General features: G+C 37.0%; 4 protein-coding genes across 6 annotated transcripts; 2 read left to right on the top strand and 2 right to left on the bottom strand.

The window, feature by feature from the left end:
* Window positions 1-86,939: 86,939 nt before the first annotated feature.
* On the top strand, window positions 86,940-204,828 carry HTR4 (5-hydroxytryptamine receptor 4). 2 transcript variants are annotated; one of them, XM_087924552.1, is made up of 7 exons: window positions 86,940-87,010; window positions 89,266-89,391; window positions 92,028-92,228; window positions 116,120-116,273; window positions 121,943-122,511; window positions 163,555-163,630; window positions 203,598-203,686. In XM_087924552.1, the coding sequence occupies exons 1-6, from the start codon at window positions 86,970-86,972 to the stop codon at window positions 163,613-163,615; spliced, it is 1,152 nt and encodes a 383-aa protein (XP_087780678.1). In that variant the 5' UTR covers window positions 86,940-86,969; the 3' UTR covers window positions 163,616-163,630; window positions 203,598-203,686. The 2 variants fall into 2 exon arrangements, with proteins under 2 accessions (XP_087780678.1, XP_087780676.1); XM_087924550.1 differs by lacking the exon at window positions 163,555-163,630 and having other exon boundaries at window positions 203,598-204,828.
* A 19,885-nt stretch (window positions 204,829-224,713) lies between these two features.
* Window positions 224,714-254,440, bottom strand: FBXO38 (F-box protein 38). Of its 2 annotated transcripts, none has more exons than XM_087924554.1 (22): window positions 254,323-254,440; window positions 252,285-252,463; window positions 251,283-251,416; window positions 250,132-250,295; window positions 249,192-249,357; window positions 248,500-248,637; window positions 247,708-247,845; window positions 245,743-245,836; window positions 245,005-245,135; window positions 243,657-243,827; window positions 242,293-242,435; window positions 240,865-241,084; window positions 239,025-239,144; window positions 237,480-237,659; window positions 234,101-234,796; window positions 232,181-232,281; window positions 231,737-231,839; window positions 231,014-231,184; window positions 230,399-230,540; window positions 228,733-228,836; window positions 227,983-228,096; window positions 224,714-226,705 (listed from the first exon to the last, which is right to left on the bottom strand). In XM_087924554.1, exons 2-22 carry the CDS (start codon window positions 252,410-252,412, stop codon window positions 226,527-226,529), a joined length of 3,537 nt encoding a protein of 1,178 aa, XP_087780680.1. In that variant the 5' UTR covers window positions 252,413-252,463; window positions 254,323-254,440; the 3' UTR covers window positions 224,714-226,526. The 2 variants fall into 2 exon arrangements, with proteins under 2 accessions (XP_087780680.1, XP_087780679.1); XM_087924553.1 differs by having other exon boundaries at window positions 234,101-234,799.
* Window positions 254,441-254,905: 465 nt separating this feature from the next.
* Window positions 254,906-256,892, top strand: ECHS1 (enoyl-CoA hydratase, short chain 1). The gene has a single exon (XM_026696353.2). It carries the CDS (start codon window positions 254,977-254,979, stop codon window positions 256,045-256,047), a length of 1,071 nt encoding a protein of 356 aa, XP_026552138.2. The 5' UTR covers window positions 254,906-254,976; the 3' UTR covers window positions 256,048-256,892.
* A 2,712-nt stretch (window positions 256,893-259,604) lies between these two features.
* Window positions 259,605-268,820, bottom strand: LOC148126959 (ovomucoid-like). The gene is made up of 7 exons (XM_087923076.1): window positions 268,757-268,820; window positions 265,999-266,021; window positions 263,887-264,011; window positions 263,280-263,319; window positions 262,086-262,213; window positions 260,320-260,371; window positions 259,605-259,694 (listed from the first exon to the last, which is right to left on the bottom strand). Exons 1-7 carry the CDS (start codon window positions 268,812-268,814, stop codon window positions 259,689-259,691), a joined length of 432 nt encoding a protein of 143 aa, XP_087779202.1. The 5' UTR covers window positions 268,815-268,820; the 3' UTR covers window positions 259,605-259,688.
* Between the last annotated feature and the right edge of the window lie 19,538 nt (window positions 268,821-288,358).

Consider the following 288,358-nt stretch of genomic DNA (forward strand, 5'->3'; position numbering starts at 1 on the left):
TTTCTTCTTCTGCTTTCCCCCTTTCTGTTGTTTTCTAACATTATATCCACTTTTTACCTTATTCTTCTCTTTTTTGGTTGTTTTTTCAAATCTTAAAGTCCCTTTTTTCTTTTCCTCTTTCTCCCATTCTTCCCCAAATAAAGTTACTTGTTCATCAAAGATGGCTTCTTCTTTATCCCAATCATCTTGTTGCGCAGTCAGTTTCTCATAGGTGCAAATCACCATTTCTAAGAATTGAAAAAGAGTGCCAAGAGGGTCGTTCCCTTCTTGTTCTTCTTCTTTATATTTTTTATATTCAATTTTCAGTTCATCCACAAGTGATGCCATTGTAGAGAGAAAAAGTTTTTCCAAAACAACCACCCAAGTGTTTTTAGTCAAAAATAATTTCGAAAAGTCCCAAAATCACCAAGCTGTTTCTTTTAGCACTTTCTTCTTTCTTCACTTTCTCTTTCTGGGGTTACTGTTTAGTTGCAAAGTTCCAGTTAAAATGTATCTTTTAGAAGTCTTGTTAGTATTTAGTAATTCTTTGAGATTCTAGGCAATCTCCTCCTTACATCCAAATCCTGCTCCTTCTTAACTTCTATTCGCCGCTTGTAGATCTCTGGGAACAATGTATCTTTCGCAAATTTTAGGTTCCAGGGTACTTTCATTGTTGCTTTGTCCTGGTCAGCAAAAAAACGTTCACTTCTTCTCAACTCCTCCTGCACTTTCTTTTCCGGCTGAGCGCTTCTTTGTGGCGGCCATTTCTGACCGCCGCTCAACTTCCTTCAGAAAAGGGGGTTTAGCCGGCTAGAGAAGAGAGGTGCAATATCTCTCGACCCTGCCAGATCCCCCCTAACTTTGCCACCTTCTACGGAGGTGGCTAGCCCTTAAGCCGGGTAGCTGAGGGTACTCCAGCAGCAAGCGCAGGCAGAAACCATGCACAGTCACGGATTCCTGCCTGCCCCGAAGCACTGCAGACCGGAACTCTGGGAGTTTTACCCATTATGTAGTATACAATACCATGCTAAAATTTTATCATCCCTCAACCTGAAAATATATTGAATTATTTAAGGTTTAAGACTTCAGTTTTATAATTTAATGTTAGGAAAGCAACTGAATGTAATCTGGTTCCAGAATTCAATTTGATTGTATTTAGAAATCAAATCCAAATAGTTATACATTATGACAGCACCAAGAAAAGTATTATTTAAATTGAAAACACTAAACTCATAGTGGTGTCCAGTTAGTTTAAGAGTGATTAGAAGGTGCAGTTCTTATTTGGAAAAATAGTAGGTATAGGAAATGACCATGCTGAGATGTCAAATGTGTCGAATCCTTCTGTGCCCACAAGAGAATTCCATTGATTCTTATTTACTGCCTATTTGCTTTCACTGTTTGTTCAGATTCTTGTAGAGAGCATAAACTTGTAATAAACTTTTCTATTCATTTTTCTGATTTTCCCACATATGACAGTACGTTTATTTTGTGAACATCTGGATAATGTTTTTAAGATGGAGAGAGGCTTCTTGAGATTTACTCAATTCAGGCACGCAGACTTTAAAAAGGGATGAGCTGGGAGACTTAAAGTTTGACTTGTTCACCTGAAGAAGGCTTCAAGGAATAAAAATGGTGGTGACTTAAAGGTTTTGGCTATCTTGAGAGAAACCTGAGGAGTTTGCCCAAAAGATAGGTAGGTGGGTTGAGGGTGGGGGGAAGAGAAGAAATGAACTACTCACCACAATTTATCTAGTTACACATTTAAGGGAGGTAACTATTGATATTAAGGCTGTTTGTACATTTTAACTTGAAATAAGATTGTTCTTAAAAACATGTCATTTTGTCTTTTTCTTTTTTACTGAGGGTGGATGGGAGGTATATAGGAACAAATTATACATAGTGCATCAATACCCTGCCACTTTTTCAAATCAAAGTATACATTAGCCATATTATTTAGATTATATAGACACTATTTACATAGACTTTGATTCAATGGTATACAACAAACTACTTTTAAAACTAAAATCCTATGGTATCTCCGGACACCTGCATAATTGGATAGCTGCATTCCTGTCAAACAGGCAACAAATGGTCAAAATACAGAGCACCCTATCAAATCCTGTACCTGTCAACAGTACTGTACCCCAAGGCAGCGTTCTAGACCAACTCTCTTTATACTCTACATAAATGACCTTTGTGATCATACTAAGAGCAAATGCGTTCTTTTCACTGATGATGTAAAGCTGTTCAACACCACTGACACTTCAATACTTTAAAAAGACCTCATTATGTATCAGAATGGTCAAACACGTGGCAACTTCTAATCTCAACAAACAAATGCTCTGTCTTACATATTGGTAAAAAAAATCAGAAAATAAAATACAAGCTGAATGGGCAAGACCTTGTTGATGACCCCCACTATGTCAAGGACCTTGGAGTACTCATCTCTAATAATCTGAGTGCTAGAGTCCACTGTAACTACATAGCCAAAAAGGCATTAAGAGATGTTAACTTAATCCAATGTAGCTTTTTCTCTGGTAATATTACAGTACTAACTAGAGCATACAAAACATGTGCTAGACCAATACTCAAATATAGCTCATCACTCTGGAACCTGTACTACATATCAGATATTAATACAGTCGAGAGAATCCAGAGATATTTCACAAGAAGAGTCCTCTACTCCTCTACTCACAACAGAATACCTTATGCCACCAGACTTGAAATTTTAGACTTAGACAACCTAGAACTATGCCGCCTTTGGTCCGACCTAAGTATAGTACATAAAATTATCTATTGCAATGTCCTACCTGTCAATGAATACTTCAACTTCAACCACAACAATACAAGGGCACACAATAGATACAAACTCAAGGTAAACCACACCAAACTTGATTGCAGGAAATATGACTTCAGCAACAGCGATCAATGCCTGGAATATACTACCTGATTCTGTGGTTTCTTCCCCAAACCCCAAAAACTTTAACCTTAGACTGTCTACTGTTGACCTCACCCCTTTCCTAAGAGGTCTGGAAAGGGCGTGCATAAGCACACCGACGTGCCTACTGTCTATGTCCTAATGTTCTTTTTTATTTGTATCCATTTCATGTATTCATAATCATGCTTACACTTATACCTGTTATCTAATATTTGCTTGACAAATAAAATAAATAAGTATATAAAATAAATACAGTGATTTTCTTGGTCAATTAATGCATATTTGTTGAAATTGCCACATTCATTCCAGCTTTAACTGCTTTAGGTTGATCATTCTTTCTGTTATTAATTATTAATGATCAGCGTAGTTAGGTGTTGTGGCCTGTGTCTTGCACCATGTCTTAAAACAACTGAGTTAACAGATATTATAATTGTGGGAGGTCTTTTAATTGAACTATATATCTACCTATTAAAATTACATAAAATAATAATTTTTATTTAATTCAATTAAATATATCAGTTGTCTCCAAAAGGGGGAAAACACACACAGTAGATACAATGATATATCAGGAATTTTTTTACAAACTCGCAGTAGTTTGAATTTAATTTTTTCTCCCATTAATAAACAATTTGCTATAGATGTACATTTATGTAATGAAAAGAATAGAATAGAATAGAATAGAATAGAATAGAAGAGAAGAGAAGAGAAGAGAAGAGAAGAGAAGAGAAGAGAAGAGAAGAGAATACTTTATTGGCCAAGTGTGATTGGACACACAAGGAATTTGTCTTGGTGTAAATACTCTCAATATACATAAAAGAAAAGATACGTTCATCAAGAGTTGAGAGTCATAAGGTACGGCACTTAATGATAGTCATAGGGTACAATAAGCAATCAAATCTTACTAGGAAACAGTCAATATAAATCATAAGGATACAAGCAACAAAGTTACAGTCATACACTCACAGTGGGAGGGGAGGGGTGATAAGGAGTGATGAGAAGATTAACAGTAATAGTAGTGCAGACTTTGTAAATAGTTGAACAATATTGAGGGAATTATTTGTTTAGCAGAGTGATGGCTTTCGGGAAAAAAATGTTCTTGTGTCTAGCTGTTCTGGTGTGCAGTGCTTTATAGCATCATTTTGAAATCAAGCCTCTTGGCCTACTTATTATATATTAATATGATAATGATGTTAATCCACACAGTTTAACTAGACACCTCATTCTTATTTCATGTTTTGTCATTTTATTATGCTGAATTAATTAAAAATAAAATCTTTATAAAAAAATTAAAATAAAAAGATTAAAATGAAGAATGCACAGTAATACTGAAATAATCCAACTTCCAAAATAAATAAGTAAAATTAAAATGAAGAGAAAAAGAATCTACCACCTGAAATATCACGAAGAGAACAACTCCAAAAACATTGACTTTATTGCTTGAAAGTCTTTTCCCTTGCTGCTTTGTGAATTGTTCTTTTCTTTGTAGCACTGTATAAAGATTAATCACTACTTCCAATTTATCCTTCTAAGATAAATTCCAGTAAAGTGTAAGAAAGTGACACACACTTTGAAAATCCCTTTGGAAAAAGTTATTTGGTACATGACCCCAAGACCTGTGCTTTTTTTAGACTTTCAAGAAATTGTTGCTGTTTAAGTGTACATCACTTTCATGAGTGGCCTTCTTGCCATAGCAATAGTCAGATAAAAGAAATCTGAGTTAGGGAGAAGAACTGTTACACATGTAAATATCTCAGACAAATTTCTCCCTAAAGGGAATGAGAGTATGAATTCAATCTTCGAAGATTCTGTAACTGTAACTTTGCAATAAAAGTATTATTAGTCGTCATGACTTTGGCTTCTTAGTCTGGCCTGTCTTGATTTGCTGACAATGAATAGCATTCAATTTGACCTTTATTAGCTATTTATTATGCTTATTTTACATATTCAGAAGAAAAATCCCACCTTTTAGCTTTGATCTCATAACTGCCCTGAAAGATTATGACTAACCAATATCCATCCAACGATTTACACTGTTAAGCAGGAAGTGCTTGTAAGGTTATAGAGCTTTTTAAATAATGAACCCACTTTCCTTCTTTTTTATTTACATTTCACATCTTTGTTGTGAAAGGAAGGGAGGACTGATGTATTATCAGATCATCCTTAGCAACCCCATAAAATGAACATCTGAAATGATCACATCATCATATGAAGTGCCTAAAGTAAGTGGCAGTTTCTTGATAAAATACAAGGTAAAACTAACAGGTACATTAGCCTGAAGGCATTTCTGACATGGCTTATATAATATTCATTAAATGCATCCAAGTTCGGTTTTCACAGCACATTCTTTCAGAAGATAAAGATTTCATAATCAAAGCATAGTTACTGCATTTCCAGTAATAAATATCTCAGTTCTTATTCTTATTAACTTTATTAAGTTTACATATGTGCAAAATCAGAAAATTGCAGACCATACAAAATTTTTCTGTGCTTTCCCTTTACTTGCTGTTGGAATTCTCTGATGCAATTTGGAAGCAAAGCCAGTGCTGTTTTTTATTATTTGCAGTATTTCATATTTTAAATATTTGGTTGACGTCTAATTTGAATGCTCTTGAACTAAGGGCATATTCAGTATATTTTTTGGTAGTGTGGACCTTCCACCATGTCATTCAGAGATTAAGAGTAGCCTTAGTTCCCCTCTCTAAAGAAAAAGATTCCTCTACTCTATAGTGATTTGTACACCGTGGCCATAGGCTGATTTGAACTGTGAAAAGCACTGCAAATCCATTATAGAACCGCAGCCCTTAGTTCTCTTTTTGTCATCTCTTCTTCTAGCACTCTAGGCTGATTTAATAATATTCCCTTCCTATATCACTGAAAATGGATCAAGACAGGACTGTTAAAAGATAAAAGAAGGACGGTATAGGTTATTAACTCCATATGTAGAGCACTTAAATAATTCATTTTAAAGAAATTTTCTGAATAGTTGCCTACATTTTTCTAAGAGATGCAAGTAATTTTGAGGGGCTCTCTATTTTTAGCTACTCTGCATCATCATCCAACCTTTAATTCTTATTAATTTAATTTTGCTGCACACTATACAGTATTGTCATAATCCTCAGGGCTGGCATTGATGATGGTAGTGGTGGTGATAATTAGGAAGGTGAAGTAGTTCAAAATTAGAAACCCTCCAAGCTGAAATATTAGAATTTGTACAATGCTAAAATTAGAAGAAGAAAAACAACTCCAAGGAATTCCAAAAAGAAGAAAAAAAATGAAAACATCCTCTTCTGTGATTATTAGTCCTCAATTATAATAGCATTCTATACAGGATACTTCTGAATAAAATTGTACTGAATTGAGTAGGGAACATCATTAGGACCTATTTCAGGCAAAAATCTGAAAGATTTGTGCCAGTAGCAGCTGCTTATAGTGACAGTTTTGAGGCACATCCGTCACCCAGAATGTCCCAACTACTCTTGGGAGAACATTTGTGCTAATGCATTCATATTGAACATCTGGCTGTGCATAAAAGTACCAATTGCTTTCAAGATTCTGAAAAATCAAGATTCTCGAGAGAATATGGAAAATGTTTACTCTTTGTTAAAACTTTCTTGCTCCTTTTCCTTTTATAGATAGTTTCCTAAGTGTATTTCCTAGAGGGGAATAAATAATTATTTTCTTATTCATTTTTATCTTATTCTGGTCTGTGACCTTAATAAAAGTTTGATTGATTAATCTTTATCAGAAGAAAAATCCTGGGAAGCAATATTAGAAAAGGCAATGGGACAAGATGTAATAATCTCCAAGGTGTTTTTCAAAAGGCAACTGGACTTTCTTGTACTTTTCCCCCTTGAAAATGTTTTGCTTCTCATCCAAAAAGCTTCTTCAGTTCAGAACTGAAGAAGCTTCTTCGATGAAAAATGAATTATTTTCTTTTTTTAAAATAGACTTTATTGAATTTTTATTACATTAAAACATAAGAAATATATCACTCAATAACAACTATTTGTAGTGCTTATCATATGACAATAATTTGTGCATTATTTACAGGTATTAATTTATGCATAATTACATTCTTATTCTATTACTTATATTTAATAATTACCTATCTTTAATCTACCTCTGATCTATCCAGCTATACCACTGTTCCCACACCTTATAAAATATTGAAGCTTCTCTGTCTTTTAAATTCAGTGTTAATTTATCCATTCCAGCACAATTCATAATTTTTTGTATAACCAGTTTCTCTGCGGGTATATATGGCTGTTTCCAACATTGGGCAAAGGCAATCCCAACAGCAGTCAGTATGTGTAATAATAAGTATTTTGTGCTCTTTACATTTTTTTTTGAAGATCCCCAATAGGAAGAGTTCTGGTTCTAGGTCTAATTGTTCATTGGTGATTTCCTGTAGCCAATCTTTGAATTTAAGCCAATATTTTCGAGCCTCTGGGCAAGGCCACCAGATATGATAATATGTTCCCTCTTTTTTTTTCTTACATTTCCACATATAGGACTCATTTTAGGGTACATTTTTGCTAATCTAGAAGGCGGTAAGTGCCACCTATAGAACATTTTATATGGATTTTCTTTGTATACTGCTGATTTTCCATACAGTCTCCCAATCTGATAACTTTATGTTGTGGCCAATATTTTGATCCCATGCAAAATTTTGGTAATATTTTTTTATCTGGGCTTAATAAAATTTTGTCTAATTGTTGTGGTTTCAGGTATATTGCGTGATCCTTTATGTCCTTTTTATATCGGCATTATATTTGGAAATAAACCACCACTCTACTTGTAACCCTTGTTCTTAGAGCTCTTGTATTGTTTTTAAATTTCTGTGAATATCCAATAAGGCTTTATACTTTAACATTTTGTTCAGGTCTAAATTATTTGGGTGGGTCATCGCTTCCATTGTGGATAGCCAGAGTGGGATTTTTATATAATGTTTCTTTTTAACTTTGATCCAGTTGTTTATCAATGAATCTCTAATCAGATGTCTTTGGAAATATTTTTGTTTGGTGGGTCCTATATCCCAAAGAAAGGCATGCCATCCTCTCTGAAGATCATGGCCTTCTATAGCTAATATTCTTTTATTTTTTTAAGTTAATCCAATCTTTTAGCCAAACTAATATTGCTGCACTATAATATAATTCCCAGTCTGGCAATCCAAAGCCTCATCTGCTCTTCATATCTTGTAGTAGTTTCAGAAAAATGAATTATTTTCAAGGAAAAGACCAAGAAAGCCCAGTTGCCTTTTGAAAAGCACCTGTGGGACAACCAGGACATGGATGATTGAGAATCTCATGGATGATTGAGAATCTCATGTAGTTATGCTTTTCAGGGTTGCATTAGGGAAATCTAGTTCCAGGAATAGACAGAAGAATAAATGTTCCTTAAAACTGAGAACATTGAGCAGGGTTATGCTTCAAAAATGATGCACAAGAAGAACTTTGGAATATGTGAGAGGGCAAGTACTGTCTTGTTTTATAGTATCTCTATCTGTTCCTTTTATTCCCTTATGAGTCTAAGTACACAAAAGCAACGTTATCTTTTTTGAAATTTGTAAAGAAGTCTGAAAAAGGACTGACTGCTGTAAAAAGGTGCTATACTCCCACATTGGAAAACATTTTCTGAATTGTTTTCAAAGTATATGTAGTATAGCCATTACTTTAGCTACTTTTTAAAAGATTCTAGTATGTTGTCCTGTAATTGAGGCAGGCAAATCTGTTATATAATTATTTAAAAGGTCAGTCAGCTATAGCCAGTGTACTGTAGCATTCTCAGTTAAAGCATGGATGACTGTCCACTTTCTATTATGTAATGCATCCAGTGAAGGAAGGCTATCAGCTTTGCGCCTTGTTGGTTTCACTGCTGAATTGCACTTAGTATTAAGAAGATTCCAAAACGAAGAACATTTTTTTAATAGGTTCTGCCTTCCTGTAACTTGACTCCATATTCTTTACTCAGGAATAAGAGAGAATAGACCTCGAACATCTTCATGATATCATTTCATGTATTTAAGAAGTGTTACCATATCTGCCATTAGTCATTATTTTTACTAAAGGGACATCTGCATATTAATCAACATGTCATTCATTCACGTCATTTACTGAAATGTAGACTGGGTACTTGAGATTATACTTAGGATAATGCTTTGGCACACCATAAGTGACTCTCGGAATGTTGAGCATATCTGTAAGAAGTGCTGGAGCAATGAAGGTGACCTTTTCTCTCACTGTATTTTTTTTCTCTTCCCGGCCACAGCAAATAAGTGTAACATCGATTTATCATTTGATATAAACTCTACCTGCACTCTAAATGGGACAAACTAGTGCAAAGTCATTGTGTTAGTTTACAGAGAAAAGAGGCTATGAAAGAATGAGGTAGCCCTTTGGCCATTTGAATCAAACATGGCCTAGAATCAGCAAAGACAATCCATCATTTAGACAAGGCATGACTTCACTGAGGGTACAAAATCATTTTCTATGCATGAAGTTTTCTGAGAAGCATTTTTGGTCTCTTATGTTCCTTTGCTGCTTCCTTCTAGAACATCCTCCTCTCTTGCTTAGTTTTCACAGTTGTGACACATACTGTTCTGGAGTGATAAGATTCCATGAGTTGCCCATCATTAGAGTTTTTAGCTTCAGAGAGATATTTCTGTGTTTGTTGCTTTTCTTCATTGTTGCCAAGGCACTGAATGTGCTAAGTCACCTTCCTTAAATGTTTGTTTGTTGGAATTCATTCAGTTCACTGTTAGGCTGGTATAATGGGGAACACTGCCAATATGTAAATTCTTAAAATAATCACTCCAAAAATATGAAGGCAAACATTGCTTGGGTTGCCATCTATACACAATTACTGAATCTATGTCTCACTCAATGTTAGGGGATTTATTGGAGATATGAAAAGATGCACTGTTAGACCAATTAATTTTACAAAAGATGAAAGCCATTTGAAGATTGCTTTTGCCAAGGAACAAAGTCGTAATGGCTTGTCTGTTTGTAATGTGCTTTTTGCTTATTTGCTCACATTAATTTAGCATTGTTACTCATATTTTTCTTGTGAAAGCTAAAATAAACAATGAAAATAATAAATGAAAATAAAACAAGGAAAATGAGTCTCCCTTCATTACCAAAGCAGATGGAAAATAAAAGAGAGAAGGAATATTATACACGTTTGTCACCTTGAGTTTTTTTATAAATAAAAGGCAGGGTTAAAAAATCTAATAAATAATAAAATATTACTAAAGTAAAGAAAAAAAATACTTTTTCAGCTTTAAGTAGTTAAATGTAAAGCATTGGTGGCAAAGAAGATAAAAAGATTTTCCATTGAAAAACTATAAAGGGCAATATAAAGATAGGCAGAACACAGATTTATGTTCTAAGCTGACCAGGGTCAATCAGAGTCTGATGGTATTTAAGTTGAATTAAATAAACAAATTAAAAAACTGCATTTGCTAATAATTATAGAACACTCTGTGAGCTACACCATTCCATCCTCAGCTGACTTTTGGTATTGGATGATATTTCTGATGTTCTGGTTCCCTGAGTTACTTTTGCTTTTAGAGGAGAGACCTCACCTGAAGAGCATCTGAAAACACTCAGACTGAGGGTGACAGTGCTGGGCTGGATGGCACCAGAAGATCACTACTACCACCACCACTGAGCTTTATGAGATTGTCTTCTGGATTGGGACTGGATACAGACCAACTGACCTCCTTTCTAGGCCCTAGAAACTGGTATCTGGGCCTTCCTTTGGAGGTGGTATTCAGCAGGTTCTGAACAGTTCTGGAGAACTGGTAGAGGAAATTTTGAGTAGTTCAGAGAACTGTCAAGTACTGTCAACTGTCAACTGACTGCCCCTACCCCCATCTATTCTCTGCCTCCAAAGTCCCAGGTGGTTGGTTGGGACTTCTTTGGTTGCCCTGCACAGGAGAATGGAGCTGGAAAGCAGGTTAGTGGTGGGGAGGGAATGGGATTTCGCAGTAACCTTCTCCCAGGAGTGGGGAGGGAATGGGGATTTTATAGTAACCTTCCCCTGCCATGCCCACTAAGCCACACCCACCAAGCCATGCCACTCTCACCAAGCCACATCCACAGAACTGGTAGTAACAAAATTGAATCCCACCACTGCCTTTTTGTATTTTGTATCTGCAGGTGCAGGTTGATGTGGGGTCAGTGGGCTATCTAGAGTTTATGTAAGTGTGTTGTATTGAGTTGTGAGTTTGTGGTGATTTTGGTAGATGATTGCATTGTTTGTGAGTGGGAAGCGGATGGACAAGTGAAAGAAATGGGTGGGATAGACCTGGGGATTTAATGGGGCAAGATGGAACCTCAAGACTGTTATGGTCAGATATAGTGAGATCATGGAAGCGGGCTGACATTTGGAGTGCCTTTTTTGGAGATTGACCTTGAATTGTAGAATTATGCTTTTGCTATTCTCAAACATTTTTCAAGCTAAAATAAAATAAATGTTATTTGTCTGAAGCAACTACTTCAATGGTGCTATTCAGTTGCACAATGGTGATCTACGATATCCACAAAAATATCATGAAGAAGCACAGTGGGAATAAGACTGTAATATTGTGGAGGGAAAAAAGTATTTTGGAATATCATGGAATTGCAGAGAGTCCACAATTCACCGGAGAGCAAGACAGAGAATTCCTCTCAAGGAATATTATTTATCAATTTCTATTTCAAATTTCATTTTGACTTTGGTATATAATACTTTCTGTGTTAACCTTGCCCCATTGGAATTTAAGATAGTAGCCTGCATTAGTCTGAACTTATTAAATCATATCTGAACCAGAGATTGATTAACAACATTTTTTAGAAAATTAAACGAGAGATAAGACAATGAAGAATATATCACATTTCAGCATTATGCTTTTTCTCCAAGAAGTTACTTTTTTTCTTCCTTAAACTCTTTTTCTTTGAAACTCAATCTATAGTTTATCCATCCAATCCAATCTGAGTTACATTCTACCACAATTAACAGGATTGTCTATTTGGATGTAAGGATTAAACGTGTACTGAATCTGAATGTGAGTGGTGTTTGAAACTTAAATTTAACCCCATCTTTAAAACGTCTAACTTGCTCATATATTATAACATTTGTTAACATCTTCAATAACGTCTTCAGTGGGTTGGGTTGGATAGTAAAATGTCTGCTGGCAAATAAGTGAACATAGAGAGAACTGAGAATTCCACAGTTAAGCCCTGAGCTATAACTACTCTTATATCTTATAAGAGATGCTGACAGTAATTTTGGAAAACTGAAAATACAATATGTGATTCCACATTTCACATTGCCTATGGGGTGATGATTTAGTACTGACATACTTCGTTATTTATTTTATTGTCCTATCTTTTCTATCAGTTCATTTTTTAAAATTAGATCTTGAACAGAACTGATCTTGATTCTGATATGCAGCAAATGGACCTTTTATGACTTTTGTTAACTGAATAACATCATTATCAGTGGCACATTATAGCTCTCTTACCCTTTTCTGCATAGGCTATATTTTTTATCATTTTAGAATTCTAGCCAATAATACATTTAGAAATTATGAACATTTTGTTCCATTTTTGATTCTGTTGTAAGTTATGACTATTCAATTTTCTGACTGAAAATGCTAATATTTATATGCCCTTCTTAATACACTGTCACACCTGCACACAAAATGGGAATTAGGGAATTGTCTTTAAATAGGCAAGAGGACAATTTTGTTACTCAGGCGCTGTAATAGTACCACCTTTTAGTGATGCTACATCTATACATTAAGCTTTACGTTATTTAATCTGCTTGATTTACTTTTCAGAAATGCAAATGTAACAAAGTCTTAGTTTATATTTTAAAAAATTGTATGTTTTTTGCTATGTACTTTTACAATTCTATTTATTCCTCCTGCATATATGAACATATGGTGATAACATAATAGTATTTACTAGTGGAATAAGGGTGTATCACTGATAGTAAAGATAGCCTTTAATAATGAAGGCTTCTTATGCTTCAGCTCTTTTTAAGAGGTTAGATGGGAATGGTGTTTTTAATAATTTAAGACACTACTAGCAAAAAGAATTTCAAAAGATCTAACTGTATTATTTCAAAAGGCCCTAATTTATTTCCTGTACACATTTTTCAATTATTATTTTTTGGGTGATTGCAAATTCATAATGTTTACTCTAGAACACAAATTTGTACATCAAGCAGCATGGTGAATTTAAAATAACTATGCACATTAAATTCTGAGTTTTAAAAAACTTGTCTGATAAAGATAATGCCTTGCACATGTAATACAGTTTTTGAGTTGCTAAAGTTTAACATGTAGCATGAATAACAGTTTCTACAAATACAGTTTATAAACATGTTTTGTAAGGTTTGGATAAAAGAATCTTTAAGGAAGAATTAAAACTGAATAACTTGATAAATAGAAAATGAAATCTGAAACTTTCAAACATTTACAAGAGCTTAGTTTAAGTAAGATAAGGATAACCAATGAGATAGGAAAGTCATAATAAAGTTGGAAAATTAATAAATTAAATAAAAACAGGCTGTATTATCTAAAGGAACTGATACAATATAATGTTTTTCAGATGATGCTAAATTCATTATATTAACAATTCTAATACTATTGAGCTAAAATGAATATTTGCAAATACATAAAACTTAATAGGTTTACTTCTATTGCTTTTGAAATCTTTAATGAGGACTTTAAAACCCAATTTCTCTCCAAATTCAGATAACTTTAGTAGCTTCTAGATGGTTTCAGATTTTTAATACATCAAGTTGTTAAAGCAATATGCAAATGATATAACAGAAAAGATAGGGCTTCATAGAAATGGTCAACTTCATCTTCTTCAGCACCAGTGATTGGACATAGACTTGGACTAGTGTGATGTTGAATGTTTTGCCTTGGATTTGAACTGAGATCATTCTGTCATTTTGGGGATTGAATGCTTTTCCTACTCTTTTATTGACTATGAAGGCTAGTTCATAGTTCATAGGCAAGTGCCACATAACTTAACAAGAAAGTGTCTGAATTCTAAAGTCCCAGAACATTTCACCTTCTTCATTTTCTATTATTATTTTATGATCCCATCAGTTCATCCTTGCAGGAATATGCTATTTCTTGCAGATCTTCCAATGAACCATTGTTGATACTTCGTCATTCTGTTGTTTGAAGTCTGAGCAATCTTCTTGAAGCAGCTAACCTGGTGATGTACTCTTTCTTCAGCTTTTTTTTGCAGAGATGGCACTGGCTGGCTGTTTCTGTCTTCTAGTTTTAGCTTTGTATGCATTTGTTCCAGTGGTGGGATTCAATTTTTTTTACTACCCGTTCTGTGGGCGTGGCTTGGTAGGTGTGGCAGGGGAAGGATACTGTAAAATCTCCAGTCAGAGGGGGTATTTGCCGGTTTTCCAAACTACTCAAAATTTCCTCTACCAGTTCTCCAGAACTGGTCAGAACCTGCTGAATACCACCTCTGGTTTGTTCTTTAAGGCTTGGTCTTCTCCCATCAGAATTTTTAAGAATCTTAATAGTATAATAGTAGTATCTTAATAGTATTTTCAATTTTATATTGGATGTTACTACTTGATGGTTGCATTTCTCATAACACTGTGTTGTATATTATATTAAAAAGCGTATTTTAATGCTTTAATGTTTAGATGTTTTACTTTGGTGTGTGTCTGAACAAGTCTATTCAGCTTTTTTAATAATACTTCAGAATACTTCAATTTTTTAATAATACTTCAGAATAATACTTGTTGGCCATTGCCTCCTTCTTAGGCCTTAGAGAGAGCGACTCGCCCAAGTCACCCAATTTGTAGTTTGTATCCCAGAGAGAAAGGCCTTTAATTTTCAATTTCTGTCTGCTAATCCTTATAATTTGAAATCTGTCAAAGATAGAGCTTTTAGCAGAAAGTCAAATTATTGTATAGCAACTGAGCAGAGACCTCTCCAAGGTGTCACCCATACCTGACTCAAAAAGACATCTATTTTTTAAATTTTTTTAAAAGCAACTTATTTATTTATTTTGTCAATTGTTTACAAGATAATAGGTATAAGTAAAAAGATAGTTATGAATACATGGATACATATAAGAAAAGTAAAAAAATAAAATAAAAGAAACAATAGGACAGGGATGGTAGGCACATTGGTGCACTTATGCACGCCCCCTACAGACCTTTTAGGAAGGGGGTGAGGTCAATAGTAGACAGTCTAAGGTTAAAGTTTTTGGGGTTTGGGGAAGAAACCACAGAGTCAGATATTCCAGACATTGACCACTCTGTTGCTGAAGTCGTATTTTCTGCAATCAAGTTTGGTGCAATTAACCTTGAGTTTGTATCTATTGTTTGCTTTTGTATCGTTATGGTTGAAGTTGAAGTATTCGTTGACAGGTAGGACATTGAAATGTATGGTTTTATATACTATACTTAGATAAGACCAAAGGCAGCGTAGTTCAACTTTTCTAGATCTAGAATTTCGAGTCTGGTGGCATAAGGTATTCTGCAACGAGTAGAGGAGTGGAGAACTCTTCTTGTGAAATATTTCTGGACTTTCTCAACTGTGTTAATATCAGATACGTAATGTGGGTTCCAGACTGATGAGCTGTATTCAAGTATTGGTCTAGCAAATATTTTGTGTGCTCTAGTTATTAGTGTATTATTACCAGAGAAAAAACTACGTAAGATTAGGTTAACAACTCTTAACGCCTTTTTGGCTATGTAGTTACAGTGGGCTCTTGCACTTAGATCATTAGAGATGAGTACTCCAAGATCCTTGACAGAGTTTGGATCCTCAACAAGGTCTTGACTATTCAGCTTGTATTTTATTTTCTGATTATTTTTTCCAATATGTAGGACAGAGCATTTATTTGTTGAGATTTGAAGTTGCCACATGTCTGACCATTCTGATACATAGTCGAGGTCTTTTTGAAGAGTAGCAGTATTGTCTGTGGTGTTGGATAGCTTTACATCATCAGTGAAGAGAACACAGTTGCTCTTGATATGATCACAGAGGTCATTTATGTAGAGTATGAAGAGAGTTGGTCCTAAAACACTGCCTTGGGGGACACCACTGTTAACAGGTACAGAATTTGATAGGATGCTCCCAATTTTGACCATTTGTTGTCTGTTTGACAGGAATGCTTCTGTCCAGCTATGCTGGTGTCCAGAGATACCATAAGATTTTAGTTTGAGGAGTAGTTTGATATGTACCACTGAATCAAAGGCTTTACAGAAGTCTATGTAGATTGCGTCTATTGCTTTGCCCTGATTGAGTTGTGTAATCCATATGTTTTTGCAGTGTAAGAGTTGCAGATTACATGATAGTTTTTTCCTGAAACCAAATTGTTTATCAGAGAGTAGGTTGTTTGTTTCTAAGTGGAGGATGATGGATTGGTTAATAATTGTTTCTAAGTGGAGGATGATGGATTGGTTAATAATTGATTCCATGACTTTACAGGTGACGCAGCATAAAGAGATTGGTCTGTAATTTTCAACTAGACTGGGGTCTCCCTTTTTGAAGATGGGGATGACGACGGATTGTGACCATAGGTTTGACAAGGAGCTGGTCCTGAAAGATTTTTCAAAGATTATGCTTAGAGGTTCGGCTATGGCAGTGGGCAGCTCTTTTTAAGAAGTAGGCACATATTCCGTCTGGTCTAATAGATAGAGATGGTTTTAGATTGTGTAGTGCTTTTTCAACATTGTCTTCTGTAAAATCGATCATTGTAGTTGTCTGTGGTTCAGCTAGGAAATACTGGGCATGATCCATTGCTGTTTACAAATACTGAGCCAAAGAATACGTTAAAGAGGTTGGCTTTAATGGTGTCATCGTTGCAGTCTTTACCATTAGGTCCTTTCAGGGGTGGGATGGACCTTTGTTTGTTCTTTACAAAATTGTAGAACGTGCAGGTGGAATTGGTGCATAGAAGGTTTTCTTCTTGTTTAATGTAATAATTGGTGCATTCAGTCTTTATCTGGTGGCATAAATTTTTGTATCGGCTTTTGAAGTTTTGAGGTTCCTCCAACTTGTGCTTATTATATAGACATCAGCAATGCTGAATGTGTTTGAGGTACATATGTTCCCATGTCTTTGTCCAATGATTGATGATAGAGTTAAATCATTTAAACAGATTAGCAAGTGGTCGCTTTGATGGCACTGCTAGAACTTTAAGAAACTTCCTTGAGTCAGTTCAAGCTTATTATCAGAGTTCTTGTAATTCAGGGCCAATAGTAGAATTGTAATTTGTGGAGTATAGAACAATAATTAAAGTACAGATGATATTATATGTAAAACTTCATTAAACCCATTCTTGCTTAGAGCTGGAGATTAAAAAAATGTTAATAGTCAGATCTACTTATGTTCTACATGAATTTTCTAATCTCATTTAAAGACTACATTAGAGTTTGAAGTTTATACCTTTTTAAACAAAACAAAGAACCAATGAGTCAACAAACTACTAAACTTCCAGTAATCAGTCTTCTTTTATCTCAAGCTCCTTCATCTATTATAGTGTTTATTGCATGATGTTCCTGATAGACTCTTCCCTTTTTAACTTCCTCTTGGATTTGCTCCCAGGGAAGGTTGTTTGTTTTCAAGGTGAATCTCATTTTTAGTTCTACTGGAGACCTTTGTGGGCATGTATATCAAAAGAACTAATTCTGATCTATAACCAGGGGTGGGAGTCAGCCGGTTCAGGCCAGTTTGGGTGAACCAGATGTTAATTTCACATCCAGTTTGGCAAACCAATAGTTCTGATTAGCAGCTGGCCCTGCCCACCCTGCCCCACCCCTTCTGGGGGTCCCCACAAGGCCCATATGGTGCCTAGGTAAGTGAACGGACGCCTCCTAGGAACAAAATGGGGTACGGGGTGTATGTGTGGTGGTGCCCCGTGCCCAATTTTGGATTCCAGAAGGCTCCAGGGAGGCTTTCTAGGGAGAAAGTAAGTCTTCAAGGGAGAAAAAAAGGAAGAAAGGAAAAAATGAAAAGAAAGAAAGAAAGAGAAAGAAAGAGGGAGGGAGGGAAGGGAGAAAGAAAGAAAGGGAGGGAAGGAAGGAAGGAAGGAAGAAAGAAAGAAAGAAAGAAAGAAAGAAAGAAAGAAAGAAAGAAAGAAAGAAAGAAAGAAAGAAAGAAAGAAAGAAAGAAACAAAGGGAAACAAAGAAAGAAAGAAAGAAAGAAAGAAAGGGAAGGAGAAAGAAAGGAAGGGAGGGAAGGGAGAAAGAAAGAAAGAAAGAAAGAAAGAAAGAAAGAAAGAAAGAACGAAAGAAAGAAAGAAAGAAAGAAAGAAAGAAAGAAAGAAAGAAAGAGGGCAGGAAAGGAAAAAAGAAAGAAAGGGAGGGAAGGGAGAAAGAAAGAAAAAGAGGGAGGGAGGGAAGTGAGAAAGGGGAAAGAAAAGTGAATGAAATATGGATGGATGGAGGGATAGATAGAGGAAGGGAGGGAGGGAAAAAGGAGAGGAAGGAAGGACCAAACCTTGGCACTAGATGTAGCTTCAGAGGATGCTTTGAAACAGCACAGCAATCCAGGGCTGGAAGGGACTTCAGAGGTCATCTAGTCCAACCCCCTGTCTCCAGCAGGAGACATCTGGGTTATTTTGATGCCTCACCCTGTCACAAGCCATATCCACCCAGTCACTTGATCACTAAGCCATGCACACCAAGCCACACCCACAGAACCAGTTGTTAAAAAGTTTGAATGCCACCCCTATCTATAACTGTGGTCTCTAAGACACTGTTTCAGGGTGATGATTCAAACTAAGCTTCCAAAACCACTAAACATCTAACATTGTTTTGCTAGATTTATTGTTGTTTGCCAATAATTATAAGAGCCTGGCCACAAAAAAACCGGAATGGAGTTTTGTCTAGACTAGAGCTATTTAATTGGGAATAAGCATGTAATAATTTGATTAAATTGTTATAATAAAGGTGAGGATCACATCAGACTTACTTGAATTGGGAAATCTTTATGGCTGGTGGTCACTTAATATGTTTCAGTACCTTGTCTGCACAACTTTTCTCCCCAAATTTCCTTGTGTTTGTTTTATGCTTTTATAGGTATGTATTATAAAACACACTGATTCATGCCAGTGTTGTAGCAACAGCATGTTTACAAAATATAGAGTTAGAAACACAAATACGTGTTCTATTTAATACAGTAGTTGGGGTGGTTTATATTTGATCACATGGAATTGTCCTAGCTGTTAAAGTCTGGATCCAGCTCCTATTTCAGTGCAAGATTATACACCACCGACAAGTTGGGTGATTAGCCAATTAAAGCTGGAAAACATTGCAGGGAAAGAAGTGAATGGTTTTGTTTTCTTATAATAAGAAAGCAACAGTTGGGGTTAAATAAACAGTAATTTTGCAACAATCTTGTGATTAGAGAGCTGATTTGCAATTGGCTACTTCTTAAGACATATGAAGTCCATGAGGAAACAAGAGTGTTGTTTTCAGGAATCAAACAAGCCAAGTGCATTTTGATGGAATGAAATGGTGATTTGTTTTCTCAGTTTTCTGCAGGCAGCTTTATTCATTACAAACCCCCAAAAAAAAACACAGCTTGATTAGTTGATTCCTATTGATAGGTATGGACCTTTTAAAAAAAAGTCTCCCAAGAACTTTCTAAGATCTCTTTCAAAAGTTGTACAATCTTCCCCTCTCCTCTTTGTTGTAGATAGATAGAATTCTTTATTGGCCAAGTGTGATTGGACACACAAGGAATTTGTCTTGGTGCAAATGCTCTCAGTGTACATAAAAGAAAAGATACATTCATCAAGAATCATAAGGTACGACACTTAATGATAGTCATAGGGTACAATAAGCAATCAAATCATACTAGGAAACAGTGAATATAAATTGTAAGGATACAAGCGATAAAGTTACAGTCATATAGTCACAAGTGGGAGGGGAGGGGTGATAAGGAGTGATGAGAAGATTAACAGTAATAGTAGTGCAGACTTTGTAAATAGTTGAACAATGTTGAGGGAATTATTTGTTTAGCAGAGTGGCTTTTGGGAAAAACTGTTCTTGTGTCTAATTGTTCTTGTGTGCAATGGTCTATAGTGTGTTAAACTAATTACAACATAGGAAAAAAAAAGGGGGGGGGGGGAATCCTAGGTCTTGTTCACCTACATTTGTGTGTTTTACATGCATTTCCAAATTGATGGCATGAAAACTGCTTGATTTGCAATTTTGCCTGATTAAAAATCTGATATTTTCTTGCCTTTTAAAGACCATGAAAAGGTATTACAACTTTTACTAGCGAGTAGAACTTTAATAAAACTACATTTTCTATTTCAAAATAACTTGTTGACAAAGGCATACAATACAACATACATTTATACCACAGTTGGGATTTTTTTTGTAGAAACTAAGACTGTTTGCATTTGTAAATAGCAACTAGCCAATAGCAACAGAATAGTCTTTCATTCTTTGACTAGTTGTTCCTTTCCTGCTTAAATACAAAGCCAAGAGATGGGTAAATTACAGCCATATTTGCCTTCTACTTCCAATCCATGGTATCATAAACACATAGGTATGCCCACCTGATTTTTGATGGTGTGATGTGATATTTTGTTCACTTGAATTCAGCTTCCATTAAAATCGCCTGAATTTGTTCCCTATAGCCCTGCAGCCATCAAATTTATTATTTTAAATGAAACCACTAGAACAGTGGTTCCCAAACTTTTTCAGTCCACCGCCCTCTTTGTGCTACAAACTCATCTTCAGTGCCCCCCACCCAGGGGTGGGATTTAAATTTCTGTGGGTGTTGCCTAATTTGAGGGAGTGGCTTGCTGGTCATGTGACTGGCCGGCATGGCTTGCTGGCTGGGCATGGCTTGCTGGTCACATGACCAGATAGGTGTGGTTTGGTGGTCATGTGACTGGGTGGACGTGGCCAGGTGACTGAAAAAACAAATACAAGTGGTTCTCACTTAATGGACGATTGTTTAGCAAGTGTTCTAATTTATGACTGGCCTCCCCAGACCTATTTGACCTGTTTTTGGGGGATTCGACAGCCATGCTCATACATACACACACATTCCCTTCTAACCCTGCTGGAGCAGGTCATTGGACTAGAATCGGCAAAGCATCTCTGATTAGATTCTAGTAGTGAATAAAATCTAATCAGAGATGCTTTGCTGATTCTTGTTGATTTGTTTTATTTTTATTTCTTTATTTTATGTTGCTGAATTGCATTGACATGTGTGTCCCTTCTTGTGCACAGCCCAGAAGCTTTTGTGATTCTTTGCAGCAAAAATTACCGACCTCTGGCTTTGCTCGACTTTTCAAACATGCCACCACTGCCACGTTTTAGGTGCCAGCCCCGCAGGTCCACCCCATTGAGCCTGTTGCACTGGAGGGATTTGCCCAAGCAAGTTTGAGTGAAGCAGTGCACCAAGTCAATGGGGTGAGCCTGAGAGAGGGAAAGAGAGAGAGAGAAAAGAAATAGAGAGAGAAAGAGAGAAGGAAGAAAAGAAAAAGGGAAAGAAAGAAAAAGGGACAAATAAAGAGGGGGGATTGAAGGAAGGGACAGAAAGTAAAAGAAATAAAGAAGGAGGGAGGGAGGGAGGAGAAAGATAATGAGATATCTATTCTAGTCCAATCACCTGCTCCAGCAGAGTTAGAAGGGAGTGTGTATGTGTGTGTGTGTTCTCTTTGTAATTTATCAGTACATTTTGGTTTTGGCTTCTTCAGAATTGGCACTTTAAAACATTGGGGAAAAGTAATTTTTTAGGGTGGAGATCTGGTCCAATGGATCCTGTTTAAAGCTTCAACAAAATGTGAGAGCTTGCTGATAGTCTTGACCATGTTTCATCCACAAAACCTTTAATAGAAGCCAAAGATATTTCAATGTGCTGGCAAAGATGTTTCAATGTAGAAAAGGGCCTCAGACTAAATAGGCCTCATTTCAATCTGATGCATCAGGTCTCTCTCTCTCCCTCTCTCTCCCTCCCCCTCCCCCCCTCTCCCTCCTTCCCTCCCTCCCACCCAGACTGGCTTTGCTCTACTTTCCCAATGTGCCTGCGGGGCTGGCGCTTCAAACATGGATGGATGGATGGATATATATATAGAGAGAGAGACAGAGAGAGATGGGTAGATAGGTAGGTAGGTAGATAAGTAGGTAGATAGATAGATGTTGGTAGATAGATAGATAGGTTTGTAGGTAGGTAGGTTTGTAGGTAGGTAGGTAGGTAGGTAGACAGAAAGACAGGCAGGCAGGCAGATAGGCAGGCAGGAAGGCAGGCAGGCAGACCTTTTGGATGGATGGATAGACAGACAGACAGACAGAACACGACAGCGGTGGCACTTTGGGAAAGTAAAGCAAAGCCGTTGTCACTGCATTTGAGGTGCCAGCTCTGGAGCGGTGCACCAGTCAATGGGGTGAGCCTGCAGTGCCGGTGCCTCGAATGCCCCCCTGCTGCCTTTTAGCACCCCTCTGCCAGCCCCTAGGGGCTGCTAAGAGGTGGTAGGGGGGCTTTCAAGGCGCTGGTACTGCAGGCTCATCCCATTGACTGGTGCACCAGAGCGGTGCAAGGGGCTCAATGGGGTGAGCCTGTGGAGCCGGTGCATCGAACACAGCGGCGGCACATCGCAAAAGTAGAGCAAAGCTGCCTGCCATGTGCTTTCTCAACCCTGCCCTGCTCCAGGAAGGAGGAAACAGCACCGCCCTCTATGATGTGAGTGCCCTGAGAGGGGGGGCAGCTTGGGAGGCTGATCCCTGGCAGGAGGGACACCCTGTGAACTTGCTGTCAGGCATGGTAACTACAAAGAGGGGCGGGCTTGGCTGAGCAGGATCCTGGATATTGGGCATGTGGTCAAAGCCCCCCTTCCTCTGCCTCCCCCTCGGACAGAGGTCTGCAACCTTAAACACTCAAAGAGCCATTTGGACCTGTTTCCCACAGAAAAGAAAACACTGAGAGCCCCAAGACGGGTGGGCGTGGCAACTCAATGTCACTCCCACTGAGTCACATGACCCCCAGGTTTTGTGGTTTTCTATGTTTTCTATGGGGAACAGGTTGCTCTCTCTCTCTCTCTCTCTCTCTCTCTCTCCTTCCCTCTCCCATCTCTATCTCCCTCTATCTCCCTCTCCATCCTTTTCTCCTTCTCATCTCTTTGTTTCTCTCTCCCTCTCCTTCTCTCTCGCTCGCCTCTAACTCTCTCTCTATGCCTCTTCCTCCCTCCTTCTCCCCCACTCCCCACCCCCCTTCCCAACTCCCACACCCAGGGAATAACTGTAAGGAAATTTGGCCACATTCTTTCTGTCTCTGGAAAGATGCAAAAATAAACCTTGCATTCCAAAAGGAGTGACAGTCAGGCTGTTACCTCACAGTGCTACGAGGTTGCTGCCTTATATCACTGCTGAATCCTTGCAAAACTGGGCAAAGATAGAGAGGGGACAGACAGAGCTGAATTGAGCCGAATCTTTCTCCCTCCGTTTGTATCTCTCTCTTTCTCTCTGTGTATATCTCTTTCTCTCACTCCCTGTCTCTGTCTCTTCTCACTCTCTAGGAAAGCCCTGCGTGCTCTTCTTGGGGCTCTTTGCTGTCCCCTTTTCTTTCTTCCTTTTGGAAATCTAGGCTGGCTGAAGAACGAGAGGAGGAGAGGGAGGAGGGAAGCCTCCACTGCGGCTTCCACTCGTTCCTCAGCTAGCCCAGATTTCCAAAAGGAAGGAAGAAAAAAGGATAGCAAAGAGCCCCAAGTAGAGCACGCAGGACTTTCCTAGAGAGTGAGAAGCTTCTTTTCTTTCTTCTTGGTGAGTTTTTGGAAATCCAGGTTGGCTGAGGAATGAGCGCAAGCCATGGCAGAGGCTTCCTTCCTCCCTCTCCCCTCCTTCTCCTCTTGTGCACACCCTCCAGGCCCCACCACAGCTGGCTCCATGGCTGTTCACTGCTCTTGCAGCACCTGTGCAGCACACTCAAATTTAGTGCACTTTACTCCATCCTGTCCTCCTCCTCCTCCTGGAGCCCATTACAATGCAGTGGATTGGAGCCGTCGCATTCGAGGTGCCGGTTCCGGAGTGGTGCAACAGTCAATGGGGTGACCCTGCAGGGCCTTGAACGCCCCCCTGCAACCTCTTAGTGCCCCCCTGCCAGCCAGCTTGCCTCTTAGCACCCCCCTAAGGCATCCCACCCCGCCAGCGGGCAGTACTGACCGCTTTGGGAACCACTGTACTAGAACTTTAAATTTGATAAATGCTTTAAAGAAGCACCACCGTCCCTGTCCTATTGTTTCTTTTATTTTTCTTATATGTACCCATTTCATGTATTCAAAACTATACCTATTATCTTGTAAGCAATTGACAAATCAAAATAAATAAAAGTAAAAAATAAACCACAGCACTTTGAAATGAAAACTTGGTAAAATGCCTATATTGTTGGTATAAAGAGCCCCAAGGGTTCTGATATCTGTGTGTATGTTCACCATTATCCATCAGGGGCAACGGTGCAGATTTGAGCAATAAGGACTCAACTGCCAAATCCAAACACAATTTTTTAAAACAACAATAACACATTGACAGGTAAGCAGGTTAACCTAATCAAGGGCATAGAACAAGTTCTTGAGGGGAAAGTGGTTTAGTAGGATTCTCTGAAGGAAGATGAGCTGTGTAGCCTGGAAGGCATGGGACCAGGGTACCTTTGGAACCTGCCCATCTCACCTACTCAGGCAGAGAAGGTATGTTACAGACCCTGTCAGTTAAAGAACTTTGCCTTCATTCATGAGAGTCTTCTCTGCCATGGTCCCTGGCTCTTAGAGTATTTTCCTCCCAGAGGTGAGGCAGACCCCCATTCTCCTGCCTTTGTAAAAAAAAAGAGTTAAAACGGTTCGGTGGCTTTTCATGAGAATCCAAAGATCAATAGAGGGCTCAGGTGCTAACATTCGGCAGACCTTTAGATCAGGGTCTCCAAACTTGACAGCTTTAAGATTTGTGGACTTCAACTCCCAGAATTCCTCCTCCAGTCATGCTAGCTGAGGAATTCTGGGAGTTGAAGTCTACAAGTCTTAAACTTGCCAAGTTTGAAGACCCTTGATCTAAAGGGTTACTTAGCCCTGGGGAATAGTTAGCACCCTGAGGCCCTTCCTTATTTTTTAATACATTTTAACACAGTTTAATTATTCTTGTGTCCTTCTGAATTCTAACACTTCAATGTTTATATGCTGTTTTTATATTTGTCCTTCTTTGAGGGAGATGTGTGATTCGGAAATGTGATAAACAAACAAACAAACAAATAAAGGCAAGCTCTGAATTGGAGAGGGAGCCATTCTAATCTCTGGGGGAATGATGTTCCAGAGAGAAGGAGCCACCATGGAGAAAGCTTTTCTTCTAGGTCCTACCAGCTGTACCTCCCTCAAGGATGGGACCTGCAGCATTCCCTGCCTTCCCGCTCTAATGGGTCAGGTAGATGTGACCGCAAGAGACATCCCCTCAGGTAACCTGGTCCCAAGTCATGTTGCTCTGTACACTTTTTATATCGCCATTTGGGTTAGATTTTGAGACATCAAGAGTCAGTTGCCTTGGAACCAGGCTGCATATAAATCCAATGAAATAAATATTCCAAATACTTTAGATGTATCCATTCTTATGCAGATGCATTCTCTTTTTAATGCTAAGCTTCCACTGTTAGGTTCTCTTGAATTGCCAGTTTGTTATTTTTCACTATGGTGAAACAATCCTTAAAGTGTTACAATAGAGGGGTTTGTTAAAAGTAATGCCACCATCATATTTGCTGTATGCATCCACTTTGGTGACAAGAAGCAAATAATGGAGACAGTTTCCTGATAAAAATAAATGGTTGAATTTTATTGGCTGGGAAAATTTTTCAGAAAGACAGGTACACTAAAATAAAGATACAAAAAGATATAACAAAGCTGGCTAATGTCATCATGATTGCAGGTGCTATTAGCGGAAGAAATGGCTGGCATTCTCATATTTTCAGAATTTCAAACAGACTACATTTGCTGTTTGGAAGCTTAGAGGTTTTGTTAAGAGGACAGTAGTTTGGATCCAACAGGAGAATTATATAGCATATTTGCATAATGAAACAAATACAGATCCATAATTTTCCATTTTTTCATGTATCTGCTGTAAATAAATACAGTGAATCACATTTCAAGGAAGCTGTTCAGTATTTTTGTTTTTTTATGATTGAGTGAAATAATATAAATATAAACAATGATATGTGAGGTACCACATTTCAATTTCAAGTAGAGTGGGATATCTGAATGAAAATAGACCTTTTTTAACCAAAATTATTTATTTCAGCTTGTCAGCTGAAATTTCAGGATTATTAAAACTGAGGAGGAAACAAATTATGATCTAAAATACTATCTTCAATCTTTTGTTGGGTTAGTTTCAGCAGGTGCAATTTATATCGCCCAGCTGATAACTGCTAATAATAGAAAGTAATAATTAGCACATAATAAATAAAAGCTATAATATGACTGATAAATGTTTTTTTTCTTGAAGGGATTCAAATTCTAGTCATAGATTTTTCATCCACTGCCCCATTTTTGTTTAATTTTATTCATTTTAAAAAATTCTTATTTGGCTAGCATTTCCTGCCTTGACCATGATGTTTGGTACTTAGTTGATTATAGTTGAACAATTTATAAATAGCTAGCTTGGCTTTGTTTAAAATGTCTCCACATTCATCTGTCTGGCTGTTCTTGTTATTCCAAGGAATGTGCTTAGTCTGCGCAAAGTTATTTTTAAGGTGAGCATACTTTTAACGAATTACAGATCCAGTTGATGAAGAACCAAGAAAGCAACCTAGAAGCTGCTTTGTGATATATTTTTATAACAGAACATATTGAATAATTTATTAGTAGACATTTAAAAGAGATTTTATACCTTTTGAATATCTATTCAGTATCTATTGCCTAATAGTAAAAGGGTCTCACAAAATCATTTTTTCTCAAATTGTAGGAACTCTTTTTAAAAATGGGTTGTAAAATGGATTCAATTGCACAAAACATTCTTTGGTCTTTCCCACACTGGGGACTGAGATGCAGTCACTCCATTTGCTTGAACATCTCTTTAAATGCTGTTTAAATTATGGTGGTACTCAGCAACATTGAGATAATTGTCAGTTGATGTCCACATTAATGATTGGTCTAATATCAAATGTAATGATATCTACTTCTATGGATAATGTCCATAGAAGATATTAAATGTCCAAAAGATATTAAATCTGATGCAGAAATAGAGGAACCAGAAATACTGGGTAATTAAAAAATATGGATTACAAGAGAAAATAAGCAATTAAAGTGAAATTACAAATGACAAATCAAGAGAATGACCTTGATAAAGACTTTTTACTAAATATATAAAAAGAAGTTGGTTAAGGTTTTGAAAATCAAATTGAAAATCAAAATGATATACTAAAAGAATGATCCAGATAATAACTTTTTACTGGATTTACAAAAAGGATTATCTTGGAGAAGCCGTTGAGATAGGAAAAGGAAAAAAAAATTCAGAGAGACCAAACCCTACAACATCTGAATGAATTAAAGATCATGATTGTTAGAAGTAAATGGGAGGAATATAAAATTGGTTTGTCTCATCAACTTTATCAAGGTTAAAGTGATTTCTTCTATAACTAAAAATAAAATTAAATGATTTTATAAAGCTTTGGTAAGCCTTTATGTACTTTTTGTTGACATCAGGACTGAAATATATAGAAGATAAGAGATATTTGTCTGTAACTTTATAGGAGTGAAGAGTTTATCAAATCTGTTTTTAATTGTGATGAAGACCTGAAATCACTTCTTCATATTTTTTCCTTTTCTTTATCTTACTTTTTGGAGGTTTTTTTAAAAATTATTTTTTCAGACTATTTCTATTTCTCTTTTTTATTGAGTTTAGATTGTATTTGCTTTTACTATTGTGGCTAAAATCTTTAATAAAAATTATGGGGTTGGGGAGAGTTAAGTATCTAAGCAGGGCAGATTTTTCATACATAAAGTTCTTTTATTTGCAATTAAGTAGATTAGGAGAAACTACATCAACTACTTCCAGCAGAAATGAAAAGTAATTATCTCTTACAGAAAATTAGGTGCTGGATTCTGTTAAACATTTATCCAAATACATTTAAAACAATTAAAATAATCATATTGCTTGGATTTTTTCAATTAACATACATGATAAAACCACTGTCATTTTCATGAAATCAGCAAAATAGTTACCACCAGCCAATTTGCCATTCCTTCAAAACAAAAAGATCAGGATATTTTTGATCCTTTATTTTATTTTACAGTACATTTTTTTTACACCATGACAGTGGATTTTTCATTCCAGCCTTATAATATAATGCCAAGTTTTGTTCACTTTTGTTTTTAAATGTTTGACTGTTTTTGTTTACATGTTCTTTGTTACCATGAATTGGGAAATTGAATATTTTGAGAATAAGGGAAGAAAGTAGGTAATTTCTGTGCAAATGGTAAGCAGTGTGAGAAGTGTAGATTATTTATTTTAGAGCAATTTACACATGTTCCATGTGCATGTGTATTTTGAAAAAATGACAAAGCACTTCTGCTTTGGATATGAAAGTTTGATGTCATAAAGAAAGCAACTGATAATTTTCCAGATTTTATTAAAATGAAGCCTTTTAAAGTTACATATTGTAGGTTTTAGTAGGTAGGGACAGGAAACTAAAATGTTGCCATGCTCTATCTACAAACTATAGGACTTTAGGTTTCAAATGGAAATTCTGTTTATGTGCAGCTTCCAAAAGATCTCCAGTGGGCAAGTTAACTCAGACTTGTCACTTCTAAAGTGGCTTCATACTAGTGGCTGGGCAATTGTTTCTTTACAATAACAAATTGGCACAAACCATTTACTGTTCTTAGTAAAAATCTAATTTCCTGCCAATTCCTGACCTCCTCACAAGGTTCTTCTTTGGCTTCTTTTTTTCTTCTCTTTTAGAAACACTTCTAACTACATTCCCCTCACAATCTGAAGTTACATTTCTTAAGAAAAGCAAAATTACATGGATTTGACCATATTTTGGCATACACAGTTCTGTGCTACTGGAAGATAAAGATACGCTGTAGAAAAGTCTTCATTGGTCTGACTTGAGAGTGGTATAATCGGAATGTCATTTTTTTGTTAGAGCTTTTATTACAAAGAGAGGACTTGTAGGAAACAAATTATTCCTTTCATCTTTGCATATAATCAGTAGACTTCAGATTACAGGATGGAGGTCATACCATATTCACAGACATCTGATGCAAAAACTTGTGACCTGCTTCAAGATAAGAGTTGTCTTTAGATGACACGGGCAGCACACAAATCTAATAAATAAATACATAAAATAAAAAATAAGGTAAAAAATATTCACATTCATACATTTCTCTTGATATTTTCAAATATCAAATTCTCCTATAAGGAGGAAGACTCATTTCTAAATCAGATTGGTTGTTCAGCCAAAAAAATACCTCATGCTCATAATAAAAAAAGTTTAGACTGCTGGAAACGCAAACATGGGCTTTCAATGACACAATTCCTGGCTCCTCTGGTATTAGAAAGGACAAAAGGCAGACCACAATGGTCCATAAAAAAATGGAGTTCTTCATATAGTTGCTCTTCTGTTTGGGATCTCTAATGAGAAAAGTATGGATTGTTTTATTAAGCTATAATTCTTTTGAGCTATGAAATGTATCTCACTTCCATTTGAAGCTGCACTTCACCATTTGTGCATGGAGGTTGCCAAATCATCAAATCAAGAGATTGGGCAAATAGTCCCTAGCAATATAAATGTTTAATAATCATGGTTAAAAAAGTAGTATTGAGCTAGTTTATCTTTGATGGGCTCTGAAACAAGAACATTGTCATTGTTCATTAAACAGACTCCTGTTTCCCTTATAATTTAACTGTTGGGGGGAGTCATAGGGGAGTCTTGTTAAGTGTTCATGTTTAGTTTTCAGAAATTGTTAGTCCTTTGAAGTAGATCAGATCAGACAAAAGAAATACTAAGATTCTAGTTAATTGCTTTGGCTATGATATAAGTTTAAAAACCTGCCAGTATTTCAAAAGAAAGACAAAGCAAGACAATCTTGAATTTTCTTTCTCATATTTTCTTGTGTTGAGCTCATGTTTTTTAAATGGAAATGCAATAATATGAGTATGTAGCCAATTTGTGACTTTGGGCCAGTGTCCCTCAGTTCATCCTGCCATATAGAATGATATTTGTGAAGAAAAGGTAGGGGAATAAGTACACCATTCTGGACTGAAGAAAAAATGGCATATGAATCAAATAAATAAATCCCAAAGGATTGCTGAAGGGTACTAAAATAATTCTGGCTCCTTCATACATGACACTTTGCCTTTGCCTTATTTTATTCTGCTTCACCCCACTATAACCTCCATGGCATAAACTATTTCCATAGATTTTTAATGAGAATATGCCTTAATTAATTCAGAATATAGCACACCACTAGCACAGCATCTGATTACTAACCACTCTGAGCAAACCTATTGTTTAACATTTGATAAAATACTTTCATGGGAAATAATAGCTTATGGTGCATTTGGGGGGGAACTTGAAGCAAAGATTTTCATGTGAATCTGCCATTTGTTTTAATATATTGAATATTCCAGGAGATTCTGGCAAAGATTCACCTAGGTTTTTCTGAAAGAGAAAGAAAGATCTAGCCACCAGCTAGTTTGTTTAAAGCAGGAATGGATATAATTCAAAAGTATAGATATAGCTCTTGATTGAACATTTTCAGTGACACTTCTGATGGGATTTTCACACAGGGAATTAATTGCCAAAAAGTTCATATTTTTCCACTAATGTTATATAATGAATTATTTAAGGAACATAACACTCAAATATCTATTGTTTCATTTTCTTTAATCAAGGGTAAACCTGCTACATAAGTGCATGAAAACAGAACATAGAAACATTCCATGTATTTCTTTAAAAATAGCAAATATACTATGTGATTTTTCTTTAATTCTTACTTTGATATTGGGAGTAAAAATTGTTCTTGGAGAATATACTGTCCTATAATTGCTTGACTGGATCTAACAGTTATAGTCAGGAAGGATGATAAGATTCTGGAATCCTAAATGTGTAGTGGGTCTATTGTTAGCTCCTCTGATAACTTTGTATTACTTAAAAGCTCATGAAAGTTGAACACTGTATGACTTGTGCCAAAAACGTCACTCTTATCTAAATAATATAATACAGGAGAAATCTTTGGATATAGTACAGCCAAAATGATATACCTTTAAAGTCCAGTTAATTCTTTAAATTGGAGAGTGTTTGACCTCGAAATTTATAGCAGAAAAGTAAGCCAGATGAAGAAAAGTACTCCATTTTAAAACCCTGGATAAATTCTGTGAGATAACGATAGAATTCATGCCTCATGTGGCGTTCTGTACCTATGCTCTTATGAGTTCTAGTACCGCATGCTTTGAAGACTAAAGCCCTCAAGCAATTTAAGACTGAAGTGGCAGGAGATACTAAAATATAGTAGACCACCTATTTGTGATGAAAAAGATAACCACATAATACCAGTGTTCTGGGTGCTGCATTTATTGTTAGTAGATAAACTGAAGATACTGATTATCACTTAGAAAGGGATTTACGGTTGGCATATATATTCAGAATCACCAGCTTCTAATAGAGCTGATCTGTCTAGAAACTGGAATATTAAGTCCCTCTCTCCATGTGACATTTAAAATAGAGGGCCTGTTTATATTCTATCTATCCCTGCATAATCAAATGGTAGTTTTCAGGAAAGTAGTAAAAACCAAAGTGTTCTGCAGAACTTTAATTTATAATCTTAATGTTTACTTATTGTTATGTCCTGAGGACTCTAGGAGTTCTCACTCAGGTCCACTCACCTTGTGTGGGCGTTATTCCCCCATTCCCATTGGTTGGTTCTCTCCAGCAGCCAGCTATAAAAGCAGGCTGCGGGGTCCAGCCGGTTGCTGATTGCTGCGAGCCAGTTCCAGGCGTGGCAAGCACGGTCAGCCCTTTATTGTTTAATAAAGTATTGTTGCACTCATGCTCTGGTTCAGCCTCTCATTGCTCAAACTTAACACTGGCGACGAAGGTGGGATGGCTACCAGAAGCACCATGCAACCGCTGAGTCACTAGCCACCGATCCGCAGCCCAGAGAGAGCGATCGGCTGGCGATAAGGGAAACGCTGATCCGCAGCCAGAGAGAGCGGTCAGCCAACAAAACGAGCGATCAAAAAGAGCAAACGCTGATCCGCAGCCAGAGAAAGTGGTCTGGTTCAAATAGTTAGAAGCGTCTGTAGCCGCTTGTTAGCCCCGCTGCAGGGAAAGTGAAGCGCTGCGAGCCGCAGCCGCTCTGTATTTGGCGCGAAATTCAAACGGGTGTCATTTGAATTTCGAGCCAGTATGAGACACAGCACAGCGCTGTAGGAAGTCACTAACGCCCATTTTGGCGCGAATCGAGACACCTCCAACGGCTAACAGCCAACGTGGTAACCCAGAGAGAGAAAGAGAGGGTAGCAAAAAAACCTCTCCAGAGCTGATATCACTAGTAACCCAGGAGCGCCCGTTGCCCCAGAGAGATTTTTTTCCGCAGGTAGCCCAGCCGTTCCAGCACCATGAGTTCCAACCCAGTATTCCCGGCGTTCAAACCAGACGAAGAGAAGTGGGAATCGTATAAGAACCGCTTCAATCATTACATCGATGCGGTCGGCCTGGCGGATGCGGGAGAGCATCGGAAAAATCCTATTTCTAATCTACTGCGGAGCCACCGTGATACGATACCGCCGCAGCACTCGTGGTGCCGAGAGAGTTGAAAACGTTCCGTGGTCCGGAGTTGCTTGAGATCCTCACTAACCACTACGCTCCCAGGCCTTCACAAATCGCCAGGAGGTTCACGTTCCGTATGAGGAAGCAATCGAGTAAGGAGACCATCAATCAATATATGGCCACCCTCAGAACAGCAGCCCTGCACTGCGGGTTTGGAACATACCTGGAGGACATGCTCCTCGATCAATTAGTTTGTGGGGTCAAGGATCTCAACCTACAGAGGCGCCTGCTAGCAAAAAAAGACCTCAACCTCGCACAAGCGGTCGAGGAGGCCCTAGCAGCCGAGCTAGCAACGAACTCAGCCACCGAAATTCAGGGCCCAAGTGCCAAGCTGGCATCGTTCCCCGTCCATTCCGAAGAGGTGGAAGCGGAGGAAACCCACAACGATGAAAACGACGTCCACCGCCTCGCCAACGACAGACGGTCGCAGGTAGGGGCCAAACAAGAAAACACCGGTCCACCCAAGCACATCACACTGTGCCTAGCCTGTGGGGATCGCATCAAAGGCCACCTGCAAGTTTAAAGGAGCCACCTGCAACAACTGCCATAAGAGGGGGCACATCGCGAGAGTCTGCCAAGCCCCCAAAGCGCTGCACACAGACCCCCGTCCTCGCACTCGGGACCACAGAGGCAAGTATTAAACTGTCACACGCACCACCTCGCCAGGAGTACTTGCCACACTGTTAGTAAAATTTCTCTCTCCGTTTCCCTAGAAGGTAAACCGTGCCACATGGAGGTTGACACAGGGTCAGCGCTCTCAATAATCTCGTGGAACACCCTCAAGAGACTCCACCCCAGCCTATCTACTACCCGGCTTCAGAGATGCCAGTTCGGTCTGAAGGACTACCAGGGAAGGCCATTCCGTGATCGGCAGAGGCAAGTTCTTTGTCAGTTTTAGAGCTTTTAAAGGCCACCTACCTCTAGTGGTAGTTAACGGCAATCTACCCACCTTATTGGGGCTCGATTGGTTTCCCCACCTCGGCCTAGGGCTAACAGGAGTCCATGCTGTCTCAACCTCAGACACTGACTCCTTATTCGCTGACTACGCAGATGTGTTCAGCGAGGAGCTGGGGTGTTATAATGGAACCCCATCTCGCTCACCGTTGACCCCAGGCAGTCCCAATCAGATTAAAACCACGTAGAGTTCCATTTGCTATTCGACCAAAACTAGACGCTGAATTGGATAAACTACTAAAACAAGGGGTCATTGAGCCAACAGATTTCGCCAAGTGGGAGACGCCCATTGTCACACCCTCAAAAAGATGGTAGCCTGAGAATTTGCTCGGACTACAAGACAACAATCAATAAATATTTACAAGTTAGCGCCTACCCTGTGCCCGTCATTCAGCACTTATTACACACATTCGAGCCGGGCAATATTTTTGCTAAATTGGACATGTCTCAAGCATATCAGCAGTTCCCTGTTGATAACCAAACAGCGGAACTTCAGACCATCGCCACTCACAGGGGTGCCTTCCGATGCAAGCGTCTCCAATTTGGCGTAAGTGTTGCCCCGGTATTTTTCAATCCCTCATGGAGCGGATTTTACAGGGCCTCCTGGTGTAGTACCCTACTTGACGACATTTTGGTCTCGGCCAGGGACAGACCCCAACTCTTCCAGAGAGTGCGAGCAGTGTTAGAGAGGTTCAGACAGCATGGCCTCAAGTTAAAAAAAAGAAAATGCGCCATTGCCACTAGACAGGTGGACTTTCTGGGTTATAAAATTGACGCCTCTGGCATTCACCCCTGGAGTCCAAGGTTAGGGCAATCCACGAAGCTCCCACACCAACCTCCAAAACGGAGCTACAAGCTTTCTTGGGGCTGCTGAACTTTTATGCATCCTTCTTGCCCCATAAAGCCTCAGTAGCCGAACCCTACACAGATTATTAGACAAAAAGTCACCGTGGCACTGGGGACACAAAGAAGACCAGGCGTTTAACGCCGTCAAATCACTACTTACGTCAGAGGCAGTACTCATCCAATTCGACCCCAACCTTCCTTTAGTACTGGCAGCAGACGCATCCCCTTTTGGAATTGGGGCGGTCCTTAGTCACAGACTCCCCAATGGCGCCGAGGCCCCCATCGCCTTTTTCTCCAGGACGCTCTCGGCCACAGAGCGGAATTACAGCCAGATAGACAAGGAAGCCCTAGCAGCTGTTGCGGCCGTGAAAAGTTTCACGAATTCCTTTTGGCCACTTCTTCGAATTGGTCACCGACCATAAGCCCCTCCTGGGCCTACTGGCCGGCGACAAACAGACCCCTCAAGTCCTTTCCCTAGAATGACAAGGTGGACACTTTTCCTAGCGGCCTACTCATACAAACTTATTCACTGCCCGGCAAAACTCTATCCCACGCCGACGCTCTCAGTCGCTGCCCCTTACCCGCTCCGGCTGAAGACCCAGCTCCTGTCAACGCCATTTTCGAGATCACCCAGTTGGACCTGCCCATCACCGCCCTTGACATCGCCTCTAAAACCAAGGCAGACCAAACGCTCGCCCAGGTGCTCGATTGGGTGAGGAGGGGGTGGCCGGGAGGCAACGTTGATAACAAATTCGCACCCTTTAAGACTCGCATGCAGGAGCTGTCCAGTTTGCAGGGTTGTCTACTATGGGGCACTCGAGTGGTCATTCCGACCTCGCTGCGTACCCGAGTCCTGGAGGCGTTGCACGAGGGACACCCGGCATCGTGAGAATGAAGGCATTAGCACGCAGCTACGTGTGGTGGCCGGGTCTAGACGAGGACATTGTCAATTGGGTAAGTTCCTGCAGCATTTGCCAGGAATCCCGTCCTGCTCCCCCATCGCCACCCCTACCAGATGGAGAGCGCCAGCGCCCTTGGTCTAGAATCCATATCGATCTGGCCGGCCCGTGCATGGAAAGATGTTCCTAGTGGTCGTGGGACGCTTATTCCCAATGGATAGACGTGGCGCAGCTATCCATGACCACCACACTAGCAATCACCAACGTGTTAACGCGCCTGTTCGTTACACATGGACTACCCGACTCCATTGTCTCCCATAATGGCCCACAGTTCGCATCAGTAGAATTCAGCCGTTTTGCTGCCAACCTGGGCATTCGCCACATTTTCACAGCCCCATTTCACCCTGCCAGTAATGGGTTGGCTGAAAGGGCCGTCAGGACCACCAAAGAGGCCCTCGCTAGGTTTGGCAGGGATGACTGGCACCACAAACTCTCACGGTTCCTGATGAGCCAGCACTCAACCCCCTGTGCAGTCACCAATAAGTCCCCAGCGGAACTTCTGATGGGCCGGCGCCTGAGGACTGTATTGGACAGACTGCACCCACAATATTGCCCTGACTCTCCCCTCGCTTCTACTTCGGAGGTTAGACATTTTATGTTACAGGAGCCAGTATTCGCAAGGAATTTCGCTGGGGACCCACTTTGGATTCCAGGCGAGGTCATCGCCGTCACCGGGCCGAGATCGTATAGGGTCAGGCTGGAGGATGGTCGCGTCTGGAGGAGACACATAGACCAGCTTAGAAGGCGCCTCAGCACCCTTGCCAACAAGAATCCAGAGTCTCCAGTCGAAGGGGAACCGCCACATCCGCTGCCCAGCCACATCGCACCCAACGACCAGTCTGCACCAGCGGTCGTTCCGGTCAGCCCAAACTCGGACAACAGCGCCCAGAGAGTTGACCAGCCTGATCCAACCCACGAGAGCTCGACCCCAGTAACCAACCCGGTGGTTTCCGAGGATGCCCAGTCCGGAGAGAGTGTTGGCGACACTATGCCGGCTCAACCGTCACAGACTGATACCGAACAGACAGACAATGTTCCCGAGCTGCGCCGTTCCGGGCGCCAACACAACCCCCCCGTCTACCTCAAGGACTATGCATGTTCGCATCTGGGGGGAAGGGGTGTTATGTCCTGAGGACTCTAGGAGTTCTCACTCAGGTCCACTCACTTGTGTGGGTGTTATTCCCCCATTCCCATTGGTTGGTTCTCTCCAGCAGCCAGCTATAAAAGCAGGCTGCGGGGTCCAGCCGGTTGCTGATTGCTGCGAGCCAGTTCCAGGCGTGGCAAGCACGGTCAGCCCTTTATTGTTTAATAAAGTATTGTTGCACTCATGCTCTGGTTCAGCCTCTCATTGCTCAAACTTAACACTTATAATGTGATTTGGACTAGAGCTACTTATTTATTGTACAATCATTTTATTTTATCATAAGGTTTTATGGGTTGTGTATATGTTGCAAAATGCTGGAAGTCCATGAATATTATAAATAAATCAGTAAATAGAAATAGCACTTAGACATATATACCACTTTTAGAATTAGAATTAGAAGAACTTTATTGTCATTGTATAAGTACAGCGAAACTGTGGATGCACCCCAGCAACTGTTTGCAATACAATAAAACCAAAACACTTAAAAATGAAGATAAGAAAGATAGAGTACCCACGTCTCCATTTGCAATTTGAGAGAACAATATCTATGAATATACACAAAATATACATCCAACACTGACTGTAACGCTTAGCCGAGTATAATACACAAGAGATGGATTGTACTGTAATATGTTATTAAACATCTGAATGGGGTATTAAGATTTCGCATCTTTTCACATCTTAATGAGGTACTGACTTCATGTTTATTTGCAATTTGGATGGCCCAGGGAAAGAAGCTATTTGTTCGTCTAGTGGTGTGGGATTTTATTGACCTAAAATGCCATCCAGATGGCAGCAGGTCAAAAAGATAATTGCCAGGGTGTGAGGGGTCTTCTATAATGGACTTGATTCTGCTTTGGCAGTGGGACCTGGCTAAGTCTTCCAGGGAGGACAAAGGGCAAATATACCACTTCACAGTGCTTTACAGCCCTCTCAAAGCGATTTAAGGGTCAACATATTTCCCCCAACAATCTGGGTCTTCATTTTACCAATCTTGGAAGGATGGAGGATTGAGTCAACCTTGAACCAGTTAGGCTCAAGACTATGGGCAGAGTTAGTCCGCAATACTGCACATTAATTTCTGTGCCACCATGACTCTAAACCATAAATGCTGGTTATAATCTCAGCTAATCATATAGTAATGTCATGTGCTTTTGCAGATAATAATAACCAAGTGGAGGATTCCTATATTGTTTTTATAATGATTATAATACAACAATCAACAGCAGATGGGTGCAAACCATCCAGGGGTAGATTTTTACCGGTTCTGTCTGGTTCTATAGAACCAGATGTTATGATTCTGCGCAGTTTGGAGAATCGGCAAATCGCACCCCTGGCTGGTACCTACCCTCCCAGTCAGCCCCTTCCCTCCTTCCTCACACAAACAGCTGATGAACGGCAAGGTGGGGAGCTGGTCCTGGAAGCCCCAATGCCACCAGAATCATTGCCATTGCGTTCCTTGGGCACCATTATCGCCATTCCCATCTCGCTGCTGCTTCATCCCCCCAACAGATGTGGCAAGCCCTGGGCCGGGGCTCAACAGCTTGCCTTTCCTCCCCCTGCTATGCTTCCCCCTTGGGGAAGCAAGGCTGGGAAGGCTGCTTGCAGCGAGGGAAATATGGGACAGAGGCGTGCTTTACAGATGTGGTGACAATGGCGCTGGAATCCCCTTCTCCTCATTTGTAAAATGTGTGAAGTTTAAAGGTGCCGCGCAGCATGAACCTGCTCACGACAAGGGAAATATGGGGGGGATGAACTGTGCGGCACCTTTAAACTTAGTGTGCTTCACAAATGGTGCCTCCTCATTTGTGAAGCGTGTTAAATTTGGTGCTAAGTTTGGTGCTGCGTGAGGCTACTCAAGGCAAGAAGAGAGGAATATGGGGTGGTGGTGGTGCAACTTGTCTCCCGAGACACTGACTGACGCTGCTGCTCTTGCCATGGAGGAGAAAGATGAGAAACTGTTAACCTTCGTTTGAACACATAGGAATTCTAGCAATAAACTATATTACTCACAGGATATGTTGTGAATAGGTACATTTATTTTGACTCATTTTCTTTCAAACACAGCAACAACAGATATACCGGATAAAGTCAGCGCTGACATCATTCGTCTCTCAGCGCAATTTATCATGCATCCCCACCCCATGCAGCTAACTAACACCTGCCCTCCCCAATAGTCCTACATGCCTCCACCCTGCAATTCTAAATGCAACTACTTACCAAAAAGAATGGTTTCAATTCTCGAGTCATGCCGTAACTTCCCCAATGATTGTGTTTCATTTGGGGTAATGAGAGGAGTTGGAGTGATAAACCTTCTCCCACCCCATCCTTGTCGCATGTTCGTGCCAATACGAGATGGGTCGAACCGGGATGGGATCTTCAAAAGTAGGAGATGTTTTCTGACCAAGTTAATATATTGTAAATGGCAGGATCGGATGTTCATTCCCCAAACCAAGATAATGTGTTGGGCTTCCCTCCAGGAGATAAACTGGTTGACTCTTTGAAGCCCGACAAGCGGCCCCCTCTACCATTGTTCTTTTTGTAACAGAAAGGTTATTATTAGTTACATGTATACATTGTACTTCATCCCTCCCACCCGGCTTGGTAGGGTTTTTTATATGGAACTGTCGTCTCAGATGAGACGCTGATACATCTGTATGGGGTATCCATGCTGCATCAGCTAATGGGTAACCTGTCCACTGGACTAAATATTGCAATACTCCATGTCTACGATGTGAATCGAGTATTTCATCAATTTCGTAATGGTCATCATGGACTAGTCTTGGGGTATGCAATCTAAGCTCTTGTCATGTCATATTGTAGGTTTTAAAAGACTGATATGAAATATGGGGTGAACTCTTTTGAACTGAGAGGGAAGTTGAAGACCAACTGTCACAGGATTGCTTACTCGTATAACTTGAAATGGTCCAATGTATTTTGGACCTAGTTTTTTGCTAGTTCAACCGAGGTGTAAGTATTTAGTCAATAGATATACCTAATCTCCAACTTCATATTGTGTTTGTGCTGATCTTTTTTTATCTGCTTGGACTTTATAGGCTTCTTGCGCTTTTTTTCAAAGCAAGACAAACTGAGTTCCATTGCTTATGTATTTTATCTGCCCGGGTATTTGTATTTCTATATTGAGTTCTTGTTCATTATGGGGCCATTCAGATATGGGTACAAATTCGATGCCACTTACTATTTGGAAAGGAGAATGACCAGTACTGCTATGTACTGTATTGTTATATGCTATTTCAGCATACGGTGTCAGATCTGCCCAATTACTTTGTTGATACTTAACATAACAACAAAGATATTGTTTGATGGTGGCGTTTGCTCTTTCAGCTGCTCCATTGGTAACTGGGTGATACGCTGTACTTAGTCCTTGTGTTGAACTAATCAAATGTATAAACTCCTGCCAAAATTTTGAGGTGAACTGTACTCTCCTATTGGATATTATTTTTCGAGGTACTCCATGTAAGTGATATATATGTTTTATAAATAATTTGGCTAATTTCTTAGCAGATGGTATTCCTTTACATGGGACAAAATGTGCTTGTTTGGAGAACAGATCGATAACCGTCCATATCACTGTGTAGCCATGGCTATCCAGTAGATCAACTATAAAGTCCATTCCAATGTCCTGCCAGGGTTTCATCTGTTCAGACACTGTTTGTAATAATGCTGCTGGCTTTCCAATTTTATTTTTATTTATTACACATACAGGACAGGATTTCACATAATTCTCTATATGTAATCTCATGCCTGGCCACCAAAACTGTTGTTTTGCTAAATGTAACATTTTTAGGAACCCATAATGTCCTGCCTGTTTAACATCATGACACTTTTTTAATACTATTGATCTTAATGTGTTCGGTACATATATTTTAGTTCCCCACCAAGCGATACCATCTTTCATTTCTATTTGATTTTTATTATTTATTAACCATTCATCTTCTGCTAATATTGTAGTTAAGTCGGTTGTAAGTATTGTGGATCATAAAGATTCTATTCTATTAGTAGTTGGTATCAATGGTTTGATTATATTCTGTCATATACTATTATACCGGGGAAGCCTTGACAAAGCATCCGCCATAAAGTTTTTCCCTGATGGGACATATTTTAGCATGAAGTTAAACCTTTTAAAGAAGATTGCCCAGCGAACTTGCTTTGGTGACAACCGTCATGGATTTTGGAGTGCTTCTAAATTTTTATGATTGGTCCACACCTCAAACGGTTGTGAACTTCCTTCTAGTAAATGTCTCCAGTTTAGTAATGACCAGTGAACTGCAAAGGCTTCCTTCTCCCAAATCGCCCAATTTTGTTCAGCTGGATTAAATTTCCTAGATGTATATGTGCATGGTTGTAAATTACCTTCTTTATTTCTTTGCAATAAAACAGCACCTACCGCTACATCGCTGGCATCCGCTTGAATGATAAATGGTAGAGTTGTATCTGGGTGTTTCAATACTGGCTCTTTTGCAAACAGATTTTTTAGGTTATCAAACGCTGTTTGACATTGCTCAGTCCACTTTAACATAGCACTTGCTTTTGGATTTTCAATACCAATGGATTTAGTTCCTAATAAATCCGTTAGTGGTATAGCGACATCAGCAACACATGGAATAAATTGTCTGTAAAAATTTGCAAACCCCCAGAAACTTTGCAGTTGTTTCCTAGTTTTTGGAGCTTGCCATTTTAATACCGCTTCCACTTTTGGGGGGTCCATTTCCGCTCCTTGTTCTGATATACGATACCCCAAATAATCTAATTGTTTAGTGTGAAATTCACATTTTGATAATTTTACATAAAGTTGGGCATCCAATAATTTTTTTAAGCACCTGTCTGACTAATTTAATATGTTCTTGCTTAGAATTAGAATAAATTAAAATATCATCCAAATAAACTAAAACACCTTTATATAAATGTTCATGTAGAACTTCATTTATCAATTGCATGAATACTGCTGGAGCTCCTTGCAATCTGAATGGCATAACATTATAGTAGTAACTACCAAGAGGACAATTAAACATGGTTTTCCATTCATCCCCTTCTTGAATTCTTACTCTATAATAGGCTTCCCTTAAATCTAGTTTCATGAATATACGTCGTTTGGCTAGTGTGGCTAGTAAGTCCTTCATTAATGGCAATGGGTACAATGGCTCTACATAGATGGCATTCAACCCTCAATAATCCACACATAAATGCAATCCTACATCTTTTTTTTTTTCCTGGAATAACACTGGCGCTGCCATATGGGATCTTCCTGGAATGATAAATCCTCTTTTTAAATTTTTATCGATGTATTTTCTCATTTCCTCTAATTCCTTTTGGGTCATTGAGTACATTCGTGATTTGGGTAATGCCACTCTTGGGATCAATTCGATGCCACAATCCGTAGGTCGATGGGGTGGTAAACAATCAGTACCATCTTGAATACATCTGCTAAGTCTTCATACTCAATTGGATAGGCTTTTTTGGTAAGTGTTCCCTCTCTAATTTTATTTGTATTATTTGAAGGGTGAGGCGGGCCATCATCATGGCATGGTGATTAGGACCGATGGCTAGACGTAATTTATGATAACCCCCTTCCCTGTGTACAGTGGATTCCCATTTATCAAGCCAAGCTAGTCCCAGAATTAATGCTTCGCTCATGTGAGGAAGCACCACAAAAGAAATCCACTCCCAGTGCTCCCCATCACCATTTTAATATATTCAGTTCTATGAGTTGCTCCACCCAATATAGATCCATCCACTTGCTCACATTTAATAGGAATACCTAATTTTATAACTCTTAAATTTAATTTATCAACTACTGCTTGAGTTATTAAACATCTTGTGCACCCTGAATCTATCAATGCCCCCACCTTAATTCCCTGATCAGCCCATTTATTCCATAAGCCCACAGATAAAATAAAAGGATGAATGTGTTTACTTACCATTGGGTCATCTGGCATCTCATTATCCATATCAGCTTCTCCCAACGTAGTTGATCGCATGATAGATCTTTCATCTTCCACTGGAATATCTGATGAATTAACTATTACTCCCCTCGTCTTGTCTTGGTCATGCCAATCTCGTCTGCTTGGTTTAGTCCTATTCAATTCTGAACCAGATCGAGGATCTTTCACTGCCATAAGTTGAATTGGACAATCCATAGCCCAATGCTCTGGTCTATCACAGCGAAAACATTTAAATATTCTCCTATTATTTTGTGTCGATATTATTCTGGGTTGTGGTTTTGTACTTGCATTTATAAACTTTCGTGGTTGTATTCATCCTTTCAAATGACGCAAACCATCATCTAATTCTATTGCCACACAATAGCAATCAGTCAGTGTAGCATACGAACTTCTATATAAACAAGTCTGATGTAGTTTAGGGTCCATCCCTTCTTTAAATATATGAATTAATAAACTCTCCGGTAATGATGGGTGTTTACTAGCTATTTGTCGAAAATCATTTACATATTCCTGTGCTGTTTTCCCTTTTTGTTTTATCATTAACAAATACTCTTCTGCTCTCTTATCTGCAGATGTATCTTCATATTGATTTCTTAATGCATCCAAAAATCATCCTATAACCCCTAACTCCTCCACCCTATGGCAATATAGATCAGATGCCCATTCGCATGCTTCTCCCACTAACACTCCAGCAACGTCCACTACCATTTGTCAATTTGAGTGGAAACAATAGGAGTATAAATCAAAATGGTTTAATACTTGGCTTAAGAAAATAGCCACTTTATTTGTGTTCCCATCAAATGTGGCTGTTAGAGGATGGGGCCCCCACCTCCCTGGTACTGGACCTCCCCAACGTGCTCCATAACCCAGGTCCCATGGTTCTACTGACTGCGGTCTCATGAAATATCTATCTTCCCCTATGTTTCTATCCTCCATTCTCCTAGAATATAAGTCTGATCTGTCCAATCCACTTTCAACTTCAGACTCCTGAAATCCTAATGGACTGGATGCATATAAAGGGTCCTTTTCAGAATGTAATACTTGTTTCCGAATTGAGGTCCCCCTCTCCTTTGTTCCTTTTATAAAGTCATCTCTCTGTATCCTTAACATTTCTAATGTGTCACTTCCTGGAAATGCCCATCCGACTCAGACCAACATTTCACTTTCCAATCCATTGCACATTCCCTTTGCCTATATTCTTTCCCCTTTCCCTCTTTTAAGCCAGGCTCTGGGTCACTTAACTGCACCTTAGTTGTTTTAGGTTTTACTACAGGTGGTACTGTCAATGGCTCTCTCCATTTCCACTGTCTGTTTTCCATTGCCCTCTCCACCACCGTCTTCAGCTACTTCTATGCCTTCTTCCATCGTCCATTCGGGATCTGTGCCCTCTACCATTATCCACAGTGAAGTAGGTTTGTTTTTTGAGAATAAAGGTGAGTGCTGACTTTCTGTTAGCCTTCGTTTGAACACGTAGGAATTCTAGCAATAAACTATATTACTCACAGGATTTGTTGTGAATAGGTACATTTATTTTCGCTCGTTTTCCTTCAAACACAGCAACAACGGATAGACTGGATAAAGTCAGCACTGAGATCATTTGTCTCTCAGCACAATTTATCATGCAGCCCCACCCCATGCAGCTAACTAACATCTGCCCTCCACATTAGTCCTACATGCCTCCACCCCGCAATTCTAAATGCAACTAATTACCAAAAAGAATGGTTTCAATTCTTGAGTCATGCCGTAACTTCCCCAATGATTGTTTGTGTTTCGTTTGGGGTAATGAGAGGAGTTGGAGTGATAAACCTTCTTCCACCCCATCCTTGTCGCATGTTCATGCCAATACGAGATGGGTCGAACCGGTATGGGATCTTCAAAAGTGGGAGATGTTTTCCGATCAAGTTAATATATTATAAACGGCAGGATCGGATGTTCATTCCCCAAACCAAGATAATGTGTCAGGCTTCACTCCAGGAGACTCTTTGAAGCCTGACAGAAACAGAGAGGGAAGGAGAATGAAGAAGAAAACTATACTACTGTAAGTATTCCAGAAGCAACATCTCCCTTCCAGTTTCCACAGCCCCAACCAATCTCCCACGCAACAGGAAGAGAAATTTCATCCATGCAAAACCTGCATGACAGGAACAGGAAACTAAGTCTTCAAGTTCCTGTTGAGCCTCAACAAACCAATGTTCTCCCCTCACCTTTGGGATAGTTGTGTCATTCTTCACATGCCTCAACTTCAAAACATGGTATGAATCTGTTAAAGAGGGCATAAATGAAGGACATTACCAGGATTTTTAAAAGATAAGGAAAATCAAGAATTTTAAAAGGTAAAGCGCACACTCACACACCTCCCCAACTCTGTGTGTGTTTCTCTCTCTCTCTCTCTCTCCCTCCCTCCCTCCCTCCCCCAAATCCACAGCTGGGCCAAGCCACCAAGCTTTCCTTCCTTTGTGCTCTTCGCTACTTCTTTCATTTCTTCACTTTGGAATCCAGACTGGCTGAACAACAATTGCCAACTGCAGCCACCCATCCCACGCCCGGTTTTGCTGTGCTTTGGCACTCACTCGAACGTCTTCCCGTGCATGTGCATGCAAACACACACACATACACACATACAGCTCCACCATAGCTGCTGGTCGCAGGAGGGGGAAGGGGGGAGGAGGGTCACTTGAAGGGATGCTTCCACGATCATTGTTCAGCCAGTCTGAACTTGCTGGCTTGGCCCAGTGGGCTTTGAGAGAGAAAGACAGAGACATAGAGAGAGAGAGGGTGGAGAGAGGGGAAGATAGGGAGAGGGGCAGAGAGAGAGAGACACACAGAGGAAGATACACAGAGAGCGGAGAGAGAGAGAGAGACAGAGAGACAGAGAGACAGAGAGGGAAAGAGAGGGAAAGAGAGAGAGAGAGAAGAAAGAAAGAAAGAAAGAAAAAGGATGGGAGAGAAAGAAAGATAAAGGAAGGAAGGAAGGAAGGAAGGAAGGAAGGAAGGAAGGAAGAAAGAAAGAAAGAAAGAAAGAAAAAGAAAGAAAGAAAAAAGGAAGAAAGGAAGGAAAAAAGAAAGAAAGGAAGGAAGGAAGAAAAGAAAAAGAAAGAAAGAGAAATAGGAAGAAAGAAAGAAGAAAAGAAAAGAAATAGGAAGGAAAGGGGGAGAGAAAACTCTGTACTATTATTTTTAATTGTTCCATTATTTATCATATATTAATATTTTACACTCTCCCTACACCTAGAGTGATCCTACTGCCTTTCTTTTGCCCAGGTATTTTTCAGGGTTTACATGTCTATAGTCAAGAGCATAAATATAGGTGTGTTTAACAGAGTTGAAAGGGAGGTCTTCTAGTCCAAGCCACTGTTCAGGCAGGAAAACTGAGGATGCCAAACACTGTGGTCCATGAAAGTACATCTATAGTACGTAGATAATAAAGTCAAAAAAAGATGAACAACATTTTTATAGAACTATAGATAAGTTGAGGCTGGGTGTGACAAGAAATGGCTGGGAGGGGAGGGGCCAGGAGAAGCACCCCTTGACATGACATATACACATGCTACACATACACACACACGCACACACACATGCACACACACACACACAATCATTGCCCATTTTGAATACATAGTGGAAAGGAAGAAAGAACATTGGATACATATACACAAATGTGTGTGAAAAAAACTGCAACGAAATAGGATTATAAAAAAACAGCTTTCAATCTTAGCAGTTGTAGATGACAGAGAGAAAGAGAAATGAGAAACAGAGAGGGAGAAAGAGGAAGAGATGACACAGAGAGAGATGAGAAAGAGGGAGAAAAAAAGAAAGACAGAGACAGAGATACCTGTTTAAAAGAAAATAGAAAAATGGCTTTTTGAGTGTTTAAGGTTGCAGACCTCTGGGTTAGGCAAACACCATGCTTGTTAAGTGAACCTTGTGGTCATTAAGCAAACTGGTTGTTAAAAAGGCCATTTTCCCCGATGGGCATTTTTAACCAGAAACCAGAAGGAATTTTTGGAAACTCGCAAAAAAACAGAAAACCTCAGTCACAAGACTGTGTGGGATGTTGTAACTGGTCACGTGTGTGTGTGTGTGTGTGTGTGTGTGTGGCTGTCAAAACACCAAAAACAGGCCAAGTAGCTCTGTGGAGGTCAGTCGTAAACTGAACACTTGCTAAGCAACTGGCCATTAAGCGAGGACGTGGTGATTAAGCGAGGACCACTTACATTCGGGTTGCCAGTCACATGACCACATAGCCACATCCACCTAGTCACATGACCACCAAGCCACGCCCACAAATTAGGCCATGCCCACAGAACCGGTTGTTAAGAAATTTGAATCCCACCCCTGAAGCCATCTTATAAATTACATCTGGCTCAATTCATATGATAAATCTTGATTTATAATCAGTCTTGATTTATAAGACTGATTCAAAGAATATGTGCCAAATTCATATTAAGTCAATATAATGTGTGAAGCAGGCGAGAAACCATGTAACAACAGTCATATTAGCTTGAATACCGTTTTCAGGATAATTCTGGGCTTTGAAAAAGAATGCAGAAAACAATTATCAAGTGTCAGCCTCAGAACCTTTCAGTCTGCTGTTTAATTGTGCTCTTATCTGTCATCAAGAATATATTTTAGCTATTAAATTTCTTCATTGACAGAAAGAAATCTATGGAAAAATAACCCATTCTGTCATTTACAAGTTGTGTCTGTTGACATTCACAAAGAGAGGGAGGAAAGATAAAGAGGAAGAAAATTGAATTATCTATAAACCAGTGTTGTGCATACCTTTAGCTCATCAGTGTGTTATGTTTTATTATGTTTCATTATTGATTTACATCAATATTCTTATATTGTTCTGAATACAGAGGGTGCAATCCATTTTATAAATCTGGCTCAATTCACCTGGAATTATCTTTACCAAATCCAAATTTTAAAATGATTCAGGGCCACATTATTTCAAGAATGATTGTGAGCATGTAATCCTTGCAGTGAAATTCTTCTCCATGATTCATTATGACCTTAATGCATTTGTTACATACATATAGGAGGGTTTTTTTTAATTGGTGAGAATATACAAAAAATAGAACTCTATCAGGATATGTATCAAAAAAATCTTGTTCAGATAGGCCTTCTATTTATGTTGATCAATGAAGTCCTTTTTAATGTTTTAAATATGATTTTCCATACTGCTTCTTATGGGTGGCAACTGGAGTCCACAAATTTTAATATGTGTATTGGCCATATCAAATAAGAAGAAATATTAATACACTATTAATGGAAAGCTTCCACATATGAAATTGGAAATATAATATTATTTAATCTATTTTTGGAAAAAAATGTTCTGTGGCCTACTAATAATCTGCGGGCAAATATTATAGTATAATAAATACTATAAATATGAACTAAATTAATACAATAAAACCATAATTTTAATGCATTATTAAATAAAATCAGCAATTGCAAAGTGTTAAGAACCACCAATAAATACCCATAACAAAATCTGTGGAAACTGGAAAATCTCTTCACCTTTTGCCCCAAAGAATATAATGTATGCATCAGGCAGGTCCTACCTGTTGTTTGGCAGACTTGATACAGATTTACTTGATCTTATAGTCTAGAATGTAGGAATGGAAGGAAACGATTCTTTATGTGACCAGTGCTTAACTGTTCCAAGACCTCTTTAGTTCTGAAATGGATTGATAGCTGGTATAGAAGGGAATGATTGGTATATAGGTAATCCTCGACTTACAATCACAATTGAGCCTCAAATTTCTTTTGCTAAGTGAAACATTTATTAAGTCAGTTTTGTCCCATTTTACATCCTTTCTTGCCACAGTTGTTAAATGAATGACTACAGTTGTTAAGTTAGTAACATGGTTGTTAAGTGAATCTGGCTTCCCCATTGACTTTGCTTATCAGATGGTTGCAGAAATCATTTACATGATGCATAAGTTGCAGAAATCATTTACATGATATTACAACCGTCACAAATATGCGTTAGTTGTCAAAAGTCTGAATTTTGATCAGGTGACCATGGGAATGCTGGAAGGGTTGTATGTATGAACAATGGTCATAAGTCACTTTTTTTCAGTGACATTTATTTCAATAGACTCATGACTGGCAAATTAATTTATGCTAAAAAGGGCTCTTCATGGAGATGTAGAATCCTTTCCACCCTTCTCACGTAAGCACTTGCTCATAAAGAACATACAGAAAACATTGCTCTTTCTCCTCATTTTTTGTGCTTATTCTTCCTTTTAGTTTGTTTTCCTTTCTATCATTAACGTATGTTCCATTATGTACTTTTGAGGCTATGCTGTGCAACATACAATTTTAATTAGGTTATAGGCATCCTAATTGGGTATCAAAATATATAAGAGAGGAAAAAGGTATGCGTGTATGTGTGGGGGAAGAAGAACAAGATGTTGCAAAGCAGAGTACCTGATATCTCTGATTTAAGTGCAGATGGTGTATGGGGGAGGCATCCTTCAGCTGCAGAAAGCTCTGGGAAGCTGTGCCAGTGATGGAATTTTCCTTCCAGCTTCTTTTTCAGTGATAAAATCATAAGAATCTTTTTGACCTTAAATTAATAATAGAACGATAGTTCTAATTGTCAAGGGGTCCTGGTGAGTCAACAGACATCACTTCAATGTGTGGTAGGTCCTGTGTTCTAATGCACCACATTAAATTTAGGTCCCTCAAGTTTCACTTCAGCTTTTTTACCTGACATTGCCTGTCACATTGTTTCTTGAATAATTAATCGTCAAGACGTTAACTTTTTTTTATCTGACGTTGCCTGTCACATTGTTTCTTGAATAATTAATCTTCAAGAACTTAATTGGGCCTGTCACAATTATGTTATTCCATGTACTAAATCAAGGAGAGAAGCAATCTAGAACTAAAGAGAAATATCCTAACAGTAAGAACAATTAACCAGTGGAACTAGAAGGTGTGGATGCTCCATCACTGGTTGCTTTTAAGGGGAGACTGGACAGTAGACAACCACTCGTCTGGAATGGTATACATCTCCTGTTTGAGCAGAGTGTTGGACTAGCAGGCCTACAGGGACATCTCCAACAGTTATTCTGTTCTGTAGTATTAAAAACAGTGACAATATAATTTTTTTAAATGTCAAAATTTAATGAATTGTAAATAATTTTTAGATGGTTGAGGTTGATTTGGGGTCCAGTTGTTTTATAACTAGAAATGAATTTATTAATGCTGTATTTATTATGTTAAACTTAGGGTTTATGCAATAGAAAAAAATGCTGGCAGGTTATTTCATAAATTCTCTGAATAGAAATATTTTAATTGAGCTACATTCAGTTTCTATACCTAACTCTACACACACACACACACACACACACACACACACACACACACACAAACACCAGAAAAGATAGCTAGATAATTTTGAGGAATGAACTTTTTAAGTGTGTGAACCTTTAGGAAGCATGATTATATATACTGATAAGTTACTTCAGTCAAACTAATTAAAGTGTTTCTTATACTAGCTGTGCCTGACTGCACTTGCAGATGGATTATAAGCTTTCTAACAGATAGGAAGCAGCAGGTGAAGCTAGGTTAACATCACATTGAATACCCATTCAATTAGCACAGTAACCCCATAGGGTCTGTGTGCTCTCTCTATTACTCTTTTCTCTATATTCCAAAGATTGCACCTCAAAGAATCCCTTTGTCAAAGTACTAAAGTTTGCAGATGATACAACAGTCACTGATCACATTTGAGACAACAATGAGTCTGTATATAGACCGGAGGTAGATCAACTGGCCCTGTGGTGCAGCTGGAACAACCTGGAGCGGAACACTCTTAAAACTGTAGAAATGATAGTAGATTTTAGAAGATCTCTTATTCTACTACCTGTTACAATATTAAGCAACACAGTACCAATAGTAGATACCTTCAAGTTTTTAGGTTCTATTATCTCCAAAGGACTTGAAATGGACACCTAACATTAAAGCCATCATTAAAAAAGCACAACAAAGAATGTTCTTCCTGCATCAACTCAGAAAGCTCAGATTTGCCAAAGATCTGTTCTATCAGTTCTATAGAAGAATTATTGAGTCTGTCATTTGTACCTCAATAGCTGTCTCGTTTGGCACAGCAACCAAACAAGACAGGTATTCAACAGATAGTTAGAACTACAGAAACACAATTGTAACCTTCTGCCTTCTGTTGAGGAACTGTACACTGTACAAACCAGAAAGTGGGCTGAGAAAATATCTACAGACCCCTAACATCCTGGACATAAATTGTTTCAATTTCAGGGTATTGCATGGCAAAACAACAAGACACAAAGATTTTTTTTTCACAGGGTGCCATCACTCTGCTGAACACCTAGTTCCCACAGCATCATAGGCCTAAAGATATTTGGCCTAGATATGTGATAGGGCTGTATTGATATTATCCTTCCCATCTTCTAATCTTTCTCATCTTCTCACCTTTCCTACTAGCTTCTCCTATTGGTATCTATGATTTATCATTTCTAACTAAGTGTGTTTCTGTTGTATATTATGATTAATGATTTTAACTCTGATCTATCATATATGACCTATCACTTTGTTGTTTATATGTACACTGAGAGCTTTTGTAATGGAGACAAATTCCTTGTGTGTCCAATTACACTTGGCCAATAAAGAATTCTATTCTAATCTGTTCTGTTCTATATATTGTAGGAGTTATAACTATGCTAAGACATATGGATCTCTCTATGCCTTTTTTATCCTCTTGACTTTCAGATCTGTTGAGCTACACTTGCTGTAATTATGTTGCAGGTTTGGGCAGGATACTTTTGAAACTCAGGGAAGTGTATTTATTAACAAATGCTTATTGTGAATCCCTATATTAAACAAAATATAGACTTGTAAGATAAACAATAACAGAAGGTACCCTGAATGGTGTATTAATTCAAGTCTAATGGAGTTTATCGCCAGTTCTATGGAGTTCACCTCCGTGTACCACTAAATGCTTGTGTGTGTTGGATGGCAAGTCAAGGTGAGCATTTGAAGATGCATTTTCAAATTTTCTCAGTGCAATAAAAAAGGTCAACAAGCTGTTTGAATGGACAATATTTCCAAATTGATATTTTCCATATTTTCAAATCAGACATACAGCTTTCCTCCAATTCTTTATATAAGTGCTTGTTTGAATTAATGTATTGGCCTTCTATATTCAGCCTGTTTTTCTCTTCCCTCCTGCCCCCTTCAACCTTTTCTTAAAAGCAGGAAGAAAATTTAGAATGCACCAAATGTCTTATTCAGTGTAGCATCTTGCTTCCATAATCATCAGCCAATGCTTTTAGACAACCAGGAAACTAATTTAAAGCAATAATAGTTTCCCAGCGTTGCTACCCAGCAACTAGTATGATGCATTTGAACTGAAATGTTCTATTAACTGTAGGACAATAAATCAATCTATCAATTCAATCAAAATCTCTCTGTTTCTCTTTCTTTGTCTCTGTCTTTGTCTCTGCCATCAGAACTACTTAAGTTTTCATCTCTTCATGCTATAGAATAAAAAAGAGGATAGGATTTGTAGGAATAGTAAAGCTAGGTTTTTCATTATTGTGAAACATTTTTTCATGAATATGCTTTTCACTAAGGTGAAGTTGTCCAGTATTTATTTGAACGCTTTTAAGAATTTCACAGTGCTGGTTTTCTACAATGTCTTCCACAAAGAAGGATTTCATTTGAAAATGAAATGTGTTTCCTGATTCCAACATGGATCCTGAATCCTGGAACTGAGAAATATTTTTATGTTTTAGCAATAGCAACAGCACTTAGACTTATATACGTCCCATAATGTCTTAAAGCATTCGGTGGGTAGTTTACAAGATAGAAGCATTATTTGTATATTGCCCCCAACAATTATTTTACCAACCTTGGAAGGATAGGAGTCTGAGTCAACCTTGAGCCATTCTAAGATCAAACTCCAGGCTGTGGGCAGAGTTTGCCTGCAATACTGCACTTTAACCACTTGTCACCAAGATTCATGTTATATTTCAAAGTGAAATGTCCACATTTTTGATAGATACAGTTACAGGGCAGAATTCCTTGAAATTAATGCCTAATATAATATATAATGTTATATATATTAACATTTTTGTATGAGGTAATATAAATGCCATTCAAAATAGTTTTGGGATAGCATGCTTCTGGTTCTTTGGGATAGTAATTCATACCATAGATTTAGACATCAGTTTATTTCTAGAGGGCTGTTATCACAGTCCTCTAGAAATAAACTGATGTCTAAATCTATGGTATGAATTATTATCACAGCCATATTTGCCTTTCCATAATACAGTGTGGAATATTACCCGAGTGCTTACCTTATTAAAAAAAAGAAAACATGCTATATCTTAAGATTGTCTTTTATAAGAGGATATGGGAACAATGGAAACAGGAAACCTAAACAGCATTAAATCAGATCTGGAAGAAATGACCCATCCACTTTATGTTCCCAGCTTTCTTAAATATATCTCTGTTGACTGTAACTCTAAATATTAATGCTTTCATTTCCAGTTCGGTCCTGCTAACATTGCAGACTAATACTGTATATTTTTGAAACTGAAATATAAACTGAGAGAGCTAATGCAGGTATTTAATTGGCTCTCCAAATCATTACTTCAGGAAGTTTTATTTCTTTGGATGGAAACTTCTCATCTCACTCTGCTTCAGATGATAAAATTCGAAACAGCAGATGAACCTACATAGGTACAACGGATATACCACTATAATTTTGCTTACAAGGAAAGGAAAGATGAGTCTGGCAATGGTCAATGGAAAATCTGTTTATTAGACATCCTCACTGATTTCAAGTATAAACTTGTCAGCTTTATTTCTTGAATATATTTCTAGGGTTAGATGATTAGGGTTTTTCTATCTTTCTTCACATTCTACCCGATTCTTAGTTGCTAGATACAAGGGAAGACTTCAGCAAATAACTGTTTTTGCCAGTACAGCTTTGGAATGACTGTCTTGTTGTTATTATTAGAGTACACACTGTATATCTAGATTTTGCAATAGTAGCCGCCTCCTCACCTTTCCACAAAAAGATACTTTGGAGGTTGCAAATACTCTGGAGAGATAGCTGAGACTGCTACATCTGTCAGTACTGCATGTTTTACATTAATTGAATCAAGGAGAACAGTTCGAAAGATTTCAAAGTCTACCTACCAGATTATTTAGATGCTTCCAAATTAATTGTCTGTTTTGCTTCAGTAGTCAGTTATATTTATAGTTATTACTCTGATTCTTTAGTCACCTTTTATACATCTTTCTCTGCAAAAGATATCTTAAAGTACCATAGAGTTAGGATAAACATGTCACTTGTAGCACTTCTTGAAATGTTAATGTATATTTAGGCTGCTCCCAAAATAATCACTTTTCCAGCAAAAGTCTCTCTGATTCACACTAATAGCAATTTTGCCACCACTAATAAGGTCTACTTTGACTTGTCACAGTATTTATATACCAACACAATTTTGAACCAGGCACTGAAACTAAAAGGCAGCCTGGATGATTGTTTCTGCTTTGTGTAACATATGTGTAATCAAGACCTCTACTCATCTTTATTTCCACATGTGTAGTAGCTGAAGTTTCTGGATTAAGTACCAAAGATTTAGCCATGTTTATTCTTTTTTGAAAAAGATACCTTTGCTTTAATAATGATAATAATATAGGCTTTTGTAAGAGCATTGATGATGTAGAATAGAATAGAATTCTTTATTGGCCAAGTGTGATTGGACACACAAGGAATTTGCCTCTGGTGCATAAGCTCTCAGTGTACATATAATATAAGCAACAAGTGATCATAATCATAAAATACAATAATCACAAATCATAAGATACAACACCCAGTGATAGTCATAGGATACTAAATAATCAATCAACATAAATCATAATAGGATACTAAATAAAAGCAATCAGCATAAATTATGAAATACAAGTAACAAAGTTACAATCTTAAGAAGCTAAGGAAATAGTAGTAGAAAAGATGAGAAGGATAATAGTAATAGTAATACAGCCCTACTAGGTAGTTTGACAACACAGGACATAAGATAGTGTTGCAGGAATTAATTGTTTAGCAGAGTGATAGCTTGCGGGGGGACTGTCTTTGTGTCTGGTTGTTTGGGGATGCAATGCCTTATAGCGTTGTCTTGAGGGAAGAAGTTGAAACAGTTTATGTCCATGATGTGAAGGGTCTATAGATATTTTCACAGCTCTCTTTCTGGCTCATGCACTATACAAGTCCTCAATGGAAGGCAGGCTGGTTGCAATTATTTTTCCTGCAGTCCTAACTATCTGTTGAAATCTGTGTCTGTCTCAGTTGCTGTGCCAAATCAGACAATTATAGAGGTGCAAATGACAGACCTAATAATTCCTTTTTAGAATTGTATCAGCAGCTCCTTGGCAGCCTGAACTTTCTGAGTTGGTGCAGAAAACACATTCTTTGTTGTGCTTTTTTTGATGATATTTTTGATGTTAGTTGTTCATTTTAAGTCCTGAGATTTTATAGAACCTAGAAACTTGAAGGTCCCTACTGCTGATACTCTGTGTTTAGTATTGTAAGAGGTAATAGAATAGGAAGGTTTCTCCTAAAATATTTCTTAGTATTTCTAAAATGTATTTCTTAAAAGAGGGAAATGAATGTGTGTGTGTGTGTGTGTGCGTGTGTATACTCCCCCCTCCCCACCTGAAAAGAAATCTGTTCCAAATGCAAAACATAAGCAGAGGAAAGGAGTTTCAGTTTTAGTTTCACAACAGCAAGCAGCTTTAATACAGAATAGTTCAGATAAGCCAAACCCAGGCTCCTTGTGTCTCCTTTTTGTTTACACAGCAAATACTGTTTCAGTTTCCAAACAGTCCTCAACTCTCTCTCACACAGGCAGGACGGTAGCCAGATGAATACCGATGAATGCTGGTAGGCAGAGGCAGAATTTATATATCTACATAGACTCTATCATTGTTAAATAATTCAGTCCACTGGAACTGGGTGACCAATGTAAATAAATAAAACCAAATAAATAATTTTTTAACATAAGAAAATGAAAATGTAGACAGCTTGAAATACAATACTATAATTCAAATGTCAGGTTCGGAATGCTGTTTCTTTTTCTTTCTTCTATTTAACTTTCTGCCTATTGAGCCCTCAAGATGGTGAATAAGTATTTTTTTTAAAAAAGAAAACCCTTAAATACATACTCACAGTTTAAACTCAGTATCAGCTAGCTCAAAGTAAAAAGGCCTAATGAAAGAGGAAGGTATTAATCCTTTTCCTAAAAGCAGACAAGTGCGGGCTGAATGGCTCCTGAGGAAATGCACTTCAAAACACAGGAACAACCCAAGGAATAGCTTTTTTCCATCTTCCTGATAAATATATTTTCGGAAATGAAGACATTTTTGAGAATGTCTACTGTACTGATTTATTGCTCATGTAGATTCATATCAGGATAGGTGCTTCTTCAGATATATTCCCTCTAAATTTGATGAAAAATAGCAGGTTTGAGGAAAGGACAGCACAGAAGCTTTCATCAAAGAGTTGTAAGAGTTGATGCAGGAGAAATTATTTTCACATAAAAGTTTCACAAACTATATTTTAAAAGTTCTTATTCCCTTGAATTTCTGGAAGGTCAATATGGTATAATACTTACTGATTTGTCCTTTTGAAAAAAATGTAGTTTTTCATTCTCTGATCACCCTGTTTTTATGACAAGTGGAATAGCTGATGGGCAAATTGTTTCCCTCTTGGAAAGATGCCCTTTTCACTGGTTTCAGTGGGACACGAAGATAAGAGGGGCACATTGGTGAGGTTCTGTCATCTCTAGATAGTAGTGGCAGCAATGAGGCTTCGGGTTGTGCTAGCTGGCAGAAGCAAGCTAGCACAGTGCCAAAGAAACAGGCATGCTGCACAGAAAGTATTTGACTTGATAACCCTCTTTTTTAAAAAAGTAATTCCTTGGCCCACATTTAAGCAGTAAGATCTATAAAACCTAAACAAAAAAAAAAACACTATAGTATGAAGGAACATAAAATGTTTGCTTTTCTCTTTTATGTCAGAGAAAACTTCTATTAAATGTGAGCCCCCCTCTGTTATAAGGGAGAAATGTTTCAGGCACATATATGCTTGTTGTCAGCTCTTTGTAATATTTTATGCCTTATTTATATGACTTGGAAATATGTTTATAATGGGTCATGATGGAAGCTTCAGCGTGCTATTGCTGGACGGCTTAAAATCAATGACTAGTTATCCCCAGGTTTTCATTTGCATTGCTGGATCAAGCAATATTTCCATAATTGCAAAAGAAAGAGAAGGAGAAGGAGAAAAAGAAGGAGGAGGAGAACAAAAAAATATCTTCTTCTTCTTCTTCTTCTTCATCATCATCATCATCATCATCATCATCATCATCTTCATCATCATCATCTCACCAAACTGTGATCATAAGCGTAATTCTAGTTATCCCATGACAAGATTCTAATCATGCTTTCCACTCCCATTAAAAGTTACTTATAAAAAACATTGAATTATAAAAATGTTGTCACATCTTTATAATTCAGTGTCCTTGGTTAATACAGATAGTACTGCAGTTTATCCACTGACTCTAAAACATGTTCGTATAGTACTGTTAGATTCTAATATCACCAACAGTTTTCTGTTAGGTGAATCATCAGCTGTCTCTGTGCAAATAAGGCCATTCTTCGTGTATGTGATGATATTCCAATAGTTCACTCAGATTCAGGAGATGTAAGTATTAAACAATCAACATTTGTTCATTCATTCTGAAACAAATTGGAATATGCCAGAACAGGAAAGAAAGTTATCCTTTCTACTTAATCTGACATCGCAGGGCACCTTCATTTTTATTCAGTTTTAATTTAATCTTGTGCAAACAAGATTGTGGAAGCCAATGTGTTCAGGCAATACCATTAAGCAGTAACAGTATTTTTGTAACTAAGTTACAGTAGACATGAATAAATGTTCTAATAGATATGGTCCAATAGACATGAATAAATGTTCTTGGGCAAAATTCCATCTAAGTCATTAATTAATATTTTCTTCCTTCCTAGCTGTTGGTGCCAATGAAGTTGTGGTATGTTATCTAGCTTGATTGAGGGTAAAAAACACATTCTGGAAAGAGTATGTGAACAGTCTTCAAAAAAAACCAGTTAATTTTGTTTTCTCCTTGGTTGGCTCATATTATAGACAAGTTACTTCTCAAAATTTAGATTAGAGCTTAAATACAACATTCAATTGAAATAAAGCAAAAATTAACAAATATCTTTATTCAAGTCTGTGGCAGGTAACATTTGAAATTTTCCTTAGGTAAGAAATTATTAGATCAGTATATATGAAACATAAATTCATTGGTCCAGAAAAGCTTGTGGATTTCTAATGTCAATATTTTATAGATTGGTAGGCTGATATTTTTGATTAAAGGTCATCTGCAATTCATGAGACTCAAACTTTAAATTATGAGCCAGAGGGAACTCTGAGAGGATTAATTCTACATTAAATAGTTAGACTCCATTGCTTATTTTGAATGTATTTATAACGTCATGAAAACCTTCATGTTTTCTTGGCAACAAAATACAAATGGTTTTCCACTTTCTTTTTCTACCTTCTTCCACAGTGTTTTTCTATCTTCCCAATATAGCCTTGAGATTTGCTGGTAGTCTCCTATCCATGTACATACCAGGCTTGATTCTTTTTTGCTTCTGATCCCAGACAAAATCAGTTAGATATTTAGCCAGACACCTGCTGAGATATTTATTGTTTCCATATTACAGAGAATTTGTTGAGGATTGTTTTTTCAATCTGTCCCTGCTTATAAAGCTAACAATTTTGTTTTTAAAAGGCTATTAAACTAAATATAATGTGTGATCCAATATGTGAATTATTCTAAAATAAGCAGGTGATTGTGGGAAAATGAGCATTGGAAAGAAATGGAAAGGAATAAGTCTTTTTTGCCTTAATGCAAAGTCAAACCCAGGGGAAAAGATCATTATTTATGTAGCTTTGGGGCAAGAATAGCTAAAAGAAAGTAGCACAATTCTACTTGAATTCAACAGTATTGTCGAGTTTTTATGACAACCTATGGATTATTTAATACATATGGAGAAATCTGGAACTATAGACTAAAATAGTATAAATTTATTTAATCTTAATAAAGGAATGCTGAAATAGATTCTCATGCAATATACAATCTACCCAACTTCTGTATGTACTGTTTAGTTTGTATGATCAAAATGATAAACATATTTGATTTTATGCTGCAGCTACTATAGGGCAAAGGGCAGGATCCTGAACTAGGACTGGGAAAGTCCAAGATTATGTCCCCATGAACCTGACTGGGTGGATCTGAGTCAATTATACCTCTCTATCTATTTTATCTTTATAAAGGTGGTAGAGTAACACAATTTAAAAGAAAAATGAAAAAAATAATAATTGTAGCATATCAGAAGGAAAATAGGAAGAAGGAATATTGTGTACATCACTTAGTGTTGTACCATATAAAGATGGGATGTTTATTGAATAAATAATTATCATGAAACAGTGATCAAGTTAGGGCCTTTTCACATATCCACTGCACATTATATCTACAGTTTTGAAGGCATGAAATGATCATGGCTAGAGTCTCAACATGCTTTGTAAAATCGAAGTTACTGGTTGAGATGGACAGATATAGCTGTTGAATAAATAAATATTTCAGAAATTGAAAAATAAAGGGAATTTAGACAACAAATATGCCTATTATGCTTTCCCCACCAATATCTCTCAAATGACAACAGTCTTCTCTTTGATATCTTTCATAGATATCCATCTATGGAAACAAGGTAGATAACCATATTGTCACTATGAAAACCACATGGATGTATCTGTGTAGTCATCAAGTGTCAAAAGAGACTCTGTCCTTACACAAGCCATCTACAGAATTTTATTCAAATTGGCATGGAGACCAATAAATTTGCAATTTAGTGAAAGGCTTTTCTCCTACAATTTTTTGTGCTGCATCTGTGGGTGTCCAAAGGATAACGTGAGGTTATCTGAATGACACTCTCATGGTTATCAGGAAGATTAACATAGTGAGCACTTCTAATGTTATATGCCAGAACAAGTCATACCTGATTCTTTCTAATACTGCTTAGTCTCTCTCTCTCGTTATATTTTGTTTGCAAGTTCCATATTACCATCCTTTATTGCTTACTGTACCTGAGAAAAACTTATTCACCTGCAGAAATGGATCATGATGAAATGTATGATTATTATTTATTTAAATTGATTATAACTGCCCAACTTCATTTTTCACATGTTGAGTTCTGTAAAAATATTACATAAAATATTTGATGGGCCAAGATTCTGTCTTTAGAATACCTATACATAGCACTATTATCACAGCACAATCATTCAAGAAATCTAATTTGTGATCCACACCACTGTGACTAAGAGGGGATTAAAAATATGAGAAGAATAGTTCTATTAAATTCTAAATTCTACTATTAAGACTATGGTTGCTAAATATCCTAAGATGCTGCCATGAAGAAGATGTCAGCCAATTCTCTAAAGCACATGAAGTGAGAACAAGAAACAATGGATAGAAACAAATCAAGTAGAGAACCAAACCACAACTAAGGAGATATTTCTTGTTAGAACAATTGATCACTGGAATGGCTTGCCTTCACAAGTTGTGGGTGCTCCAAAACTGGAGGTTTTTAAGAAGAAATTGGACACAACCATTTGTCTGAAATATTTTAGGTTTCCTGCTTGAGCAGGGAGTTGGAATCAAGAAGACTTTCAAGGTCTCTTCCAACTCTGTTATTTTGTTATTTCGTTTATTTGTGATAAAAGAAAACTTAGAAAATTGTTTCTTTAAAATAACTTTATTTTCCTTCCCATTTTCAAGCAGGATCTGCTTGAAAAAAAGATACTAGATAAATGTATATGAAATGCCAACTCTTTAATAATAACCCTCTCTCTTAGGACTACACTTCTTCTGTGGATGCTGAGGTCACAGTTTTTCATGCCTGTTGCCTGTGATGGATGTGAGGTAAGAAATCTTGTTTTGTTCTTTTGTAAAGGAAATCCAAAAACAAGCTATGGTAGTAAAATGTGTTCAATGCACCCTTCATCTTTTCCTGTTGCCCTGTGATGAAGCTCAGGGTAGACTAAGTCAGGAAATTGGAAGGTATCTTTTAATGCATGTTGCTTAATGCTTTTCAAGAGAACACTTTAAGAAGCCCAAGTTCATAGGGCTCATGCCAAGCAAAGATGACTCTGCCTTATCATTTGTGCCATGCAAAGTAAAGAAAAACATTGGACATTTTCATCATAGTATCACTAGCTAAAGCACAAAGTATCTTCCTTACACTTATTCTACAGTTTATCGATGGCACACTTTTGTGTGCTTGTTTCTTGTTTCTTCAGTTTTATCTCCTGCTCCTGAAGTTGAAAATCCATCTGCAGAAAGGGTCAGTGTTTCCTAATCTCAGCAACAAAAAGATATGTGGATTTTGACTCTCAGAATTCCCTAGCCAGCATGGGTGGGAGCTTGGTGAGGATATCTGTGACTCAAAGTCTACACACATCTTAAGGCTGCTGAAGTTGGAAACGCTGGAATAGGAATTAGAGCTATGCACTTAAAGATCTAGAGGTTATTGCCATTCTGAGAAGCACTGATACATTCTTTCCACGTTTTCTATTATGAAGTAATAGAAAAGAGAAGAAAATGAACTAGAAAGGAAAAATGGGCCCAACCTGACTTTCCTATTAAATCTGTAAAATTGATAACTTTATCAAGGTTGAATGTTGGTGGGATCAAGCTGAAAATGTTGGCCAAGTTACATATGGCAGAAAAAAAGTACTGAAGTGGTAAGTTCTTGATTAATACAACTTTTAGTTGAGATGGCTGAAAAAATTGGGTAACAATAGCATTAATTGTCATTTTTAGCCCTTTAGTAATTGAAGTAAAATGATAGAGTGGTAAAGATATTTCTATCATGCTTGTTTTGTCATGGGTTTTGAGAACTAGTCCTATCAGTCTGGAATATATACCAGCTTTTTTTTTTTTACTTAAGATTTCACTACCTTACTAACAGTTTTATAGGGGTGGGGTGGGGTGAAAGACACTTGGTAGAACTTTAAGATTATTAAGTGCCCACTGCTATTCGAATTTGGAACTCTTTAAACATCCACACTACAAAGGTAAGAATAAAACCTAGTTCACTCAAAATCTAGATTATAAAAGCCCTCTTTGATAGTAGCATAGTTTTTTTGTTCAAAGAAATGTCATATTTAATTTAAAACAAATGTATGTCTTAAAAACACCAAAGCAAACTGATCTTAAAAGTATTACAAAAATAAAAAAGATAAATATTATATATATATTTAAATGTAGGAAGATTTCTGTATGAGTGCATGTATTCATTTACTCTTATTCTACTTTAATATGGATATTTGGATATCAGCCTTTTTATTTATAAATATATATATGTGTGTCTGAGGCATAAATGAAGCACTGCAGTCATGTTTTTACCAACAGAGAAAACAACAAACAGGTTGTTTGGAGCTATGGATTCCTAACAGTAGATGGCAGCAAAAAGTCTTCACTGGCTTTTGGTTTTTACACTTTCAAACCAAGACAACTTGCGATGTGAGACTCAATTATACTAGACCCAGTAGCAAAATGCTTTGCTTCCCACCCTATTATTGATTTCATATGAGAAAGATGACTACCTATTTTTAATTCCAATCAACAGTAAGTTTGGCTTAGGGGCTTATCTCAAGGCTTCAAACATCCTATAAAGACACTTTTACGCCTACAGACTCTTTCAATTAATTGGCTTAGTCTCAGTAATGAGTAAATACAGCTGGTGGTGTTAATAGGGCAAATCTAGAAATGAATTACACATTCTAAAATGCAATACTTCTAGGCTGGAATTTTCACAAAACTTGGTGTATCTGATAAAAATAAGATTTAGCACTAGTGACAGTTTATCAAAGAAGGAGGTTGTCAATGGGTATATTATATATGCATGTCTATTATATAAATTGAAACATGTTAGATCTGAATCAAATCATAGCTGTTGAGATTGTAGAAATATACCACATCCAGCTACAAATTAGGAGTGAATGTTTTAATGTTCTCTTAAACAAAAATTAGATTCTGAGTAGGAAATAATGGACTAAACCAATATACTTCTTATTATTTTGCGTGATTTTTTAAAATATAGATGATTCTAAAAACAAGTTGCAGCCTGAAGATGACCAGTCTGCTCTGTTCCACACATTCTATTCCATGAGGAAATTGGCTACCTATGTAATACGTGATTAACAACTCCAAAGTTTAGTGATGTCATGATGTTGGACTTTGAGCAAGGACATCAAGTCCTAGTCTACCTCAGCCACAAAAACTCAGTGAAAGACTGTGTCTGGTCTCAATGTTTCATTTTAACTTACCTCACAATGGTGTTGTGAGGAAAAATAGGAGTGGGGACTTGTATGTTGTCTTGAGTTCCTGATGAACTCAGTGAACTCCCTATTGACTTCTGTTGTGTTAAGAATCAGTCAGATGCTGTGTAAATTTGTGGTCCTATTAACAATTGCCAAGAACAAAAAAAAATAAAATATTATGGGAAGGCAGTAATATGAATCTTAACAATGGAATATTAATATTTTCTGAATTTGGTCCCAGGAATTTGCCCTAAAATAAAACCTTTGTAGTCATCTGTGGTGCTGTTTAAACATTTAGGAAATTGATTTCTTTATAAACTTGCTCACAAAAATGTGGATCCACAGTTCTTTACAATATAGCATTGTCTTTCTTTTTGGCTACTTTATGTTTAACAGCAATTATTATGACATTAACAAGGACAAAAGAAAGCAAATGAATCCATGATTCATTAAGATACAGTTTAGTATGCTTTTGTATTAATCACATCTGTGTGCACTTGCAGAATTTTAATAACCATCACTATGCATGTAAATTAGACATCTGGTTTACAGAAGAGCAATTAAACACCAGCTTCCATGTAGTGTATGTAGAGAAATGAGTGTCAGCTTTGATGGCAGGATCTAATATACAAAATCCCCCCATCAGGAAGGGTTTCTAACAATGTGGGAAAATGAGATGCAAATATTATTTGATGTCATGATCTTTGCTGCTGCTGGGAACAATAAAAATATTAGTATTTATGGCTCCTTTTTAAGAGTAGTTGGGAAAGCCCAGGATTTGACCCAGGGACACATCATGAGAACAAAATATGGTTGGCTGTAGGGACTACTTAGGTGCCTGCTGGTTTGCCATTTTAAGTTCCATGTAATAAAACAGGAAAGAATACATTGCCAAATATTACGATAATGTTTTATAAAATGGGTATAATGTTCAAAACATTTTATCTTATCACAAATATTTAAAAACTAAATATAATCAGAGACAATCAGACAAGGAAGAATAAAAAGATTGGACAAATATTCTGAGCAGAAGTTTTTCTGCTAATGGGAGTTTACAGGGAAAAAAATCTTTTAGTACTAATATTTGGGAAACAAGGCACACTGGGTAGTAGAAGAAAATGTTGGATGAAGGATGGTGCATAGTGCTGTATAAATTTCTCCAGAAAATCCAATTAGTGAGATCCTGAAAACATGGTTTAAAAAGAATGAATACAGTGACATGTTTAAGCCTTACAACAATGGAAAGAAGTGGTCAAAACATGTTATGATGTGGATAAAATAAAGAAGAGTAAATGAGAGAGTTTTTTCCCCGCATAATTAGAAACTTGTGGGCTACTTCCACATAAACTCACATTTCAAGGGGAGGAAATCAAACTGGCTTAATAAACTGACTTTAGTAGAAATTGCTGCACATGCCTAAGCCAATACAGAACTCAGAGTAATTAAAAGCAAAGCTTTGGAAACAAAGGGCTATTTCCAAGGTTGAATTATATTTTTGCAGACATTTTGTTTGCTTTTGAAACATGAGGGTGTCAGTTTCCTTACAAAGCTACCTTTTGCAGTCAATTATGGTCAAGGACAAGATGCTATGTTCGTGCATTAGGTAATGTATGAAAAATCATATAAAGAACATTTGGCTTATATAGATCATAAAGTTTACATTCTGCTGTAGTTCCCAAAGAAATAGCGCTATCATGGTATGCTATTTTTTACAATTTAGCAATGGCTATTAGGCGAAAATACTGAATATTCAGTATAGTTGCTTTACCAAATTAAACAACATATTCAAACTACCCCACAATGTTTGAAACTTTTCATCACACTATTTTTCACATAATACTGTAAAATTGCAGCAATCAATCTACTTAGGAATTGCTACATAATTGAGCTCATCTCTCAGTGATTACATAGATATATCCATCTTGTTTTCTTGTCAATGAAATAGGAATGGTTTGGCATTGTCTGCTTCCCAAGCCAAATTTATATCTTTGGGATTTTTGAATGAGTTCCCAACCAAGTATTGGCCAGATCCAATCCTACTTTAATTCAGGAGTGGGATTCAAATTTTTTAACAACCAATTCTGTGGGCGTGGCTAAGTTGGTGGGTATGGCTTGGTGGTCGTGTTATTGGCTGGGTGTGGCCAACTCAATATCACTCACATCGAGGCACCATCTCTTTGCCTGGCCTTTCATGACTGTGGGGATGCTGCAACTGTTGTAAGTGTGAAAAATGGTCATAAGTCACTTTTTTCAGTGCCATTGTAACTTTGAATGGTCACTTCATACAAGCAAAGTACCAGCAAAGGAGGGGGGAAAAAACTCAAGAGAAGTTCCTGAGACAGATAGCCTAGTCCTGCCAAGAATGTAATAAGGGTTAATGGAGAGGCAGTTTCTGTAAGCAACACCAGAATGTTTCCTTCCTGCCTTCCTTACAGGATTAGGCCAGTAATTTCTTCTAACAACCGGTTCTCCAAACTGCTTAGAATGTTAACAACCGGTTCTAGAGAATAGGTGCAAACTGGTAGAATCCTACCCCTGCTTTAATTGTAACAGGGATATGAACAGTTTCTAAATATGGTATATAAATATATATATATATATATATTAAAATAAAACTTTTTTTTTCAAGAGTTATCAAGATTGGCTATGTCCTGCCACCTGCTATATTTGAAGACTGATTTATAATTTTCTAATTCTGCCTTTTATCTTTCTGCTGCCATATTTGGTCCCTTCTTAGCCAATGTTAAATAATATTTCACATTTGATGCAACATTATTGGCATGAACTCCACTCATATCAAAGAAAACCAACCTGCTTGTAGAACTTTGTTCAGATTCCTTCTAGTTGTACAATTCCATCTGTTTGCTTAAGCTATTATTTTGCCTCCTAAATTCAAAGACTTGCCCATCATGAAAATTAGTATGTGCCACTTGTTGCCTGGCAACATTCGCATGAAAGTAGTATACATTACAAATATATGTTCCTGTTTATATACATCAATATAATTTTCAATAAAATCATAGGAAATATGAAAAGTAGACAAAAAGATTGTGTCTGATGGGGAAGAGACAGATTTCTGCAGAACAAAAGACATTCTGTTGCTTGAGATGTATCTTCAAAGGAAAAAAAATGAAGGGTAATATTGTTTATACATTTTCTTTTGATAAAAAACAGTCATGTTCAATTATACCTAAATTTTTGAGGTCCTCTAAGGAATGATGTTGGAGCTTTATTTTTATTTTATTTTTTTGGAGCAACAAAATGGATTCAGCTGTTAATGTCTCCCTTTCATCTGGTTAGCAAGAGATCTATTTCATACTAGTTTAATTAGTGACTGATTAATTCTTTTATTCCTTTCTGCTTTTTCATTTCCATAATAGCTGCTTCATTTCTTACAGTAATGAATTTAGCAGGTTTATCGGGTGCACTTTTCTAAACTTGATAGTGATTGATATATTAGTAACCTTCAATTTGAGCTGCAGTATTGTGTACAGTAACCTCAAATACCGTATACAATATTTGAGGTTATTCTTGAAATCAGTTTACAAAATTTATCTGATAGAAAATTCAGTTATAAAAGTTCTAGTTGGACTTAAGATTCCGAAAGAGCTACATTGGTTGACTCTCTGTTTAAGGTAAAAGGTAAGGAAAGCCTTCCAAGGAAGTCCTTCTTTCTTTTTATTCTTTTAGATAAATTCTTTTTCCATGAAAAGAGAAGTATGTATATTTCAAATGCTTGTATCAAAAATTATTTTTCTTTTGCAGGCAATAAATCAGGATAAATTGTCAGTTTTAGATAAGTAATGTATTTAAGCCTAGGTATTAAGTAAATAAAAATATGGTTATTAACACATTCTATATTTTGAATTGTTTTTAATGAATTGCAAAGGCAGTTCAGTTCCATTATCCCACATCTTCTAAGATGGTCCATGTTGATGGTTACACAAGCTAAAAAGTCATTTCTGAGTGATGCTAGACGTGATAACCAAAGTCTGGAAACAGATATTGAAAATCCTGCTTCTAAGAGTATGGATCACATCTATTGTATAGTAATTAGGCTGTAGTTAATTATTTTGTTGCAAATGACCCAAAGTTGCTTTTTTCAAAAGGCAACTGGACTTTGTTTTTTCTTTTTTCTTTCTTTTTTAATAGATTTTATTGAAAATTAAATTTTAAAAACATTTGAAGGTGATGATCTTTTGACATATATCAGCAGTCTTTATATTGTTATAATATAAATGTCATCAAACATTAAGCATTTGTATATATGTATACATCTATATACATTTTACATTATAAATCTTTATATTCATTTCTATCTTCGAAATTTTATTGCAGTATAAACTCTTTCATTTCTATTTTACATTTTTTTTACTTTCTTTCATATCCCTCCAATTGTAATTTTTTCCCTATATTTCATAGAATTCTGAAGTATCTCGTCCCTTCAGTTCTAGCGTTAAGCTATCTAGCTCAGTGCAATGTAGAAATTTTTTTATTATTATTTCATCATTTAATTTCCATGTTTGAGCAATCAGTAATCTTGAGGCTGTGATAATATGTGTAATTAGATACAGATCTGCTTTTTTTAGATTCTCATTTGTTATTCCTAGTGTGTAGTTTATTTTTAAATTTAACATTTCCTCTATCCATTGCCAATTTTTTTGCCAAAATTCTTGCATTTTCTTGCACTCCCACCACATATGGTAGTAAGTGCCTCATTTTTTTAGGCATTTCCAGCATGTCAGAGATTGGGAACCATTCATTTTAGCTAATCTGGTGGGTGGGAGGTGCCATCTGCAGAACATCTTAAACAGATTCTTTTTATAAGATGTGGCTAGAGTGATTATTTTATTCCTGTCCCAGATTTGCTGCCATTGATCCAGATTTATGTTGTGGCCAAAATTTCTGGCCCAGGTTAGCATTGGTTGTTTCACCTGCTCCTCATACATCTTATAGTCTAATAGATAGTTATATAATTTCTTTATTTGTTTCTTTTCTGTTCCTAATAGTATTTTGTCTAGAATTGTATCTTGGCAGTTTATTCCCCATTCTTTTTTTTATCTCTTTCATATCTAGATTGTACTTGGAGATATGCCCACAATTCCAACATTAAACCCTGTTGAGCAAGTTCAAGTCATTGTTTTATCTTGAAGATATTTCACTTCTCGTCTAAGAAGCTTCTTCAGTTCTAACAGAATTGAATCTTGGGGGCAACCAGGATCTGGATGACTAAAAATCTCTATAAGACATTTTCTTCCAGATCTCATTTGGACTTTCTACACTATTATCTGGGCTAGATTAGGTTGGATTCTACTTTCAAACATACTAGATATTTTTCAAATAAATTTGTATTATATATGTTTAATTTCCCCCCAACTAAGTATTATTCAACAAAAATGATCCGAAAATGATTAAATGCAGGCTCTGTTTCACTGAAGAACAGGTAATTCAGTATCCAACATTTAGGTAAATATCTGAAAGGAAGAAAAACCTTTTAAATTTGGACCATTTTGGAGATGTCAGTTCTAGGATTGAATAAAAGGATTGTAATTAAAGGTATTCAACTAATTAACATTTCTGTTTAGATTGCAGATCTATACATAACTCAGAATAATCTTCACTAAATAGAATGGAATACATTCTTTTGCCTTTTCATTTATTTTTCATTTATTCTTGCCATAAATCTGTCATGTTAACTAGGGCTAGGTTACTATACTAGATAAACAAAACATTTTGTGTCTATTATCATTTGAAAACCACACAGTTCAATAGAATAGAATAACAGAGTTGGATGGGACCTTGGAAATCTTCTAGTCCACCCCCCTGGACTAGGCAGGAAACCTTACAACTTCTGGAGGCAAGTTGTTCCACGTTCTTAGCACTTTTGGATAGCACTGAATTATTCTGAATGGTGGTATTCAAAGAAAAGAATGGAGCACATTGGACAAAAACACTCCTAGTTTTACAATTTTATTGGCATGGCAAGAGTGGACCAAGAAATATCAATAATAAAGGTAGCATACATTCTGCAAATTCATTTGAGTGTGCAAAGAAAGTAGGAAAGTAGGGGAAAAAACCAGACATTTTTGATTAAGGAATTATAGGGAAAGGATTGAAAATCTGTCTACCATGCTAGTACTTACATATAGGATTATTATGGATTTTTCAACATTTTCTCTCAGAGATGATTTAGTTTTGATAAATTAAAAAATAGTAAGAAAAACAATAAATAGTCTGTTCCACTATCTAAGAAAGCATATGGTATTTGCTCTATTTTATATTTAAAAAGATGACTGAAAAAAATAGTTAAAAGTTAGGTGAACCTTATTAACAATTCATACTGACATGGCTTGAAAATCAGCTGAGCTACCTTTGTCCCTAAATCCAAAATGGAAACTGCTTTATTTATGAATTAGTAAGTGTTCACTTTTCTATAAATAGGTTTCTATAAATAGGTCAGCAGTAGCATTGAAGTGGATAGAAGTCACATGGAGAAGGGATTGTGGGTGTATTTGTGGGTGTATACCCAAGCCAGTTTTTGACTACTGGTAACTACCTGGACTAGCCCCTGGAGTTTTCTTGGGGAGTTTTGTCAGTAGACTATCTAAGTCAGGGATCCCCAAACTTGGCAAGTTTAAGACTTGTGGACTTCAACTCCCAGAATTCTATAGCCAGCATAGCTGGAGAAGTCTGGGAATTGAAGTCCACAAGACTTAAACTTGCCATTTTGGGAGACCTTTGATTTAAGTACTCACCAGTACCAGCTTCCTAGGGCTGAGAGAGGGTGACTGGCCCAAGTGGAAATCAATTTTTGACTTGAATGGGACTGTTTAATGTTCTACATTTGTATATTAAACAGTCCCATTCAAGTCAAAAATTGATTTCCCCCACAACTGAAAAACCAGTAGGCCAGGGATGGGGAACCTTTTATGGCTCACTCGGGAATTCTGGGAGTTGGAGTCCATAAGTGACAAAAGAGCCAGCTTTCCCTACTCCTGACCTAGATGGCTTTGTGTATAAGGCAGGACTAGAACTCTCAATCTTCTAGTTTCTAGCCTGATGTTCAACCACTAGACAGAACTGTCTCCAAAGAGGGGGGGTTGTTTGAAATACTGCTGCTTTAAATTGTTTGTTTGTGTTTTGTTCTCATGAGCTGTCCAATACTGTATGTGTGTTAAATATTTTCCCATTTATCTGGGGGCGGGGGGGACACAGTTGTGTAGTGGGTGATTACAGATGTGGAGACACTTTGCAGCAGGTCTGTCAAAAAAAGAAAAAAATGTTAAGTTGTGGGTGATTATAGGCATGGAGACACTTTGCAGCATGTCTCTTTCCAGACTTCTAATTGCTTTCTAAGGCAAGGATTTGTCTGGAAAACATTATGACCTCCCCAGTCATCTCTCAGATAATGCAGTTGGCAGTCAAGGCCTTGTGTCCTGGAAGGCCCTTTCAATTAAACTGCCAGCTATCTTTATATAAACTATAACTCTGTCATATGATGACAGAATTGTATGTGTTACTGTACTGCATGTTGTATAAGCTTTTGAAAAAGTTGAATAAATTGATGGAAGTCAGGTCTAACAAAGGCTGATAGGCTCAAAGGCTTATTGGCATTTTAAAACCAGAAGCAGGATATTTCTGAAAATTAGCCAAATAAGAACAGAAAACTATATCTTGGAGCAAGTGCAGTTCTCGGCTGTGATTGTTAGAAATAGGATGATCAGTTTCTTGAATGCTTATTTAAATGCAGCATTTGAAATATTGTGCCTCAGTAACAGGAATATTATTGAACATGATTTGCTAGAATGCAGTAGGCTGTGATAATAACTTTAGGCCACAGGAAGAAGAGCTGTAGCATAGACAACAGTCTGACAAAATACACTGCTCAAAAAAATAAAGGGAACACAAAAATAAGACATCCTAGATCTGAATGAATGAAATATTCTTATTAAATACGATGTTCATTACATAGTTGAATGTGCTGACAACAAAATCACACAAAAATTATCAATGGAAATCAAATTGAGCAACCCATGGAGGTCTGGATTTGGAGTTACACTCAAAATTAAAGTGGAAAAAAACACAACAGGCGGGTCCAGCTTTGATGTAATGTCCTTAAAACAAGTCAAAATGAGGCTCAGTAGTGTGTGTGACCTCCACGTGCCTGTATGGCATCCCTACAATGCCTTGGCATGCTCCTGATGAGGTGGCAGATGGCCTCCTGAGGGATCTCCTCCCACACCTGGACTAAAGCATCCCTCAACTCCTGGACAGTCTGTGGTACAATGTGGCATTGGTGGATGAAGTGAGACATGATGTCCCAGATGTGCTCAATTGGATTCAGGTCTGGGGAATGGGCGGGCCAGTCCATAGCATCAATGCCTTCGTCTTGCAGGAACTGCTGACACACTCCAGCCACATGAGGTCTAGCATTGTGGTGCATTAGGAGGAACCCAGGGCCAACCGCACCAGCATATTTTCTCACAAGGGGTCTGAGGATCTCATCTCGGTACCTAATGGGAGTCAGGCTACCTCTGGCGAGCACATGGAGGGCTGTGCGACCCCCTAAAGAAATGCCACCCCACACCATTACTGACCCACTGCCATGTTGGAGGATGTTGCAGGCATCAGAACGTTCTCCACGGCATCTCCAGACCCCGTCACGTCTGTCACATGTGCTCAGTGTGAACCTGCTTTCATCTGTGAAGAACACAGGGCGTCAGTGGCAAATTTGCCAATCTTGGTGTTCTCTGGCAAATGTCAAACGTCCTGCATGGTGTTGGGCTGTAAGTACAACCCCCACCTGTGAACGCCGGGCCCTCATACCACCCTCATGGAGTCTGTTTCTGACCATTTGAGCAGCCACATGCACATTTGTGGCCCACTGGAGATCATTTTGCAGGGCTCTGGCAGTGCTCCTCCTGTCCCTCCTTGCACAAAGGCGGAGGTAGAGGTCCTGATGCTGGGTTGTTGCCCTCCTACAGCCTCCTCGATGTCTCCTGTTATACTGGCCTGTCTCCTGGTAGTGCCTCCATGCTCTGGACACTACTATGCTGACAGACACAGCAAACCTTCTTGCCACAGCTCACATTGATGTGCCATCCTGGATGAGCTGCACTACCTGAGCCACTTTTGTGGGTTGTAGACTCTGTCTCATGCTACCACTAGAATAAAAGCACCACCAGCATTCAAAAGTGACCAAACCATCAGCCAGAAAGCATAGGAACTGAGAAGTGGTCTGTGGTCACCACCTGCAGAACCACTCCTTTATTGGGGATGTCTTGCTAACTGCCTCTGCTTTCCACCTGTTGTCTATTCCATTTGCACAACAGCATGTGAAATTGATTGTGAGTCAGTGTTGCTACCGAAGTGGACAATTTGATTTCACAGAAGTGTGATTGACTTGGAGTTACATTGTGTTGTTTAAGTGTTCCCTTTATTTTTTTGAGCAGTGTATATCTCAATCCATATGAGACATGGAGGTAGAGAAAATTCATCAGAAAGGGCACTCCATACTCCTTTGGAAAGTAAAAGCAGGGGAGAGGGAAAGTGCTTCCAGACTTGCAAGATTTTGTTCTTGTGACCTTACAATAAAGGTAGTGTTAGCACCTCATGGTTTTGATTTCCCCTCTAGACTACTCTGAAGGGTGACACAAAATGGCCATTGGGCTTTTAAAGTTTTTACCTAATTAATTAGACTAGCCTAATTGATCTGCTGTGATATTTCAAAGGCTAGGTTGTAAATGGGATGAAATATGGATCTGAGTCCCAAATATGAAATCTGAGTCAGTTGTCCCAATTATTCCCTGAGCAAGAACCTGGCCACAAATACACATCCACATATACACATCCATATCTAACTCTCATTCTCTATCTTATGTTTAGGGAGGGAATTGGTACACAGTTTATGAAGCATTAAATGTCATTGTTTTTTTTTATAAATCATGTTCCCCTGCTTGTCACTTTGATGTTTGCTGTGCTAGTATTCCCACAGGAAAACACAGTGTTTGCCTGTTTTACCATAATTGCATTGTGACTGGGGACCACATAGGTTTACAGGAAGGATAGCAAAACTTGGCTTTCGCATTGACTAATACACTGAAATCTTCAACAGCTATATGCAACCTAGAGGTATCACCTGCGGGTTTGAAAAATTACAGATCAAGAGCACCTCAGGACAAAATTTTGCAAAGGGAACTTCTTGCTTTTCTTTTTTTGATTAATGATTTAGTAGCTTTCCTTAAAGAATTGGAGCACAGGAATTTAAACATGTCCAAATTCTGAACAGTAGCTCACTATTTAAGCATGAGCAGCTTCCAGCTAATGACCTGCTTCTTAACAGCAGGAGAAACCCCTCAGTTGACCATCAGTATTGATTTCTTCTTGCTGGCCTCTTTGTCCTTCTTACAAGGACCCCAGATATGCAGTTTAAATGCATATAACACAGAAATACTTACACTTAATCTATTCATCTACTGTATATATTTTAGTATAACAAATTTGGCTGTCAGGTACACAGCTGAGCTAAATGAATTCTGCTACTTGTTCTTGTTTTGTCTAAATAAAAAAGAAGTGATTTTTTTTTCTTAAGTCATCCATGTGTCCATTTTTAGGATGGTATCTTACCACAACAGAAGTTTTTTATGATTTCCAAAGAAACAGAATTTTATCTGGGGCAGCTATGTAAAGTTCAGACAAATCATATGCAAAAGCAATTGCTAGAGTAAATAACAGTCAGATTGCCTGTGTGTCAGCTTGCCTTGTAAGAAATCTGTTCTGTGTACTTTTCTCATTCACAGCCTGGGTGTGCGACAAAGAAGTTTGGTCCCCAGTTTAATATTTTCTGGATGGACTGTCATTTTTGAATTATGGGCAACAGAAGTAGTTCTCACTTCTAACTATTACTAATGGAAGACTTGGCAAGAGTGTGATATATGCTGATTTCATATCTTTATGTTAAATTCCCACATTCAGTTTATAATATTTACATTAGAAAAGAGTGTCATCACATAATTCTGTCTTCCTCTCCATGATGATTTTATGGGTGTTTAAAATGTAATCCACAAGTTTAAGATAGTGCGACTCTGCCTGACATTCAGGTTAATCATAAGAATTACACAACAGCTGTTCTGAACAATTATATAAAAATGCCAGTATAGAACTTTTCTATTTAGGAAATTTTAAGAACAGGAAGAAATTTTGTCAGTTAGATAGTATTTCCTTCTTCTTTGGAAAAGATATTCAGATGATGTGACCCGTCCATGCCCATTAACATCAGAATCATAACACCTTTTTCCCCCTTGTGAAAGTCCATGAAAGTGAAAGTTAGGCTTTCGAAGAAGCAGGATAGAAAAATGTTGCTACTTTTACCCATTGGTTGTCTAGGATTTTAGGGAACATCATAGATAGAAAAAAAAATAGCCTATAATGACAGAAATGTGGAAGGAAAGAGAAGAGGACAATCTTCAGCCTAGTTGATGGACCAATTTCTATAGCAATGGGTTCATCACTGGAAGACAATACATCATTTTAGAGAAAAATCTGTCATACATGGTTGATAAAATGGCAGAAAATTAATCAGTCAGTCAGTCAGTCAATATTAATGTATATGGAAATGGCCTTGGGACACAGCAGGAAGAACCACAGCCTAGGCCAGAAGTCTCCAAACTTGGTAACTTTAAGACTTGTGGACATCAACTCCCAGAATTCTCCAGTCAGCAGCTGGCTGGAGGAATTCTGGAGTTGAAGTCCACAAATCTTAAAGTTGCCAAGTTTGGAGATCTCTGGCCTAGGCAATGGTCAGATGAGAGAAGGCTGACCTTGCAAAAGGAATGGGGGTGAGGGCATGACTTTCTAGTTTCTTATACTGTAAAGGTGAGAGGGGAGAGATGTATTTTCAGACTTGTAGATAATACTCCTGCATGGAGAGCTGACAGCAATCTTGCAATTCTGAAAGTTGATAAGCTGCCTCTTATCTAAGTTCTGCGAGACTGCAGCTTTTCTTCCTATCTCTCAAGATAATTTCCACAATAGTACAGTCAATTGCCTTATTTTGTAAAGCTGGCCGTTTGAGTATTAACTCTAAATGCCATCTCTTTTGTATGTAGATGTGACATCATGGTTCACATAAAATGGGATAGATATTGTACTGTTATGGCACAATACTGCTTTGGTTGTTTGTTATACATTATCTCCTTATATTGTCTAAGTTTTCTTCTATTTCTATATTCTTCAATCTTCACTTAGGTAATATTAATGTTTTAAAAAATTCTTTTGGCTTTCAAAAATGTAGATTACATGAAACCTGAATCTTATATGAAAAGTAGTATTGAATAGTACAGTGTTCATAGTTGTATTTTAAATATTAAAGTAAATCATTCTAGTCTGCAATTTAGTTTCCCATTAATCTATATATTGTACATTAGTGTACATTCACCTCAAATAGTCTTATTATTTTTTTCTTTTGATCAATTGCATCTGATTCTTGGAGACTGCCTAAACATGTTTCAGCAGTTTCCTTGGCAAGGTTTTTCAGAAGTGGTTTGCCATTGCCTTCTTCCTAGGTCAGAGAAAAAATGGCCAGCCCAAGATTACCCAACTGGTTTTGTGCCTAAGCTGGGACTAAAACCTATGGTCTCTGGCATGATGCCTGAACCACTACACCAAACTGTCTCTCTAGGCTTATTACATGGACATAAAAATGAATCTGTAAAATCCCTCTATCTCAGGATACTTATTTGTCAATGATTTGACAGTGCCTTTTGGGGTATGATTACTAGGTTTGCTTTTTTCCATAAAAGTAAAAAAGAAAAATCAGAGCTCTATAATGTGAAGTGGAAGTCTTCAGATTATTGGCTTTTTCTGGTGTCTTTTTTGTTCTCTTAATAGTTGTGCATAAGTTTGCTATTAACTTGCAGTCACTAGAGACAAACTGTTGTACAGTTTGATTAATTAAGTGTTGGTGGAGGTGTTTGGGAAGGCATCCTGATAAATATAGCCTACAAAATATTACCTTAGAAACTGACAGGGAAATTCAACCATAAGCAGTTAACAGTTCAATAATATTATGCCACTGTCACTTAACATTACTAACCATCTGAAATAACATTCTTTGTTGACAGAGTTATATACATATTGCAGTGGATTTGATTATATACTGAGAAACATTTTTTAAAAACCCACAACTTCTTATATAAACGTACGCACGCTTCCTCACATGCCAATTGAATACAATTGGCTATATGTTACAATGTCTTTGTATATTTGCATATTCTTTCATTCTCACAAGAGCTTGCAAAAATGAGTTTGACTGAAGAAAAAGGAATAGCTAGGGCCTAGTCAGTTTTAAAGGCAGGATGTTAATTTCCTAGTCAAAGGTTTACATCGTGTTCGGGTGTTTGGTCCACCCTAAAATATGGCTCAGGCTCACTGTTGTTGTTATGCTTATTATAGAGTTTGGCTGGTTGCTGAAGCAACTCCTTGTTGAATGCTGTTTCTCATGTGCAGGAACACATACCAAGTAAGCTTCCTGTTAATATTACAAGAATGTGAAGGTAATGTCAGACAAATTTAATATTCAAGAAGGGAAAGCAAAATTCTATTTAGCATAGAAATAATACAATTAAGTAGGTTATATATTAGTGAAGGCACAAGAAGTTTCATTATCATGTTTCATTCAAATGCTAAGAAACTAAGGAATGCTCTATGAATCCAGAAAATTCTTTCTACATTAAAAAACAAAAAAACAAAACAGCTGGTAAGAAATACGAAGTGATGATTAATTAAATGAAAAAATCCAGGATTTGATACAAGATAGAGAGAATTTTTCTTACTGTCAAAATGTAGAGATTTTATTTGTTGTTGATGTTAACCGTAACTTCTAATGAGAACTTCATATGTGGAAGGTGAAAAGGTATAGTAAGCAAGAATGACTATGGAGATTTTCAGTCATCCAGGTCATGGTTGTCCCAAAGGTGCTTTTTTCGAAAGGCAACTGGACTTTGTTTTTCCTTGAAGATGTTTCACTTTCTGAACTGAAAGATGAGAAGTGAAATGTTTTCAAGGAAAAACAAAGTCCAGTTGCCTTTGGTTATAGACCAGTTCACAGAAACATAGTACTTCAATCATGGATCGTCATAATAATAATTATACTCCTGTTTGTTATGGCCAGATCTCATTGGGAATATTCTCTTCAATTAGAACTACCACATTTTAGAAGGGTATTAAAAAGTGAAGGGAAGAACGCCTTTTTAACAGTAAGATTTCTTAAACAATAGAATAGATTAAGATGTCTCTCATTGGAATTATGAAATGCAGTTCTTCACTACTTAAATCTGCCATCTCACTTTGTCTAAGCTCTGGGTAGAGAAGGACACTTCTAAACAAAGTACTGAGTGATGACGCCAAATATTTTTTACCCATTAAGGCAAAATGGGCAAAGGTATAAAGCTCAGAATTCTTGCCTATAGGAATAATCCTGGAGGCTGGCATTTTGCTTCACAGCTTTATATGACCTCCATTTTATTATGTTTAGTTAAATGAATCTAAAAATAATAGAATCAGCTGAACACAAACACTGATGACAGTAAAAGAGATATCCATGTATAGTTGTAGCTACAATATTATAGGCTCCAAGAATAGCTGGTTTACAAATTCCCTTGAAGTTCTGTGCTCTTGTTTCTCTCTACCTCACTCACTCTCTGCCTCATTTTCAGGAGTTGGTTTTACATGGCACAATATTTTGATTAAAAATGTGTGATATATAAAAATACAATATTTCTTGTTCTGGGCAATAACATCAAAACAACAAATATTATTAATGGTTATCAATCTCTGGCTGGAGAAGACAGTAAAAGAAGACAAATGATATCTACTGAAGAATTCTAGAATTTTGGGGGGATTGCTGTACATCTAGATTTCTTTAACAATTTTTTTTCTCTGTTGACGCTATGATTCCAAACTTTTTGATCCATGCAGCATACAAAAGGAAAACAGAACAGGTGTTTCCCAGCTATAGTCTGTGGCAATGTCATTCTTGGTGCCACTTGTGTAGAAGAGGAAGAGTGGCCAGAAAGCATATAAATCCATGCTGTATTGAAGTTGGAGACTCCCAATTTCATGCCACAATGGCTCAAAGGCATTTGATTTTGAAACACAGCTTCAGGCCCACTTGATTCCGAGGAAAGCATCCAAAGGTAACTAATTGAATGAGCCACTGATAGTTTCACTGTGAGAAGGTAGCAAAAAGACATTTTGTGCAGTGTGCCATTCACCAAACATCATATAATTAACCTCGTTTCTTGAATATGCTCTTTTGGGAACTATGAAAATAATTAGAAAAATTGTAACCTCAAATTAAGAACTGAGTGTTTGATCTTAAACTAGCTGTCTTTTGTCCTATGTAAAATGTGAATTATAAAAATAATTGATCCTCATCTGGACTTTTTTCAGTTATACAAACCATTCTCATTCATAGAAACATGAATGTGTGCAAAAGTACATGCCACAAACACCCACACAAACACACCAATAGAATAAAAATGGGATAAAAGGAATGATTAGCTGCATTGAGAAGTAAAAGAAAGAGAGTGGGAACAGAAAGCAGCATGATGATTTGTGGAAGAAGACAGGAAAGAGAAATCGATAAGAAAGTTGTTACACACAGAGTTAAATTCCTCAAGCCGTGTCTGTCACACACAAGCTAATTTTTAATGGATCTTTAAAGACACCCACACTTTTTAGCAATGCTGTCTGAAGCGTTTGCTCTTCTTGTTCATTCTTTTGTTTTTAACAGCTTCTTCTGTTCTCACAATGAAAGGTAAAATAACCCCTCTCCAACTGAAAAAAAAGCTATTTTTTAAGAAAAAACTACACATCAATAAAATAACTCGATTATCAGTCCTTAAATCCCCAAAATACAGTGTGTCAAATGCTGAAACAGGGAGTGTTAATTATTTATTTTAAAATACTCTGCAAACTACAGTAACTTCACTGACGTATTGAAAGAGAAGGGACAGACAGATAATGTCCAGATAAAGTAATAAACTTTAAATAATGTCCAGATAAAGTAATAAACTTTCAAAATACATCTTGCTTTCAAGGAAACTCAAAATAATTTTATTCATTTTCCTGTTACATTTGTCCAGTTGCTTAGTTTTTTTGGTATTGGAAGAAGATTAATTTTAGTATTTTTAGTATATTTGATTTGTCAATCACTTACAAGATACAGGTATAAGAATAAATATAGTTTTGAATACATGAGATAGATACTTTTAAGAAAAATAAAAAAAAACAATAGGACAGGGATGGTAGGCACGATTGGTGTGCTTATGCACGCCCCCAGGCCTCTTAGGAAGGCGGGTGAGGTTAATAGTAGACAGTCTAAGATTAAAGTTTTTGGGGTTTGGGGAAGAAACCACAGAGTCAGGTAGAGTATTCCAAACATTGACCACTCTGTTGCTGAAGTCGTAGGACATTGCAATGTATGATTTTATATATGGTACTATATTTAGATCAGACCAGAGGTGGCGTAGTTCTAGGCTTTCTAGGTCTAGAGTTTCAAGTCCGGTGGCATAAGGTATTCTGCAATGAGTAGAGGAGTGAAGAACTCTTCTTGTGAAATTTTTCTCGACTTTTTCAATTGTGTTAATATCAGATACATGATATGGGTTCCAGACTGATGAGCTGTATTCGAGTATTGGTCTAGCAAATGTTTTGTATGCTCTAGTTAGTAGTGTGATATTACCATAGAAGAAGCTGTGTAGGATTAGATTAACAACTCTTAACACCTTTTTGGCTATGTAGTTACAGTGGGCTCTAGCACTTAGATCATTTGAGATGAGTACTCCAAGGTCCTTGACAAAGTTTGGATCCTCAACAAGGTCTTGACTATTTAGCTTGCATTTTATTTTCTGATTTTTTCTGCCAATATGTAATACAGAGCATTTATTTTTTGAGATTTGAAGTTGCCATTTGATTTACCATTCTGATACATAGTCAAGATCTTTTTGGAGGATAGTAGTATTGTCTGTGGTGTTGAATAGCTTTACATCATCACCAAAGAGAACGCAGTTGCTCTTAATATGATCGCAGAGGTCATGATGAGAACTATGTCATAGCTCTAATAGTACCTGACTTTCTCACAATGCTCCAAGCAAGCAATTAACTGATAAAAACAAACCTCTACTTGGTATGAAATAGCATTGCCCTGTAATACAGACCTTTCAAGAAGTAGATCTAGATTTTAATCTAAAGCAAAGGTTTGAATATCCTCCTCTGTTTTTGAAATGAAATATGCTTTCCATAAAAAAGTATAAATACTAAATACATTTTCTTTTTTGAACTTTGTTTAGTTTTTGGTATTTCCTGCTTTCTTTAGCTTTTACTATTTCATTCTGATTTTGTTTCTCTTTGGAACTTGTCTCTAAATAGAATCTTTTAAAATTTAAAGTTTCTGCATTGTCCCTACTTTGACAGTTGTTCCTAGAGAACCTATTGAGTACACGTTTGTCTTTTATCCAGGGTTAAGATAAATATGCTGAAATGAAATTGCATCATAATTACAAACATGAGCTGATTTATTTAGCCTTAGGGCTTATTTAGCCTTCAGGTTCTGCTATTAAAAAAATGATTATAAGCAGGATAACTTTTATATCATGTGCTGGATGTGGAAATATGCAGATAGAGACACTCCAGACATGGGATCTGGGTGGTATGAATGCCAAACTCGGAGAAATAAAGAGAAAGAGCAATCAATAGATCAATTTATATACTATTTTGGCCATTCAAGCTATATGTTAACTAGTCAAAAATCTCAAACAACACATTTTCCTTAGAAATTTCTAAATGAACTAATTGAAATACAGCTAAGACAACTTTCCTGTTTGTTTTAATAACTGAAGGATAAAAAAGAGTATTAGAAGTGGTAGAGAGAGGGATATCCTAGATTGCCTCCTTTCCATTTAGACCATTTCATTCTCTCTTCTGCATAATACAAGGGAAATTGTAGCCCAATAGATGACCTATGATAAGGAATAGGTAAAGGGAGCATGAGTTCAATGTGAATCTCTTGGTGGATCTTGCTGACCATTGTATACTTCCAGAGTATGCCTGGGATCGGACTTGGAACCAAAATGTTATAATAGTTCTAGCCTCCTTTGGAAATAAAAAACCCATAGTGAGGTGCTGGCTGCAACTTTGGCCACTAATATTTGAAATGCTTTGGTTTAAAATCTTGTACATTTTTCCTTAACTGCCAGAAATCACTGAGAAAAATAATATTGAAGTAAATACACCAGTGTATGAAAATGGTGTAGCTTTATTTCTTTGCCAAGATGGCAGATATCTAGGGCCAGTTTGGGGATGGATGACAACTAACACTAACCCAGATTAGATGAAAATATTATACTGTATGTTGTTCCCACTCAGATGGCTGCACTTTGCCTGCTTTGGCTGACTTTCTTAATAAATTCAGCATAGTGAGTACATATATTGAAAACTAGGACATCACACTCCTATAAAGTATCTTTACTTACTATGCGTTAAGAAATCTAGTGATGCAGACAGGAAATCTATGAATTTAGGCCTATTTATCTCTTAATACCTCCATAGTGTAGTTTAGATTATAAAATATTTTCTTAATGTGAAATATACAATACTGTACCACTGCAGAGTTGCACATGTAGTTATTATAAAGAACTTAAATATAAATCATGGTTGCCAGAAATGGCCGTTCAGGCAGAGAGGAAATTAAAACTGAAACTCACTTGGTGTTGGGAAATTAAACTGCTGTCCCTGAACTTTAATGGAGGCTTCCATGCCTGCACTTAATAATCTACATTCTTTCACAGCTTCATAAATCTGCATAGGCTGAACTGATTTCCTTTTGAAGGAAACCTGAGAAATATGGATGATATTTCATTTCCATCACAATTGGAGTGCTTTAGGGACCTCATGATAAGGCTATGAATAAAATCTCACACTCTAGTCTACAGCCCTAGGTCTCCCATTCTATGTATTAGCAGCTTCAAAATTTGCAAAATATGCTGGTAAGAAAAATAATTTAGTGAAATGATATTCCTTCCCCACCCCCAATATAGGTCACCTGCCCAATATACTCCTGCCCAACTGTGCATCAGCCTCTCCAGAACTGTAGAGAACAATAGGGAAAGAGAAAGTTAGGTATTCTTATAGTCTTATTTTATACTCTTAGTTTGGCACAACCTGTGTCAGATGTGCTCTAACTTTGTGCTTCTGTGTTCTTGTTTCTTAGGGAATTATCATGGGACTAGTATCACAGCACCAAACCCAATGGAATACAATAATTAGATTAAAAAAAATAATCTAATAATCTAAAACTTGGGTTTCCATGTGACTGTAAAATAATGTAGGATCAAAATAATGTAGCATTTTTCCCCAAAAGGGGAAATAGTTGCATGGGGGTCCATGTAGTTCTGGGTACTTGGATATCTGTGAGAGTTCTTGTCTCTGAGGGCATATGCCCATCCCATCAGGTCAGATAAAATAGACATACTCCAGGTTCTTCTTTAAAAGGTATCATCTGCAAGGACATTAGAGACATTCCTTCTGTTGTTGTTGTTATTGTTATTGCTGCCATCCTGACTGTTTGGAACAGCCTTCTTACCCCAATATTCAGAGGGAACCCACTGTTTTGGAGGGGTGTTGCAAAGAATCAGTAGCAGCAGCAGAAAAAGCTTCTCACCCATACTTTTGGTTAGAATAAAGTGAGCTCTGTGTCTGGTTCCAAAAACCAAGAAACACACACTGAGTTTCTTCTAAGGAGTTCCCTTTATTGTTTCATTGTTCTCAGGTTTCTGAGTACAATGACAATAAATTTATCTTATCTTATCTTGTTTCTCACCTCTATGCAGAAATCTTACCAAACTAAAACAAACTACTTGTGCAATTAAACATATACCCTGAGAACAGTTAGGGAGGAACTGTCTTAGCTCTTCACCCCCCCCCACACAAAAAACCTATCTAAACTTCACTGTCTTTTTGCTCCTCTGGAATGCACTCCTTCTCTCCTGGGAATCCAGACTATATTCTACCACACTCAGCACCTTTAAGAACATGGGAAATATATGTGATATTGCCATGTTGGGTTTGGAATATAGAATGCAGTAGGATTAATTTGTTTTATTTATTATGTTTTTATTTAATATGATTGTGAACCTCCGATAATTATCTTCAATAAGATAGGGAGCCATCATCATTATTCTGCCAAATCCTCTTCTTCACCAAAGATGGAAACTTTTCACCAATGGGTATTTATTTAATTTGTATTTATTTCTTCTGTCTGAAAACAGTGATCAGGACAACTTCCAGTTACATCATAAAATAAAACAGCACATTTAAAAGCATAGAATTAAGATATGTAATTAAAATTCAAAGCAATTGAAATATCAATCATGTCATTGTTTTTAGAGCAGGGATACTTTTTAAAATATATTTTAGAACTTTTTCTCTGACTCCGAAAAGATGTCTCCTAAGTTTGAGTCCCTGGAAGTGGAAGATATTTTTTTTTGTCATATTCTGTAGAACTATATAGGAAATTTTATAAGTGTAATTATGAAAACCATTGATGTAAAAACAGGAAGAGACAGGACAGGAGATCCAAACTGTGACTACTTAGTTATACTCAGCTCAAGATACTTTGATCACTGCAGAATCAAACCAACTTGTTTCATGAACTGACCAAAGTGCAGTGACCCAAAGTCTGGGGCAGTCATTGAAAGTAATTACAGCAAAGACTAGAAACCATTCAGACTGTAGCAGACAGCCTGATATTCTCTGGTGTATTACTTGCTGAAGCCATAATTGCATTTTTGGTTGAGTTAAAGTATGCCCAGTGGGACAGAACTGCCTAATTAAGTGTACTATTAAGTTTCCCTGGATACAGCCATTTGTCATTTTATTTGAAGTTCTGCTACTGTCCTACCTGTGGAAGCTGAAATCTCTCTTGGATCCATGTTAATTTATCATAATTTATTCTATGGATTGCAGAACACAAAGAGATGGAGGATAGTAGATTAAGTTGTTAACAAAAAGGCAGCTTGAATGGAAAGGTCTGTGAGTTGAGATTCAGGATAGCAATAGCACTTAGACTTATATACTGCCCCATAGTGCTTCACAGTCCACTCTAAGCAGGTTACAGAATCAGCATATTGTCCCTAATAATTTGGGTCCTCATTTTACCAACCTCAGAAGGATAGAAGGCTGAGTCAACCTTCAGCTGGTCAGGATTGAATTGCCGAACTGCAGTCAGCTGACAGTCAGCAGAATTAGCCTGTTAGTTAAAATCCTTCAACTGTTTCTGAAAATCAGTGGTAGACAAAACTTCACCTGATTACAACTGGAAGAAAAAACAATGCTTCTATTTTCTCTGAAAAACTATTTTAAAAACTTTGAGCTTAGCTCTTGTTGAACTTGTTGATCCAAAGGTTCCGTAAGCAGTATTGATGTGCTATTTGCATGGATAGAGTAACCATATGGAAAGGAATCATAGATGAATCCCTGTCTTTAAGGCCTTTCTGATCTGCACTTCTACCATGTATAACATCTGAATTGGAAAGCCTTTTTTGATTGTAGAGAGTCAGCACAGAATTGGGAGCGCTACTTATACATAATGCAAAATTGCAAGAGGAATTCCTCCATAAGGTCAAGAAATTTAATAGTTATGTTGAATACAATGGTAGTGGGACTAGTAATGTCAAAGGTTAGGTGTGACTTAAATTGTAAGGCAGTAATAAAGTTGGAATGGACCTTGGAAGTCATTCAGTCCAATCCCCTGTTCTTGCAGGAGACCTATACTATTTCTGACAAATAGCTGACCAATCTCTTCTTAAAAGTCTCCAGTGATGGAGCAGCCACAATTTCCAAAGGCAATTTGTTCCACTGGTTAATTGTTTTCACTGTTAGTAATTTTCTTCTTAGTTCTCTCCCTGGTTAGTTTCCATCCATTGTTTCCTGTCCTGCCTACAGGTGCTTTGATAATAGGTTGGCCCCAGGGATGGAATGCTACTGGTTCTGCCTGGCTCTATAGAACTGGTAGCTTTCAAGAGCAGCAGACACAGAACCGGTTCTGTATCTGCTCTTACCTGTCCTTTATTTCCTGCTTTTTCAACCTCAGCTGCTTTGCGTAGCACAGCTGAGGTTGAAAAAGCAGGAAAAAAGTGCCTTTTCAAATGCTGTGCATCCACGCGCAGCACTTATCAGCTGTCTGGGCAGCACAGCTAATGACGTTTCACATGTGCACACATGCACATGCAAAATGTAATCTCCAAACCAGTAGTTATACCAGTTGAATCCCACCCCTGATTGGTCCCCTCATCCTTGTGGCAGCCCTTCAAATATTAGAAGACTGTCCAAGCTTTCCATCTATTAATAGAGGAGACTTATGAATAGAAGCTACTAAATGATGATGGGCTATTAAAGTGGACCAAAGCTCTGAAAAAGTGCAAAAACATCTTACCTGAAAATTTGTAGTAGAATGATAATTTAAAAAATTCTCCAAAATCTTGCTATGTGATCTCATCATGGGTGGGGGAGTTTACACATGTGGAAATTAGTGAAGTATGCAAAGAGTATATACCCCTGGCAGAGTCATCCAAGACATGAAAATTATACCAACTGCCCAGCTAAAGTAAGCAGGCATTTATGTTGGTAGCAGCAACATAGGAAGGTGCTGGGTGTTCATGCTTATCTGATTAACCATGACAGAAGGACCATTTCATGGTATATGGGGAAAAAATAATGGTAAAGCATTTATATAAGCTATCAAGAAGGCCACATGGAAAAAAGTTATACTATGATTGATGATATGTCAAGTGATGAACCCCTGAGATCAGATGGCACTCATTGTGTTACTGAGGAAATGCTGAGGATCGTTTGGAGTACTAATGATATTTATAATAAAGCTAGAATAAAAGTCTTTGGAAAATCAAATGGCTGATGTTGCCATGTAGAAAAAGAAAACCTGAGGCTGCCAAGATAGAATTACAGTGGAACCGTAGAATATAAGAAGCATGAGCAAAAGAAAGTTCAAGACACTGTAAGATGAAATGTATCAACTACATATTGACATTTTACACATCAGAAAATTGAAATGAAATGGATTTCAACATCAGATTTTTTAGTCAAAAGATCATATTGTTTACTACTTGGGATATAAAGAACAAAGAAAGAATGGTGTTTTTTACATAGTCAGGAAGTCTACAAGAAAACCGATACTGGGACACAGAGTAGTCTTAATGCTCAAACAATATCAATTAGATTTTGTGGACAACCCCTTTAGTGTGATATTCATCCAAGTTTATGTTCAACAGGTTAATGGGTTTTATGGTCTAATTCAGTCTGAACTTAACAGAACATTCAAACAAGTTATATTGCTTGGAGGTGGAGATTGGAATGCCAAAAATTATCCTAAAAAGGAAGAAACCATAGTTCAGCTGTATGACTTAAGAAACAGAAATGAGAATGGCTTATCAGTTTCTGTCAACTCAATGATTTTGCAGCGCCTGCCTCTTGGAATAGTATTCCCCTAATATCTACCCCTTCAGTTCTTTCAGAAGATTTTGAAGATCTGGTTCTGCTCCCAGGCCTAAGATTAGGGTAGTAGCCCATGATAGTTACTGGTTTCTTGCTAAGTTGTATTTTTTTTCCTAGACATACATGCTTTTTTAAGTTTTATTGTTTCCTGTCCTTGAATGTAAACCATTCAGAATCATCTAGGAGTCTCCTGCCCCAAAATGCAATAAATAAATAAAAGATAATAACTTCTTCCAACAGGCTTCCATCTATCTACATGAACATTACTAGATGGAGTGGATAGAAATCAATTTGATTTTTTTTATTGGTACAGAGAAAGGGAAGAACTCAATTATCACAACAAAGACATGACCGGGGCTGACTCTGGAACATATCACAAACTGCTCAAGTAAGAAAATTAAGCAGCCAAATGAAGCTAACCAGTTTCCATGATACCATCTCTTTTCATGATATCTCTTTTCATGATTTCATAATTATTTTGTAAATTATGTGGAAAGTTCTTACATGCATAACCTAATAATGTATACAATTTAAACATTCTAAATTATAGAAAAAACATATACTATACTTTAAATTCATATGGCTATACTTTAAATTCAGTGCCCTTTGTAGCTGTGTGGGCATTTAAATCTGTATCTGCCAGATTCAAAGATAATATTTTCACATATGCTTCACATATGCTTATATAGGGTATGATTTTGCTTGCATTTTAAACTCTTAGGAAATTGATTTAAAATATAACTGTGAACCCTAAGTTCCAGTCTGGAAAATAATAGATTACAATGCAGGCTTGCATAAATTGTTAGCTGGTATGAGTTGAGTTGCGGCTGAAAAATATGTGTAAATTCACCTCATGTAATTTTGTATTAGAAAGGAAAATGTGCCACATTGCAAACTGAACTGTTTAAATTCCTTTACGCTAACAATGAAAAAGTGTTTACATTTTCCAACCAAATATAGAATATTAAAATAAGGGTCAACAAATTGCTACTGTGTAAGTTTGTCACTATCAATTTATGAATGGATGACAGAACAGTTGTAAGAACCCAATATTTTATAAAGGAGAAGTGAAGGTTATTCCATCCCAAAGAGTATGATCACAATAATGATTGAATTCATATATTAATTGAAGTACTATATAATTGTTCATCTCAGCATTATAGCAGGCCATAATTAACATTTTATCTGATTCAACATTGCCTATAATAATTCATTAATGCATACTGAGTTATGGTTTAATATGTTCCAGTTTCTTCTTACTTAAAGATTTACTAATTAATACAATTAGGAATTGCACCTACTTTCCCAGAATTCAGGTTGGGTCTCTCTGGACATTCTTGCATTGCAAGGTGACTTCCTTCATATAATAGGTGCCATTTTTTCTTTTTGCTTATACAAGCAAAGAACATTGAAGACTGTTGTTATGATGGAAAAGACAAGTGTAGTTTGAATTACATTCTGCTTTGGTTATAAGGGATCCAAGACTGTCAAGTTGAATCTCTTGCTTGAAATATTTTTTTTTTCCTGACTTCAACAGAATGTTCATATCCCAGAACCAAAACACGGCTGCATCATATAAATATACTACTACGGGGACTCTCATTTTTCTGTCACATTTCAAGAAAGCTGTGGAAATCTTAGTGAAGAATATTGAAGCTTAATCCAAAAACAAACAATCAAAAACAAAACAAAAACAGAAGTACATGTGATCAGTTGAGCAGAACGAGGAGTTCAACCTGTATGGGATGGAATGGCATTTCTCTTACACACAAATTAACATGAATGCCCAGAGTGTGACTGAGACCAATATTCTCATCATAGGCTAGTGCTTATTCCTGGAAAATTCTTATGTAGGCATGGTAATCACAACAGGTTTGCTGTAATATCTCTCTGCATATGGCTTCCTTTTGAAGTGAGTTCATTGAAGGTCTTGGCATGTTTGGGTCTTTTCCCAGGTAAATTGAGAGTATCTTGGCAACGTTTTGATGAGGTCCCACTCACCATCTTCAGGCTGGTGCTTTTGGCTTTGTGCTTGTTCTCCTATTATCAGCTTCTTGCTAGTTTTCCCGGCACCCCAAGAAATGGATTAAAAAATGAGATTTTATTTGTGGTTAGTGTGCTTGCTCCAATTGATGTAGGGATTGACTGAGAGGATTCTGGGTGCAAACAAGGTAGGAAATTATCTTACAGTAATTTTCTAGCCCAGATAACATCTTCATATAGGTACTGACAGTTCTGTATTTTTGGTCAAAAATTACATATCTGAATAACCTGTTTTAATAAAACCAAGGTATATAAATTTAATTTCTAGGTAATTAATTGAAGAGAAGTTTTGAATATCGGTTGAAAAATTAATTACAACAAACATCTTAAAAATTTGTCCTGAAGTTTTGAACTACAAATTAGGAGTGGTGTTAGGGATTGATCACCTTACATGTAACATTTGTTTTTCTTATTTTTAACCCTGTAAGTAAACCAGTTTCCTTGTAAATTATGTTTATTTACAACTATTAGTTGTTGGAAATTAGTGTGGTTTCTACAGATGAAGAAGCTAAATTATGTAGAGAGACTCAGAATAACCAAACCAATTTGGCACTGCCTATTTATATTATTGAGGGCTTACATCTGTATATTTCTTTACAGCTCAACTGAAGGATTTGGCGTGGCAGAGAAGATTACACTGCTCACTTTTATTTCAGCAGTTATTCTTATGGCTATCCTGGGGAATCTACTGGTGATGGTTGCTGTATGCAGGGACAGGCAACTGAGGTGAGTCCTTGCATATGTTAGCGTCAATCTCTGCTTCAAAGAGGTTCACAAAAAGTGAAATAAAAAGATGAAAAACAACACTGAATGTCAACAATATGATAAAAAATATTCTGCATCCCACTCATGCCTGGCTGTTAGTGTCATATCACACTTCTGATATTTGCAGTGTGTTTGCGATTGGAATATATGTAGCTGGTCTGCAAATGTCTATCTAGCATTTACAATTCTATTTTTAAAATGGTTTTTATTGAAGATTTTTTAACAGTAGTAAATGCTAATAGAAAATCAAATTAATGAAAGAGAAAGAAAATTTTAAAATAGGAAGTAAAATAAATATCAATCAGCAATAGAGAAAATATGTAAAATGATTATTTTTTTTAAACAAGTAAGGATTGAAATAGGACATCTCTTTTTATTCTTCACACACACAGTTGTTTTCTTCCTGACTCCTGTATGACTTCGTGACCCCATGGACCATGCCAGACTTCCCTGTCCTGCACTGTCTCCCAGAAATTGCCCAAATTCATGTTCATTGCATTGATGACACTACCTGACCATCTCATCCTCTGCTGTCCCCTTCTCCTTTTGCCTTCAATCTTTCCCAACATCTTAGGTCTTTTCCAGTGAATTCTTTCTCCTGATTTGGTGGTCAAAATATTTGAGCTTCAGCATCAGTATCTGTCCTTCCCAAGAACAGGATTGATTTCCTTTAGGGTTGAGTGATTTGATCTTGCATTCAAAAGTCTTCTCCAGCACAATTTGAAAGCCTTTTCAGTTCCTTATGATCTAACTTTCACAGTCATACATTACTACTGGGAAACCATAGCTTTAAATATATATACTTTTGTCATCAAGGTGATGTCTCTGCTTTTTAATATGTTGGCATAGCTTTTCTCCCAAGGAGCAAGTGTCTTTTAATTTCATGGTTGCAGTCTCTGTCTGCAGTGATATTAGCCCCCCAAAATAAAATTTGTCATGGCTTCCATTTCTTCCCCTTCTATTTGTCAGGAAGTGATAAGATGGGATACCTTAAACTTAGCTTTTTTAATGTTGAGTTTCAAGCCAACTTTTGCATTCTTCTCTTTCACCCTCATCAGTTCCTCTTCACTTCTGCTATTAAAGTCATATTGTCTGCATATCTGAGGTTGTTGATATTTCTCCGAGCAATCTTAATTCTGGCTTGTGATTCCCACAAGCCAGCATTTTGTATGATGCATATAAGTTAAATAAGCAGTGTGACTTAAATATAGAGAGACACAAGCAAATTAACTCCAAACATGTATGTTATTTATGTCAAGTATCTTTATTTGATTAGATTACCAACTTAATAATCTATGATTTCTTGGACAGTTACATCCAAAGCAAATATTACTGTACAGTGCTTTAAGAACAGGATTATATAGCTGTTGCAGAGGAACAAAAATGTGTCAGATTTTCTTTTCTTTTTTTGTGTGTAGTATAGTCAAACACTCCATACCTTCAAGGTAGCAGTTAATATTAGAGTAAGGGAATGAGTAGTCCATTGTGTACTGTTATAGAAGAAAAGCTTTATTACATATTTCAAAAGCGGAAATACTTGAGTGGCAAGGGAATTTATGAGAAACGTTGGTAATTTTTTCCAATTTTTTCCAATTGGTGAATTTTTTCAATTCATAGTTGTGACAGTTGCAGCGTAAACTACATGCAAGAGTCTTTGTTTATATGTTATTCTCTTCTTGGCATCAATCTATCTATGTTTTGATCCTAGCTAAAGCTTCTGAAACTACAAGCTTTATATTGAAATAGTTACCTCAGTTCCAATACTAATTTTAGACTCTAAAGAATCTGTAATATATGGATTGTTTTTAGTTCTTCCATTCAGTTATGACCAGTTTTGGGAGGCTAGCTGCATAAGTCTCTACACTTTTCTTAGCAAGACTTTTCAGAAGTGGTTTGCCATTGCCTTGTTCTGATGGCTGTGAGACAGTGGCCTGCCTAAGATAATCTTCCTGGCTTTGAGCTCAAGGTGGGACTAGAATTCACAGTCTCCTGGTTTCTAGCCTGATACCTTAACCACTATACCAAACTGGCTCTCTATACAGTCTATAATGCTTGGCAAATACTAAAAGGAAAATTTATCATGCATGAGTAATGACCACATTCAGGACCAGAAAACAGTTTTATACCATCTTTTTAGAAAATCCTATATTCATAAACATTTTTAACAGTACAGTAGCATGCTTCAAAATGTATGAAGTCAATTTACTGTTAGAATACTGTTAATTAAAATGCATTATTTTGATGGATAAATTACAGTTTTTCTACATAATATTTTTTGACCATGGTTGCTAATGAAAATTCTTTTAAAAATTGAAAAAGCACTTGAAATGAGCTTGTTAAAATTGAAAAAGTACTAAAATATGAATTAGTTCTGTATGGATGATTAGGGTAATCTGTAAACCAACAAATTAGATAATTTTCACGTTCAGGAGAAATAGAATTTCTTTTGGTGAAACTTTTATAAATAAACAGATATTGAACAAAACTTGCAGTTGATTAATAGAGAAATAATACAGTAAATGGTTAAACAATTTTAAATTCAGAACTAAGGGTTGCCTAATACTTAAGGATCAATGCTTGTATATCTCATTTTACAGGAGAATCAAGACCAATTATTTCATAGTCTCGCTCGCCTTTGCTGACTTGCTAGTATCTGTTTTGGTGATGCCATTTGGAGCGATTGAACTGGTTCAAGATAACTGGATTTATGGAAGGATGTTCTGTTTGGTTCGTACTTCTCTTGATGTCCTTCTCACTACTGCATCAATTCTTCATCTGTGCTGTATCTCATTAGACAGGTAGGAGCAAAGAAATGTGTATTTTATTTTGCACTGGTTTCTTACAATCTATGCTTTTCAGCAAAAATGCAAATTTAAGAGCAGGCTGTAGAAAATTGTTCTATATGCAATGCTTAATCCATGCTTCCCCTGTCTTCATTAATAGATGTTAATTCTGCATGAGGAGTGAAATATATAAGCTGGATACCCTACAATTGGCTGAAGGAAATTTTCTTTTCCTTTTGTGATTTTGGAGAAAGTTTGAAAGTATTGGCATACCTTTAAAATTCACAACCCTCAAAAACATCATGCTGATTATTCCTGTGTGTTTTATGTGTGTGCTTACTTTTTGGGCTCTTACCTCCTGATGTCCAAAAACATAAAAAAGTCCAACATATTTGTTCTTGTTTATTACAAGTAATATCACAAGGTTCAAGCTCTGCTCTTAATGGCCCTGGGCAGGTAGCACCTTTTCCAACTAGCAAATGTTATTTAAGACATAAACTTTCATGAGCTGCAGCTCCCCTCCTTAGAGCTGTCATTGCTTAATGCAGAAAATATCACCTTAATTTTAGGGTTTTATGACTACAGTTATTTCATGTATTGTTGTCACAAGGAGTGATCCTTGGCTGCTATAAAAGCAAACTTCAGATGACCTTCAAAACATTATACTGCATACGGTGTGCCTGTCCATATTACACTTAGTCACATTATTACAATAAACAAGAGTCCCAAATGAGTTGGAAGCACCTCCAAGAGACAAAGATATTTCCCATTCTTTCTTCAAGAATACACAGAAGCAAAAAAAAAAAAAAAATGGATGAAAGTGCATACATGGTTAGAAAAAAATGTTAAGGCAGCATTTAGATTATAAACCAGAACTATTTTTATTAAGCATAATACCAGAAAAATATGATAAAGGGAATTGTGCAAATATTTAATATATACGTTTTGACAGCAGCAAGAATTGTATTTGCACAATGCTGGAAAAATGAGGAAACATCTAAAGAAGATATTATTAAAAAATAATTAGACTGTGCAAAAATGGATAGACTAACACTTGAGATAAAAGAAAAAGGAGACACAGAATATTTTCGAATTTGAGACTTGTTTTATCAATGGTTGAATAATAGAGGTAGAAACTAGGAACTGAAAAAGTAGTATTGTATAAGCAAATTGACCCAGACAGTACGCTGTTCATAAAGCACTTGTTGTATGTAAAGAGAAAACATATAAATAAATAGGGGGGAGGGGAAGAATACCCAGACTGTCAATCAGTTTCCCACAAGACTTGACATCCTATATCATGGGAAACAGATTTAGAAGGAATGGCCATTCATCCAAGAGAGGGTTTCCATCTCCAAGGACTAATTTCAAGCCATCTTTGCATTATCAAAGGCTGCTAAATGGAAAAGTGATAAGTACAATAGCCTTGAATACCATACCGACAAATCATTTTTATGAAAAGGAAGTCATGCAGGCTTTCATCCCAAAGGCAAGGGCTGAATTTTGATTAACAATGGAAAAGTGATCCATTATTCACACAGGGGTTAGGCTCCAGAACTAAATGGCTCCTTCCAACTTTATGCTTCTATGATTTTATTATGTCAGAAAATGTGGGTTAGATACTTCACCTGGGAGCAGATACAACATGGCGTATCTGAAGGCATGGCACTGATAGTAACCACCCCATTCTCCAAAGTAAAATTAGAAGTTGTTGACCAATTTTAAGACTAAGCTTAACCTGTTCTGCCAGATCTCCTGCTGCTCTTTTGGTCCTGCCCGCTGCCCTAGGCAAATGATACTTATGAAGGTAGTCTGTGACAATGACTCTGTTGCTTGTGTCTTAGCAGGAACTGACAAGCCATTGTAACTAATTGTCAAACCCATCTTAAGCACTGGGCTATGTAATTGAAATTCACAGTACCAGTTTGCCAAAAGCAGTGATTTATTCCTCCAGAATTGTGACTGGATGCTCGATAATGTCGGCTTCTTCCGTAGGATTTATCTGCTTGTATATGTCAAGGGTTTTCTGTTATGGGTCTTGTGCTTTTTGCTAGCATCTTGGCTTCCTTTTGGGTCTCGACCCTCACTTAAAAGGCATCTCTTTTTCAACAACTTTCATAAACTGTTTCAACTTCTTTCCTCAAGAAGATTCTATAGGGCATTGCATGACAAAACAACAAGACACAAGGACAGTTTTTTCACTCCATGCCATCACTCTGCTAAACACACTATCAAGCTACCTAGTAGTGTTGTATTACTATTATTATTATTCTCATCTTTCCTACAGGTAGTCCTTAACTTAAAACAGTTTGCTTAATGACCATTTAAAGATACAACAGCACTGGAAAAAGTGACTTATGACCAGTTTTTACACTTTTAGTAGCATCCCCATGGACATATGATCAAAATTCAGATATTTAGCAATTGATTCACATTTATGACAGTTGAAGTGTCCCAGGGTCATGTGATCCCCTTTTGCAACCTTCTGAGAAGCAAAGTCAATAGGGAAGCCAGATTCACTTAACAACAGTTTGATTAATTTAACAACTACAATGATTCACTTAACCACCGTGTCAAGAAGGATCGGAAAATGGGGGAAACTCACTTAACAAATCTTTCACTTAGCAATAGAATTTTTGGGCTCAATTGTGGTCGTAAGTCAAGTACTACCTGAATTTCCTTATCTTCTTATGACTATAACATTGTTGCTTTTATCTTACAATTTACATTAACTGCTTTATTTAGTATCCTAGTATGATCTATGTTGCTTGCTTATTTAGTATCCTATGACTATCGCTGAGTGGGTGAATGTGTGTTACGATGATTATGATCATGATTTATCACTTGTTGCTTGTATGTACACTGAGAGCTTATGCACCAAAGACAAATTCCTTGTATGTCCAATCACACTTGGTCAGTAAATAATTCTATTTTATTTTTTTAAAAAAATCAAACTCTAAAGAAGTACTAAAATTCAGCATAAGAAACTAATAGTCTAATATTCCACTAAAATATTAGTGAAAACAGATTTTGATGGTGGAGATATATAGATATATCCATATTTTTCCTACCAATACAGAACTATTCCACTGATAGATTTGTCATTTGATGGTTCCTAGAGAGGCAAATAATTCGTGTATATAAAATCCTCCCATTTTAGGCAAAGTAACCTTGTTAAAATGCTCACAAGAGATTCACCTACATGGAAGATATAATAGGAGAGCCATGCTAGTTTTTGCTGGAAGTCAGGAGTTGTCCGATAGCAATTTTTCTAGCTAACCCATTTTGTTTAAAAATTTAAATTTATTTCAGTTTTATTTAAAATAGCACAGAGTTAGAAGAGGAAGCATGTACTTTTTCCCCCGCATTGCAGGTGATATTTACTGATTTTCAGTCCTCCATCTGAACTTGATTCCCCCCACCCCACTCTCTTTTCTGGGGAAAGCTTCCCCAGCTTTCTCCTAAGGAAGAATCCTGTTCCCTATCAGAGGGAAGATTTACAGCATCAAAACTAGTGATGGAGAGGGATACATCTGTACATCCATGTCCTGTTGCTTTGAAGCAAAGCACTATCTCTAGTGAAATGTTTGAGATCCATTGGCCTGAAAAATACAAAAAATATGAGCTGATCTTTGGCATTGTGCCAGTTTGTTCAATAATGACAGGAAGCAGCTGTGACAGCAATAAATGACAATTTAGTACATGGCCACAGCTGATATTCTTTATGAGACTTCTCTGCATGATGCTAGAATTTCTAGGGTACAAAAATAGGAGTCACAACAAAATTATTTTATTCTGCATTATATATACATACATACATACATACATACATACATACATACATACATACATACATACATACACTCTGCTGCACTCTGTCCTCCAATTATAATAGAACAGAAATGATATTATTCTCCAAATATTATACATAAGCACATAAAATAAGCATATTCTTCTCACTTATCGAGCTATTTTCTTTGAATATTGGTTTAATCTGATAACACCTCTATTAATTCAGTAAATACTATTTTCTATTGACATGCTGGTAGTCATATATAGTGTATATATGATTACATTTCAGGACAGAAAACACAGGAAGGATTCTTTGCATATTAAACATATTAAATATGGTCTATGTGGAATAACTGCCTCATAAGAACCAGGGCTAGAGTCATTACTTTTAAGCTATGTGATTAACTGATTAATGACTTGTCTCCTAAATTAGAGAGAGCTTCATTTCATCAGTGCTGGCCATCTGGGTTCTCATGCATCTACTGACCAGAACTGACCTGCTGAGTTTTTTTTAACAGGCAGAACCTTTTGTTCTCAGCCAGTAGAAGAAAGGTAATGGCTGATTTTAGGCTTCCTGGAATTTATTTTATAGGACAATAAATGAAGGGATGATGTAATGGGTCAACATTTCTGCACCCAGCCTTTTCTTGTACTTTCTGCCCAGGTGGATTGGTGCTAATAAAATTTACTGGCCATGGATGCCCCAAACCTTTCAATATATTAAACTGGGACAATGTACCATAATTACATTGTTAACCAAGTTGCCTGTGGTTTTATGCTTTTATTGCGGGTACATTGTTCTATTTAGCGCTTTCTATTTTCTGTAAACTACCTTGGGAAAACTGTTTGAAGGGCAACATACACTTTTTAATAATAAATATGATATTAGGAGTGTCATATCCATCGCATGCTGATGAAAATATTTTATAGGACAGCTCTGTTGGAAAAGGAACTAATGTAAATGTGGCCCAGTTCTTTCATTTCCAGATTTATTTGGCAGGAACTACATCAGTCAAAATTCAAGCTTAGTCCTGAAACCCTGTATGAAGTCCACACAAAAAAGGGAGACAAGCAATAAATGATGAGAGGACAGGCTTTTTCTCAGTTGTATGGGTCGGAGAGAATCCAAAGCATGGGCTGTCTCCTGCTTCCTTGCTTAAAGACAGAGTCAAAGCTTAGTCCAGCCCCCTTTCCACTGCACATGCCCAGTTTTTGACTCCGTCTTCATGCAAAGAGGACACGAGGAGAGAGTGCTCAGAAAGAAAGATAGAAAATATAGGATCAACACTTTGGATTCTTCGAGAAAAAAAAGAGAGAAAAGAGAAAGAGTGAAAGTAAGCAAACTGTGAGTAAGCAAAAGAGCCGGCTCATCCCAAGATGGGAAAGCCCACATAGCTGTTTAGTGTTAAGAGAAGAAGCAGCAGCAGCCTCAGTAAGAGCGGGCGGGCTCTCGATCGGCTAGCAAAGAAGGAGGGGCAAATTAATTCAGCTTTGCCAGAGCCTTTGTTAAACAAACCAGAAGCCACACAAGCCTCCAGCTCTCTCTTTACAGATACAGATAATCAGAGTTGGAAGGGACCTTGTAGGTCATCTAGTCCAACCCCCCCGCCCAAGCGGGAGACCCTACACCATTTTTGACAAATGGCAGTCCAATCTCTTCTTGAAAGTCTCAAGTGATGGCACTCCCACAACTTCTGAGGGCAAGCTGTTCCGTTAGTTGATTGTTCTCACTGTCAGATAGTTTCTCCTTAATTCCAGGCATTTTAGAAAATACCTTGACCCGTTCCGCCCTGTGGCAGCCCCTCAAATATTGGAAGACTGTTATAGTGTCTCCCCTGATCCTTCTCTTTACTAGACTAGCCAAACCCAGTTCCTGCAACTGTTCATTGTATATTTTAGCCTCCAGTCCCCTAATCATCCTGGTTGCTCTTCTCTGTACTTTTTCTAGAGTCTCAACATCTTTTTTATAATGTGGTGACCAAAACTGGATGCAGTACTCTAGGTGTGGTCTTACTAAGGCTTTATAGAGTGGTATTAGTACTTCCCTTGATCTTGACTGTATCCCTCTGTTAATACAACTTAGGATTGCATTAGCTTTCTTGGCTGCTGCTGCACACTGCTGGCTCATATTTAGCTGGTTGTCCACTAAAACTTCAAGATCCCTCTCACAGTTACTGCTATTGAGCCTGGTTTCACCCAATCTATATGTGTACTTTTGGTTTTTCTTGCCTAAGTGTAGGACTTTACTTTTCTCTATATTGAATTTCATTTTATTAGATATGGCCCAGTGTTCTAGTCTGTCAAGATCCATCTGGATCTTGAGCCTATCTTCTTAGGTGTTAGCTATTCCTGCTAGCTTAGTATCATCTGCAAATTTGGTAAGTTCCCCTTCTATTCCCTCATCTAAGTCATTAATGAAGATATTGAAGAGTACTGGGCCTAAGACGGAACATTGTGGCACCCCACTGCTTACTTCCCTCCATGTAGACTTAGACCCATTAAGGACTACTCGTTGAGTACGGTTTGTCAGCCAGTTGTGACTCCATCTAGTGGTGGTGCTATCTATTCCACCTTTTTCTAGCTTACTAAGAAGTAGGTTGTGGTCTACTTTGTCTAATGCCTTGCTGAAATCTAAATATATTATGTCCACAGTATTTTGCTGGTCTACTAATTTGGTCACTGTGTTGAAGAATGAAATAAGATTGGTTTGGCATGATCTGTTTTAAACAAACCCATGTTGACTGCTAGTTATTACTTTACTTGTTTCTAGATGTTGGCAGATCTGTTTTTTTATTCTTTTTCAATATCTTTCGGGGTATTAATGTTAGGCTGATAGGTCTATAGTTTTCTTGGTCGGTTTTTTTCCTTTTTTGAAGATGGGGACCACATCAGCTCTTTTCCAGTCCTCTGGTAATTCCCCGGCACTCCAGGATTTTTGAAAGAAATGGTGCAGTAGTTCTGAGGTAATCTCTGCAGCTCCTTTAAAACTCTGGGATGTAATCCATCAGGCCCCGGTGATTTGTTTTCATCAAGATCAGACAGGTGTTCTCTTACTATTTTTTTGCTTAGTTTTACTTTTATTTCTGGTCTGTCTTTTACAGTTATGTTTTTGGTGGGTTGAGCTATAATTTCTTTTTGCATGAAGACAGAGGCAAAGAATGAGTTAAACAGTTCTGCTTTCCCTCTGTTGCCTGTTACTTCCTTGCCATCTTCTCTCTTTAGTGGACTGACTGTTTCCTTGATTTTTTTCTTGTTATTTATATGTTGGAAGAAACTTTTTTAATTATCTTTGACTTTTGTTGCAAGTCTTTGTTCGTTCTGAGCCTTTGCTATCCTGACTTGGTCTTTGCAGATTCTGGCTATCTGCTGATATTCTGCCTTAGTTGTATGTCCTTCTTTCCGTTATTTGTACTTGTCCTTTTTTCTTTCAATTTGCCAAAGAGATCTTTGTGTAGGTTGGTTTCTTTTTGGATTTCTTGTTTTCCTTTCTCAGTGGCATTGTGCTGGTCTGGGCTTCTATGATAATACTTTTTTTAGAGTTTCTCAAGATTCTTGAGTTGTTTTCCCCTTTAGGATTTTCATCCATGGAATCTTTCCCAAGTTCTCTCTGAGTGTATTGAAATCAGCTCTTTTAAAATCCAAGACTCTGGTGTCATTATGTTCTGTTGCTTTTGTTTGTGTTATGTTGAATTCTAGTATGACATGGTCACTTCTCACCCAAGGTTCCTGCAGTTTCAACTCCCTCTATCACTTCTTCTCTGTTTGTAAGAATTAAGTCCAGTATGGCTGCCCCTCTAGTTTCACCCTCTACCTTTTGGACAACAAAGTTGTCATCTTGGTTGGTTAGGAACTTATTTGATTTCTCACTTGGTGCAGAATTAGTTTTCCAATTGGTATCAGGATCATTGAAGTCTCCATTTACTATTGTTGTGTGTTCCTGCATATGTTTGTTAGTTGGCTGGCAAAAAGGACATCTATTTTTTCTGCTTGATTGGGTGGCCTATAATATACGCCTATGGCCATGTCATTCTTTTTTTCTTTTATATTGACTCATATGCATTCTAGGAGGTTTTCATCTTTGGTTTCATGAATTTCTGTAGCAATATAGTGGTCCTTTACATACAGTGCAACTCTACCTCCTCTTTTATGGGGTCTGGTTTTGTTTTTTTGTTTTTTTTGATAGTTTGTATCCTTCTACCAGTATGTTTCAGTCATGGGTTTCATCTCACCAAGTTTCTGTTATTCCAACTATATCATATTTACCTTCATGTATTCATAGTTTGAGTTCACCCTGCTTGCTCCCCAGTCTTTGTGCATTTGTATTTAGGCACTTGAGATCTTCATGTCTGACACTGTGTTTCCTGTCTACATAACCTGTGTTGTGCCTGCCTGCCCCTACTTTCTTGTCACCTGTTTGATTAATGCACATGGTATTTAATTGTAGGCAAACTCAGTCTTAGGCTGAGAAGCTTCCATCACAGCCACACAAGCCTACCCAGGAGAAAGGGAGGCTAGAGTCCATGCTCAGGCCGGTCTGAGTATACTCTATCGGCAAAAGACAAAGGGAAAGACCATGGCCGAATTTTCTGAAACAGAAAGGTCCTGGCAGCAGTAGCAGCTTTCCACAGGACAAAGCCCATACGGGTCCAATGCTACTTAGATGACATATTAATACAGTCAACGTCGACTCTAAGAGCACAGAGCAATCTAGAAACCATGATACAGATATTACAAGAGCATGGCTTTCTGGTGATTTTCAAAAAGAGCCACTTAGAACCGACCAGGTGATTACAACACTTAGGAGCTGTAATAGACACCAACTTCTGCAAGGTTTACCTGTCACAGGAAAGGCAGAATAGCATAAGGTCATCAATAAATGACCAAATACTAGAGAAGATGATATCGTGCATCTTGATAGTACCTTGGGCCAGGCTGCATGCAAGGACATTGCAGTGGTTCCTATTACCTTACCAGAGAGCAGGCAAGGGCAATACAGGAACCAAGGTACAAGTCCATCCCCCCGCGAGTGAAGCAGTTACTCTAGTGGTGGAGATCACCCTCAGTGATGAGGGGATGTGGGTTCAAGTCACCCACCCGACTATCACAACAGATGCAAGTTTAGTAGGCTGGGGAGCCCACTATCGGAGCCAGATTACACAGGGTCAGTGGTCTCAGTCAGACCTCAAGAACAACATCAACTGGTTGGAGCTCAGGGCATCTCATCTGGCTCTAAGGGCCTTCAGGTCAGTGATAGTGGGACAGCATGTGTTGATCCTGACAGACAACATGACCGCCAAGGTTCATATCAACAGGCAGGGGGGTACTCACTCCCTAGTGCTCATGCAAGAAGCAGAGCGATTGGGCCACTGGGCGGAGATTCTGTCGATCAGGGTGCAACACATCAGGAGTGGAAAACATTCAGGCAGATTGGCTCAGCAGAACAATGGTCGACAACTCAGAGTGGCGCCTACACCCGCATCTGTTCACGGAACTGTCGCACAGATTCGGGAGAGCAGTCCTGGACCTGTTTGTGATGCCAGAAAATGCACAACTCCTGAGATTCTACTCGAGATTTGCAACACAGGGAGCGGAAGGAACCAATGCACTCCGAGAAGCATGGCCAAGGGGTTTGCTCTACGCATTTCCCCCACTTTCCTTGACACCAAGGGTAATCAAGAAAGTGATAGAAGAGGGGGCAGAGGTCTTAATGGTAGAACCTCACTGACCCAGGAGGTCTTGGTATGTGGATCTGGTAGATCTGTCAGTATCCAGACCATGGAGAATTCCTCCAGACAAGGTAGAACTGAGCCAGGGAGCCATATGACACCCAGAGCCACAATGGCTGCAACTAACCGTATGGCACTTGGAGGACCATGCTAAAGCATTTAGAGTGCTCAGACAAGGTAATACAGACACTCCAGGCATCCAGGAGACCATCAACCAACATAATTTATGATGCTACTTGGAGAGCATTTGGAACCTGGTGTTCCAAGAAACAAATAGATCCAACCACAGTGTTAGTTACTCAAGTGCTGGATTTTCTCCAGGAAGGCCTGGAGAAGAGTTTAACCCCTAACACCTTAAGGGGGCAGGTAGCAGCGGTAGCTTCAGTGTTGGGTTTTGCAACCCCAGAGTCCCTCTCACAACACCCTCTAATCCGCACATTCATCAGGGGAGCAACTAATCTAAAGCCACCAGTGATACACAGGTACCCTACTTGGGACTTGACAAGGGTGCTAAGGGCTCTCATGACTGAGCCCTTTGAATCACTGAGGTCAGTAGGACTACCTTCACTCACCCTTAAGGTGGCCTTCCTAATAGCCATTACATCAGCCAGAAGAATTTCAGAGTTGGCAGCATTATCCATGAGGGAGGACCTCTGTATAGTTCACCCGAATAGGGTAGTATTAAGATTAGACCCAACCTTTATCCCAAAGATCAATTCTATTTTCCATAGAGCAGAGGAGTTAGTACTACCAGACTTCTTCCCAGAACCAGTCCATAGCCTAGAAAGGAAGTGGCACTCCTTGGATGTGTAGGAGAGTGATACGCATTTATATTAAGAGAACAAGGCTCATTAGAAAAACAGAAGCATTGTTTGTTTCATTTAGACCGAGTTCATTGGGACAAAGGGTTTCACCATCTACCATAGGCAGATGGATCAAGACATGTATCACAAAAGCTTATGAAAGCCAGTCATTGCAATTGCCAGGTAACATAACGGCACATTCAACCAGGAGTGCAGCCACAACAGCGGCATGGAACACACAGGCCTTGATTGAAGAGATCTGTAGGGCAGCAATGTGGTCATCACCATCTCCATTCATCAGAAATTATAAACTGGATACATTTGCATCAGTGGAAGCATCCTTTGGAAGAAGAGTGCTACAAAGAGGTCACACGGAGATGGGGGCTCGGGACAAGGAGTTGGCCCACCCTCAGGACAATTAGCTTGGGTACATCCCACACTTTGGATTCTCCGACCCGTACAATTGAGAAAAAGAGCATTGGGCTTACCTGAAATGCACCTTCTAGTTGTATGGGAGGAGAATCCAAATCTCACCCTTAGATAGTTAGTCCCGAGCTCAGAACGGTCAAGAATGAGCACCCAAGAACTCTCCAAGTCAATTATCAGCCTTCATCAAAAACTGGGCATGTGCAGTGAAAAGGGGGCTGAACTAAACTTTGATTGACTCTGTCTTTAAGCAAGGAAGCAGGAGACAGCCCACGCTTTGGATTCTCCTCCTGTACAACTAGAAGATGCATTTCAGGTAAGCCCAACACTTTGTGCTTAGAGGAATCTGATTCATGGAAGCATCTAAAGCACAATTCACTACTGGCAACACTCTAGATCTCAGAAAATATTATAGAGAAGAACAGGATGTAAATGGATGTCAGATGGACTTTCCTAGGAGTTGCTTATCAGAAGCCCTGCGGCTCTTTGCCTGTATGCCCTAGCTAGTGTTGTTTGCTTCTTCTTTTTTCTTCGGACTCTGTCTATTCTGTTTTTGGAACATCTATCATACTTTCATGAAAATCCCTTTGTGTGATGTGCAATGTAGCCTTTCTTAGTTTCATCAGCTTGTTGATTAGTAAAGAGTAAGCGAAAAAGGATTTTTTTGAGACAATAGAATCTGGAAGATGTTTGTGACTAGTGCTAGAGCTGAACTTTCAGGCTAAGAGTTTGGGGGCATCCTTAAACAGATTTTTTTCCAAGCTATTTTCCATTCTGTATCACATGCTTGTGATGGGAAAGATGATTGCATTGCACTTAGATAGAACCTTCCACAATCTGGGAGAAGACCTCTTTGTAAAATATAAATGTCTTTTTTGATTTCCTTCCACCCCATCTTGCTTGTTCATTTAATCCCCGTAATGTCTACAATACATCTAGAAATTTGGAAAGGTGAGGGAGATAATGACTAAGCTCAGAAACAATTGCTCATGTTTGAAAAGGATAGTCATTAGCTTAAGAATATGAAGCCATTCTCTAGCACAGTCCTGGAAAAGTCTAACAGAAGAATTGTGTATTATTTCATGAAAGTACATTAATAGTTTCAACCTTTTGCATTAAAAGATCACTTTAAGATTTAATTGACATCTAGTGCCTGGAAAATAGAATATTAAGAAAAAAAAGGCCTTTCCTCTGATCTACATAAAGATACTCTTCTATTTATATGATTGACATTTTATGATTGCATAGTTCAACGGCCTTTTGCAACAGCCTTTTGCAAAGACATTGTTCCCCTCTGCTATTAAATCTCTTCGAATGTATAGCAATCAAAAGCAAATATTGTATCTGTAGACATGAAGCTATGCAATATTGAGATATATTTCTTCTGCATCTATTTTGCCTTGAAATTTATGATTAAATATGTACAGTCTATGAGTAGTCACTGTTTATCCCTCTAGCACCTCCGTGACCCATCTGTGATCAAGACCTGAGATCTTTAAATACCTGTTTAGATCCTTCCCAAAAGTGTTACATGTCATTGACCATGGTGTTCTTCTAAGCCACTTGTAAGAGTTTGTTGTTGTAGATACCATGTCATGATAGTCTATCTGCCTGAGTGCACAAATCCAACTGATGGTTATAGGAGAAGGAACATTGGGTATTCCAGTGTATATCCCACAGATTCTCAGTCTCAGTACAGACTGAGATTCTTCTTAAAATCAAATTGTTTTCATAAACATCTTTATATAATATCTAACATAGATTCCATTCTAGAGGAGCCTGCTGAATTTTTGTACAGATGAAAATAAACCAAGAGCTGGAATTGAGCAGTTGGAATTAAAACAGATAAAAGTAATTAATTCCAAGTCCCAGCTATAAATGAACTACAATCATCCTCCTAAGGTATTTTAGTTGTTCAATTGTAACAAAGGAGAGTTGCTGCAAAAAGGAAATGAAAGGAACAGGGCTGATGCTGAAGGGTACAAATGAATCCTTGTAATTGGGACAGGAAATCACTTTTGGAACATTTCAGCTCCACTTGGTTCAGCCGTGTTTTACTAATCTGTCTTTAAATATACGAGAACAATAATTAATTCTATTGTCATTGGCAGCCTCCCAAAATACTTTAGCGGTACCCTTGCAAAGCAAGTATATATGTTATTAATTATATTTTCTTAGCTCAGACTTACTAACATGACAGAAATACGGTCATGATTTAGACACATTGGGCAATACATGATATGCAAGGTTACAATTATTGATTTCTGTTCCTTCCTTAAACCATGTATTTTGTCTCTTTAAGCCCTAAATGAATAGATCCAACCAAGCAAGACATTAGTAACTGAGTTTGGGAGTAATTTCTTCAATGCCCAAGAAATACATCTAAATAATGCAATTTGGGATAAGCAAAGCCCTCATAATTAATTAGATTTTGATAATACAATATTGATTAGAATAAGATGAGTTAAATTGCAGCTGTGAAAATATTCTTTTGAACAGGCCAGGCCTCTTATTATTATCTTTATTATTTATTTAAATTGATTTAAATTAGAACTGTCCACTCCCATAGACTCATTTGAGCTCTTAATCAATTTCTGAAGATAAAAAATAAATTTCTGAAGATAATAAATATGTTGTTTGAATAATACAAAATAAAATACTATAATACAAAATAATACAAAATAAAATATTAAATACTTAGGCAGTTTTTAAAAATAAAATTAAAGATTCGATAATGAAATCTTTTATGCACTTCAGTGACACAGTCATATCCTCAGAAAGTTTTATCCACAACCACCAAAATCATACTTCTTCTTTAAGTGTCTTGTCACCTGCTTATGCACATATTTAGATTCTTTTTCATTCAATATACTTTATATATATGAGCACTACTAAAAGCCACATTCTTCTAGGTATTGAATAGAGAAGAACTTTATATACATTGTGCCAAATCCAACAATAAGCATAGTACCAAATCTAGTACAAGATGGGAGAAGTGAATCAAATTTTATAATCTTTACGCCATGTACATTTAATCACATGTTCCAGCCAATCACAGAAAACACCAATATGAATTCTTTGGAACCCTTAAGTTTTGCTATAGTAGGAGAATAGCCCTGAGAGTCATCATGGAGATATCAGAATTTTCTCACATTCATTCAATCCACCCTTAAACTCTCCCATCTCTAAATTCCAAGCTGGGAAATGTAACCTTTGGTAAAAGTCTGTGGAGATTCTCACTCATCCAGGTCATGGTTGTCCCAAAGGTGTTTTTTCAGGAGATGACTGGGCTTCCTGTTTTTTTCTTTTGAAGACATTTTGCTTCTCATCCAAGAAGCTTCTTCAGCTCTGACAGAATGATGGAAATGGAAGGATTTATATTCCTTGCAGACAGCTGGTCATTTGCATCCTTTTAGGGAGTCATTGAGGCACTTGGAAGTTAATCTGCATCCTCAGGGTCACTTGAGAAGTGTTCCTGGTTCATGTGGTCAGCATTTTTTTTCCTGGAAACTCCCACGTCATTCAAGGGTGCTTATCCCAAAGTGCATAGCTAAAAGTCTATGGGGATTCTCAGACATCCAAGTCACAGTTGTCCCAAAGGTGCTTTTCAGGAGGCAACTAGACTTTCTGATTTTTCTTTGAAGGTGTTTTGCTTCTCATCCAAGTAACCTTTGGTAGATAGGCTACCACAGCGTGTGTGTGGCAGCAGCTGGTAGGCTTGGTGTGTGCACTTATTCCATTTGACTGGATTTCTCCTTGTAGAAGATGCACTCCTACATTACTTTTAGCTAACCAGCCCTAATATATTATTTTCCAGCTCCTTCCAAAGACCTGAAACCAGCTGCTCTACATTACATACAAAACTTACAATATGTGCCCAGCCTACTGGAGAATGCCTACTGTAAATCTTCTCTTTGCTAAAGACATGCCTTCCTGAGGCAGGCTTTTCAGGAGAAATAATGCTCTTCTCAAATATGACCATGCCAGCTATTCTAGGACACTTGTTTAGATCCTGCTTTGCCAAGAATGTTATTATGCATTATGTTGTCAAATTCTGTTTCCTAATCAATTATCACCAGCTCAGATGACATCTATTTATATGTCAAGCTAGAAATGTTTTTCAAGTGAGTTCCTGTTTTTAACTATGCTGCACATTTTATTATATTTTTTATCGATTTTAGAGACCTTCACAAATTTGTTTTGCTTTGTATGTCTCTGATGGCATCAGCAAACTTGGCCAGTTTACTGCTCATTCTTAGTTCTTAATTTAATTTGTGGACATTATTACCACAATATTTAGGAGTGGGATATTTTTGATACACCAGGCTAGAAATTACTATTCTAAAATGCACATATGTTCTTCAATCTGGTTTATTTCAATCTTATCTATCAGAAGCCAGTTTTAACATTTTTTTCACCAAAGTCTATAACTCTCAGGATCCAACATAGCTCAGCTCCCAGTGTTTTTCTTTGAATTCTACAACCCAAAGTATATGGAGTGTAATCTTTTATAGCCCTATAGCTTCCCAATTCATTTGGTTAAATCAACTGGTGTTAATACTCCATAATAGTTAATAGTTTTCAAAGAAATTCCTGATATATGGGTAAGTATTTGACTTGGAGATTATTTCCCCTTCCATGGATAAATGATAGAGGCAGAAGCTTATGTATGCAAATTAATGCAAGTCTATGCATTTTTTAAAATAAAGTTTTATTTGGGTTTTCACACATACAAAATACAAGTAAAACATCTTTTTTGAAAATAGCATGGTCCCGGGTTGAACTTCTTTATTCAGAAACAAAACTCAATTTCATGCTTCTTTTTGTGTTCTATTCCATATCTTATACTATTCTACATTTTCTATATAGTTTTTCCCCTCTTTTAATTTTCTCAATTTTATTTTGATTATCTCATCTCAATTCAAATCATTATATTTATACTTTTGTCTGTTCTGTTTCAATTTCATATTATCTTTTCTCATTAAACAAATTTTCTCCTGTAGTTACTAATTGGAGTATGACACCTTTATATCTTTTAATTAGATCCATTCAACTCTTATTTAAACTCCAATATATACCTTAAGGTTATGACCTTCAATATAATACATAATACATAACTTCCAATTGAATTCTGCATGGTACATTCTTATAATACACACTATATTCTTTAAAAAAAATAAAAAATAAAAGAAGATTGTAAATATATGTAATTATAAACCCTCATTCCAATTCAGTTCTATCATTAATAATCATTAAAATCTTAACATCTTTAACACTTCTTTTCAATTAAATATCATACTTCCTTAAAGACACATATAATCTCCATAATTAATTTTTCCCTTATTTCTCTTCACATATGTTTTGTAAATCATTAAATATTCATTTTGTTACATTTATTTATTGACAAGCATTCCACTGAATTAGGAAAGCTATTTTATCAAACATTTTAATCATACATTGTTTCATATTTTTAAAAATTATTTCTGTTTCTAATGTAACAATACTATCTTATGTACCTTTGCAGAATGCCTATTTCCATTAAATTTTCACCCATTATCTCTAAATAGGCCCTGTTTCTCTATATTTTGTTTCTGTCCTTTATAACTTCTTTTCCTTTCTTTCTTCCCTCTCATCTTCTCCCTCCCCTTTTTATCCCCTTGTCTCTCTACTTCTAATTCTCTCTTCTGCATTTCCCTCTTCTGTTGCTTTCTGATTTTATACTTATTTTTCACTCTATTTTTTTAGTTGTTTTTCCCAATCTTAAACTTTCCATTTTCTTTCCCCACTTTCCTTTTTTTTCCCCACCTGAGATTACTTGTTCATTAAAGATGGCTACTTCTTTGTCGCAATCTTCTTGTTCTGCAGGCATTTCTTGTTGTTTCTCGTAATTCCAAATCTCCATTGCTAAAAACTGAAATACGAAGCCAAAAGAACATCTCCCTTCTTGTGCATCTTCTTTGTACTTTTTAAGTTCCATTTTCAGTTCTTCTAAAAGTGGAGCCATTTTAAACAGTTTTAAACAACCACCCAATTTATTTTAGTCATTCAAATACAATAACCAAAAATCCAGAAATCATCAAGTAATCCAAATAGTTCCAAATTATTTCTTCTTATTTCTTTTTCCACTTTCTCTTCCTGGGGTTTGTGTTGCAATATTTCAGTTAAAATGTATCTTTTGGAAGTCTTGTTGAGATTTTGCTGTAAAGTTCTTTTTAATTCCAGGCAGTTTCCTCCCTTCCAGATCTTGCCCTTTTATTCTTTTTCTCTCCTTTCCTGTTTTCAAAAGCTTTTGATTATCCAGAAATCTTTATTATCCCTTTGACTTTTTATTTTCAGCATTAAATGCCTATTAATGTCAAAGTGGATTTTTTTTCCAATTTCTTGCTTAAGTTTCTTAGCTGTCAGTATAGGAAAAGGAGAGAAAAAAACCAAATCTTTTCTCTTTTCTCTCTCCTTTGCAGCTTAAAAATCTTCTTTGGGAACAGTGTTATTATTATTTTTTTAAATAGTTTAAATTCCGGGGTACCTTATTTGTTGCTTTTACTGTTTAACCCGGTCAACCAAAACTTTCTCTTCTTATCTTCCTCCTGCACATTCTTTTCTGGTTGAGTTCTTCTTTGTGGTAGCCATTTCTGACCACCACTACAACCGCCTTCGGGAAAGGGAGTAATGGCCAGCTGGAGAGGAGAGAAGCGGCTCTCCTCAACTCTGCAGGCAGTCTCCCACTTCTTCACCACCTCTATGGGGTGGCTTAGCCCCAAAACCAGCCAGCTCGGGGTGCTCCAGTGGTGAGCACAGACTGCAGCCTCACAGAGACAAGGTTTCGGTCTGTTGCCGAAGAAGCTCAAACTGGAAGTCCCGGAAGTCTATGCATTTTTAATTGCATAATCTTTATATTCAAAGATTTGTTAGAAGGGATTGCTGCCTAGGAAGAGTGTATATATCCAACATATTCTGAAGTTCAACAAGATCATTAAAATTCTAGTGGAATTCTTTGGAGGAAATCTAAACATGGGAATGTTTTTTCTTAGTAATTTACATTTGGTTAGAAGTGGGACACATAAACAGAACAAAACATATATTAAGATAACAGATATTAAGTGGGTATTTGTAAGCAGATAAACAGAAAAATCACAAATTGACAAAAATGCAGTGGGAATCAGAGTGACTTCTGATTTCTTGCTAGCTTCCCCATTGATTTTGCTTGTAAGAAGCTGGCTGGAAGCATTGATCATGCAATCATGATCCCACAATTATAGGGACATTTCAACTGCCACATCTTTGTGACTAAACATGATCTAAACATCATGGAAATTTCAATTACAGAGGAATAAATAACAAGTCCTGCATTTTTATATGTTCTTTAAATTAGCAGATTTTAGGTATCTTGATTTAAAAATTGTTGAAGTATAGTTATTTTGGCCGACTTGCAGATACAAAAAGATAAACGCAATGAGTGCTTTAGTAGTATATAGAAAAGTAGATATGCAGATATAATACAGCTTAATAGGGGCAATAGAATTATCCCCCCACCCTATGAATTATACATCTTACAGCCATGTCACAAATTGCTTTTAAAACTTGGGAATTACAGTTACAAGTTAATTGCAGCAAAATACCAAGGTATAATTTAGTGCTGGCATTAAAATAATTCCTGTTAGTAAGCTCTGTGTTTCCTAGATTCTTATTGTGAGGATAAGAAAGCTATGTGGTCTGAATAAAATTGCACTACTCAATATATTACTAGAATTTCATTGTTACTAGTTAACCAAACATGTAGAGGATATCTTGAGGCTGTATTTCTGATTTATATATGTGTGTAAATTTATGGAGAAATATACCTATTAAAGTTGGAACCCAAACAAATATGAAATTCCAAGATGACACTTTTATAGCAATAGCCTTTGCTTTTATTAGTTAACATAACCTTACCTGACACTGTCAGCTGTAGATGACCAAAAATTCATAAATCTATGAAGCAGAACAATCTGACTGAATTGTCTTCTCATTGTGGTTAAACTAGCAACATTACCCAATGGTTTCCATATCATTTTGCTACTTTAGTTTCAGTGAATTCAGAGCCAGGGGACTTCCTGCTCATTTCTCTGTCCGTCTAATAATGTTTTCTTTCTGTCTTGCCATAAAAGGAAAAGTACTCCACAGACTTGTAAATATTCAATGCAAAATTGTTTCAAGGCTGTTATCAAGTGCTATCCTGTAGAGGTCTCTTTAAATGTGAAAGAATTAATGATCTGACATCCTCAACCAGAACAGTCCTTAAAAGGTGTTTCATCACCAGCTCCATTCTTCTGAGCAGCATATCACAATCGAAGAAGCCTACAGGATTGTGGCCCATAAAATTGTAAATAACAAAAACATAAGATTTCTTTTTAGATGAAGGCTTGTCATTGTTGGATTAAGTGGGCCATCCTATCTCTCTTGAAGTGTCTTAGTATGTATAACTTGATTAATGTGACACTTTAAGTGAGGGAGTCCTTTTTGACTGAATGCTATGATTCCTATGCTTTTCCTGTCCTCTCAAAAGAGTCCAGTTTAGTATGCTCCTAGGAAGTGCAGCTGAATATGCCCCTATGCTATCAGACTCAGATCTTTGGATTCTAAATGTCTTTGAGAGAATGAAAGTGTATGGGTGTGAAGAGACATCTGTGTATGTTATCTACTGCCCCAATTTGTATGGCTACATCATCTACTTCTGGCAAATATGGTCATAATAGGCAGATATGGTAATAAAATCCACTTATCTTCCATATCTTGTCGAAAAACAAAAAAATTACTATTTGTTGCATATTCAGAATGGCTTTTGGAACTATCTTCAGAATTTTTACAACTTCTGTTCATGATGTGATAACATAATCTCTCCATATATTAGTACATTTTTTATAATTCATCTCCTCCATTCTTTCATTAATAATGTGGAAACATTGCTAATGGGCTTCAAATTACCATTTTTTATTTTTGTATTTCAAACACGTATTTTTACATAAAGATAGAAAAATCCTAATAAAAATGACTGGAAATATCAAAAAGAGTATTTCTAATCTCCTCCCACTCATCTCATTTAAGATGTTCTTATATTTACTGGCAGTGGGGAAAATTAACACCTAATGGGAGAAATATTAGGATATGATATGTGGCTTCTTTTGGAAATGGCTACAAGAAGTCTTACCTAAATGACTGTACTATGAGTTTGGCCAAATGCTTGTATACTTTTTCAAAGAATTTGTGGATGATCCTGAAGAATTTCTATGTACCTTTCCAGATGCTGTAATCTTAAGAAAGAATTGTCTTCACACCATATATAATTGGTTAAACAGTTTATTTCCTTTCTAACTGGGAGGTAACCCATTATAAAATATATTTAGGTAGTCTCGGGTAGAACTTGTGGTTCTACCACATGCCAGAACCATGCTATACTTTCATGCACACATCCCATTTCCTTGGAAAGCTGCTAGTTGATGAAGTTCATTGGGGAACCATTGGTTGAAATGATGCTGGAAGCTCATGTGTTACTTTGTAGTATGTAATTCATTCTTCCTCTCTCTCACCCCTCTCTCTCACCCCTCCTTCCCTTTCCCCCTCTCCCCCTCTCCCCACACTCTCTCATGAAAGGTCAAGCAGGCGAAAGCCCTGAGGGCCTCAAGGGAACTGCCAGCAGGCATTTCCAGGCCTCATGGTGGGCCTCAAGCCCTGACACATGTTAAATAAATTAACACATTTTTTTGGAATTTTAATGATCTCATCATATCTTCTAATGATATGCAGAGACCACTTTTAAACATTCATCTCCAGTAAGGACTTTACCTTTGAGTAGGCTCCCTGTGTGGAAAGCAACTTTTTTCTGCCTTTCTCTTTGCTCTATCAATAAGTTAAGTGCTAAGCTATCCTTAATGTTGACAATGGTGCAATACTTTTCATTCTTGCCAGTATATGACCACCTGTGCAGACCTTTCGGCTGATTTAGCATAAACATCAGCAGGAGGGGAAAACTCTTTCCGAGACAAGAATCATTAGAATGTTCCTCAATAATGCTTTCCTGTGGTTCAAATAATGACAGTTGCCTCCCTATTCACCAAATATTTACATTTTTAATGCTACCACAGAGTGTCTGCCACACTCTGGAGGTGAGTTAGATGCTGCGTCACATTTCTGGCATATCTCAATGTTGTTTGCATGATGAAAATAAGAAGAGGTAGAGTCCACAGACTTGAAAGAGAGAAAAATCTATAGAACAGAAATAGTTAAAATTCATTTCTATTATATGAATTTTTCTTTCTTTCCTCAAATTTGATCTTATTGAGACTTCCAAGGGCATTTAGTCCTCTAACCTTTCAGACTGGAAAGGGAAGGGAAGGGAAGGGAAGGGAGGAAGGAAGGAAGGAAGGCAAGCTCCATAAGCTCCCAAATATTAAATTTTGTTTTTTATAGTATAGGGTATTTTAGATATCTTATTGTTAGCTAAATGATAAACCAACACACAAACAAGGTAGGGATAACAGTCCACAAAATGAAGAAGGAAAACTCTTAAGGGCTATAAAAATGAGCTTAGATAAATAGAAGGCAGACACAGATTGCCATCTCTCCCAATTTCTTTATTTTGATCCTGTTGTGTTTTACTTCAGGGCAGAAAGATTCTTTCAAGGCTGCTTGTGCTTGTATGAATCAATAGAGCAGCATAAAGCCACATCAGTTCAGAACAGCATTTCACAGGGAAAAATAAGAATATAAAACCATCAGTAGCAGTTTAAAAAGCCAGATACTGCTAATTAAACATTGAAAGAAAACAGAAGAATGATTTATCATGTCTTTAGCTAGAGGGAGAGCCAATTCTTCATTCTTTGGGTAGGAGTTTCACTAAGAGGCCAATACTCTTGTTACTAATCTTGAAAAGTCCCAGCCTGCAGCCTTGGACATACACAACCTTTCATAGTTTGTTTCAGATTCTCTCTGAAAGCATCCAAACTAAAGTAAATGTACTTCTTTGAAAGAACAATAACAAACCAATTTGAGTTTGAGAGCTTTTGAGAAGAATGAAAAGGTTCATGAAGATTTTGTTCTGAATAGAAAATGCTACAGTAACTTTCATCCACTTAAATTTTTTTTCCCTGTCAAATATGGAAGGAAATTCAGAAATGCATAAAAATGACATTTATTTCTCTATTGTTGGTAAACTCACTGTGACCATATTGAAGAGCAAAATTAAAAGCTATGCTGTACATGAAAGGAAATGGAGAGAGTAAGGGAAATCACGTTTGATTCAGTCATGTGGCAAATTTTCTCTTTTATAAGTTTTGTGTGCTTTAAATTTAAGACTATGTGACCTTTCATGTCCTTGGATAAAATAGGGCAACATTCTAAAGGAAGTACAATATGACTGTGAGCAGTGTCTGTGGAGAGTCTCAAACATCCAGCTCTTTGCCAGAACAATGGTCACAAGCCATGGTCATCTCCATCTTCAAAAAGGGAGACCCCAGCCTAGTTGAAAATTACAGACCAATCTCTTTATGCTGCGTCACCTGTAAAGTCATGGAATCAATTACTAACCAATCCATTATCCTCCACTTAGAGATAAACAACCTACTCTTTAATAAACAATTTGATTCTAGGAAAAAACTATCATGTAATCTGCAACTCTTACACTGCAAAAACATATGGACTACATAACTCGATCAGGACAAAGCAATAGATGCAATCTACATAGACTTCTGTAAAGCCTTTGATTCAGTGGTACACAACAAACTACTCCTCAAACTAAAATCTTACGGTATCTCTGGACCCCTGCATAACTGGATAGACAGACAACAAATGGTCAAAATTGGGAGCGTCCTATCAAATTCTGTACCTGTCAACAGTGGTGTCCCCCAAGGCAGTGTTCTAGGACCAACTCTCTTCATACTCTACATAAATGACCTCTGTGATCATATCAAGAGCAACTGCGTTCTCCTTGCTGATGATGTAAAGCTATTCAACACCACAAATAATACTGATACTCTTCAAAAAGACCTTGACTATGTATCAGAATGGTCAAACAAATGGCAACTTCAAATCTCAACAAATAAATGCTCTATCCTACATATTGGCAAAAAAATCAGAAAATAAAATACAGGCTGAATAGTCAAGACCTTGCTGATGATCCAAACTCTGTCAAGGATCTTGGAGTACTCATCTCAAATGACCAAAGTGCTAGAGCCCACTGTAACTACATAGCCAAAAAGGCGTTAAGAGTTGTTAACCTAATCTTAGCTTTTTCTCTGGTAATATTACACTAATAACTAGAGTATACAAAACATTTGCTAGACCAATACTCGAATACAGGTCATCAGTCTGGAACCCACATTACGTATCTGATATTAACACAGTTGAGAAAGTCCAGAAATATTTCACAAGAAGAGTTCTTCCCTCCTCTACTCGTTGCAGAATACCTTATGCCACCAGAGTTGAAATTCTAGATCTAGAAAACCTAGAACTACGGCACCTTCAGTCCAATCTAAGTATAGTATATAAAATCATACATTGCAATGTCCTACCTGTCAATGAATACTTCAGCTTTAACCATAACAACACAAGAGCACACAATAGATACAAACTCAAGGATAAGCGCATCAAACTTGATTGCAGGAAATACAATTTCAGCAACAGAGTGGTCAATGTCTGGAATACTCTACCTGACTCTGTGGTTTTTTCCCCAAACCCCAAAAACTTTAACCTTAGACTGTCTAATATTGAGCTCACCCCTATCCTAAGAGGTCTGTAGGGGGCGTGCATAAGCGCACCAACGTGCCTACCATCCCTCTCCTATTGTTTCATATATATATATTCTTATATGTATCCATGTAATCATAACTATGTTTTTACTTATACCTATTATCTTGTAAGCAATTGACAACTGAATAAAACAAACAAACAATGGTTGTCTCAAAGGTGCTTTTTCAAAAAGGCCACTAGACTTTGTATTTCCTTCAAGATGTTTCTCTTCTCATCCAAGAAGCTTCTTTAGCCAGAATTGAAGAAGCTTCTTTGATGAGAAGCAAAACATCTTCAAGGAAAAAAAAAATTTGAAAAAACACCTTTGCGAGTGTAAGCCATATTGATCTTGTTTTTGCTCTTTATTTATGCTAGCTTTCTCTTCATGCCTTTCCAGGTACTATGCCATCTGCTGCCAGCCATTGGTTTACAGGAATAAGATGACTCCACTACGCATTGCTCTATTGCTGAGTGGCTGCTGGGTAATCCCAATGTTTATTTCTTTTCTTCCTATAATGCAAGGCTGGAATAGCATTGGCATCATGGAGTTGGTGAGTAGATCTCAGTTGCCTGATGTAAAACCTATTCCAGGTCAAAATCAGAATACTTTTATTTTGCTTACAGCCCTGCTTAGGTTTGAATGATTATATACCATTGTTATTGATTTTCATAATGAAGGCAAATATACATGTCCCAGGATAATGTTGCAGGGTCCAATCTAAGTCAATCAACAGGACCAGAGGGATTGCAGGCTAACTCTGCTCACATTGCCAGGAGTTTGATTCCCTCGATTCTGACTGGCTCAAGTTTGACTCAGCCTTCCATCCTTCTGAGGTCGGTAAAATGTGGACCCAGATTGTTGGGGGCAAAATGATGACTTTGTAAACCCCTTAGAGAGGGTTGTAAAGCACTATGAAACAGTATATAAGTCTAAGTGCTATTGCTATATATTTCCCATTCTAGGCCTTTCACATTCAATCTTTTTTTTCCCTTGGAGAAACCCTTGAAATAATTTTTGGGTCCTATAAAAATGGCAATCAATATTATAATTTCATAGTACAATTCGCTTTGAACCTACACAAGTCTCTCTACCACAGTGTAAAGCAGGAGGCTGGCAGCTAAGTCATGGTGTGTAAAAATTCTCATCACTGTGTGTATTAGACTTGTGTGAACTATGTGCACTAAGCAAACTTCATTTTTCTGTGATGTTTTCTTGTAGTGACTTCTTGTGTAATTCTTGGATTCCACAAAATATCACTTATAAAAAACTACTCTAGGTTCTCAATGTTACCTTTAAGAAGAAAATTGCAAAAAAGAACAATAAAAAGTATTTTTGAAACAAGACAAATAATGTTAACACTGATCTATAGTTCTATAGATATTAGTTTAGTTAAAGTATTTCCTACTAAGATTTGAGCTAACTAACCTCTGAGCTAAACTAATCTCTGGAGGGAAGGGAGAGCCTTCAAAAATGATTTAAATGACAATGGAAAGTTTGCTTCCTGAATCCAAGAAATGAAAATGTCTGTAAAGTTAAATTACATTTAGTTCATACCAGTACTCTGTGTTTATTAATTTTGAAATCTTTGATTAACACTAAAAAAATTAAAACAAGATTGGAAAATTCAAGACCTCAGAGACAGTTTACTACCTTTAAATCTGTTGTTATAAACCCTGATATTATTTCTGGTCACAAAAGTTATAGAGTAGTATCCTATAATTCTGAGTCAAAAGCACCATAAAATAATAAACTGTAAAATAACTTATTTCTCAAGCATCCCTCCAAGATTTAGATGTAACAGTAGGAAAGCCTGGATTTCCCGAAGTGAATATAACAATAGCGCTTAGCAATAGCACTTAAACTTATATACCACTTCACAGTGCTTTTATAGCCCTCTCTAAGCAGTTTACTTCTTAACCTTTTTGAAAGAATCGCTCCCTTGAGCCATTGAGGAAGTTATCATCGCCCCCCCTCCCCCAACATAACCTCTCAAACACAACACAGGGAAATAATTCTTCAATTTATACAAACACATTTTTGTTTTCTTTAAAATTGTCATCAGGACATATCGATGCAAATAATTTATTTCCAGTCATTTTCTCATATCTCAACTGTGTGAAAAATTTGGATGCCACCCATCACTTTACTCCCAAACTTCGTGATACATGTATTTCATTATTATCTTATTTATTCAAGACACTTAAATGCAATGACCACTGAAAACAAAATTCAATTGCAAGAAAATGAAATGCCTGAAAAATACAGTAACATTTAATGATTTAATTACAAGTGAATTTTAAGACGCAAAAAGAAATATAAAAAGGGCATAAGAACAAACCACAATGCAGGAACTAAGAATTTCAAGACGAAAACTCTGAAACTAAATTAAGATTCAAGAAATATATATATTCATGCACACTGTAAAAAGGGTTAAAAAGACACAAAGAAAATTTTTACAGAAGGAAAGCAATAAAAATCAGAGTGACAAATTTAATGGGTAGAGTGATAGAGGCTGCTGCGCAACACGCATGATGATGAGCGATGCGTATTCACATATGTACGGTGTTCTGTACTGAAGCTAGCTGGAGGAACATTTTAAAACACAGTTCAATCCACTAATAGCGAGCGATTTGATGGTTTTGTACGACAGATATACAGTGGTTCACGGTATGAAAAAAGTCTCAAAAGTATCCCCAAAACTTCTCGCTCCATCACCTTCATATTGCCCCCTTCCATTCCTTCACCCCCATGTCATCCCTTTTTGTTCCATCGACCCCCTGAAAAATGAAATTGCCCTCAGGGGGGCAATCTCGCCCAGGTTAAGAACCACTGGTTTACAGCATATTGCCCCCAACAATCTGTATCCTCATTTTACCCAGCTAAGAAGGATGGAAGGCTGAGTCAACCTTGAGCCTGATGAGATTCGATCTGCCAAATTGTAGGCAGCAGGGCAAGCAGACAGCAGAAGTAGCCTGCAATACTGCATTCTAACCACTGTGTCACCATGGCTCATATGTTCATGTTGTATCCATTTTGTACTTAATTCTAATGGAGGAGATCTTGGTTATATAAGATAGATGTCTATTTGAATAGAGGTAGATCTGAGTATGTTTTCTGCAAGAGAGTTTCCTTAAACAGGGGTGTCAAACTCAATTTCATTGAAGACCGCATCAGGGTTGTGCTTGACCTTGGAGGGTGGGGGGGCATGGTGGGTGTGGTCAGCTCAAAGTCACTCATGTTGGGAGGCATCTGTGGTGGCCCAACTGCTCTGCCAGCAAAAATGGGCTCCTGAGCTCTGTTTTTGGCTGCAGTGGCCTCTTGCAATCCTCTGCCAATGAAAATGGAGTTGCATGCAGCCCTCCTGAGCTCCACTTTTGCTGGCAGATGCACCATGGGCCGGTCTTTTGCTGTTTCCAAGGCGGCCCCATGGGCCAGATCTAAGCACCCAAGGGGTCGGATCCAGTCTGTGGGCCTTGAGTTTGACACCCCTGTCCTTAAAGAACAGTCCTTTCAGTTTAAGGATAGGCAATTTTCCCCCTTATCTACCTTTCTTTATTGATAGTATGCCCTTTGGGGAAAAAAAAAAGTCCTGGATCTTTGTTTTTGTATATGATAACTGCAGTAACATTATTGTATGCATAAAGATGGAAAGATTTGGTGCTACCTACTATGGAGGAATGGTTAGTGAAGATGATGGAACTTTCTGAGATAGCTAAATTGACTTCTTTGATAAAAGAAAATACAATATGTTTATTGCTCCCATATGGATCTTTTGCATAAAACAGAATATTGATAGAGAGTACAGAATATAGAAAGAAGAAAGTTATGATTGAATGATAAAATAAGAGGTACATTTATAATTGTACTTTTAACTGCTTTTAACTGCTGTAAAAAAGACCAGAAGCTATTTCTTTGTATACTTTTTGTTTCTTTGATATTGTTCTATTACTTTCTTTTACTTTTAGCTTTCTCTTTAATTTCTTTCTTACTTCATATTAGCTGTATAAGTATTTATCTTCCTTTTAAAAATATGTAATAAACTATTTTACATTTAATAATACATTACAATGTAGCAACAAACAGGATAAAAGTAAAACCTAATGGTCTGATTCAAGGATTCCCAGGCAGCCAAAATCTTTAGATAGTGTCTGCCAATCTGCTCTGATCATTTAGAGATACTGACCCTGGAGGAAGGATTTGTGGTTCTACTTATCTTTTGTCCCATGTAGCCCAACAGTTTTTCTGTGAGGAAGGAATCACCAAAAACCATAAAGTTTTGAACAGTTCTCCTTGAGCTGTGTGTTCTGTTTCTTTAGTTCTGTAACTACACAGTTCCAGGAGCCTCTAAAAACAGTCTTTGGCAATGTTTGCATTGGAAAGCCTCTCTGAGATGTGATGAATTTCAAGGATTTGGGGAAAAATGTATGTGGGGTTTTCAGAGGTACCAGAACTCATTATAAAACCTAGATTTTTTACAAGTGAAAAGAAAAATATAAGATTATGCAAAGAGAGCTAGAAGAAATACACATATTTTTTCGGGAACTCAAAAAGATGGAATATATTTTATTCTGCAGGGTTTTTTTTCCTCTTTCATCATTTATAGAAATAAAATCCCTGTTATTGTAACAAAATTTTTGAGAAGAAGCTTGCATAGCAATGTCACTCTTCATGATTATAAACAGCTACAGATAAGTAGAACTAACCATCAAAAATGAGGACAAAAGGTAGATATTTGAGGCAGTTATCAAGTCTACCTCTCTCCATAATATTAATGAAATCGTCTTTCTGGAATCTTCCATATTTGAGATTTCTGGTTTTACAGCCACATACTCCTAGAAGATTATGATAGGAAAACAAAATTGCTCTTAATAATTTATTTTCTCAATTTGTCTCAGAAATATTATAGCAGAATGAAAGACAACCATTTTTACTATTAGACTTAAAAGAAAACAACAGTTAAGTGAACAGTGCTGTGCTAAGTCACACAGCATACATTGAATTAATTCTTACATATATTCTGGATATCCCTTCTCCTCTATTAGGCATACAGAATGATTGACTACATGTACAGAATTAGACTGCTTCCCAGAACATTTCAGAGATCCATTGTTCAAATAAAACATTTGCTTCATTATCCCTTCCCTATTTTCCATTTACTTCCTTTTTGAAAGTTTGTTTTTCTGTAGTTATTGCCTGACATTGACAGTATTCAAACTCTCATCATTATTATTCTCTAGATGAAGGATTCTAATCCATGACAAAATCTGCTGTCAACAACACGAGAGGCGATATTAACTCTTTTCATGAAATATGGGTCTGAGACAATTTTTGTTTAATTCATAGAATTCATAGTAACCATGCAAATTCTATAGTTTTTGAGATTTTTTTAAAACCACCCTACATGTTTCAAGAAACCATGAGCAGATGGAGAAAACTTCTGTACCAGTTTCCCCACTCAGCCTCTCCAAATGTATTGAAATCACAATTCTTAACATTCTCTTCCAGAATACAGAAGCTGAATGAAATAATACTAATATTTGATATCAATTCTACTTTCATGATTATCACCTATGCAATGTATAAAGTAGTCTTTTCCAGCATGCTACCCTCTAGGTATTTTGTTCTGGATGTTACATTATCAGTCGGTTTCCAGATCTGGATGTTACATTATCAATCAGTGGCATTCATTGCAATAAAATACAATGTTTTCCTTTAAAACTTAGTAATGTTCAATTTTCTTTCTCTTCCCATCTCTTCCTCTTATCAAAACTGATATATGCTGGACAATGGAATAGATTTTTACAAACTCAAAAAATAACCACCCAGAGTTGCTCAAAATCTGGCACCATAAAATTTTAATGAATTGTTATTATTAATTGCACTTCATTTGTTCACCGTTTTGATATTTCAGTACTATATTTTCTTTCTGAAGTAGTTCAAAAGTTGTTGAAAATAGAAAAAACATGCAAGAGAGTTAACAACAGTGGAAAAATAGGACAAATATGAATAAGACAAATTATAATTATGAAAGAAAAAATGGGCTAATTGTGAGACAAAAAATTGTATTAGAGGTTGGTGAAGAAAGATCTGTGATGCTAACATCATTTGTATATAATGGGTAAATGAAGCTAAGAAAGAACATTTTATTTTCTGGGATATTTCAGTAAGCCTCTAATATTTCTGTACTGTTTCTGTTTTTTGTTTTGTTTACCTCCTCAGGTAGAGAAAAGGCAGTTCAACAATGCATCCAACTCAACTTACTGCATATTCATGGTGAACAAGCCGTATGCCATCACCTGCTCAGTCGTAGCCTTCTACATTCCATTTCTGCTAATGGTTCTAGCTTACTATCGAATATACATTACAGCAAGGGAGCATGCTCATCAGATACGAATCTTACAGCGTGCAGGGGCACCAACAGATGGGCGACCCCAACACCCAGATCAGCATAGCACACACCGTATGAAGACGGAGACTAAAGCTGCAAAGACCCTCTGTATCATCATGGGATGTTTCTGCTTGTGCTGGGCACCTTTCTTTATCACAAACATAATAGATCCTTTCATACATTATGCAGTTCCTGAACAGATATGGACCGCTTTCTTGTGGCTGGGATACATCAATTCAGGACTGAATCCCTTCCTTTATGCATTCTTGAACAAGTCTTTCAGACGTGCCTTCCTTATCATCTTGTGTTGTGGTGATGAACGATATCGAAGACCTTCCATCTTGGAACAAACAGTACCTTGTTCTACCACTACTATCAATGGATCAACTCATGTACTGAGGTGAGTTCAAGATTATCTACTTCAATGGAAGCTTAAAAAATAACATACTTCTTTTTTAAATACATGTTTGAGAAAATATTTTTTCTAACTATGTTTTCTAACTTAGTCTATGAATTCATAAAGGAAAGCTAAGATATTTACTTTTCAGACAAATAGTAATTTTGTCAATGCTTGTATATACGTTTTCAGGTGGAGGGAGAGAAGTTTTGTGAAATTTACAGGAGAATAAAATTTCATTCCTTTTTTTCAAAAAAACCTTTGAGTTTAAAATAGGATTGGCTATCCTAAAACTTAAATTTTCAGAAAAATGATTAAGGATGCAATATTTTTTTTTTTTTGTATGAAAATGGTTAAGGTAAAAGTACAAAGATAGTGGTGTGCTTGTGTGAAAAAAATTATATTGTGTATAAGAACATGATTCAGTCAAAAGCATAGGTCAAAAGATATACACTGCTCAAAAAAATAAAGGGAACACTTAAACAACACAATGTAACTCCAAGTCAATCACACTTCTGTGAAATCAAACTGTCCACTTAGGTAACAACACTGATTGACAATCAATTTCACATGCTGTTGTGCAAATGGAATAGACAACAGGTGGAAAGCATAGGCAATTAGCAAGACATCCCCAATAAAGGAGTGGTTCTACAGGTAGTGACCACAGACCACTTCTCAGTTCCTATGCATTCTGGCTGATAGTTTGGTCACTTTTGAATGCTGGTGGTGCTTTCATTCTAGTGGTAGCATGAGACAGAGTCTACAACCTACACAAGTGGCTCAGGTAGTGCATCTCATCCAGGATGGCACATCAATGCAAGCTGTGGCAAGAAGGTTTGCTGTCTGTCAGCGTGGTGTCCTGAACATGGAGGCACTACCAGGAGACAGGCCAGTACATCAGGAGACATCAAGGAGGCTGTAGGAGGGCAACAACCCAGCATCAGGACCTCTACCTCCACCTTTGTGCAAGGAGGGACAGGAGGAGCCCTGCCAGAGCCCTGCAAAATGACCTCCAGTGGGCCACAAATGTGCATGTGGCTGCTCAGTTGGTCAGAAACAGACTCCCTGAGGATGGTATGAAGGCCCGATGTCCACAGGTGGGGGTTGTGCTTACAGCCCAACACCGTGCAGGACGCTTGGCATTTGCCTGAGAACACCAAGATTGGCAAATTCGCCACTGGCGCCCTGTGCTCTTAACAGTTGAAAGCAGGTTCACACTGAGCACATGTGACAGACGTGACAGGGTCTGGAGATGCCGTGGAAAACGTTCTGATGCCTGCAACATCCTCCAGCATGACCAGTTTAGCAGTGGGTCAGTAATGGTGTGGGGTGGCATTTCTTTAGGGGGCCGCACAGCCCTCTATGTGCTCGCCAGAGGTAGCCTAACCATATGCTGGTGCGGTTGGCCCTGGGTTCCTCCTAATGCAAGACAATGCTAGATCTCATGTGGCTGGAGTGTGTCAGCAGTTCCCTGCAAGACAAAGGCATTGAAGCTATGGACTGGGCCACCCGTTCCCCAGACCTGAATCCAATTGAGCACATCTGGGACATCATGTCTTACTCCATCCACCAATGCCACGTTGCACCAGACTGTCCAGGAGTTGGGGGATGCTTTAGTCCAGGTATGGTAGGAGATCCCTCAGGAGACCATCCACCACCTCATCAGGAGCATGCCCAGGCATTGTAGGGAGGTCATACAGGCACATGGAGGCCACGCACACTACTGAGTCTCATTTTGACTTGTTTTAAGGATATTACATCAAAGTTGGATCAGCCTGTAGTGTTTTTTTCCACTTTAATTTTGAGTGTAACTCCAAACCCAGACCTCCATGGGTTGCTAAATTTGATTTCCATTGATAATTTTTGTGTGATTTTGTTGTCAGCACATTCAACTATGTAATGAATAAGAATATTTCATTCATTCAGATCTAGGATGTCTTATTTTTGTGTTCCCTTTATTTTTTTGAGCAGTGTATCTTAAACAGGTGCTGAAAGTTTAAAAGGTTCTGCATCATCCAAACAAGGAATGAATGTCAATGGGCTACTTATATGCAGGTACAAAACACACATTCCTGGGTTTTTGCATAGCAAACCTCTGGTAGTTGCAGTATCTTCAAGATATCTCCTCCTGATCTCAGCTAAGAGGCAGATAAAACATTTCCTACATTCCAGTAAGCTTTTCATCTCTGCATAATCTAATCTCTATGATGGAATGTTTTCTGAAAAACAGATAGATATTTGGACATAATGACAATTATTTTGAAGAGTTTCCTAAGGCAGCATCAGGTTTTTAATTTTTCTTGCTGATAGTGCTGTTGGATGGACAGTTTTGCAATTGAAAGAAAATAATATTAAAGCTCAATAATGGACACTTTCTTGCTGCTGCAACTTTCATTCCATAGTCTTTGAGAAATTGTTTCTTTAAAAAAAAAACACCTTGCTAATTGAAGCAGTTTAAGAGATGAAAATCAAATCACAAATCTCATCTGCTGAAAATAAAAATTCTTTTAACGTTATTCTGTTAAAAAAAATAGGAAAAAAAAAACAAGCAGCCTGTTCTTTTGCATTGCCCGCCCCTTCCCTAAGAGAAGGAGGAAACTGACAGCATCTTAAAAATTTCACCTTTGCTGCTTTGCCTGTTACATGAAGTGGGATTTGCAAAGCTGTCAAGGCAACCTTTCCTTTAGAGGATCTGGTGGGCAGTGATGTTCAGGAAGACTGAAGCAAAACTTCTCCTTCCTTCTGAAAACTGTACAAAATTCTGCATTTCCAGCTGAGAATGGTTCTTTTTACAGCAGAATTGAACTGAAACTTAATCCATTCAGCAGTAGCATGGGATGGCAGGTATCCTGATTTGGGTGTAGCATAAACCCCTTTGGGAACATTTGGAAATAGAGATAAATAGATAGATAGATAGATAGATAGATAGATAGATAGATAGATAGATAGATAGATAGATAGATGAGAGAGAGAGAGAGAGACTCAAATGATATGTCTAGTAAATGTGAGAAATTGTACATCATACTAATAGTTTCAATTCAATAAGGAACATGTGTTGAATAACCCCAAATCTTAATTATTTGAATTATTTCCATCCCACATTTCACCACCTGACAAAGTTGCTCTCAAACATCAAAATCCAGTTGGTCTTAAAAGGGGTATATGGTTTTAAAGGAAGCCATATATTTTTAAAAAACAACAGCAAAATGTTATTATCTCTGAAAGGTTTGAAAAAAAATACTCTTGATTGAAAGCAAAACGAAGGAAAAAGTCAATACTACATTAATACCTTTAAGTAAGTAAAATAAAATTGTATTTTAGGGCAAATCTCTCAGTTTTGTTTTTGTGCAGTTTTTTTTATTTTCCTAACCATATAATGATATTTTGTTTCCACATTGATTTACAAATTCAGCAAACGCTACATGAAACTTTGTGTATTCTTCTAAAACCTATTTTTACATACAGTTTTCTGTCCTGTACACCTGCAAAAACATTTTTATTATGTAATGTATTATTTGTGCCATATGTTTAACCAATGCTACATTTCATGAGTTGTTTTGGAACTGTAAACCACATCATCAAATTTCCCAAAATGTCAATTTATGTGCACATGGAAAGGTATAGAGGAAATCAGATGGCACTGATTTCTTGTCCTGTGTAGCTCATGGACGCACCTGTAAAGCAGAGTCTCAGAAAAACTCAACTGGTGGATACATTCATATGGCAGCAGACTGTTGATTAGGACTTTAGTCCTCACATCTTTTTCTCTATATATGAAGATATTTAATACTGCCCAGGATCATATATACAATCAAGCTAATATGGATCATGGTGGAGACGCCTTTTACTTACTGGCAGACAGAATTTACTGTTTGCTCCTCTTACTTATGGCTGGAAGTTGTTTCATCTTTACAAAATTGACTTCAGGAGTTTCATGCTTTAAGGTAGAAGCAGGGCCTTCTTAAAAATGTGGAAGTCACTGATATGTGTTGTGATATGTGTTACTTAGTCCAGGGATAGACAGCTGTTTGGTATCTTGGTAATATTTTTGCAGTTCACATGGAATGAAAAACATGAAAAAAGACAAATCATATCTTATATTCAAATGAGAGGGGTATGTTCTGTACTTTCTATTACCTTTTGTTTCTTGTCCTGAGGAGGATTTTTTTATTTATTTTTATCCCACCTTTATTATTTATACAAATTACTGAAGGTGGCAGACGTATCTAACATTCCTTCCTATTTTCTTCATAAATTCCTGTGAGGTGTCTTGGGCAGAGAAAGAGAGAGTGGCTGGACCAAAGTCACCAGGTGGCTTTCGTAGCAAAAGCAGGACTTGAACTCATGGCCTCTCTCTTTCTAACCTGGAGCTTTAACCATTAGACCAAACTGGGTCTTTGTGTGGATGGTGGAGTATTTTTTAATTATTACTCCAAGGCATTTTGAAAAGGCAGCTATATAAATAATCTAAATAATAATTGTAATATTATTTTTAATAAATAAGCTGCTTTCCTTTTTAAATATTTTAGAGCTAACTAAGGTTTTTTTTCTGCCTCAGAATAATGGTAAATTGTTATACAGAAAGGGAATATTGCTCATCCCCGAAAAAAGCTCTTTTTTTCATTCTGAGTCACATAATTCTTATTTAATTTATGAAACCATATAGATATATCCTATTCATCATTTGTCTGAGATTCCTGTTGTTTTTTGTAAAGATCGCATGGACTTAATGACCTTTAATTTTTACTTACTTGTAATGATGGGTAATGCATAAATGCTTGAAGGTAGTTTATTTTTCTTTTGCTGATTCATGTTAAATAAATGTTAATGCTTCGATGTTTTCCAGACTCTATTTAACCATGAAAACTTGCTCCATCATCATGCCAACTCACTTCTATCCATCCTCTCCTAGCTGGAGACTCTTAATGATCGATCGAATGCGACTGCACATAAATGCACCTGCTTCATCAAATTGCAATTAGGCTTTGTTTCCTCAGCTCTCTAAACTGTCGAAGAAGCTATTTTGTTAGTTTCCTGTGTGACTAAAAACTTTACCTGAGAATTAAGGATGGAGACTCATCCTGATTTTGATTGGTGGTCTATTGGGCTCGCTTTAGAGGTGAGCTTACATCATGTGAGCTGCTTTTTTCTTTTCTTTTTTAAAGAAAAATGGTGTCATTGAATTCATCCAACTGATGGTATTAGGAAGAGGTGCACCAGAGAGCCTTCCTCCTACCCCGAGAGGCTTACTTTATACCTCTATCTATGTACCTGGGTTTGAATGGTTGAGTGTTGCAAGTTAGTGGCTCTCTGAAGTTATTACTCAGAGCTGGGGGGGGGGGACTTTCTCAGTGTATCATGGGAAAGGTATGGCTCTCCAGCTATGACCATCTCAGATGTAGAAGAAAGCAACAAGTGTGCTTCATTGATTCACCAGCCACCCAGAGATTTCTTGCTTCCCAAGAAATCCAGTTTCCTAACTATAAACTGTCATGTAAAAAGATTTTTTACAGCAAAATTCTACCTTCAGTGGATCTATAGACTGGAACTTCTGGAAATAAAATTAATATCATAATATAATGAGAGTTAGGATTCTGGGGATCCTGGAAACAATCCATAACTACTCTTATTTCTTTGTTGAAGGGTTGAATATTTGCTGTACCTCATAATACCAAATTTTTCTCACTGACTTTCCTCTTGGGAAGTTGGTAGGGAGCATTGGAAATGACAATCACATGACCATGCCTGACTAGGGGGAGGAGGCAGCCTGGCAGCACTGAAGCAGCCACAACTTTGCCAAAATTATGTCTTCTGTAAGTTAGCCCATTTGAAATAGAGGTAGTCTTTGACTTGCAACAGTTCATTTAGTGACCATTCAAAGTTACAACAGCACTGAAAAAAGTGATGTATGATCATTTTCACACTTACGACCATTGTAGCATCCCTATGGTCACATGATCAAAATTTGGATACTTAGCAAGTAACTCATACGTTAGTTATTTTTTAAAAATGGAAAGAATGAATGCTATGTATATTGCCTTATGAATACAGCACAAATTCTATCTTTGCAATTTATTTTCCCTATGGATGAAAATGTGTTATGTTAAAAGAATATTTCCTGACATTCTTGAACTCATGGGTTATCGAGAACAAAGAATAGTGAAGTTTTTTTGGTGTAGTTACCACATACAGTGAGGTTCATCGGCAAATTGAGAGTGACTTTGATGTTAATCTCTATTTTGATGTTATATAAGGTATGTTGAGTCAAGCATTGAAGGATGTTTTTTTCATTTATTTTCTGTAACTCTTGTCCTGATGTTTATGTTCTGTACATATTTACTAATACTCTACATTTATATCTATATCTGTATATGCATTTCCCCATACATTTCTGTATCCTGCTGCAGTTAGGATTTGTATTTTTTTTTTGTAGACATACCCCTATTTAATAAATTTGATTGCTAGAAATAATGGATCCAAATATACGAAAGCAAAATATTTTGAAATGGATTCAAAGAAATTAAATTTATTTCTAAATAAAAGTGTCAAATCAATGCAATCAAATGCAAATGGATGCAGCATGGTAGTGGAAAATGCATTTATTTACAAAAACACAAACTTTTATAAGAAAAAAGAAGAACTGGGCAGATTCAAAGGTAATGTAATATTTACATTGATTCTGAACATTAATTAAGGAGATTACTGAACACTGCTTTGTATATTACTCTGAAACTGATTCAGTAAAAACTGCAGATTTGCAAGCATACTCCAAGGATGCCAGAAAAAAATGCCTTTCTTTCAGAATATATACAATATGTAATGACAAATCATAATTCCAGAGGAAACTAGCTTTTTTCCCCCAGTGATGTCCTTGTGGTGTTGTCAATAACAAGTTCATGCATCTTTTAGAAGCCAGATCCACATACCATGTTCCCTACCTTGTGTAGGAGTGACATTTTAGAAATATAAGTGTATATTTAATGTTAAACTTTTAGTTTCTGTCTCAGATAGCTTTCTCACTACAGGAGTTAAGTGACAACAGCTGACATATGTATGCCAATATGTAAAACTGTCCATAATGCTAAAATGTGGCCACTTTGAGATTTGCCTGAGACATGGTACAATAACTAAGAAGCTCCAATATGCTGCAGAAAAAAAAAGTTGATTGAAATGTTCTCAAGGTATTCTGAGTTAATATTCTGAATTTAGAATCAATATGTGACACTGGCCAAATACGTAGCACAAAGCTTCAATCCAAACAATAAAAATAGGGAAATCTTTTTAAACCTGATGGGTTTTTTGTTTCTTGGAGGCCAATTCAAAGCAAAGAGGAGCTTTGAATTCAGAAGGATGTGTCCCTAGTTTCAAAAAAAACTTTTTATCATAACTACTAGCATAACTAATGTTACAAGTAGGTCCTTTTGGTGTGTTGTTAAAGAAATGTTCAAAGCAAAGTCAATCTTTGATAAATTGCTACATAAGATTTAAATAAATTAAAGGACAATATTAGCCATTTGAACTGAGTTCAGAAGTAAGTCAATCATTGGTACAAGCTACTATTTGAAGAGAAATAAGCTTTTTTTCCCTCAATTAAAATGGTGGAATCATTTTATTTTTAATTTTATTTTTATTTCTTAATCTTAATCAGCACATTGTCACCCATTTCACTATCCAAAGTAACTCTTTAATTTTAAATTAAGAATAGTGGGGGTTTTTTTCTCCTTTCAGGTAAAAATAGTAGCATAATGTGCTCTATTACTGATCAGCAAAAGCAACTCCCAAGGAAAGCTTTCAAAAAGTTTTGAAATTCAAGTTCTGAAATAAATTACTTTAGTTTGTTTAGTCTAGATCTAACAATTGTCAGGCCTATTGTCTCCAGCTGAAAGCATTGTGAAATTATAGATGTAAGAGTATCCATAACCACTTCCCTTTCCTCCCTCCTTCCTTCCTTTAGAAACCAAAGGCTTGTACACCCTAATATTAATTTTAGGATAGCTTTTATGCTTCACAACAGTCCCACAAGAATAGTAAAAAAAAATGGAGGAACTAATTTGCATCCTTATAAATGAGCATTTTATAACAGATTGTGTTAATTGTTTCAATAACAGATAATAAATAAATCTCTTCTAGGAGTTATTTGTAAATGGACTACTCTACTAAAATCAATGTAGATTTTTCCCTAGCCATTATCAATACTTGAGATAACACTAGTTAACCAACACTAGTTAAAAAACACTAGCGAACCAACATTAGCTGTGTAGATTCCCCATAGCTGTGCTAATAACACAAGATAGGCAGACTTTCACAAATTACAATTTTGAGTTTCATATGGGAATACAGACCTGGTTGTATACCCCCATTATGTTATACGTTTGTTTTCAAAGCTGAAAAAAAAATAGTTATGATTGGGAAATGTTTTTGTAGAATTAAAGAAAATATGCATTTGATCCTATTTGCAAGCTTTATGTATTTAGTAGCTGCAGGGGGAAAGTTATTGGAGCAATAAAGGACGAACGCTGCCTGGAGCAGGCTCAAGAAAGGACGGGGACCAGCCGGTTAGCCGGCTGTCGAGAGCCAGAAGAGGGGCAAACCGCAGGAACGACCTGGGTGGGGACTTTGGTAAGTTCCAGGGACATAACAGTAGCTATAAGTAGTGCATTATTAAACCAAAATCAGCACTATGCCAAATGAGAGTCTTGAATGCATTCTAGTCAAAGTAGAATTGAAATGGGAGCCTTGACATCTTGATTTATTTCTCCTACTTACAAATACTAATGATAGGTTTAGATTTCAGTTCCTTCCAGCATTAAAGCAGCAAGTTTATTTAATGAAGCATGAATATGATGACAGGAGAGCTTTTATTCCAATCAGGCACAGATATATAAATTGAAAAGGGGGCACTGTCAGATATAAATTAAAAGGATTCACGGTTGGGCCTTAAACCTTTATGGTGTACTGAACTGAATTTTGTAGAATTTTTGGATTTTGAGAAAATATGCCATTCTAAGAGTTGCCTGTAATGAGTATAGTCTGTTTGTTTGTCAATATTTTTATTAATAAAGTATTATAAAAGATAATGAGTATAATGTAGTAGAATTCAATATTCCAATGGTTACATCAAACTGCAATATCTAGACATATGGCTACGTAACTGCTCCTCAAAGTTGTAAAAAACCTCTCTAAGTTCAAGATCAGAATTTGGGGATATAAAGAAGCCTGCTAATTTTTCATACAATTTATTTTATTTTATTTACTTTTATCCCACCTTCATTATTTTTATAAATAACTGAAGGCAGAGAACATACATGACATTCCTCCTTCCTCCACAACAGAAACCCTGTGAGATCAGTTGGCCTGAGATAAAGTGGCTGGCCTAGAGTCACCCAACTAGCTTTCATGCCTGAGACAAGAACTCCATTTTTTTAGATTTTAGCCTGATGTCTCAACCAAGAAGTCAAAAAATAGATATATGATTCAAATTAAAATCCTACCTGGAGAAGTTTTGAAATAGTTAGATCTCTCCAATCTTAAATTCTCAGCACAGCTAGAATTTTCTCCACAAAATTGCTGGTCCTGTGCTGCCTTTGACAAAAATTGTTGCATAACTTTCCTGCTAATAGAGAAGCCAACAAAGATTCACGTTAGCAGAGGGACAGTTAAAGGTCATGGTTCCTTGGGATAATCTCCCAGGGCCAACATACATAAGGGTTGATTGTTTCAACTCTTTCTATGTTCAAAACCAGTGATTACTGGGGCTGTTTAGTCTTTGCTTTTTGAAATCAAATAAAAATAGAATAAAAAAAGGTAAAGAAATATGGATGCAGATGACATTGATAAACATGCCAAAACATATCTCTGAGATTTGATGAAAAAGACTGTTGGGTGTTTAAAGACATCACTTCTTTGCCCATCATTAATGAGGATTAATGAAATACATTTTGAAGATATTGTTTAAAAAGTAACCTACAAAAGTTCAATTGAATAGAATGGGTGAGTTTTAACTGAAAGACTGTCTTCAGAAATTTGTATTCTTGTCAGAATTATTGCATCTCTAAGAGATGGAATAGAAAATACTTTACTGAGAAAAAAAAATGATAGAAGTGGTACACCAGTTATTATTTAACTACAGCTCCAGGCAGCCTAGTCAACATGGCCAATGGACCATGGGATGCATTATGTACAGATGTTGCATTTTGGGAGCCTTTAAGTTGCTATTTTGTGGACAGTTTGCATTGTATATTTTGTATTATATGACTCTTATATTTATCAGTAAGGTGCCGTTCTTTTTAGGACTACACTATTTTGTGTTTGTGTGTAAGTGCACATGCAACTATATATCTAAAGTCTTTCCTGCTGCGTGTTTCCTCTTACTTAAAAATTTGTAAGGAACACCCACCTTCTATGTTTGATCACCTGTCTTAACCAATGAGATTTTTTTCTTGCTCTTTGTTTCAAGATACTTTAAACTTCAGCATTAAGTTGTATATTTTGAGGGCTGTAAGCGAAAGACAGTAGAGAGGGTGCAACCAGACCTGCTATGGCTTTGCCTGCTTATATTTAAGTTGCCCCTGTGGTTTTTGTCCATAAGGATATTCTTGCCAAAGGAAGCTACATAAGATGCCAGTAGAAGGTTCCATTTCATTTCCATTGCACTACCTAGCAATATTTGAAAGCATTTTGTCATTTTGATCTTCAGGGGTGGTGGTGAGTCAAAGTAACTTCTGCATTCTCCCTTAAAATATGGGAAGGGATACCATTTGTACACATTATGGTAATACAGGTGAAAGTCCTCATCTTAAATAGTTTGCTTAGTGACCGTTCAAAATTACAGCAGATTTATGACTATCTTTCAGAATTACGACCTATGCAGCTTCCCCATGATCACGTAATCAAAATTCAGATGCTTGGAAACTGGTTCATATTTATGACCGTTGCTGGGTCCCAAGGTCATGTGATCCTCTTTTGTGACCTTCGGACAAGCCAAGTCAATGGGGAAGCCAGTTTCACTTAACAACAGGGTTGTTAACTTACCAACTACAGTGATCTACTTAACAACAGAGGCAAGAAAGGTTGTAAAGTTGACAAAACTCACTTAACAAATGTCTCACTTAACAACAGGAAAGGTTGGTCTCAATTGTGATTGTAAGTCAAGGACTACCTGTAGTTTACCTTGCCCTGTTTCTATTATCTTGGGTGCATGGTAAGTAAATGCAACTCAGGTAAGGACATTCTTGGGAGTCAAGGGTGGTCTTGATAAAGTGAAATAATGGGCTAACAAGATGAATTTCAACATGGAAAAAAATGCAAAAATCCTTTATTTGGGTAGGAAAAATCAAGCGCATGACTTTGGGCTAGGAGAGATCATAGTGGGCAGCATTATAAGCAAAAAGAGAACTGGGTGTTTTAGTGAATCAAATTTCTATGAAATCCACCTGGTTTTTTTTTATTGTTGATATTTTCCACTTTCAAGAGGCTTTCATAGGTTCACTAAGAAAGGGGGATTGTAGGAAGCCCTTGTAGAGGGTAACAGATTGGAGGAAGTAATCATAAATTACATTTGCATTTGGATGGATTTTCTTTTGACAAATTGCTGGATTAATTTAAGTATTCAGAGGCTTTAGATAATTTAAACAGACTTTCCACTATTGCAAATGGTCTAATCCAGCCAATACAAAGTCTAGCTCCCTATGGGAGGCAAAACACTAGTTACAATACATGTGATTAAATGATGTTCCATATATAATGCAAGAACAGACAGTAGTTAGGGAGGGAAATAAAGACCATTCAGTGTCAATCTGGTGCCTCCATTGTTTTTGAAATGATCTTTTAAAAGCTATGTGAGTCACAGCTGTAATTTTCTTGACTGCCATGATTTTAAGTTCCTTTGTATTAGCTTTGTCTCCTGCATAATAAGCTGAAAGTCCCTTGGCCTTCAAAATATATTTTCGGATAGTATTGAATATTGCATCAGGTTTGCGAATAATTCCTTCCTGCTTCCTCCCTCCACTACCATTCCCATATTAGAGCAGTAAAGTCTTTTCACTCAAAGTACTTCTAATTTGGCAAAATGTTTGGATATGTCATAACAGGCACAGTCTCTTTAGATAAGAAAGCTATTGTTGAAACCATCGGAACATTTTAGGATTCTTAAGAATAAAACTCTAGTTTTAACTGGATGCATATATTATTAGTAGGGAAAGCAGTATGATCTTGTTGTTTTATGTAGGACTAATATGTGGACAGATATTCCTGTGAGCAGTACAGATTAATCAATCTCACTCTCCCACCCATACTTGTGATAAGGCACAACAACAACAAAAATGGCAAAAATGATCCCCTGTCCATCGATGACTAACAATTAATATTTATAATGTAGCTGTTTGCCATTCCGAATCCTAAATCTGGACAGGAACTGGTAAAAGATGCATCAGGGTTTATTGTATTTTAGGACTGTGCAATTTGATGGGATTTTGTTCTGCTGATGAAGACGTACTTTAAATATATATGTGACCGTGAACCAAGCACCTGTTTATAACTCATTAAGCAGCAATATGTATTTCCAAGTTCACACAGCTGCAATGCAAGTGGCCCTTCAGCAGCTGCATAATTCTAGGAAAAGGAACTGTTTCCTTAATGTGTTGAAGACAACAGTTGTGTTGATTTTCCCATTCATTCCAAAGCATCTCTTCCCAATCAGATCCAAAGTATTGTCCAACCCTATAGCATGCACTACTTTATTTCACTCTTCCAGCATCATGATTAAAAGCCCAAGAAACAAAACTTGATCCAAGAATAAGAGAGTAGTAATATATAGGCAAGCAATTATCTCTGTATTACAGGTACAGTATTGTAATCTACAGTATTTCATAGTCCTGTTTGGATTTCTTATTGTTCTAATTTCTGTGGAGATGCCTCTGCCTGCCAATATCGTTCTTAAGAAATAAGACTTTTGCTGTTTCAAATGAACAGACATCTTTTAGTGCTGATGTTTGCTACGTGGCATAAAGTATTACATTATCAAGAGATTTAGCTTGCCCAAAAGCCAGTAGGCCCAAAAGCTTTATTCTGTTAATCTATTTCTTCCTCTGGGAAATAACAGTGGGAAGGTATGGTTCTTGCAACTGATCAAGAGCTTATGGCAGACTGTGATAACCATTTTTCTAGGGATAGGGTAGGATAGGAGGGGATACAATATGATACAGGTTTTGAAAATATTTGGACCCCCCCATTTTTTAAAAACAAACAAACTTTTCTTGGGTTGGATATATTTTCTTTAAGATCAGATTTTTTAAAAAGTTAGAAGAGCAACAAAAATGATTAGAAGAGTGGAGGCACATATGAAGAATGGTTACATGAATTGGGTATGTCTAATCTGAGGGAAAGGAATAGGGGTGACATGATAGCAGTCTTCCGGTATTTGAGGGATTGTCACAAAGAAGTCCTGAAGGCAGGACAAGAAGTAATAAATGGAAGGTTATCCAGGAGAGAAGCAACCTAGAAATAAGGAGAAATGTCCTGGCAATGAAACCAATTAGTCAGTGACACAGCTTGTCTCCAGAAGTTGTGGGTACTCCAACACTAGAGGTTTTCAAGAAGATACTAGACACCCATTTATATAGTGTTTCCTACTTGAGAAGGGTTGGACTAGAAGACCTCCAAAATCCTTTCTAACTCTGTTACTCTGATGTATCACAAAGAAGCACCTCTCATCAACTTTTCCCAAAGCTGATGCTCTTCAGAATATCTCTCCTCAAATTGTTGGCCTTCATGGCTCCTAATAGTAATCCATAATGTGGGTGCTCCATTGCTGGAAGTTTTCAAGAATAGATTGCAAAGCCATTTGTCTAAAATAGGATAGGGTCTCCTGGTCAAGCAGAGGGTTGACCTAGCAGACCTCCAAGGTCTCTTCCAACTCTGTTATTCTGTGTGGACACTATCTGACCAATGACAGGAGTGAGTAATGTTTTGCATGCATAGGTTTGTAGGGCTGTCTTAATTTACCCACTCACAATGATATTGCTATGTACTCTGCAGTAGAAAATGATATTTTTCTCCTGAAGAACAAACAAAATATTATCTCCTGCCTTTGCCATTTAAAATATTTTGTGTGGGGATATGCATATGTGGACTTATGTCAAGAAAAATCTTTACGCTTTGGTTTTAAGAAGTAGAAAGTTCCTTCTGCAATTCCTGAAGATACAGTCTTCCAGTGTATTTTATCTAGCAGCAAATAATGCCATACCGACCAGCAGTTTCAGTTATGAATGGCAAAATACTTTGGTCAAGCAAGAAGTATCAGCATCAAACTAATGCAGCTTCTTAAAATTCCACTCAGCAGCTGGCATCATAAAAAATGTTTTGGTTCTGATTGTCCCAAATCCATTGGAATTGGTGATTCATATCTAAGCTTTTAATGTATTTTGAAACCCATATTTCCAGCTCATAGCAATTGCAACACAGCACTCCTGGGGTAAAGCATAGCAATTCTGTCTTTCAAAGATACAACAAGAGGATAGTTAAGTCTTAAGAAATTTTGCAGCAGCAAGGTCCAACAAGAACCAAATTGTTCTTTTATCTCCATAGAGGATCAGACTGGTTTCCAATCTTAGGCTCTTTCCATTACTAATCATGAAAAATATTTACTGACTGAATGCAAGTTGGTAAGAAGGCACAAATGTTTCAACCATTCTTTTCATTCCTAGACTCAATAATTGCATGAAGTTGAAAGGGGCAATTTAGATCATTGAAACCAACCCTGAACTTGGTACAGGAATCAGAATGAAACAAAAGCACCCCTAAAATATATATATATCCAGCTTGAACACATCTAGCAAAGATGGCCCTATTCACTGGTTTCTCTTTCACATTGTTATTTCCCATGGGGTTTTCTCTCCTTCTTTGGTAAGCTTTGGTTTCTTTTTCTTTCTACATCTTCATATGACTGTTAATGTGGACTCTAATCGTTGAAATGTAATGTTGAGGCTGTACTATTTTATTCCTGTAGCAATGGTGTAACAATTAACCTTGGGGAGGATCTAGTCCAGGGGTTCCTAACCTGGGGTGCTTGCACCCCCTGGGGGTGCAAGACGATATTCCAGGGGTGCGAGAAAAGTCCAGGTAAATAATAGGATATTGGCTATATGTTGGCATTTTTATTTATTATTTATTTCAGGGAGTGCAAGGTTCAAGTGAAATTTCTTTAGGGGTGCGGGGGGGAAAAAAGGTTAGGAACCACTGATCTAGTCTAATTCATGACCTAATTGTTATAATGCCACTAAGCCAAACTGACCAGCAATCAATCCACAGGAAGGCTATTGAAATTGGCTGTGATAACCCAGTCTCATAAGTCTGATTATGTTCCATCTCTTTTCCCTTTGTATGCTCCAATGAATTAGGGAGGTAGTTGTCTCAACCAGAGCAAATGGCGGCGCCCAACTAGGAAGGTGAAGCTCTCGCTCCTGGAGCACTATCTCCCTCTTAAGCCACCACCTGCACCAGAAATCACTTTTAAAGCTGCTGCTTGCACCAGTAACCATCAGTAAACCAGAGCCCAAAAAACAAGCCCCCAAAATGCTAGATTCTGAAGCCGTGGAGCCCTAATAATGCTGGCGGAGCTCCTGCTAACTGATCCGGAGCCCTCCTCTCCTTCCCCAGAGAAGTGAAGCTCTTTCCATTGAGCCCTATTAATGGATTTCTTAGTGGATCTCTTGAACTGGATCACTTGGAGCCAGCGGAGTGCAAACAACGTACCTTCATTTAAATCCCTCACACAGCTGATAGAAGTATCTTCCACGCCAGACAACGTGTTTCCATTAATATCCCACACACAGTTTCCCCGGAGCCACATTGGACAGCTACTAGGGAGGGAGGAGAAAACCCTGAGGCTCTTAGGAGCTGAAAGTCACCCTGGACAGGTGGTAAAGGCAGAGGAATGCTTTGGTGATCGGGAGGAGAGGAGAGTCTCATCGACTGACCTGAAGAAAACCCCTCCATCCGAACTAAAAAGAGAACTGCCAGCATGGCTGAATCGAAGCCAGGAAGGCAGCTGAGACAGAAGTGAAAGAGAAAGGAAAGATCTTGTAACAGCGTGCTTAGTCTTGGTAAGAATCACTCCAATTTCTGCAGTGGAATTTTCCTTGGAAAGTGGGACTCAAAGGAGGAAAATAGCTGCGATTAACGATCTGGGGTGACTGTCAGATTTAGTTAAAAAAAAAGATATTGCAACTAGAGTAACTTTAAAAGTAAAGGACAGATTGGATTGGTTAACCCAAATTTCTGGACTGTATTTTTACACTACTCAACTTGAAGAACTTTGGGAAACTATTGGAAAACAATCTTATTCAGAGACATATTGATTGTATTTAAAGTGTTTTAATTCAGCAAGTTTTGCTCTCTTTCAAAAATCCAGCATGCTTTGAACATCTTGTCACAGCCTATTGTTTACAGAGTAATACCAGCAGCCATTGGAGCTATAAATTCCTCCCACACAGTAAGTCACAGCTGTTAGTAAAACAATTAACCCTTTCCTTGCAGACTCTCAATACTACCTCATTACTTTAATCAAACACTGATTAATTCATTACCTCAAAACTTACAGCTTTTCTATCTCATCACCTATATCAATGATTAGATAATCAATTTCTATAAAATATTTCATTAATGGTTTAATTGATTTATTGTTTTAATTGATTAGTGTGATTAGAGTGTTTAGTGCAAAGAGTGTGATTACTGATTAGTTTAAAAGATCAAGATCCATATAATTTAATTGATTAGTAAAATTGATGATTTAGTGAATTTAATTGAACAGTGTGATTAATGATTAGTGTAATTAATTTATTAGTGATTAGAGTAATTAATTGATTAGGCTGATTGTTGCTTAGGAAAATTATTTGACTAGAGAGATTACTGCAATTGATTGATTGGTGTGATATTGGCTATATTGATTACCCAAAATTGTTCCATTAATTAATTTAATCAACATACCATCTTAACAAACCTACCATGCCAAGAAAAAAATCCAATGCCAAACCACAACTGAAAGAGAAAGTAATCCCCACCAATGAACCACAAGACTCCGGCACATGCCTTAAATACTACAAAACTCTAAAGGATAATGAAAACTCCATCAAATGTTCTCTATGTTACAAATATGCTCATCATGACAGCTTGGGATTACCCCGAGCAAATGATTCAATACCTAGAATCATCCAATGAGTTTCCATATCTCTGCAAATCATGCAGACCCAAATTGGATCTGTTGGAAAGAGTTGATACCATTGAACACAAATAACATCCCTTGAAACCATAGTAGCATCCCTGGATGCCTTAAAAGAAAGATTATCCAACCTTGAAAAAAAAGACATAACGCAAAAACCTGAACATCCAATAGCTACAAACCACATCTCTACTCAACAACCACAACCCAATCCACAACCCAATCCACAAAAAAACATAAACCAGACAAATAATGATATCCCAATCCTCATGAGAGAAGCTGTTGAGCATGAATGGAAACGTCCAAACGGCATTTTATTTGGTCTAGAGGACATCAGTGATAATGATGACATCACAACTGTCCAAAACATCATCAGTGATTATCAAGCATCAACCGTCTCCCCTGATGAAATACTTAACATTTCTCGCATTGGCCAAGAGCTCAAAAAACAGAGACGGCTCTGTGGCCCCATGCTTCTGCAGGGTCATTTGCAAAACTGAATCAAGCAAACATAAATTCATTTACACTATAAATTCACTCGCCAAAACCAACACCAACCATAAGAACCTCCATTGTCGCCCTGACCTAACCATACAGTAATGTGCCCGCTCCCATGTGCCCACTCCCATGTACTCTGCACTGAACTCAAAAAACGTCTAGACAATGGAGAGAAGGACCTGTACATTGACTACCATGCTGACTGTATCAAAAGTAAGTCATACAACCCGCAACTCAGCTTTAACCTTCAACCACAACCCTACCTCAACCAATCCACCATCACCCAAGACTAGGCATGCATGCCCCTAACTACCTCAATTCCAACTATTGTTGGCCTTAAATGCAAGCTACTCAATGCAAGAAGCCTTGCGAATAAAATACCTGAATTTCTCCTCTTACTAAATATGGCTAAATTCGACATCATATTTGTCTATGAAACATGGCTCAATGCATCTCGTCCATTACCACAGTAATAGACTATCGTGTTTACCAATCAGATCATGAAATTTGTAGAGGAGGTGGTGTTGCTATCTTCTATAAAAAGTTCTTACATCTAAAAAACATCCAAGTTACCCAGGAGCTTGCTCTTCCTGAGACCATCATCTGTGAACTATCCTTAAATATCACATTTCGATTCTTACTATGTTACAGAGCACCTGATTATGACATCGAACATGTGAACAAGCTAAATACACTACTAACATGGGCAGCATCCTGCCCACATGCTTTTATCTTTCTTGGTGACTTCAATCTACCTCATATTGACTGGACCCTAAATGAATGTACAACTGAACCCATACACGCAACCTTCTACAATGCTGTTACAAATCTGGGACTGGAACAACTAGTAACCAACAACACTAGACTAAACAACTGCCTCGATCTCATCTTCTGCAATAGTTTGAATTTAATTTACAGAATACAAACTAAAGAACCCTTTTCCAGCAGTGACCACAATATGATTGACTTTTGTCTCAACATACGCTCACACAAAAATCATCACAATGATGTAATCCCCAATTATAACTTCAAAAAAGGCAACTATGATCTTATAGACAACGATCTCTCATCCCTTGATTGGCAATCTCTATTCACTGGATGCAATACTGTTGAAGACCAGTACAACATATTTTTACTTGAAGTCAAAAGAGTCATCAAAGTATATGTACCAACAACAACTCCCAAAACAAAACAAAAAAACAGATGACCCATAACAATAAGGGAACTTCAATCCCAAAAGAGATCACTCTTGCGGAAAAACAAATCTGGTCACGTTGCCAAAAGCCGATACAAAAATTTATGCCACCAGATAAAATACTGAATGCACCAATTATCACATTAAACAAGAGGAAAACCTTCTATGCACCAATTCCACCCGTGCTTTTTACAATTTTGTAAACAACAAACTAAAAGACTCAAGGTCCATTTCACCCCTGAAAGGACCTAATGGTAAAGACTGCAAAGACGACACCATATATGTCTATAAGATATATGTCACCATATATATCTATATAGTGAGACTGCAATGATGACACCATTAAAGCCAACATTTTTAACACATTCTTTGGCTCAGTATTTGTAAACAGCAATGGATCATGCCCGGTATTTCCTAGCTGAACCACAGACAAATACAATGATCTAATACATATCAATTTTACAGAAGACAATGTTGAAAAAGCACTATGCAATCTAAAACCATCTCTATCTATTGGACCGGACGGATTATGTGCCTACTTCTTAAAAAAGCTATCCACTGCCATAGCCGAACCTCTAAGCATAATCTTTGAAAAATCTTTCAGGTCCTGAAAGGTCACAAGCCATGGTCACAAGCCATGGTCATCCCCATCTTCAAAAAGGGAGACCCCAGCCTAGTTGAAAATTATAGACCAATCTCCTTATGCTGCATCACCTGTAAAGTCATGGAATCAATTATTAACCAATCCATTATCCTCCACTTAGAGACAAGCAACCTACTCTCCAATAAACAATTTGGTTTCAGGAAAAAACTATCCTGTAATCCGCAACTCTTACACTGCAAAAATATATGGACTACACAACTCGATCAGGGAAAGCAATAGATTCAGTGGTACACGACAAACTACTCCTAAAACTAAAATCTTATGGTATCTCTGGACAACTGCATAACTGGATAGAAGCATTCCTGTCAAACAGACAACAAATGGTCAAAATTGGGAGAGTCCTATCAAATTCTGTACCTGTCAATACTGGTGTCCCCCAAGGCAGTGTTCTAGAACCAACTCTCTTCATACTCTACATAAATGACCTCTGTGATCATATTAAGAGCAACTGCGTTCTTTTCGCTGATGATGTAAAGCTGTTCAATACCACAGACAATACTGCTACCCTTCAAAAAGATCTTGACTATGTATCAGAATGGTCAAACAAATGGCAACTTCAAATCTCAACAAATAAATGCTCTGTCTTACATATTGGCAAAAAAAAATCAGAAAATAAAATACAAGCTGAATAGTCAAGACCTTGTTGAGGATCCAAGCTCTGTAAAGGACCTTGGAATACTCATCTCTAATGATCTAAGTACTAGAGCCCACTGTAACTACATAGCAAAAAAGGCATTAAGAGTTGTTAACCTAATCCTACGTAGCTTTTTCTCTGGTAATATCACACTACTAACTAGAGCATTCAAAACATTTGCTAGACTAATATTCGAATACAGCTCATCAGTCTGGAACCCACATTACGTATCTGATATTAGCACAGTTTAGAAAGTCCAGAAATACTTCACAAGAAGAGTTCTCCACTCCTCTACTCGTTGTAGAATATCTTATGCCAACAGACTTGAAATTCTAGACCTAGAAAACCGTGAATTATGCCATCTTCAGTCTGATCTAAGTATGATATATAAAATCATACATTGCAATGACTTACCTGTCAATGAATACTTCAGCTTCAACCATAATAACACAAGAGCACACAATAGATACAAACTCAAGGTTAACCGCACCAAACTTGATTGCAGGAAATACAACTTCAGCAACAGAGTGGTCAATGTCTGGAATACTCTACCTGACTCTGTGGTTTCTTCTCCAAACCCCCAAAACTTTAACCTTAGACTTTCTAATATTGAGCTCACCCCTTTCCTAAGAGGTCTGTAGGGGGTGTGCATAAGTGCACCGAAGTGTCTACCATTCTTGTCCTATTGTTTATTTTATTTTTCTTATATGTACCCATTTCATGTATTCATAACTATGTATATACTTATACCTATTATCTTGTAAGCAATTGACAAATCAAAATAAATAAATAAAAAATAAATGATGACATTGCATTCATTTTCCAGATGTCATGTTCTGCGTAATAGATAGTGAATTCTTCAGACTGGAAATAGCTGTTGTCTATTCAGTCTAGCTAACTGATGCTAAGCCTGACCATCTCCTGTTTGATGATATCCAATTTACTCTGGCTCATTCCACAGACATTCTACATTGCTATCCAATATGTCTTTGTATAGCACAGATCCTTGCTTTCACCAATGGCTGTGTTAACAGCTGGGATCCCATCATTAGTGCCTTGACTACTAATTGCAGATCTTTGTTCTTTTCCAATAGCTTGTTGGGTACCCTCAGCCTGGCAGTTCTACCATTGAGTATCAGATCCGATTCATTTGAGAGGCCTTCAATAAAATTTTCTTGGCAAGATTTTTACAAGGCTTTTGTCTCAACCCTCCCCATTTATCCAGGCTTAGGACTGGCATACAAGTGAATAATGCAAAATTAGCTGTAAAACATATCATATTGTCCTCTGTTGAATTAAAAAAATTAAGGGTTTTATTTCAATAGAAATATGCTACTTGTTTCTATGTTTCTTCTCTTTAGTCTTTTTGGTTTATATTTTTTCCCTTAGACATTAAACAGAAATCTGGAGAGGAAACTGTCTACAGATGGAATAAAGCCATTCATTATATTTTCAGGCAAATCGCTCTTAAACATTTAGGAGAAAAAGCTCTATTGGAGAAGACCATTTTTGCCAGTTCCCATGTCAGCTAAAGATAGCTTTTGTACTCCTTGATCTGGACAGTGTTTAAAAGACAATTCTTTTATTGTTCATTTTTTGTCTGTCCAATCTGCCTAGCCTCTGGCTATTAATCATAATGTCCATATGTGTTTATAGCTATTTAGAATGGTGTCTGAATTTTTCAAATGAGGTTATCTGTAGTAGACTAGCTTTCTTATCTTTCTCCTGGCACGCCAGCTTTGGGGCAGCTGTTTTCCTAGTTTATGGTAGGTATAAAGAACAGCTGTTTGATAGAAAGTGAACAAATTCAACTTAGATGTTGCCCTGTAGCTGACTGTGGAATACGCCATTGAATGCGGTATTCTTTTTCTTTTATTCTCCTGCACAAATAAACCCTGGAGCAGAAAGCATTTAATTCTGACAGATTTAAAAACAAATGGACTGGTAATTGATAAGTCTTCTCTTCTAAAAAAACAACAATCCCCCCCACAACTAATTCTAGGGTTGAGAAAAACATGTATCACTGATTCATTGCTGCAGATCAAATGCAAGATTATTCTTCTAGTGTTATAAAATAAATATTATTATTTATATATTATATATATTATATATATATTATTTATATATTACCAGAACCCTAAACATAACCCTGAAAAATTCACAATTCTTGATCATTTGATAATTTTCAGCTGCTAGGTATATTGTCTAGAAGAAGATAATGTCTTCTTACAATATTGATTCAGAGTCATATTAATACTCCAATTATATCAGCCAAAAATACAACAAAAATAGAATGACCCAGCCAATTTGGTCATATTTAATGATAATTCTTGATTTCACTTAAGATAATGGAACTTCTATATTTGTAAGGAATAGGGTCATACATTGAATGTTAAATTTGGTTAATTTTCATTATTTGAGCCTATTAAAGGGCTTTTTTTTTGAAAGGTTGAAAAGGTTTGAGGTTTCAAGAGTTTAATCATATTCATGTATTTTACTTTGCTAGGTATTACGTTATCAGAACAATAGTATTCAGGTAATTGTGATACTTATATTACAAGATATTTTTTTCTTTCTGCAACATTTTATGAAAATGTCACTGCACGTTATTTCTTTAGGCCTGTTTTTCTTTAATCTCTTTTTGTAAAAAGCTTTTAACTGGAAAATGATAATCAGGAGTTTTATTGACTTAAAAAAGAATCTGAAAATTACTTAATTCCCCTATAGCCATTTCAGTTAGATTTGCAACTAGTGCTCTTTATTGAAATAAATTAATTTTCTCCCATGTCTGACTTAAATGAATCTTTTCAGATAAATCTACAGATATAGAAAATCTGTGTTGCAATAGCAGACATTTAGAATACTCTAGCAATGGATTAAAAAGGCTTGCGCATTGATGTGATATACTCAAAAATACATGATGGAATCTATACTGTATGATGGATGGCACTACTATGATATATCTCATCCTAACGGGGTATCTAGATCTGGCTGGCCAGGTCGCCCTGGAAACAGCAAAGGACCATCCTGTGGTTCCTCTGCCAGTGAAAATGGCAGCCCTCCCAGGCTCTGTTTTCAGCCATGACGGCCTCCTGCAGCCCTCTGTCAGTGAAAACAGAGCTGGGGGTGTGTGTACAGTCTGTACTAGTTTCATATACTGAGAACCCTTAACAGAAGTTGTAATAGTAACTGGATCTTTCTTCAGAAAAATGAAACATTGTAACACCAAATATATAGCAAAAATTATCCGTTTGAAAAAAAACAACACCTATCCTACTGAAACTAACATGGTAGAAGCCTCAATTGCAAAGTCCAGAGAGATTACAATGCCCTCTTTTCATCCAAATGGGCTAAGTAGTGGTAGTGGAGCAGTAGTGCCTGTTTGCACCTGGGCAAAGTATTCTTGTGCACTTCTTTTAAACCTGTGTGTAGTTGAAGGTTCCTACGTTGTCCTTAAGGTGAAACACAAAACTTTTAAGAAAAGAGGTGAAGTAGGGAAGATGATGTAAGTGACATCTAGAGTACTAGCTAAGTAGCAACCTAAAATGATATAGAAAATATTTTATAAGTCCGGCTTTAAATAAATGTTTTTATTTATTTTATTTATTTATTTCATTTGTCAATCGCTTACAAGATAATAGGTATAAGTATAAACATGAGTAAGGATACAGGAAATAGGTACAAATAAATGGGGACAATAGGACAGGGATGGTAGGCACGATGGTGCACTTATGCATGCCCCTTACAGACCTCTTAGGAATGGGGTGATGTCAATAGTGGATAGTTTGAGGTTAAAAGAGTGGGGGTTAGAGGATGTAACAACAGAGTCAGTTAGTGCATTCCAGGCATTGACCACTCTGTTGCTGAAGTCGTACTTTCTGCAATCGAGTATGAAGCAGTTTACATTGAGTTTGTATCTGTTGTATGCTCTTGTATTGTTGTGGTTGAAGCTGAAGTAGTCATTGGCTGGTAGGACATTGTAGCAGAGAATTTTGTGTGTTACACTTAAGTCTAACCATAGGCGGCATAGTTCAAGGTTGTCCAAGCCCAAAATCTCAAGCCTGGTGATATAGGGTATTCTGTTGGGAGCGGAGGAGTTAGTACTCTTCTAGTAAAATACTTCTGGACTCGCTCAATTGTATTAATGTCCAATATACAGTGTGGGTTCCAGACTGATGAGCTGTATTTGAGTATTGGTCTAGCAAAAAAAGTTTTGTATGCTCTAGTTAGCAATTCAATATTTCCAGAGGAGAAGTTTCATAAGATTAGATTTACAACTTTTAATGCCTTTTTGGCAATGCCAAAAATATATAAAGGAGTATGACCATGGCTTTTTATATAATTACCATAGTATCTAAGTTTATTTATAAAAAGACTAACTTATTAAAACATCAACTTTTATTAGCTTCTACTTTGAAAATTTTACTGAAATGCCATGATAGTTAACAAAAATATAGGTTTCCTTTAATGAGCGTCCTTGCAGATATTATAGTTTTTTAAAATTTGTTTAAAAGGGGATTCATCAGCATTGGTTTGGTGCAGCTCAGTAATTTTTGGCATTTTGCTGGATTTTGCATATTATCAGTCTGCAAGACAAGAAAAGTTCATGCTCATCCACAAATAATGAGCACTACAGTAAATAGTAGGATTGGAATTTATGTTTCAAAACACAAGGTACAAACCTGGATTTGAATTTACCCTTTTTTGTAAGAATCATTGTGAATATTATTAGCAAATTCAAACCAGTGCCCCAACTTTAAAAGGTAAGAAGACATTGAGAAAAATTAACTTTCCAAATAAAAATATATTTTAGTAGCTCAAGATGGTATTATTCTAGATTGCTAGTATTCAGTGTGGAGGTATTGTACACTGTAAATGCAGATGGTTCAGGGATGCCTTTTATACCAGCTTAGCTGCTGACGTCACATAAAGCAGAAATAGATAAACCCCACCCCCAGTTTTTCTGCTTATGACAAGTGATCTGGTACTTCTTTTTTCTCATCTGAAATGTGATTAAACTTACCGTTTTCTTTATTTGGTGGAAAGGTGCCTGTAGTTTGATGGCAGACTAATACAGAATTCAGAAATACATTGGTAGTATAGATTATGTTCTTGTAAGTGTATGTTCTGTGTGTCATTTCTGGGTAAACAGCCAGCAGTTCTTGTAAAAAAAAAAAGCTCCTTCATGGCTGAAGATTGAGACAAAATTCAGGATGCCTTCAGAACAGAGAAATATAAATGGGTATGGAAAAGCAAACACTGGGACACCAAAGGCAGGTAGAGAAAATCTCTAGCTCCCTTAGCTCCCTTGTATCTCTCACATTGCCTGCTGTTTTTCTGTCTGATAGACGTACCTGGTATTTTTTAGAAATGTTCTTATTATCCAGTCTTCCAAGCTCTTTGGTTTCCCATTTTTAAAACCAGGCATTCGTCAGGATCTGTCAAATCTGTTAGTTAACTTGCACCAATATGAAAGCGGTAGAAATACCGCAACCCAGTGAGCCAGGATGTCGGGTTGGTCTGTAGATGGCATAGACCTTGTCAGTTCATTAAGCAGCAGCAACAGCAACAGAATCAAACTACTGGCAGTTCATTAGCCTAGGTACCTCATACTATTATTTTAGTCCACCAATCAGATAAAGAAAGGTTGCAGTGCCAAGAAGACAGTAATGTCTGCGGGCAAGGGAGGGGAAATTACTGCGAGATAGTCAGATGTGTATCAGAAAAATTGGTGAGATTTCAGCATCTTATGATTGAAGTAAAGTTGCCTCATTACAAGCATAATGACTTGCATTTTCATTTTAAATCAGTTGCTGTTTTTAAATCAGTTGTTGGATACAGTGACACTATGGCAATTATATCAACCCAAAAAAATAATCACAAGAAAATACAGTTTTTAAACTTTGACTAGGATTTCAGCTATGTATCTTGAGATATTTTTTCCTCTTGATTTCTATCACTAAACTATTTTACTTTCTTTAAAAATAGATTATCTTAATTTTTATAAGGATTTCTCTTAATCCAGAGTTTTTCCACTTAGACTTAATATCTTAAAAGTTCTTCATATATTTTCAGTTGATCATTATAATTACTGATATTTAGCAATACAGGATATATTAACTGATTTTAATTGAATTTCTAATCGTTCATGTATGATGCAATTGCAAAAAATCTGCTGTAATAACTGCATTCTTTTGTTCTTTTGCTATATATTATCCAACATCAAAGAAGCTGTTTCAATTCCAAACAAGTAATAAGATACGATAGATAAGATAAGATAACCTTTATTGTCACTTTTTCTGTGCACAGGCACACATTAAAAATGAAATGCTGATGCCTGCTCTCAAAATAAATACATACACATATGTATATACATATGTATACATACATATACATATGTATATACATATATATACATACATAATTCTGATGCCTGCTCTCAATCATTATCTATCTATCTATCTATCTATCTATCTATCTATCTATCTATCTATCTATCTATCTATCTATCTATCTATCTATCTATCTATCTATCTATCTATCTATCTATCTATCTATCTATCTATCTTGTAATGGTGTTACTTACTGCAATATTTAATCTAAACAGAACAAATATGTTCCTGGTCTATAGGAAGACCTGGGTTAGGGATGTAAGATGTGTAGAGACACACTTTCTTCAGCACCTGTGATCTACATTCCTTTTAATTCCTGCAGTGTTGTCCATAGTATCCAATGGACAATCTATCATTTTTGTCTGACAATTCCATATGAACTTTGAGGCCCAGCTCCTGAGCTGCGAATAATCATTAACCAAACTTTAATCACAAGAGTTAGCTCTAGTTGCCCTGTGCTATATAGAGGACTCCCATAAATTAGTTTGGAAGTCTCACTAGGAAAAAATAAGGGGGCGGGGGACAACTCCAAATGATGTGAATAGAGAAAGTCTATTGTAGCAGCACTAAATTAAATCCAGATATTTATCTTTTACCAATGCGGAAAGGCAAAGGAAGCCTAGGAAGCAAAAATTAGACTCTAAAACAGCACAAGTAAGATTAATGTATTTTTGTAAATATCTACTCTGAAAGAAAGCGATAACATTGAAAATAAAACCTTTTGTTAGAAGATTTGAGATAAACCCTTCTTTTTGTGTTTCATTTGACTGTGGAAATGAATATATTTATAATCAAAACATCTTGAAAGTTTGGTTTCTATTGATGCACCAAGGCAGCCAATTTATTTTTTTAACTAACTGCTGGAACACTGATCCATGAACAAGGCCAAAGCTGAAGAGAAGAGCAGGAGGTAAAATATGAGGAGAGGGGGGACATGGCCCATCAAGATGGATTGGAATGTAGGATTTAATTGGTTTTGCTTCGTGAGAGTATGTGTAAATAGTTTCACTCTAAATAGCAAGAGGAGGAAGAGGAGGAGGAGGAGAAGAAGAAGAAGAACCTCCGCTGTCTTGTTTTCTGTGTCAGTTGTTATCCTTGCAAAACCAAACTCATATCCAGTTCAAAAAGAATCCTGTCAAAACTATTATAATGGATCATAAACTGAACACAAGAAAACCTGCAGAACCTTGGATGTAAAGATTGGCATACAAATCTTCAAAATAAATACACTAATGAATAAATATAAATGCTAGGGACAGTCACAGATTGGCAACTTGCTATATTTCATATATTTCTGTGGTTTTCCAACAAAAGGCAAGAACCAAAAGTCTGAGACGATCAATTTTCAACTTACTTTATTTCAAAATTTAAAACATTTGTGTTTTAGTGTGTATCCTATCTTCATTATTATTTTACAACAAGGAATTTTACCAACAATGAATGGAAAAATGAGAAAACAAATATTAGTTTCAGACAACTAACTTCTCAAAAATAAAACACAGCTACCTGATATGATAAAATTACTGGGTGTAATAAAAACAGTTTGTTTGGGTATTTTCCCACGTCATTATAGTTGTGCTTTTAAAGTTGTAGCAATGTTTCAGCAGAATCTCATATGCCATCATCAGGCTTCTGTATAGTGTTCATCTGTGAGTCAGACTTTTACAGCCGTTTCTGTTTTATATTTGGGGCTAGCCTACTGCTGTGCCAGAATGGTTTTTTCTTCATCCTGATTGGTTGGGAGTCTTGGTCTGTGTTTATTGGTCTTGGAGTTTGCTGTGTTTTGGTTGATTGGTGTTTCTAATATCTTCTGTATGTTCTGTAGCTTTTTTTGTCTTGATTGGCTGGCAACATTGTGTTTCCTGTATTGGAGGCTTTTAGTGCGGCTTGGCTCCGAGTAAATGGACAGCCATCATTTATTAGGAAGCCAGGTTTCATCTGGGTGCCTGGTTGGGGTGTGTTTGAGCTGGAGGTATCAGGGGGAATCTGTTTGTGCCCAGGTGTTGCTTGGCTTGTGGTGTGGAGATTTTTTTTGTTTCTGAGTGCAGGCTTCCAAATAATTGACAGTCTGGTGGAATCATCTCTTCTATTCATGCTTTCAGGTCTTTTTTCAATCTCTATGGCTTCTCTGATAATTCTGTAGCTGGGGTTTTCTATAGTGGCTAGGGTTTTGGTCCCATTGAAGTTGATGTTATTACCTGTGGCTTTCATGTGTTGGACTAGTGAGGAAGTGTGTTCCAGCTTTTTTACTGCATTTTTGTGTTCATCCAGGCGGGTACTTATTCTTCTATTGGTCTGTCCAATGTATGTGGCAGGGCATGATGCACAGGGGACTTCATATATGCCTTGGTTTTCCAGGTCAATTTTATCTTTGGGGTTTCTTAGGATGGCTGCTATTTTTCTGTCTGTTTTGAAGGCAGTCTTGATGTGATGCCTGTATAGTATCTTACTGATTTTGTCTGTAGTACCTCTTATGTAGGGCAGGACAACTGTTCCATAGGTCTGTTCATTTTCTAGATCTCCATTAGCAGTAGGCTAGCCCCAAATTTAAAACTAAAATGTCTGTGAAAGTCTGACTCACAGACAAACACAATACAGAAGCCTGATGATGGCAGATGAGATTCTGCCGAAATGTTGCTACAACTTTAAAAGCACACCCATAATGACGTGGGAAAATACCCGAACAAAGCTGAATACCACACACACAAACACACATATTCATTAACAATCAGTGTAGTTTTGGAATGACAATCTAACACATTCTTTGAAAATGATTAGGTAAAAGTCCTTGGGCCTTGTTGATGTGCAGTAGCTGTTTCTTCATCAGAGCAGCCCAATTTATAGCAGACTCTCCTGTGAGACTAAAAAAGGACACTAGTTCTTTAAGAAAGGATCCCTTAAAGCACCAGTGTCATTTTTTCCCCCAGGTTCATATGGATGATTGGGCTACTTTAACCAATAGCAAAGTGCTTGCATTCATGCAAGATCCCACAGGCTTCTTCCACACATTTCTTAAACATGTGCAGCCCTAGTAATTACTGGTTCCAGGGCTTTTCAGTCCCTCCAGAATGTGATGAAAGATTAAGCAGGCACAGTTTCTTGTCCATACACACACCTGTCTGCAACTACAGTGATTCAGTTACACCTACAACCCATTAGAGAGGTGGGCAGGATGGAAAAACAGGCAAAACCTTGTTTGTCTTCTCCCTTGACGTATCCGTGAGTTCGGTATCTCTGACAATAAGGGGCAGCTTCTGTCCTGCTGTGGCTGCACTGAATGCCTACAATTTCCTTACTGTATGTCCTCTACAATGGCATTTCTGATTTGAGTATGCTTTTTTAAAGTAATTTAAATAGTGTTTCAGCAAATTAAACCTCTCTGCTATTTCATATGCATGGTTGTTTCCTATTTCAGTATGCTTTGCTCAGCCAGCTTGCATAATGAATTAATTCTTCACTTTGGGAGCATTAGCATGAAATAGGAGTATAATTTCCTTATGGATTGCTGGAGCCCATTGGTAGCAAATTTCCAGGTGTTCCATTAATGCCTCCTTCACAGATAAAACACTGGCAGTGAGGCTTATTCCCAGGGGACTGGCTGGATTCACATTTGGCAATTTCTACTCTCTTCTGCTTTGCTGTCACGCATAAAGAATCCCATAGAACAGGCTGTGGTCTCTCCTCTGTGTTCTTTTTCTCCTTAGACCTTACTAATTGAAGTGTCACATTAGCTAAGAAGCTGAAAGCCTAAAAAGCTTCCATCATGACCTTACCTTCGCATCAGACATTACATTTGATTCTTTGAAGCTTGGCAGTAAAAGATATGGTCCTTATTTGGTGTTAGTTAAGTTGAAATAAGATTGTACAGGGGCTTGCAAGATGTCTATTGTCTTGGGATTCAGAAGGTGTGGGAGCTTCATCACTGGAAGCTTTCAAGAGACCTGACTGTCATCTGTCACAAATGGTGTAGGGTCTGTTGCAAATGGTGTAGGGTCTGTTGCTGGGTAGGAGTTGGACTAAATGACCTACAAGACCCCCTCCCACTCTGTTATTCTGTATTAATATGTGAGAGATTGCCTGTAATAGTATCAACCCCAGTGACCTCTTTGCTTTATTTTCATGAGTAACTTATACTGATGTCAAAATTATCTATGACGTGGTCTTCAAACTTGACAGCTTTAAGACTTGTGGACTTCAACTCTCAGAATTCCTCCTACAGTCATGTTAGCTGAAGACTTATGGGAGTCGTAGCTGACAAGTCTTAACCTTGCCAAGTTTGAAGACCCTTGATCTATGGGCTTGCCCATCTCAGTATCACAGTAGTTTTTGCAAAAAAAGGTGTACCATGTAAGTTTAAAATTAGGAGAATCTGGGGATGAAACTTAAATCTCTATAGCAAGCTGAGACTTGATTTCAGAGAAGCTAAGAGTTTAGTTGCAGACAGGGGAATCTCCCTATTGATTCTGCAGAATCAATATTAGTTCATGTTGAACATTAAAAAAACTGTTCACCCTTCCCATCTGTTCCTGCAATTCTTTTCTGAGTGGAACAGACATCCTAATCAACCTGTCCTTATCTCCAAGCTGCTTAATTGGAAAGATGACAATGGTATATTTTTCTCAGCATCTGGTATTATCATAGCAAGGGATTTATCTTTAGATTTATTTTCAAACAGCTTTAGACATTTTTGATACGAGATTTCTTTTGAATAAGGAAGAAACTTCAGACTGTAGTTCACTGATATTGGATCAAAAAGTTTGGCATAATTTTGATCCAGAATGTTCAACATGAGAGAGCATTGTCCAAGTTGGCTGCCTATATAATGTGAGCCAGTCTAGCACAGATATTTGCCTCACAGTTCATAAACCAATGGAACTGAGAGAAATCTCCCAGGTCTTTCTTCCTGCAAATGTGATTTACAATCACAAAATGCAAAACAGAGCAATAAATAAATATTTAAGGTCTATAAAAGTATATACCATATAATAACAATTATTGAAGTCATTGATAATCACATGACCTTTAAAAATCCTTTTTTATTGTTTCAGTTCTTTTGATGGCAGTAGAATACATTGAATCCTAGTAACTGATGGGCCAGCTATATTCTGAATATAGATTAGTCATTTGATAGAAGCAGAACAGATATTTCAAAACAGAAGGACTAGGGGCTATGATTAGTAGGGAAGTGCATGAAATCAGAAATGCATCAGGAAAAAAATGGTTATTTGGTACAAATCCTTTGCTCTTTGCTCTTTACTTCCAGGATAACAAGAAAAATGCTGTGAATTGTTGAAGCTGGTTAATTTTGAACCTGTCTTGTTTATCTAATTATTGTGTATAATTACACAATGATTTCATAAAGAATGTGTGTATACATACACACATTTATATTCTGGGAATGCTCAGGTATCTTTGGTAGGGGATTGACCAGAAGTTATGGTAACAGTGCACTTAAAAAGGGTCTACTGGCTTATCCCTGTATGCATATTTGCTACCGCTTCAAAGAACTTATAAAGCAGACTGAACTACTTTTGCAAAAGCCACACTGGTGATTCCTGTTCACCTGTCCAGGACTGTCTTTCTGCATGCTTAAGCATTGTATATTTAATAAGATCCTTCCAGTGTGCCCAGAAAGAGACTCTAAGCTTATTTACATATCTTTGTGGGGAGATTTCCCTCCTAAAACTATATATACAATCAGCAAATATAGTGCTTAGAACTTCAGCATTTAAGTTCTCACCACTATATTTGCTGTTTGTATGTTCATTAGAAGTTATGGAAAGTTTGTACTTTATTATTTGGACATTTGTGAATCCAACAATGATTTTAATTATGTGGAATTCACCATAGCTAATGAAAAACTAAGTGAGAAATAATGAATTCTAAAGTAAAATACTTAAAGCCATAAAGGTACCAGATCCCAGCAAGAAGAGAGAAGGTTTTAAGCAGCAAGCCCATTTTGCATTGAGTCAATAACAAATTCTAGCTCTGATCCGACATTGTGGGACTCTGGTGACAGCAATGCAGATTCAGTGTGGTGGGATCAGTCTTCTTGTCTTTCCTGTTGTGCAGAGGAAAACTGCTTGTAACAAACTTCATTTTCTGTCTCTGTGGATCTTCAATACAGCCAAGTATTTTAGAAAAAGTTAGGATCCCAATTAACATCATGCTGGAAACTCATGAATACCCAATTTAACTGAAGAAATCTTTGTAGGGAATTTCCCATTTCCTTCTTACACAGAATAGTGGTAGCAATTTATTCAAAGGCTCATTCTTAAAATCTGTGCCTCTATTAAGTTTGCAGCCACTTCTGAGTCTTTTCTATTGCCAGGATGCTTTTGACAGAATACAAGACCAAAGCAATAACTAAGGTATCAATACCTTTCATAAAGCTGCTGCTTTCACAAAGAGATGGGCCTGCCGTTTCACAGCAAGAGCTCATCCATGTTTATTCTACTCTATCTGGATGTTACAAATGGTGCTTTCAAATAGACTGTCCCCCTCTAGGAGGGGGATTATTTTTCTGAAAAGTAAACAGATTATATAGATGAAGTCCTATTTGCTTCCATGCCTCCACCTTCACCTCAGCTATAATATATTCACCACCCTGAGCAATCACTTTGCCAGTTTATACGCTCAGACAAACATGCATTTAGAATGAATGAAACTATTTCTGTGGTCAATATGAAGAACAGTGAGGTCAAGGATATTGGGGCAATAACATTGTTCATTTTATTCTCATAAAAACCCTATGAATTAAGTTCAGATGAAATTTATTTTGTTCATTCATTTATCAGTTTTATATTTTACCTTTCTAAAGGGGGCATATATAGCTCATGCTCCTTCCACTTTTCTTCATAGCAACAACCCTGTGAATTTGTTGTGCTGAAAGAGACTGATTGCCCCTATGTCAGCAGGTCAGTTTTCAGGCTAATTCCAATTGCCTTTTAATATTCCAGTTGTAAAGCATTGTAAAAAAATAAGAAACTGAGGGCTTGGTTTTCGCTGCTCAAGAGCAAGCTATTCAACATAAGGCGATCAAGGCCAGAACTGAAAAAATATCAAATGATTCAAAGTGCAGATTGTTCAAAGAAACATAAAAACAGTATTTTCTTCTTTTCAACTACAGTTATTTTTGCTGTGATATAGTCAAGACTTTATCCGATTGTATTCAGAAATTCCACAATGTTTTTAATCTGCTCATTTACAACTACTTTTCCAACTCTGTGTTCCTAACAATTTTTCATTCCTGGCATATCATAATTTTTTCAGATGTTCCAGTGAATCATTTTGGCAACTGTGTTATATTGTCATTATAATTAATTTGTGCAAACTTCTTTCAGAGTTAAGCATATGATCTATTGGTCTTTCTGCTTCTAGACACAATCTGAACTTCGAATCATTTGACTGTTTTTCAGTTCTACCCTTGACTGGTAATATCAAATAGCTTGTTCTTGAGCAGCCAAAATCAAATCTTCAGTTTCCTTTGTTAATGTTCCATTTGTAAGCCATAACAAGGTTTTATCTTTATCTACTTTCCCCTTTATCTTTTGGGGAAAAAATAACTATATAATGCTTTTTCTTGCTAACTTTCTGTTCTTGTTTTTATTGCATTATTTGATATTTATGTTTTGTTTTCTGCATATTCAGTAAATTCTAACTTATATCTATGTTACTTCTTGACTGTCTAGTATGTGATCAGCCAATGCATGTTTTTCTTCATCAGAAGTTTGTCAAAAAAACCAATAGATCATATTATTATTATTATTAATAGTAGTAGTAGTAGTAGTAGTAGTAGTAGTAGTAGTAGTAGTAGTAATTGTTAATATTTTGGTTAAAATATTAATGCAATACAAGATTATCAGAGAAAATTCATACTGGTTTGAGGCAAAGTGTGTATTGAAGGCTAATCTCATTTTACAAGTAGATCTCAGAGTTAAAAAGTATTTTACAAATTGAACTGTAGTTCAACAGTTGATTTTAATAATGAAACTAAAGAAATAAACAGTGGTTTATTTCTATACCTAGAATATATAGCAGACCTATCTATAATACAGGTGGTCTGCAATTAAATAAAATAAAGTGTGAAATGCTTAAAGCATGACACTAAGAATATGAGAAAACAAATAGAGATGTTTTTGACAATTCCAAAAACCCCTGTCTCCAGAAATTATTTTCATAACTAGCAAGGATATTAATTTCACTTGCAATAGTAAGACATAGAAGAACTATGAACATAGAACTATAGAAAGAAATTTCCTGACAGGACAATTTATCAGTGGACTGAGTTGCCTCCAGCAGTTATGGATACACTGCTATGACATTGGAGGTTTTTAAGACAAGAGTGGACAATCATTTGTCTGAAATTGTATAGGATTCCCTGCTTTAGGAGGGGATTGGATTGGAAGACCTCCAAGTCCCTTCCAACACTGTTATTTTGAAGAGGGAGGAGCGGAGAGGAGAGGAGCTGGGAAAATTCAAAGCTCTCCTAAACAATCCACTAGCACAAGAAAATGGTACTTCCAGAAATCACTTATTGAAAAGATGATCTTTAATCCGAGCATAAGAGTACCATATCACAGATTAGAACTGATATATATATATATATATATATATATATATATATATATATATATATATATATATATATATATATATATATATATATATACCTTGCTTTTATCTATCTCAAAGCCTCTTTGCATTAGAGAATGTCCTGCTTTCTTCTTGAATACATTCTCTTTCATTAGTCAAAACATAAAGGTTTTCATTTGATCCACATTTGCAGAGCCCTTTGACAGACAAACCATAAGTAACAATTTATTCAAAATACAGGTGAAACTCGAAAAATTAGAATATCGTGCAAAAGTTCATTTATTTCAGTAATGCAAGTTAAAAGGCGAAACTAATATATGAGATAGACTCATTACATGCAAAGCAAGATAGTTCAAGCTGTGAAGTGTCATAATTGAGATGATTATGGCTTACAGCTCACGAAAACCCCAAATCCACAATCTCAGAGAAGCCTGGAGAGGATTATCAGGAAAAGGCCATTCAAAAGTTTTGGGGACTTTCACAAGGAGCGGACTGAGGCTGGAGTCAGTGCATCAAGAGCCACCACACACAGATGGATCCTGGACAAGGGCTTCAAATGTCATATTCCTCTTGTCAAGCCGGTCCTGAACAACAAACATCAGAAGCATCTTACCTGAGCTAAAGAAAAACAGTCTGTTGCTCAGTCTGTTATTCAGCAACGGTCTGTTGCTCAGTGGTCCAAAGTCCTCGTTTCTGATGAGAGCAACGTTTGAATCTCATTTGGAAACCAAGAACCCAGAGTCTGGAGGAAGAATGGAGAGGCACACACTGCAAGATGCTTGAAGTCCAATGTGTAGTTTCCACAGTCTGTGTTGATTTGGGGAGCCATGTCATCTGCTGGTGTTGGTCCACTGTGCTTCATTAAGTCCAGGGTCAATGCAGCCGTCTACCAGGAGATTTTGGAGCACTTCATGCTTCCTTCCACAGATGAGCTTTATGGGGATGCTGATTTCATTTTCCAGCAGGACTTGGCACCTGCCCACACTGCCAAAAGCACCAAAACCTGGTTCAATGACCATGGGATTACTGTGCTTGATTGGCCAGCAAACTCACATGACCTGAACCCCATAGAGAATCTATGGGGCATTGCCAAGAGAAAGATGAGAAACATGAGACTGAACAATGCAGAAGAGCTGAAGGCCGCTATTGAAGCATCCTGGTCTTCCATAATACCTCAGCAGTGCCACAGGCTGAGAGCTTCCATGCCATGCCTCATTGAACCAGTAATTGCTGCATAAGGGGCTCAAACCAAGAACTGAGTACATATACATGCTTATACTTTTCAGAGGTCTGATATTTTTCTATGTACAATCCTTGTTTTATTGATTGCATGTAATCTTCTAATTTTCTGAGATTGTGGATTTGGGGTTTTCATGAGCTGTAAGCCATAATCATCACAATTATGACATATCATGGCTTGAACTATCTTGCTTTGCATGTGATGAGTCTATCTCGTATATTAGTTTCACCTTTTAAATTACATTACTGAAATAAATGAACTTTTGCACGATATTCTAATTTTTCGAGTTTCACCTGTAATGTAATCTAAGAGATCATTTGGCAATATTAATTCCCAGGCCAAATATTTGTGTGCATTTTTTTTCCTGAAGGTTAAAACAATATCTATGACTATTCTTAGTATTGCTTGTACATGCAGCCAATGAGAACACTGTGTAAATAGAATGAATTTATGTGGGATTCTTTTTGTTGTTGTTGCTAGCTAGCCAGTCTGATATGATGATGAGGGGTTTTTGTTTGGTTGCTTAGAGACCAAACTCATGTGTGAAAGACGGGAAAGTTGTGATTACATCTGATGAAAACTTCACTGTAGCTACTCAAATAAAATAATGTACATAGAGTTTTAAGTAAGTGAGATTCAAGTTCCAACATTTCATGAGATCTACAAAGGTGACATAGTAGCAAAAGCTACTAAGGTCACATGCAAATTTTCTTCTACTTTATTATCCACTTTCTCGTGTTGAGGTGGAAAATTTAATTTAGTTGAAGCAAACTTGCAGAGAAGCAAGGGAGCATGGCAGAGGTGGCATTCAGCAGGTTCTGATCAGTTCTGGAGAACTGGTACTGGAAAATTTGACTAGTTTGGAGAATGGGCAAATACCTCCTCTGACTGGAGATTTTACAGTATCCTTTCCCTGCCACGTCCACCAAGCCATGCCCACAGAACCGGTGATAAAAAAAATTGAATCCCACCACTGGAGCATGGGAATACTAGGGTTTGGGGGTGGGTAGCGGGGAACAGGCTGTGTACATTTTTGACTTTTGCTCAGCAGGCTAAATGCCTGAGGTTCCTGTTGTCTTCTGTTTAATGGTATTCAGCTTGAAGGCTAAAAGTATAGTAGGGCTGAGGACAAATCTGAAAGCTGCCATCAACATACCTGCAGTCTGGCCCATCTGTAGATCTCCCATTAACTGTGCAGGGGGTTGTAACAAAATTCCACTGAATGCATTCAAAACTTTTCCATGATGTCAACAGTAGTAATTACACACAATAAGGAGCCTGCTGATTTCTGTAGACTTCCCCTTGTTAGAATTAGATTGGAAAGTGAAAAGTCATTAAGTCTATAGTTTCTATTCTCTGTTTTCACTGGATTGTTCACTGCTGGCTCCCCAGTTTCGGGAATCCTGTTTCTAATCCTGTAGACCTAATCATTAAACTACAAAAGTATTATGACTTTATATCCATGCTTATTTGCTTTTGTATGTTATTTTAATGAAACAATACTGTCTCTTATATACTGGATTTCTGAACAATTAAAATAATAGAAGTTATGATGGAAGGTGAATCACAACAGAAAAATTGATACAAGGAAGGATTAGCAAGTCAGTAGAAAGATAGTTATGGAGCACCAGACTACTGTGAATAAGTTTGAATTTTCCAAGACAGACTGGTTATATTGAAGAGGCTTGAAGAAGTTTGCAGATGTCATCTTGGAGGTCATTCACATGGATCACATGATTAGCTTACTGCCAGAGGATTGGAAGAAGGCAAATGTTGTTTGTACCTTTAAAAAGATGGAAAAGAAAGAACTTCCAAGCAAATCATCATCATATCAATTCTAAGCAAAACTGTGGAACAGTTGATTAATCAGTTTGTGAGGATTTAGTCAAGAATGCGTTTCTTGAAGAAGCATGCACAGGTTTAGATACAGATACAGATAATCAGAGTTGGAAGGGACCTTGTAGGTCATCTAGTCCAACTCCCCGCCCAAGCGGGAGACTCTACACCATTTCTGACAAATGGCAGTCCAATCTCTTCTTGAAAGTCTCAACTGATGGCGCTCCCACAACTTTGAGGGCAAGCTGTTCCATTGGTTGATTGTTCTCACTGTCAGTTTAAAAGAATAAATCATGATATAGCAATCTGCTCTCCCTTTTGAACTTAGTGACTAGTTTAGTTGACAATAAGGACACGGTACAATAAGCACTGTGAATTTTTATTTCAGCAAAGCAATTGATACATCTCCCATTAGACACTAATAGAAAAGATGACAAAATGTGGCCTAGAAAACAGTTATTACCATTTGATGAACAAAACTCAGTAAGCTAAAAGTTACTCAATAACTACTATAGTGGTGTTGGTTACTCAGGTATTGAGTAACATAGTGCAAAGCTGTGTTTTTAGGCTCTGTGATAGAAGTATGTCTATGGAGATTCTCAGACATTCACGTCATGATTGTGCCAAAGATGCTTTTTCAAAAGGTCAGAACCGAAGAAGCTTCTTGGATAAGAAGCAAAACATCTTCAAGGAAAAACAAAGGAAGTCCAGTTACCTTTTGAAAAAACACCTTTGGGACTCCATGATAGAAATATTTAAAGTCTGAATGGCCATCTGTTATGGATACTTTGGATTTGGCACTACACTATTGAAATAGATGCTCTCCAAGATTGCTTCCACTGCTTATTTTCTGTTGTTCATCTGGGGTCCTCTTTCTTTTATCTTAATTCTCACTTTCTGTCTCTTGTGCATCTTGTGATAAATGGCTTATTTAAATGTTCATAATGAACATTTAAGCAAGCAAACTGGCATATAAGCAGGTTAGTCCCAAATAAACACCATCTGACATATAGCAATGAAATTGCACAAGGAATGAGAACACACATTTACTTCTAATTTTAGTTCTTGCCTATGTTCATACTTCTGATTCAGTCTGATAGCTGTTTGGAAACCTCTTAGGCTATGGGGGAAATTGCAAATTATGTCTTTGCTCACAGCCGTGCATCTTCATAGGTTCATTGTGAAAAAGAATCTTAAATAAGTTGTGGGTTTCCTGTTTGCAAATTCATTTTTCTATGCCACCAGTTGCAGGATTGAAAAGAAAGAGAGGGTACCATTTTTCAGGTTTTCCCACTTGGAAGCATCTCTGCTACTCTGAAGAATTGATGTTATAATACTATTAGAAAGATTGGGCCATTTATTACTCATAATTAAGGAATTCTATGGCCACCAGCCACTATAGCAGATACTGCATGATTACAAATCTCTCTTTTTAGTGTATTGAAGGTAGTAAACTCTGATACTATTTGGAAAGAACAAATAGGTCAGTGATAAGACTTCTTTCTTACTTTCCCAAAGTTTATTTTAAATTGAAAAAAACTCTTAAACTGACGCTTAAAGGTACTACCTTTAAGTTCGTCTCATTCTTTCTCTAGGAGTAAAATAATAAATTGAAAATAATATTAAAGCAATATGGAAACCATGCCACATTAAAGGCAGAGATCCAAGACATTATGGCAGTATAGAAGAATGTTCATCTGGCTTTCTCAGAAGGATCTTGGTAATAGGCTTATCTGTAAAGGAAGTGATTTTATCTTAATTTGCGTTAATCTGTCTGGAACGTCTAGTGGGAAGAGTTGGATGTAAGGAAGGCATGCAGTCTGTGAGTTTTTTCAGTATTTGTATATACTATGTGCCCTTATCAAATACGGGGATGAAATAAGAGAAAGTTCACATTTTGTTCTATGGAGATTTCTGTGTTTGGGCATTAAACTTGTGAATAAAAGGACTAATCTGCTGTAAATATCTGAAGAATGGATATAACTCTGTAGTGCATATGCTTTGTTTACAAAAGTCCCACTTCATTGTAATCCAGAGGAAAGAATTGTTTTTGTCAACCCCTGAACTAGGTAGACCAATAGACATGCAAATATCTACACTCTTAAATATAGCCCCATGTAAAAGAAGCAGTAAATGAACACACATTTTATTCACAATTCAGAATAATGAGATAATATAACAAGTTAATGAGCTGTGGTGGTGCAGTGCAGGCTAACTTCTGCTGGTTGCTGGCCAAGTTCAAGTCTCACTTGGCTCAAGGTTGACTCAGCCTTCCATTCTTCCGAGATCAGTAAAATGAGGATACGACAGATTGTTGGGGGCAATATATGGACTCTGTAAACTACTTAAAGAGGGCTGTGAAGCACTGTAAAGCAGTATATAATTCTAAGTGCTATTGCTAATAGGAAAAGATTCTTAATAAAAGACAACCCCACAATGTCAGGAAAAATGAAACATGGCTTCAATAAATGACCAGAAAAAGCAAGCTTGTGCTTCTTTCTTTCACCATCTTGAAAAAAGAACTTCTCCTATTGAATTAGTTACCACTGTCAGAGTAATAAACAAGATAAAATATTAAGGACTACCATCTATACTTTTTTCCAGGAGCTGGTTGATGCATCCTTCTGGCTATTCCATGTTATTTGCACAAACTTTGCTAGGAGTTTAATTATCTGATAATTTGTGGCTATATCTCTCATTAACCATGTTTTGTGTTTTTCTTTCCTTTCCTCCCTCATCCCACTGTGTCTGTCTGTCCCTCCTTCCTGCACTTAAAGTGGCTGTTCCACTATCTCCAAGTTCCTCCTGCTGTTCTGCAATAGACCAGTTCCTGTCTAACCCTGAATATATTCTGTAAGTCTTTTATTTTATTACATAGGATTACACATACATGTTTGTGCATGTTTGTGTACTTATCGTTTTTAATAAACTTCCGTAGCTTTTTCATCCTTTCATGCATCACAACTGGCATTTAGTTAGAAAAGACCTTGGAGAATTGGCTTATAGGTCTTCTGCTTCTCTATGTTTCTCTTACAATTTCACCAGGAAGTTTATGGAAAATGAGATAGGGAGTGTCTGTCTCACTGAAGCAAAAGATAAATGAGCCATATCTAGAGCAACTTCATGAAACCAAATATTTCTAGGTGATCCTAAAAGAATACTAGGAAAATATAATAGCAGCAACTGGAGTATCAGACTAGGAAAGTGGCATCAAAATAACTGATGAACCTCAGTGTAATTTTGTATAATGACAGCTAAATATAAGAATAAGTGCCTGAGTTAACAGTGATTAGCCAGGAAAAAGGTCTTAGGGATCATGGTCTTGGATAATTCAATGAAAGCATCCATCAAAAGTTCATCCGCTGTGAAAAAAAAGCAAATTCAGCCATGGGAAGGCAAAGAAGAAAAATTGAAACTACTGATATGTAATGTTTTTCTACTGATGTACTATGCAGGTCTGTATATCAAAATGGAGTTTGTTGAGCTGGAAAAATCAGTCCAAATAATGAAGAAATTAAAGCAATTCACCTGGAAAGAAAATCTTGCAATATACATCACCAAAGTGGTTGGCTTTAAAAAGGCATTAGATTCATGGAACTTAATTTTAATAATGGCTACTGATCTTGGTGACTTTATAGGACATCCCGGCTGAAAAATAGGTTGCTGGGGGACATAAATGAGAAGATATTTTTGCCTGCATAGCCTGCTTGTGGCTTCCCAATGACAGCCTGCTTGGCCCCTGGGAAATAAAATGCTGTTCCTTCAGTAAATGTGTTTTGTCATTTGTCCCACCATGCCAGTATTTATTCTGGTCTTTCTGTGGCTCTCCTTGACAAAGCAAGACAGGAAATTATGTAGAATTTATTGCAAATTATAAGATGTGTCAATTTCTAACAAATCCAAAGGACAAAACAAGTGACAATTGCTTTTATTGATATCTGGCCCTGAGTAAGTAGAGCAATAAGGATAAGCTATTCTGAGGCACCAATCTTTCTTCTGATGTGATAAACAGTTTTATCATATCAGAAGAAAAGGAAGGAAGGAAGGAAGGAAGGAAGGAAGGAAGGAAGGAAGGAAGGAAGGAAGGAAGGAAGGAAGGAAGGAGGGAGTGTTTTTTTATATATTTTTTTATAATTTTGTTTGTCCAGCTGTTTTTTTAGTAGAATAAAGATAATGATTTTTATCAGGGATAGAACAAAGCAGAGAGCGTAATGTTGATTATCTCGCTGGATAGATTGATTTGTTTGTTTATTTACCTGTCCTGGAATGTCACACAAGGAAAGTAGGAATTTTGTGCAGAGATGCAACTAAGTGCTATTTGTAATATGAATCCCATCCAATTACCTGCCTCCCAAGTTGTCCATCATTTTTATTGAAACCTGTTTTATATGGTTTTTACATTTGAGAAAATATCTGAAACATAACTTATACAACAAGATCCCTTAAATTAAAAAAGAGATATCTGAAAAATGACAACTTTATTGCTAATATGGATAATGGAAGGCAGTTAATTAAATGATATTGTCCATATTTAGTGTTTCCTATTATGGAAATAGTCTCCACTGAGTATTTTGGATATCATGTTTGATGTCTAGGAATATCTTGATATCATAATGATTACAAAATAAAAATACAAGTCTCATCTCCCCCACTTCTACCCTAATTTTTGTGCATTTGAAATGAATGACACTAAATTAAGAGAAACAAGCTAAAAAGAGAGACAATTGCTGAGAGAGAGAAGCTAAAACAAGTGCTGAAAATTGATTCAAAAGTCATGATTTCTTTAGAAATGTTTTTTATTACTCCAAAAACTGGAACATGGAGCCATTAAATGGAAGATTGTGGAATGAAGTACATCTTCCCACAGCAGTTAATTAAGCATGGACTTATTAGAGAGGATAGAATTTATTGTACACTTTGGGACTTTTATAATGGAAAATAGGCTAAAAGAACAAAACAATAAAATTTAGAACCATTTTTTCTTTCTGTGTATCTGTTATCAAATAGTCAGAGTGTTGTTATTAGATTAATTCAAAGTATAATGTCAGATCAGTTCTTAGCAAAAACATATGCCTGTTTCATTTTATCTTTTATAAGATGGAAGATACTTTCACTTCTTTTCATTTTGAATATCTTAATGTTCTGTTCTATTCCTCATACATACCACTCTCTGATAAAATGGAGTTAGGACTACTAATATATAGATCTCAACAGCTGAATAATATGTAAAAGAAAAAGAAACATGGGGCAGACTTGGTTCTCCAAATTGACCTGAAGCATTAAAACAATTGAAAATCGATCCCAGCAAAGAAAATTGTGAGTTACATGAACTACTAAAGTAAAATACTGTGGACATAATATATTTAGATTTCAGCAAAGCATTCGACAAAGTAGACCACAACCTACTTCTTAGTAAGCTAGTAAAATGTGGAATAGATAGTACCACCACCAGATGGACTTGCAACTGGCTGGCAAACCATACTCAATGAGTAGTCCTTATTGGGTCTAAGTCTACATGGAGGGAAATAAGCAGTGGGGTGCCACAAGGTTCCGTCTTAGGCCCAGTACTCTTCAATATCTTCATTAACGACTTAGATGAGGGAATAGAAGGGGAACTTACCAAATTTGCAGATGATACTAAGCTGGCAGGAGTAGCTAACACCCAAAAGATAGACTCAAGATCCAGGGGGATCTTGACAGACTCAAACACTGGGCCGTATCTAATAAAATGAAATTCAATATAGAGAAAAGTAAAGTCCTATACTTAGGCAAGAAAAACCAAAAGTACACATATAGACTGGGTGAAACTAGGTTCAATAGCAGTAACTGTAAGAGGGATCTTGGAGTCCTAGTGGACAATCAGCTAAATATGAGCCAGCAGTGTGCAGCAGCAGCCAAAAAAGCTAATGCAATCCTAAGTTTTATTAACAGAGGGATACAGTCAAGGTCAAGGGAAGTACAATATCACTCTATAAAGCCTTAGTAAGACCACACCTAGAGTATTGCATCCAGTTTTGGTCACCACATTATAAAAAAGATGTTGAGACTCTAGAAAAAGTACAGAGAAGAGTAACCAGGATGATTAGGGGACTGGAGGCTAAAACATACAATGAATGGTTGCAGGAACTGGACTTGGCTAGTCTAGTAAAGAGAAGGACAAGGGGAAACATGATAGCAGTCTTCCAATATTTGAGGGGCTGCCACAGTGAGGAAGGGGTCAAGCTATTTTCTAAAGCTCCTGTAGGCCAGACAAGGAATAATGGAATGAAACTGAACAAGGAGAGATTTAACCTGGAAACAAGGAGAAACTTTCTGTCAGTGAGAACAATCAGCCAATGGAACAGCTTGCCCTCGGAAGTTGTGGGAGCGCCATCACTTGAGACTTTCAAGAAGAGATTGGACTGCCGTTTGTCAGAAATGGTATAGGGTCTCCCGCTTGGGTGGAGGGTTGGACTAGATGACCTACAAGGTCCCTTCCAACTCTGATTATCTGTTATCTGTTTCAAATATTTAGAATGATAACGATGGGCTATAAACAAATAAATTCAGCAAGTACCATACCTAAAATACACAACAATCACCATCTGATTCACTTTCGTTGCTGAAGAACTATAAAGAAAACCCATTTAATGACATCAGGTACAGCCACCAGTCTTAGATTTGGAAATGAAGACATAGAAGTAGTGGATAGCTTCTGCCTTAAAGGAATTAACAGTCAAGAAATATGCCATAGATTAGCTCCTCATGGGATATTACTGAAGACCTTAGAATTTTTTTTCAAATGTTGTGACATTTCTAGACCTGCAAAGAATGAAGTTGTAGTTTTCTATATGATGTTCCATGCATGCAAAAGTTAGACTTTTAAAAGCAGGATAGAAAATGTATTGGAACTTTTTCAATTTTATCTTGGAAAGGATTCTTGACAATACCATGATGAGTCATAGAAAAAAACAAATGGAACATAAAACAAATAAATCCAGAGTTACCAGTCAAGGCACAAATGACCAGGTCAAACTACCATAGTTTAGGCTCATTATGCAAAAACCTAGTACCCTTGAGAAATCCATAATGCTCAGGAGAGTGTAAGGAAATAGAAATGAGAGGACAACCAGCAGCAAGATGGATGGATTTGATAAAAACAAATGCACCATTAAGAGACCTAAAAAGTCAGGGTGAGAATAGATCATTTTCAATGTTTTTATTTATTGATTTGATTTATGTACCTGCCCAGAGTCACTTATTGAGATGGACAGCTATAGGAATCAAATTATTAATTGATTTGATTTGACTTAATTTGATTTGTATGGCTGCTCAGGATCATTTGTTGAGATAGGTGGCTGTAGAAATAAAACAAAATAAAATCTTGAAGAAATATTTTATTGGTCACTGAGTTGACACCTGACATGGTATTCAGCAGGTTCTGACAAGTTCTGGAGAACCGGTAGCAGAAATTTTTAGTAGTTCAGAGAACTGGCAAATCCCACCTCTTACTGTAGATTTTACAGTATCCTTCCCCTGCCACGCCCACCAAGCCACACCCACAGAACTGGTAGTAAAAAAAAATTGAATTGACACTAACTTGATGGCACTTAATCTATCAATATCACCACCAGTGATTTAGATAAAATATTTTAGTAGAGACGAAATTATCTATTTTATAAGAACCCTTTAAAAGAAGGCTAAGAAGGGAGGGAAGGAAGATGCACTGATGCTTCTAGTCTATCTGGTCAATCTTTGCTGGAATGTTCACTGTATGCAGAATGGAGCTGGAAGGGGCTTTACGATCTCTGTTCTGTTAAATAATTTTGTGCTTCTTCATCTATGGTTCGTCATGGTCTCGGATCTGCCATCTTGCAACGACAGACGTTTCCACGTTGGGTCGTAGGGGTTTCCCTTCATTGCAGCGGGCAATCGCCTTTCCCTAGCTCCCCCCAGGGCTTCCCCTCTAACCCACTTAGCTCTCCAGGCTTACCGCATCCCCTAAGGGTCCCAAACATGGATCCATCAGGCTCAAAGAATGGAGACCGTTCTTTTTTCTGCCCACCTCGCCTTGGCTCCCCCACCGGAAGCACCACAACTTTTGAAGGCTGTTCCATGGGTTAATTTTTTTCACTGTTAGGAAGTTTCTCCAATCTAGAATTTCAGCAAAGATTGATGAACCCAGGCAAGTTACAGTATGTACTCATTACAAAAAAAGCAGAGATTTAGAAGGAAAAACTGCCCGAATAGATTAGAAGCATCAGTGTGCCTTCCTTCTTTCCTTTCTTAGCTCTCCTTCAGTGTCAAGCTAACACAATTGCCAATCAAACAGGGGGGAGAAGAGGAGAGACAAGATCTCTGCCTGGGAGCTCAGCATGATGGTCTAGGCAGAGCCAAATCCCAAGAGGAAAAGCAAAGAATGAAACTAAAGGCAGCGAGAAAGAGGCAGCAAGAAAGCAGGCAAGAGCTGAGACAATGGGTATGGGTTTTTTTTTGTTTTTGTTTTTGAGGGGAACATTCTTCTAGCCATTTCCCTTGTCTGTAACAGCTTCAGAAGAGAAGAGTCAAACCAAGGCACAAGCAAACAAACAGAAAAGGTGAAGAACAGAAATAGAAAATGGAAATTGAAGTAAATACATAAATAAATAAAGACAGATTGAGCTGCTGAAAGCAGTATGCTCTATAGCTGTGATGGCATATCTATGGCATGTGCACCAGAGGTAGGACGCAGAGCTCTGTCTGCAGGTATGCGAGTTGTCACCTCATCTCAGCTCTGCCATGCATGCACGCGCACCTCCTAGTGGCCAGCTGGTCTTCGGGTCTCTGCCGCGCATGCACGGGAGTGGGGCACATGTGTGGGGGAGGCACACATATTGCATTTGGGGGGTTTGCATGCACTTTGGGCACTTGGTGCTGAAAAGGTTATCCATCACTGCTCTATAGCATAGGGATGCATAAATTTTAAGAAAAAAATGAAGTTTGGCAAAACTCTATACATATAGAATAGAATGATATGAAGATTCAATGAAATTTTAAAAAAGCTAGTGTAGATATAGGGCCTAGAAAAAGTAGATGATTATAAGATAATATTGTAAAGTATTAGTTTCTGAAATAATTGAAGGCATTTATAATTTACAATTACTTTTCTTTTTGCTAGGGAGGATTTCCTTATTCTTGTAAAATAATGTTACCCATCAATTGAAAGGAAATACAAAATGTAAAACAAAAAAGCCAACCAACTGTTCAGGTTTCCATTGCTTTTGTATTTACTAAATATGATTAGTTGTGATTCAAAAAAAAAAAAAGAACCTGTGAGTAGATGAACTTTTGTGTGATACTTAGAAAGATAAAGGAAATGCAAAGTAATCAAGCAACCAATCACCTTTTTCCTTTTTTATGAGTCAATCAGAACCCTTTTCTATTTATTCTATTTCTATACTAAAGCATATTAGCAATGAGAGGACCAAAAGTATGCTCATCCCCATAGAAGCAGTAGTAAAAAGATATTTTGATGGAAGGAGAATGCCATATGCAAAAGTAGACTGCAGAATATACAGATAAAAGAAAAATGGTCTCAAAAGACATGTAAGAGCTCCTTACTTACGAGGGTTGTAGCCATAATCAGGGAAAAACATGAACTAAGCCCTCTGGGGCGGTCTTTTAAGTACAGCTCTGGACTTTCAGGAGATTGCAGTAATGGTGAAACAGATAGTGCCAAGTCTGGAAATCGTATCTAAAGAGTGCTCCTCAAAGCATTACCTGTGCCTGTTAATTCACATTTTTAGGAATTGAGTATTTTTTCCTAGAGTATTGAGTACTAGAAATAGAATATTTCTAAATGCAGGGTTAGATCTTTCATGGATTAGATTCCTAAGTGAAACATTATTACTTTAGAAAAGACACAGGCTGTGGAGGACGGAGAACTTGACAATTATACTATTCATCTCTGAAACCTACTAGATATAGGAAGGAAGGTGGCTAAGTGGAACAGTATATATATTTGGTTTTCATTGATGGTGGAATTGAAATTCATTACTATGCGATAAGTCTCCAAATCAGATCTTGACATACTATAGTTATTAATATTTATTTTCTTCAACCAGTACAAAAACAAAGGAAGTAAAAATGGTAAACATGTAGGAAAAATCTTTAATAGAACAAAGTTCTGGTCATACTAGTCAGCAATTTTGACACCAGGATTGGTACCAAGGATTATGTATTTAAGAACAATGTAGCTCTTACCTGTTGTAAATCCAGAAACATTTCTCTCTTTAACTCTAGAGATAGAGGAGTTAATTTTGCAGAGTGATACTTGACTAAGTTAATAACTTAGATGTGTTATTCTTGAATTGTATCTAGGACAGTAAGACCTTGAGAGATTGCACTTTGTGGTGTGCCCTTGGAGTGTTTTTTGTCCTGACCATGCATGATTTCATTACAAAAATGTTGTCTTTTCTACTATTTCCAGGGAAATTCTTGGAGGACTTCTATCAATTTCCTATTTTGTAGGCAGAATCCCATTTCAACTAGGGATCATGTTTATTCACATTAAAAAGAAATCTAGAGAACTAGAATAAATTCCGTTTGCTTATCTGAACAGATGTTGGTGGTCTGTTCACCATATTGTTGTTTCCATATTAAAACATCTTTATGGGATGATGGATTTGAATCAAAAACACATTCTATGATTTCCATTAACAAACTCTTAATTTTAAGAACACCAGATCATATTTTTTTAAATTTCAAAGGCAGTGTGTTGATTAGACTCCAGCAGAAATACATTCATGTTGCTAAGGCAATTTAAGAACAGAGTGATTCATCTTAATAGGGAATTAGCAGTACTAATTATGATCAAATGATTAATGCTGACAGTCTGCAAAGAAAACGTGGATAGGGAGGGGTAAAGGGAGCTGTGATTGTGGGAAATTGCCAAGTACATAAGTGAGGGATCATCAAGCTCATTCAAGGCTGATAAACATGTAGAATGTTTTAATACTTTATTTTCACAGAATCCTTGTGAAAACTTTATTAGTGGAAAAAGAAATATGGAGAGAATAAGTTTAAGTTTTAATTTATAAAGCAGAAGCTTTCTATGCATATTACAGTGTTTAGTTGTATGTGGTATTTTGTTGATATTCCAACAGTTGAATGCGTCAGCAGCATTTATTGGAAACATGTAATAGGAATCTTAGGCATTTATTAAGAAACATTTAGCAGGTTATCTGTTACTGAACTATGTGGCTCTCCATCCATAATTTCCTCCTGAAGCACAGTTTATATTTATGAGACAATTTAATTCTTCTCTTACTGCATATCATAAATCTTTTCTGGATAGTTTGAGAATGTTGGGTCTCAAGAGTAGGAGATACAGGAAAATTATGTCGCATGAATGAAAATCCACTCATTCATCATCTCAGTCCCTGGTCAGTGATGGTTCAATCAAAAGAAATGATGTTGTGAAATTAGACTGAAGCTGCCATATCTAAAGATGTAGCAAACACATAAGTATGGTGGACAAAAGCCAAAACAAGATCCCTTAGGGGAAGTAGTTAAGAAGGAACAAATTGTTAAGAAAACAAAGGAAAAATGTCACCATAATCAGAGAAAAGAAATTGGGCATGAGCACATGGAAAAGTCCCATCAACAGCAACCAGACTTAAAAATAGCAATGCAAGGACTTTGGAGAATAAAAGAGGTTCTGAAATCTGCCAACTTTTGGAGTCATCTTAGAATACAAACTTGACAGCTTCCATCCCTCTGGCTATTGCTTGCTTGCATGTTGAGAAGAATGTAAGTGAGTGTGGATGAGTGTGTGCATGTGAGAAAGAGTATGTACTGTTATGGAAAGCACCTTTGAGACAACCATGACTTGGATGATTGAGAATCTCCATAAATATTCTGTGTGGCTATTTTCCAGGACTGTGAGTAAGTGACCATTAGCTGAATCTGGGAGCACGTATAATAATGTAACAGTCAGCTGATCTCAGAAACCTAAGACATTCAGAACAAGATACTGGATTATCCTTGAGGGACCAACAGCACTTCCTTTGAATTTCTGGGACTGGGAAAAACCAAGGGTGTCAGGAACCCAGAAACTAATTTTGCTTTCTTGGAGTTGCCACTCCCAAAAGTTGAGGATTTACTATCCTGAATCATACATACATTATTGACATTATATTAAGTTAATGGATGTTTTATTGAATGCAAACTGCTTAGAATAGGTAGTTTATAAATAATTGCAATAAATACTCCTTGGGACTTTTAGGTAATGAGAATTAAATTGGTGAAAATCAGAATGCACAGGTATATTTAAGAAGTCTGTCTTGTTGACCTGAGGTCTATATCAAAACATTATTATGTATGTCTTCAATTTACACTCTGCCTTTTAAAGCAGTTTGAGTTTTGAATTAAATTGAGGTGAAGAAAAAATGCCTTATAAACACACTGAGATTTTTGTTAGAATAATTTCCACTTTCCCCACTCAATAGAATCGCTGTAAGGAGAATTCTGTTGGTCTCTAGTAGGCATGGGATTGATCATGCAGTCATGGAATTCTATCCCTTCTTTTCCCATTGCATCTTTAATGCTTCAGACAGTAGAAGGCTACAATAAGGCTTATGCATAATCTGAGACTAGTACTCAATGTAAAACACTTGCTACAATGAGGGAATTCAAGATGTTTGTACTTTGTAATTCCAACTATATGAGCAGAGCACTATGTCAAATACATATAACTAGAATCTGAGAGAATCATAATGGATGTCATAAATAATCTTACAAGTTAGACTACATAGTATTTTTTTATCTACAATTTCATGCTATTCTGAATTAGTTCATAGATAAAGATTAACAAATTAATTATCTTATCTAAAATGGTATAGGTTCTCCTGCTTGAGCAGGGAGCTGGACTAGAAGACCTCCAAGGTCCCTTCCAGCTCATTCTAGGCTAAAAGAAATAACTGAATCTAAATAACAACTAGCTTTTAGGAGGTGATTGAACTTGAAAGTTAAGAAAACTATGATATTTTTAACATCAGAAATGCAATAATTCAATTTGTTTCTTGATTTTGGTTTAACCATTAGTACTTTTGGCAACGATAGCAGGTTTTTTTAAAATAACATTTTCTTGACTAACTGCACAACTTATTGGCTACCTTTTTTTTTCCAGCAGTGATAATTTCTTAAACTTCCTTTTACAAAGTGTGCTCTTGAACACTCCTTAGAAGCTGTTGCTTTATAATAGTTATTTTCTACTTGTAATGTACCATTCTAAACATGTTGATAAAATTTGAATCGAGTGTGCTGTGGATTGATCTCAGTAAAAATTTAGTAAACAAGTCAGAAACAATACTATTTCATATTCTTAAGTATAGCCCAGAACTCTCTTTGAGCTTCTTTATCTTGGTATGATTGTCTATTGTGATGGAATGTGCACCTGCGGGAGCAGAGGGGGCAAATTTTGGCCACAGAAGAGCTTCTCAGAAGGAGACCCATATCATTGAAATTAAAGTCTAATGATGGTATAGTAGCAATATAACATGATATGAAAAGTTAATGCAACATGAATGTAAATTTAAGAGGAAAAGACTATAGATATCATGCACAAGACATATGTACCAACCGACACACTGTACAATTGAAAGAAGGTTTTATTTGTTGTTTTGTATATTAATTTTGTGTTTATGTTTGTTGTTAAAAATAAAAAACTTTTTTTTATAAAAAAAAGAAGACCTATATCAAGAAACTGCTCAGTCATATGCTGGCAGGGGGAAGTTCAGTGTAACTATACCCTAGAATTTTTCAGGATATATCTAGTAAGTTAGAAAGTTATAGTTTTAGTTCAGCAAGATTCTGTCCATTAGGACTAAGCAAATATAAATATTGATCTTGATGTCTGAACTAGGATCTGACATACATCTAGTATTGATGTCTATAGATAGAAAATGGAAAATACAGATTCTGATAAAAGTTGAATTTAAAAATTTTCAAATAAGTCGTGATCATGAACTGGGACATTTTCTGAATACTACAAAGATGAGCTTTGTGGCCTGTAAACAGTTCTAATATGTACCCTTGCACCCTTGTTTCTGAAGTTAGATTCTGATAGCAAATTGTTCAAAGTTGTTGGTTAGCAGAAAAAAAGGCAACTTCTTAGATTAATGCCATAGTTTTACCCCAATCAAACTTTAAATTGGAAGCCTTACCAGCAACCAAGGTTCAATGGCAAGTTAATATATGCTTCTAGTTCCAGACAAAAGTTGAGATTTCCAAAGAGATTTCAGCATCATATACCATTCATGAAGATACTTAAATAAAAGACTTTCCTATTTTCACAGCATTTCTGACTGTTTATCCCAAACCAGGTTACTGAACGTACCAACCAATTCTCATCAGATACCTCCAAATACAACTGCATATTCCTGTCTCCTTGCCTCCTGGCTAAATATGGATTAAAGTCAACTGACCGAATGAGATTCTGGTTCTGGTGTTAAAGGACAAAGGCAGGGGTGGTGGGAGGGTATTTTGTCTTTTCTGATGGGTTTTCTGAGTTTGTCTATTTAGTATCTTGTATGCTCTTATCATAAATGAATAAAAATAAACTCCTAATGATTTTTGTTGAAAAATGTGGAAAAGTGGAGCAGGATAGAATCACACATTCTTATGCAAAAAAAAATAATTGTATTTACCGAAGCATTGAAATGATAAAGAAGTGAAGCATGCCTCCCAAGAGGTAGTCAATATATCTTTTTCATTGAAGTGCACTTGAAGAGATCTGTTTCTCCATCAGAAGCCTCACACAGACGAATACCAGTGGAAATAGATAAGAAATTATTTGGCTTTGTGATTCTGCAATATGACAGTCAGAATGGAAATTTCTCCATTTGCTGAAATTTGGACGATCAACTTTCTCACAGAGTTGGAAATATGTCAGTTCCTGCAATCCTCACAACTTGTTTGTTTTTGTTTTATTCCCAGTCTGGTTAAGGAGAGGCTAGTGTGTTTATATCAGTAGCTAAACATTTGACATGCTAGAGCAGTAGACTAAAGGATTCTCCATCTGCTTGAGCTCTGTCTTCCTGGTGAATCGTGGTGCAGATGGCAGCACCATTTTCAGAGCTATAAACAGTATCATTGTCATAGCTCTTTGAATGGTACTGCCGTATGTACTGAAAAAACAGCATTTAAATGTACAAGGGTCTTGGGTCAACTGGATTATCTTCCTAAATAATGTGGAATCCTAAAGTGGGACTGAATACTCCATTAAACTTCAGAGGAAATACTCCAAGGATTTTTTTCATTTGTTTAAATGAACTGCAGTGCTGTTTCAGTGAGTTTATCAGACACATACATATGTTCTGATCCGTGGATGGAACAGCCACAAGAAGAAAATAGCAGGAGATGGTTTGTAGGAATGACATCGTCCAAGGGGTAATCTATCTCATTTTTTTGTATGTGTGTGTGCAAATGTGTGAGATAATTCTTTTCAATAAAGCAATGGGCCAAATCTATTCTTCTGTCTGTTTATCCTAGGGAATAACAATACCCATAATCTGTGCTGCAAACACAGGAAAAAAAAAACATTGAAAACTAAAGAGCTCTTCTGAATACAGAGACAAGGCAGAACAAATATTTTTTTTCAATAAATAGAAACATTCATTACATTGAAAGAAAATGTAAGCACTATCATGACATACAGTATATTTCAAAATAAAATTCCAATGTTTTAGATTGCGAAATGTAATTTCAAGGAGTGTAATTTGAGAAAGCCTGAAGTTGTTCAAAGTTTTAATATGCCTCTAAAGTAGAAATTGAGAAGCTAAAGGAACTATATTAACTTAACATTGAAAAAGTAGGATAGAAATTTTCAAATGAGGCTTCAGGGCTTGAAAAAGATTTGATCACCGTTAGTAAATCTACTGGCTTTTTTAGTTCTATGAAATAAAATGGTAAAGTGAAAGAACACAAGAACACACGCTGTAGTCTAACAGTTAAGGCATCAGGTTAGAAAGCGGAAGTCCATGAGTTCAAGTCCTGCCTTACCCATGAAAACCAGCTGCATGACTTTGAGCCAGTCACATACTCTCAGCTTACACAGAATTGTTGTGGGGAAAATAGGAAAGAGTACTATGTGTACTGTATGTGTTCATCGTCTTGAGTTATTTGTAAATAACAACAGGGAATTTTAAAAAACAATAACATGCTAATTCATAAACCAGTTCAATAAGCAGCTTAAGCATAACCTAGTGGACTGCTGTATGCAGAGGCAATCGCATTCATTTATACCTGTAATGCAATGGAGAAAATCCTTTGCATAGTGGAAGAATACAGATTTTACTCGGTATTTTCTAATGTAGATACAGCCCTTACTGATCTAAACTTTTCTTCTTACCATATTATGCATCAAAGAAATAAACATGTAGTAAACATCTCTTGTCATCTAAATATTCTTCTTTAGTCAGTGATTTTCTCAAGAATTCTTTTTGGGACTAAATATCCTAGTTTTTATGTATTGTTTTGTTGAGCAAGTAAGAATTGTAATAACAAATGAAGTTGGCAAATGGCTATCCATTTTTTTCCCTATTATTTGTTTTATAACCCCTTCTTTTGACTCTAATGCTTGGACAACATTTCTAACACTAACATTTTTGCCTTCAAAACATGATACATACATTGAAAAGGGGGAAACTTTGCCAATAAAACAAGATTGGAAGACCAAAATTGGAGCAAATGGAACAAGGGCAAAGCTGTCAGTATATATTCATAATGCAAGCTTAAGTAAGTTCAGGCAAGAATGGTTCTTTATGTATAACAGATTAAACTGCAATTCAGATATTTGGAATATAGGTTTTACGAAAAGAATCCAATTAAAAGGCCAATTGGAAACAGATGGTATTGCTTAAGTAATAAGCAGATATATCAATAATTGCCAGTGCTTAATATTCAAAGAATGGTGTAAATATTTAGTTTCTAACTAGCAGCTGGGAAAATAAATCAAATAAATGGAAAGAATGCATTATCATTTTTAAAAATAATGTTTTGACTTATGTTTTATTAAGAGTTGTTTTATCTTCTACTTTGTTTTTATATATTTGTTCTTCTGTGATCTCTGTTTAAATAATCTGTCCTCGTGCAATCAAAAAACAATCTGTCTGATCATTAGAGTACTGACTTGTTCTGTTAAACCTGAGCATTACCTTGAAACAATGTTCAGGTTTCTGATTTAATATTCATCAGTGGTAACTGCTGCTGTTAAAAAAGGAAATCCAATTCTGAAACTGAGCAATACTTAAAGCTTTTCTGTAATTGTCTCTTTCTGACAGATTTTATACTGATCAGGTCTGTAACTTTCTACTAATAATTCTCTGATCGATAACTTTCTGCCAAGTACGCTGAAGCTTTTGAAAGGATAGTAGAGCTAAACTATTTTAATTGTCAAGATGAAAATATCCATAGATACAGTATCTGTGATGAATTGATTACACCTAAAACTTCAGTAGACAGCCAATCATCAGGAATGAGCACTTGGAAGCCACTGGCCAGCTGCACAGCTCATGTGTTAGTAGGAGGGTATTAAGGTGCACTCATAACTATTGACACCACAGCATTTGAGAATGATCTTATCCAGCAGCTTCATCTAGAACAGGGGTGTCAAACTCACAACGACACGTCATCATGTGACGTATCACAACTTCTTTCCCCTTTGCTAAAATGGGGGTGGGTGTAGCCAACAGGTGATGCATTTGGCCCATGGGCCATAAGTTTGACACCCCGATCTAGCAGTTAAATAGGAATGGGGAGAGAATTGAGCATAAGGAACAAGGAGAGCCAGCACAACACCTTACCTCCAACTCCCAATTACTTCAGCCCAGAAGGACACCATCATTAATGGCAACATAAGCTGCTAAGAAAATAAGAAAAGCCAGAGACAAGCTTCCTTCCTTGTCCCAGCATAGATTATCAACATTCAGTACTACCTCAGTACTGAAACACATGTTAAAGAGATAGACATAATATGCTTCTTCTAGATTCCTCTAGAATTGCAGTACAGCTACCTTCTTAGAGAGCTTCCTTCTAAGAGAAGGTTGAAAATGAATCCAACAATGACTTCTTGAGGAGACAGATAACCGCTTCCTTAAGCAGTGATAGATGAATCAAACTACACAATGCCTTTGTTTCCATATATACAGTCAAACTGATAAGAAGCCTGGAAAATGTTTTGCCTTATATCTAGGGTATATGAGATTATGTAGAAGACCAGATCAGTTATCTTCAGTAATGTGTATTAACTGGTCATTAGTCCTGGATTTATACATATGTGTTAATCATTTTGGTCTTCCTTTTTTTTTTGTTCTATAAGAGAAGCATGTTGGTTTTCTGCGGAAAGAAAATTGGTTCATGCATTTGGATTGATAAACAATATGATACCAAACAAATACCAAAATAATTTCAAGTTCTCAAATGTGCATCATTAAATGCTGGCAACATAAATACAATCTGTAAGATTTATGCAGTCTCTTTGTCATCTACCTACATCTATGAAGCATCTTCTCTATGAAGAAAAGTAACTATGGAAATATAAATGCCAGTTATTTAAGACTGAAAAGATGAACAGAGTAGCTCTTACCTTGTTTCTTTCTATATACTGAGAATCAAATAACCTCTTTGTTACTGGGTGAATTAAAATATTGTGTAAAGTGTAATGCCTAAAGATAGAATAAAGTGTTACTACAATAAAATGAAAAAATGACCGAGATAAAGAGATTTTGTGAAATACTTAATTAGAACTAATTAGGGAAAGTGATTTATAACAAAGAATGAGAATGAACAAAGCAGAAGTCTGAACATTGGCTCTCAGGTACATTAGCTTTAAAATTTGCCTATGGCAAAAGGATTCATGCAAATACATGCTGGAACAGTTTGTGCAGTAGTACACATTATTACTGAAAGATTAAAATTTCAAAAATTATACAAATTAATTTATTGAGCAGACTTTCTGAAATTCAAAATATACAATTTATCAAGTTTCTTAGTAGGAAATCTACTAGTGAATGATGGATGCTAGAATCTGGTATTGGAAAAAATTAAATTAGAAGAGAAAATTCATGTTGTACTTCAGTTCTAAAACAAGAGCAGAATTATTCAATGGTAAGAAGTCTAATTTATGTGTGAATGTGTTTTAGTTTATATGCTACAAATTCAGCAGGGTTTATAGAAAATATATGCACATTAAATATGTAATACTGAAACAAAGATAATTTGTTATAATTAAATTCCCTTTCTCACAGTAGCAATAAAACTGTACCTTATAATCATAATATTAATCTCAGCTGCCAAAGGATTGCCAAATTCTTGGGTATTTGCCCACAGAATACACTGATGCAAGATTATTTCAAAATTTCCATATGATGAAAAAGAATTGTTCCACATTGATGGTGATTTTATTTCCCATTAAAAGGGATGTATAGAATAACAGATTTGGAAGGGACCATTGGAGGTCTTCTAATCCAACTCCCTGTTCAGGCAGGAAACCCTATACTATTTTAAACAACTTGTTCAATCATTTCTTAAAAATTTCCAGCATTGGAGCACCCAGAACTTCTGGGGGCAAGTTGTTTAGTTGTAGGTTGCGTCTCTCCTTGATTAGTTTTCATCCATTGCTTCTTGTCCTGCCTTCAGGGGGCCCTCTTCTTTGTAAACATGACATTATTGTAGTATGGTAAGTAGCTAACATATTGAAGGTTAGCTAAAAGAAAAGATTTGGGCAGAAAGATATTAATATGTGGGACTTCCCAAATATCCTGCAAATCAAATCTTGCTTGAGATAACATAATAGCATCCTGTATTGTAATATGTTTTGGTGACTACTACTGTTTTTGTTGTTCAGAGACAGCAGGGAGTCTGTGGAGCTTAGACCAGTCAAATCTCTTTATTTTGATTATTGACTGACACCAAAGCTTAGACATATTAGGCAAGGGGTAAAATCCATCATAATGTTCTATTTTTCTTCCACTGAAAGAAATGGAAGACCACAAACACAATTCTTTTAACTAGAGACATATTTAAAACTTCCTCGTCTCTGTGCTCAAGCCCGCAACCTGCATCCTCCAAGATCTTCAGAAAAATTGAAGTTTATAAAAAAAAAAGTGTGAGGATTACGCTAATTATCTCAAGCAAAAAATTATCTGGCTAATTTTTTTCCATAAAGAGTTGGTTTTATCTCAAATGATGTTTCTCCCTGTTTCTTATCAACATTGGTGATAAGAAACCTGTTGCTTCCCTTCTCTTATAGCATTTTTTAATCTTAATCTTAAAAGAGAAAGTTGGCTGTTGTAACTTTGAATAGGGAAAGAAAGGTGGACACAGTGGATGATTTCTAACATTTGCTCCTTGTCACTCTGCATGAAATCAGACTGTGGACTATGTCTTCTTGAGCTTTAAGCATTGATTTTATACAGGCCACTTTGGTGCAAGGAAGTACTCTCTTATCATATAAGACAGTGAATTTTTGTTCTTCTTTTATCAGCTGCTTTAAAGACAAGAATCATTCTCCAAATGTTACAATATCCATTCTAGAGCGAGTTCCTACAAAGTAAAGATGTTGGTATTATGATTCTAAGCTTCAGATTCCAACTGCTATCTCCTTAGATCCATCCAGACTTTCTCTGTGAAAGAAAACACTTTAACACAAGTGATACTTTAGTGGGCATGAAAGATAATTTTCTACGAGAAACTGTTGTAATGTACTAACTGGTTTTAAGTCTTTAACTGCTCTGTTTAATGATGAACTTCCCAGAAAATGCTTTGTTGGCAGTAAATGTTGTGCCTAAGAGATATTTATTCTAAGAGCCTTGATTGCTGAAACTTGGCAAGCATTTTTGCTTTGTAAAACAGGAAGTATAAGTGTAGGCAAGTTGGAATGCCTTTCACAGTATCAAAGATTCTACCATGTTAAATGTAATGTTACTGAGTGCTAACTCCAAAACATTGTTTTTAGATTTGTTGTACAAGCTTTCCTGAGCATATTATTCTGCCAGACAGAAACTCTGCCTCAAATTGAAGGAAAAGCCTTGTAGTGATGTTTATATATGGTTATGTGAATTGGAATGGGACAACTCACCATGAGATAACTCACTATGGCTAAGTTGCTGCAGGACAATTTAACAATCCAATTTAATTATTTAAAATAATAAAAAAATATTTTAATTTTGCTCATTCACCTTTCACTGTGTCCTTCCTTTTGCATCCTTTCTTTAATGATTCTATTCCACCATTTCTTTGATATTAGTGTAACTCTTGTCCCACAGCAAGTTGTCCTGTGGCGAGTTAGCCATAGTGAGTTGGCCACAACAAGTTGGCTGTGATGAGTTGTGTGGATTTATCCATACTTGGTTCATTCTAATATATTCTTGTGACCCTTAAAATTGGAATAAAGGTTTGCTCCATGCTAATGGTTATTTGATATTGGCTTGGCACGTGATGCAAACCAGCCAACCATAGATTCACTCAGTAAATGTGAATCTTATTAAACAAGCCAGGGCTTAATACATAGACAGCAAAGGAATATATTACAATCTTACACCTAAGTGCACATCATGGGTAAGTATACTGGACTTTATAATAGACTGATTAATTGATAAAAGATTTACTGTAGTCATTTGAAAAGCATATTTTACTCTTATTATGGCCAATATAAGCAGTAAAATGTTTGGGGGTTTTATTGCATATGATAAATATATGCTTACTGGGAACTATGATTTGCAGAAGGCATAATCTTAGCAAATTTTGGTAATCTTTGACAATGACTCATGTTGTTCCTGGCATTCCTCCTGTTTCTTGGGAAGTGGGAATCACTGTAGGCCCATAGACACCCATAATTTTTATTTTCTAAGAAAACTTATGCAATACTTATGCAGCCAAAAGTTATTCTTGGAAATAAGGATGGTGATAGAAGTTAATGCTTTGTGTTGCACATACAAGCTTATTCCATATAAGGTGAAACCTTGCTTAATGCATCTACAGGGAGTGTCCATTATACCCACTCAATTAAAGAGTATATAATTTCTGCAGTGATGTCACTATACTAATAGGGCGACTAAAGGAAAAATTTTACCCACTGTACCCCAAATCAACTTCAGTTAGAACCAATAAACTGAAATTTCACTTTTATGCACTTATTCCCTATATAAGTAAACACACACATTATGTTGTAAACAAACCATGTTACTTACAGGATATCTGATAAGTAGATACCTGTTAAGCCTAAAAAAATGAGCTACAAATTAGGATGCAGAAAATCGACTGCCTTCTGATTTTAACTGATTCTATCTCGCTGTTTTCTCCTTGCTTTAGAATAAACTGGACGGGGAACAAATATTGTGAATGATAATCCTGATATTGTTCTAGTATTTAAAGTGTCAATTACAGTGTCACTCTGGAACAATGTCATTTTGATAACTAATTTTGCTATACACATTTATTTCATTTTAATTTGTTTTTTTCCTTCCATAATAAATATATTATTTTGAATAACTGTTTTGCCATAACATATTTTAGTTGGTGTTCAGAATTCCAGAAAAGAACTAAAATACAAACAAGAAACCAAACAAACAGGGATGCAGGAAATATAAAACATTTTAAATATTAAGACACCAGATTTATAGGTAGTCCTCGACTTACAACAGTACATTTACTGACTGTTCAAAGTTACAACAGCACTGAAAAAAGTGACTTGTGGCCATTTTTCACACTTACAACTGTTGTAGCATCCCCCAGTCACCTGATAAAAAATTCAGGCACTTGGCAACTATATCATATTTATGATGGTTTGCAGTGTCCCAGGGTGATGTGATCAGCTTTTGCAACCAGACAAAGCCACCCACACTTAACAACCATGTCGCTAACTTAACAACTGCAGAGATTCAATTAACAACTGTGGCAAGCAAGGCTGTAAAAAATGGGACAAAATTTACTTAATGTCTCACTTAGAAACATAACCTTTTGGGCTCAATTGTGGTTGTAAGGTGAGGACTACCTGTACAACTTAGGGTGTAATGTTTTCCATAAGAACACTTTTTTCTTGTTGGTCTACCTAGATCATTTCTTGTAACTTGGGATGGATTAGGATGGTGATAGAGAAGATCTTGCAACCTCTTTTGTGACTGAGTCGGAGAATAAGAGGAGCATATTCTCTTCCTCCATCCAAGCAGAGCAGCTATATGAAAGAGGAGGTGTGAGGTCACTTCAAAAGTCAGAGTGTTTAGGCTATTATTCAAAATGTTGCAATCCCCACTTTTTTCATGCACATACAAGTGTATGCGTATCCACAGCAATGTATTCCTCTAAGAAGCTGACAACATAAAACCAGAGGCAGAAAACAGATGGATTAGCCAGGAAGGAATGTATAAGCCAATATACTTACATAGAAAATCACCCCCATTTTAATTCACAGTTTATGTAATGACTTTTCTGCTCTTCTTTGAACTTCTGTAAAGTGCCCCTTCATGATTTCTTGCAGGCATTAAAATTAGTTTTAGTTGCATAGTAATGTTTTAATTAATATTAAAATTACCCACCCTAAGGTAGAGTTTCTCAAATTATGTCCTACAGACAGCCAGTGCTTTTCAATAACATGAAAGTATTCTATAAGTTGATCCCAAGATCCAAGATAAAAGTAGTTAGGATTCATTCAAACCATTTACCCAATAAATAAATACCATATTGATGAGCATTTATTTCCTCTCATATGACATTTAAATGATCTGAGGAAAAAAATAATCATTAGAAGATTTTGGAAGAAAATTCATAGAGAAGGAACTGTTAAGCAAAACATTACTGAAGATCATACTGGCTGCACAATCTTTGTGAGAGTTTCTTCTTTTCAGCACTGAACACAATCGAAATCCAGTTTTGAAATAGCAAAATTATTACACCATCTTCTTCCAGGCTTCAATAAAAGATGCTATATGCAAGCTCATAATTTACAAATAAAGTAAGAGAATTTAAAAACCATGGCTGAACATACAACAAACATACAACAATTTGTTTAGTGACCATTTGAAGTTATTGAAAAAAGTGATTTATGACCAGTCCTTGTAGTCCTTGCTGTCCCCATGATCATGTGAACAAAATTTGGGTGCTTGGCAACTGACATATACTTATGACAGTTAGAGTATGATCACTATTTGTCTTCCCAGCCAGCTTCCAATAAGCAAAGTCAATTGGATTTGCTTCACAAGTATGTGATTTGTGTAACTGCAATGATTCTCTTAACAACTGTGGCAAAAAAGTCATAAAACCAGGCCTGACTCATTTAACAACTGCCTTGCTTAGTATCAGAAATTCTGGTCCCTATTATGGTCATAAGTCAAAGTCTACTTCTATTGATTTCAATATCCCATTCCTTTTTAAGACGGGAGGAGGGACATCATAGGTATTCCTCATTTAAAAAGAATAGGGCTTAGTGTTCTGTAATTATGAAAAATTTAAGATATTCAGTCCTAAGCCATCACAGTTAGTTTTGTTTGTTTGGTGGTCAGCCTTTACTTCTATTGTTGTATTGGACTGCCTAATAGGCATACGAGTGTATAGAATGATACCAAATGGGAAAGACCAAGATGTGAGAGGTCTTTGTTTTAAGAGGAGTTTGGATATTTTGCCCTCCTTTTCTTTCTTTTTTATCAAATAATATTCATCCTATTTTAGGGCAGCCAGTAGAATCCTAAATGTTTCTGTGCTCAGCAATCAGGAATCCTTGTCAACTCTTTTCAGCAACTATGGATGAATGTGGTTTCAGAGGCCACAAAAAAGAGTCTGCCTGTTTTCAATTATTGGAGCCAAGAAGAACCAGATTTTTTGAGTATATTTATCTCAGACAAGACTATGTACATTTATTTTAAATAAGGGTTTGGAAGATCCTTCAAGGGCCTCAGGTGAGAAGTATGCAATCAAGTCCTTTCAAATCTTTTTTGCTATTATGGGAACTCAGTCCGGTGGTGCAAGCTAGATTTTATAATTATATGCAATTGCTAAATTGTCTCATAAAGTTAACATTCTGACTCAGAAAAAAAAGACACTCTAGAGATATAGAAATAAGTACAAGTATGTAACTCCAAACCATTTGGCAGCAGAACACTAAGGCATCCTTGGTGATAATAAAGTTTCAATTGCTCATGTAAATTTTGGAAGCTGGAATTTAATCATGGCACAAATCAAATTAAGATGCTAATAGCTCCCATGATAGACATAGCAGGGTAACCAAAATTATTTTGGTGGTGATCTCAACATAAATTAGTTTTTTCTTTGGCTTGTTTGCTAGAAATAGAACATACCTTTGAATTTAAAGGAATAGCTTATTATGAGAAAACAGTGAAACCCATTCTGTCAAACATGGAATTTGAAGTGGTTCATTGGGAATTTGAAGTAAGTACATTTGAAGATGTTACAAAAGCCTTGAATGTGGGAATGGGTTTAAGGTTCTAGCATGGACAGCGTGCCCATAACATTGAAGGCTTTTAGCTCTTAGCAGTAAGAAAACAGGTTTATAACTATGTAGTACTATTCTAGAATTTCTTAATGTAAAGATTATCTAGATATGGACACCTCAATTGTAAATTTGTGTGTGGTATGTGTGTGTGTGATGGAAATATACAGTTATTTATAGTTCTGTATATTTGTAACCAACGTTTGTCAGCAGAAGTCAGACCTTGCTCACTAAAATCGTCCACTCTAGACTCTGTGCTCTATGTCCAAAGAAAATTATAATGGATCAGAATTTGGTCCAGTAAGCTAATTTAAGAATACTTTTAAAAAAAAGTATTATAGAACATAAGCTTTGGAATGAACTTTTGAGATTATCTACTCCAAGCTTCTGACCAGGATAGAAAGCCACAACTACAGTATCTCCAACAAATAACTACCCATCATGTGTTTAAACCCCCACCCCATCCCTTTCAGTGAAGGAAAGTCCATCACTTCTTGAGATCTTCTTGGTGTGGCAGCCCTTATATTGTAGATTTCTCTTTTCCCTCAGAGGTACATACATTAATCATGTGTATAGGTGTTTTTGTTTTATATATTACACTATCTAAAGTGATAATAGGAAGGAAGGGATGGATGGATGGAGGGAGGGAGGGAGGGAGAGGAAAGAAAGAAGGAAAGGACAGGACATAACAGGAAAGGAAAGGAAAGGAAAGGAAAGGAAAGGAAAGGAAAGGAAAGGAAAGGAAAGATTTCTATTTGATCAGCAGGAGCCAAAATATTAGTTTAAAATATTCGTACATATTTACTGAGTGTTCACATATTCCAATAAATCTTGTATTTATAGTTGGAAAAGTTCAGTTCATATTGATTTTAGCAAAACAGTTAAATGAAATGACTGTCATGAAATAACAGAAGAAGTCAGGAACAAATTATTTATTAGTAAGGACACTGGAATAATAATAACTTTGGCATATCTATAAAGCCTTCTTGTCAGCTTCTTATAAATTTCATTATTGTACACAGCAATGTCGCATGACGTATCAGGACTTTTCCCTCCTTCGCTAAACTGGGCGTGGTGTGGCCCATGGGCTGGGAGTTTGGCAGCCCTGTTCTAGATCCTCTTTCAAGTATAGCATATTGCATATATCTAAGCTTGGGGTGGTGGTAGGGTACATGAGTAACTTTCAGTGAGACCTGCTACCTCAAAAATGACTGCAACTAGTGTCCCAGATAAAGTTGTGCAAAGGCTTGCAGGACTGCAGCTAGAGTCTCTTCCTGCTGCTTAAACAAAATCCATGAATTTGGGAGAAATAGTTGGGGAACATGACCTTAAAAACTTTGATAAAGGATTTGTAGCATTAAAATGGAAAGCAGAATTGAGAAATTAAAGCCCCACCCTTTTTGAGTAGGTATCCCATGCATTTACCAAAAAGACAGGGTTCTGATCACCTGTTCACATCCATCCCTTTGACACTGTTTTACTCCCCCTTTGTTGCAGATGTCCCAACTTCTATAGCTATCCACGTTCAGTAGCCTCATGCTCAGAACACAAAGACTTGTTGAAATAAATGCTTAAGAATTATTCTGTAGGAAACACTGTCAGATGCATACATCATTCTCTGCTAATAGTAAGGGGCAGAGAATTAGCATTGTATCTCTTTTCAAGTGAGGCACTTGTGGAATATGTTGATTTGGAATGCAACTCTGGAAATGGGCCTTTAAAAAAAAGGCTAAATTCATAATGCATTCAGTAAAAAGAGATTTTTATTAGTCTAAATTATTTGAGATCTATAACTTAAAAGCACTCTTATATTAGTAAAAATTAATATAAGACACAACAAAACCTAGGAAAACATAAATGCAATAATGAGTAGAATTCCTGGCCAGATGTAGGAAAAATGGTAACAACTGAGTACCTTTCTGTGTCATTAACATCCATTGAGAAAGTTGTATTTGTTTCTATTTACAAAACTACACAAGCTGTATTATACTCATTCTAAGAAATGTGAACTAACCCTGAGATGAGCTACCTCAACGAAAGAATGAATATTATTTATTGCAGTCAGTGACCAGAACTGCAAACAAAATCTACCTCAAATATTTATCTTTACTCCAGTCAGTTTATCATCCTAATAGACATGTAGAAAAATAAGAAAGTTTATGATAACCAAAAGAAAAACCAAAACCAAATGTAACTTCATCTGCATTCCAAAATGTTGAGCATCATCTAAAAAGCTTTCTCAGCATTCAAGACAACCATCTGCTGATCCAATTTATCCCATATTAATTCCAGAACTCTCCTCCTGACTTGTGACCATAATCTACCTCAAATATCTATCTTTACTCCAGTTAGTATATCATCCTAATAAGTATGTAGAAAAATAAGCAGAATAATAAGTAGAATAATAAGTTTAAATAAATTTTGAACCCAAAATTTCTGTTGTTAGGTAAGACATCTGTTAACTGAGCTTTGCTCCATTTTACAACCTTTCTTGCCACAGTTGTTAAGTGAAGTTTGTAACCCAGTTGTTGGCTTCCCCATTGACTTTACTTGTCAGAAAATTGCGAAAGATGATCGCATGAGCCTGGGACACAGAAACTGTCGTAAGTATGAACCAGTTGCCAAGCTCCTGGATTTTGATCACATGATCATGAGGATGCTTCAAAGAACGTAGCTGTGAAAAACGGTCATTCATTTTTTTCAGTGCTGTTGTAATTTTGAACAGTCACTAAATGAACTGTTGTAAGTACCTGTATCTGCTGCTCAAAAATCTAAAACTAAAAAAAAATCCCTGCAAGATTATTCCCTTCTCATTTTGAAAACCCAAGCGTAGTACATAAGCAGGTTTTGTTATGGTGGCCATTTAATGTGTTGCCTGCACTTTTTATTTAGCAAAAAGTCGGTGGAGATTCATAGTCATTCAGGTCATGGTTGTCCCAAAGATGCTTTTTTCAACTGGACTTCCTTGTACTTTTAAGGGTATACTTTGCACTTCAATTTGAGATGCAGACAACACAGACTCATCCCCAACAGCCTGTGTCTGTCTTCAACAGTGAAGGGACACAGGGCAGAAAACATCCTGCAGCCAAGAAGGCTCCACCCCCATTTGCACTACTCAGGTGACTCTGAGGACACAGATAAACCCCCAGGTGGCTTTACTGACTCTCTGAAAGAATGCAAATGACCAGCTGTCTGCAAGGAATATAAATCCTTCCATTCGCCACCCTCCAGTCAGAGATGAAGAAGCATCTTGGATGACAAGCAAACCATCTTCAAAAGAAAAAACAAAAAAGTCCTGTTACCTCCTGAAAAAAGCACCTTTGAGACATTTCTATTTAGCACATTATCATGCATGCGTGTAGATATATATATTTGATATGTTGACACTCAAAAATGTATGCACCATTAAAACATGGAAACTCACAAAATTGTGTTAATTGTTCAGGCAGTCTAGATTATTGACTAAAATGGCTGTACTTTTCAGAGGGTTTTGTCTAAAACAATTGGAGACCTTTGCTTGCTTACTTCAGAGGAAAAATGTATAAGCTTCAAATAACAGCAATTAGAAATACAGTCATCAGAGCTTGGTCATGTTGCTTTTTCCAAAGAAGATTTTTCCCCCCAGTTATGATTCATTCTCTGCAGGAGGCTGTGGGCTCTGTAAGAGAAATTCTAAAAAAAGAAATTAAAACCCTTTTAAAAAGCTGTGTGATGTAGCCAGGATAACAATTGTATTATGCAGCAAATTTCAAACCCATCTTTGGGTTTGGCAAAACAAGTGAATTTTGATACCTAATCCATTTCATATTGCTGCAACAATTTAAAAACTCTGTGAGGATTGTCTCGTTTCTAAAATATGAAATGAAAAAAAAAAATCCTTCTCTTGTATTGTTAAATCTAGAAATAAGTCAACGCTCATTATTCCACAGCTATTTCTGCTTCTTTGATATAGTATGGCAAGATGAACTGTTAGGTAATCTCTGACCTCCTGAAAAGCAGGATTTAATGACTTCATTAGATGATGAAGAAACTGAGATCTATAATACACTATGAAAATAGCTTTCTTCATAACATTACTGCTCTGATAACGTTCTCTTCCTACCACTAATGGATTTGAAATTCGTGTTTGATTATTTATAGGATTTGCATATGCATTTTTTTAATTAATTACATTTAATTTTGTTAATGTTGACTTATTTTAGTATTAAGAAAGAATTGGATTTAATTTTATTAATTATCTGTCAAGCTACGATATGAATTATTGTATATGAAATTTAAAAGGAAATCAGGTTCTTAATCCTGTGGTCCACAATACTACTCCCTGCTCCATCTGACAGACCCAATTTGAGGATTTTCCATGTTGGCAGCCAATAGCCAGCATAAATAAACTACTGTGCTTCACTGATGCACATAGATTTCTGCTTATTGGTAGCCTAGCATTTTATGTCATGTGCAAAGCTATGTCTTTCCCTTCTCGCAAAGTCATGTTTCAGCTGAAATAATGAATGTGGAAAAGTTCTGTATGAGGAAAGCTAGAATTTCTGGTGGAAATACAGCCTTGTGCATGTATTTGTATGATGTGGCCATTAAGAATGTTTATGACTTGTCCATTGCTTCTAAAATCTCATTTTTAATCCTTTCTACCATTTTGTTTTAAACTTAACAAAGGTACTAAGTCAAGACACTTTGCTGCCTAAGTCCAAGAATCACTTTTGCTATTCTTTTTACAAATACCAATTTGATAGGTAATAGATAATTTATTCCACATTAGCACAGGGAAAATGTTCTCTCTTGTGCATTAAGCCAATATGTTGGGATTCCCCCCCCCACACACACACACACAAAGTAGGCTAAGGGACATAAAGCTCTTTCATGTAGTGACCACTTCACTTAATCACCCAATTCTCGGTCTCAATTGTGGTTAGTAAATAAGGACTACCTGTAATATATAACCTCACATTATATGGCAGTTCAGGCATATGGTTTAGCTACTATCTTGCCACATTTTCCATTGCACACTTTTGCCTCGTTCTGCCTAATAGTAAGCTTTGCCTGCCCAGCTAGCTGCAATTGCAGTGCATCTGATATCAGAAGGTGGCTTGAGATAAAAGACAGGTTTGCAGATCCAAATTTCTCCTCGAATATGTTCCTTATCAACAGGGAGAAAAATTGACATTCAACTAGATAGAACAGTGTGCAAACTCACTAAGTATTTCTAATCATCAGAGTAGGATATGGCAATTGACATGTATTACGTTTGAACCAAGCTTTTGAAGGTAAGATTCAAAGAATGGAGCTGACTTTAAAAGCTCACTTCTCACAAACAAAGTACATGAACAAGTATGGCTAGATGGGAGATCTCTTCTGATGGAATATTTTTATTATATGAGTTATCCTCATTTAGCAACTGAAATGTTTGAAATGCTGGAGAAAAAGAAAATAACTGCATTTGTTTCTTGATATAAACATTTGTTAGAATAACCAGGAAATTGTGGAATCTGTTTTAAAGTTAGGAAATAGATTTCCATTAAAAAAAATTAGTTTGGGGAACAAGTATTTTTTTCAGATTTGTGCTCTGCTTCATTGAGTAATTATTGTATATACATTGCTTATTTTGTTTTTATGCCAATTAACAGCCAGCATCCTTCCAAACTTATATTTTCATAACACTGCTACTTTTAAGCTGAAAATATTCCCAGCCTGTCAAAGTTCACATTGTGTCTATCACGCTATCAACTGAACTGCATGACAAATCGTTGGCATTGCATTATAACTGGACTCATATTTCCATACTGTGTATTTGCTGGGAGCAGTTCCAGTACAGTCTAGAAGAAAATATTCCACTTCATAGCAGAGACTAAAAATATGAGTTAACATCTTCAATATTTCAGAAGTATTGAAAAAATATGGTTCACTTTATTTACAATATTTACCGAATTTATGTAGTCACATGTTTCTTTGGGATTAAATTGTGGCTAACATAATTTTTAGATATTGTTCTTAGACTTCTTTGCTATATACATCAAGATTATATAACTCAAAGATTTACTAGGAACAGTAGAGAAATATAGTTTCAGCATTCTCTGGTCCAAAAAAGCCTGGGAAAGTGTGTGTGTGTGTGTGTGTGTGTGTGTGGTGTAAAATGAAAATATAAACTTACACTTTTACTTTCTTCAGTGTTGTCATGTCAAAGCAAACACTTATGGGCGAAGTTTAATTTTACAAGATCAATGAATGCTCGGTTTCAGACATGAATGATTCTGTTAACATGAATAATTCTGAAAATATAAAATGAATATTTATCAGATTATGGGGAATAAAATCCATGTCTAAATGTAAGTACAGTAAGCTTTAAAGTCAACATCAAGATATGAAACATTTCTTATCCAAATAGGGAATGGAGAAGAATAATGTGGAGCCCATTAAGAAATGGAAATCTTGACTCAGTCTATAGATAAGTGCTGTGAATGTTTTCATTACCTTCACTCACTGTCAGACAATGATAAATCTTCCCTTCCTCGTCACTGGACTTCCTTAAACAAATGAATGTATTTTTAAACTCAAACACATTCACGGTTTTAAGAAAATCAAAATGTAGACAACTATTAAAATGTCAAAAACACTTTTTTAAGTGGGAGTAGATGCTTTCAGAGGTTTCATAGAGTTAGTTGGATATCTTTACTTGGGAATTCTTTAGCTAATCAGTGGCCTTAATTCTGATGTCAGTAACATGTGGGTGATGTATAGAATTCAGCAGTTAACTTCAAATTTTGGATGGGAGATTTTTTTTCTTTACAAGTAGAAATGGGAGTAAAAAATCACTAGGAGACACACTATCTCTATTTCTACATTAAGATCCACACAAATTCATCCAGATTGCCCCAAATTATGTTGTTGAAATTCAGGCATTTGGGGGCATGAGGTTGTATACCTAATGGATTTTTAAATTAGAAATGGGAATCATTTGCCTTCCAAAAGACTTTTTTATCCAATCCTTAAAAGAAGAATGATGAATGAATGAATGAAGCTGAAAAATTGGTTTCTTTTTTTCCTGTGAATCCGCTAACATTCCTGTGTTTTTGCCTGTGGCCTTCCAGCTGTTCAAAGGAGTAAACTGTATCCCTTAATCCTGGGGATGTTTCAACTAGATTTATTAAAGAAATTTGATTTCTCATATGACTGACATCATAATAGGTAGAGCATCTAACAGCATTCTCATATGACTGACATCATAATAGTAGAGCATAATAGGTAGAGCCTTAGGTGATCTCAAGAGTTGGGTCATGTTCTTGTAAGTGCCATGGTGAGCTGATGCTTTGCTGGCTTTTGCTGGCTGGGAAGACAGGTTTTGAGAAGTGAATTGTCACTGGATGCTGGATCAGCATGATCTCTCCTGAGTAAAGGAGAAAGAGATGAAGTCATTCATATGACTCTGTACAGCTGCTCCTCATGAGTAGATTACAAAAACGGCTATCTTTATGGTCAACTAATGAGTGGAGTAGCTAAGAGTCAGGATGACATCCAGGTCACACTTGCAAAACAGCCTTTATGACCATTAAGCTATGGCAAGCCTTATATATTAATCTTTTTAAAAATTATTTTTGCATACCAGAGAGATTAAAATCCATTTGACTGATGATGTTTTATTGTCGTCATCTCCTAAGTTCTACCACCTTAAAAATGATGGTATAAATTTGAATTTAAAAGTTTTAAATATATTATTTTGGGACTATGCAGCAAAAGGGTACTAAGTACACTATATGGATTTTGGAAAGTTAACAATTGATTAAAGGACCAGAGGGATTTGGAATGATAGTGTTGCATTATTTAGAAGCTATTTTCTCATGGGAAAGTGGAGTTTGCTTTTTTTCTTTTTCTTTTAAATAAGGAAAACTTAAAGGCTTAACACTAGAGCCAAAGGAAAAAGAAAATGGATCAGAAATACTCAAGGCAAAATTTTGAATATTTTTTAGCTAAGTGTTTGGAAAGAATGGGTCAAATGCTTGATAAAATTGATAGGGCACGTATTAATGAAGTGTAAAACACAAAGAACTGCAATGGATGCCTATAAAATTAATTGGTAGGTGGATTAAAATGTAATACAAATAGATCTGATGGGTGACTCATTCCAAAAAAGGATAATGAATAGATATTAAACCAGGAAACTGATTTGGATATTTTCTTCTTCTTCTGGATATACAAAAGAGCTCTGCTAAAATTTGGAAGAACTCTTTTAGAAATGACAAATACATTTTACTTATTAATACAAAAGAATGTTAATGTTCTGAAGGATTTTCTCTTTCAGACACAGATGAGCAGAAAGCTACTTCTGGGAATTTTTTTTTTTTGAAGGGGGTTAAGGAATAACTTTAAACATCAGGGAAGATTAATAAGATTGGCTTGTTCAACTAGGGTTAAAAGAAGAAAATAGTTGGTTGCTTTTACAGAACTTTTACTGATAAAGATTGATTGACATAGTATTTGAACTTTTTTTTCCTTGTCTAAGAGATGAATTATGAGAATAGAATAGAATAGAATAGAATAGAATAGAATAGAATAGAATAGAATAGAATAGAATAGAATAGAATAGAATAGAATATTGGCCAAGTGTGATTGGGCACACAAGGAATTTGTCTTGGTGCAAATGCTCTTAGTATACATAAAAGAAAAGATACATTTGTCAAGAATCAAGAATCGTAAGGTACAACATTTAATAATAGTCATAGGGTACAATAAGCAATCAAATCATACTAGGAAACAGTCAATATAGATCGTAAGGATATAAGTGACAAAGTTACAGTCATACAGTCACAAGTGGGAGGGGATGGGTGATAAGGAGTGATGAGAAGGTTAATAGTAATAGTAGTGCAGACTTTGTAAATAGTTGGGCAGTGCTGAGGAAATTATTTGTTTAGCAGAGTGATGGCATTGGGGAAAAAACTGTTCTTGTGTCTAGTTGTTCAGTGTGCAGTGCTCTATAACGTCATTTTGAGGGAAGGAGTTGAAACAGTTTATGTCCAGGATGTGGGGGGTCTATAAATATTTTCTCAGCCCTCTTTTTGACTCATGCAGTATGCAGGTCCTCAATGGAAAGGAGGTTGGTAGTAATAGTTTTCTCTGCAGTCCTAATTATCCTCCGAAGTCTGTGTCTGTTCTGTTGGGTTGCAGAACCAAACCAGACAGTTATAGAGGTGCAGATGACAGACTCAATGATTCTTCTGTAGAACTGTATCAGCAGCTCCTTGGGCAGTTTGAGCTGTCTGAGTTGGTGCAGAAAGAACATTCTTTGTTGTGCTTTTCTGATGATGTTTTTGATGTTAGGTGTCCTTTTTAGGTCATGTGATATAATAGAACCTAGAAATTTGAAGGTCTCTACTGTTGATACTGTGTTGTCTAGTATTGTAAGAGGTGGTTGTATGGGAGGGTTTCTTCTAAAGTCTACTGCCATCTCTATGGTCCAGAAGAATACCATGGTCAATGGTATTGAAAGCTGCCAAGAGGTCAAGTAGAGCAAGACAGATACACTACCCGCATCCCGCTCCCACCAGAGGTCATCAAAAAGCATGATCGATGCCATTTCTGTCCCATATCCAGACCTAAATCCTGACTGGTAAGGGTCTAGATAATCCACTTCATCCAGAAACCTTCTCAATCACCTTTTACACCTTTCTTTCTCCTTCCTTCCTTCCTTCTTTCCTCCCTCCCTCCGTCCCCCCTTCCTTCCTTCCTTTCTCTTTTTTTTTCTTTCTTCTTGAATTTCTGTAGTTTGTTTTGGCTTTCATTCTCTTTATTTACAGTTCTAAATAAAATTACTGGGAAATAAAAGAGATGGTCTTGGTTGATACTTAGATGGAAGACAGGCAGGAAATCCCAAGACTATTGGCTAAAACTGGAAGGTATTTTGAAAAAGGAATGCAATAAAAAAATGCAATAGCATATTGCTTCCTTATTTTGGCCAATAGAATTATATGGACTATTTAGAAGTCATGACTGATTTTGAAATCTTCATGTTTACCTTGTCAAATCTCCAACCAGAAGATGTACCTGTATTATAGGTAAATCTCCAAGCAAGGCAAATAAGTTATATCCTTACTGTTTAACTGATTTTTCTTTTTCCACATACATCCTTCTTGCTTGGCAGAGTTTTTCTTCTTAATTCTCTTGACTGAAATACAAATGGCAACAATGGGAGAGTGGAGAAAATCTCATCTTCCTTCAACTGGCCAAGCTCTGCTGGGCAAGCTAAATACTAGATTTCAAACAAAGAAAACAGACATACAAAAAGACACTGGGAGGATGAATATTCAGTAATGATGGAAAAGACTGTGAAGTTCAATAATTGGACCACATTTATAACCATTTGCTGTGTCTCACAGTCATATGACTGCAATATGTTTTTGCCAAAAACTGCCATTCACTTTCAGCAAAAAGGCCCATAATGAATAATGTGTTTGCTTAATGACCAGGGTGTTTGCTTAACAACCACTGCAAAAAAGGTAACAAAATCAGGTCTGGTCACATGATGACAACTGTCATGATTTATGACCATAATGGTAGGCTTACCTGTATTCCAGATGTGTTAAAAATATTACCGAAATACAATACATCTTATTTTTAAAATAGGAATAATAGAGAATTACAACATGGAACAGCAATATTTGGAGGTGGCAAAAAAAAGTGGGGAAGTAAAAGTCATAATTGTACGTAAGGTGCCACAAAATTAATTGTTCTTTTTGATAAGGAGATTTGACATAGCTATTTGTTTATAGTGTAGCTTCAATTGTGTTGCAATTAACTACACTTATCTGTACCATACTTAGAGACTGACTGATAGTAATTCCTCTTGACCTAAGAAGATATACATACAGAATACACACACACACACACACACACACACACACACAGAGGATTTCCACCTGTGCTCTAAGAATGAGAACAGATGCTTCACAGTCTGCAATAACTAACAGAGTCATCTTAATCTTTGTACTTTATGTCTTTATGATGTGATTGTGAATTATCTTGTTTGTGTTGTAATTAAAGAGCTGAGCAGATGGAGGAAGATTTATTTCAAGGCAAGACATCTACTGAATTAACTAAGTCAGGGTTCCCAATACAACCCTGATTTATTAAATGGAGAATTATGTATGCTCTGTTTTTATTGAGGTAAAATGGCACAGAGAGACAGATATTCAGCAGAACAATGATCCATAGTGAAGTGTTATTTAATAGCACAATGGATAGGCTTGTTTTAGTATTAATATTGTTTTAGTTGAATGCGTATGCATCATGCATATAATTAAAAATTAATCTTACTCTCCCTTTCTCAATGTTAACTGGTTTCCACAATGATTCTAAAGCCATTTCTATCCCTAAGCCAGATGGAAAATGAACTTTAATAAAGGTTTATTGACATCTCTCTTGTTTCTAAAAGTTGGATGAAAACCACTGGCATTTTTTAAATATCTGGGATGTATTGGATGCCATCTAGATTGGGGGAGGGGAAAGAAGTGTGATTGAATTGAGTGGTACTGAGTTGTCTTTTGTTTAGTAAGCTTTCTATTGGTTATCCTGGAATAACTGCTTCCATCAGATGCTGCTTTTCATTTATTAACCAAAATTAGAGTAGTTAGTAGTTGCACTGAATTTACACAATGAAAAGTTAGGGATGTCTACAACCTGAATGGTGCCCTCTTTTTTACAACAAAAATTAGGATTCTTCATAAAGTATGAGAGGAATCCAGAGTTTAGCTCAGATGCTTCCTGCTTCCCAAAAATGATGAACACTGTTGCAAAAAAAATGACATAGGGATAATGCTTTACCTCTTCTCAAAATATATGACACCTCCCCTCCATAATCTATGACAACCTTAGTTAAATCAGGGCTGATAAAAGTAATAGGATTATAAGTCCATTTGGGAGCTAGGGATGTATAGGTAGTCTTTGACTTACAACAATTCATTTAATGACTGTTCGAAGTTATAGTGGCACTGAAAAAAAGGACTTATAACCATTTTTCATGCTTACAACCATTGCAGAATTCCCATGGTCACATGATCAAAATTTAGACACTTGGCACTGACTCATATTTATGATTGTTGCAGTGTCCTGGATTCATGCAATCACTTTTTGTGACCTTGTGACAAACAAAGTCAATGGGGAAGCCAGATTCACTTACCAATCATGTTGCCAACCACTGCAGTGATTCACTTAACATCTTTGACAAAGAAGGTCATAAAATTAACTGTATCACTTAGGAACAGAAAGTGGGCATAAATTGAGGACTACCTGTATTAGGATTAGGACTAATGCTAGACTGGGATGAGTAGGAAGTTGGGCTTCAAAAAAAATAAAAAATAGAACAGCACTGAAATCTCCAGCAGCATGGGAGTCATTGTTGTGGTGTAGACCTTATAATCCTTTTTCCTAGATGAAAATAAAAGTAGGAAAAGTTGGCCAGCCAGCTCCCAGAAGAGCTTTGCAACCTGAAGTTCCCAGAATTATTACGGCTGTTATAAACCTATCAGGAATTTCAACACGACACCATATCACAGGCTCTGCTGCTGCTGAAAAAATGAGGTGGAGATGAACTAAGGGCAAGCCTGAGAACCAAAATTCTGGCTATGCCGCCACTTGCTTCAAAGGGGCTTCAGGTGGGGCTTCAGGAAAGCCAAATGTCTTTCTCCAATTTAATTTCCAGTTGTCAGTGTGTCGGCTCAAAGCCGATTTTGAGGCTGACACCAGTAGGGAGATCTGGCCATAAGCACAATGTTTTATGGACCTTTGCTTATTATGTGTAAAAAGAAGACTTCTAGGCTAATGAGTAGGCTTCTATAAATGGAAATTCTTTCGCTCACCTTTGTGTTATGCTTTTTAGAAGGCCCAGTGAAATCTGCCTAATAGGTTAAAAAGAAAAAATGGACAGAAACAACTATTTATCTCACTAAAATACAAGAGGTGCTAGCAGCTCTGTTCCTACAAACCTTGGGTCTATCATTTGTTTTGTGTCCAGTGAAAAATTATTTGGAGAGTCGACTGTATAGGAATGGAAAAAGAGTGATTGTATGTGATGTAAATATGTGCCTCCAAACGCAGCAGCGCCAATTGCCATGGCAACATAAAAGCAAAGCTGGCTAGAACAAAAAAAGAGCAGATGCACAAATGACATTGTGGTGCCACAACTGCATTTAAGCAGCGTTTGGCATGGCTGTGACCCATAATATATCTGTGGTTTCTTCCCCAAACCCCCAAAACTTTAACCTTAGACTGTCTATTATCAACCTCACCCCTTTCCTAAGAGGTCTGTAGGGGGCGTGCATAAGCGCACCTACGTGCCTACCGTCCCTGTCCTATTGTTTCTTTTATTTTTCTTATATGTACCCATTTCATGTATTCATAACTATGTATATACTTATACCTATTATCTTGTAAGTGATTGACAAATCAAAATAAATAAAATAAAATAAATAAAATAAAATATTCCTGAAATAATGTAGGAAGGAGAGTGAAGATCAGTCCTCAATAAAGCACGCCCAAATATCAGCAGGTTCGAAGCCAATTGCAATTGATGAAAACTGATTTGCTAGGAAATGGTTAAACTGACAGTGTAGTGAGGTTAGAAGCCAGAGGGCACTGTGAAAATTTCATCTAATGGAAAATAGATTCCCGTTGGCTGTGGAACTGTGGCTGTGAACCTCTTGATGTTAGTAGCAAACTTGCATTGAGGCGACCTTTTAGTCTAAAACTGTATATTTCTTCTGAGAGGAAATTCTTAGGGAGAAAGGTTGATATTTAGCATTATATATAAGACCTTCTAATACATGCTGCTTGCTGGAAGTGTCCTGTGACTAAATAAGGAAAATAAAGATTTTATCACATTTGCTTTTTACTTTCAATCGCTTATTGTTTACTTCTTTTCTAACTTGCTTGTTGTTGTTTTTTCACCATATATTAAAGACATTTTAACAGGGAGGCTCATGGAGATTGCAGAGACATTCTTTGAAGTAAGAATTACAAGAAGCTATAGGCTCAGCAGGTGGCAGCTTCTAATTGATCTTGACTAATTTGGAAAAAGGGAAATCAGGTGCATTTCATACTTGAATAAGAAAGTGTCAAGTAATCATGGAGGTCCCAGTAGAAGACAGACCACATGTCCATGAAGTCACAAGGAATTAAGTTGATTCAAACCGAATTCATATGCACTTCATTTTTAAAGAATGCATAACTCTCAGAAAAAAAAATAACTTGGGTAGGAAGAGATAAGCTGAAGTGAAAGAATTTATCTGTCTATATACTGTATAGCAGGGCTGTCGAAAACTCGCGGCCCATGGGCTGGATGCATCACGCGCTGGCCATGCTCACATCCAGTTTTAGCAAAGGGGGGGGGAAGTCCTGATACGTCACGTGATGTTGCTATGATGATGTGAGTTTGACACCCCTGCTGTAAATCAATGTTTGTCAACCTGGGCCACTTGAAGATGTGTGAACTTCAACTCCACCCAGAATCCTCTGGGTGACCAGAGTGGCTGGCTAGGGAATTCTGGGAATCGAAGTCCACACAACTTCAAGTGTAAGAAACTGAACAGAATATCTGCCTGTGTGGGCTGGGTATCACCATGGGCTTGGGAGTATGAGTACGTGTGCTTCACCTGAGATTTAAGTGTAGCTGGGAGAATGGCCAATTGAGATTTCTTTTCTGAAACTTGTGTATTTCCCTGATTAATAACCATTTGCATGTTGTGAAATTATTATTCTGTGGTGTTTTATATGTGTGCATGTGTGTATTTATGGTAGGGGAGAAATATGGAACTCTAGCCTCCTATTACTAACTCGTGAGTAGCAAGGGGAGGGATTCAGGTGGTTATCTGTTTCTCAGGTGGACAGGGAGGTCCTGCAAGCATCAAACCCTTTTTTTTCTTCCTGATTGGTTTTGGCAAAACTGAAACCAGTAAGATGAAGTTGCTAGAGAAAATATAGGCAAACACTTTAAAGATCTTTTGGGTGCTGCTTGGGCTCAGTTTGAGTCCTGTATTACGTCTACTTTGTTTACTTTGTCTGTTTACAGGTTAATAATTTATGCAGCTTGGTATTGCTAAGCTGTTTCCGGAGGTCTTTGCTAGTTTTTGTCTAAATGGAAAAGAAAATCTTTTAGCTTTTATTTCCTTGTGTTAGGTCTGTATTAGCACAATGCAGCTCCAAACTGCCTGGCTTTCTAATGCTGATCAATGGGAAAAGTGTAGCCATTTATTTAAACTTTTACTCACAGTAAAGGAAAATTTCTTTCTTTGCCCCCATCCTGTTTTCAGTAAGGGACCAACTCTCCTCTTAAGAAAAGGTGATGGTAACATAACTGTTCCCAGGTGAAATAGTCAAATCCAGACGCCCAGAAATGCAGGCTATGTATAGTTGGGAATCTCAGAAAAGGCTATAGCAAATAGATCAGGGGTGTCAAACTCACATCGTAATGGCTGCATCACAGGACGTATCAGGACATTTTCCCCTTCACTAAACCAGGTGTTGGCATGGCCAGCACATGTCACATGTGGCCTGTGAGCCAGGAGTTTGACAGCCCTCATATAGATGTAGAAATCATATATCACTCTCCCTCTTTGCCACAAAGCACCTATTGTTCTAACTATCAGTAAATTTCTCCTTAGTTTTAGGTTGCTTCTTTCCTTGATTCCTCTATCCATTATTTCTTGTCCTGCCTTCAAGTGCTTTGGAAAACAGGTTGACCCCCTCTTCTTTGTAGTAGCCCCTTAGATATTGGAACTCTGGTGTCACATCACCCTGGTTCTTCTTTTCATTAAACTAGATATACGCAGTTCCTGCATCTGTTTGCCTTTAGTCTCCTAATCATCTTTGTTGCTCATCTCTGTACTCTTTTTAGAGTCTAGATGTCTTTTTTATATTATGGAGACCAAAACTGGATGCAATATTCCATGCATTGTCTTACCAAGATAATTATAAAGAGGTATTAACATTTTGTATGATCTTGATTCACTGTTCTTCATTGTATTGCATTTCCAATGTCTCTCCTAGTACTACTATTATTAGGAGGGAATGGGTTTTTAAATCAAACACTATGATCTTCTGGGATCATGTCAATCAAATGGAAAAGGTATGCAGCATAGGAGTGCCCCTGCATACCCCAAACCACCTTTTTCTCTTCCAAGCATTCTTGCTATATAATAATTTTCCTTTGGCCCTGAACATATGTAGACATTGGAGGCCTGAAAGCACATTGTTTCCAGCATGGTACCGATGGCCAAACAAACTAAGTTCATGCCTAATGTCATTAATAGGTGTAATCCCAAGGGGAAATGGTTAGGTTAGATCATCTTGGAAATTAAATTTACCCAAGTCTTCATTTATTAGTGAATACATAAATGGAAGGTTTTTGTGAGCTGTTTGATCTTCTTTTTCCCAATCTTCCTAATAGATGGACTGATCTATCTAAAAATAAGGCTGAAAAGTCCATTTGCTATTTTTGAAAAACTCCTCCTGCTTTCTCAAAGTCCTAGAATGCCCTTATATACTTTTCCAAATTGAAGAATTTCATTTTTGAATATTAACTACCTGATGTCCTTCCCTATCACATAAATTCTCTGAATAGTAGAAGAAGAAAAATCAGCATCACTTACAGATCAAATTAAGTGTTTTTGTTTGTCAACTATTGTATTCATAAGTAGTTATCACAAAATATTTCTGGGTCAGAGAGGGTTACTTTCTTGATATACCATGGAAAATACTGTGGACCTTGGTATCTTTATATGCTGTGGAAAGTGCAGAAGAAAAAGGGGCATCTGAGATAACAGCGAGGAACACTTAAATGATCAGTGAATATTTCATCTTAAATTTGCTTTCCTAAATAACAGAGCTGTCCATTTTCATCCATAGCCTATAGGGGAGGGGGAAACTTTTAATTCTAACGTCACTGATTATTATGTATTAGGTCCTCCTATGTGTGATAAGCTGCAGTTCTCAGAAAAAGGAAAGCCAATTCAAGCTCATTCCTTCTGGGGGGAAATAGCACAACAAAATGCCGAATAGAGCTACAAAGTTGTGTTAAAGATATCCCGAGCTGTATATTTAGTTACATTAGTAAAGAAGGAAATTAAACAACAATATCGCTGTATTTTTAATGTTCTTGATATTTCAGCTCATAGTCTCAATAAAAACATATTCCAAGGGCTGCATGATAGAAGAGCAGCTGCTTATTTAATTTTAAATTTGGATTTTCAGGTTCTTGGAAAGTGAAGCATGGAGGATCTTCATGAAGAAAATGAAGCCTAGAACTTCATACAGGGACACTCAAGGCATTTCTTCCATTGGTTTCTAATGTCATTTCCCCCCTTTTTATAGGTACACAGTCTTGTACAATGGTCATCACCTGGAACCTGACAAGCTTCTTATCCACAATGATCCAGAATCCCAAGAGTCCTGCTTCTAACAAGTGGTCTATGCTGAAAGACACAAGAGATTCATGCATCAGGAACTTAAATGCCAGATTGATATTGTCTACATTACCATAATGCTGTCTTGTATTGGCTTGACATTGGCACCAACAGCTCAAGTGTGCTGAACAATAACCTAGAGCGACATGGAGTGGTACAGAGTTACTGTTGCTTCTGATTGATGCTTGGAAGTCATAATGCTTTGCATGTGATGAACAAACGATAAGCAACATGCTTGATTGTCTTTGTGTTTGTTCTAAGTGATGTGTCATTCACACATCTTTTTCTTGTGTGTTAACAATATACGTCTTTTCCCAGACCTTGAAGTTTGGCCTGAAAGTGCTAAAATGCAATTATATTTCTGCTTTACCAAAAACTGAGAGGTTGCTTCTCAATTATTTTTAATAATGAGCTTTGCCGGTGATGCAGCAACAAAAAGGAAGCATTGTTGTGTGTTGTTTTTCCTAGGCTGTTTGTACATGCCAAAGAACACGAATCACATTCTTGAAGGTGAAACTGATGCAATACCCGTCAAAATGATCTACTGTAAGAAAAGTAGTCAGTTGAGAAGAGTCATTTTTCACCAGTCGGAGCCCATTAGCTTTAATCTCCTGACATTCTCACTAGGATTTTCAACCCCTGATCTTCCTGAATTGAAGAAAAAGTTCTTTGGGGACTTAAACAATTGAGGAAACAAATAGCTCACCTATAACAAGCCAACTAATTGGCATCTTATGGCATGTTTACTTAGGCACATTCAAATCACCTCTGTAGTTAGATAATATATTGGAAAAACAATTGACGTTGTCATTTATTTCTCACCCCAATTTGTCACAAACTGGGACATTCATTCTGGGATGGTGAACAAGGAACATAAAAGCAACTCAGGTGTCTGAGTTGATCAGGATTTACTATGATCAGTGTGCCAAAGAATCAGGGCCATAAGATAAATCAGGAGGAAGCCATTTCCAGGCACAAATGACATAAGCTTCAGCAACTTGCTGAAATAATAATGGCAATAGGAACAGTGACTAATAAAGGGCATGATAGCAAGGAAAAGTTTAGTCTGCAGATTCTGAGTAGAAGGTTAATTGACTGAGCTCCCACAACATTCTACATAGTAATGTGACTTGTGGACCCGTGATTGAGGGTGTAAACCCAGCCATTAAGGTTTGTAAACTGTGTTTTATGGATCAGTATGTTGCGTGAGCTCAGGGTGAAGATCAGCAGCAGAGACTTTAAAGAGCTAAGTAGAAGCCCACCGGCACCCCGAGACACTTGATCCCCTGCCTGGAACAGTGAAGCTGCAGGGTTGCCCCTCTGGACTAACAGATCAACCTATAGCTCCTTTGCTTGACCTGCAGGAGGACATTAGATGCTGGTTGCTGGGAATCTTAAGCTTTCAGATGCCTCGTTCCTTTACTGCTGTTTTTCTCTTCTTGCACTTTGCAGAGCTATTTCTCAACATGACTGTCTGTTTCAAAGGATGAAAGAAGAATGTCACTGTCAACAGTTCTTTCTGCTGTGTCCTGCATGCAGATGTTACTCTCTATATTAAATTTTTCCTTTTTTTCATGTTATATTGACAGGCATGGCTGAAGAAATCAAGGGATGCTGGAAGGTTGATTTTCATGTTCTTGGAAAGAAACAGATCAAGTATAAATCTGTAGTAGGGCGGTGCAACATTTCAGCATTGATTCCCAAAAGGTGGTTGGGTGACACAGGAGCACAAACGTAGCACCTGTCTGACATTATTGAAGACAGCTGCACGATCCTGCATATCAGCTGCTGTACTTGCACAAACACTGAAATCCTTTTGGAAATTGGGTCTGAACCATTGCATTGTTCTTATTTGTCCCGTCCTTGACTGAAAATCTAACCCAAAGGTGAAAACTGTGTTCAAGAAAGTGGATAGGTACTTTGTTACATTGTGTAATTATGTACAGACATTTTTTAATATACAGGAGATAATTCTGCATTATTTATTATTATTTTTAAAATAAATAACTATTTGCCCATTAAAGGCTTCTAAGTGTACAAGCTAACACCTTGTTAGTTTTTATTTGTGCTTCCTATTTTATTATTCTGTGGTTCTGTGTCAATTACTCAGAGTAAAAAGAAGGTACCTTTTTAAAGGGACAGAGCAAATGCAATTCAAAAACTGTGTTATTGGTCTGGTCTTGGCAGATAATCTGGTTGCAAGGGGAATTTCAAGTTATTTATGCTGGCCTTCTGTTAGACCAGGGTCCCCAAACTTGGCAACTTTAAGATTTACTCAACTCCCAGAATTCTCCAGCCAGCATAGCTGGCTGGAGAATTCTGGGAGTTGAAGTTTACAAGTCTTAAAGTTGCCAAGTTTGGGGACCTCTGTGTTCTAAGTGCAACTGACTTTAATTTCAGTAGTTGACAAGATAATCCCATTTCACATCTGCTTAGAATCTCACAACGTCAGTGAGATTTAGTCCAAGGTAAATGTGCAACAGACTTCAGTTTTGTTGTGTTGGTTCCTTCCAATTGTTCAAGATATATCCCACAATTGAACAAGAATATACCGCTATATACTCTGCTCTGCAGGTCCCCATATAAATTCCCACTGGTGAACACTTCTGTCCTACAAAAGAAAAAAGAAAAAGAAAAAAGCCTTGACTTCACTTTTAAAGGGCAGCGAAAATTAGAAGTCTTTCTAGCTGGGTGGTTTTCTTGGCAACAGTAAGTCAGTGGTTTCCTATTACTGTTTTTAGAGGAATCTTTTTAAAACTTCCCAGGTCCAACTGTGCTTAGTTTTCTGAGCTATGCTAATATCAACAATGTATCTCTTAAAGCAGGAGCGTCCAAACTTGGCAATTTTAAGACTTGTGGACTTCAATTCCCAGAATTGCCCAACCAGCATGACTAGCTGAGGAATTTGGGAGTTGAAGTGCACAAATCTTAAAGTTGCCAAGTTTGGAGACCCCTGTCTTAAAGGGAAGCTTTAAACCAGGTTTCAACCTGGAGAATTAGAGAGCAAACTATGTAGAGGGTACCAAATGCAATATTTATGAGTTTAATGTAGATTTGAGTTAGGATAGGCCAATGGGTTGGTCTACTTGTATACTTGTATCCCACTCTATTTCCAGCAATCAAGAAACTGGGGGAAAACCAGCTGCTGGTCTGTTCCTTTTTGCTCTCCATGGGAGAGCTTATAGACTTTTTCATGGACTACGCTACTACCACATATATTCATTATACACATGTCTCTCTTAGGTCTTGGGAATTCTCTTAATCTTTTCCCCTCCATTCCCAAGCATTCCTCTTGTATGCAGTCCAAGTCTCACTGGCATACATCAGGATAGTTAGCACTACTGCTCGGTAGACTTTGAGCTCTGTAGCAAGGCTTATTTCATGGTGGTCCCACATGTTGGTCAGTAGTCCACCAAATGCAGAGCTTGCCTTGGTGATTCTTGGCTTTCTCTATATAACAATGTTCAAAGGTTACTGTGAAAGTGCCCCCCCCCCCAGCTGACTGCCAAAAATCAAACCAAAGAATTATAAGAACAAGAAGAAAAGTAAAGAGAATTAAAATCCTTGCTGGGTTTGCACCCAACAACATTCAGAAGTGCACAGAACAAAAGAGAACTCATAGGTCACCAACATACACTTGGTCAGCAAAAGAAATTTTCCTTTTACACCTGCAGTACTAAAAAAACCTTCAGTAAACAGATCAAAAACCAGAAGCCAATACTTAAAATGGTTTTGCAGCAAAATGTGCTATGAGCTGTATCAAAGGTGTACAACAGCATGAACAAAGTGCATACATCTAAGCATATCATATCTACCTAAAGTCTCAAATTCTCCAAGAACAAAACAGCACAGGAATGTTCAGAGCAAGACTGTCTTGCCCAGTCAAACGCAGGGTTGCCCTTCTCATAATGAGAATACCTTCCATGACCATGTACACCCCACTCACCCATTACATTGACCCTTCCCACCTGGTCAGGCAGGGAATTCAGTGTAGATCTCACAAAGATTTCAGCACTGTGAAAATCAGTATTAGGAAAGGAATCCAACATCTGACAAATGCTTTTGATCACTATTAATGGCTTCTCTTTTCTATAATCTGATAAATATTAAATGACCTTTAATGAAATGACTTTATTTCTGAATTGCATTGTAATAACTAGACATCCATATATCAACAATTTTAATTTATGCTTTTTTTATTGATTAACTGGGCCACTGCTCTTTCTCTATGTTCACACTTTAACACAAATTCCTGAAATAGAATTTTATAGTCCCCTTAGTCTGTCCATAGTGCAGCATATTTGCTAAATCACCTTACCTATAACAGCGTTGTCTTAATATATCTAGATTGTTGCACATACATTCATATGTATGTGTAGTGATTGCTTATCCTCTACTTTATCTGGAGCACACACACACACACACACACGTCATCACATTGTTTCAGTGTAGGAAACCTTTGTTCTCATTGTAATCCAGTTTTGCCTTGTAAAAAAAACAATTTAGAAGAACACCTGGCACAAAGCAGATATTTATTTGCCTTCATGTTGTAGCTTTTCCCAACTCTTGCATGATTCTGTCCATCAGCTTTGTGGTTGGTGCAATATCAATAACCCAGAATCATAATATTGGTAGGTACTTAGATTCAGCCTTTGGCTCCTAGGATTGAAGTGTCTCATCTACATAAGAACACCATTTTGGAAGAATAATAGACTACTTTTATTAGAAAGGAAGGTGGAAATATTTAGGAGTTTACTTAGGTATTTATATACAATTAATTAGTGTTGAAGCTAGAATTGTAGGCAATTGATTGTTTTGTTTTATTAAAAGTTTGGAAATAAATGAACATACTCAAGCCTCTTGAAGAGACTATTTTTGAAAGAATCAATTGCCCTGAAGAAACAGTTTATGAAATGAACCTCATATCTCTGAAAAACTATTCTTTCCTGAGCTTCAGATACTGTCTCTGTTATAACATAGGTATACCTGTACTTTAAATCAAGTTACCTGGAAGTACACCTGGAATTGGGATGTCCTTTGGAACTGATATTTATCAGGCTGTTCAAAGTTGGTCTTTTTCAAAGCAGATCCAACCTGCTTTGATCTCATACAAACTCATTCCCCACAGTTTTAAAGCAGCTACATCATTTGAAACATTTACCAGCATATGCTGATCCTGGCTGTAAACATGAAATGTGTTTCCTGTAGAATTACCAGTGAAATGTTCATGCATGTAGAGACAATGTACACTGGGCACTCTTCGAAGCAACTGTATGTGTGTCCCACTGGATGTAGCTGCTTTAACTGCTTGAGAAATGTTTCACTCACGATAAAACATCACTATGGACAATCTTAGTATATCCAAGGTTTTAGAGAATAGTTTTTCAGTTTAATATAAATCAAAGTCTGTATAGACTGTGTAATTAAAAAAAAGAACTTTCTTTTTCAAAATATGTATCCAAAGATCATGATAATGATCCATTTGAAACAAACTAGTGCAAGATGAACCCCTGTTTATTGAGGATTATTGACCACAATCTACCAATCTGGTCCCAGGCAAGCTGGTAGATGGATATTTTTCAACTTGCCAGATAGCTTCATATCTATGAGAGAATTAGAAATAATCCTGACCTTACCCTTTAACATAACACCAGCTCTTGATGACAGTATTATTTCATTGCCTATGGCTACTTTGAGGTAGCATTTTCTAAGGTCTTAAGCAATGACAGGTCTTCTCTCTCTTGAACTGAAAATTTCAGGAATTGCTCCTGTGTGTAAAACACCTCTTTAAGTTATGCCTGTACCCAAACTGAATTATTCTCTTCATATAACATGTATGAAGTATCATTAATATTAGGAAATAGCATGTGAAGTTGTTATTATTGCTATCAATTCTATCCACTTGGTGTCTTTAGTATTCTTGGTCTGAAAAGTAGAGCTACATGAGTCATTTTTGTTCACAACAAACACTAGATCAGACATAAATAGAAATCCAGGCTTATAAAATTATTCATCTAACTCCTGATGTCCCTATTAATTTGTAAGCAAAGTGTGGTAGATTTTTTTTACAGGTTTAATTGTATGAGGGGAAAACATTTTCAACATTGTGCATCCATTCACATGAGAGACAAAAAGAGAGAACCTTTTATTTCATATTACTGTGAAAAAAAATTCATTACATTTTGAAAACCAGTCAAATTGCCAAACTATTTTTAGTTATACTCCAAGCTGATTATCGTTGTCCTGGAACCATTTACAGACTCTAAGTACAGCATAATACTTATTAAATATTTTCTAGGCTTCATAATAAATATTAAACCTTCTCATTTGATATAAGAGACATGATCATTTCAAAACCATTCTCCACCACTAGATGGAAAGTGGTGAATGTCTTTCAAGCAAAAAAGAAACTTAGTTGATAATTTTCACTATCTTTGGAAAAGTTGGGGGAGAGAGAAGCTTGGACAAATAAGGGAAATATTTGTTTACATTTATCCATTTACTTGTATTTCATCTTTTCAAAGATCTTCAAAGAAAGGCCATAGCAGAACCCCTGCTTAAGGCTTAAATAATTAGTTTCTGTGGATGGGATTCATCTAAAATCAATTCCTCGCTAACTTCTGGACCTTTGAGATAAGAACAGTACAATTCCTGCCCTACAGTGTTGTGAAAGAAGGCAGAAGATCCATATTGTTGAAATAAGAAGCCACCTTCTCAGCGGCCTGCCTTTCTGCTTTAAAAAATGAAAAAGATGGAAGAAAGACAGATAATCTGCACTTTTAGATATCCTGTTTACTCTTTCTAGGTTTGTAAGCCTCCATATGAAACAGTAAAGCAATGAAGATCCATAGATCAGGAGTTTTCAAAGGATTTTGTGCTGAAAGCTTTATAATGATAAATGATTTGGTATAGAATCCTTCCTATAAATAAAGCAAATTATTTCTTTGGGCTTCAGAATAAAATAGAAATAAATGTACCATTTACTTTCAATAATCATAGTTTTAGTTACACAGCATATAAAATAATAATAGTATCTTGCAACTTTATAAATTTAAACCTTTTTCACAGCAAGTAATAAATTGATTGCATCTAAAACCATGTTTTAAAGGGAAATGGAGATTTGCTTAGTTTTTCATGATAACTGAGATCTGGGTTTTATTTTTAGGTAGCTGTTCTCCTTTCACTTTCCATGGTATGGATTAGTATTTTCTCTTTATAATGGCAACTATAGAAATTTCCAACTTGGCTACCATCTTGTCCAAACCGGTAGCAAATTCTGGTAGTAAGGGTTAAAATTAGTGCACTAACCACAGTGGTGCAGAAGGTCCTTGACACCAGGAACCATTTGTATAATCCACTGACAGCTTAGGGTTAAAGAGCCCTCCAACTTTGGAGCCTTCTCTTTCCAGTGGAGTGCAATCTATCCAGGGCAAGCTGCTTCACATCAATCCTCAAGCTCAATTTTGTCTTTACTACTAGTATCATTGACTTGTCTGGATTTCATTTAAGCTTCCCTCATTATAAAGATTAGGAAGCATCAAGGTTATTGATGACTTTATTGGAATTGGATGGAAAGCAGTAGCAAAAGTGGATAGCATAATCACACTATAAAACTTGACCATTTGATCACCTGGGTAGCATGGGGACAAAATATAATTGTGGGATAGCTTAGGTCAACAGCCTATGTGTTTGACCAATAATCCCCTAGCACTACCTTCTGGACATATTAGAACAAAAAAGCCAGTGTCCATAAGGTCCAGCCCTGCCAGATAACCCAGAGAATGTCATGAGAAATGATATATTAACAGCTATGGAGATATCTAGAAAGCTTATTTATAGATATCATTATACACCAATGATTATAGAATAATAATTTTCCTCTCAGAGGTTGGCTCAACCATTAGGACTTCCAAAAGAAGGAATCAGTTTTATGTTGTGCCATACCTTGGGGAAGCATTTCTTTTACAGTATATCCAAAAAACATAATATCTACAATATATTTTCCTGGGTAAATCTTTAGTAAACCTGTTCCCGTTGAGAGATTTAAGAGGTCAAGTATTATATTCTTTCCTTGAATATTGAACATATTATAGAAAACATACATAAAATATTTCTAACTTTTCATTATATATAATTTCAAACCCTTCAATAATTTTTCTTACTCTTATTACTTGTTATATCTTTTGAAGTCTCAACTGCACTTCCTTCATCAGGTCTTCTCTTTTTACGATCCCTTCTCTTAGATTCTGCTGGGTCTACTCATTTCTTATCAGCATAGCCTGTTCAATTCCTCTTCATAGCCTCTTCAATTCCTCCCAATTATTCAGGCCTCGTTTTGAGGGGCCTCAATTGAGGAAGAACTGCCTTGCAAGACTGAATTTTCTGGGAGCCTGTATCCTTTTAGTCATATGCTTAGTGAAATTTCAAGAGAGGGGTACTATTAATATCTCAGGTAAACACTGATAACCTGACAATTTTTTCCACTGAGATGTCTAGAGGGAAGAGGATTTCTGAGTTGAGTCCGGCTTACTGAAGGAATTGATTTCCCTGAACAGAGCCTTTTCATTATCTTCCCACTCAGATTACTAATTCTTTAAAGTATGCCAGTGAAAGGGTTCAGGAAGAAAAGGAATTGATATCTGCTAAATGGATTACAGGGAATAGAATAATCTGAGGATATTGTTGAGGTAATATATCACAAAATATCTAAACATTTTGGGAAACATTTCTTATAAGCAAGCTTGAAAGAGCAGACCATGACAGAGGATATACCATATAAATTAAATATTTTTAGAAACACATATCCACGCACCCACCACATAATTGTCTGATTGGCAGTACAATGAAACCTTGATTTAACCGAACTCCATTTAATGGTCTTTGGCTTCAATGAAGCAAATTTCCATCTGGACATCCATTGTCACTGAAGTCACTGAACAGGAAAAAGTCCACATGAGGTATTGAAATGTATGATAATTTACCTTAATTTTATGGCATTATGTCATTTTAATCTTTATTATGTAAATGACAGTAATAGAAGGAAATGATGTAATTTGCATCAACTGTATAATGGTGCCATTATACAAATAGCATACATTTCCATGATGATATACTTCTGTATTCAACCTAAACGATCTATTCACACAAGTTTTCACTCTAATATTTTACAAAGTTGGCTCCAATGATTGACAATTACTAAATGAATAGAGTGTAAACTCCAGCAATCTTTTTTATTTTTATAAGTTGCCAAAATTGCCGGTGAGCAATTTATAGAATCTAATATGCATCACTTAAATAAGTAACACCTTAGTAGTCACTGTTAGCAGATAGGTGCTAAAACAATACCTCGACAAATATTGTGGCTTTTATATTATACAAGCAAAAAAAGGGGGGGGGGTATCGATATACAGATGAGCAAGACTATTGCCCAGGTAACTTATTTTATTTTTAGACCTTTTAGAACTGTAAAACAGCTACATCTAGTGGCTGAATTGTTTCTAGGCACGATTCCATAAATCTCTGATGGGGGAATTTAATATGTGAAAAGCAAAGAACAAAGTATCTAAAGCACACATTGAGGATCTTAATCACTTTAATATTAAACTTATGTGATTGGTTGACTCCAGGTTGAATCGGTCGTTTTCTCATGCTCGATAAGGTGTAACCTAGACAATTTTATCAATTGTTTTCAAGGCAAACCGTGGTAAAAGGCCATGTTTAATAGAAGGCAAATTTAATTTGATATGATTAGAGCTTGACTAGATATTTAGGAAAAGTCACGATCAATATATCTGGTGGGCTAGCTTATATCCTGTGTTAAATAACCATAATTATTTGGTTATGTTAAAATTTATCTGAATATATCATCTTTAATAGAAAGAAATGCAAATTTCTTCATTTAGGGAAAAGATCACATGCACAGATATAGAATGGGGAACATACATATATGAAGGATTATTATAATGTATTATTAAATAATCAAATTGTTTTAGCAAAATCTTATGGGTGTAAATATGAGTATGAATCAGAAGTGTCACATAGCTAAAAATAGGAAAAATATTGATTTTATATCATGGAATTTAACTGCCCCACTTTATTCTGTATTGGTCAGATTCCACCACACTATGGACATACTATGTCCTTCTCTGGATCTACTCTTTAAGAGGAGTTCAGGCAAAATTGAAAGATTTATAGAATGGTAAGAAGGATAATCAGGTGCCAGAAATCATTCAAGCCTTGGGAAGACTGAACAGGGAATATAATAGCACTTTAAATATTTGCAGATGTCATACAGAAGGCATGATTAAGATCTGTCTTTCATCATCTTACACAATAGGATCTGGAATAATAAAAATATAACCATATTTCTGCTAACATCTCTGTTCTTACAGAAAAAATAAAAAGCAGATTCAGACTAAATGTTAGAAAAGGCTTTGAAACAGATCAAGCAGAAACTAGACAATGATGTAAATTAGGACTTAATTTGAATTCTTGCCCTGAATTAGGACCAAAGCAGCCCCTTCCAATTATAATTCAAGGTATACCGTATAAGTAATTTGACTTACTTAACTACAAAGTAGCTATGTCTAGTACTGAAGATTTATTTTGAAGAAAATCTCCAATATTTGACTTTCATAGACTTAACACATATATAACATTGACAATTGATTCTTACGCCAACTAATTCAAATAGTATTTACATGGAGAAAACTAAGAGTAGAATTGCAGGTTTAGGAACAAGTAAAGGACAAGAGGGAAAGGAATAAATCCAGAGCAGATTGTGAATTGACAGGCAGGGGAAGAACAGTCTATTGGTTATTTTTATTAAAAATATAACCATATATCTGCTAACATCTCTGTTTTTACAGCAAAAATAAAAAGCTATAAAGATGAAAATATAATTAACAAAAATATTTACAAACATATCCTCAGGAAAGTATCCTCAGGTAATACCTTATACATAATACACCAAGTTTTCTTTTTTAATACTGATTTTATACCCTGTCCTTTACCAAGAAATAGAACTCAGTCATCCATTTTACAATGGATGACAAATGTATCAATTACCAGCTCTTAATATCTGACAGTTTAAATCAATATACTGTGTTTCTCACAAAATAAGGCTGGGCCTTATTTTTGACCCCCCAAAAGACGTCTAGGCCATCTTTTCGGGGGTGAGTTAATTTCCTCCCCCACCTAGAGTGGCCCGTATGCACGTACCTCTCCACAAGGCTGTTTCTATAGACCGATGAAAGCTCCCCAAAGGCAGAGTCCCCAGCCGCTTCGGGGCGAGGCCTGGCTGCCTGTGTCCCCTTGCCATTAGGCAGTGTCTTTCAGGTGATGGAAGCTCCCCAAGGGCAATCACCAGCCACTTCGATCGGCCGGTAGAAGCGGCCTCAGGGTGAGCGCACACACACACTCCCCTTGCCGCAAGGCCGTTTCTATTGGTCAACGAAAGCTCCCCAAAGGCAGAGTCCCCAGCTGCTTTGGGGCAAGGGGAATGTCACCAGCCACTTCAATCAGCTGGTAGAAGCGGCCTTGGGGCAAGTGCACACTTATACTCCCCTCGCCGCGAGGCTGCTTCTACCGGCCGATTGACACTGCCTATTGGCGAGGGGACACGGGCAGCCATGCCTCGCCCTGAAGTGGCTGGGGACTCTGCCTTCGGGGAGCTTCTATCAGCTGATGTTCTATCAGTAGATCGGGGTATTCTAGCCAGCACTCCTAAAGCCAAATTTTCTCCCCACCCCACCCTTCCCTCCCATTTCTCTTCACCTTGTGTAGTTCTAACGAACAATGTGAGAAATGGTGGGGAAACGCATGGATTAAATAGGCCTAAATTTTGGGGGTGGGGCTTAATTTCACCTCATGCCTAGAAATCATGCTGGGCCTTCCTATTGGTGGAGGCCGTATTGTTGGAGAAACACGGTAGTTTATCAAGAGTGGTTTCAAAGCAACCTCATCAATGTGGCATGTTGTTTTAATTACTATTTTATTAATAAGCTTAAATTCAAACTACTTGAACCAGAATCAAGATGTCCACAGGGAAATTGTCTTCCGTGGATACCAAATTAAGATTCCTGGTCAGAAGTCATGGTTTGTTTGTTTTTGGGGGGACACTGCCTGCTTATTATCCAATTGTAAACTTGCACTGGCCTTGGTTGGCTTAATTCTTTACTTTATTGCTTTTACATGCAATTAGAAATTCTGAAAGATGCCTGTACAAGAGGCACTTTGGATTAACATTAGAAATTGCATCACAAATCTGCAAACAGTTTCAGGGAATCATACAGCTGTACATGCACAAGAGAGTGGCATGGTGGTCTAGTGGTGAAGATGCTCACCTCCCACTCAGAGGGTTGAGAGCTCAATCTTAGATAAAGGCAGATGTTTCTCTCTTAGGGCACAAAGAAAAAAAATCTGCTGCAAACTCCATGTAGGCATCAAGAAGGGCATCCGGTCAGTAAACACTCAGTTCTATCCAGTCACCCCAACTCTACCTCCAATAGAGATTACACAGATGTAAAAAGGGTAGTTTTTATACAGCCATACATACACAAAACTTGAAGAGTAAGAAGCATCTGGAACATAATTTGTGAAAACATAGAAGATATAAAGAAGTTAAAAATCATAAAAATTCCTCTCAAAATTAGCTCACTCATACCTTTAATAGTCACTTTGCTACTCCGTTTTTAGCATCAGATTTCCCTGTTCCCAAATTATAAGATTTGCAGGGACATAAGAATTCTATTAGCTACTCTAGTAAAGAAAACAAGTCTAGCATATATTATTATGATATGAACAAACTGTATTGATGCTTTTGTTATAGCTTAGTTTCAGGTTTGGGAAACTACAATTAGTCCTTGACTTACAGCACTTGACTCAGTGATCATTCGAAGTTACAAGATCACTGAAAAAAGTCATTGGGGAAACCACTTAACAATTGGGTTAACAACCAATTTAACAACTGCAGTGATTCACTTAACAAATGTGGCAAGAAAAATCATAAAATGAAGCCAAACTCACTTAATAAATTTCTAACTTAGCAACATACATTTTGGGCAACATCAATTGTGGTTGTAAGTTGAGGACTACTGCATTATGACTACAGGCAGTCCTTGCTTAATGACTAGTTAACAACATTCAAAGTTATGATGGCCTCAGAAAGGATACTTTATGGCCTGTAAAACACTGTTTTTTATATGCTGGATTTGCTTAATAACCACAATTTATTTATGCCCATTGTAAACATAATTGTAAAATTGTGTCATATCACATGCTGGATTTACAACTCAAATTCTGAGCCCAATTGTGGTTGTAAATTAAGGAGTACCTATATGTAAATACAACTACTTCTCCCAGACCTTCCCAACTGACAAATTAGCCTCATCTTTGATTGAAAATCATTATTCACACTTAGAAATTGTATCCCCTCCATTAGAAAAAAAATCAAGCTGCTAATCTTTGCAAAGTGTGATATGGTACAAAGGTATGTACAAAATGGTACAAAGGTATGTACACACATATTCACACGTTTTATTTATGATCAAAGACCAGTTGTCAATTTTACACTACATGTAATCAGGAAGATAATAAAAAAGGGAAAAAATGAAATTTTCAAACAATCAAAACACAATAAGATTCTAATTTCCTGTAACAATGATCCCCCAATAGGAAAAGGCTTGAAGATTTTTTCTTAGCTCTATGCTATGAAAAATTTATTGATTTTTCACAGTCCCAGGTCTTGAGTAGTGGGTAGATCTCAAGCATGAGAAATGAGAAAAAAGTTTTTAAGAGTGGAAAACTGCAAAACCTAGAATAAAAAGACTCCACAGAAAACATCTTAAAACCACTATTTCTCCCAAAGAAAGTGCTATAAAGCACTAATTGAAAGGGTGTCCTCTATAATTGCCACAATTATTTTTTTTTAAATTTCTGAGGTATTAAAAAAACTAGACATCAAAAGTAACTTTGTACCTTTGTAATTTTGTCAGCTTTTGTTCACTGAAGAATTTTCTGAAGCATATAATTTGGCTAGATTTCCCTAAACCTTTGCATGCAATAATTGTTTTTTGAAAATATTGAGCTATCCAACTACAGGATGCAGCCAAGTTGTTTCCTTGACTATTTGGGCTAGTTCTGTGTATTGACCAATTAGGCTTTTTATCTTTTCTTTTTCACCAAGGTTTACAAGATTATTGTATTTGAAATAGAATGAAAGCAACAGTGTTGGCACCACATTTAGCTCAATGTTTATATGTCTCTTCAAGATCTTCTTCTATGATCATGTTTAAAATATGTTGATGAATGATGGCTATGGAACAAATTTTTATCTGGCAAGATAGATATGGTTCCAGAATGTGGAACCACAAAAGGCAAGGCTGGAAAATGATTTCAAAAAGGATGCTTTGCTGGATACATTCAAGAAACTGACTGAGCAAATTAAAGGAAAAATAACAATGATAAACCATGACAATGGCCTAGGAAATGTTTTCTAATTAGATCTACAAAAGGGGCTTTGGGGTTTTGGTGAAGATGATGTAACTTGTGTGGATGGCTAAATTAACTTCTTCGATTAAAGAAAAAACAATGTATACACTTATGATTGATTGAAGCTCTTTATAGACCTTTTGCATCAAATGGAACAAATTGCATTTGTGAATGGTACTTTTAATGATTATAACAAAAATCTGGGTAATAGAAAAGAGTGAACTTTTTAAAATAATCATAGTAAGAGATACCATTGTAACTGTACTTATATTTGTTGCAAAGGTAATTAGAAGCTTTTGTTTCTTTTTGCACTTTTGCCTCTTTTTCTTTCTTCCCTTTTTTTCTTCTTATTAGTTGGTGGGAGTTTTTATGCTCTGAAACTTTTAATTAAATATAACAGTTTTAATTTTTCATTCACTGAATACATTGGGTTTTATTTCACATTTATCCACTGTACAGATTTGTTGCCTTTAACAAGCTTTTGGCTTATATATATATATATATATATATATATATATATATATATATATATATATATATATATATATATATATATATAAAGCCAAAGCTTGTTAAAGGAGCCTTGAAGAAATCTGTACAGTGGGATAAATAATTGAAATAAAACCCTACAATAGTATTCAATTGAATGAAAAATTAAAACTGTTAGAAATTAAAGATAGAAATATAAGGTTGGTTTATGTGATCAAGGTTAAAATACCCCCCCCCCCAATGTTCTGCTAATCCTTTATGGCTGTTTCCAGGATTGAAAAGTGGATGCTTTATGAACTTGCTTATAGATAAAAGATGGGAATGGGATGAAGGGAGATCTGTTTAATCTTATAGAGGGTGAGGAGTTATTAAATTTGTTTATACTTGTGAACGTTGGAAGTCACATCTTTATATATTTTTCTTTTACCTATGTTCTTTCCTTTTCAGCTTCTTCTTTCTCTATGTTTAGGCTGTATTAATTTTTTATTTTTGTAATTAAATAGCCCTTAGATTCTCTTCTAGACCTGTTTATGAATGATCATATTTAATCCTCCCATTCATTTTCTTGGATCAATAAAATGGAAGAAATATGAAAGCATCAAGTGAAGAGTGATCACCGTTGAAGCAAATATAAAGAGTTTCAGCATTCGGACAAAGTGTCAATACTAAAATCACCAGCAATAACAGCAGAATCAAAACACAGCAATGTCTGATCCCATACATGATCCTTCATGTTTCTCAGCTATCATTTGTTTTTCTTGTAATTGTTGAGGCATACAAACCATTTTCAAAAAGTTTAACAATATCATGGGCTTCTGGTTTGCAGGCTTCGGCAGCGGCAGGAATCCACGATCGTGTGTGGTTCCTGCTGCGCTCGCCGCGGAAGTGCCTCCGATCCAGCTGGATCTGGAGGATATGGTTGCCCTGTAGAGGCAACCGAAGATAGAGGAGATCCGAACAGGGGCTTGGGGGTATCACAAACCCCCTCCTCAGTTGGCTAAACTCCTTTTTCCCAAGGTGGTGGAGTGGTGGTCAGCAATGGCTGCCACAAAGAAGCCTGCTGCCGGGTAAGATTGTGCAGGAGGAAGTCGGTGAAAGTGAAAGTTTTTGGCTGAACTGGGACAACAAGGAACTTTTAAATACCCTGGAAAGTTAATCATTTGAATGATACATTGTTTCCTAAGAAGATCGTAAAAGCGGTGAAAGAAAATTAAAGGGAAAGTTATTTTTTCTCACTCTCCCTCCCCACGGAAATAGCAGATTGAAATCTGGAAAACCTGCTTGGGCATAGAAGGTAACTAAACTTGAAATTTAAAGCCAAGGGAATAAAAGATTTCTGAATATTGGAATTAAAAACTAATTTTTTTCTGCTAAAAGTGGGAGGGAAGAGGTAAAGAACTTATTTTAAGATTGTACTGAAGGAGACTGCTTGGAGTTTATAAGACCAGAAATAAATGGCAATAAGACTTCTAAAAAATTACTTTGGAACTGTGTAATTGAACTTTACCCCAGGAAGAGAAAATATAAAAAGAAGAAGGTGCTAAATGAAACAGTTTGTTCTGATTTGGATTGCTGTGTGACTCTGGGATTTTTGGGAACTACTTCTTGAAAGATTAAAAACATTTGGGTTGTTCTTAAAAAAATGGCATTATCTGTTGAAGAATTGCAAATGGAATTTCAGAAGCTAAGAGAAGAGGAACAAGAAGGCAAGGGCTCTTCTGGATCTATTTTTCACTTTTTAGAATGGCGATTTCTACCTACCAAGAAATACAACAAGAAGAGGGCTGGGATGAAGAAGAAGCCATCTTTAATGGACAGATGATCTTAGATGAGGAAGAAAAGAGAAAGGAGGGAAAGAAAATGGAGAACTCAGAACTTAAAAAAGCAACCAAGAAAGGGGAAAATAAGATGAAAAATCGATACAATGTCAGAAAGCAACAGAAAAGAAAAATATAACAGAGAGGGAAGATTAAGAGAGTGGAGTTTGAGAGATGGCGGGGCAAAAAGGCTAGGATTGATAAGAAAGGAAGGGAAAAAGAAAGAGAAGTCATAAAGGTTTAAAACAAGATGTTAAAAAACAGGTTTTTTTCAGAGACAAAGGGTAAAATATAATTTCAAAAAATGATTCTGCAAAAGTACATAAGACTGTATTGTAGATATTAGTATTTGAAATCGAGTTAGAAAACTGAAATATTATATGAGTTAATAATGCATTAAAGGGAATGTATAAAAATGTTTAAGATCTAACAATAGAGTTTAACTTCTTATGGAATATTGTTTTTACTATATTATAAACTTAATTCTCTTTTTTGTTTTATTATTCTAAAATGTAGTACTTACAATGTACTAAGCAGAATCAGTATGGAAAGTATGTATTATTTTAAGTGTTAAATTTAGGGGAAAGATAAAAAGTTGTCATACTGCAACCAGTGATTACAGGAGAAATATTGTATTAGAAAGAAAAGATAAATAGATAATTGAAAGAGAACGGACAAACAATGCAAGTATAATTATCTAAACTGAGATGAAATAGATAAAATGGAATTAAGAGAGTGAATAGAAGAGAGAAAATATATAGAAAATATAGAATGTTAAATAAGATATGAAATAGTATATTAAGTGAGCATGAATCTGATTTATGTCTGTACAAAAAGATGTAACCTGGGATAAGCCACTTTCCAAAAAGAAGTTTTATGTATTTATGTTTTGTGTTTTGTTTGTCTATGTTTGAATTAATTAAACGCTAGAAGAATGTTGGAAGAGAATAATGAAATTGTAAATGAGACAGATAGATACAATGAATATATACAATCCAAGGCAAAAGAAATATAATTGAATAGAAGGAAAGGGAGAAATAAAGAGAAGTTGGGAAAAGATATGAAGTTGAACAGATAAGATAAATATACATATTAAATTGTGCTTGTATGGAAATGAGATAATTTGGAACTATCCTGTCTTTAAATAAGATGTTTTGTTTTTCAGAAAAGATGTCTTATTTTATTATATTCTATGTTTTGTTTGTTTGTGTATTGTTTTTAAAAATTAATAAAATTTGTTTTTTTTTAAAGTTTAACAATATCAAAATCAATAATCTCAAAATCCAAAGATCATTGCTTTTACAGTATATCCAACGGTATTCCAGGAAATCAGGATCTATTGATCTTATTACTTCAAAAGGTTCCTCTACTTTACTGATGAACTGAAAATGAGCCATTAGCTAGTTTTATTTTTATTTTATCTTTTGTCCTAATTCATTTGCAAAGTTCATCTTGTTGGTTATTCTCCAAGTTTTTCTAGGCTACTATCTTCTGTGACTGCTTTATCAACTGTTCTCTATTCCTGTCCATTAAATGGGTGATAAGATTTAGAGTGATTTGCCCTAACAAGCTTCTTCTAACAGGTAGCTACTTGGAATTATACTAATATTTGCTTTCTAATATTATATCTGCTCCATCTGTTCCATCAGGTTCCTTGCCTGAGAGCTGGCAAAGCAACATTTTAACTGGGAGAGATTGTGTATAGAATCATCAAGGAACAACTGTCAACTTACAAAGACTTTCAGCTTTGGTAATAAACTAAAAAAGTTTAACGCATCTGTTCCTGAAAATCTTGAGGGAATTTTTAAAACATTTGGCACTCTGAATGCCACTTTACCCTGATTCTGTATACTTTTATAGTTCTCTTTCTTGGTAAACATTTGAGCATTTAAAATAAAATTGTGCTAGATCAGTTGCCATTAGAAATGTCCCCATCTTTTTCAAATTAAGTTGGGACACTTGACAATATAAAAGCTGGCTTAAGGGGAAAAAAGACACAACTACTTTTCAAACAGCCTTACCTTCCTTGGTTGACATTATATTTAACATGAAGTGCAAGCATGAGGTATCCTTTGTATTGGAATTGCAGAGACAACTTTATCACCCATATGTAGTGCAATTTAGTGGTACGAATTGGTATCTTAAATTGCAACTAGACAATTCATTTCATAAAGTGGTTATAAGAAATTTTGCATGTTCTTTTAAAATAGTCTACATTTTTATTGGGTGTCCAGAAGTTACTTATAGCCTGAAATGTTTCTCTATTTGCTTACTCCACTTCTGTTCTTATTTATATTTCAAACAAATGCAGATGAGGAGGAGGAAGAAGAAATAATCAGTTAACAAGTGTACCAGTAGAACTTTTGAGGAACATCTGAACATATGAAGGTTGAGGAGTTCTGATAAGCAAAATACTTACCAGAGTAAAAGACAATTACCTCTTTCAAAAATAAATACGATTATTAAAACATCTGTGGTTGGCTGGCCTTGGGGACATTTCCTCCCTTCTATTACGAAAGCCAATGTATTAACACAACGGATGAACACTTGTTAATGGAATAATAGAATGTAAATACACTGCTCAAAAAAATAAAGGGAACACTTAACACAATGTAACTCCAAGTCAATCACACTTCTGTGAAATCAAACTGTCCACTTAGGGAGCAACACTGATTGACAATCAATTTCAAATGCTGTTGTGCAAACGGAATAGACAACAGGTGGAAAGCATAGGCAGTTAGCAAGACGTCCCCAATAAAGGAGTGGTTCTACAGGTAGTGACCACAGACCGCTTCTCAGTTCCTATGATTTCTGGCTGATGGTTTGGTCATTTTTGAATGCTGGCAGTGCTTTCACTCTAGTGGTAGCATGAGACGGAGTCTACAACCCACAAAAGTGGCTCAGGTAGTGCATCTCATCCAGAATGGCACATCAATGCGAGCTGTGGCAAGGTTTGCTGTGTCTGTCAGCGTAGTGTCCAGAGCATGGAGGCACTACCAGGAGACAGGCCAGTATAACAGGAGACATCGAGGAGGCTGTAGGAGGGCAACAACCCAGCATCAGGACCTCTACCTCTGCCTTTGTGCAAGGAGGGACAGGAGGAGTCCTGCCAGAGCCCTGCAAAATGACCTCCAGCAGGCCACAAATGTGCATGTGGCTGCTCAAATGGTCAGAAACAGATTCCATGAGGGTGGTATGAGGGCCCAATGTCCACAGGTGGGGGTTGTGCTTACAGCCCAACACCGTGCAGGATGTTTGGCATTTGCCTGAGAGCACCAAGAATGGCAAATTTGCCACTGGCGCCTTGTGCTCTTCAGAGATGAAAGCAGATGAGCACGTGACAGAAGTGACAGGGTCTGGAGACGCCATGGAGAACGTTCTGCTGCCTGCAACATCCTCCAGCATGACTGGTTTGGCAGTGGGTCAGTAATGGTGTGGGGTGGCATTTCTGTAGGGGGCCACAGTCCTCCATGTGCTCACCAGAGGTAGCTGACTGCCATTAGGTACCGAGATGAGATCCTCAGACCCCTTGTGAGACCATATGCTGGTGCGGTTGGCCCTGGGTTCCTCCTAATGCAAGACAATGCTAGACCTCATGTGGCTGGAGCGTGTCACCAGTTCTTGCAAGATGAAGGCATTGATGCTATGGACTGGCCCACCCATTTCCCAGACCTGAATCCAATTGAGCACATCTGGGACATCATGTCTTGCTTCATCCACCAAGGCCACGTTGCACCACAGACAGTCCAGGAGTTGGGGGACGCTTTAGTCCAGGTGTGGGAGAAGATCCCTCAGGAGATCATCCACCACCTCATCAGGAGCATGCCCAGGCATTGTAGGGAGATCATACAGGCATGTGGAGGTCACACACACTACTGAGCCTCATTTTGACTTGTTTTCAGGACATTATATCAAAGCTGGATCAGCCTGTAGTGTTTTTTTTTTTTGAGTGTAACTCCAAATCCAGACCTCCATGGGTTGCTAAATTTGATTTCCATTGATAATTTTTGTGTGCTTTTGTTGTCAGCACATTCAACTATGTAATGAACAAAGTAATAAGAATATTTCATTCATTCAGATCTAGGATGTCTTATTTTTGTGTTCCTTTTATTTTTTGAGCAGTGTATATCAACCATGAACTTAGATCCAAGAGGCTTGCAAAAGAAATACCAATCATTTTATAGTTTGCAATGGTTACTTCAGTCTTTCAAAGGTTACCATTGAAAAGTTAAACTTCAATGCTTTTAATTGCTCTTATAAAAAACAAAATAGAAGGGATTCAGATGACATCAGTACACGTATATGCTCTTGTGCAAACACTGACACTCACATCAACACAACTCAGAAAACTATACAAATTCCTATTGTTTATACAATTAAAAAAATACAAATAAAATGAAGCCAACTTCATCACGGGGCTTAGTTTTGTACTAATAATAGAACATAAATCCTTGACTATGCTTTTTATTCTTGTCTTTCACACCCCTTTTCTCAGTGGCACTAATGAATGCAAAAAGTATAATTATTGCTTCAGACCAGCATGAAAAAGCAGAGAGATAAGCTCTCTAGAGACAAGCTCTCTAGAGACATACATAATAGAAAAACACGATTGGACACCAATCACCATACATTTCCACTTGCTGAGCAGGAAACCTATTCATATCTAACTGCTATTAAGCAATGGGTGTTTTATTTGAACCTTGATTATGTGACTTTCAGTGTCAATATATCACCCAAGAGAACTAGTAATCTTGTTTTTAAAATACCTAATTATGCAACTATTTTAACTATCTCAAGCCATCCAGAGAAGGAATATGTTGTCATTTTCAGAGTTCACAACACCCTGTTCACAACATATCAATTAAACAATGGAACTGAAATGCAATTTTCTTTTTGACTGTTCTTATAATAGAAATAAACGTTGCATCCATTAACCTAATAGGAACAAATTCAACAAAACGTTAATCTATTTATGATATAGTAAATTACTATAAACTTCAGATGAATTAAGTATCCTGACAGGACAATAACTATTGGCAATATTATTTGGTTTAGCTCACTTCTATGATACTAGTTATAAGCATACAAGTTATTACACAATATATTATTTTTTTCAGACTTTTCGATCCCTGTCAGAAGATGCTGAAAATAAATATGATACCAAATGGACTCATGAAACATGTTTTGGGTAAATCCAATCAAATAGATGTAAAAAGTAGCATCGCAGAATTTAGGCAAAAGTAACATGAGCAGCCACACATCGAAAACTAGTGGACTAATTTTTTTTAAAGGGCTTGCATCTTTCATGAAAGTAATATGTACTGAAAAAGAAAACTGAAAGAGAGGAAATTCATTTATTAGTTTATTGCTTATTTGCCTTGAACCTTTCTAGCCCATTTGTGCTTTCATTTGAACACTCAGGCTGGTTTCAGTTTGGTTTCTAGGATAGTTTTCTATAAATCACTTGCATGGCTGCTCTTTCCACTTCTGCCATTTGTCACTGGTTTAAGGTCTTCCAATTTCACTACCCCTTGAAAAATGCACAAGACTCAAAGGCTCTTCAACAGATTTACTCAGAATGGACTCTCAGATGTGTAAGGGGAGGGGGGAGGAGGAGAAAGAAGGCACAGATTAAAAGATTCCTGTGGCTCCTGAACACAGCATACGTAGGGTTTTGCTTCTGGCAAACCAACAAAAATACTGCTATGAATTAAATGAGCTAAGAAATTCAATTTTTTTTTGCCTTGCCGTAATTAACTGCCTTCATTTAAATAAAATTTGAATTAAACCTCATAATAAACATATGAAATATAGTCAACTTCATGAGGATTTTTTTTTTATGTAGGGTCCTCGGCATTCACTGCAACTTCTCCTGATACATTTACTACACAGCGTCCAATAGATGTTGAGGTGATTGGGAACCACACAAATTCAAAGATTTCTCAGTGCACTACAGCAGTGGGTGAAATCCATCTAGTTTCTGTGCTGGCAATACCAGTCAAAACACAGGAAGACCTGAGACAGCTTGCAGTTGGATGCATTCAGATGTAATCGTCCTCTACTGGCTCTCCATTAACATCACAGTAATGGATGAAGATAGCAACTACCCTCTGGAATACCCCTTTCTTCATCTGACGGAGTTCGGAGATCTCTTCACCTATCGTTTCCATGCAGATATCTGCTGACAGTTGTCCTTTTCTCCGGGGAGCATAAATAGTAGCTAGTTTTAGATGCAAAGAAAAAGAGAAAGGAAACAAGTGCAATTGTCACTGGAATGACAATTTAAAGCAAATCCATAATAAATGCTACATCAGGCATCAACATTCACATTTAACAATCTATCACATGAAAATAGCTTGCCACTAAAAAATTAATAACATTATGATTTGAAGCAGCTGATGCAATTATGAAATATATATATATATATAAATGTCCTTTTAAAGTCCAGCTTGATTATACCTTTTCCTTTCCTGTTAAGCTTCAATGGCACTTGAAACCAATATGCTATGTAAAATATTTTTATATATACCTCTACAGAATTTGAAAAAATACAAATACAGTCTAGACTCTAGAATGCCTTCCTACATTTTAGTACTCTAAATTGCTTTCTCAATTAACAATGAGAAAAAAAAATCCATAATTGACATATTGCTACAGGAAAAAAACTTAGAAATACTGTAACTGATTTATCAAGTTAAAAAAAAACTAGGATATTATGCAGAATTCAAAAACAAATCTGTGTTCTTTATCCAAAACTAACAATCCTCATATTCTCGACTTCATATTGCACCAGCCACAGAAACTCCTATATAAATTATCCAAATTCATCTAATTCTAAAGCCATAGATTGCTGCAGCCAGATTTGACTTCTTTAGGAAGGTCAACTTATACCCCAACAGCCAAGCAGGACAAGACACATAATTATATAAGCCGACTGGAAAAGCTATTTCAAAATTTGCTTTAACTGATGCTTTAAAGCCAGCTAGTGAACAGCTAGCAAGGATGGTATTCTACAATATGGACACATGTCCTATCAATTCCTTCACAAATGAGCTTGCCTGATTCATAATGAAGGGCAAATATCCTCTAACATTCCAGAAGTCAGATTATAGAATAATGGATATAAATTACAGAAAGGCAGTTCCTGCAGCCAAAACATCCTAAGTGCAGTTCACTATGGATCCATTTACCAGATGAGAACCTTTCACAGGCTGTGCTCAAGCCAAGTTTAGACAATCATCGACTGTGGATATGGACGTTTTGATCTAGATTTTGAAATAGAGGGACTCCATAGCCTAAGTGAACACTTCAAACTCTGTGTTACTGCTATGGAAATATTTAAAACAATTGCATAAATACAACAATACGAAACACATACGTAAAGACATTCCCTGTAACACTGTAAACATATTACACTTTTGTTTAAAATGAAACTATGTTACTGTATAAATACTTCAGGTTCCCTGGTAAACACAGGGTACTCAAAGGTTTACTTACTCTTTTCATCATCTTCAAAATCATATCTTGCATACCCATTAGGATCAGCTGTCCTCAGGGACCTCAACCATGGAAAATCAGTTATCATTGAATAGGGAGCTCCATCTACAACACCTACAGTAGAACAGCCAGAAAACAGGTCTCTGGATTTCTTTTTTCAATTGAAATAAACTTGTCTTGCCTACAACTGTCTTAGACTTTTGATGAACAGCATTCATAAAATAACAGATATACTTGGTTATTTGCAAGATATACACAATAGGATGAGGAGACATACTAGTTACACCTCTTTTGTGTATCTGACCACACATTTATAGATGAAACGTGGCTTACATATACTTTCCTTACATTATGTATTCTTGTGCCACTCGTCCCTTTTAACACAGAGAAGTCTGCCACTGGAAGGAAATTGCTCCTCTCCTTTGCAGTCATTTTACCATGCTGAACTATACTGAACTAAGGAAATCAAAATATTTGCAATACCAAATGCATATTATCTATATGTCAACTGAAATTTTTCTTCCTGCAGACATTTCACATTTTCATCATGAAAAATAAATTACTTTTTAAAATATAATTTATATTTAAATATAAATATAATTTAAATTTTAAATGTAAATGATATTTTTTTAAAAACAATTCTAAAGCTGGAATGAGCTATTTTTTGTTGTTGTCTAACACATAGGTTATAATGTGAATCTTTTCTTAAGAAATGTTTATAACTGCTTTCAAGGTCTCTGTAATACTTACCTTCTAGAGTGTAAATATCTCTGCCCCAGGGATATCTTGTATATTTTTTTAGATCGTCTTCTGTTCGTGTGGCTTCAGGAAAGAATTCATATTTAATAAGCTCTCTGAAGGACCAAATGAAGAAAGCATATGAAAATAAATGAGATATTTATCAAAAACGACCTAAGATGTTGAAATTACAAATAGGACTTTCCCAAACTGACATTCTTTAGATGCTTCTCTTATGATTCCCAGCCTCCCTCATTGGTTGTCAGTTGTTGGTTTTCAACTCCCATACATTTTATCTATTCATTAAATTTAGACGCATCATTACTTAAGTAAACGTTCAAGGTAATTGCAGAACACATAAGGGAATCAAATTGTGGACTACTCTTACAGGCAATAAAATAACAAGTACAGCTATGCTAGAGTGTGATTTAACCTTACTCCATGTATAAAATATAAGCTGAAAGAATTATTAATATAGGTATCTATTCATTCAAAAACACACACAAATGATATGGTACATGTATGCATGAATGTATGTATCTACTGGCTCTTCACCCAGGACTTTGGCAAGGAAGTGTGAGATCCCTAATTTCATCATGCATGGCATGTTTTATACTTAACCTTTATGCTTTTATTAATTTGATTGTAATTTCTTTGCTTGTTGTAAGGTGCTTAGAGTCATTGCAAGTTGGGAAGCATAATAATAATAATAATAATAATAATAATAATAATAATAATAATAATAATAATAATAATAAGCGGATGAAACCATCGGTCACATACTGAGCTGTTGCAAGACAATAGCTCAAACTGACTACAAACAACAAAGTCGCTCAGATGGTCCACTGGAACTTGTGTCACAACTACCATCTGCCTGTAGCAAAGAATTGGTGGGATCATAAGCCTGAAAAAGTGGTTGAAAATGAGCATGCAAAACTACTGTGGGACTTCCGAATACAGACTGACAAAGTTTTAGAACACAATATCTCGTATATCACAATTATGGAGAAGAAAAAAGTGTGGATCGTTGACATTGCCGTACCTGGTGACAGCAGAATCAACGAGAAACAACTTGAAAAAATCACCAGATATCAGGACTTGAAAATTGAACTGCACAGACTCTGACATAAACCAGTGCAGGTGGCTCCATTGGTACTCGGCACACTGGATGCTGTGCCTAAAGACCTAGGCAAGCACTTAAAAACAATTGGAGCTGACAAAATCCCCATTGGTCAGCTGCAGAAGGCCACCTTACTGGGATCTGCTCGCATAATCTGCCAATACACCACGCAGTCCTAAACGCCTGGGAAGTGTTCGACTACTGATTTGTGATACGAAACCCAACGCAGTTATCTTGTTTGCTGTGTACACTGTCATTTTTGTATATTATTGTAACAACAACAATAATAATACCACTACTACTATTCTTTCTAAAACTCCAAAAGAACAGAATCTTTCTGTTCTGACTTTAAAGACTGCCATTACTATTTCAGGCTTCTTCTACCTGAGCCAGATCAGAACCAAACTGTTTTATTTGAAAAAATCAATACCGTCACCCTGAAGCTGGAAGTCTTCTGACCCATTCAATTGAATCGCAAGACCATTTTGAAGAATGCATGTGCTCACAAACAGAAACACAAACTTTTGGCAATAAAGATCACTTGGTTAGCTGACTTACTGATTGATATTTGCTATTGTGTCCATCCAACTGCGAATCCGGACTTTATTACGAACATTTGGAGGATTACTGAATTCATGAATGACGCAGATATGATATGGATAAGGACCACTAAATATTTTTTGCTCAAGAGTCAGCGTGTCTACCTGTAAAACGGGGAACATGCTTGTAAGAATAGCAAAATACATTTCTGCAGACAAATAATTTCATTAATTTTCACCATAATAAGAATACTTTTGAAGAATTTTGAATCTATTTTACTAAACATGACATAATTTAAATGCCCCTGTTGTGATGAGCAATAGATTTATGTGTCATTAATCTCACCCCCCAAAAAATCATAGACTCTATGATTCTATATTTTATTACTGATCTGATTTCCTCCAACAAAGCATGTTTACAGAAGTGAGAAACAACATCTATTTAAAAGACATGCACCCATTTTGGGAAATTTACCCAGGTTTGGGAAGTACTGATATAACGGTGCAACAAACATCAACATGAATAAAATTTCAATTAAAATATGCCATTAAAGTCAGTTTATGCTAGTAGTCTTATGCTATAAAGAAAAAATAGCGGAGTATATATATATACATGAAAGTGAAAGCTAGCCACCTACCTGTTGCATTGGACGAAGATAAATAATCCGGTTTCTCTCTGGAGGCATCCGGAGTATCTGATCTAGGACCTGATCCATATTTAATTTCTTACACTGAGCATAATCAAAACGATTGACAATGGGTGCATTCTCTACTTTTAAGTGCTTAAGAACACGACACCTGGTGGCTAAAAGGGAAAAGCAACAAAGTAAACAAGTACACATAAAAAATTACTCATTTAATAACCCAGATTGCCAATGGCATTTTTATGAACAGTTTAGCATGGACAATTGGCTTAATTTGCATGTTGTTGTTTTGAAAAGGCACTTGGAATCATCAACCTAGAAGAATCATCAAGGGCAACACAAAGGTATGAATGTTTTAAGTATTTACATGCCATGAGCCTCTTTATGTATTTAATTAGGACTAGAGATTATGAGTGATAATTTAAATGCATTTAGTCCATATGGTGTAATCAAATAACCAGAGAAGCAGTAGATACCCTTTCATGGAATGTACTCAAGCAACTGGATTAACCTGGGCTCCTGTACTGAGGAGACTGACCTAAACCATCACTTGTAACTCCATGATTCTATATTTTATTACTGATCTGATTTCCTCCAATATAGCATGTTTATAGAAGTTTAAAAGACATTTATGGTTCAGCTTATTAAAAATACTCCATCAATGCCATCAGATTTTCAAGAACATTTCTCACACTTCAACAAAGTGTACATACCATGAATGAACATCATTTTAGGGCAGTCTTTCAGCACCAGGTCTGTTATGCCGCAGTTGGTCAAGGTGATTCCAACAAGGTTTTTTGATTTTAGTGTCAAAACCTAGAAAATTTATTTTTAAGAGTTAAAAACTGCTACATGAATCATGCCAAACCAATTAACCAGTCAAATTATTAATCGCCAGAAAACCTAATGTTAGGTGAGAAATTGTGGGCAGCACTGAAAACGGGGATCTATATCTGAAATTCTCTTTTCTTAGAAAATTTTTCTCCTTCGCTCCTGGCATCTGCAATGTTCTTAACTGGAAAACACTGGCCACTCTGGCTGAGACTAAAGTGTAAATTGTATGGAAACCACTTAGCAAGAAAATATATTTAGAAAACACAAGTTTCAATCATCTTTAATATGACTGATTGTCCATAATTCTGACCCAAAGTACTCACCTGGATGTGGTCATCCTCAATCACAGGATCACTGGTGCTTGTGGACTTGTCAGCTGTCCGTTTTCTTTTCACTGAATGTCGAGATTTTGGTTTGGCTGCTTCTGAGAAGGCAAATAAAATAAATAAATGATTGGTTACAGTTGTGACAGTTTTAAAATACTGACAATAATGATATATCTTGAAGATTTCTTTAGAAACTTCTAGACAGAATTAAGATTCCAAAATCAGTTTCAGAATGGTGGGCAGTAACTAGTGAATGTGACAAAATATTAAGAATTAGTTCTTTTGGAATGCTTTTTTAAACATTTCAATCTATCCCGAAATCCCTGACAATCTTAACAATACTTGAAGGAGAGACTAAGCAGACCTGACTCTACTTAAATCTTTCAAGATCAACCAAGGTCTGATAGGTGATATCAACAACTGTGATTCTGCCTTAATAGAAACTATTAATTTTCTAGCTTTGCATAATATAAGTACAGCAAGGATAAGGACATGACTCTTCAAATGTTACTGAACTGCAATTCTAGCATTCCTAAACATGGGACATAATTATTTTAAAGTCTGTCCATCACTGAAAGTGTTAGAAAACCATAAAAGGTGTTAAAATGACACAAATAATAGGCTGAAGTTTTACTAAGTTTCATTTAGTCTGTTGAGAAAAGCAGGAAAAGTTCTGCATAGTATTTTCTAAATATGACTTGCACAAATGGGATTAGATGTGTACTGTACAGTTAAATAAAATATGCTTCTAGGTGTAAGATAGGTAATGCAGACTTTTTTTTTTTACTTTTCAGGATTAAATTTTTCAATCTGTTCATGGATGAGAGAATATGAAACTGCCATATTAAACCTCTGATTACAGAAAGAATACAGAATAACTAATAATTAACCAATATTTACTTCATAATAAAATGATAATACCTGCCATAGTGTTGGATGTAGCACTTCCCAAGAGATTTAACTGTTCATTATGTCACTTTACAAATAAAAGTAAATTCTACAAGCCCAGATGTAGCATCACAGATATGATTCAAAACAAAAATGCCCTGGAAATGCTGATGAAAAGCTATGTATATGTGCATATGAGTATTTATGTATATACATACAAATAAAAAAAACAATGTGGCTTTTTGCGAACAGCTTGACAGTGAAAGAAACACATATCTGAGGAGAGGAAATTCTCCTCAGAATTCAGAATTAGGATTTACATTTCCTTTTGTTTTGTTTAGTTCATATTTTGGATCTGTATAGCTGAAACATACATGTTATTTTACTGCCTGTGTAATTGCAATAAAGCAACGGCGTGAGAATGACAATCACTGTGGTAGAAATCATTTGAGTTCCACATAAACAATGACAGAGACATTTAGAATTCCAACTGTCATTATAATTAAAATATAGTATAATCATGTAAGAAAGATGAAACATGCAAGAATTACCCTTGGGTATTTATTTCCCTGAATATATATTTTAAATTGAAGAACTGACTATAGAACATAGTTAACAATATCTCTTTCGTATGCTGACAGTATTTCTCGATTCACCTTATTGGGAAGGTGTTTAACATTGCTAGAATTCTTAGAGAAGGTACAGTACAGGTTCTGTGGGAATATTAAAGTGGTTAGAGAATATCATTGAAAGAACTATACTGATGAAAACAAGTATAGAACTACAATGCAATACCATAATAGGACTCCTATATGAAATCAACTCAAAAATGTCATTCCATAGCAGCTTTCATTCTTCCATTTCTATTCATATGCAGATCTGTTAATACAAGAATTGGGATAATAATTTTAAGAACGCATTACTGCTAATATAATAATATATAACTTTTGTATTCTACACTCCTTTGGAGCTAGGGTGACAAAGCAAGACAATTTATACAAGACAATAATTTACATAATGTAATCTTACCTGGCTGAGACACCAAAGGCACATGGGAAAGTCTACTTCTAGCTCTTGTTAAAGGTCTACGAGGATAATCTTCATTGTATTCCATTTCAAACCTTGCTTGCTGTAAAGTACTGCTCTCCTCATTAGCAGTCCCACAGACACCTTCATTCATCCTCTCATTGCTGGCTTCCCCTGAGGAATCACAGTTTGCTAATGTTCTCAGAGAAAGTTCTGCTCCCCCCACAGGTGGCCCATTTGTACCACAGGCTCCACTGGTAGATGGACATTCATCATCAGAAGCACCATTAGTTCTCTTTTGCTGGCTCTGAGGCACATAGCAGGAACACCTGGAGCATAAAGAATTATCTTCATCATCCCGTTCCCTGGAATCTTCATTCCTACAGAGACACTTCTCAGAATCCTCTGCAGCTATAGAAAGGGACTCAGTGGAGCTATCTGCTTTCCTGACATCTTCCAGGCTTTGAGAAGCAGCAGAGGATGAGCTTTCTGGAGGTCCAGTGTCCCCACCATAGCTTGGGTTACAATCTTTGTTTTTATTTTTTTCGGTGGTCACATCACTGGCTGCTTTCATATCTGCTTTAATCTGCTCACTGGTGACTTGACAACCCTTTTCACAGCTGCTCTCCTCAGAAAGAAAAAGTTTCACCCGACTGGCACTACCTCTTTTCCGCAGTGGAGCTTTGCCTTTACCACTCACTGCTGAAATATTGGAAAAGCAGAAGAGCAATATAAAGTAATGCAAAGACTGCAACACAGACAATTGCAGGACACAGTACACGTAAATATAAGTCTTAGGCTGACTAGAGTAGAAAACTCAGGATAAAAAGCTATGTAGTAATAGGAATTAGATACGAAAGGTCAACGGGGGAATAGCAGAGGCCAGAAGAGGTAGGTGGTAGAGTGAGGATGATTCAAAAGGGTAGAGATGGGTGGGTGGGGAGAGCTGAAGGAGAAGCAGTTTGTCAAGGTAGGAGAAGCATGAGTCCTTGTGTAACTATTTCAATTGGGACTGCCATAGTTATCAAAACATTTTTTAAAAAATATCATAATTTTAGAGAGTGAGGTTTATTTCAATTAACAAATGGCCTTTGGAATTTAAAGGCCATAAATTATTCTGTTGGAAACACTAAATTTCAGTTAGAGGTGAGAAAAGTAAAGTTGTAATTTTTGTAGCTCAAGGTTGAAATGAGAAATCTTTGATGCTCTCGGAGCTTGGTTGTTTTCTTCAGATGCTTTCTTGTAGATATCTGTGCTAGTGATATTATCTAGTTTGGGTAATGAAACCCTAAAAACTTCCTGAAATTAGTAAAGTATTAACAGTCATTATGCCTCCCCAAAAACCCATGTAAAGTTTAAATGTTAAGGGATTTGGAACTTTAGTAAATATTAATAGTCAGGGTTTGAAACAACCAAGATTACCTATTTCACCATCCTTTTCAAAAACTATTACAGTTTATACAACAAAAATGCTAAGTGTACTGTATGTGTTATTTCCAAAAAAAGTGAAGAAAACAAATATACTTGATAGTAATACAATAGAATTCTGCAAGGAATTGTGTATCTGTCAGATTATCATTCTGAAACAAATTTGACCATGAGAATTTTACAAATTGCAGTAAAACCAAATGGCTTAGTTCAGATTATTGCATATAAACCCTATAAATTCTGAAACAAGCACATTCCCTTCACCTCGTTAAAACCCAAGAGGAGAGAGAAAATGGCCACATTAAATCAGTGTCTTCCTATGTAAAAATTTAAGAGAACTTACAGTATGATTTAATCCCTTAAACTTTGATTTAATATCCTGCCTTATTTATTTAAAATTCCAAACTATAGTTAAACACAAAATCCATGACTGGGTGTAACTCAAAATCCATGATTGGATGTAATTCTAAATCTTTTTAAAACAAACTAGACAATCTATAACCTGCTGGATCATCATTTCAGAGACATTTCCTTACCTAACCAGAGAAAGAGAATGGCCTCAAGAAGGCAAAAGAACAGAAAACAATTTCCAGGCAAAAAACAAAAGCAATTCCCAACTTCCTGTCGCTTGGCTATTAATTTTCTTTGTACAAATTGGCAGGAAGTGTTGGAAAGATGATCATGTGACAACAGCAGTATGGCTACACAGCAACACTATAGCAGCTACAATTCAAAATTTTGGACATTTTTAAATCAGCTTATTTGAAGTTTGCTGATTTAAAAATTGGTGCCCTATAATGCCCAATTAATGCTTACAACTAATCTAATAGAAGAATTTCAGTAGTGCATAGACTGTACTCCAATATTAATTCTGAATCTTTATTGAACAATGCTACTGTTAAGGCAATCAAAGCTGTATGTATACTCTGCTTCTAGAAAAAGTGTGAACATCCTATTAAAATAGTATTTCAAAAGCTATAATATTTACTATTTATTAATGAAAGATATGTAACTGCCCTTATCAAAAGTGACTTTGGCAATGCACAATTAGATAAAAACCACAAAACCTCAGATATTGGAAGACTGCTATCATGTCTCCTCTAATCCTGCTCTTCATCAGACTGGACATACCCAGTTCCCACAACCGTTCACTGCATGTTTTAGCCTCCTCTAATCATCTTTGTTGTTCTTCTCTGTACTACTTCTAGAATCTCAACATCTTTTCCATATTGTGGTGACCAAATGCAATATTCCAAGCGTGGTCTTACCAGTGCAGTATAAAGCAGTATTGACAGTTCACATGATTTTATCCCTCTGTTGATGCAGATAGGAGTGCACTGGCTTTCTTTGGCAACTACAACACATTGGTGGCTCATATTTAAGTGACTGTCTACTACCCTGTTTCTCCAACAATATGGCCTCCCCCAATAGGAAGTCCCAGCATGTTTTATAGGCATGAAATGAAATTAAGTCCCTCCCCCCAAATTAAGGCCTATATTAAAACATGCGAAATGGAGAGGAATGGTGGGGGGGGGGGGCTTGCCGTTAGGAAGTACTTTTGTTGCACACCTGGATATGGTGCTGCCTGCGTTGACCCCGATATGAAGTGCCCCACCAATGCTAAGGTCAACATCCAAGTCATTGCTGCCCGCCTGAAGATGCAAGGGGGGGGGGGAATTAAGTCACCCCCCAAAAGACGGCCTAGCCATTTTTTCGGGGCTCAAAAAAAAAAAAAAAAAAGACCCGGCCTTATTATATGAGAAACACGGTAGGATTCTGAGATCCTTCTTAGTTATTGTTGAGCCGGGTACTATGTATTCTCTGCTGGTTCATTTGGTTTTCAAATGTTTTATTTCAAAATTTCTCTTTTCAAAAAAATTTGAAGCACTACATAGACCCATTTTGTAACACAGAAACCATTTTTCTACGTACCCTAGGAAATTAAAACTCTCACCTAAGGGTTCCTGGATTTCTACTGGATCTCTAACTCTTTCCTCTCCATCTGAGTAACTTTGTGCAATGCTGTTTGTGATACAGGATCTTGAGCTTGCCATGTTTTCATCTTCGTCTTCACTGTCTGAATCATGGACTGTAATAGGTGCTAGGTTTACACTAGGTTGAAGACCACTAGGTCCTGAAAAAGACGAGAACATCAACATTCAATTATTCATATGATTATTCATGTGATTATTCAATGAGCATGTCTCACCTTGATTCAAACATGTATCTAAACTAGCTGGGATTTGTAGCATGGTTTGGAATACCTACCCAGAGGAGTTTCCACAGTCCATATATCTGTTTTTTCTTCTTCTTCAAGTTCCCTTCAAACACCACAGATGGGAATAAAAACAAGTATGTACTCTGTTTTGTATCAAGCTGGAATGCTTCACAAACTTCCTTTAGACATTCACTTGAACATACTGAAGTCTTAAAGAAAAGCAGATTCACCATGCTTCCAACCATTCAGGTGGGAGGTCTGAAGGGAGCTATGCGCATGTCCACATGAATGTAAACACAACTATTGGTGTGAATGGGTTCCTTGCTTTTTTCAGGCCCTGATAATATTCAGAGCTGCATATACAAGGGTAGTAATCCTTCAGAACTCCCACATGGAAACTATTGAGAGGTCACATTGAATACATGACTCCAATTTTTCTCTAGTCTGAGTCCTTCATACGATTAGGCAAATTAGATTTTGTTTTTTGGTGTTCTCCAAATCTTTTACTAGTTCCTTCCTGCCACAATCAATTAGTACCATACAATGCAAATAGATTAATCCAGATATATATTTGTAAAATGATGAAAATGTATTCTGTTGCATAAATATAGCAAAAGAGAGAGAAAAATGAAAGCTATAAGATACTGCAATGATAACCAGCGGTTACTAAAAGCCTTCTTGTTGGTTGGAAGTAATGTTTTCTACCTTAGAAACCAAATTTCTAAGGTATCTCTGCACAACACCAATCCTGAAGGAAAGGGATACATAACAATATCTCAACTGAATAGCAAAGTAGCAAGTAAAGTGTTTTGGCAGTCAGAACAAGGTTAATGCGGTATACCAGGCAGCAATGCAAGCTTGAAATCCAAAGTTCATACTGTGCTAGAACTATGAACTTATTATATATATGCATAATGCAATATAAAATAAATATATAAACTTAAGTTTTAGCAATGAATCTCAACCTCCACATAAGCAATGTAGGAAAATCTATGTAGTTGTTAGAAGTTGAAACTGACTTGATGGCCGTTAATCAATTCAATCAATCAATTCAATGGTCTATTTCCAAAGTAATGTAACAATTACTGTACTGAAAATTGATTTAGTATTTGAAATCAACTAATGTCAATATTAGATGTTTAACGTCAACCTATGCCACTTTAAACTGTACACTTTATCCTAATAGTAATACTATCTTGGTGAACCTTAACAGCAATCAACTGATTTGGATTCAGCCAGTAAAACAAGTAAGTAAGAGAAGGAAATTGCCATAAAAATTACCTGCTTGTTCTTCATCTATTTCCATGGGAAGAAGTGCTTGATTAGTTGCAATTGCTTCACTGTGGCTCTCCACCAAAGCCACCCCATCTTCCTGTGCAACCTCCTCTATTTCATTCAGTGCTGTAAAAACAAGTAAGAATGATCCAGATAAAAACATAAAAATGTTCTAAGTGGAACAGCATCACTTTAAGCCTGGAAAAACTTCAAAAAATAACTAATGGGGCATTTTAAAATTTTGATGGAGGCTTTCCATGTTGTGCTGTACAACATAATCTGAGAGAGAAAATGTAGCTTTCAAATTAAAAGATAAGAATGCTTACAATAAAAAAAAATCCTATAATTCTACAGTAATCTAAAGACAATATTAAGTTATATTACCTACTAAGCAAAAATAAGAAGTTTGTATTAAATGGTATTATTTCAATGGTAAAAATCATACTTGTCAAAAATAAGAACGAACATTGATGCAACATGAAAAAGGATAATTTTAGAACATTATGTGTGATAGATTAAATTGATATGTTCTTCATTGTTTAAGAGAAGCAGTAGGGAATGTTAATAGTTATTATTCTGTGTGATTATGTTAACATCAAATTCAGTATCAAGCTTCAGTAATTATCCAAATAGACCTCCTCCAGAATGAAGTGTGGCCTTTCAAATATTCTATCAGTGAACCTGTAGTTGTAATTAACCCCATGTCTATTATCAACCTGGTAATAACCGGTAATAACTAGAGTGCTGAACTAACCATCTTCTAACACTAAAAATTCCTAAAAATATTTCTTTACTAAAAAGTAAAGAAAATATTCTAAGGTATTCTGGATATTGATAACGCTAATGTACAGAATTGCAATATACTCTTTCCATCTTTGTTGTAGTTTCTTTGAATTGGTTTCTGCCTGTTCATTGGCACTCTTCAGCATATTAGTTCAAAACAGGAACTCCATCAAGTCTGGAAAAAGCTTCCCCCCTGTTTTTCTTTTTGTTCCTATCTTCAGTCACTTTATAAATATCATACTATGAAAAGGATTGTTAGTTTGGTACAGTGGTTAAAGCACTATAAATCAGGAAACTGTGATCAATGGTGACCTCGGGCCAGTCACTTTCTCATAAAAAAAAAAAGATAATGGCAAATCACTGGTGAAAATCCTGCCAAGAAAACTTGGCAGATTAACACTGCCTTGAAGGAGCACATTGTACAGCACACACAAATATTGAAAGATTCTGCAAAGTTAACACTTCAGAAGCAGTTCAGAATGGCAGCTGATAGTAACAGATGCCAACTAAATGCATGTTATGTAAATGGTGGCTTATTATAGCTTAATGAGCACACTTGTATAGCAAAAGGGAAATAAATTGTTTATAGGACACTTTGGGATTTACATACACAACAGACGCAAGGATGAACATAGATACATTGTACAGGTTTTTAAGTATAGCATGAAAGCCAGTTTGGTGCAGTGGTTAAGGCATCAGGCTAGAAACTGGGAGACGTGAGTTCTAGTCCTGCTTAAGAATTAAGCAGCTGGGTTATCTTTGGCTGGTCACTTTTTCTTGACCTAGGAAGAAGGCAATGGCAAACCATTTCTGAAAAACCCTTGCCAAGAAAACTGTAGGGATTTTGTCAGACAGTTGCTGAAAATTGGGCATGGCTGAGAAAAAAAAGCTGAGCATAAAGAATTAATTTAGTGATAAAAATTAAAAGTGAAGAAAAAGTAAGATGTGAAACTTCCCGGGAAGGGGAGGACAATACTTTTCTCCTTATTGGTGGCCTATATACCATATATAGACACTCAACCACATTATTAAAAAAATGTTAAAAATTATTAATAAAACTTACCATCTGCTGCATTCTGCTGTTCCTCCATCTGTTCCTCCTGTCGCAATTCATTTTCTTCATTTTGATCATTTGGTTGCTGGTGATTATTATGGTGAATATTGGCATTATTGTTCTGGTGATTATTATTATTGTCGTTTTCATTGTTGGAGTTCTGGTTGCTCACCAAAGCAGAGGAAACTCCAATTCCTGTACCTGCACTCAGACCTACACGAGCACAACCCTGAAATACATTAAAGGTTTACTGACTGGCAACTCACAAAAGTTGCCAGGATAGTATTAATCAAAGATCACAAGAAAACTGACATTTGAACACAAAGTGACCGTTTCTAGATACTTCAATGCTCTTCTCCAGAGAATACTGAATATTTCTGAAATGGCAGTAAGCCCTTCTTGATGATAGTCTGTATAAACACTGCTCTTTTATCTGTTATATTATTGGTTTAATATGAGGGTAAATAATACTTTTTAATATTAAGTATTAAGAAAAGTGACAAAGCAGCTTCTTTGAAGCTTCTTTGCTGAGTTACTTCGCAAAAAAGCAGCTTTTTTACTGAGCTACTGTGCAAAGCATAAATGTTTCCTCCTCATGCTGGATAGCAAAACCTGAGTATTATAACCTGACCTGGCTTTGCTGACAATGAAGCTATTTTGTCCAGTAGCCCATGCCTTCCCAGTCTGAGTTTTGCAGACCTTCAGAAGATAAGTGAAGGATTCTGAGAGCCCTTGAAGAGGACCGTTTGGAATCTGGTGGGTCCAATGTCTTGGGGGACATGGCAGTGCAAGATATTTGTGGGGAGGAGGGGGAATTGATAGATGGGCATGTTATGGCATCTCCACAAAATTAAATATTGTACAGAACCCACCCAGTTATTCTTCATTCTGTAGAATTCTTAACTTTGAAACAGAGTTGGAAATAGCTTTTTTTTTGGGGGGGGGGGGTGCTGTAACTTTGAACAGTCATTAAATGATCTGTTGTACCCCGAGGATTACCTGTATTTTTATAATCAGCCTCTTGCTTGATACTTCTATTGTTACTTGCAATACTGAACTAGTTTTCAACACTTATGTCTTATCATTATGCAGAATTAATCTGACTTGAGATGTGGAGTGCACACCAGTCCTGTTCCCAGATTCCGGCCATTCTTGCTGCTTTGAACTTTTTCTTTCAAATTATCACACTTCTATTGCATGAAAAACTACCAAAAAACAGGACACAGGAAAACACAGAAAATTATGATGAAGCTTATGGAAGGCTCATGTTTTTAGCTCAGGCTTACCCTTTGTGTGAGCAGGTGATTGCCTGCATAGGATTTTAATTCCATCCATTAATCAAATAAAATGTTATCAATTTAAAAGCGCTCAGTAGAAGCTTAATATAGTGGGTTTTGGTGCACACTTCAAAACTTAACGTTATTTTTTTATGCTCACCTTGGGTGGTTCCCGAAACATCTGGTCCAGAGAGATAAACTCCAGGCTTGGTAGTAATTCAATAAACTGACTAAAAGAGTCTAGTTTTATTGCATGGCATCTCACCAGGGTGAGATCAAAAAGCCGAGTCCATCTTGAATGATCTACAGAAAAAACAAATGGGCTTATCACAATATATTTTCCTAAATATACTTTCCAAGTTTGAATAAATAATTATTCCTCTTTGACCATATCAATTTGGATTTCTTCTTCACAGCTATCATTCCAAAAGTGGATTCCCAGTTATTCTAATGAATACATTTTGCTGAAAGCCCCCATTTTCACAGATGGCTAGTTACACAGAATAATAAATACTATTAAACTAAAACAAACTCCACACCTCTCAAACTTAAAATACATTCCCTTTGTTACATTTCTTGCTACATTCCCTTAAAATACATTCCTTGTTACAGTACAGGTGAAATACAGAAAAATAACAAATCAAGCATCTTGGAAACTAATAGTAATTATTTCAGAAGCCTAGAGCGGGAACATTGAAAAATATATATACTTTTGTGGCTGATCACAATGAGTTTAAACTCTACAGGTTTTAATAAAATTCCATTAGCACAGCTTTCATGAATAAAAGTTTCCTCTGTTCATGAACTGAGTAGGTATTACTCATTGAATCATGAGTGGGTATCCATTTAATGCTCAAGGAATGCATTCAACACCCTTCTACATTTGTAACCAGGGGTTTACGATGCCGGCAAGTTTATATAGCTTTTCATAAAATAATTCAACGTACTTTATTAAAATATTTTATGAGGCTACTCAAGTGGTTTGGAAACTACAACTAGTATTTAGGAACTAGAGTGCTCAATAACACTCTGCTTGGTTTACATGTGCACTGAATACAATTAACTCTGTATAGAAATACCTCTAGCATTTTTTTTAAATATTTGGTTATGTATTTTACAATATATATCCAATATAAAATGATAATGCTCTAGTCCTCATACAAATAATCATCACATGAGTATTCATTACAACCACTATGGTTCATTTACTCTTCCCCTAATTGTTGTGATTTTATGGTTTTAATTTTTGACTAATTTATCATATTGTATTATAAGCCACTTTAGATTTTACAAAAAAAGAATAAAATGTATAGAATAACAATGTTAATGTTCCGGTAGCACCATATGAATTAAAATGAAATGGCTTTCTTAGATCAATCATATAGGCTGACATGATAAAAACATACAGACATCAAAGTTGACATATATACAACAAAAATAATTCCTTAAAATAATCCATTTATTTAAGGAGAGGATATGTGCAATTTATTGAGGGACTTTACCAGATGTTAGTGAATACAATACCTGTGATCCAGCTACTTGGATTATGTAAATGAGGGCAGTTATATATGACAAGGTATTTAATAGAAGAGAAGACTTCATTTACTGCTTTCATTCCTATGTCTGTGATAATGCCTGGATTTTCAACCACATCAGCTAATCCATATTTCACTAGATCTGCATTGATCATTTTACCTAGACACAGACAAAGAAAAAAAAGAACCTTTTTCCCCCCATGACTTTATACAGCGATGCAGTCTGAATACTGGCCACAGCTACATTAACTCACCTCTTGATCTTAGAAAACAAGAATAGCAAAACAAAAGCATGCTTTCTAATAATCACAAACTGATCTGTAAGAGCTAACTTAGCAAACTATGCTAAGGTTAAATTTTAACCAGCCCCTACTTTATTTCTGTTTTAAAATACATCACCAACAATCAAGTCTGGCATAATTAATTATTCTATTAATGTTAAAAATATGACAAAATAATGGGCTGCAAAATTGAGATATACAAAATCAGTAAGATGAAACACCAATATTCCATTAGAAGCTACAGATACGAAGTTTATGTGAAAAAAACTTTAGCAAATTTCCTTATTCTCCTACACAAAGGAATAAAGCTAAGTGTACAACTCTACCAGTCTTGCATAATGTATAGCTTGCAAGCCACGTTTTTAAAAAAATAACCAGCTGACTGCCACCAAATGTTACTGCCCATAAGAAGGATCTATAGCTGCCAGCTAGTTTTCACATCAATGTCCACCTCAAAAGGCACATTAGTACCTCTAGGTTTCATGGACACTGCCAGCTTTGCTCTTGTCATTGTGCTGTTAGCTGCCAAAGAGCTAACTGGCCCCTTAGGTATTCCTTTGTGACCCATAATTATTTTGAAGATATCAATCTGGTCCTTGGTACTGTGCAATTTGTGCAAGCCTGCTTTACCATACATTATTGCTAAAAAGACCAGTATATATTTCGGTTATTTCCTTTGCACATGCTTCTTCAGGAAATGAGAACTTCCAATATTTTTTGCAATAAGATCTATGCACATTATCTCATTCTATGGTCTCATCAGACCAAGGTTTAATTTCTAAAAGAGAAATTCCCAATAATGTAAAGAGAGTTTTCCGGAGCTAATCTCAAGAAATGAAATGCTGTCCAAGCCATGAACTGTAGTACATACTATTATAATCAAGATTCCTTCTCTAAGTCCCAAGCAAGTTTGATGAACAACCAAGACTTTAGGGTTGTCTCTAGATTACACAAGAACATATCTTAACATTTGTACGCCTTTTAGGCAAATAATAAAATCCAGATCTACCCTAGCTGCTGATAGATAACCAACAGAAAGAGTGAAGGGTTTCATACACTGTAACAAAAACTCATCAACGTATCCAAGATGTAGGGTTTCAAACTGGGGAAATTCCAATTCTGCCATTTTTAGTGCAGAGAATACTCCATCTTTGGTTAGGGAAGGCTGAATTCGTACTTCATGCAATCTGAAAAAAATGAAAACCAAAGAAGGAAGTAAATGTTAATGTGAGTCCATTGACATTAGAACCCTTGTTTTCAGAGCAAACCAACAACAGAACACTTTTATTACATCAATATTTCTTGGTAACATCTATTATGATATTTATTACATGAATTAAGTAAATAGACAACAAGCCATGGCAAAAAGCAATACACTGCTTTTAAGAAGGCATAAACAAAACTGCATGTATTGGTAAATGGTAAACAGAATAGTAATTATGATAATGACTGAAGCCTGGGAACAGTCCCTAATCAACTGGAGTTCTAATTTACCACCAGCTTATCAGGTACTTAAGAGCCAAGGACCTGGCAGCACAAGGAAACAACAGCCAAGACTTAATAGCCAGTCATCAACACCCCAATCAACAACTACAAAGCCACACATCATTATCAGCACCACACAAAAACTATGCATAGAATAGCCCAAAGCACACATTCTGGTAAAGATGTTCTATGAGATGGGCTCTAGCAGGAGTCTAAAATCTCGGAAGATTAAGATGGTCCCAGTGACTAACTGAGATTAGATAATGGTAATTTACCAACAAATAGATTCAAAAGACTGTTGACAATTACCTTCGTGCAGCAGTTATGATGAGGTAGCCAAGATCAACTTCCAAAGCATTCTTGCAAGCTCCTAAAACTATAGTGTGCAAATTTCTGAAGCCCCCTGAAAATCCAAAAAATAAACAAAAAAGTAATAATTTCCATTGTGTTTCAGGAGCAGTAATCATATAATGTTGAAAGCTAAATTGAAAACCCAAACTTTTTTTATTTCTATTTCAGCATTGTGTATGACTACTATTACTTAACAGATAAGAATCAGTATTGGAAAATATGTGGCTTTGGAATATATGAAGCACTTGGAATTATTCCTGAAAAAATTAATTCAACAGTTAAATATTGACAAATATTGACAAACCTTTTCCCGTTTGAGTATGTCAAACAATCCCAGTACATATCATTCACTGCAATCTCTGTCTGAAACTTCTTTTCTAATATATTTAACCCTTTGGGGGTAGGGACTTATTTCTACCGCTCTCCCATGATCTGAGTCCCCACAGCTGCACTATTCTCCAACAACATAAAGATGTTGCTTTATTGTTATTTCAACAGTTAACTGTAACAAATTTGAACCTCTCACAAACACATGTTCACCAAGAGAACATTTTATCCTTTAAGCCAGTGGTCCTCAACCTTTTTTGTACCAGGGACCAGTTTCACGCAGAAACACTTTTTCAAGGACCGGGGGAGGGGGGGGAGACACTTTTTCAAGGAGGGGGGGAAGGGGAGGAGTCCAAGTTTGGTGGTTTGCTTGTAGACGTTTCATTACCTGACTAGATAACATCTGATGTTGTTACCTAGTCGGGTAATAAAACGTCTGCCAGCAAACCACCAAGTTCAGGGAGCGCCAATGCCTCCTCATTGCAACCCTGAGCGACAGATATTCTCTTCTACTGGGACATTTAAAAAGGAGGGTTTCAGCTGCAGATTCAGGAACTGCGCCGGGCTGAGGAGCGCCTTCAAAACTGAGCGCTGGGTGGCGGCGGCAGCCCGCGGCTGTCTCCGCGGCTCAGGACAAGTCCCTGCAGGATGGTTGAGAAGCCCCGCCTCTCAGCCCTGCCTCCCTCAGCCTCATCCCTCAGGTGTCTGTCTCCCTCCCTCCCTCAGCCTTATCCCTCAGGTGTCTGCCTCGTTCCTCTCTCAGTCGGCTCTCTCGCTCCTCCACCAGCCCAGGAAGAAACTGCTTCAAAGAAGCCAGCAGGGTGGCTTTTCCTGTCAGCGCAGCTCCTCCAAAGCGCCCGTTCACCCCCACCCCGCCGCCCGCGGTTCAATCCAGTGCTCCGTTCTGCCTGCCTGCCTTCGTTTCTGGTTGTTTCGGAGCAGCTTCGGCTGAGTAAAAGAGGCGAATAGTTATTATTCTCAGCCAAAGCTACTCCAAAACAACCAGAAACGAAGGCAGGCAGAACGGAGCACTGGATTGAACCGTGGGCGGCGGGGTGGGGGTGAACGGGCGCTTCGGAGGAGCTGCGCCGACAGGAAAAGCCACCCTGCCAGCTTCTTTGAAGCAGTTTCTTCCTGGGCTGGTGGAGGAGCGAGAGAGCGACTGAGAGAGGAACGAGGCGGGAGGAAACCGAAGCCGCTGAGCCGGAGAGCAGGACAGGCTTTGGTTGCTTCCTCCCTCCCCTTCTTTCATTTGTGTCCTTGATCCCTGATCCCAGCAGCATTCACCGAAGGCGAAGAAAGCCGCCATTTTTATTTTATTTTTATTTTCTTTGCGGCCCGGTACCAAATGATCCACGGCCTGGTACCGGTCCGCGGCCTGGTGGTTGGGGACCCCTGCCTTAAGCAGCCCAAAGGGAAGAATTAACTCCTTAAGTTTCAAACATAAGAATTCTGTATGTTCAAATGCACCTAGTATCTTTTTTATATTAAAAGTAACCCATATCTTTGAACATTTTACCAATACTCATTTCTATGAAAGAGAAGATGAAGAAATAATGGAAAAAAACTATTTTTAATTCCAAAGAATTTACATACCAGATCTCCAGCTGTCTTCTACAACATGCTGAATAAGACCTCCAAGAAAAGGAACTCGAACCAATTCTAGATGTTCCAAGTTTCGAGCAGAAGCTAAGCCAGTGACCAGGGGAACATACTTCAATGAGTTTGTGGGTCCTACCGGAGAAAGAAAAAATGTAATTCAGATCCAGAGGTAGCTAAGTAAAAGCATAGAAATGTTAGCATATACTTTCTACTTTAATAATATTTCAAGCATTTCCATTCATGTGACAAAACTGTTACTTCTCATATATATGCAGAAAATGCATAGATAAGGGGTGTCAAACTCATATTGTCACAGCTGTGTCAAGTGATGTATCGGAACTTTTTCCCCCTTCGCTAAACCGGGCAGGGGCGGGGCCATCACGTGATGTATTCGGCCTGTAGGCCGTGTAGATACAAAGATATTTTGCATACATTTTTACATTCTTGTAATTCTGCAAAGTCTTGGTAGGTTATTCCTGGATATATGGGATAAAATTTCCCTGTTTACCTCCAAATGACATAACCAAATCTTGTGTCATACAGGAGAAGGCAGCTGACACAACTTATCAGACAAAAATTACTTCAATTTTCAAACTGTGAACAAGGAACAGCAATTTTAACAACTGAATCAGTATTAATCAGATTTGGAGCATAGACTGACATTGACATTACATTACTACTATTTGGAGAATAATCTACTTCTTTAAAATGCTTGAAATGTTTAGAAAATTGTACCATAACACATTTTAATCCAGATAACGTTTGAAACAGCAAGACTGCTTTTACCTGCGCAATTTCTCATGACAAAAGTGCGTAAGCTGATGCAAAGGAAATCCTTAAAAGGCTGTGGTTTGGTAAGCCTCACCCACTTCAGGTATAGATGCCTCAGCATTGGAATACAAGGAATGTCAGGGACGTTAACTCCTAAAAAAATACACAGAGCAGCAAGCTGTGGTCAAAACCAGACATTTTACAGAGAAACACTGCAAGTATAAATGCTTTGATCTGTCAGAAACAGGTAGTTCTCAACTTATGACAACTGGTAATGGAAGGCATCATACTACCAGATCCAATTTTATGACCATTTTTATCATGGTCATTAAGCAAATCACATGGTTAAGTGAATTAGACTTCCCAATTTACTTGGCTTGTTGGAAGCAGGCTGAGAAGGTTGAAAATTGCAATCACGTGACTACAAGGTGCTGAAACCATCATAAATGTGAGCTTGTTGCTAAGTATCTGAGCTGTGATCATATCACCGTGAGGGTGATGAGCTATTGTAAGTTGTATTAATCCAGTAATACAATGTTGATAGTGAGCATCTATTTTACAATGTTGAAATAATCTATTTGTTTAATCTAATATGAATAGTAACCATCCTACTATTGAGAAAAATAGCAAATCTAATTCACAATATGTTCTGATTTCATAGTTTTTCAAAACGCTTAAGCTTAATATCAAAAATACATAATTCTTACCTACTAAGTGCAAAGTCTGAATTTTAGCTCCTATTGGTATTTTCAATTTATTTTCAGGTGGAATTGGGAAGGCACCATTACGATTACGAAACTTCCCTAGGATGTGAACCTGGGGCATGTATGTCCAAATGGCTTCTACTAGTTCCAGATGGGAAGTCTCAACACCCTACGTAGTATGGAAAAAAATCCAGAATAAACAGTCAAGCGTAGCAAAAATAATATTTATTTATATTACCTGAAAATTATTGCCAACTTACGAATAATTCTGTAAGCCATAATTCATAATAATTCATTAAACCAACTTCACCAATAATTATTAGTTGTACATTAGTTGCATATCATATGCATTAAAAATAGCAAATCTAAAGCTCCTTGCTAAAATTTATAGCCTGCCTTTCTAAGAACCCATAGCATAGCAACCAATAAAATTATCACTTAAGTATCCATAAACACTCTTCAGACTGTTATATAAAACTATATCCTCCAGGACTATTTTGATAAACCACATGTTGATACATCATAGCTAGTTACAACATTAAACTTTCCCATTTTTGCAACTCCATTGCCAAATTATTTTTCCTCATTCTGCAACTATATACCAAACAAACATAGTGTATATATCATGTGATTTTATGTAGTACACTGTTCTTTCTATGCTATGTTTCAATCATAGATTGTGGACTTCTTATAGTAACAGACTGGGTTTTAAGGGCCAACTTCTAGATTTAATTGAAAGAGAAAACTCCATGTGAGTTTTTAATTACAGTTGTTTCTGATGTGATAATGAAATCCAGTTTCAAGGGCATAAATTTGATCCATAAAATACAAACCCATCTGTCCTTCAAAATTGTCTCCAACATCTTCTAAATTTGTCCCTTTAATTCTTATCCAGAATGACAGCTGTCAAATGAAATTATGTATTCATGTTTTGAACACATACCAAGAGATTTGGGCAAGCCTGCAAAGCTTCTAGTACCCCAGGAATGCTGAAGGCTTCATAACCCCGAACCCTACGTCTGTCAAGATGCCTGGGATGAAGGCCATATAACTGCTCAATGTCTGGCATTTTCTTCAGCAAGGTTAGGAAGCTGGAATCTGTGAATCCTAGACAAACAATCCGTATTGCAATTTTTTTAAAAAAATTTAAAATAGGTTACAGACAAGTAACTGTCTTTATTTTATTGTATATACATCATCACTTCCATTTTGGAATATTCTTTTGTAATTTTAGAATTTGAAGACAACAGTACAGAAAGATTGAGGAAAAACAACTATATACAAAAAGATAAACATAATTGAAATAGTTTACTAATGGAAAGTGTTAAATATATATTTAATCAAAAAATATTTAATTTCCCAAAGTATAAATTGGTAAGTGGTATTACAGATCTGTTATAATGAATCACTAGTTTTTTATCACACATCTTAGATTTTGTGTGTGTGTGAGAGAGAGATGAGGTTTAATTTCCACCTGAGTATATTATTCATATATTCCCAATTTTAAATTTTCCTTCAAAATGCGGAAAAGACATTTGGCTCATAGTTCTACAAGGCTTCCTTATTCCCTACTTTAAAGGGAAGTACTAAACTTGCCCTTTCTGAATCTGTAACTTCTCCTAAGTTTTGCTGACCTTTTAGAATACCTGCAAAACATTAGGCAAATTCAGACAGTTTCCATAGCTATCAAGAATAAATCCCCAGTGATTCTGGATAAAGATTAAATTTAAAGATTAAAGTTTCATTTCAGAAGATCCCTATTCCATTACTCCTGCCTAGCTGACTGCCTAATCAAAGGCTGCTTTCTCTTAAAATACATATTTTTAAGAGCTTCTGCCATCTCTTTATATGCCACCAGACTCAAGATTGACCCATCCTTCCATGGTAGGTAAAATGAGGACCCAAATTGTTGGGGGCAATATGCTGACTCTGTAAACCGCTTAGAGAGGGCTGTAAAGCACCGTGAAGCGGTATATGTGTCTAAGTGCTGTTGCTATTCTGGGAAGCTTTCCCATGTGCACATAACATTTGTGGAAATTCTGGGTTTTTTTAATGCAAAATAATCAAAGTTATCAAGTTTACAGCACCACTTACCAGTGGGCATGTACTCCCACCAGCGACCTGCGCAGAGATCCACAACTTTTACCACTCTTAGGTACAAGATGACAGCTTCCTTTAATTTCCGGGAGAGGCATTCCATGCACATGATATCCTGCAGGGGAAGATACCTTCAGGAAGGAATAAAATGGGATTAATCCTTAGATGGCTTCTTTCCTTTACTATTGTAGTAAAGAACAATTTGTATACTAAATAACATCTATTAACAACTACAGCAAGAAATAAATTCAACAATAAATGAAAAGAGAACTGTAGTAAAACAGGTCATGTGATTTACTTATTCTTTTCAGTCACCAAGTAACAATTGTTTCTTTGAATCACATCCTAAAATATTAAAAAGACAAAGACATCACATGTGTAAACACTTGCCATCCAATCACGGCAGCAGGACTTCAAAATTACCATTTGGTAAAACAATAATGTTAGTTACCAAAGAGGATATTTGATAAATGAGTCCTGTATCTTATAGTCATCCACAGTAGAGAGTAAACCCACCCTCTCTATAGTACATTTTTTTTATTTCATAGGCCAATGATATTCAGCAATGATAAATCATTACTGCATAAGAGTGTTAATCTGAATCTTCTTTTTAAATGAAACTTTTAAAACAATTCAAAAGCCCCCCTCAGCCCCCTTGTCTGGAATAGCACAACCCCAAAGATAAGGGCAGGCCCTAATTTTGGAAAGCACTTAAGACCTGGCTCTTTCAGAGGGCCTTTGGATATGATGAGTATGGTTACTTGCTCCTGAAGAGTAATAATATCCTATACAAGTGGCACTAGGCAATGTGGAGATGATTATAGTTTTTTTCCTGCAACACAAAAGCGTTCACAAAGTAATACTTGATGTATTGACATAATGTTACCCAAACCTCTAAAAGGAAGCAGTTAAATGTCAACATTAGGCAGATGCTTGTAATCACTGACCATTAAAGTGAATGATAGGAGATATTAAAACAAAAACAAAATCTTTTCTTACCTAAAGATATGGCAAAGCACTTCATGTGAAAGCTGGTTCATGTAGTCTTTCAGCTCAGCAGCTTTGATGCATACAGGACTTTCCCGGTTTGTGGAATACACTTTCATGTTTTTTCGTCTAGGCCCCATTTTGATTGTATTTGCCGATTGTAGGGTACTGCACTTCTAAGAACAGTGAAACTGAAAGAGAAAATTAAAATAGGTGAACAATTCTAGTGGCAACTTAAATTAGCAAAAAGTCTATGTAAAACTTGTATCTGCACAAATCTTAAAAAACACAACACAGAAACTAAGAGCAACCTTCTGAAAAGATGTGTTATACTCTCCACTATCTTCTATTTGGATATAAAGATGGAAGACACTTTCTGATTAGGAGAAACCAGTTTGTAAATGAAACTCAAGGCACATCTCTTGTGAAAAATCATCACTAGTGATAATGAACAATTACAATTAGTGTTCCATTTATAGAAAGCCAAGGAAAATATTTTGGGTTAGCCTAGTCCTGCATGACTCCCCTTGAGTCCTTAACAAATAATGTCGTGCATTCATATTCAGTCGTAATCACAACTGATTCCAATGGGGCTTATCTCAAATTCAGAGAGAGTTGCTAACATAAATAATAAAGGATTAAAACTAGATAGCAAATTTCAGAAGACATTTGTTCTTATAAGAAAGTTATAAACCAACTCTCCTGCTGTCTTAGAAATAAATCTCACTGAATTTAGCAAACGATAGTTAAATCAACATTCATAAATTAATTTAGAAAAGAGTGGCCACTTTTTGTAAAAAATGTTAGAAACTGGATTTTCTGTATATAATTTCCCACCAGCCTATTTACAACCTTCCCACAACTGTACCCTGTACAATTCCTATAACATGCCATATAAAGTAGCCTATAATTTAAAAATCAAATACTGAATAACAAGTTCATCAGTATGCAAGATTTTGCATCTGTGTTTGAATCAGTCTACCAAAGAGTCAATGGAGTAAATAAATGCATTATTCAAAGGAATTAACAATTATACTACAGAATATACCACAGATTGTTTTATACATAATCCAAGAAATTCATTGTCATATTTGGCTGAATTCACACAACGAAGTAGATTATGCTCAGATGGATTCCAGCTTATGTGAAGCCAGTAACTGTATTTTGGTAACATGTAATTATGAATACTTGTTCTGTGAGAATCCTTTTCTCGTATTAAATGGGAAAAAAATCATTACAAATTCTGTAAAGTGGCATCAACCATGTGCTACTATTGTAATCCCCCTATTGTGGGTGCCCCAAGATAGTGAGTGGGTCATCCCAAGGCTTTGAAGAGCTCCAATATTCTACTAAGCTTCAGTGGAAGAAATAAAAATAAGACTCATTTGGTACGCCGAAGGCTACAATGGAAACCATAATAAAGCTGACCCCTATCTCGGGTTTGTTGCTGTTTTTTAAAGACAAGAGGAATGAGGAAAACACAGAAGAGTTGCTTGTCAAGTCTGAAAGTCAACAGCAAGACCAAGTCCAACCTTTCCACCCCAGCTGTGTAAGCCTAAACAAGTCAGTAAGGGGGGGGGGGGTTAGGGTTAAGTGTCTCCCTTGTTCCTCCACAAGAGGCGAGGGTCCCTTTCTCTTCCCTCCTGCCCTCTTGAAGCTCCATCACCAACCCTTCGCCTTTCCTGGACCCCCAAATAACCGCCGAGCATTCCTTCTCAGTCCGCTAATAAGTAGGCCGCGGGTGCTCAGGCCAACAAGACACGGGTGGGGGGAAAGGCTGGTCTTTCAAGAGCGTCGTGGTGGTTGTTTTTTTGCCCATCCCCCGGAGGGGCTGCTCCCCTCTGTTGCAATCTGAGTTGTCTCACCAGTCTGTCCGAGAAGGGCGGAGGTCAGAGATCAGCGCTGACACCCCCACCCCCCCAACGGTCTGCCGTAAGACACTCCCCCTCGAAAGCCATAGCAGAAACAGCCCTGACCGTCAATTGCCCCCCACCCCACCCACAGAGCACGACCAGCGACCATCTCCCAATCTCTTCCCCCGGCCGCCTACCTTTCCTCATTGAGACTCTAATCCGAGCAGCTCAAGAGACGCTTCCCCCCCGCCCCTCCACCCATTGCCTCAAGACACTTCCGCTTCCTGTCCGTCCCTCACCACTTCCGCTAACTCTGTCCCTCCTCCTCAAGAGAAAGAGAAAGACGGACGAGCGGCTCCGCAACCCTCACTTCCGGCACGCTAGAGACCAGATTTAGGTCCGGAGGGAAAGAGATTTATAAAAGCCGTCGCTTCTTTCATTCCCTTTCTGCCTTTGCTCTTTAAACCTGGTCCTCTCACCACACTAATTTCAACCTGGTTAGAAAATTGAGCAGTTCTCCCCCCACAAGCATTGACAAATCCATAAATTTCCATTAATTTGTTGATTAACCTAGCCTTAAAACATTATTCCAGTCTTTTTTGTTCCCCTCATAGATATTGCAGCTCTCTGCATCTTAAATCGCTTTTACTTGAAACTGTTGGCATTGCATCAAACGAAGTTAATAAAACTTTTTTTTAACTCTTGAACCTTTCAACCTCGTCCCCGGTGGGTTCTAGTTTAAATGCTTGATTCTTAAACCCTGGAAACAATTGTCAGAACGTTTTAAAAAATCGCGCAGTAATAAATTGTATATAGACGTTTATGAATTTTGCTCCTTCCTTCCTTCTCAAATGAACAATGGGTTTAGTATAACGCCTTTTATCCAACAACAACAAGAACAACGGTATTTTAATGAGAGCATCCAATCAAAGAGCAAGTGGGCGATGCCCTGTGAAACCCTCCCCGCATATGGAGGATGGAGTCATTCGGGAACCAGAAGTACTCCCGAGGGCCTCTTTGGACTGGAATCCCTGCGTCCTGCTGCCCTAGCCAGCATGGCCACCACGCTGCTCCTTCGCCGCCTGTCTTCGGCTGTGGCCTCTCGGCCGCCCCGACGCTATCTGGGCGCGGCGGCAACGGCGCATTTCCAGCACCTGCTGGTGGAGAAGAAGGGGGCCGGGCAGAGCGTGGCGGTGATCCAGCTGAACCGGCCGAAGGTCCTGAACGCGCTTTGCGACGGTCTGATGAAAGAGCTGGGCGAAGCGCTGGACGCGCTGGAGCAGGACCCGGGCGTGGGTGCCATCGTGCTGACGGGCAGCGAGAAAGCCTTCGCCGCTGGCGCCGACATCAAGGAGATGCAGCACCGGACTTTCCAGGAGTGCTACGGCGGCAACTTCCTCGCCCACTGGAACCGCCTGGCCAGCGTCCGAAAGCCGGTCATCGCCGCCGTCAATGGCTATGCGCTGGGCGGCGGCTGCGAGCTGGCCATGATGTGTGACATCATCTACGCGGGCGAGAAGGCGCAGTTCGGGCAGCCGGAGATCTTGCTGGGTACCATCCCCGGCGCCGGCGGGACGCAGAGGCTGACCCGAGCGGTGGGCAAGTCTCTGGCCATGGAGATGGTCCTGACCGGGGAACGGATCTCGGCCCAGGAAGCCAAGCTGGCCGGCCTCGTCAGTAAAGTCTGCCCGGTGGAAAAACTGCTGGACGAAGCCATCGGCTGCGGGGAGAAGATCGCCCGCCACTCCAAGCTGGTGGTCGCCATGGCCAAAGAAGCGGTCAACGCCGCCTTCGAGCTCACCTTAGCCGAGGGCAACCGCCTGGAAAAGAGGCTCTTCCACGCCACTTTTGCCACGGAGGACCGGAAAGAGGGGATGAATGCCTTTTTGGAGAAGAGAGACGCCAAGTTTAAAGACCAGTAATTCCTCCCACGCGGTAGTGGCCATAGTGACGGTGGTGGGCTAGGAATGCAATTACATTTAGAGAAGACACTTTGCCAAAAGAGGCCTTGATTTGCAATCCCTGGACCCTAAAATGGCAGCTATCTCCTTGCCAGAAAGTGGTCCCAGCTCTAATTATTGGCACCACTGTGTGCAAAAATCAATTTCTTTGGAAAGTTGGTAATTAAAAAAAAAAGTATCCCAATTTCCCTTAAAAGTGATCTTTGCCAAATGCCCAGGATTGCATAAAAATGGAAGCTTTTGTGTCCACAGTAAATGGACAAAAATTCAAGGTAAAAGGAATAGTTATTATAGCATTAGAAGATGGATTGATCTATCCAGAATCTTATACTGGAATGCCTGCTGAATTCTTTTATCTTAGTGATAAATCTGAGCTTTAGCTACCACTATTCCATATAAGCTATGGAGTAAGGTACATCTGGTGTGATTGCATGTGGTTAAAAAGTTCCTAAGCTCAAGAATACGCTGATGCATCAAATACTGGTCAATGGAAGCACTTCTTAAGCTAGAGTTAATAACAAACCAGTAAATGAGAAACTGCTGTGTCGTTGCGACAGAAACTTGGTGAAAGCATTCCATTCTGGATAGTGCTGTTCGCTTAGGTGGATTTTTAACATTTTGGCTTATTTTCTTTTGAGAGCAAGCATCAGAATTTTATTTTTAATGTGTGACAGTTTGTTCACAGGAAAAAAAATGACAGTAAAAGTTACCTTATAAGCTAATGAAAAATGCAGAAAAAAGTATTTTCACGTATTCCACTGATTTCTTAATTGTAATAAAAACTTAATAAAATGACTATTTAAAAATGGATTGTATCCCTTGCCTATTCTGCCTTTCATCTATTTTTTTAAACAAATAGTTTTATTCAGATATATTCAGGAGTAATTCTGAGGTAAAAGCAGAGTTGCATACTCCAATAGTGAACATCATATTTCTCTTCATTGCTGCTCTTAAAAGCTTTTTGCCCAAGACAGCTAATAGAAATGTCTCTAAATTTCAGCACTTGTGCATCAGCCATTGCTTCTTTGCCCTATAATTCACAAAGCTATGTGTAGGCTATTTCTGCCTCAGAAGGCAATCTGGTTCTGAGTTGGGCAACCCTGCTCAGCTACAGTTAGATATATGGCTTGGTGACATCTCACTAGAACTCACTGCAATGCACTTTATATTGGGTTGTCCCTGAAGAACACCGAAAGCTACAACTGGTACAAAGAGACCAACCTCAGTAGTTAGGAGCACAACCTGGTTTATCGAAATGACACTTCTATTGCAGGAATTACTCTGCAAGAGTTATTAGTAAGCTTTTGGGTACAATTCAAGGTGCTAGTTGTCACTTAAAACCTAATATATCTCTGGGTCTGACAACATCTGAATATCTGACAGCTATTTCAAGTGGATTGCCCCACTCAAGAAAAGCTGGAAGGTAAGGCTTGTCCTGGGAGTGATTCCTTTCTCAAGGTATTGCTACACTTTCTCTGAACAGTGAACACCTGGAAATTAGAGCAGATGCAACTCTGCAAATACTTGGAAGGCCGTGAGGACCTAGCTTTTTCTCAGGATTTCAATAGGCAATGGTATGAATTCCCTTGTAGAAGGGATATTGATAGCTAGTTGTTTCTTGATGTTTTTTAATGGTGTATAGCCCAGGGGTCTCCAACCTTAGCAACTTTAAGACTTGTGGACTTCAACTCCCAGAATTCCTCAGCCAGCCTGGTATTGGCTGGGTATTTATCCTAATCCTATATTAGATAGGAAAATCCCTGATTTCGGAGACCGCAACAAACAATTTCTAATGTTGGATTTTCTCTATTACCAGAGAGAGACACCCCCCGCCTTTTGTGGAGTACTGTGAAGCTGTTAGCATGGCAACTGCACAGTGCTGTACAGTAGAATCCATTTTAAGGTAGTACGGTAGAAGTCATTTGAAGGCACAACAGGCTGTACCTTAACAGAACACACACCCCAAGGGGTGTTAAGGGTGTCTTACCACCACAGTATTTGTTTCCAGAAAGTAAGTAATCTGTGTACAAAGTTTGGTTGAAATTGCTCAAGGCGTTTCAGAGTTGTGCTGGAACACCTACCCACCCACATAGATGCACACACACAGCCATATTTATATATATAGATTATATATAACATTTCACCCCATTATTGTATGTATAGATAGTCCTCAACTTACAATCACAACAGCTCAAAATTTCTGTTGCTAAGTGAGACGTTAAGAGAATTTTGCCCCTTTTATGACCTTTCTTGTTAAGTGAATCACTGTAAGTTAGTTAAGTTAGTAACACAGTTACTAAGTGAATGTGCCAGAAGGTCACAAAAGGTGATCACGTGACCCTGGGATACTGCAACCATGAGTCAGTTGCCAAGCATTCAAATTTTGATTACATGACCATAGGGATTCTGCAACGGTTGTAAGTGTGAGAAACAGTCAAACGTCACTTTTTTCAGTGCTGTTGTAACTTTGAACAGTCACTAAATGAACTATTGTAAGTCAAGGACTACCTGTACTTGTGAAATTATTCAGCTATTGTTTATGAGCTGAAGTGGAAGTTAGGAACATTGGTCAATGTCCAGAATTCAGGATTATTAGTAAAATGTAGTATATTTTCCTCAAGATGGTGAATTTAAACCAAAAGCCTTGATCAGCATGGGACCAAGTATAATAGACCATTTATATTTATGTGAATCTATCCAGACCATAAGAGTATAGTTAGCCTGTCCACTGATAACACATTTCCGTTCTTCATATGCATAGCCTGTTGCCTAAACTTAAATAGGCCAATTTGCTTCCATACTGTAGAATGTTACAACCTGAAGTGTTTCTGACACCAATATTAGGTTTTGATATGAGAAAAACAATATTCTTTTGACGTTTTTGCCCTTGTTCCAATTTGCTCCTAGTAATTAATATAAGTCAACAAAAATACTATTTTGGTAATGTTGGCTCCAGATAGTGCCATGGAAGAATCCTGAATCCTGAGTGATCAAGCATCTAAGCATGAAATTTAAAGACTATCAATTTATTTTCCTTCCATCTATTCCCTTCTGGTGCTTGTTTATGTGTCATGGAATATGTAGGAAAACCTGGGAAGGTTACAAACGCAAGATACAGGTAGTATTATTAAAGCTCTCTGTGTAATACATATTTGACATAAAGTCAACTGCCAAAAAGAAACTTGTAAGCTACCAATATATGACATGGGCAATTTGAATGATACGTGCATTTTTTCTCATTTGTTCCTAACCTTGATGAAGCCAAAATGACTAAATGTGTGACATCACAATGCAAGCTTCTCCCACCCATATTTGCATCACAACATCACACACTAGGACAAAATTTATGTAGAGATCCATATTTTGTGGCTAACCTTCCTGCTGCACACAGCTATATTAATTGTATCAATGTAAAACCTCAGTTTATCACTTATCTTTAATTTTTAATTCAGAGAAATAAGAGATACTAAACGTAGATGTGGATATATTTGAATTTGCAAGTCAATAGCTTTTTATTGCTAGTTAGATAGACACTGGATCAAGAGTTGCTTCCAAAGCCTTTTTCATTCTTTAAACATCCATTCAACTTAGCACTTGGTCTTCTATCCCTAAATACAAGGAGGGAAAAAGAAAAGAGAAAACTATTAGAAATCCGCATTACCAAGAAACCATTTTTTCAATTAAAAGTGCATTTGTATTTATGCTTTTTTCATTGGATGCTTGGAAGTAATAACTAATTTCTATCTAAATAGAAATAGAGATATGGTTGTTTTAGGTAAATATGCTCTGTGCCCCATTATTTTTTATCCCCACCCCTTATTTTTCCTACTAACATGACTTCTTGAACATTCTTGAACCATATTTATTTATGCATGCCTCTGAATCAATCTTACTCTTCACAACTGCCTGAACTACTCAATAGCTCTCTTGGCAAGTTTTCAGAGATGGAGTGACATAGTCTTCTTCCTAAGGCTGAAAGAGAGTGACTGGCTCAAAGTTACCTAGATGGCTTCATGTCTAAAATTTCTGGTTCTCCTGTTTTCTGGTTTTTAGCTTGGTGCCTTAACCATTATACCTAACTAGCTGCTTCTCAGATTAATACTAAAGTATTAGAAACTCGTGGCATACATTTTTAAATGTGTGATCGAAGTTGGTATTCTGCCAAACAATGCTTATTTTCCTATCCTAGGCAGATTCACTGGAGATTCATGCAATACGACAAACTGGATATACCTTTTTGGAGCATTCTCCTTCATGACGTATGCCAATTTTGTTCCCAGTTGTCCTGTAACAGCAGAGTAGTAATTTGTGTGAATAACTAAAGCCTAAAACTGTATCAGCGAATTTACCCCTTACAGGGTTTATATTGCTTGAGATGATATATAGAAAGTGCTTGAAGACTAAAAATATTTCTAGTTCACCCTTTGGTCCCCAAAGCATAGCATAAAATAATGGCATCTTAATTAAAAACTAACAATAAGATACAATAAGAGGGAGGGAGGGAGGAAGGTAAAGAAGTTAGGAAGGAAGGAAGGAAGGAAGGAAGGAAGGAAGGAAGGAAGGAGGGAGGCAGGGAGGGAGGGAGGGAGGGAGGGAAGGAAGGAAGGAAGGAAACTTCTAGTTAACAATTTTATTATCTAATGGTAAAATACTGGTTGGGTTGATTGCTTAACAGATAGATTTGGGGAGGGAATTCCATAAAGAAAATGCTATATACATAAAAATAAAGTGAACTGATATAAATGATAGATATAACAGCGAACTGGTGATCAGATTCCTTATAGAGTTTGCCTATTGCCTTAACCCATAATGTATTTTATTTTAATGTGATTTTGAAATCAGCTATTATAGCATATAAACTTAAATGTATTTTTTTATGCAAAAATCTCTGCCACTTCAGTAAACCATGCCTGAATGAATGTGTGATATGCCTCATTCATTTAGCGTTCTACATCATAATGTGGTATTTGGCTTAATGTGCTGTGTAAATCCACTTCATCATGGTTAATTCACTAAATCTTGATTTGAGAAACTGTAACTTGGTTTGATGAACTTAGGCAAGTTTGTAAACTGTTCTTCAGAATCTGACCAGATTGGAAATATTGTTTCCATTTGAATGTGGCGTTGCTGGTATTTGATACCATATTCACTGGGTAGATAGAGTGATAATTCTAGGACTTTTGAATAGTTATAAACCATTTCCACTTTATCTTAATAGGCTGAGGACAAAGAATTTTAAGAGAGTAAATCACATTAATCACATATTCATGATGAAAAATACAGCTACTTAAAATTTAAAGAAGCTTTCTAGAGAGGAATGTTCCCCCAATCCAAAAGTTCTGTATGTTCCCCCAATCCAAAAGTAAGCAGCAAGTTGAAGTCTGAGATCCTAAGTCTTGGACCACCAACTGTTCCACTGCCCTATGTGGATATCTGCTCTCAAAGGTGAAACCTATGCCACTAGTCAATAGAGCTGCAGCCAAATGTGACTGCCAGCCATAGCAGTTATTTGCGTATACCACGATAACTGCTGCTATACAAGCAGAGAAGAAGGAAGAGAAGGAAAAGGATTTGCTCACTACCACTCACTATATAAAGAAAAGAAGAGTGGCAATGGACAGACAAGATAGCAATGGTAGAATGAAAGGGTCAATCAAAACTGTTGCTTTTGTTGCTGATGGCTGGATTCAACCATTTCTTAATTTCTCCTAATGCTGTATAATTATGCAGCAGGCATGGAGGGAAATGAAAAAGAAGACTATGCTTGGCACACTAATGTCGTTCAGAGTTCAGACTACTTTTCCTCTCAAAATTGGACACAGCCCTTGCCTGGCCAAGCATGCTGCAACTGATCCTGAACTTTACACAGATAAAGAACTATGCTCAGAATAGGGAAGGAGAGATAAATACAACATAATGGGACCATGCATTTGCAAAAGCAAGCTACTTATATGTACAACACTCATTGTCATTAGAATTTTGTTTTACACTGAGCTTACCGGATTGTAGCACACAAGATGCACAGGTGGGAATAGGTCTTCCCATCAGTGCCACACACTGGCTGATGAGCTTTTGGGCAGTCTGCAGCCGTGCCCTTTTGTGGTTGTGGATATTTACTGCAGTCAACCTACAAAGATGTTCCAGACAGTTTTAACAAATGCTCTTTGGTATTGCTTATTTTAAACACTCTGCAGAAGACAGCTGTCCAGATCTGCCTTTCTAGTTCCTAGATACTGAGCCACTTCTCATCCCATGATTTTATTTATATGTATGCTTGTTTATTTATCAAATGTATTTGCTGTCAATCTCATGTTCCAAGAAAATCTGAGGGTCTTAACATCCAGATAAAACAAACATTCAATAGTTATAAATATAAAAATGGATTAAAATTACAAAAATAAAAACAAACTAAAAAATAAGGCTATGGAGGGGAGAGGTCAGATGTCTTCTCTGTTAGTGTACCAACCATATCCACCCTACAGACCTCATGTCAGCCATTGTAGCCAGTTTTTAAGGTCTTTATGGGCTAAAGGAGAGAGGATAGATCCTCACTTTTGTGGCAAGATGTTCCAAAGAGCAAGAGCTAAAATAAATAAATAAACCAACTTCTGGACCCCACAGCCAAAAGTAGGATAAGTCAATCATATTAGGAAAATACAGTTCCACAGATCTCTTGGACCTATGTCATAAATGCCTTCAAAGGTAATAAATAACCAAGGGCTTTAAAGGTAATAACTTTCAATTGCATTCAGAAGCAGATCAGCAGCTAGTGTAGTTCATGTAACAGAGGAGTTATGTATGCCATCCTAGAGGCCTGTCCTGCTGCATTTTGGACCAATTGTAGCTTCCGAATACTTTTCAAGGGTACCCATGTAGAATGTGTTACAATAATCCAAGCAGGGGATGATCAGGCATGAGTGACATCAAAGATCAAATACTTGCTGATAATACAGTAACCTTGAGATATTATTGTATTCAGGCCTTGGTAATAAACTGAAAAAGAAAATTGCTAATGCTTTCTTTAAAGATTATATATGTGTGTGTGTGTCTGTGTGTGTTTACATACATAAAAGCAAACTTGGCAGCTGAAGCACAGTCTAAACATTTTTTAAAAAATTGTGTAAAAAGACATATGTTTCACATCAGAATGAGATATAGAATTCAATTTTAAATTACATAATAGTAATACTTACACATTTTCCTTCATATGCCATGTCTAGCTTGGATCCACTTCTAAAAAAATGAAGATCTGAACTTAATAAATGAAGGAAATAGCAAATGTGGCAAATGTTCAGTTTCAAAGTAAGGCAGACATTTTAAACCTTGTCAGTGCATGTTCTAGGAATGCTTTTAAATTCAAGAAGTTTCTCTTTTGTTAATGGTCACCACTTAATAAAAGAATTCTAACTTTTAGTTAGTTTAGCTTAATTAGTTGTATTTCCACATGTAATTTATTGTTAGTCTCCCATCAATTCAAGTGTTTCCCCATTTTTGTTATCTGTCACCAAATGGGAAGAGACATACTCATTGGTTTTATAAGGCCAAGGATCAATCTTCACACAACTCAAACATTGTTTAGTTAAATAACGTAGGTAAACAGAGGAGTACACAAACTCTATTTTGAGTTGTGAGCTACAGATGGCTCTTAAAATATAATTCAGCATGAACTTCTGCATTAGATTGCAGATTAAATTTGCTAGATGCTTGACTCTCTTACTTTATCCTTGAGACTAATGGCATTTTTTGACCTTTAACTAGTGTGCTGTTGTGCTTAAATAGAGGGAAGATGGAAGAACTCACAAGATTTTGGAACATAATTCACATTTGTTAGAATAGGTCTTGCCATCAGTTCCACACACTGGATCATAGATATCAGGACAAGCATACTGGCCTTTTTTGTTTTGTTGATATTGTCTGCAAACAATCTGCAAAATAAATAAGGAGAGATCAGATTGCAATAGGAGTACCTTTTGCTTTGTTATTTATAATTCAGAAAAACAGAGCTTGTTCAATTCATATCCCTGCTAATTTGGGAAGAAGGCCAAAAAGGGCATATGCTATTTGCTTTAGGAATCCATTTTTGTTCATTCCATTTTAAGGGCAACCTGAGTTAAAAGGAATGTGGTTAACTATTAATGATTTAACTGGAATGTGGCACAATGGACTAGCTTATTGTGGAAAGAAGTCTGTAATACACATTTAGAGGACAAGAAGCAATTTGTTGAAATAACAGCAACGGTTCTTCTTTCTCTAAATATGAAACTAAAAGATTGGCATGCAACTTTGACAATAAAGATCAGCAATCTTCTTTAGTGAGTGTTGCTGCCAAGGTCCCATAGTAGATAAGCTGTAGGAAACAGTGAGTGGTTCAGAGCCCAAAGTGGGTAGATCCTTTTGGGGACATCCTGCTTCTTCTGCCTTCTGTCACTCCATATCACAAGTAGTAATCTTTCTGTACTTTATTCTGCTTTAGCCAGAACTCATCATGGGTAATATCTAATTCTGAGTCCTCAACTTTACAGAAATTAGAATAAGTTCAGAAAAGGAATATAGAAAAGCTAAAGGAACTGTTTAGAATTGAGAACTGAGAAAAGAACGCTGGCATTAGGCTAGTGACAGTATGCTTCGTGATAGAATTTTTCAGATACCCGAAGGTCAAGATTATTTTCTCTCATTGCAGAATGCAGAAATAATGTATTTTCTTTTCCAAACTTGTACCTGTATGGTTCTTCCCAAATGTAGGAAGACTGATTCCTCTTGTATTTGTGTTGTGGCTTGTCAGCCACCAGCCCTCTGGCAACCAAATTGAATGAGGAGGTGGTGTAGGGGTCAGGGCCAACATCAAGGCAATTTGAGAGCTCCGAGGGGGAAGAGGGAATGTATCTGTCAGAAATAGAGACAGAGACGGAGACTGGGCCATCCATCAGCCCTCAGATAGAGAGTCAACAGCCCCCAGGTCTGGAGGTGGCTGATGAGGAAGAGGAGGAACAGCTGAATCCAGTGCCTGAGGCGGGGATGTGCAGAAGGCAGAGAAGAGGAGAGCAGTGGAAATCTATGGGCCGGTCCTTGGGATGGAAGAGCTACTGCTGCTAGTGAAGCCCCACCCTAGCTCTGGGGATAAAAGGCAAGGGGCAGAGATGAATAGGTGTGGCAGACAACTATTCATCTCCTTGCCAGACAGAGTTGTTAGCCTGGTGAGAATGAGAGAGAGAGACTTTTTGCCAGGGCTGCTGGTGCTCCTAATAATTAACTACAGAGGGTTTGTTGTGTTTGGGAACTGGGTCAGAACAATTTGAGGAAAACTTTGTAACAGTAGAATGGCCCATAGCTTGGCACTTAGCTATCACCAATCGAAGCTTCAGTATCCTTGGCGCCGCTTCCCACTCTTCCCTGTGAGAGGCAGGATCACCCATAGATTTCGGGCCCCTGAGATGCAAACCAACACCTGTGTCCCATGCAACACATTCTCCATGTCTCCGTTATTTTGGAAGATGGTGAGCAGCCATCTGTCTGGAAATATTTAATCTGGATTCCTGCACTGCTCAAGGAGGATGTTCTAGCTTCAGTGCACCCTTCCAATTCTAAAATTCTGTTCTTCTGCTCCTCCTTTCATTCCTTTTGGCATGTTCTTCTGTGCTTATAAGCGGCGTGGTTGCATAAGTTCTACCAGAATTCAAACTCATCACTTTAATTCCAGGATTTCAAACTGCAAATTACAGAAAATGGCTCTGAAACATAAAGGTCCCATCCTTAACAATTGCCCATTAAAAATTAGATTGTTTATATTGTTTATATTTATTGTTACATATAACAAAGAATCATAGCAAAGTACTGATACTTTAATTCCATGACAGTGAGCATAATTCAGCTGCTAAGCAAAATTGGAATATATATGTCAAACTATAAACTGACCTTATGTCCTGAGATCCCAGGAGCTGAAAAATAATAAAATAAACAAATAAATAAAAGCTACCAAGACTAAAGGTTTATCTGCATTACACTTAAAATGCTATCCTCCTTAATTCAAGCCATCTTAAGAAAACCTTGTTTCGATTGAGACACACTAGCAACAGCTTGCAAGATATTCAGTCTGGACTACAGGTGACTATGGCCAACAATGGACAGTTCTGCGGCTGTGCTCTCCCATTTCTCCAATCCAGGAAATTGTCAGTATCTTTTTTCCACTGAGTGAATCTTATTTTTCAATTATGCATATACCAATTTATACACCAAATACATATACCTATATAAAGACTAATCTCTTTTTACTGCTCCACCTGTAAAGTCATGGAATCAACTATTAACCAATCCATTATCCTCCACTTAGAGACAAACAACCTACTCTCGTATAAACAATTTGGTTTGAGAAAAAAAAAACTATCCTGTAATCTGCAACTCTTACACTGCAAAAACATATGGACTGCACAACTCGATCAGGGCAAATAAACGCAATTTATATAGAGTTCTGTAAATCCTTTGATTCAGTGGTACATGACAAACTACTCCTAAAATTAAAATCTTATGGTATCTCTGGACAACTGCATAACTGGATAGAAGCATTCCTGTCAAAGAGACAACAAATGGTCAAAATTGGGAGCATCCTATCAAATTCTGTACCTGTCAATAGTGGTGTCCCCCAAGGCAATGTTCTAGGACCAACTCTCTTCATACTCTACATAAATGACCTCTCTGATCATATTAAGAGCAACTGCGTTCTCTTTGCTGACAATGTAAAGCTATTCAACACCACAGAAAATACTGCTACCCTTCAAAAAGACCTCGACTATGTATCAGAATGGTCAAACAAATGGCAACTTCAAATCTCAACAAATAAATGCTCTGTATTACATATTGGCAAAAAAAAATCAGAAAATAAAATACAAGCTGAATAGTCAAGACCTTATTGATGATCCAAACTCTGTCAAAGACCTTGGATTACTCATCTCTAATGATCTAAGTGCTAGAGCCCACTGTAACTACATAGCCAAAAAGGCATTAAGAGTTGCTAACCTAACACAGTTGAGAAAGTCCAGAAATATTTCACAAGAAGAGTTCTACACTCCTCTACTCGTTGCAGAATACCTTATGCCACCGGACTTGAAATTCTAGACCTAGAAAACCTAGAACTATGCCATCTTCTGTCCGATCTAAGTATAGTATATAAAATCATACATTGCAATGTCTTACTTGTCAATGAATACTTCAGCTTCAGCCATAACAACACAAAAGCAAGCAATAAATACAAACTCAAGGTTAATTGCACCAAACTTGATTGCAGGAAATATGACTTCAGCAACAGAGTGGTCAATGTCTGGAATACTCTACTTGACTCTGTGGCTTCTTTCCCAAACCCCAAAAACTTTAACCTTAGACTGTCTACTGTTGACCTCACCCCTTTCCTAAGAGGTCTGTAGGGGGCATGCATCAGTGCTCCAGTGTGCCTACCATCCCTGTCCTATTGTTTCTTTTTATTTTTCTCATATGTATCCATTTCTTGTATTCATAACTATGTTTATACTTATACCTATTATCTTGTAAGCGATTGACAAATCAAATAAATAAATAAATAAATAAATAAATATGCATAGCGATTGAATGATTATGTGCCATCAAGTAGTTTTTGAGTCCTAGCAACCGTATAGATTTTCTCCATGACAATTTAGCTTTCATGTTTGTACATATACATGTGTAGTGTACATAAACAAGATAATCAGTGGTGTGTTTCAAAAAATTTTCCTACTGGTTTGGAGCTTGCTTCAGAACTTCCTTCAGAATTTACTTCATGTGTGCATGTACCAATCCTGTGCATGCATGCATCAGCGCAGTCCTCTGAATCAAGGCAGGTGAGCTGTGCAGACGCACCTATTGTGCGTGCATGCCAAATGTGCAAAGTGCACACACACCGGGCTCAGAGATAGCCCTTCCCTGGTGAGCTGTGCTGTTTTTTAGCTCAGCTGAGGCACAGCAATCCGCCCTGCCACATACATCAGCTGAGCTAATGAACAGCAGAATATAGGAGAAGTGAGAGGTAAGGGGGGGGGGGGCAGGTGGGCAGGGCCAGTCAAAATTTTCTCTATCAGTTCTCCAAACCAGTCAAAATTTTCCCTACCAGTCCACCAGTTCTGGAAATTTAAATAATATTAAAAAAAACCTGCAACAAGCCATTAATTTTAATGGCATTCAGCTTAAATATTCTGAAATTATCTGTCTTGAATTATGCTTTCTAAGATACAGTTGTGATGCCGGGTTACAATCATCAATGTTTTAAAAAGTAAAAATAATAATTTTTTAAGAAAATTGTAATGTAAAATGATATGAATAACATGAAAACCAGTCCAAGCATCTCATTCTATATTTTTTAATACATTTATCAGAAAAACAGTATCAAGACCAGCTGCTTGAATCTTGTGTCTCAAAGTAACTAAAATGTAATTCCTGCATACTTCATGTATTGGATGCCCATATTTTGCTATGCATTTTATCTATTTCTTTTGATATTTATGCCCCCACCCCGCTTCTGTAATAAACCTAAGTTCTATTTAAAATAAAGCTATAAATTATAACATTTTCTATTAGTTGTGAAATTATATAATAATCTTCCTTTATAAGGTAATAAGTATATTAATTATATTTTTAGAGATATTAGTTTGGGATTAATCAGATATCTTACCTAAAAATAAACAGCAGTTTACCAGGCAAAGGATCACACATGTCGTTGTGAACTTCATGGATGGTGAACTCGGTATATTGTTCTCTCTGGATTTTGAGTACACTATCCAGTTCAAATGTTCACGGTCATATTTATACTAGAATACCTGAAAGCAATGTCATTCTTTATCTTAATCACAGTGACCTTTAACAGGCTTTCTTAAATAATTTTGATGATGTAATCTAAGGTGATTGGTTTGCTTTCTTCTTTTCATGCACAATAACTTAAAATATGAGCCAGGAGGAAATCTTGATGGCTTAGGTCCAATAAAAGTTGTTTTGTTCAGCTGAGCCTTTTTGCTGGCTAAGTGGGTAAGGAGGTCATTTTCGTCATTTCTCCCCCCCATATCATCCATTATTGAAAATGCATTGTTGGGATCTTTCAAAAACAGTGAAGAAGTTGACCTTGTGGTCTGCAAACATGGCATGAATTGAGAGCAATGGGTTTATTTCTTTTAAAAAGGAGGCTGTTCCAAATTGAATTTCTGATGGAAGCATTTCTGCTGGCAGAATATAATGCCTGGGTCCAATCTTCTGTTTACATATAACCGGTATAAATTTCTACATGGTATTGTATGTATGTGAAATTTGGGCCTAGAGGAAGTGGAATATAGAATAGAATAGAATAGAATAGAATAGAATAGAATTCTTTATTGGCCCAGTGTGATTGGACACACAAGGAATTTGTTTTGATGCAAATGCTCTCAGTGTTCATAAAAAGAAAAAAATACATTCATCAAGAATCATATAACTAACACTTAATAGTAGTCAAAGGGTATAAATAAGCAGTCAAATCATACTCTGAACCATAATAATAAGCGATCAAACCAAACCAAATCATATTAGTAAACAGTCAATAAAAATCATAAGGATACAGACAACAAAGTTACACTCTTACAGTCATAAGTGGGAGGAGACGGGTGGAAGGAAGGATGAGAAGATGAATAGTAATAGTAATACAGTCTTAGAAGTAGCTTGACAGTGTTGAGGGAATTATTTGTTTAGCAGAGTGATGGCGTTGGGGAAAAAACTATTCTTGTGTGTGGTTGTTCTGGTGTACAGTGTTCCATAGCATCGTTTTGAGGGTAGGAGTTGAAACAGTTTATGTCCAGGATGTGATGGGTCCATAAATATTTTCACAGCCCTCTTTTTGACTCGAGCATTATACAAGTCCTCGATTGAAGGTAGGTTGGTAGCAATTGTTTTTTCTGCAGTTCTAATTATCTGTTGAAGTCTGTGTCTGTCATATCACAGATATCACAGATAGTCAGAAAAGCAAAGAAATGGATCACAGAACAATTAAGCCAAAATTCTCACTCGCACTAGTGACTAGTTTTCAACTATTATATTCTGAACACACATCATGCACAACTTAGTTCCCTTGAGAAGTCTATAACACAGAGGTCCCCAAACTTGGCAACTTTAAGACTTGTGAACTTCAACTCCCAGAATTCCTCAGCCAGCTCTGTCACATTTGTGATATGACAGACGCAGCTTTGCTGGCTGAGGAATTTTGGGAGTTGAAGTTCACAAGTCTTAAAGTTGCCAAGTTTGGGGACCCCTGCTTTAATGCTTGGGAAAGTTAAAAGAAACAAAGGAAGAAGATGGCCATCAGCAAAGGGAATGTATCCAAGTACACTGGCAATGAATGTACTATTGAGAGCTCTAAAAGACAAATTAGAGTCAATATTGACTTGATGGCACTTATCCATCCATCATCCATCTATCCATCCATCCATCCATCCATCCATCTGGAGTAGGAGCACCCTAGTAGATCTTTAAAAAATAAAAATGACTTCACTGAATTGCAAGCACTGATAAAATACAGAATAGAAAAAGAAAAGTTAGAAAAAAGACAAGAAGAATTAAAAGTGTAACAAGAAAAAAAAGAAACAAAAAGAAAGGCAAAACATGTAAAACATACATAGTAACCAACAGAATAACATTGCACAATATTTCTATAATCAGAACAGATTTAGTTATCAAATTCCAAAATCATAGTTTCATTTCTATCCTTTTAAAGCAAGAAGTTCAAAAGTGATTTGCAAATGGAAACTAAGACATTTTTTTTTAATTTTTCATCAAAGTGGTCAATTTTGCCATCTCAGCCAGCTCCATTAATTTTACACAATCCATTCTTTCATTGTAGAAGTTTGTATATCTTCCCACCTCTGTGTATATAGAAGTCTGGCTGATGTTATCATGCATAAGAACAACATCCCAGGTTTCCTTTCAATCTGTGTATCCATCATACCTAAAAGAAAATCCACTTGTTTTAATTGCACAGCGATTTTTTAATATCTTCTATATCAAAATACATTATTTGGCTCCAATATTTCCTTGCATTCTTGTAAGCCCAGCAAAAGTACCTTCTCATTGGTTACATTTACAACATCCAATTAGGTATTACGCAAAAGTAAGGAACTGTCACAAGTCTATATCTAATCAGAATCCAAGATTGCAAAATCCCATTCTTCAGCAGTTGGGAGGGCTTCTCTTTGCCACACTGCCCTTTCTCAATTACTATGAAACTTCCAGGAGAACCTGAAATACGAACTTCTGACATATTGTACAAGGAAGGGTTTCTCCCCTTGCTTGGTTTAAGGATGTTTACAAGGATCCCTTGGGATGTGACATAATTGAAATACTGGTTAATAACTATTGGTTAAATTTGTGAGTTATGGCAGGAAGAACCGTTTGCACTGAAGATAAAACTAAACTATATGTGGTAGACTTTTGAGTTATTTCCCTATGTCATGTATTTATTCCGCTGAAGGAAAAGCTGCTAAAGTGCACATTTCAGGAAAAATAAAAGTGGTCAGGAAAAAGTGCTTTCTTTTCTCCCTTTCTAGTGTGTGTGTGTGTGTGTGTGTGTGTGTGTGTGTGTGTGTGTATCAACTTACATTTGTTATTCACACTAGCTTGCCTTCCTTCAAAGGAAGATATACAGGTGAACAAATAAGAGTAGTAGATTGCAAAATAAAGAAAAAAGATTAAACAGCACTTAATCATCATAAATATGGGGCAGTTCCCCATGGATACTACCATTAGGACCAAAACATTTGGTCCAGTTTTATAGTTTGGCTGTTTTGAGGGAGTTTAAGTAAGGAAATATCTTTGAAATCAATGCAGGTTGTATTGTATCCTTAACACTACTACACAACCTGTCATCATTTCAAAGATATTTCCTTACCTAAACAATGGAACAAAATGATCGTGAGTGGGGAAAAAAGTAGTGGCAGTAGGAGCAACTTCAGACCTTCTATTAACTTTCCCATTGATGTTCCTTATGGGAAGCTGGTAGGAAACATCAGAATTCCTTCCTTCCTTCCTTCCTTCCTTCCTTCCTTCCTTCCTTCCTTCCTTCCTTCCTTCCTTCCTTCCTTCCTTCCTTCCTTCTTCCCTCCCTCCCTCCCTCCCTTTCCCTCCCCCTGAATACCCATGGGACTATGTACTCTAAATAAAAGTTGCCTGCAGAAAATGTTTGCTTTGCAAAAAAGGTGCAGTGGCTTAGTGGCTTAAAAGACATCTGAGAAAGGTCTATGCTTCAGTGGTTTGAGTCCTAACACTGTGTAACAGAGTGAGCTCTCATCACTTACCTCAGCACATGACAACCTAGAAGTAGGAAAATATGTAAATGCAAGTAGATAAATAGGTACCAGTTTGGTGGGAAACACATTCTATGTTTCACCATACATTCTGCACAGCAGTGTGATGCTATGCTGGCCACGACTGGAATCATGATAGCGCTGGCTCAATGGCTTACAAAAACAGAGGAGAGCACTGCCCCCTATAGTTGGTTATGACTAGTGGAGCAAAACCTGCAGGAATACCTTTACTTTTTTTTTTTACTTTCTTTGCAAAGTGCAACAGGGTATTTGGAGGTATTTTCTGTTGAAGTTCCCCTTTTGCAGAATACTACTCTATCTTAAATAATACCTTTATGATTATTTTATAAACGTGTCAAATTTTTCAACTTTTAATTTCCAAGCATTAGGGGTGCTCAAAAGTTGTGCCATGCCTTGTGGATTATAAAAATATTTTGGTTATTTTAATATAATTTAGATGTGCTTGGTAAGTATGGTAACGACACAAATATCATAACTTTTTAATATTTTGTTTCATAATATTGTGTATCACGTTACTGTGTGTTTGCTGTGCAGGGACTAAGAAAGTTAACTCAATAGAAAAATGCAACATCCATTAAGGTGACAATTAAAAAAACATTTTAAGACCACAACAGGCAGACACAGTTCATAAGTGGCTCAGCCCAACACCTTCCTAATTGTTGGGAAATACTGTATAAGAGGAGATAGAATACAATCATTCTTGCAAGTTTCCATTATTCTAACTAATCACAATACAGCTAGTTATAATTGACTTTTGCTAGTTGACAGCTAGTTGACTTTTTTTGGTCTGGTCTGCCTCGTGGGATTGATATGCTGTGAGGTGCCTATGGTCAGAATGATTAAAAGAGCATAAAAGGATTCAAAACAATTTTGGAAATCTAATTATTAGAATTCATCAACAGCACCTTTAACAATTAAGATAATTAAATTATTGGTCTCCTAGCAGTTCTAATCAAAAGTTGTAAAACGATAGAATAAATTGAAAATAAATAAATAAAATGAAATAAAAAAATGTTGGTGAGAAATAGAAGCTGCAGTGGAATAAAAGGAGGAGAAAAATTACAACTACAAGTCCATCTCATCTGGACCCATCATAATATTCAGCTAAGAATGATTGCTTAATGAAAGCTTCATTTAGAATAGCCAACTGTGGATTAGGGTTAAATTGCATCAGATTGCTAATGCACTATGTTCTACTTTTGTAGAGGATTAAAAATCAGCCTTGAAAGAGGAATGCAAGATTAGCTAGGAAAACATCAATGTAGCCTTGGGATAGTGGGACTGACAGTGAACTGTCTATTTTGATTCTCTTTAGTATAAGAAAGCTTCTACCAGATGTTCAAGATTCTGTTATTACACTATACCGACAAGCCCCTTACCCCTCGGTAGCACAGTTGCTCAGCAGCGCCGGATGCCCCTCCTCATCCAGGGCCAGCCTCTGCCCTGCGGACTGTGGTGGCATCTTCTAAGGGGCTGGCTGCATGGTAGAGGGCTGCAGGCAGCGGTGGAAGGCTCTGGAGTCTGCTGGTGATGACGTGGTGCACTGCGATGCCCCAGAGGGATGCTACAGTGGCAGCTGCTCATGGCTTTATCGGGCCCTTTAAGGATGGGGGCAGGGGGAGACAGGATGATTGTCTCTGGGGCTGCAATGATGACACCTCTAGGACTATAATCACTGTTAGAGCTACAAGGGCTCATCATAAGAAAGGGAGGAGCTGACATAATGACATTCAGCACTGGCAACAGTCTGATTGGAGCTGAGATACTGCTGGCTAAGATTGCATCAGCAACTACCTTGGGTAATTACAGGGAGTGTCTGGAAGATGGATGGTGGGAGGATATGGGGTTAATAAGGTGATAACAACATGTGTGTGTATAAAGGGGGAGAGAAATTGTTGCTCTGTAAGGCTGTTCTTGTGAGGGCATTGTTTCTACCTGCCCCAGTTCAAGTCTGTTGTCTGACTGTAGCCACCATTGACAATAAACTTTCATCACTATGTCTGGTGTGGAGTGTGACTTGTAAATAACTACGGTCCTGATCCTAAGGGCTTTGAGAGAAAAACAGCCTCCGATGCCAAAAGTCCCTCAAGCTCAGACCCTTCCACCATGCTTCCTAGTGCAGTTGTGTAACAAGGTTGTAATGGGAAGGCTGTGCAACTGATTGGGTCCACACAGGGACTCAGTACAGCGTACCACCCTAGCACCAACGGGGCGGCAGAACGAACCAATGCTGCTGTAGAAAGATATCAAAGAAGCTACGTTTCTTATCAGCAAATGGACTGGGCCAGTCTTCTGTTTGCAGAGGTGGCTTATAATAATGCTGTCCAGCAGAGTACTGGTTGCACTCCCTTTTGGGTGGTATATGGAATAGACTTCCAGCCAATACCGGAATGGCCACAACCACCACAGGTGCAGGGATCATTGAGTGAAAGGGTGACGATGATACAAAGCACCTGGGAAACTGTGAGGCGTGCCTTGAAACACACCGGGACAGTACACAAGGCACATACTGACAAACATAGATGAGAAGGGAAACCTTTTCAAGTAGGCGACCTAGTGTATTTATCAATGAAATACATAAACCTGTCTAGATCAAGTAAAAAATTGGGTCCTAAATATATTGGGCCTTTTAAAATTACCAGAGTTATAAATCCAGTAACTGTCAAATTGAAACTACCCCCTTTGTTGGGAAAGATCCATCCAGTGTTTCATAGTAGTTTGTTGAAACCTATAGAGCAAAAATATCTACGAAACTGGTTACAACCACCTGATCTGATGGATGATGAGCAATATGAAGTTAAGGAGATATTGGATTCGCAAACAAAATGAGGGAAAATACAATACCTAGTTTGATGGAAGGGATACCCCCTCAGTGAAGCTTCATGGGTAGACAAGTCCAACATGAGGGCCCATATTCTACTGAGAAAATTCCATACACAATATCCAAACAAAGAGGGGGTTGTTGCGACTAATGTGTTATTTGTATTTTGCAGGTGGAGGCCTGGTGAAGGGGGTCCACATAGGAAAGGGAGGGAACTGACATAATGACATTCAGCACTGGCAATAGTCTGATTGGAGCTGAGATACTGCTGGCTACGATTGCATCAGCAACTACCTTGGGTAATTAAAGGGAGCATCCGGAAGATGGGTAGTGGGAGGATATGGGGTTAATAAGGTAATAATCACATGAGTGCGTATAAGGGGGGAGAGAAATTGTTACTCTGTAAGGCTGTTTTTGTGAGGGCATTGTTTCTACCTGCCCCAATTCAAGCCTGTTGTCTGACTGTAGCCACCATTGACAATAAACCTTCATCACTACGTCTGGTGTGGAGTGTGACTTGTAAGTAACTATGGTTCTGATCCTAAGACCTTTGAGACATATAACAATAGGCTTTCAGTAGTTCTTGTGGTGTCTATATCCTAACCTGGTCAGTCTTGAAGGGCTGAAAATCTGCCACTAACTTTCTGAAATAAGGCAAGACACCCCAAAGTTGAACTTGACATCTTGTGGCTTCATGGGCATATTTATATAATTTCTTTTAGTAAAAATACAGATTTGTTTTGCCAATGGGAACATTTGACAACTTCTCAGGTTTACAGTCCTGAGATCGGGTAATCAATACCCAGTTAATATCCAGTATTAACTAAACCTGAATCTGCTTGGTTTCTGGCTTTAATGTGGTAGGACAAGTGAAGAAATTAGCATATTTGATTATCTAAAAGAATTGTTGTGTTTTAGCTTTAGCCCTCTTAACAAAATAGGATCTTTTGCCCTTGAGGCAAATTGCACATGATATTTACTAAAACTGTTATTTAAAATAACTTCAAATGTTATTTTGAAAGTTCTTTCACATTTTGACTTGTTCCACTTTATGCTACCTTTCTCTTTTTATTCTCTCTGCCCTAGGAAGCACATTCATAATCAAACTGCACTTCAGTTTAAAAATCAGAATATGTTTCTAAGCCATTTACTGAGCATATTCCTTCTAATGAAAATAATTGACTCCCTTTTTTAAATAAAGGAGAATGGATGCTATGGTATATGCACCAAGAAGTATGAAAGCAGCATCTTTATCAAATATTATTTTTCAGTGCATCAGATAAAAGGTTCATGTAAACTGAATGAAGAGATATAATTTAGTTTAATTAACTTTATTCTATTAGCAAATCAAGAAAATTGATTTTTTTTACAATAGACACTAAAGATAATATATCTTTGTACAGAAAAGCACAAGAATGTATTCTCCTTAAGAATGTTTTCTTTTTTGAAGCCTTCATCATTGTCCATGTTCCTGGAAAATAAAAGGGAGAACAAAATATACATGTTAATCTTATCATAGCAACAAGGAAAGCTTCAGGTGAGTAGATAAAAGTGTCCAATAAAAAATATGTTCTAACGTAGAAGTGGAAAGGAAATTTTAGCAGGCTTTAATGCATTCCTACCAAGGTCCAGTAGGAAAATGAAATCAGGCTCTTTTAACAGATTGTGGAGTTAAGAAAGCTACAGCCATTTTCTGTAGAAGTCTCCCCCCGCCCCCCTCCTTCCTCCTTGCCTATGGTTATGTTATCAGTAGCACAGTCTTAAGGAAATCTCCTTCTGGTATATCTTTCTAGTTAAGTAGAAACCAGACAGGACTGGTCAGTTCTGAATGAAAGTAGTAAAACTCCTGTAAACTGTTCGGTGACAGGACTCTGGACAGGAATTTTCCCCTTCTGACCCTTTCCTTTAAAAAGAAGAATAAGGGGTGGGGAATCATGGAACTACTGTTCTTCCCTCTTGCATCATGATCTGTGAAGGAAGCAAAAGGCTTCCATAGTCGTTCCAACAGGTTTGGTAAAGTATACAAAAGAAGCATCAAAGGAGACCTGCTTCCAGTAATACATGTAGGTAAGATCTGCAGTTTATTTAGCCTCTCCCCCCACCTCCCCCATGATAATGGATTGAGGCCTGGATATCTTGACTTCTAGCCAGAAATCTGGAAATCTAAGCACAATAAGCTCTGAAATCAAAATGGCTGTCATTCTCCAGCTTAAGATTTCAAAGGAGCAGAAAAATGCTTATCCTACTGTCAGAGAACACTGCCAGAGAGATGTGGGGGAATTAGGGATGTGGGGAGAGAGAAAGATAAATATGCATATACATACGTAGCTCTATCACTCTGGCTTGCATTCGCCTGTATGTTTTAAGGCAGTCTCAGGCATTACCCTTGGAGGAAGAAAACAAATAAGAAGCCTCATGATATTACTTCACCACACATTACAGAAGTTGGCGTTACATACCAGGGTAGGAATGCCTTTCTGCCGCAAAGTCATCTGTAGCAATGAATCAAGGCCTCAGGCTAAAAATAATGTCCAAAAATGTCTATGGGCTAGCTAGGATTTCCATTACTAAGTAGTTGCAAATACACACATACTGCTTTTCCTGATATCTCAGACCCATGTACAAATATACCCAGGTATACTCTTTTTTTTTTTTTTTTTTGCAGGCACAATCCTCCTGGACAAGCCTACCAACAACTGATTTGCACTAGTTTGGCCAGAAGTAAGATTTGGGGCAAGCACATCTACTGCAGGCTGATTTGCTTGCTGCAATTCCAACATATTCTACACAAACTGTCTGCACCTGTGTTCAGGTTTAACTGTCTAAAGGTGCATATTACAGACATGACAGCTATGAGCCAGACTTTGTGAACACGCTTCACCATAGCATGTTGCAGCACAATCTTGCTTTAGAGCTAAGCCACCGTGATTCTGAGACAGAGAATGGCCTTACTACAACACCATGCCAGCTACTTACCTGGCAAACCCTCCCTATATGTACAGTTTTCCCACAGTAGAACAAAACATATAAGTCCCCTGTCTTGGCAGATGTGATCAGCAGGGTTCAGCACATGGCAATAATTGTTCTTTTATAATGCATTACTTCCAATCCTAGTGCTAGGCATGACTCCTAGGAAAGTAGATTTCTGTGGAAGTGTGTGTGATAATATCTTTTTAAGGGCAGAATTTCAACGGATCTAGTTGTTAGCAACAAATCCTACAAATAGTTTGACTTACGTTTTCATATGACAAAGTGCGCATATATTGAAATAGGTAACACCTTGCTTGGAACAGACTGGTTGTTTTTTTGGTGGACATATTTCTATTGGTTTGGCAAATATGCTGCATTCATCCTGCAATAATAATTCAATATTCTTAATTGAAAGTTGGAACAAATCAGTGAAAAAGAAGTAATAAGATGGTTAATTCCTCAACTTGTGACTTAATAAAAGGGCATTTTGTGATTAGCTGTTTTGAATAAGCAACCAACTCCCCCACAGCAACTATACTGTAACTATACATTGAAATTCCAAATGAGCCCAGCAGATAAAATGTTGCTTCTCTGCTGAATATAAATTGATAATAATGAATATCATATTTTCTATCTGAATCCAGTGGAGGCTTCCTATGCATTACAACTGAGCAGGGTGGAGAAGATAGTTTAACTGGGACTGATACATTAAATTCCTACCCATTTTCTATTATTCAGAGGTGCTCAGGTGCTCTTTATACATAACAAGAACATGCTCATAATAAGGAAGAGGTTGCATTCAGCCCATTCACATAATTTTATTTTGACTTGAAAATAAGAAATAAAGTGATTGAATAATCAGTTCAGTGGTGGGATTCAATTTTTTTTACTACCGATTCTGTGGGTGTGGCTTGGTGGGCGTGGCAGGGCAAGGATACTGTAAAATCTCCAGTCAAAGGTAGTATTTGCCGGTTCTCCTAACTACTCAAAATTTCCTCTACCAGTTCTCCAGAACTGGTCAGAACCTGCTGAATACCACCTCTGAATCAGTTTCAGGGAAAATATGGTGATTTGGGACATTATGGAAACAACAACAACAATAATAAATAAATAAATAAATGGTTGAAAACAGCCTTTGCAATATATTCCAATAATGTAAAAAAGAATTGTATATTATTTTTGTATTGAATACAATCTGACATGATTGTACATTGAGAATAAATCTGTGGTAGAACGGGTATTTCATATATGACATGATAAAATATTCATTATTACTTACCTCTATTTCTCCATCGTTTTTCTCTCCTTCTTGTTCTTCTTCTTCTTCCTCCTCCTCTGACTTCTTTTCTTCCTCCTCTTCCTCCTTTTTATGGTGTGGCTCCCATTTCTTTTCTTCTTCCTCCTCCTCTGACTTCTTTTCTTCTTCCTCCTCCTCCTCTGACTTCTTTTCTTCTTCCTCCTCCTCCTCTGACTTCTTTTCTTCTTCTTCCTCCTCCTCCTTTTTATGGTGTGGCTCCCATTTCTTTTCTTCCTCCTCCTCCTCTGACTTCTTTTCTTCTTCCTCCTCCTCCTCTGACTTCTTTTCTTCTTCCTCCTCCTCCTCTGACTTCTTTTCTTCTTCTTCCTCCTCCTCTGACTTCTTTTCTTCTTCCTCCTCCTCTTCCTCCTTTTTATGGTGTGGCTCCCATTTCTTTTCTTCTTCCTCCTCCTCCTCTGACTTCTTTTCTTCTTCTTCCTCCTCCTCTGACTTCTTTTCTTCTTCCTCCTCCTCCTCCTCCTTTTTATGGTGTGGCTCCCATTTCTTTTCTTCTTCCTCCTCCTCCTCTGACTTCTTTTCTTCTTCTTCCTCCTCCTCTGACTTCTTTTCTTCTTCCTCCTCCTCTTCCTCCTTTTTATGGTGTGGCTCCCATTTCTTTTCTTCCTCCTCCTCCTCTGACTTCTTTTCTTCTTCTTCCTCCTCCTCTGACTTCTTTTCTTCTTCCTCCTCCTCTTCCTCCTTTTTATGGTGTGGCTCCCATTTCTTTTCTTCTTCCTCCTCCTCCTCTGACTTCTTTTCTTCTTCTTCCTCCTCTGACTTCTTTTTCTTCCTCCTCCTCCTCTGACTTCTTTTCTTCTTCCTCCTCCTCCTCTGACTTCTTTTCTTCTTCCTCCTCCTCCTCTGACTTCTTTTTCTTCTTCTCCTCCTCCTCCTCTGACTTCTTTTCTTCTTCCTCCTCCTCCTCTGACTTCTTTTCTTCTTCTTCCTCCTCTTCCTCCTTTTTATGGTGTGGCTCCCATTTCTTTTCTTCTTCCTCCTCCTCCTCTGACTTCTTTTCTTCTTCCCTCCTCCTCCTCTGACTTCTTTTCTTCTTCCTCCTCCTCCTCTGACTTCTTTTCTTCTTCCTCCTCCTCCTCTGACTTCTTTTCTTCTTCCTCCTCCTCCTCTGACTTCTTTTCTTCTTCTTCCTCCTCTTCCTCCTTTTTATGGTGTGGCTCCCATTTCTTTTCTTCTTCCTCCTCCTCTGACTTCTTTTCTTCTTCTTCCTCCTCTGACTTCTTTTCTTCCTCCTCCTCCTCTGACTTCTTTTCTTCTTCCTCCTCCTCCTCTGACTTCTTTTCTTCTTCTTCCTCCTCTTCCTCCTTTTTATGGTGTGGCTCCCATTTCTTTTCTTCTTCCTCCTCCTCTGACTTTCTTTTCTTCTTCCTCCTCCTCCTCTGACTTCTTTTCTTTCTTCCTCCTCCTCTGACTTCTTTTTTCTTCTTCCTCCTCCTCTGACTTCTTTTCTTCTTCCTCCTCCTCCTCTGACTTCTTTTCTTCTTCCTCCTCCTCCTCTGACTTCTTTTCTTCTTCCTCCTCCTCTGACTTCTTTTCTTCTTCTTCCTCCTCTTCCTCCTTTTTATGGTGTGGCTCCCATTTCTTTTTTCTTCTTCCTCCTCCTCTGACTTCTTTTCTTCTTCTCCTCCTCCTCTGACTTCTTTTTCTTCTTCCTCCTCCTCCTCTGACTTCTTTTCTTCTTCCTCCTCCTCCTCTGACTTCTTTTTTCTTCTTCCTCCTCCTCTGACTTCTTTTCTTCTTCTTCTCCTCCTCTTCCTCCTTTTTATGGTGTGGCTCCCATTTCTTTTCTTCTTCCTCCTCCTCTGACTTCTTTTCTTCTTCTTCCTCCTCTGACTTCTTTTCTTCTTCCTCCTCCTCCTCTGACTTCTTTTCTTCTTCCTCCTCCTCTGACTTCTTTTCTTCTTCCTCCTCCTCCTCTGACTTCTTTTCTTCTTCTTCCTCCTCTTCCTCCTTTTTATGTGTGGCTCCCATTTCTTTTCTTCTTCCTCCTCCTCTGACTTCTTTTCTTCTTCCTCCTCCTCCTCTGACTTCTTTTCTTCTTCTTCCTCCTCCTCTGACTTCTTTTCTTCTTCCTCCTCCTCCTCTGACTTCTTTTCTTCTTCTTCCTCCTCCTCTGACTTCTTTTCTTCTTCCTCCTCCTCCTCTGACTTCTTTTCTTCTTCTTCCTCCTCCTCTGACTTCTTTTCTTCTTCTTCCTCCTCCTCTGACTTCTTTTCTTCTTCCTCCTCCTCCTCTGACTTCTTTTCTTCTTCCTCCTCCTCCTCTGACTTCTTTTCTTCTTCCTCCTCCTCCTCTGACTTCTTTTCTTCTTCCTCCTCCTCCTCTGACTTCTTTTCTTCTTCCTCCTCCTCCTCTGACTTCTTTTCTTCTTCCTCCTCCTCTGACTTCTTTTCTTCTTCTTCCTCCTCTTCCTCCTTTTTATGGTGTGGCTCCCATTTCTTTTCTTCTTCCTCCTCCTCTGACTTCTTTTCTTCTTCCTCCTCCTCCTCCTCCTTTTTATGGTGTGGCTCCCATTTCTTTTCTGCTTCGTCCTCCTCTGACTTCTTTTCTTCTTCTTCCTCCACTTCCTCCTCTTTTTTATGGTGTGGCTCCCATTTCTCTTCTTCTGACTCCCATATCTCTTCTGACTCCCATTTTTCTTCTTCTGGCTCCCATTTCTCTTCTGACTCCCATGTCACTGGTGCTGGCTCCCATTTTTCTTTTCCTTCCACCTCGTCTGCTCTTTCTTCCTCCTCTTGGCCTTTCTTCTCACACTAATTGATAAAATATATTCAGCTTTATATAAATATACAATTCCTGGGTTCTTTTTCAGTTTTCATAACATTTGAACTCCCAAGCAGCATATGACAAGAGTTTAAGACTCATCTTATTTTACTTAACGGGGTGGGAATTGTTGCTCCTATGACAGCAACCTACAGTAGTTTTAGTACATTATATTAAATATGGCTGGGGAATACTTTTTTGGAACAATACCCATGCATTGTTCTAAATGACAAAGTAATGGTTTCTATTCAGTGTTCAGAACTATGACAGATAATTCTCTCTGCATCAAGTATACCATATCTTTAGTTGGGGGTTTCATTCCCAGTATGAAAACATTTGGAGTTACAGTGTAGAGCTGTAGTTAGCAGTTGTTAGGAGTATAGCCAAAATGTGATTGGTTTAAAATGGCAGGCAGCCTGTCTCAGATATTATGAAATAACTCAAATTGCTGCACATGAGTTTGAAGTCTATGTGTTAACTAGTTGCTTTATGAGAAAGATTGAGCTGGATGCCCTTTATAGGTGTGTTACCTGAGTTCTCTCAGCCCTCTTATTTAACAGCTGCATGAAGCCACTTAATAGGTCATCCATTGTGTCAGGGTCAGGTGTCATCAGCCTATGGATATAGCCTGTTATAGATCTCATCCCTGGGCTGACCAAATTATGCTATTGAAGCCCACTTCCTGGAGGCAGTGAAGGTTTGGATGGGGAGAAAGTCAGAGTCAACCCTAGCATTAACTGAATGGCTATGGACTTTTAAGTTTCCTGATAATAGTGATATTTTATCTATGGTCCAGAACAGAATTTGCATTATCCTATTTGAGTCTAATATGCAATCTGACAAACAGGTTCTTCTTGGAGAGCAGATAGCAGCTGTGGCTAGCAAGACCTTCACATAGATTTGCTTTGTGCACCAGTTGCATCGTTTCCTGGACTGGGACATCTGTCTTATGCTTGTTTATATCTTGATCACCTATTAGATACAGTATTGCAATGTACTCTATGTGGAACTGCATTTGAAAGCCATTCAGAAGCTATAGCTACCTCACCACACCCCATGTACAGGATGCCCACTTTTTCTGCTTGCTCACGGCAGGTGGAGGTATGGAGCTGCCCCACATGGCCTGCATTGGTTTACCTTGGGGCCCCCATAGCCAGACCATCCATGCCCTGACATCTGTCTCACCTCACAGCCAACACAGCACTTGGCCATCGTGGCTGTGAGAAAGTAGAAGTGGTTTGGCAGCTATGTAGGCTTCTGCTGCACAGGGCTGCTGCTGCTGTGAGACTGGTGTCATGGCATGGATGGCCTGGATGTGGAGGCCCTGAGGTAAGTTGGTGCAGGGGGCATGGCGCAGCTCCACCCCCACCCAACCTTGTGGGGGCAGCACTGCAAGCAACCAGATGAAATGGGCAGCTGGCCATCTGTGCAAGCTCTTAAGTAGGGCTTATTTTGGGGGGTAGGGCTTATATTAGGTGCATATGTAAACATGTCTTATTTGGGGGGTAGGTCTTATTTTTGGGGAAACAGGGTATTGAAGAAGACTTCCTGTGGTCATGTTGTATATTCATTTATAAAGCTTGAATAAAGATGTCAGGGTACAGAAGTAAGAGTAATCAGCAGAACCAAGTTTATTTCAAGGCTGTAACTAGACCTGGCCTAATTTTGCTAGGAAAAAAGCTGATGGCACTGGTACAACAAGTAGAACCATCAACCTTTGAGTTGATAATGAAGAGATCAAAGTGGAAGATTCTACCATTTAGGATCAACCATTAACAGTAAAGGTACCAGGACTGAAGAAATATGCCAGAGATGAGCAGCCATGAAGGCCTTGGAAAATATTATGATGTGTCCACACCTACAATGATAAGAATTATGCAAGCCATGATATTCCTTGTGACCTCCTTCTATGGAAGTGACATTCTATGTTGGACTTTAAAGGATAGAAATAATATTGACACTTTTGAAGTTTGATGTTTGAGAAAACTACCAATAATACTGTGGACAGCCAAGAAAATAAGCTAAGGGATCATCAAACGAAACAAGCCAGAGTTCTTACCTGAGGCATACATAAACTAGCTCAAATTATCCTACTTTGGATTCATTATGTGCAAAATTAGTTCTTTGGAAAAGGCATTTATACCAGAAAAGGTGGAAGGAAAGAGAAGAAGGGGATGACCAGCAGCAAAGGTGGCTGAGCTCACTTATAGTGGTGATGAATGCATCATTAAGAGACCTGAAAGTATAGGAATAGATTGTCATAGAGAAAATCTATCTATGTGGTCACAAGGAGTTGAAAGCAATCTGATGACACATAATCAATACATCTATAAACCTTATTAAGGATCAGAGTGTTTAATATAAAGGTGCATTATACAGGTATGAAAGAACTACAAAGGAGAGACTTTTTTTTTTCAAAGTGGAAGAAATGACACCATCTATTGGACACTGCCAGTAATTGAATAACCTTTCTTGTTCTAGCAACGAATGAGGTTATATTGCAGCTTTGAGGACACTTAGTGCTTACAATGTATATAAGAATGACCTTGGGAGACAGGGGGAAGAGATGCTGCCTACAGAATGGGCAGATAAGAGAGGGCCCAGCCCAGCACAGAGAGAGGCTCAGAAGGACACCCCACATCCCCCAAGTTCTCAGGCTGTGAGGGAGATCACAGGAGGTTCGTACTTTCAGACTTGTGAATTTATGTTAATGTAGACTTACAATAAAACAGAATTAGTTCATCTGCTTGTGTTTCGTGTCTGGTCACTTCTTCACAAATTAAGAGGAAATCAGAAAATAATAGGAAGTGTGGCTTTGTAGCTGAACAGAATAGCATTCTAAATGATTAATATTGATGTTTACTACTCCCTTAAATTCTCTCTTTTATTTTTGGTTGTTAGCAGTGATGACCCCCTAAATTAAATCAGCATATTTGAAAGATCCAGGTAATATAACAATAAACACATTCCAGCTCAGGAAACAAAATTATTATCAGTGGATTATCAAAAAATTAATTTGGGGTCATTCTTCTGCAATTAGGAAAAAAATGGAATGTTATCAGTAAGTTAATTAATCAATATCAGTTTCTCTTCTAGAGCAAGAAGTTATACATGTTTTTTTTAAAATATTATTCAATGGATAACATGATTATAACCTATCTAATAACATTTGAAGTAATTAAGTTAATAAATCTGGCATCAAGAGGATATAAAAATGCTGTAAAATTAATGAATATGATTATAAGAACTCTTTTATTCAAATTTTAAAAGAAAACTAGTAAAAATTCTAAAATAATTTTAATTATTTATTTAATTTTATTGGAATTAAATAAGAAAATAGAAAGTCCAGAGTTTAGAAAAAATATAAAAAACCAGACTATACATGGTCCAAAAGAAATGAAAAGAAAAATTAGTATCATGTACTGTATGTATTAGTTTGGATACAGTTTATTAGGCTGAATAAAAATACTTTAGATATTAATATAAAACATATGTTTTCATGTAAAGTTTTAATTTCTCTTAAAAATCAAAATAGAATAGAGTAAATCTTGATTCAAATTTGAATTAGGAAATTTAGAAGATAATTTTGGTGCATTCTTTAATTATTACTGACAAGAATCACATAAATATCTTCAGAGTATCACATTATGGAATCTTACATTAGTGTAATGGAATTGATATATTTTTAAAACCAATTTTAAAATGTCACTATAAATTTATATTTCATATTAAAATGTAATTAAAATGAAATCAGGCCACAGTAATATTTTTATTCACACTTAGAATAGTTGCTGTAAAAACAATTTACTTTTAAAAATCTTGTTTGAAACTTAATTCTTTGTACATATGATAAACAATTTTTCTTAATTTATAACCCTAACTCAACAAAATGGATTTAACTAATCTATATGATATAAGGCATAATAAGATGGAGGCGTGGAATACCAAATTTGAAACATCAATCTGGTGCTTTATTTATTTATTTATTTATTTATTTATTTATTTATTTATTTATTTATTTATTTAATTTTATTCTATTTGTACATCCCATGACCCCTATTTACGCACCCCCTGACCCCTAACAACTCTTGGAAAAATATGAAGCAATAAAACAATATGAAACTATAAAACAATAAAACAGCAGTAGCGGTAGAGAAAGAAGCAAAGAGAACAAAAAGCAGCAACAAACACTCAGTAGAGGGGGTAGAGTGAAAGGTTCTCAGAGCCAGGAGGAAGAATTTCTGTCAAGGCAATGATTAGACAAAAGAAACTACAGTATATAACTTTGGTTTTCCAAGTCTGGCCTATCTTGAAGGGCTGGCAGACATCCACTTTTCAAGAGAGCTACATTTCCTAGGGAAAGACCTCCATCATTGCCCTTGAACAGGTCAGTAGGGTGAAAGCCACTCAGATTTCTGTGGCAACTTTGGACCAAAGGGCAGGCAGTATACAGAGAAAGTGTGCTTCTGGGATCCCAACAGAAGGCATTGTTTCATTGAAGGAACCTGGAGTGCACAAATCTTGCTGCATCCAAGTGGCCAGACAGATGCTAGGGAAGATGAGTAGCCATGCCATGTAAAGCTTTATAGGTAATTAACACCACCTTGAACTGCACCAAAAATCAAACTGGAAACCACTGCAATTTGTAAAGCAGCAGTATTACATTGCCCATGTTGCTGCATTCTGGACAACTGAAAACTTCTGGATGATTTTCAAGTGAAACTGCATATAAACATATTGCCGTAGTCAAGCCATGAGGTGACCAGAGCATAAGATATTATTTTGAAAGGCATCATAATGGAGTAAAGGTGCAAGATGAACCTATGAAAAGGCTTTCCTGGCCATCGCTGCTACCTGCTATGTCATTTTTATATTACAAGGAACGCCCCTCTCCCAAGTTATGCACCGGCCCTATCCAAGATCAACAATGGCAGTATCTCTGACTTGGGGGTGGTGGGGATGGGGGCAAACAGCTGCAACCACTCAGTCTTGTCATTATTGACCTGAATTGAGTATTCTGTTCTGTCTATCTAGATCCAAACAATCTCTGGACACTGTGTTCATACATTGACAACTTCATCTGCATAGCTCAGGGTTGAGATATAAGTGATATTGATGATATAAATGTTAAACAGGAGAGAAAAGAGGATTGAGCACTGAAGTACCACAGATGCAATTTGTTCCCCATCAATATGGACTCTTAGGATGGAGTTGAAGTACTACAATACAGTGCCTTCCATTCCTAATCAACAATCAATCCAGAAGGATATCATGGTCAGTGATAATTGAAAGCCACTGAGAAACAAGCAGCACTAGATGGGGGCATCATCTCACCCTGACTCTGCCCAAATTCAACATATATGACCAAGTCTCTTTTTTATATCCCAGTCTGACATCTGACTGAAATGGGTCTAGAGATACTCTATTTCCTCCAAGATCCTTTGTAACTTTGTAACCAACTTCTTCATAAATTTCCTCAAAAAAGGGAAAATTGGATACTGTACAATAATCGTCCAAAATGGAGGGATCTTTATATAAGCTTACAAATCTCCATTTTTCTTTGCAAGCTCACTAATCCTATATATATCAATCTTTTGTGCATATTTCAGTTTATATATGGGGAAATATTTTTTTCTTAGAACCTTTTTGTGATTTGAAACAATAATTTTTAATTTTATTTGAATCTTTTTACAGCAAGTTATTTTTTATAGGTAGTAGCCTAGCACTATCTTGAAAATTGTAGCAGTTTATACAGTTTGCTTTTAAAGCTGTTGTTATGATTTGAATATCCTTTCAAAAGAAAGGAAAGACAGTCACATATCTCTAAGCTATATAACAAGGAGGTTACATTACGTAAATTATTTATTTGAAAAAGAAGTAGTAGTGCTATTCTTACATTTAGTTGCAAAAAAAGGGACACTTAGGTTATAATAGTCTTGTCATTCTTAGACACTGAGATGAGGGGAAAGACACCAAGTGAAGTATCCCTGCAAGGGAGGTGAGTATCAAGAAGTAAGCCAAAATAGGACCGGGGCAGGGTTTAAAAATCCAGAGAGTTTTTTTGGA

The sequence above is a fragment of the Pseudonaja textilis genome, chromosome 2, assembly GCF_049901715.1.
Source record: "Pseudonaja textilis isolate UNSWEBS1 chromosome 2, rPseTex1.2, whole genome shotgun sequence".
In the NCBI taxonomy this organism is placed as follows: domain Eukaryota; kingdom Metazoa; phylum Chordata; class Lepidosauria; order Squamata; family Elapidae; genus Pseudonaja; species Pseudonaja textilis.

Bases quoted from the DNA above. Each gene is read 5' to 3' on its own strand.
- HTR4 (XM_087924550.1), top strand. From the start codon at position 86,970: ATGACCGGGGCTGACTCTGGAACATATCACAAACTGCTCAA. The intron at 87,011-89,265 runs GTAAGAAAATTA...ATTTCTTTACAG, and splicing joins ACATATCACAAACTGCTCAA to CTCAACTGAAGGATTTGGCG. The intron at 92,229-116,119 runs GTAGGAGCAAAG...ATGCCTTTCCAG, and splicing joins TGCTGTATCTCATTAGACAG to GTACTATGCCATCTGCTGCC.
- FBXO38 (XM_087924553.1), bottom strand. From the start codon at position 252,412: ATGGGGCCTAGACGAAAAAACATGAAAGTGTATTCCACAAACCGGGAA. The intron at 242,436-243,656 runs GTATTGTATTCA...TTTTTTCTGTAG, and splicing joins TCCAAGTAGCTGGATCACAG to ATCATTCAAGATGGACTCGG. The intron at 228,837-230,398 runs GTAAGTCAGCTA...TTGGTCCTTCAG, and splicing joins ACAATAGCAAATATCAATCA to AGAGCTTATTAAATATGAAT.
- ECHS1 (XM_026696353.2), top strand. From the start codon at position 254,977: ATGAACAATGGGTTTAGTATAACGCCTTTTATCCAACAACAACAAGAA.
- LOC148126959 (XM_087923076.1), bottom strand. From the start codon at position 268,814: ATGAAGTTCACAACGACATGTGTGATCCTTTGCCTGGTAAACTGCTGT. The intron at 262,214-263,279 runs GTAAGTATTACT...ACATCTTTGTAG, and splicing joins TGGCATATGAAGGAAAATGT to GTTGACTGCAGTAAATATCC. The intron at 260,372-262,085 runs GTAAGCTCAGTG...CTGCTGTTACAG, and splicing joins ATCTTGTGTGCTACAATCCG to GACAACTGGGAACAAAATTG.